The sequence below is a fragment of the Choloepus didactylus genome, chromosome 8, assembly GCF_015220235.1.
Source record: "Choloepus didactylus isolate mChoDid1 chromosome 8, mChoDid1.pri, whole genome shotgun sequence".
Classification (NCBI taxonomy): Eukaryota; Metazoa; Chordata; class Mammalia; order Pilosa; family Megalonychidae; genus Choloepus; species Choloepus didactylus.
In genome coordinates this window covers 24,853,016-25,112,076 of record NC_051314.1, presented here as the reverse complement: position 1 = coordinate 25,112,076, position 259,061 = coordinate 24,853,016, and the positions used below count along the sequence as shown (strand labels likewise).

Genomic DNA, 259,061 nt, shown 5'->3' with positions numbered 1-259,061 from the left:
CGTGGCCCCCTACACAGCAGCCAGGGTGATCCTTTGAAAATATAAGTCAGACCTCTGTCACTCCTCTGCTGGAAAATCCTCTAATAACTTCCCGTTTCCCTCAGAGTAAAAGCCAAAGACTTCACAATGGCCTTGCAACGTGGAGACTTGACAAGTTCCTTCTTTCCAAAGGAAAAGACTGATTGTTCTTTGGTCATAGTAACAAGTAACTGCCAGAACCCGTTTTAACCCCGTCCCAATCAATCAATGACAACCTCCTCGTCTTTTATAGCCCCTTGCTTCTGAGAGTTAGCCAATCAGCAACAGCCACACTCCAGTAACCCCGCTTCCAGTGCTAAAGGTCAACTAATCTCTAAACAGTCCAGCCTCTAAAAGGCTGCCAGTCTGAACCCCACACTTCCTAAACACTATAAAAGATCCCCCATTTTCTTTATTCAGAGATACTCTGCCTCTCAAGCACAGCTGTCGTTTGCATAGCAAGAGATATATTCGGCACTTTTTATTTGTTATAGATATGAGTGGTGGCCTCTTCATTGTACAAGGCCCTATGGGATCTGTGGTCTATACCTTCTCCACCTCCCCATGCCCTTCTAAACTCCTATCCTCCTACTTTCTCCTTTGCTCGCTCCACTCTAGCCAAACTGGCTTTCTTGCTGTCCTTATTTCTGCCGGGAATGCTCCTGCCTCAGGGCCTCTGCACTGGCTGTTCCATCTGCCTAGTACATTCTTCCACATAGTTCACGCCTTCATGTTCTTCCATTTCTTGAGGAGACCTACCCTGTGTTCACGTATCTAAAACCTGCAGTTCCAGCTTCCCACTCCTATGAACTCCTTGAGTGCAAAAACCTTGTGTTCACCACTGCATTCTCAGTGCCCGGAACAGTGCCTGGCACATGGCAGGAACTCTGTAGACATAAAGCAAATGAATCCATGAGCAAGCATTGAGTGTAAGCTATCTTTTAAGACTTTTTATTTTGAAATACTTTCAAAAGTACAGGACAGGTACAAAAGTAATATAAACCCCATACAGAGAATTCCAACATATACCTACCCCCCACCCCTCAGATACTTAGATCTACCAATTTTAAAATTTTGCCACATTTGCTGTATCAGTCTATCTATCCATCTGTCTCTCCATCTGTCTATTTATCAATCCTAAGTGTAGGTTGTACACATCACGCTCCTTAAACACTTAATACTCCCATGTACCTTTCCTAAGAAAAGAGGTATTCACTTATGTAACAGTGTTAAGTGCAGTTACCCAGTTCAAGAAACTTGACATTAAATATTTAACATGAAGCTTATAGTCTGTACTCCATTTTTTTTCATATATCCCAATAATGTCCTTTTGAGCCTTTTCTCCTCCCTTGTTAGAGCCCTTCCACAATCATGTATTACATTTCATTGTCGTTGTTTCTTTAGTTGCTTTCTTTTCTTTCTTTCCTTTTCTCATCTGTCCTTCTTTCCTTCCTTCCTTTATTCTTTTTCTTTCTGTCTTTATGTGGGAACATATATACAACATAAACTTTCCCATTTCAACCACTCCCAAGCATGCCATTCAGTGGGACTAGTCACATCCCCAATGTTGCAGTACCCTCACCACCTTTCAGTACTAAAACTTTCCCATCTCCCCAAACAAAAATCCTACACCCATTATACATTACCCCCCTCATTTCCCCCTCCCCCCACCCCTGGCAGCCTGTATTCTCGTTTCTGTCTCTGTGAGTTTGTATATTTCTCCAATATTTTCATTGTTGTTAGCATGGAGCTTAAATTTAACACCCTAAATCTGTAACAATCCCATTTGCTTGATACCAACTTAAGTTCAACAGTCTATACAAACTATGTTCCTATACCCTCCCTCTCCATACCTTTATGCAGTCCTTGTCATAGATTACATGTTTAAAACATTATGAGTTTAAATTAAAAACAAATGTACTATACCAAAACTATGAATCAGTAATGGAGGGGGGCATGGTTAGGGGTATGGGAGGACCTGAGTTTCCTTTCTTTGTCTTTATTTCTTTTCTGGAGTAGTGAAAATGTTCTAAAAATTGAAAAAAAAGTTTAATTGTGTTGATGGGTGCACAGCTGTATGATGGTACCATGGGCGATTGGTTGTACACTTTAGATCTTTGGTTAGTTGTATGGTATGTGAACAGTCTCAATAAAAAATATATATTAAAAAAAAAAACACTGATTCCTTATTACATTTTATACATTTGTCTTTTAGATATTGTAGGAAGTGAAAAGTGGAGTTTCAAACCAAAAATACAATAGTACTGACATTTATATTTACCCTTGTCATTACCCTCACCAGAGATCTTTATTTCTTCATGGAACTTCAATTTATTGACTATTGTCCTTTCCTTTCAACATGCAGAACTCTCTTTAGCATCTCTTGTGGGGTTGATCCAGTGGTGATAAACTCCCTAGGCTTTAATTACCTGGGAATGTCTTAGTCTCTCCCTCATTTTTGAAAGATAGTTCTTCCGGATATAGAGTTCTTGACTGGCAATTTTTTGTTTTCAGTACTTAAAATATGTTATCCCAATGCCCTCCTTCCTCCATACTTTCCAATAAAAAATTGGTGTTTATTCTTGTTGAGGCTCCCTTGGATGTGACGTGTTTCTTCTCTCTTATGGCTATCAGAATTCTCTTTATCTTTGGCATATGACAGTTTGATTATAATATGTGCTATGATGTGGACCTGTTTGGATTTATCCAGTTTAGAGTTCATTGAGTGTCTTGGAGGAATATGTTCATGTCTTTCATTAAATTTGGGAAAATTCCATCCATTATTTCTTTCAATATTCTCTCTTTCTTCTCCTTCTGGGCGTCCTATAAGACTGTTTGCTTTTCTTCATTCTTTCTTCTTTCCACTCCTCAGGCTGAATGATTTCATTGTCTTATTTTCAAGTTCACTGATTCTTTCTTCTGCTAGATACAATCTGCTGTTAAAAAAAAAAATTCCTATAGAGAATTTTAAATTTCTCTTGCTGTGGTCTTCAGCTCTTTTGATTCCTTTTCATAATTTCCATCTCTCTATTGATTTTCTCTTTGTGATCAAAGAGACTATCTCTTCCTGATTTCCTTTAGTTCCTTGTCCATATTTTTCCTGTAGCTCCTTGGGCATATTTAAGACCATTAAAAAAAAAAAATCTTTGTCTGGTATGCCCCAGATCTGGTCCTTCTGGTTGATTATAGATGTAATCAGTCATAGTTGCAATCAACTGACCCATGATTTAAATTCACAAAATATCCTCACAGTAACAATCAGGCCAAGGCTTGCTTACCCAAACAACTGGACACCATAACCTAGCCAAGTTGACACATGAACTTAACCATAACATTTGGTAAATCTGGCTAACTAGGTAGAGGGTATTTTGGAGTTCTCTGTGTTGGTAATGTATTACTTTTGCAAAAGTCCTTTAAGTCTTAAATTATTGCAACTTTTCAAAGTAAAGAGTTAAAAAAAAAATTCCTGAAATGTTGATCAAAATATTCAAACATTTTCATCAATATTTCTCCATGGATTAGATGAATTAATAAACAAAGATGATTAAAATATCCTTGATCATCATAAAATATCCTTGATTACTCTCCTGTATACAGCTGCTAATGCCCAGGATTGGAGGAAAAAGTTGTCTCTAATAAGAAGGAAAGGCAGCTGCACCAATCAAGTTGGCAAGAATGAGAAGCTTCAGCAGGAACTGGCAGAAACATCTTTCTCAAAGTTCCAGAAAACACTTAAAGGCTTGCAGAAACAGAGTGAGCATTGTATTTTTTTTTTTTAAAAGGCTACTTGAAAGTAGAAGGATCTCTTGGCACCCTGGCTGGCCCCGCTCCCATCCCTTCACCAGGTCAACGGGAGCCAGCCCAAGTTCCCAGGATAGATCCGTGGTCCAGGTTCCAGAGGAAGCAGAGTAACCCTCGTGTACATACTAGGAGCATGTGTGTCTGGCACAGTCCTACTGGTGACAGCCCAAGGGACCAAACAGAATATTCATCACAAGCTCACTGTCCCAGAACTTGCCCTGCATGCAAAAAGCAGCTTGCAGAGCTCTCCTATGTAATGCTGTGGGACAGCAGGCAAATCATGGCTGCTTGGGGCAAGGGATTGTTGGCTGTAGGACATCCAGGGAAGCATCTGGGACCATTATCCATAAAAGCTAAAAAGTGAAAACAGCCCAAATGTCCAATAAACAAAATGTGATATATATCAAGGTTCCCAGATGAACCTTGAAAACATTATGCTAAGTGAAAAAGGCCAGTCATAAAAGACCATATATAATATGAGTCCATTTATATGAGATGTCCAGAATAGGCAAATCCATAGAGACAGAAAGTGAGTTAGTGGTTGCTTAGGGTTGGAATGTGGGGTGGGGGAGTAGTAGGGTAGGGGTGTGATAGCTAAAGGGTATGGGTTTTTTGTTTTTGCTTTTGTTTTTTGAGGTGATGAAAATGTTCTAAAATTGATTGTGAAGATGGTTGCACATACCTATTAATATACTAAAAAACTATTGAATTATACACTTTAAATAGGTGAATTGTATGGGCTATGACATATCTCAATAAAGCTGTTACAAAAACTCCTGCCCATTTGTTCTAGTTTGCTAATGTTGCCGGAATGCAAAACACCAGAGATGGATTGGCTTTTATAAAAGGGGGTTTATTTGGTTACACAGTTACAGTCTTAAGGCCATAAAGTGTCCAAGGTAACACATCAGCAATCGGATACCTTCACTGCAGGATGGCCAATGGTGTCCGGAAAACCTCTGTTAGCTGGGAAGTCACATGGCTGGCGTCTGCTCTAAAGTTCTGGTTTCAAAATGGCTTTCCCCCAGGACGTTCCTCTCTAGGCTGCAGTTCCTCAAAAATGTCACTCTCAGTTGCTGTTGGGGTATTTGTCCTCTCTTTGCTTCTCCGGGGCAAGAGTCTGCTTTCAATGGCTGTCTTCAAACTGTCTCTCATCTGCAGCTCCTGTGCTTTCTTCAAAGTGTCCCTCTTGGCTGTAGCAGCTTGCTGCTTCTGTCTGATCTTATATAGTGCTCCAGTAATTTAATTCAGACCCACCCTGAAAGGGTGGGACAACACTTCCATAGAAATTATCCAATTAGAGTCATCACCCACAGTTGGGTGGGGCACATCTCCATGGAAACACTCAAAGAATCACAATCTAATCAAAACTGATAGGTCTGCCCACACAAGATTACATCAGTGATAATGGTGTTTGGGGGACATAATACATTCAAACCGGCATACCATTGTTAATATTTTTTTTTATGTGTGACACTCATGCAGGTGGATAAGAAAAACACTAAATTCCCAATGGAAAAGTGAGCCAAGGGCATAAAATAGGCAACTCATGAAAGAAAAACTACAAATGGCTAATAAACATGAAAAGAAATTTACCCTCAAATGCAAATTAAAATGAGAAACCTATGGAATAAGCAAAGAATTTTACAGCATAATGAAAATGTGCCAAGATAGGCATTCTTATATGCTGATGATGGGAGAGCCTTCTGGAAAGCAGTTAGTTGGTGTGCATTTGTAGCCTTGAAGATGTTCTTACCCTTCAAGTCAATGAATCTCTCTTAATGAAATGATTTGTGATGGAGACAGTAGCTCTAGTAGTAAGCTATTTGTAAAAGCACTGTTAATAGTAGGAAAAATTTGAGAAAAGCTTTGTGGCAGTGGCCTCTGAGATGGTTCCCAGTGATTCCCACCTCCTGGTATTCCTCCCTTTGTGTAATCCCCTCACCCTGATCGTGAGCTGCCCCTGTTGACTCCACTTGTAATTAATACAATACAGCAGGAGTAATGAGATACCACTTCCAAGATTAGGTTATGAAAAGACTATGACTTCTGTCTTGGGTTCTCTCTCTCTTTCTCTCTGTCTCTTGGAGCCCTCCTTCTGGGGGAAGCAAACTGCCATGTTGTGAGCTGCCCTATGGAGAGGCCCACATGGCAATGAACAGATGTCTCCAACCAAGAGCCAGAGAGGACCTGAGTGAGCTTGGACATGGGTCTTCTCCCAGGTGAGCATCCAGATGACTGCCCCCAGGTGAGCATCCAGATGACTGCCGTCCAGCTGACACCTTAATTTTGCGTTAAGAAACCCTGAACCAGAGGCACCAGGCTGAGCCATTCCCAGATTTCCAACTCACAGAAACTGGGATGATAAATGTTTGTTGTTCTAAGCCACTAATTTTGGAGTAATTTGTTACACAGCAATAGATAACTAATTCAACTCAATTTTCCAACAATTTGAAAATGATTAGAGAATATCATAAAATAGACTATGCCACTATTAAAAATGTTTTTAAAGAATTTTTAATAATATAGGAAGCTGTTCAGACAACAATATTGAGAGAATAAAGCAGGCTACAAAAAGATACAGCATATGATCCCATTTTGAGGAAATCTATATTTATATGAATATGTACAGAGAACACCCTGTAAATTAGTATGCCTAAGTATGTCAAAAGTTAAGTTTCCTCTGTAAAACAGAAAAAATGCTCAATGCATGCTTTTTGCTTTCAATTAGGAAAGCATTCATTTGGCCCATTTTTATTGACTATCTACAATATGCCAGCCAGGCCCTGGGGAATCAGTGGGAAACATAACCAAGTCCCTGCCCTTGTGGAACTTGTTTCTTGATGAGACCTCATGGTTATTTCTTCTATGGTGGCAGTGGTAGAAAGAGAAAGTAGTGGATGGATTGGTGATAAATTTTAGAGATGCCAAAAAAGAATAGTGAAGAAATAGGAATTATTCCCAGGTTTTGGCTTGCGCAACTTGAGTGGACAGGGGATGGGGTCTGAAGCTAGATTGCTTGGGTTCAAATCCTGGTACTATCAAGTCTGAATGACTTGGATCCACCAGTTACATAGTCCCAATTTCCTCATTTACAAAATGGAGCTGGTAACACCTAACTCATATGACTGTCAGGAGGCATGAGATAATATAAAGAGCTTAGAAGAATGCCTGGCACATTGAAAAATGCCACAAATTGTTAGCCATTACTGTTATAATTACTGAGATGGAGAGACTGAAAAAGAGGTCAAAATTAAGAATGTCTGTGAATACTTAGGAGGTGTAACAGTTATTTCTTTATTGCAGTGGATTTGTGCTATTTATTAAAGTTTATCTAGTTTAAACCAGTTACAGGAGTAATTTAGATGCTATATGATAATTAACACCCATTATCGCTGAAGATTAGAGGGGCCCAAGGGAAGGAATAAAAATGCAATAAATTTTAATAGGGCCTGCAGGGAATGGTCCTGGGAGGGAGGGGAGATGAGGCAGGATGAACCCAGGAATGAAGGGATTGCTAAGGGAAGTGGAGGGAAGGAAATGAGAGCCACAGACCTCTCTAGTCACCTCTTGGCCCAAGACAGGTTTTAGACTTTTAATGGCTCTAAGCACCAAGAAGATTATGATTCCATGTCTTCCATATGTAATTCAAAATAAAAATGATGCTTCACTGTAAAAAAAAAAAAAAGTAGATGGAAGTCCCACAAAGTTCTGGTTTTCTCCATGATGGCCACTTTGATATTGTTTCCAGTTTTTTTTTCACTCATTTTCTGATAGTCCTTTGCTGATTCCTAAGCACATTCTTGGTTTGCATAGTAGATAATCCCACCTGGTGAGCTTTTAACCGTTGACCCCTCATCCCTTGCCATTTGCCTGGGGCTGGTTCCTACACCTCCTTCAGAATTTAACTTAGATATCACCCCCTCCAAGAAGCTGTCCCTGATCCTCCAAGTCCAAGCCCTATAATTACATCCATCTTGTTCACGCCCCTACCTAAGAATGTAGATTCTATGAGAGCCTGATCATGTCTATCTCGTTCATCACTTCGTCTCCCTATGGAGAGGCCCACATGGCAAGGAACAGATGTCTCCAGCCAAGAGCCAGCAAGTACCTGAGTGAGCTTGGAAGAGGGCCTTCTCCCAGGTGAGCCTCCAGATGACTGCCGTCCAGCTGACACCTTGATTGTAGCCTTAAGAAACCCTGACTCACAGCTGAACGAATATTTTGTGAATGACCAAATTACTGAATGTGTGACCATCCCTCCCCTGCTTCCCCAACCCCAGCAAGCAACTGGACAAAGTTATCCACCCAGCTCTGGGACAGTCGCTCAAATCTGTCTCCAGGGCCCTTCCACTTCCACTGCCTCAGAGACCCTCCTGCCAGCCTGCCTTTGGCTGCACATTGATTGAGTCCAGTGCAAACCTAATCAGAGGGTAAAAGATTATAAGCACAGCTGAATTTGCACAAATGAGTTTTCTGAGCCTAGAGCAATAAAGTCAAACAAACGAACAAACAAGGGATTTATGACCTCACTTTGAGGAGTCCCTGTAAAATGAAGGAACCCCTGCAAACCACCCTACCCAGCTTGGTGCTTCCCCCAGCTTAATTGCCCTTTGGAAGGAGGTTGTCGAGGCTGCAAAGGCTCCTCTCACTTTTATTTGCATATAATCAAAATCACAGATTCACTGAATTGCTAAAAAAAAACCCTTGAGACCATCTAGCTCAAAGGTTACAGAACTCCCATTCCAGCCAATGTGGTCTTTGCAGGCAGCACACATATTTTAATTTTGCCTATACAAGGTTTGGGGGTAAAAGGAATTCAAATGTCTTTGTGGGGGCCAGGACCCACAAAGTCCTTGTCTTCTATCAGGCGATTTCTCACATTTATGCTGTTTGCAAGACCTGAAGAGTTTTGGCCGCTGATACTGGTTCAAACTCCAACCCATCCCAAGAATCCCTTCTCCATCTTTCTCAGCAGAGAAACATGTGGGGCTGTCCTTGCCTTCCAGAGCCTGCTCAGGCCCCACCTCCCCAGGGAAAACCATTTCTACTCCCTGTCCCCTTTGCTTCCTCCCTGCTGGGTCTTCATGTTTTTCACTGTGTAATTGTTTGTGCTCAGCATCACCAGTGCACAGACAATAAACCCTGAGGTGGTCTCCCACTGTTTTCCAGCCAGAGCAGACTTTCCCCTTCTTTTGGGAAAAGTGCCTTTCCCCCCACTGGACCTACAACATTCCAATGGAAGCACGCTGCCATCTTCTCACAGATTCTTGGCCACTGAAGACCCAGGCTTGACCTAAACCAAGCCAGACCCTGACACAGATTTTTAAACATGACACCAGGAAGAGCAAGTGTCAGTCCTTCTCTAGTGTCAAAGCTGGGAGGAGCAGTTCTGGGGGCTGCTGCCTTCCTCCCTACCAGCCTGGTGGAGAACACCAAGACACAAAGAGGGGAGCGGAGAGGAGAAATAGAGGATAGTCCCTGTAGCGTTCAAGTCCCTGTTTACTATTTTGTCTAAGCTAGTACTAGTTGTTCTTTTGTCACCTGAAATTAATACAGCCCTTTACCCTGTGTCTAGATTGGTCCTAGAAATAAAAACCACAAGGGGGAAGTTAGTTTTGTTCATTGTGATGCTGCTTGACCACCTCCTTTCATCTGAGTTAATATATAACCACCCATCCACCGCCCCAGGTAACATGTAGCACAAGAGAAATGCTTATAAAGCTTATAATTAGGGAGTCAAGGCTAGCATTCAAGAGGGAGCCAAGGAAGAGTGGAAGCACACAAAGGATGAGGCACACCATAAGGGGAGTTAAAAAAAGAGAGAAACTTGTGAAGTGACTTTATATTTTTTAAATTTTCAGCTGAAGCAAGGGTGGTTTTTGTTTTGTTTTGTTTTGCTTTGTTTTACATTTACTTTTATAGGTATAGTCTGATCATTTGGAAATCTAGTAGGTAGGACATCTTCCTTATACCTTATGCCACATTGATTCCAGATGCCCTCTTCTTTGACAACTGCCCCCACTGCCCCCAACAACAAGGGCAGAAGTCAGGGACCATGATTGTACTGTAGATCACATTAAGTATCTTAGTGCTATAATCATGGCAGATATTCATAAAATGATTATGTTAATATCATTAATAGAGTAGACATCTATTGTAAATACATATGCCCAGCACCTCTAACCATTCTTCTTCAGGTAACATCACGTGAACTCCTTTTTTGGGGCTAATCCTAGTACCCCACCTCCCTCAGCCATGGAGATTAGCCCGAGGAGTGAGCACGTGACCCAGAGCTGGTTAGACAGGATCCTTCCGTGGAGGTTTTTTTTTTTTTTTACATTTTATTTTGATATATATTCAAAGTTACAGGAACAGTTGCAAATACAATACAAACGCCATACACAGAACTCCAGCATTCCCTGACCCCCCCAATACCCCGATCCACTAACTTTAACATGTTGTCACACTGCTATTTCTTTCCCTCCCTCCCTCTCTCCCTATCTATCATCCATCATCTATTGCTCTTTCTTCTGAACATATGAGAGCTAGCTGCACACATCCTTGAACAAACACTATAATTCACATATACAATTCCCATGAACAGGAACATTCTTTTATGCAATCCCATTAAGCACAGCTAAGAAGTACAAGAGATTCAACAATGATACAAAGCTTACATTCTATATTTCCTTTTCCTTATGTCCCAACTGTGTCCCTTTTTTTTTTTTTTTTTTCATTATATGCTTTTTATTTTTTTTATTTTTATTTTTTTTAAATCATCATTTTATTGAGATATATTCACATACCACGCAGTCATACAAAACAAATTGTACTTTCGATTGTTTACAGTACCATTACATAGTTGTACATTCATCACCTAAATCAATCCCTGACACCTTCATTAGCATACACACAAAAATAACAAGAATAATAATTAGAGTGAAAAAGAACAGTTGAAGTAAAAAAGAACACTGGGTACCTTTGTCTGTCTGTTTCCCTCCCCTACTTTTCTACACATCCATCCATAAACTAGACAAAGTGGTGTTTGGTCCTTATGGCTTTCCCAATCCCATTGTCACCCCTCATAAGCTACATTTTTATACAACTGTCTTCGAGATTCATGGGTTCTGGGTTGTAGTTTGATAGTTTCAGGTATCCACCACCAGCTACCCCAATTCTTTAGAACCTAAAAAGGGTTGTCTAAAGTGTGCATAAGAGTGCCCACCAGAGTGACCTCTCGGCTCCTTTTGGAATCTCTCTGCCACTGAAGCTTATTTCATTTCCTTTCACATCCCCCTTTTGGTCAAGAAGATGTTCTCCGTCCCACGGTGCCAGGTCTACATTACTCCCTGGGAGTCATATTCCACGTTGCCAGGGAGATTCACTTCCCTGGGTGTCTGATCCCACGTAGGGGGGAGGGCAGTGATTTCACCTTTCAAGTTGGCTTAGCCAGAGAGAGAGGGCCACATCTGAGCAACAAAGAGGCACTCAGGAGGAGACTCTTAGGCACAAATACAGGGAGGCCTAGCCTCTCCCCCGCAGCAACCGTCCTCCCAAGGGTAAAACCTATGGTAGAGGGCTCAACCCATCAAACCACCAGTCCCCTATGTCTGTGGTCATGTTAGCAACCATGGAGGTGGGGTAGGCGAATACCCCTGCATTCTCCACAGGCTCCTCAAGGGGGCACTACATCTTTTTTTTTTTTTTTTTTTTACCCATTTTTTTGTTTTTTATTTTTTTTTTTTTTTTTTTTTTTTTTTTTTTAACTTTCCCTTCTTTTTTCAAATCACCTGTATGAAAAAAAAAGTTAAAAAGAAAACAAACATACAATAAAAGAGCATTTCAAAGAGACCATAGCAAGGGAGTAAGAAAAAGACAACTAACCTAAGATAACTGCTTAACTTCCAACATGTTCCTACTTTACCCCAAGAAAGTTACATAATATAGCAACATTTCTGTGAACTTGTTCCTACTACAACCATCAGAAATTAACAGACCATAGTCATTTCTGGGCATCCCCAGAACGTTAAATAGCTTATCTGTTCTTCCTGGATTATTGTTCCCCCTTCCTTAATTGCTCTCTACTGCTAGTTCCCCTACATTCTACATTATAAACCATTTGTTTTACATTTTTCAAAGTTCACATTAGTGGTAGCATATAATATTTCTCTTTTTGTGCCTGGCTTATTTCGCTCAGCATTATGTCTTCAAGGTTCATCCATGTTGTCATATGTTTCACCAGATCGTTCCTTCTTACTGCCGCGTAGTATTCCATCGTGTGTATATACCACATTTTATTTATCCACTCATCTGTTGAAGGACATTTGGGTTGTTTCCATCTCTTGGCAATTGTGAATAATGCTGCTATGAACATTGGCGTGCAGATATCTGTTCGTGTCACTGCTTTCCGATCTTCCGGGTATATACCGAGGAGTGCAATCGCTGGATCGAATGGTAGCTCTATATCTAGTTTTCTAAGGAACTGCCAGACTGACTTCCAGAGTGGCTGAACCATTATACAGTCCCACCAACAATGAATAAGAGTTCCAATTTCTCCACATCCCCTCCAGCATTTGTAGTTTCCTGTTTGTTTAATGGCAGCCATTCTAACCGGTGTTAGATGGTATCTCATTGTGGTCTTAATTTGCATCTCTCTAATAGCTAGTGAAGCTGAACATTTTTTCATGTGTTTCTTGGTCATTTGTATTTCCTCTTCAGAGAACTGTCTTTTCATATCTTTTGCCCATTTTATAATTGGGCTGTCTGTACTATTGTCATTGAGTTGTAGGATTTCTTTGTATATGCAAGATATCAGTCTTTTGTCAGATACATGGTTTCCAAAAATTTTTTCCCATTGAGTTGGCTGCCTCTTTACCTTTTGAGAAATTCCTTTGAGGTGCAGAAACTTCTAAGCTTGAGGAGTTCCCATTTATCTATTTTCTCTTTTGTTGCTTGTGCTTTGGGTGTAAAGTCTAGGAAGTGGCCTCCTAATACAAGGTCTTGAAGATGTTTTCCTACATTATCTTCTAGGAGTTTTATGGTACTTTCTTTTATATTGAGATCTTTGGTCCATTTTGAGTTAATTTTTGTGTAGGGGGTGAGGTAGGGGTCCTCTTTCATTCTTTTGGATATGGATATCCAACTCTCCCAGCCCCATTTGTTGAAAAGACCATTATGGCTCAGTTCGGTGACTTTGGGGGCCTTATCAAAGATCAGTCGGCCATAGATCTGAGGGTCTATCTCTGAATTCTCAATTCGATTCCATTGATCTATATGTCTATCTTTGTGCCAGTACCATGCTGTCTTGGCAACTGTGGCTTTATAATAAGCTTCAAAGTCAGGGAGTGTAAGTCCTCCCACTTCGTTTTTCTTTTTTAGAGTGTCTTTAGCAATTCGAGGCATCTTCCCTTTCCAAATAAATTTGATAACTAGCTTTTCCAAGTCTGCAAAGTAGGTTGTTGGAATTTTGATTGGGATTGCATTGAATCTGTAGATGAGTTTGGGTAGAATTGACATCTTAATGACATTTAGCCTTCCTATCCATGAACATGGAATATTTTTCCATCTTTTAAGGTCCCCTTCTATTTCTTTTAGTAGAGTTATGTAGTTTTCTTTGTATAGGTCTTTTACATCTTTGGTTAAGTTGATTCCTAGGTACTTGATTTTTTTAGTTGCTATTGAAAATGGTATCTTTTTCTTGAGTGTCTCTTCAGTTTGTTCATTTCTAGCATATAGAAACATTACTGACTTATGTGCATTAATCTTGTATCCCGCTACTTTGCTAAATTTGTTTATTAGCTCTAGTAGGTGTATCGTTGATTTCTCAGGGTTTTCTAGATATAAGATCATATCATCTGCAAACAATGACAGTTTTACTTCTTCTTTTCCAATTTGGATGCCTTTTATTTCTTTGTCTTGCCGGATTGCCCTGGCTAGCACTTCCAGCACAATGTTGAATAACAGTGGTGACAGCGGGCATCCTTGTCTTGTTCCTGATCTTAGAGGGAAGGCTTTCAGTCTCTCACCATTGAGTACTATGCTGGCTGTGGGTTTTTCATATATGCTCTTTATCATGTTGAGGAAGTTTCCTTCAATTCCTACCTTTTGAAGTGTTTTTATCAAAAAGGGATGTTGGATTTTGTCAAATGCTTTTTTCAGCATCTATTGAGATGATCAATTGATTTTTCCCTTTCGAGTTTTTAATGTGTTGTAATACATTGATTGTTTTTCTGATGTTGAACCATCCTTGCATGCCTGGAATGAACCCCACTTGGTCATGGTGTATGATTTTTTTAATGTGTCTTTGGATTCGATTTGCAAGTATTTTGTTGAGGATTTTTGCATCTATTTTCATTAGGGAGATTGGCCGGTAGTTTTCCTTTTTTGTAGCATCTTTGCCTGGTTTTGGTATTAGATTGATGTTAGCTTCATAAAATGAGTTAGGTAGTGTTCCATTTTTTTCAATGTTTTGAAAGAGTTTGAGTAAGATTGATGTCAGTTCTTTCTGGAAAGTTTGGTAGAATTCCCCTGTGAAGCCATCTGGCCCTGGGCATTTATTTGTGGGAAGATTTTTGATGACTGATTGGATCTCTTTGCTTGTGATGGGTTGGTTGAGGTCTTCTATTTCTTCTCTGGTCAGTCTAGGTTGTTCATATGTTTCCAGGAAATTGTCCATTTCTTCTACATTATCCAGTTTGTTGCCATACAGTTGTTCATAATATCCTCTTATAATTTTTTTAATTTCTTCAGGATCTGCAGTTATGTCACCTTTTTCATTCATTATTTTGTTTATATGGGTCTTCTGTCTTTTTGATTTTGTCAGTCTAGCTAGGGGCTTGTCAATCTTGTTGATCTTCTCAAAGAACCAACTTTTGGTGATATTTATCCTTTCTATTGTTTTTTTGTTCTCTATGTCATTTATTTCTGCTTTAATCCTTGTTATTTCTTTTCTTCTACTTGGTTTAGGATTGGTTTGCTGTTCATTTTCTAGCTTCTTCAGTTGATCCATTAGTTCTTTGATTTTGGCTCTTTCTTCCTTTTTAATATATGCGTTTAGTGCTATAAATTTCCCCCTTAGCACTGCTTTTGCTGCATCCCATAGGTTTTGGTATGTTGTGTTCTCATTTTCATTCGTCTCTATATATTTAGCAATTTCTCTTGCTATTTCTTCTTTAACCCACTGATTGTTTAGGAGTGTGTTGTTTAACCTCCAGGTATTTGTGAATTTTCTAAGTCTCTGATGGTTATTGACTTCTAATTGTATTCCATTGTGGTCAGAGAATGTGCTTTGAATGATTTCAATCTTTTTAAATTTATTGAGGCTTGTTTTATGTCCCAGCATATGATCTATTCTGGAGAAAGTTCCGTGAGCACTAGAAAAGTATGTGTATCCTGGTGATTTGGGATGTAATGTCCTGTAGATGTCTGTTAAATCTAATTCATTTATCAGATTGTTTAGGTTTTCAATTTCCTTATTGGTCTTCTGTCTGGTTGATCTATCTATAGGAGAGAGTGATGTGTTGAAGTCTCCCAAAATTGGAGGCTTCCTTTAGTTTTGCCAATGTTTCTCTCATGTATTTTGTGGCACCTTGATTGAGTGCATAGACATTTACGATTGTTATTTCTTCTTGCTGAATTGCCCCTTTTATTAGTATGTAGTGGCCTTCTTTGTCTCTCAAAACATCCCTGCATTTGAAGTCTATTTTATCTGAGATTAATATTGCTACACCTGCTTTCTTTTGGCTGTAGCTTGCATGAAATATTTTTTTCCATCCTTTCACTTTCAATTTCTTTGTGTCCCTGTGTCTAAGATGAGTCTCTTGTATGCAACATATTGATGGTTCATTTTTTTTGATCCATTCTGCGAATCTATATCTTTTAATTGGGGAGTTTAATCCATTTACATTCAACGTTAAAACCGTGAAGGCATTTCTTGAATCGGCCATCTTATCCTTTGGATTATGTTTGCCATATTTTTCCCTCTCTCTATTAATATCCTTTATTGTACCCATACCGAATCTCTTTAGTACTGAACCTTTCTCCAAGTCTCTCTGTCCTGTCTTTGTTTCTCTGTCTGTAGGGCTCCCTTTAGTATCTCCAGTAGGGCAGGTCTCTTGTTAGCAAATTCTCTCAGCATTTCTTTGTCTGTGAAAAATTTAAGCTCTCCCTCAAATTTGAAGGAGAGCTTTGCTGGATAAAGTATTCTTGGCTGGAAATTCCTCTCTCTCAGAATTTTAAATATATCGTGCCATTGCCTTCTCGCCTCCATGGTGGCTGCTGAGTAGTCACTACTTAGTCTTATGCTGTTTCCTTTGTATGTGGTGAATTGCTTTTCTCTTGCTGCTTTCAGAACTTGCTCCTTCTCTTCTATGTTTGACAGTGTGATCAGTATATGTCTCGGAGTGGGTTTTTTTGGATTTATTCTATTTGGAGTTCGCTGAGCATTTATGATTTGTGTATTTATGTTGTTTAGAAGATTTGGGAAGTTTTCCCCAACAATTTCTTTGAATACTCTTCCTAGACCTTTACCCTTTTCTTCCCCTTCTGGGACACCAATGAGTCTTATATTCGGACGCTTCATATTATCTATCATATCTCTGAGGTCCATTTCGAGTTTTTCAATTTTTTTCCCCATTCTTTCTTTTATGCTTTCATTTTCCATTCTGTCATCTTCCAGGTCACTGATTCGTTGTTCAACTTCCTCTAGTCTTGTACTATGAGTGTCCAGAATCTTTTTAATTTGGTCAACAGTTTCTTTAATTTCCATAAGATCATCCATTTTTTTATTTAGTCTTGCAATGTCTTCTTTATGCTCTTCTAGGGTCTTCTTGATTTCCTTCATATCCCGTACTAGGGTCTCATTGTTCATCTTTAGTTCTTTGAGTAGCTGCTCTAGGTGTGTCTCTTCTGGTCTTTTGATTTGGGTGCTTGGGCTTGGGTTATCCATATCGTCTGGTTTTTTCATATGCTTTATAATTTTCTGTTGTTTTTGGCCTCGTGGCATTTGCTGTCCTTGATAGGGTTCTTTTAGGGTTTGTAGACCAGTTGAAGTCCTTATCTCTAATTTATCAGATCTACAGCTTCGTGGAGTACACTTTCTCTAACTAACCAGCAGGTGGCGTCCACGAGCCACCTGTTCTCCACAAGCCAGATCTCCCCTGCTTAGCCTTTTTGGTGAGTGGGGGAGTGAGTCTTGTGGGGCCCAATTGGTGTCCCAAGCTTGCGTGTGTAGTTGGTGTTGCCTGCCCTGTATGTGGGGCGTGTTTCTGGGCAGTCGGGGAGGGGGGGTGGCCCTAACAATCAAATCTCCCTGATGATCCTAGAGTTTTAAAGCTACTGCAATAGTCTAATCCTTCAGTTCAGTCCTGCCACAGTTTGTCTCTGCCACTGACCCACAAGTCTTTGGTATTGGCGTATGGCTCCTGAGACTTGCAAGTGGGCCCCTCTTCCAGGCTGTGCACCCCGGGTCCTCTGTTGAGGGATGACTGTGCTATGTCACAGGTGAGTGCCGTCCCCCCAGGGCAGTTCTGGGCTGCTGGGCTGTGTTGGGAGGCTCCCAGTCTGCTCAAATGATGGCTGAATGGGGCTCTGTTAATTCACACTGCTCCCCCTTCCCAGCTCTGGGACATTCAGCTGAGGTTGCAGGGAAGGCTAATGTCCACGCCCAGTTTTGTGGTGTGTGCCTGTTATTTGAAGCACTTCCGTCACACTGGGTTGTCTGGGGCAGCTCTGGGCTATGGGGCTGGCGATGGGCAGGAGTGTTTCCTGTCCACCAGGATGGTGGCTGTGAGTGGACACCCCCCTTTTCTTGGGAAGTTGCGTTGTTTAGTGAATTTTCTCAGCCACTGGATTATTGCCTTTTGTCTCAGAGCTCTCTTATTTCTGCTCTTGACTTGACGTGCCCAAATTTCAATTCTTTGAAGCTTTCTGTATTGAGCTTCTTAGAGTAATTGTTTTAGAAAAAGCAAAAAGGATTTAAAAAAAAAAAAAAAAAAAAAAAAACGGCCCTCCTCAGAGATCTAATGGGTTATTGAAATGCTAATAGACAAAGCAACCAGGGCCATTAAGGAAAGGTGCCCTGGGCAGAGAGATCAGCCTTGCTTTGGGATTTGCATATGCGCCTCAAGGCCTGATCTCCGCCCTTCCCCTTTCTGTGTTCACCAGAACTCCAAAAATCCTCTGCTTTTACTTTGGAGCTTCTCGTGTTGTTTTCCTTCTATGCCCGTCTCCTCTCTGCTGGGCTGGCTGCTCTCAGAGTCTCTGGTGTCTGGCCTCAGTCTATCTATGGTTGGAGTTTGAATCAGTAGAATGAGTTTCCGATGAGAGCAGCCACTGCAATTCTCCCTTCTCCTTCCTGGAGCTGACAGCCCCTCCTCCCCCGGGACTGAGCCTGGCAGGGAGGGGCGCGGGTCCCCTGGCCGCAAAAACTTACAGATTTCGGTGATCTCAGCAGTTCCACGTTTTCATGAGTGTTGTATGAAGTATGCCCAAAGACAGATTGCTCTGTGGTGTCCAGTCCACGCAGTTCCTGGCTTTTTACCTACTTTCCTGGAGGAGTAACTAAAACATACAGCTCACCAGTCTGCCATCTTGCCCCGCCTCCCAACTGTGTCCCTTTGAGCCTCCTGTCCTCCATCCTCAGATCATATCCAGGGTCATCCTTGGCATTCAATTGTCATCTATTTAGACTGCCTTTTTTTTTTTTTCTCAATTGTGGAAACATATATATTGCCTAAATCTTCCCATTCTACTCCCTCCCTAGCATTCCATTAGTGGGATTAATCACATTTAGAATGTTGTAATGCTATCACCTTCCCACCATCCATTACTAGAAATTTCCCTTCACCTCAAACAGCAACCCTACACTCATTTCTTAACTCCCCATTGTCCCTTCTCCCATTTCTCTTAACCCATACTCTACTTTTCATCTCTATGGTTGTATTCTCTGATAATTTCTCTGTGTTTACTGTGGGGCTTAAAATTAAACTCTTAAATCCATAATACTCTTGTTTTTCTTTGATACCAACTTAATTTCAATAGGACACATAAACTATGTACCTATACTCCTCCATTCCCCCACCTTTATATAGTTCTTGTCAAAAATTACATATTTTACATTGAGTTCAAAACCACTGATTTGTCATTAGAGTTTGTGTATTTTATATCATGTAGGAAGTAAATAGTGGCATTACAATTCACAAATTATTGACTTCTATTTGTATTCAATGTGGTCAGAGATTGTGCTTTGAATATATTCAATTGTAGTTTTTTTTTTGTTTTTTGTTTTTTTTATTTATTGAGGCTTGTTTTATGTCCCAGCATATGGTTCATTCTGGAGAAAGAGCCGTGATCACTAGAGAAAAATGAGTGTCCTGGTGATTTGGGATGTAAGGTTCTATATATGTCTGTTAAAATTCTCTATATCTCTTTCTCTTTTCTTTGCTTCTCTGTCGGTAGGGCTCCGTTTAGTATCTGAAGTAGGGCAGGTCTTTTATTGGCAAACTCTCTCAGCATTTGTTTGTCTGTGAAAAATTTAAGCTCTCCCTCAAATTTGAAGGAGAGTTTTGCTGGATAAAGTATTCTTGGTTGGAAATTTTTCTCTCTCAGAATTTTAAATATGTCATGCCACTGCCTTCTTGCCTCCACAGTGGCCGCTGAGTAGTCACAACTTAGTTTTATGTTGTTTCCTTTGTATGTGGTGAATTGTTTTTCTCTTGCTGCTTTCAGAACTTGCTCCTTCTCTTCAGTATTTGAGAGTCTGATCAGAATATGTCTTGGAGTGGGTTTATTTGGATTTATTCTATTTGGAGTTCGCTGGGCATTTATGCTTTGTGTATTTATATTGTGTATAAGGTTGGGGAAGTTTTCCCCAACAATTTCTTTGAATACTCTTTCTAGACCTTTACCCTTGTCTTCCCCTTCTGGGACTCCAATGACTCTTAAATTTGGATGTTTTATTTTATCTATCGTATCCCTGAGATCCTTTTTGATTTTTTTCTCCATTCTTTCTTTTGTTCTTTCATTTTCTGTTCTGTGGACCTCTAGGACACTGAGTTGTTGTTCAACTTCCTCTAATCTTGTATTATGAGTATCCAGAGTCTTTTTAATTTGGCCAACAATTTCTTTTATTTCCATAAGATCTTCTGTTTTTTTTTATTTAATCTTGCAATTTCTTCTTTATGCTCTTCTAGGGTCTTCTTTATGTCCCTTTTACCCTGTTCCATGGTCTTCTTTATGTCTTTTATATCCTGTGACATGTTTTCATTCCTCGATTGTGATTGTTTGATTAATTGTGCCAAGTACTGTGTCTCTTCTGATATTTTGATTTGGGTGTTTGGGATCAGGCTCTCCATATCATCTGGTTTTATCATATGCATTAAGATTTCCTGTTGTTTTTGGCCTCTTGGCATTTGCTTTGCTTGATAGGGTTCTTTCAAGTTGTAAAAAAAAAAAATACCAATCTAATTTTTCAGAAATACAAGTTGGCAGCCTACACTTTCTCCAACTAACCAGCAGATGGCATCTGCGAGTCACCTATACCCCTCAAGTCAGTTCTCCCCAACTCTGTCTCTGTGGTGTGTGGGGAAATGATTTTTGTGGGGTTCAGTTGTTGAACTCAGTTTGGGTTTGTTGTTGGAGCTGTCCGCCCTGAACGTGGTGCGTGTGTCTGGGTGGTCAGGGAGGCAGGGCCGCTTTAATATTCAAACCTCCCAGGTGTTCCCGGAGATTCAAGGCTGTTGCAAGAGTCTAAGCCTTCATTTCAGTTTTGCCCCAGCTTTTCTCTGTCGCTGACCCACAAACCACTGGCACTGACATAGCATCCCTGGGTTTTCCGAGTGAGCCCCCCTTCTCAGCTGTGATCTTCCAGTACCTCTGCTGAGGGAAGGCTGTGCTGCATCACTAGTGTGCGTCGTCCTTCAAGGGAAGCCCTGGGCTGCCGGGCCGTGCAGGGGCGCTCTCTGCCTGATGCAAAGATTAGCCTATAATTCTTGACTGGTGTAAGTTCTGAATAAAAGGCAGATAGTAGAGCTGGGCCCCACCCCTTTTCTCTTAGAGAAGATAGACACCCTAGGGGGAGGTCATTAGCATTTCAATGGTCTCTCTCTGCCTGTGCCACACCCCTGTCTGGGTCACAGAACTGGGAACTGAAAATGGCCGACACTTTCTCCACTGACTCGAAAAAGGAACAGAGCTAGTCTGAGGTGACCCTCCGGCTCTCCAAGGTCAGCCATCACCCAAAGCCTCTGTCTACTTGTTGGGGATTCGTACCTCATAGTGAGCAGTTCACACTCGCTAATTAAAACCCCAGTTGGAGCTCAGCTGAGCTATATTCGCTTGCTGAGAGAAAGCATCTCTCTGGCACCATGAGGCTTTGTAGCTCGGGCTGTGGGGGAGGGGTCTCCCGATTTGGATCCACAGTTCTTACTTACAGATTTTATGCTGTGATCTCAGGCATTCCTCCCAATTCAGGTTGGTGTATGATGAGTGGATGGTCACATCTATCCCCCTGCAGTTATTCTGGATTATTTACTAGTTGTTTCTGGTTTTTTTTAGTTGCTCCAGGGGGACTACTTAGCTTCCACTCCTCTCTATGCCGCCATCTTAGATCCGGGCCTTCACTGGCTCCTCCATGGCATTTTAAAATCTCAGTCTAGTTGAAGAAGAAGCAAAGAGCTTTCTGGTCCTCTCAGGCTGTGAAGCCATGCTGTAACCCAGAGTTCCCAGCTGGCACCTCTCTTGAAGTATTGAAAGTACTTGTCCACAGGGGAAAAGAAATTCCAAGAAAAGTAAAAATGAGTGTGAGAGAGTTTTCAGTCTCTGAAATCCCTGAGCTTCTTTAGTTCCTGCTTTCCTAAGGCTGAATTGGTAAGCTTCGATTCTGTAAACAACTCCAGTGTCCAATAAACCACCCCCACTTTTCTTTTTCTCCTCCTTACTCTAGTTTGAATTCAGTTTTTGTTGCTTGCAATCAAGAAGTCCTGATGAATATATAAATTGCCTGGAATATATTTTGGATTTGTCTAAGAAGCGTTTAGAGATCACAAATGAAAAGCATATAGTTCTGGGAGAAACTTTAAGAATGAATAGACTTCAAGAGAGTAGTAAAACAGAGGAGAAGAGAGAAAAAATTTAAGAGTGAGTGTTTTTTGTTACATTTCATAATAGCAATGGCTTTCATTACCCATAAAGTAAGTATTATCTCCATTTTACAGGAGAGAAAATTGGCTCAGCAAGGCCAAAGAACTGGTAAGTGACAGACTTTGAACTTGGGTCTGTCTGATTGGAAAGGCTTAATCTTCCTTTCACCAGATTTTTTAACCTAACACATTTTCAGGAAAATATTCTAAATCAAGATGTTGGAACTGGAAATTCCTGCCCCATATCACATATAAGTGGTTAGTCAGCTACACATGCATTCATTCTTAGGCATCTGTAGGGAACATAGAAGAATCTATAGACTATTCATTCCTGGTAATCTGAAAGAGGTTCAGATTGTTTATCTGTCAGAAATCCAGGCTGGGGAAGCATCAATTAACAATAAATTTATCAAAAGTCTATCTGAAAAAAACAAAGCCTATTAAAATAAAAACGTCTATCTGAAGGCAAAAATGATGAAAACACATTCTTACATCTCTAGGGCAGGGGTCAGCAAACTATGGCTTGCTGGTCTGTTGCTTGATTTGTAAATAAAGTTTTATTGGCACATGGCCACCCTCATTCATTTCTGTGTTGTTTGTGACTGCTTTCGCGCTACACTGGCAGTTGAGTGGTTGAAACGCAAAGCCCAAAATATTTTCTCTCTCTTTAAGAAAAAAAATCGCCAACCGCTGATCTAGGGCAATGCTTGTAACATGAAGGAAGGCTGAGACAGAAATTGGGATCCAGCACCGACAGTTTTTAGGCTACTTCTGCTCCAAAGAGCTCTTCTAAGCTGAACTGCCCCTTGGATCAGAGAACATCCTGGTGCTCAGTGAGCAACCTTATCATGATTTAAATCAGTGGTACATCTTGTTCCCCACCCTGCCCTCTGTGCTCCTACCCTGCTACTCATCATAATTTTTCTTTCATTTTGGTTTTTCATACCCATAGCCCAGGACATAAATCTCTTACGTTTGCTTCCTACACCCTAAATCACAGGTGTCCTGCCTTGGAATCTTCCAACTGTGGAACTCAAGTTCTGCTCTTGAGTTTGGCCAATGGGAGGTAACAGCAGGAGATCAAAGCGGGGAATAGAGTGAGGTTGGGGTTTTATTTCCCTGGTTAGGGCAGCCTTCTCCATTCAGCTACCCTCTATAGATTCTGAAACTATTCCCACCCCTTGTTCCTTCAGGCTTAGGGGTGCTAATGGTTTCCTGCTGTTGCTAACCCCAGGAAAACTATACTATCCCTATACTATCCCTTAATGATTTTCCTAAATCCTGCTCCCATCTTTGTAAATGGTCCCTGTATTATCTGTTGTGGTGTAAAAAATTACTACCACAAAACAACAAATATTTATTATTTCACAACACAGTTTCTGAGGGTCAGGAATCTGGGAGTGGCTTAGCTGAGAATTTCTGGCTCTGACTTTCTCATGAGGTTGTGGTCATGCTGTCAGCCAGAGCTGAATTCATGGGAAAGCTTCATTGAGGCTGGAGGAGCCACTTCCAAGCCCACTCATGGGAATGCTTCCAACTGCTTCAATTCCTGGCCACGTGGGCTTCTTCATAGGACTGCTTGTGGCACAGTAGCTGGCACAGAGAGTGACCAAGGAGGAAGTCTCAGTATTATTTAAAACCTAATCTTGGAAATGACAACAATAAAGTTGAAAATCAGTTATCAATATATGGATGGGTCTATTTCTGGACTCTTCATTCCATTCCTTTGGAATAGAATAGAAATATTTGTCTATCTTTTACACCAATACTGTGCTGTTGATTACTGTAGCTTTATAATATGCCTTGAAATCAGAAAATGTTAGTCCTCTTACTTTGTTCTTTTTTTGTTTTGCATATCCTAGGTCCTTTGCATTTCCATATGAATTTTAGAATCAGTTTTTCCTTTTTTTTTTGGTAAAAAATCTCCTGCAATTTTAATTGGGATTGAAAAGATCAATTTGCAAAGAATTGACATATTAATAATTTTGAGTCTTCTGATCCACGAACATAATATATCTCCACTTATTTAGGTCTTCTTTTTCTCTGAGCAATGTTTTGTAGTTTTCAGTTTCACAATTCTTTTCTCAGATTTTTCGTATTTTTACTGTTGTAAATGACATTGTTTTTCTAATTTCAATTTCCAAGTGTTTATTGCTTTTATATGTTAATTTTGTATCCTGCAACCTCACATATTCTCATAGCTTTTTGCTTACTCCACCATATTTTTTATATAGGTGATCATCTTGTCTGTGAATAAAAACAGTTTCCTTTCTTCCATCAGTGCATTTACCACAGCATACTGTAATTGCTTGTTTCCCTGTCTTCTCAACCAGATATTAACTCTTTAAGGACGGGACCTTGCTCTTAATCTCTCTGCTTCTATTAAATAGCAAAAAGCATAGCAAAGTAGAATCGAAGTATGTGGCTGGGGTTCAAAAACCAATGATGCATGAATATTGGCATCCCTGCCTTGAATTTTTGTTTACAATTGTCCCCTTGCTCAGAATGCTCAACCCCCTCCTGTCTGACCACTAAACCACATTCAAGCCAAGACTCTCCTCCAACAAGTCTTTCCTGATCACTCCATTCTGTCACAGTCAGTCCCCTTCTCTCTGGTCATAACAGTAATTATCTGGATCAATTATTTGGCACTTAGTCATTTACAACTGTGTTGCTTTTAACTTTTCATGTGTTTGTCGTTCCTCTCCAGCACTGTTTTTAACCTGTGAGAGTTCTGACTAAGCATTCTCTCAAACAGAGAATAGCACTGGAGACATAAAAGCTGACTGATAAATATCTTTTTCCTGGAAACACTTCTCTTCAATTCTCAGCTTAACAAATGCATACTCATTTTTTTAAGGCAGTGGTCAGCATACTATAGCAAGTGAGCCTAATACAGTCAGCTGCCTATTTTTGTAAAATTTTATTGAAACACAGGCTCACCCATTCATTTATGTATTGTTTATGGCCCATAAAGCTTAACATATTTACTATTTGGCCCTTTATAGAAAAAAATTTCCAACTCCTGCTTTAAGACCCAATTCAAATATCACATTGTGAGGCAAGCTTTCTTTGCTCAGCCAGCTGTAGTTAGTGACTCCTCTCCTATGCTTTGTGCACTTTCTTTGTGCCTATATTCAGGGCCCCCACTTTGCACAACTCCTAAGTTACCATCATACCATAAAGATCCTGTCCTTCAAAGTGGTCCATGGACTTGTGCCGGTCTGTGAACTGTTGTTACTGATCCCTGACAAGGTAAGGACAGAAATTGACAGTAAGTGCTTAGAAACTGTTGCAACATTCTAACAAAGTAATTTTATAGCTTTTGAACCTAATAACAAAAACTGGAGGCTAGTATTTTGTATGTCTTTGGTTTTTTACATTTCTTTTTCTAGGAATTCACTTTTTAAAAACATTATTATTAAATAAATTCCATAAGGAATTAACATTTCCTTAGTTTTTACCTAGTGTCCATTCTGTTTAGTCACCATATCTCTTAAGGCACCTCTTGGCTGTGGCAGTTTTTCAGACTTTCCTTGTTTTTGATGACCTTGACAATTCTGAGGAGTATTGCTCAAGCCCTTCAATTGGGATTTGTCTGATGTTTTTCTCTTGAATGTAGATAGATAGACAGACAGATAGTAGAGACATTATTGATATATTTTTTATAAATAAACACTCTCTTTTCCCCCTCCTCCCATGCCCCCCTCTCCCAGTTATCTCTAATTTGCTTTCGATCTCCGCAAATTTGCTATTTCCAGCCATCTCTTCTAGGTGATATCATACAACTTTTGGTCTTGTGTTTCTTGCTTATTTCACTGAGCGTAATGTCAAGGTTCTTCCATATTGCAGTATGTCTCATAATTTCATTTTTCTTATGGCCAAAAAATATTCCATTGTGTATATGTACCACATTTTGCTTATCCATTCATTTCTTCATAGACATTTGGGTTGTTTTGACCTTTTGGCTACTGTGGATAATGCTGCTATAAACATTGGTTTACCAATATCTGTTTGTGACCCTGTTTTCACTCTCTATAGGTATATTCCTAGATGTAGGATTGGTAATTCTATATTTAACTTCTATATTCTATATTTAACTTTTTGAGGAACTGCCATATTCTTTTCCACAGTGGAAGTACCACTTTACATACACACCAATAATGCATTAGAGTTCCATTTTCTCCACATCCTCTCCAACACTTATTATTTTCCATTTTTAAAATAATAGCCATCCTTGCAGGTGTGAAGTGATATCTCATTGTGATTTTAATTTGCATTTCCCTAGATGTTGAGCATCTTTTCATGTGTTTATTGGTTATTTTTATATCATTTTTGGAGAAATGTCTATTCAAGTCTTTTGACCATTTTTTAATTGGGTTTTTTGTCTTTTTTTGTTGAGTTTTAGGAGCTGTTTATATATGTTGGATATTAAAGTCTTATCTGAAACATGATTTGAAACTATTTTCTCCCATTCTGTAAGTTGTCTTTTCACTTTCTTGATAATTTCCTTCAGTGAATGCAAGTTTTCAATCTTTTTGAAATCAAATTTAAATATTTTTTCTTTTGTTGCTCATGCTTTTGGTATCATATCTAAGAGTCCATTGCCAAATTCCAGGTCATGACTTGCCCCTTTGTTATCTTCCAAGAGTTTTACAGTTTTAACTTGTATATTTAGATCCTTGATCTGTTTTGAGTTAAGTTTTATATATGATGTGAGGAGAGGGACTAACTTCCTTCTTCTGCATGTGGATATCCAGTTTTCCCAACAACGTTTGTTGAAGAAACTATTCTTTCCCCATTCCATGTACTTAGCACTCATGTCAAAAAAATCAATCAGCCAGTGCTCACTTCAGCAGCACATACAGAGAAGATTAGCATGGTTCGTGCACAAGGATGATGTGCAAATTCATGAAGCATTCCATATTTTTAGCACAATATTGTGAATGCAATTAACAGCACCGATATATGTAGCTGAATGTGATTAAAGGGGGAAATGTTAGATTGTATATATGGTAAGAGAATAATTTTTTTTTTAATCCAAGGAACTGCAATACAAAGTGAACCTTTAAACCATGGACTTTAATTAATAGTTCAATTATAAAAATGTGCTAATTTCAATTATAAAACAAACGTTCCACACCAATGCAAGTTTAGGTGTTGGAGTGGTGTATGGGAATCCTGTATTTTATGCATGCTTGTTCTTTAAATCCACAGCTTCTCTAATAAAGAAAAAATTACAAAAAAAAAGAATATCCACAATTATCTGAAAAGACATTAAAATACTCCTCCCTTTTCCAGCTACATAGATGATCATAGATGTGTTGGTCTATTTCTTGACTTTCAATTCTCTTCCACTGATCTGTTTGTCTGTCTTTGTGCCAGTACCACACTGTTTTTATTATCGTTGCTTCATAATATAATTTGAATTCAAGAAGTGTCAGTCTTCCAAACTTATTCTTTTTTCAAAATTGTTTTGGCTATTTGGACCCCCTTGAAGGTCCATATATATTTGAAGATTGGTTTTTCCATTACTGCAAAAAAAAAAAAAAAAAAAGCTGCTGGAATTTTAATAGGGATTGCATTGAATTTGTATATTGCATTGGGCAATGTTGACATATTAATGTTAACTCTTCCAGTCCATGACATGAGATATCTTGCCATTTATTTAAGTCTTCCTTAATTTCTTTCAAGTGTTTTATAGTTTTCCATATACAAGTCTTTTGTATCCTTAGTTAAATTTACTCTTAGATATTTTATTCTTTTAGATGCTGTTCTGGTTTGTTAATGTTGCTGTTATGCAAAATACCAGAAATGGATTGGCTTTTATAAAGGAGGTTTTATTTGGTTACAAAATTGCAGTCCTAAGGCCAGAAAAATGTCCAAACTAAGGCGTCAACAATAGGGTACCTTCACTGGAGGATGGTCGATGGCATCTGGAACATCTCTGTTGGTTGGGAAGGCATGTGGCTGCTGTCTTCTTCCTTTGCTCCTAGGTTGTGTTTCAAAATGGCATTCTCCAAAATGTTGCTTTGGGGCATTTTGTCCTCTCTTTGCTTCTCTGGAGCAAACTCTGGGCTAGCATCTCCAAAGCATCAGCAAAAGTCTGCTTTCAATGGCCATCTCCAAAATGTCTCTCTCAGCTGCAGCACTGAGCTCCTTCTGTCTGAGCTCCAGTGATTCAATTAAGATCCAAACTGAATGGGTGGGTTAACACCTCCATAGAAATAATCTAACCAAAGGTATTACCCACAGCTGGGTAAGTCACATCTCCATGGAAACTCTCAACCAAGAGGCCACACCCTAATCAGAAAGATTAATAAATCTGCCTCACAAGATTGCATTAAAGAATATGACTTTTGGGGGAACATAATAAATCCAAACTGGCACAGCTGCTATTGTAAAAGGAATTGTTTTCTTTATTTCCTCTTTGGATTGTTCATTGTTAGAGTATAGGAACATAGTTGTTTTTGTGTGTTGATCTTACACCCTACCATTTTCCTAAATTCATTTATTAGCTCTGATAATTTTCTTGTGGCTTCCTTTGGTTTTTCTAGATACAAGATTGTATCATCTGCAAATATAGATAGTTTCACTTCTTCCTTTCCAATCTGGATACTTATTATTTCTTTTTCTTGCTTGATTGCTCTGGGAAGAACATCTGGTACAATATTGAATTGTGGTGAAAGCAGGTATCCTTGTCTCATTCCTGATCTTAGAGGTAAAGCTGTAAGTCTTTCACCATTGAGTATGATGTTAACTGTGTGTTCTTCACAAGTGACTTTATTGTGCTGAGAAAATTCTCTTCTGTTCTCACTTTTCTAAGTGTTTTTTTATCAAGTAAGTGTGCTAGATTTTGTATAATGCCTTTTCTGCTTCTACTGAGATAATCATGTGGGTTATTTCATTCACTTTAATTATGTAGTGTATTACACTGATTGATTTTCATATGCTGAACCCTTCTTGCATTCCTGGGGTGAATCCCACTTGGTCATGGTGTATAATCTGTTTAATATGCCATTGAATTCAGTTTGCCAGTATTTTGTTAAGGATTTTTGCATCTTTTTTCATAAGGGAAATTGGTCTGTTATTTTCTTTTCTTGTGATGTCTTTACTGGGCTTTGTGTTAGACTAATTCTGGCCTCATAGAATGAATTAGGAAGTGCTCCCTCTTTTTGAATTTTTTTGGAAGTGTTTGAGAAAGATTGGTATTAATTCTTCTTTAAAGATTTGGTAGAGTTCACCAGTGAGGTCGTCTAGTTCTGGACTTTTCTTTAGTGGAAGTTTTTTTAATTATTGTTTTAATCTCTGTGCTTTTACATGTTTGTAAGTTTTCTATTTCTTCTTGAGTCAGTTTGGGTAATTGTATTTCTAGGAACTTTTCCATTTCTTCTAGGTTAACTAGTTTGTTGATGTACAATTTTTCATAAAATTCTCCTATCCTTTTTATTTCTATAAGTTTAGTAGTGATATCACCATTTTCCTTCGTGACTTCAGGTATTTTTATCTTTTCTATTTTTATCTTCATCAGTCTAGCTAAAGGTTTTCAATTTTATTGTTTTTTTTCCAAAGAACTCAACTTATTTATTTATTCTCTCAATTGTTTTTCTATTTGCTATTTCATTTATCTCCACTTTAATCTTATTTCATTTTGTCTTCTAACTTTTGGTTTACTTTGCTCTTGTTTTCCTAATTCCTCAAGATGTAAAGTTACATTATTAATTTAAGATCTTTCTTCTTTTTTAATATAAGCATTTATAGCTATAAATTTCCCTCTGACCAACTGTCTTCACTGCATCCTGTAAGTTTTGATATGTTTTGTCTTTGTTTTCATTTGTCTCTAAGTATTTTCTAATTTCCCTTGTAATATTTTCTTTAACCCATTTGTTGTTTAAGAGTGTGCTGCTTACTTTCCACATACTTGTAAAATTTCCAGTTTTTTTTTTTTTTCCTGTTATTTATGTCTCACTTCATTCCATTGTGGTCAGAAAGGTTACATTTTATGATTTCAATATTTAAAAATTTAGTTACGTTTCTCTTGTGGCCCAGCATATGGTCTACCCTAGAGAATGATCCATGTGCACTTGAAGAGAATGTGTATTTCACCATTGTTTGGTAAAGTGTTCTATATGTGTCTGTTAGATCCATTTTTTTGTAGTATTGCTCAGGTCCTTTATTTCCTTATTGGTCTTCCCTTTAGATGTTCTAGACAGTGCTCAAAGTGGTGTATTGAAATCTGCAACTCTTATTGTAGAACCTTCTGTGTCTCCCTTTCATTCTGTCAATATTTGCTTCATATATTTTGGTGCTCTGTTGTTAGGTCCATATATGTTTATAATTGCTAAATCTTCTTGTTGAATTGACCCTCTATCAATATATAATGTCCTTCTTTGTTTCTTGTAATAGTTTTTGATTTAAAGTCTATAAGTCTGATATTAATATAGTCACTCATGCTCTCCTTTGACTTCTATTTGAATGAAATATTTTTCCATATTTTCACTTTCAACCTGTTTGTATCTATGGATCTAAGACAGGTTTCTTGTTAACAACTTGTAGTTGGGTCAACTTTCTTTATTCATTCTGCCTATCTCTACCATTTGATTAGAGAATTTAATCGATTTACATTTAGGGAAATTACTGATAAAGCAATATTTACTTGTGTCATGTCACTAATTGTTTTTTGTAATTCTCATACCTTTTTTGTCCCTACTTTCCTTGATTACTGTGTTCTTTTTTGTGTAGACCTTTCAAAATGAGCCATTTTGAATTTCTTTTCATCTCCTTTTGTATAGATTTTTTAGATATTTTCCTTATGGTTACCATGGGGATTACACTTAGCATACTAAATCTATTACAATTTAGTTTGTGTTGTTCCCAACTTGATTTCAATAGCCTACACATACACAGTACCTATGTCCTTTTTTCCCTTCCTTTTATGTTGTTCATGTCACAAACTACATCTTTATTCATTGTGTGTTCAGTAACAACGATTTGCACTTGCTTGTCATGCATTTGAATTTTCAGCACTATGAGAGGTAAAAGACAGCATTACAAATGAAAAATTTAATAATACTGCATATATATTTACCTGTATTATTACTTACAACAGAAATCTTTATTTCTGCATCCAGCATTGAGATACTATCTAGAGTTCTTTCCTTTCAACATGGAGGACTCCCTTTAGCATTTCCAGTAAGGCAGGTCTAGAGGTAATGAACTCCCTTGGTTTTCATTTGCCTGGAAATGTCTCAATTTCTATCCAATTTTTGAAGGACAGCTTTGCCAGGTATATTATTCTCAGGTAACTTTTTTTTTCTTTCAGCACTGTAAATATGTTCTCCCACTGCCATCTGGCCTCCATGGTTTCTATTGGGAAATCAGATATTTAATCTTATTAAGGATCCCTTAAATGTACACGTCACTTCTCTCACTGTTTTTAAGATCCTGTCTTTGTCCTTCTTGCACTGGACAGTTTGATCATAGTATGTATCAGTGTTTGGTTCATCCTGCTTGGTATTCATTGAGCATATTGGATTTGTATATTCATATGTTTCATCAGATTTGGGAAGTTTTCTTCCAAAATATTTTCTTTTTTTTTCAACCAAAAATATTCTTCAAATATTTTTTCTGGCCCTTTATCTCTCTCTTCTCCTTCTGGGACTTCTATGATGTGTATATTGGAATGCTTGATGGTGTACCACAGGTTCCTCATGATCTGTACTTTTTATTCATTTATTTAATTTTTCATTCTGCTCCTCAACCTGGACAATTTCAGTTGTTTTGTCTTTGAATTCACTAATCCTTTCTTCTGCCTCCTCCAATTTGCTCTTGAACCCCTGTATTGGATTTTTCACATTGGTTATTTCCCTGTTGTTAGGTGAAGTTCCAGAAATTCCATTTGGTTCATCTTTATAATTTCTGTCTCATTATTGAAATTCTCATTTTGTTCATTTATTATTTTCCTGATTTTCTTTAGTTCTTTGTCCATATTTTCCTTTAGTTCATTGATCCTATTTATGAGACTTGTTCTAAGAGCTTTGATTAGTAATTCCAGAGATTATACTTCCCCTGGAATATTTCCTCTTGAATTCTTTTTCCCTATGACTGAGCCATACTTTCCTGTCTCTTTGTATATTTTGTAATTTTTTGTTGAGAACTGAACATTCTGAGTATTATGCTGTGGTCCCTCTGAAAATGTACTTCCCGACTCTTCAGTCTGCCAGACTAAAAACAAGAAGAAAAAAAAAGGAAAGAAAGAAAGAGAGGAGGAAAGAAAAGAAAAGAAAAAATACTAACAGATGAAACACCCATGCCAAAAAAAAAAAAAAAAGGAAAAAAAGAAAAAGAAAAAAAAATGATGTGCATTGCTTCTCCAAGTCTCTTGTCATATGCTGAAGGGAAGCCAGAAGCTGCTGCTTTTAAGACCAAAACCTCGGCCAGCATCCTTGTTCTTCCCTAAGGGATCTGCTGGACACAAAAATACAAAACAGAGAAAGAAAAAAAAGCAAAAACCAAAAAAACAACCAACCAAATAAAAAAACGCAAAGGAAAAGAGAGGTCCTTGGCTCTCTATGCCCCTGTAAATGCTGGTGTGGGGCCTGAAGACAATGCTTCTGAGAGACACTGAGGCTAGCTTCTGTGCTGCGCCCTCAGGGATCCAACAGACTAAAACACACAAGAAAAACCCAACAGATGGAAAAGTGCACAGGGTCTTTAAGTCCTGGTAAATGCTGGTGTGAGGCCAGAAGTGACTGCCGCAGAAAGGACTAAAGCCAAAGCCTGAGTCCATGTTGTGCCCTCAGGAAACTCCCACACAGAAAGAAAACAACAACAACAACAACAAAAAACACCAGCTCTTTATGTCCAGGTGGAGGCTGGTGGGAGGTTGGAAATACTGCTCCCAGAGGGCCAAAATGGAGCTCAGCTTCTGCGCTGGCCCAAGTTAGCTGCTCCTGGAATTCCAGCCAAGTAGCTGTGGCTGCAGCCAGTTTCTGCAGCCTCTGTCGCAGGGCTGAGCAATGGGGACTGGTCACTGGTTCTCGCTTTCACTTACAAAAGCTGAACTCTCTGCAGCCTCTCGCTTCCTCCTACGCTTCTGTACTTGTTCCTCCTACACTTCTGTATCCATTCTGGCTTCAGGGTTACCACCTCATTAATTCCTGGCTCTTTTTCCAGCCCTTTCATTTTTCTAGTGAGGGGAGTGATTTGTAAAACTTCCTACTCTACCATTCCCATTTTGCGCTTGTGCTCTCCTAATTCACTTTTTAAATAATCTTTTTATTTTGGAATAATTTTAGATTTAGAGAAAAGTTGCAATGATAGCACAGAGTTCCCCCATACCCCTGACCAGGCTTCCCCCCATGTTAATGTCTTACATAACCATGGTAATTTTGTCAACACTAAGACATTTTTATTGATATAAGATTATTAACTAAACCACAAACTCTATTCAGACCATCATTTTTCTATCAATGTCCTTTTTCTGTTCCAGGATCCAATCCAGAAGACTGCATTGCATTTAATAGAAAGGCGTTTAGAAAACACACACATCCAGCTTTATTGAAATGTAATACATAGGTCACACAATTCACCCACTGAAGTATACAATTCATTACTTAGAATGTTCTCAGAGTTGTGCAACCATTACCAATATCAATTTTTTAAATACAGTTTTATTGACATGTATTCACATACCCTACAATCATCCACAGTGCCCAATCAGTTGTTCACGGTATCATCATATAGTTGTGCATTCATCACCACAATCAATTTTTGAACATTTTCCTTACTTCAAAAAAAATAAAAGTAGAAAAGAACACCCAAAGCATTCCATCACCCCCATCCCACCCTATTTTTCATTTAATTTTTTTCCCCATTTTTCTACTCATCTCTCTATATACTGGATAAATGGAGTGTGAGCCACAAGGTTTTCACAATCACACAGTCACACCGTGTAAGCTACATAGTTATGCAATTGTCTTCAAGAATCAAGGCTACTGGGTTGTAGTTCGATGGTTTCAGGTATTTCCTTCCAGCCATTCCAACACACTAAAAACTGAAAAAAAAAGGATAGTTATATAGTGCATAAGAATGTCCTCCAGAGTGACCTCTCGACTCCATTTGAACTCTCTCAGCCACTGAAACTTTATTTTCATTTCTCTTCTCCCTTTTGATCAGGAAGATTTTTTCAATCTCACGATGCCAGGTCCAGCCTCATCCCCAGGAGTCATGTCCCCCGTTGCCAGGGAGATTTACACCCCTGGGAGTCATGTCCCATGTAGTGGGGAGGGCAGTGAGTTTACCTCCCAAATGGGCTTAGAGAGAGAGGGCCACATCTGAGCAATAAAGCGGTTCTCTGAGGGAGACTCTTAGGCACAATTATAAGCAGGCTTAGCCTCTCCTTTGCAGCAACAGACTTCATAAGGGAAAGCCCCCAGATTGAGGGCTTGGGCTACTAAATTGGTAGTCCTCGCTGTTAGTGAGAATATCAGTAATAGCCCAGGTGGGGAAGTCCAACATTTCCGCATTTTCCCCCAGTTCCTCAGGGGGGCCCTGCAAATGCATTTTTATTCTCTGCTCACATTACTTTTAGATGTATCAGGATTTCAACTAACCTGTACAAACTTACCAGATCTCACTTCCTATTCGAAGTTCCATGTACTTATGGTGTTTGAACAAACTGGCTGTACAAGTTAAATTATTTATTGTGCTGCAGAAAATATAGATCCTGCACCAAATAAACATCTTTTCCCTTTGCCTCACGTAGAAGTTGAAGTTTTAAAAAACAGTTGGTATCGTCCTTTACCCTTTGGCCTGATTTGCCATCACCAATATCAATTTTAGAGCATTTTCATCATCCCAAAAAGATTAGCAGTCACTTCTTATATTTTTCCCAACCCCCAAGTCTTAGGCAGCCATTAATCTACTTTCTATGTCTTAAGGTAAATGAAACCATACAATATGTAGTCTTTTGTGACTGGCTTCTTTATTAACATAATGTTTGCAAGATTGATCCACGTTGTAATATGTATCAGTACTTCATTCTTTTTATGGCTGAATGATGTTCCATTATATGGATATATCACCTAGAAAAAGCAAATTCATAGACACAGAAAGTAGATTACAAACCTGTCCATAGGAGTGGGAGCAGGAATGGGACGTTAATGCTTAATGGGTATAGAGTTTCTGTTTGGGGTGATGGAAAAGTTTTGGTAATGAATAATGGTGACAGTAGCACAACGCTGTGAATTTAATTAATACCACTGAGTTGGATACTTAAAAGTGGTTAAACACACTAAAAACTAAAAAAAAAAAAAGAAAGGATGTCTTTTGTATAGTGCGTATAAGAATACCCTCCAGAGTGACTTCTCGACTCCATTTGAAATCTCTCAGCCACTGAAACTGTATTTTCATCTCTCTTCCCCCTTTTGATCAGGAAGATTTTCTCAATCCCACGATGCCGGGTCCAGCTTCATCCCCAGGAGTCATGTCCCCTGTTGCCAGGGAGATTTACACCCCTGGGAGTCATGTCCCATGTAGTGGGGAGGACAGTGAGTTTACTTAAAAGTGGTTAAATTGGTAAATTATATGTTGTATGTTACCGCAATAAAAATTTTCATGGGCAGAGATTAAGGTGGCCCTGTCACTGAATACTGAGGTCTGCTTAAGTGAAATGATGGGGAAATAGAGGTTGTATTTTATATTTTTCTCTGGATTTCATTAGTTTATTTGGTAGACACAACCCAAAGTAATAAAATGTAAACTGTCTTTGAAATGTAAAAATGATAATAATGATAATAATACATTTGTGGGCAAGATGGCAGACTGGTGAGCTGTATGTTTTAGTTACTCCTCCAGGAAAGTAGGTAAAAAGCCAGGAACTGCGTGGACTGGACACCACAGAGCAATCTGTCTTTGGGCATACTTCATACAACACTCATGAAAACGTGGAACTGCTGAGATCAGCGAAATCTGTAAGTTTTTGCGGCCAGGGGACCCGCGCCCCTCCCTGCCAGGCTCAGTCCCGGGGGAGGAGGGGCTGTCAGCTCCAGGAAGGAGAAGGGAGAATTGCAGTGGCTGCTCTCATCGGAAACTCATTCTACTGATTCAAACTCCAACCATAGATAGACTGAGGCCAGACACCAGAGACTCTGAGAGCAGCCAGCCCAGCAGAGAGGAGACGGGCATAGAAGGAAAACAACACGAGAAGCTCCAAAGTAAAAGCAGAGGATTTTTGGAGTTCTGGTGAACACAGAAAGGGGAAGGGCGGAGATCAGGCCTTGAGGCACATATGCAAATCCCGAAGCAAGGCTGATCTCTCTGCCCAGGGCACCTTTCCTTAATGGCCCTGGTTGCTTTGTCTATTAGCATTTCAATAACCCATTAGATCTCTGAGGAGGGCCGTTTTTTTTTTTTTTTTTTTTTTTTTAAAATCCTTTTTGCTTTTTCTAAAACAATTACTCTAAGAAGCTCAATACAGAAAGCTTCAAAGAATTGAAATTTGGGCACGTCAAGTCAAGAGCAGAAATAAGAGAGCTCTGAGACAAAAGGCAATAATCCAGTGGCTGAGAAAATTCACTAAACAACACAACTTCCCAAGAAAACGGGGGTGTCCGCTCACAGCCACCATCCTGGTGGACAGGAAACACTCCTCCCCATCGCCAGCCCCATAGCCCAGAGCTGCCCCAGACAACCCAGTGTGACGGAAGTGCTTCAAATAACAGGCACACACCACAAAACTGGGCGTGGACATTAGCCTTCCCTGCAACCTCAGCTGAATGTCCCAGAGCTGGGAAGGGGGAGCAGTGTGAATTAACAGAGCCCCATTCAGCCATCATTTGAGCAGACTGGGAGCCTCCCAACACAGCCCAGCAGCTCAGAACTGCCCTGGGGGGACGGCACTCACCTGTGACATAGCACAGTCATCCCTCAACAGAGGACCCGGGGTGCACAGCCTGGAAGAGGGGCCCACTTGCAAGTCTCAGGAGCCATACGCCAATACCAAAGACTTGTGGGTCAGAGGCAGAGACAAACTGTGGCAGGACTGAACTGAAGGATTAGACTATTGCAGTAGCTTTAAAACTCTAGGATCATCAGGGAGATTTGATTGTTAGGGCCACCCCCCCTCCCCGACTGCCCAGAAACACGCCCCACATACAGGGCAGGCAACACCAACTACACACGCAAGCTTGGGACACCAATTGGGCCCCCACAAGACTCACTCCCCCACTCACCAAAAAGGCTAAGCAGGGGAGATCTGGCTTGTGGAGAACAGGTGGCTCGTGGACGCCACCTGCTGGTTAGTTAGAGAAAGTGTACTCCACGAAGCTGTAGATCTTATAAATTAGAGATAAGGACTTCAACTGGTCTACAAACCCTAAAAGAACCCTATCAAGGACAGCAAATGCCACGAGGCCAAAAACAACAGAAAATTATAAAGCATATGAAAAAACCAGACGATATGGATAACCCAAGCCCAAGCACCCAAATCAAAAGACCAGAAGAGACACACCTAGAGCAGCTACTCAAAGAACTAAAGATGAACAATGAGACCCTAGTACGGGATATGAAGGAAATCAAGAAGACCCTAGAAGAGCATAAAGAAGACATTGCAAGACTAAATAAAAAAATGGATGATCTTATGGAAATTAAAGAAACTGTTGACCAAATTAAAAAGATTCTGGACACTCATAGTACAAGACTAGAGGAAGTTGAACAACGAATCAGTGACCTGGAAGATGACAGAATGGAAAATGAAAGCATAAAAGAAAGAATGGGGAAAAAAATTGAAAAACTCGAAATGGACCTCAGGGATATGATAGATAATATGAAGCGTCCGAATATAAGACTCATTGGTGTCCCAGAAGGGGAAGAAAAGGGTAAAGGTCTAGGAAGAGTATTCAAAGAAATTGTTGGGGAAAACTTCCCAAATCTTCTAAACAACATAAATACACAAATCATAAATGCTCAGCGAACTCCAAATAGAATAAATCCAAAAAAACCCACTCCGAGACATATACTGATCACACTGTCAAACATAGAAGAGAAGGAGCAAGTTCTGAAAGCAGCAAGAGAAAAGCAATTCACCACATACAAAGGAAACAGCATAAGACTAAGTAGTGACTACTCAGCAGCCACCATGGAGGTGAGAAGGCAATGGCACGATATATTTAAAATTCTGAGTGAGAGGAATTTCCAGCCAAGAATACTTTATCCAGCAAAGCTCTCCTTCAAATTTGAGAGAGAGCTTAAATTTTTCACAGACAAAGAAATGCTGAGAGAATTTGCTAACAAGAGACCTGCCCTACTGGAGATACTAAAGGGAGCCCTACAGACAGAGAAACAAAGACAGGACAGAGAGACTTGGAGAAAGGTTCAGTACTAAAGAGATTCGGTATGGGTACAATAAAGGATATTAATAGAGAGAGGGAAAAATATGGCAAACATAATCCAAAGGATAAGATGGCCGATTCAAGAAATGCCTTCACGGTTTTAACGTTGAATGTAAATGGATTAAACTCCCCAATTAAAAGATATAGATTCGCAGAATGGATCAAAAAAAAATGAACCATCAATATGTTGCATACAAGAGACTCATCTTAGACACAGGGACACAAAGAAATTGAAAGTGAAAGGATGGAAAAAAATATTTCATGCAAGCTACAGCCAAAAGAAAGCAGGTGTAGCAATATTAATCTCAGATAAAATAGACTTCAAATGCAGGGATGTTTTGAGAGACAAAGAAGGCCACTACATACTAATAAAAGGGGCAATTCAGCAAGAAGAAATAACAATCGTAAATGTCTATGCACCCAATCAAGGTGCCACAAAATACATGAGAGAAACATTGGCAAAACTAAAGGAAGCAATTGATGTTTCCACAATAATTGTGGGAGACTTCAACACATCACTCTCTCCTATAGATAGATCAACCAGACAGAAGACCAATAAGGAAATTGAAAACCTAAACAATCTGATAAATGAATTAGATTTAACAGACATCTACAGGACATTACATCCCAAATCACCAGGATACACATTCTTTTCTAGTGCTCACGGAACTTTCTCCAGAATAGATCATATGCTGGGACATAAAACAAGCCTCAATAAATTTAAAAAGATTGAAATTATTCAAAGCACATTCTCTGACCACAATGGAATACAATTAGAAGTCAATAACCATCAGAGACTTAGAAAATTCACAAATACCTGGAGGTTAAACAACACACTCCTAAACAATCAGTGGGTTAAAGAAGAAATAGCAAGAGAAATTGCTAAATATATAGAGACGAATGAAAATGAGAACACAACATACCAAAACCTATGGGATCCAGCAAAAGCAGTGCTAAGGGGGAAATTTATAGCACTAAACGCATATATTAAAAAGGAAGAAAGAGCCAAAATCAAAGAACTAATGGATCAACTGAAGAAGCTAGAAAATGAACAGCAAACCAATCCTAAACCAAGTAGAAGAAAAGAAATAACAAGGATTAAAGCAGAAATAAATGACATAGAGAACAAAAAAACAATAGAAAGGATAAATATCACCAAAAGTTGGTTCTTTGAGAAGATCAACAAGATTGACAAACCCCTAGGTAGACTGACAAAATCAAAAAGAGAGAAGACCCATATAAACAAAATAATGAATGAAAAAGGTGACATAACTGCAGATCCTGAAGAAATTAAAAAAATTATAAGAGGATATTATGAACAACTGTATGGCAACAAACTGGATAATGTAGAAGAAATGGACAATTTCCTGGAAACATATGAACAACCTAGACTGACCAGAGAAGAAATAGAAGACCTCAACCAACCCATCACAAGCAAAGAGATCCAATCAGTCATCAAAAATCTCCCCACAAATAAATGCCCAGGGCCAGATGGCTTCACAGGGGAATTCTACCAAACCTTCCAGAAAGAACTGACACCAATCTTACTCAAACTCTTTCAAAACATTGAAAAAAATGGAACACTACCTAACTCATTTTATGAAGCTAACATCAATCTAATACCAAAACCAGGCAAAGATGCTACAAAAAAGGAAAACTACCGGCCAATCTCCCTAATGAATATAGATGCAAAAATCCTCAACAAAATACTTGCAAATCGAATCCAAAGACACATTAAAAAAATCATACACCATGACCAAGTGGGGTTCATTCCAGGCATGCAAGGATGGTTCAACATCAGAAAAACAATCAATGTATTACAACACATTAAAAACTCGAAAGGGAAAAATCAATTGATCATCTCAATAGATGCTGAAAAAGCATTTGACAAAATCCAACATCCCTTTTTGATAAAAACACTTCAAAAGGTAGGAATTGAAGGAAACTTCCTCAACATGATAAAGAGCATATATGAAAAACCCACAGCCAGCATAGTACTCAATGGTGAGAGACTGAAAGCCTTCCCTCTAAGATCAGGAACAAGACAAGGATGCCCGCTGTCACCACTGTTATTCAACATTGTGCTGGAAGTGCTAGCCAGGGCAATCCGGCAAGACAAAGAAATAAAAGGCATCCAAATTGGAAAAGAAGAAGTAAAACTGTCATTGTTTGCAGATGATATGATCTTATATCTAGAAAACCCTGAGAAATCAACGATACACCTACTAGAGCTAATAAACAAATTTAGCAAAGTAGCGGGATACAAGATTAATGCACATAAGTTAGTAATGTTTCTATATGCTAGAAATGAACAAACTGAAGAGACACTCAAGAAAAAGATACCATTTTCAATAGCAACTAAAAAAATCAAGTACCTAGGAATCAACTTAACCAAAGATGTAAAAGACCTATACAAAGAAAACTACATAACTCTACTAAAAGAAATAGAAGGGGACCTTAAAAGATGGAAAAATATTCCATGTTCATGGATAGGAAGGCTAAATGTCATTAAGATGTCAATTCTACCCAAACTCATCTACAGATTCAATGCAATCCCAATCAAAATTCCAACAACCTACTTTGCAGACTTGGAAAAGCTAGTTATCAAATTTATTTGGAAAGGGAAGATGCCTCGAATTGCTAAAGACACTCTAAAAAAGAAAAACGAAGTGGGAGGACTTACACTCCCTGACTTTGAAGCTTATTATAAAGCCACAGTTGCCAAGACAGCATGGTACTGGCACAAAGATAGACATATAGATCAATGGAATCGAATTGAGAATTCAGAGATAGACCCTCAGATCTATGGCCGACTGATCTTTGATAAGGCCCCCAAAGTCACCGAACTGAGCCATAATGGTCTTTTCAACAAATGGGGCTGGGAGAGTTGGATATCCATATCCAAAAGAATGAAAGAGGACCCCTACCTCACCCCCTACACAAAAATTAACTCAAAATGGACCAAAGATCTCAATATAAAAGAAAGTACCATAAAACTCCTAGAAGATAATGTAGGAAAACATCTTCAAGACCTTGTATTAGGAGGCCACTTCCTAGACTTTACACCCAAAGCACAAGCAACAAAAGAGAAAATAGATAAATGGGAACTCCTCAAGCTTAGAAGTTTCTGCACCTCAAAGGAATTTCTCAAAAAGGTAAAGAGGCAGCCAACTCAATGGGAAAAAATTTTTGGAAACCATGTATCTGACAAAAGACTGATATCTTGCATATACAAAGAAATCCTACAACTCAATGACAATAGTACAGACAGCCCAATTATAAAATGGGCAAAAGATATGAAAAGACAGTTCTCTGAAGAGGAAATACAAATGACCAAGAAACACATGAAAAAATGTTCAGCTTCACTAGCTATTAGAGAGATGCAAATTAAGACCACAATGAGATACCATCTAACACCGGTTAGAATGGCTGCCATTAAACAAACAGGAAACTACAAATGCTGGAGGGGATGTGGAGAAATTGGAACTCTTATTCATTGTTGGTGGGACTGTATAATGGTTCAGCCACTCTGGAAGTCAGTCTGGCAGTTCCTTAGAAAACTAGATATAGAGCTACCATTCGATCCAGCGATTGCACTCCTCGGTATATACCCGGAAGATCGGAAAGCAGTGACACGAACAGATATCTGCACGCCAATGTTCATAGCAGCATTATTCACAATTGCCAAGAGATGGAAACAACCCAAATGTCCTTCAACAGATGAGTGGATAAATAAAATGTGGTATATACACACGATGGAATACTACGCGGCAGTAAGAAGGAACGATCTGGTGAAACATATGACAACATGGATGAACCTTGAAGACATAATGCTGAGCGAAATAAGCCAGGCACAAAAAGAGAAATATTATATGCTACCACTAATGTGAACTTTGAAAAATGTAAAACAAATGGTTTATAATGTAGAATGTAGGGGAACTAGCAGTAGAGGGCAATTAAGGAAGGGGGAACAATAATCCAGGAAGAACAGATAAGCTATTTAACGTTCTGGGGATGCCCAGAAATGACTATGGTCTGTTAATTTCTGATGGTTGTAGTAGGAACAAGTTCACTGAAATGTTGCTATATTATGTAACTTTCTTGGGGTAAAGTAGGAACATGTTGGAAGTTAAGCAGTTATCTTAGGTTAGTTGTCTTTTTCTTACTCCCTTGCTATGGTCTCTTTGAAATGCTTTGTTATTGTATGTTTGTTTTCTTTTTAACTTTTTTTTTCATACAGGTGATTTGAAAAAAGAAGGGAAAGTTAAAAAAAAAAAAAAAAAAAAAAAAAAAAAAAAAAAGAAAAAATAAAAACAAGGGGAAAAAAAAAAAAAAAAAAAAGATGTAGTGCCCCCTTGAGGAGCCTGTGGAGAATGCAGGGGTATTCGCCTACCCCACCTCCATGGTTGCTAACATGACCACAGACATAGGGGACTGGTGGTTTGATGGGTTGAGCCCTCTACCATAAGTTTTACCCTTGGGAAGACGGTTGCTGCAAAGGAGAGGCTAGGCCTCCCTGTATTTGTGCCTAAGAGTCTCCTCCTGAATGCCTCTTTGTTGCTCAGATGTGGCCCTCTCTCTCTGGCTAAGCCAACTTGAAAGGTGAAATCACTGCCCTCCCCCCTACGTGGGATCAGACACCCAGGGAAGTGAATCTCCCTGGCAACGTGGAATATGACTCCCAGGGAGGAATGTAGACCTGGCACCGTGGGACGGAGAACATCTTCTTGACCAAAAGGGGGATGTGAAAGGAAATGAAATAAGCTTCAGTGGCAGAGAGATTCCAAAAGGAGCCGAGAGGTCACTCTGGTGGGCACTCTTATGCACACTTTAGACAACCCTTTTTAGGTTCTAAAGAATTGGGGTAGCTGGTGGTGGATACCTGAAACTATCAAACTACAACCCAGAACCCATGAATCTCGAAGACAGTTGTATAAAAATGTAGCTTATGAGGGGTGACAATGGGATCGGGAAAGCCATAAGGACCAAACACCACTTTGTCTAGTTTATGGATGGATGTGTAGAAAAGTAGGGGAAGGAAACAAACAGACAAAGGTACCCAGTGTTCTTTTTTACTTCAATTGCTCTTTTTCACTCTAAGTATTATTCTTGTTATTTTTGTGTGTGTGCTAATGAAGGTGTCAGGGATTGATTTAGGTGATGAATGTACAACTATGTAATGGTACTGTAAACAATCGAAAGTACAATTTGTTTTGTATGACTGCGTGGTATGTGAATATATCTCAATAAAATGATGATTTAAAAAAAAAAAAAAAAAAAAATAATACATTTGTGGTTGGTGGGGTAAGTGGGTATATTAACCAGGGTTCTCCAGGGAAACAGAACCAGGTCTTCGCCCAACCACCTTATACCAACACATGCTCAAAGATGCTTTACCTGGCTTGCTCCTGGGCTACTTCACATCACAACTGTGGGGAACTCTAGGAAATGTGTACCAACCCTCTTTCAATTGGAATGATGCAAATAGCAATACCAATATCCATGAAGTAATTAAAATACAGTATGGCTCTGTTCTTGTTTTTCTTCCCAGTGATACCAGGTTAGGTTTTTGGCTCTTAGTCTCATTTACCTTGGGCTATTTTTAAATTTCTTAAAACTAGATAGGGCTGAACAAGCCAACTCTTGAATTTGAGAGACCCCCAAGAATATAGAGACAGGCCAGGGACCTATAGAGGCAATTCAACAAGTGACATTTCATTTATTTATTCGCTAAGGAAGGATGGAGCCAGTGCTTGGCCTTTGAGGGAGGCTATGTGCTTACAGATGAGACCACAAAACCAAAATCCTTCAGTCTGGCTGCCAATAAGGACTTTTTAAACATATGTTTTGGAGCAGAAATTGATTCAGAAATTCAAAGTTCTTCTGCCTTTTTGATCTTTGAGTCAGTCTAAGCTTATCTTTTTATTCCTTGTTACATTACAGAATTGCCATTAAATCATGCTTAGAATGCACGTTTGTCCTGTGTCCAAGGTAATTTTTAGAGAACGTTCATGGCTAATAACTCTTCCCATTAGGTGAGGGCCTGGGGCGTATTACTCTTCCTCCCAGCACAAAATGTTTTATGGCATAATAAGTGATGTTAAAATTAATGCAAAGTCCTGACTGATCCCTGGAACTTTAGATATCTGTGTGACACCTGAAACTCAGAGCTAGAGCTCAGCAGATATGAATGTCAGTATTAGCACATATAGCAACCGCTAAAAAAACTGAAAAAGAGTCCAGACTTCAATTAGAGATAGGAATGAAGCTAGTTAGGACTAGGGAAAATCAGGCCAAAGGGTAAAGGGTGATACTGACTGTGTTTTAAAACTTCAACTTCCTTGTGAGACCAAGGGAAGAGATGTTTATTTGGTGCAGGATCTACATTTCCTAAACAATTTAACTCGTACAGTTTGGTCAAATACCATAATTACATGGAACTTTGAATAGGAAGTGAGACCTGGTAGGTTTGTACAGGTTAGTGTGAAATAGCGACACATCCCAAAGTAATTTGGGCAGAGAATAAAAATATATATGCAGGGCCCCCGGGAGGAGCCGGGGGGGGGGGGAGGAATGCGGAAGTATTGGACTTCCCCACCTGGATTGTTGCTGATGTTCTCACAAACACTGAAGACTGGCCATTTGGTATACTAAGCCCTCTATCTTGGGGCTTGCCCTTATGAAGCTCGATACTGCAAAGACGAGGCTAAATCTGCTTATAATTGTGCCTAAGAGTCTCCTCCTGAGTGTCTCTTTGTTGCTCAGATGTGGCCTCTCTCTCTAGCTAACCCAACTCGGCAGGTGAACTCACTGCCCTCCCCACTACGTGGGACCTGACTCCCAGGGGTGTAAATCTCCCTGGCAACGCAGGATATGTCTCTCGGGGATAAATCTGGACCTGGCATCGTGGGACTGAGAACATCTTCTTGACCAAAAGGGGAATGCAAAATGAAACAAAATAAAGTTTGAAGTGGCTGAGAGATTCCAAAATGAATCAAGAGGTCACGCAGGTGGGCACTCTTACACACTATATAGATAACCCTTTTTATGATTTAATGTATTAGAATAGCAAGAAGTAAATACCCGAAAGGAGCAAACTCCAAGCCAGTTGCCTTGACTCTTGAAGACAATTGTATAGCAATGTAGCTTACAAGGGGTGACAGTGTGATTGTGAAAGCCTTGTGGATCACACTCCTTTTATCCAGTGTATGGATGGATGAGTACCAAAATGAGGACAAAAGTTAAATGAAAAATAGGGTGGGGGAGATTATTTGGGTGTTCTTTTTTACTTTCATTTTTTATTCTTATTTTTACTTTTTCTAGTATAAGGAAAATGTTCAAAAAAATAGTTTGGGGTGATGAATGCACAACTATATAATAGCACTGTGAAAAGTTGATTGTACACCACAAATGATTATATGATATGTGAATATATCTCAATAAAACTGAATTTTAAAAAAATTAATGCAAAGAACAGCCTCAAATGAAAAATAAGACACAAACAAAATGCTTGAGGGAGGCCAGGGTCATATAACCTGGCTGCTTTCAGTGTTGCAGGAATTTATGAACTGTTTGTGTGCAGGTCTTTTTATTTTTTTAATTCAATTTTATTGAGATATATTCACATACCATACAATCATCTATGGTGTACAATCAATTGTTAACAGTACCATTATATAGTTGTGCATTCATCACCACAATCAATTTTTGGACATTTTCATTACCACACACACAGAAGAATAAGAATAAAAGTTGAAGTAAAAAAGAGCACACAAAACATCCCATACCCCCCATCTCTCCCTGTTATTCATTTAATTTTTGTCCTCATTTTTCTATTCATATATCCATACACTATATAAAGGGAATGATAGCCACATAGTTTTCACAATCACATGGTCCCACAGTGTAAGCTATGTAGTTATGCAATCGTCTTCAAGAATAAAGGCTACTGGGTTGCAGTTCAACAGTTTCAGCTATTTCCTTCTAGCTATTCCAGTACACTAAAAACTAAAAAGGGATATCTATATAATGCATAAGAATAACCTCCAGAATGACCTCTTGACTCTATTTGAGATCCCTCAGCCATTGAAAGTTTATGTTGTTTCATTTCTCTTCCCCTTTTTGGTCCAAGAAGGCTTTCTCAATCCCACGATGCCAGGGCCAGGCTCATCCCTGAGAGTGGTGTCCCACATTGCCAGGGAGATTTACACCCCTGATGTCATGTCTCATGTAGGGGAGAGGGTAGTGAGTTTACCTGAAAAGTTGGCTTAGAGGGACAGGCCACATCTGAGCAACAAAATAGGTTCTCTGGGGTGACTCTTAGGCACAATTTGAAGTAGGCTTAGCCTCTTCTTTGCAGTGACAAACTTCATAAGGGCAAGCCCCAAGATCAAGGTCTTGACTTTCTAAACTGGTAGCCCCCAATACTTGTGAGAATATCATTAATTCCCCAGGTGGGGAAATTTAATATTCCAACATTTTCCCCAGTCCCTCAAGGGCGATTTTGTGTGCAGGTCTTTTGATTTTTGTTTGTTTTCTTTTCTTTTTTTGGTCTCCTACTAGCTAAACTGCTGTTGCCTCCCACGTCCCCCACCTGGAAACTAAATCCATAGGATCTTTCAAAAACCTTGGGCAAGGGCTAAATTGATAAAGTGGGGATTGGAAAGAAAGTTTGAAGCTTTCCCTGCCCATCTTATGGAATTTCCCTGTCCATCTTATGGAATTACTCCAGGCCAAATCCTGTCAATTCTTTCCAAAGGGTGGCAGCCTACTCTGAGCTGGACAGTCATGAGAGGGTAGATAAACTGGGAAAGCCAAAACACATTCCCTGGGGGCAGATACTAGCAGCTCAAGATAGCACCAAGGGTCAGAAGCAACCCGGGTCCACCCATCCAAGAAGTTGCGTTGTGGATATACTAAAAGAGGCAGATAGAAACAGTTTATGAAATCTGGGAGTCTGCAAGACATGACAAGGACCAAAAGTTCTCCAAGTTTGGTAAAAGAGGGTAGAGACAAAGAAAGCATGAGGTTTAAATAACCCCAGAATGTTCAACAACTTGCTGCCCCAGAACTCAGGACTGCTTTATACACAGGGCAGGAAAGGCCCAGGGACTAGGGCCTGTCAGAGATTTGGGATCTATGAAAATAATTGGTAGTTTTAAAAAAAGTACTGCTAAAGCACAAAGAGAAAATTTCAAAATGTAAGTTAATAAATGTTTGAATAAATGCTATAGTGTCATCCTGTGATTTCAGTTTCATTAGTTGTTAAATATAGAATTCATAAAAATTTCCTTATATTGGAAAATAATTTGTAGATTAACATAGTGGTTCAGATCATGGACTGTGAACCCAAATTGCCCAGGTTCTTGGCTTCCCTGTGTGACTTCTGGCAGGTTAATTCTACCTCACTGAGTTTTGGTTTTCTCATCCTCTGTAATCCCTTATATAAAACAGTAATAATACTACCATGTACCTCATGCATTGTTGAGAAGTTTAAATGAGTAAACTTAGTACAGTGTTTGGCACATTGTAAGCATTAGATATGTGCTATTTGTTAGTATTATTACTTTCTCACTTAAAAAGAATTCTAAAATATGAGCTGATTTCTGAGAAATTACAGCCAAATTGAATGAATTACTTATACTTAATTTCAAAAGCAAAATCATAAAAACGCTTCCACTGAGTTCCCTAAGCCCTTAATCATGGAATTTTCAAACAAATACTAAAAGAGAAGGAATATTATCATGAGCCCTGCGTACACTCAGTTTTACAATTAGCAATTCATAACCAATCTTTTTTCATGAATACCTCTACTAATTCCTCTATCCCCCCAGCCCAGGATTATCTTTAAACAAATCATAGACAGCAATCATTTCATCTGTAATATTTCAATATTTTTTTTAAAAGATAAGGACTCTTTGTTTGAATCAGGAAATAAATGAAGTCCATTCATTGCAATTGAGTGATCTCTTTTAAATCCCTTTTAATCCATGGGTTTTCCCCTCCAACTCTCTTTTTCTTTCTCCTTGCAAATTTTTTGTGGTGGTTGTTGAGGAAACCAGATTATTGATCCAGCAGAATTTGCCATAGTCTGGATTTTTGCTAATTTGTACCCCATAATTTCATTTAACATCTCTCTCATCTGTATTTCCGGTGAATTGGTACTCAGAACTAGATATGTCAGATTCCTTTTTTTGGGAAGTGTTATGGATGGAATCATACCTCCCTCAAAGATATGTGCAACTCATAACTCCCAGTGGAAGGGAACTCATTTGTAGATAGGGTCTTCGAAGATGAGGCCAGTGGAATCAGGGTGGGGCTGAATCTAACATGTCTGGTGTCCTTATAGGCAGAGCAATGTAGGAGACAGATGGCCATGGGAGAGACACAGACAAGTCAGCACCAGAACGCTGCAGTCTTCTGAGAAACATGATTTTGGACTTCTAGTCTCCAAAACCGTGTGACAATGAATTCCTGTTGTTGAAGCCAACCAGTCCGTGGTATTTGTTATAGCAGCCCTCGCAAACTAAGACCAGAAGCCTCCTTCCAAGGAGATGGTGTGTACTTCCATCAGTGGGCTCCCAGTGTTTGTCTTAAAGTTGAGATATTTCCATTGATGATCATTGCCTAGCTCCATTAATCCATTAGGGGTTGTAAAGTTGTGATACTCTAATTTTTTCATTCTTTCTTTTAATAATTGGAATTATTATGAAAAGAAACTTTCCCACATCTATTATGAGGTGACTCAGAAGTATAGTTTGTATAGAAAAGGCAGAAGAAATGCTTAACTCTTTCCTTTTATTTACCAGTTTTTCAAAATAATGAATTGGTTCTCTAGCAGCTTCTGGTGGTACCCAGAGAGAGTTGTTTGCTGTTGCTTTGGTTTTATAAGCTCTTTTTAAAGTGGTTATGCTGACAATGCAATAGTCAACTTCTTTTCTTTTTCTTTTAGTATTAGATGTTGCTTTTTTAATCATTTAATTTTGGTTCTGTAATTATAGAAAATATTTATGGTACCAAAGTCAAATCTACAAAACAAGGTATATATTCAAAGAAATCTAGCTTCTATTTCTGTTCTTTCCAGTCTATTACCTCTCTTCCCTTATGAGTAATACACTGATTTAAAACTCTTATGTATCTCAGGAAAGGCCATGTTCTTTTAATCCAGTCCTGTGGATGTGGACTTACTGAGGGTGGGACCTTTTGATTAGGTTGTTTTTTGATCCCAGGTTGTGTTCCAGCTCCTCTCTCAGTTCTTGTGCATTCTTGATTCTTTCTCCCAGGACATTTCTCTCTAAGTGCCAGGGGGTCCTGTCTTAGCATATCCCAGAGCAAACCCTGGGCTTCATCTCTTAGCTAAACATCCTTCTGTCTGCATCCCAAGCATCTCCAAGTGTCAGCGTCAGCAAATATCTGGGCCTGTGTGGCTCTTTTTAAAGGACTCCAGTAACCTAATCAAGACCCACGCTAAATGGGTGGGGCCACATATCTGCATGGAAACATTCAATCAAGAGGTCACATCCTAATCAAAAAGATTAATAAATCTGCCCCCACATGATTGCCATTAAAGAATATGGCTTTTGGGGGACATAATATATCCAAACTGGCACAACCCAGGAGCAAAGGACCAGCAGATGCCAGCCATGTGCTTTCCCAGTTAACAGAGGTGATCCAGATGCCACTGGCCTTTCTTCAGTGAAGGTACTCTCTTGTTGATGCCTTCGTTTGGATACTTTTATGGCCTTAGAACTGTAAATTTGTAACATAATAAATCACCTTTATAAAAGCCAGTCCATTTCTGGTATTTTGTGTAACAGCAGCTTTAGCAAACTGGAACAGGTGTGGGTTTTTTGTTTGTTTGTTTGTTTGTTTGTTTGTTTTTAATGGTATATCCTTCATTGTCATTTATTCCCTCAAATAAGTAAGTGGACATATATCAACATTGGCTTACTATACCCACTATTCTACATCTTGACCAAAAAATTTTCACAGCCCAAAGTAAAAAGTATATTTAATGTGGGATGTGGGTTGGATGCTATTTTAATATTTGCTATGATGAGGTGGGCAGGCCTACCAAAGCTTCTTGGAAGAAGCCAAGCCAGCTGCTTTATCTTCCCACTCAGACAAAATCCGTCTTTAAGCCAGGCCGGCTGGAGGCTGACAAAATGACTGAGATTGGCTGGATGTGAGAAGCATCCCAGGATGGTGAGGAAGTGCAGTTCTGCCCAGAGGCAGTTCATGGGAGGCCCTGTTCGGAGCTCTGATCTCAACATCAGGCCTTTGGGATCCTGACTTTAGAATTTGAGGACTCCCTTCTTTCCTCAGGAGGTAAGGTGGGGGGTCTGTCTTGTTAGGTAAATCACATTAGTTAGTTAGCTCTAACAAAACAGCATCTTAGAAAGCACGCTTTCTGGTTGTTTTCTGGTCCTTGTTTTGTGTTCTGTTTTTGTTAGCCTTTTATAGCCTCACAACAACCCCATGCGGAGTAGGGAGGAAGGGTAACTTTTCCCTGGAGGGAGGCAGTCCGCAGGAGCCCTTACTAGAGGTAGGTTCTTGGCCAGGGAGGGCAGGACATGGAGGGCAGTGGGTGACGAGGGGCCAGGAAGGGGCCAGGGAAGGCCAGGGAAGAGAAGGCCCGTGTCACTGGGATGGTCTGGAATATTTTTCTCTTCTGCTTCAGGCTGCTCTTCTGCAAATCAGGCCTCATGGGGAGATCTTGTCTCTTACAAAACATTTGCCCCACCCCCAATTTTATTGAAATATATTCACATACCATACAATCATCCTCAGCGTACAATCAATTGTTCACAATATCATCATATAGTTGTGCATTCATCACGCCAATCAGCCCTTGAACACATTCATCACTCCAAAACAAACAAATAAATAAGAATAAAAATAAAAGTAAAAAAGAACACCCAAAACATCCCATGCCCCCCATCCCCTCCTATTATTCATTTACTTTTTGTCCCCATTTTCTACTCATCTGTCCATACATTGGATAAAGGGAATGTGAGCCACAAGGTTTTCACAATCACATGGTCATACCATACAAGCTATATAGTTCTGCAATCGTCTTCAAGAATCAAGGCTACTGGATTGATTTGCCCTCTCTTGTTACAAATCTGAGACTGTCTGTAATGTTCAAATAAAAATATATTTCCCCTGCATTAAAACTGTCCCCATTTCTAGGATAGAAAGAGGAAGAATGTAGTCATTTGACCCCTGAGGAAGGTTCTGCCAGTGGCTCTCTCTTTTGTGGTAAGAAAAGGGTACAACATAAATGGTCATTGACAGAGGCTGGGTCAATATGTTAGGGTACATTCCTCTGTAGAATTCTGTGCAGCCATGAAAAAGACTCAGGTAGATCATGTGCACTGACATGGAAGGACATACATAATATATCAACAACTACAAAATAGATCAAGTTGCAAAATATGTATGTTTTTCAATGCTATCAGAGGTTTCTTCTGGGAAGTGGGTTTGGAGACTAACTGTATCAGTGACAATATTTTCTGCTGCAAGTCAAGAAATCCCAATCAACTGGCTCACACCATAAGGAAATTTGTCATCTCACCAAACAAAAGCCCATGGGGAGAGGGACCCTAGCATTAATTCTGCAGCTCAGTAACATCATTGAGGACCTAGGTTCTTTCCATCTTTCAGCGTTGCCATTCTCAGCGGTGCATAGGCTTTGCTCTCAGGCATCTCTTCTCACTGGGGAGAAGTTTCAGGAGTCGCAACCAAACTTAACAGCATCCAGAGTGGGGAAGGTATTGTATTGATCTGGGCTCTCTGAAAAGCAGACACCAAGATAGGATTAGGGGAAACCTTTGAGAGAAACTGGGGAAGGAGCTGGGTGAGCCAGCAGACATCAGTGCTGGTCTGAGCCCAAAAGCAGGAGAGAGGGAAGGAAGGAAGGCTGGGTAGAGGCGTCTCAGTCTGCAGTGCAGTTCTAAGAAGCATTTGGCCAGACCATGGGGACACCTGGAGCCAAAGTCACCCATCAGAGAAGAGGGTCTCCCAGATTCGCACTTGTCTTAGCATCCCTGTGACACTCAGCCATTGGCTAGCAACAACCCTGGGAAGCGTGGCCTAAGGCACTCAGACTCTGCAGCAACTGAGGTGTTTCATTTGCTAGGCTGCTGAAATGCAATTTACCAGAAATTACATCTGGCTTTTAACAATGGGAATTTATTACAAGCTTACAGTTCTGAGGCCATGAAAATGTCCAAATCAAGGCATCATCAAGACGATACCTTCTTCCTGAAGACAGGATGCAGACAATCCTGGACTCCTCTGTCACATGGCCAGGCACATGTCAGTGTCTGCTGGTCTCTTCTTTATCTTCCAGGTCCCATTGCTTTCAGCTTCTGGCTTCTGTGGCTTCCTCTCTCTTTCTGTGGCTTTCTCTCTGTCTCTTTCTCTGTATTGATCTCATTCACAAAAGACTCCAACAAGAGGATTAAGACCCATCTGGGGCACACCTCACTGAAATAACCTAATCATAAGGTCCCACGCACAATAGGTTTACACACACTGGAATGGATTAGCGTTAAGAATATGATTTTCTAGGGTCCATTCAACTTCAGACTACCACATGGGACATAGTCAGTTACGTTCCCTGAAGTCAGAGATCTGAGAAGTGCATTCTCATGGCATTCCCTTTTGCTCTTTTTAAGAAGGGTGCCTAGCAAACTTCCCACGTACCTCACTAAACAGAATTGTGTCATGTGTCTGTAACTAAAACAATCTCTAGTAAGGGGAAGGGGACTACTATGACTGACTTAATGATAGACCAATCAGGACCACACTTTCAGGCTCACTAGTGCCCACCTCCACTGAAGCATGTGGCTATTGGAGGGGGAAGGATAGGTGGTAAACTGCACAAATTTGGGTTCTGATAGGAAGAAGTGGAGATGGATGTCGAGTAGGTAACCATCAGGGCCTGCTGCAGTGAGGGATGGGTGCCTTTGAAATCTATATATTTCTGTATAGTTTGAATTTTTTGAGCATGTATTACTTATATAATAATAATAGTAATTGTTATTATTATTATTTAGTTTGGGTAGATAATTGAGTGGGACTAGTTATTGAATATTTGGTTCTATGTCTGTGATTTATAATCTGTGGCCTTGGATAAGTAATTCAACATCTTCAAGTCTTTATTATTAAACAGTTGGAAATCTCAGGTTGAAAAAAAAGAACTGGGACCATCCAAGAAACATGGGTTTTTCTTATATCCTGGGGAACAAATGATTTCCTCTCTGGATAGTAAGGAATTTGGCCTCCAAAGAGAGGTCTGGCTTTGGCCAGGTAACCTCTAAAACTTTGGAATTTCCCGAGTGATAGGAATATCTTTGTTATACGAGTGACACAGGGTGTCTTCAGTGGGTGCTGGCTACCCAGAAAGACCAACCGTGTAATTAGAGGATTGTGACTTCCAGCCAGTGATATCGGTCTGACCTCCTGGGAGGGGAGGGGGCCTGAAGATAGAGTTCACTCATGTGGCCAGTGATTCAATCAATCATGCCTATGTAATGAAGCCCCAGCAAAAGCCCTGGGAACTGAAGAAGCTTCAGCGAGCTTCCTGGGTTGGCAGTATTCTTTGAGTACTGTCATACGTCTTGGCTGGGAGGGTGACATGTCCTGCCTCCATGGAAGAAGGGTAACCAAAGCTGCCATTTGAGACTCTCCCAGACCTCTCCCTAAGCCTTTCTTCAATTGGATGGTTCTGGTTTGTATCCTTTTGCTCTAATAACTGCAGTCATAAGTATGGTGCTTTCCTGAGTTCTATGAGTCATTCTGGAAAAACATTGAATTTGAGGGGGTATTGGGAACTCCCGCATTTGCAGCCAGTGTAGTTAGAAGTGGGGATGGCCCTGGGAACCCTCAAACTTATGGCTGGTTACTGTGCCACTAATTTGTGAAGTGTGACCTAACTCTGAGTAGTTAGTGTCAGAATTCCTTGCATTATCTGTATTGAATCTGAAATATGTGTTCATGCGTGTTAGATTATACTACTTTAGGTTTAGTTATTGTTTTAATATTTTGAAGATCTGGAAAAAATACAGTTCTCCCTATTGCTTTTCAATAAGCACATTTCAGAGTCGCAATGAGTCTTTTTAACAAATTGAGTGAATTGTTCTTTTATTTCCTATAATTGCTTGGAATGACAGAGAGAATAATTGTCCAGTTGATTTGATTATGAGATTATGTGGCTATTTTGAAAATGATCTGTTTAGTTCTAATTATTCAAACAATTAAATATATTGTTAAATATATATATATATATTATATTGTTAAATATATTGTTAAATATATTTGTTAAATATATATTGTTAAATATATTGTTAAATATATTTGTTAAATATATATTGTTAAATATATTGTTAAATATATTGTTCCTAACTACTTCAATCCTATTTAAAGCTCACTATTTGATGTCACTTTAAAAACTGAGATAAGATGCCTGCTAAGAAATCTGGAAATTGGGAAGCCATAATTAGTTAGTGGACTTAGGTTTAGGTATTTTCTAAGGGATACTAGTAGTTGTAGTAATTACCCCCAAATTATGATGAGATATTAGGAGAGTTATTAAACTTTGCTACTTTTCATTTTTCTCATTTACAAAGCAAAAATAATTAAGCTGTTTGAAAATTACATTATATCAATTGTCTATTTTAGAAAAAAAAAGAGCCCTAAAATGTAGAGGCTTATAAAAACAATCCCTTTATGTGCTCACAATTTCTTTGGATCAGCAACTTGGGCTGAGCTCAGTTGGACTAATCTGTTCATCTCATCTAGGGTCACTCATGTGGTGACAGCTTGTGGATCATCTAGAGGCTGGCTGATCTAGGCAGCCTCAGCAGAGATGCTCACCCATACTCTTTATGGTCTCATCTAGGAGCCCAGGCTTCCTCACGTGGCAATCTCAGGGCAGCTGGCGAGGACAAGCCTGATGCTCGTGTACTTTTTAATCCTCTGCTTGCTGATGTCCCATTGGTCAAAGCAAGTCACATGGCCACGCCAAGTCAGCATGGGAGGGAAACACACCAGGAGAGTTTGATCCATTGGGGCCATTACTGTCACAGTCTACCACAGGGACATCACACATGTCAATCAGCAAATATGGAGAAATCTTGCAAACCTTAAAATACTAAATGATTTACAGTCATCAACCTTTGAGCAAGTAAGGATTGCTGAAGTGTGTTATTACTCAGAGTACATTTAACACTGCAAGATACTTGGGGGAAAGAGTGTTCTGGGGACTCAAAGTGAAGTTTAACAACATGATTTCCATTATTTTGATATCTGCTTGGCTAAAAAACGCCCTCTCCAGGTGAAAGGTGATGAGAAAAGTTCCACTCAGAACCCAACCTCATGTTGACCACCCATCTTAGGAGGTCTCTGCTCCTCATCCCATCATTTCTTTTCATTGCATCCTGAGTCATTACCTTCTATGATTGTAATTTTTCATTATGCCTGCAGTTGTTTATTAAATCTGTCTTCCTCATTATCCTATCCAGTAAGCTTCGTGATAACAGGAACCATGTCTGTTTCACTCACCAGTACATACCCCAGAACCTAGCACTGGACTTGGCATATAATCATAGCCTAAGAAATATTTACTGAGATGTGAATGAAGTGAAAGGCTACATTTATGCAACAAGCACCTCCTGACGTTGTTTCCTAACAACAAGCATCTCTGTGCTGAGAATACAGTGAACTTTCCTGACTCTTAACGGGTGATTCATTCTGTGGTGGACTTTCCAGAGTAGGGCGGTAGCTCCTTGCTTCAGAAGCATCTCCATATACCTCTTTCGTTAATCAGTTCTTCCTCGCACTGTTTGCAGGAAAAAAATCCCATTGATTCTACCTGAGCTCTGCCTCCAGAATCCCAGCCCTCCACTCCATCCTTCTGACACTGCCTTAATGGTCATCACCATTTCCTGCCAGATTCCCATGCCAGCCCCCTAACTGGGCTCCTGGCCAGCGGTCTGGCTCCATCCCATCCTATCTATACCCCTCAGCTGCCAGAGATATCATAAAAATATTTGAAAGATTAATTCTCCAGTATAAAGACTTCCCCTGCTTCCCCAAACCCACAAATAAAATCAAGTTCACGCATTCTGGCACGAGGTTCAAGGCCTTTCACAATCTGCCCTGAAGTCACCCTCCCAGCTCCTCCCTCCTCACCCATCCCCCTTCCACCCACGCAGCCTCTGCTCGGCCACAGGGAACATTCTGGTGTGGGATGATGTGCCTGCCTTTCCAGAATGCCATCGTTTAGTGCCAGCGTTTTTCTTTGCCTGGCATGCCTCCTTCACCAGGAAATCTCCCTCCTTCTCATCCCCCAGACTTTACTTGAAATTTCCTTTTCAGGAAGCCCGTCCAGCCTCAGTCGTTCCTCTCTCTATTAAAACTCTCATCACATTGTGTCCTAAGTATACACCACAGCTCCTCCTGATGCTATTTCCAGCAAGTGGGGAGTCTTGTTGGAAGAGATGAATGAAGGAAGGAGGAAAGGAAATGAAAAAAAAAAAAAAAACAAATTAACATGAAGTCAGCAAGTAGAATACAGGTTATTACCAGGGGTTGGGTGGGGTGGGGAATGGGGAGATGGGGAGTTAAGGCTAAACTGGTACAGTTTCTGTTTGGGGTGATGGAAAAGTTTTCGCATAGGGTGGTGTTGATGGAGGCTCAACTTTGTGGCTGTAATTAACATCACTGAGCTGTATATTTGAAAGTGGAAAAAATGGAGAATTTTCAGTTGTAGATAAGCTACCAGACTAAAAATAAATAATTTTTTAAAAAGATAGTAACGCGATGAGAATGCCTACCTGGCCAGCCACTGAAAGAACTGCGATGAGAATACCATGCTTGGCACACACTCGCTCTCATGAGTGCCAGCTCCTCTGAAGGATGCTGCATTCAGGTGAACAAACACTCCTGCCTGAACTGGTTGTAAAGATACAGAGAAAGCAGTCAGTCTTCCTTGATGGGGGTCTCATATTTTCTCTCTCCTCCCATTCCACTTCTCCTCCACACCTGGGAGAAAAATAACTCTGATCATTAGAGCTCTTTTCAAATGGAACCAAAAGGTGTAATCTTGGTATGCAGCCTCTTCTGATTTTGTGTTCTTTGTCCACAAGATGGCAGAAAAGGCAAAGCCCAATGAGATGGACACTGCCATGTCAGCTTCTCCTTTGGAGGATGTTCAAGGCCTTCTAGAAAGCAACCCATTAAAATCTCACTAATGTGGGTCACTGAATAAATCGAGACTGGATCAGTTGGCACCCCATCCCTGACTTCTTACATCCTGCTGCCTCTCTGTTCCACATCTGTTGCATTTGCCAGACATCCCTTCCCCCTTCTGAAAACAGCACCCCTCTTCCTTCTAGGAGAACGAATCCCATGTAGTTTGAGTGGGTTTGGTCATATCCATCCCCCAAGGGACCCTGGCTTTTTCCCATCAAGGAACCTCAGACCATTGGCTATGACAAATGGCTCAGGATTGGGTACATGACCCAAGGGGACCAAGCAAAATCCTCCTGAGGTTTTTCTGCCTGAGACATTTGGGAAAATCATCTCCTTCCCGTGAGATTGCTAACCTTGTAGGATGTGAGTCTGGGCTGCCACTGACCATTATGATTTCCAGTGGAGAAAGCCAATTCAAGAGAGAGGGAGAGAGCTCTGATGACATCATTTGAGCTCCAGGTTCAGACTGTGCCTGAAGCCAACTGACATTACTTGAGCCAATAAATTATCTTATTTAATCCAGACAGTTTTGGTTTTCTGTCACTTGCACTTGAAAGAATCCTCAACTACTATTCTTTTTAAACAAAAATACTTCATTTTTATCTCAGCTTTACTCAGAGAAGGTATAGATCAGACATGAAAAGGCCCTGTTTTCATTGCATAGGATAAGAAACAAGGCCGATGTAGTATCATTGGGTGGGGAAACTACGGATCTTTCTAGCCCCTCTTTTGTCCATTTCTCACTTGGCAGCTTCATTCTTGTCTAGATATGTGGTAAGAAAGTAACCAGAATTCAGGCAAAACCATATTCAAATGTAAATACCAAAATGTATTCCTTTGCCCAGGATAAGCTTTTTTTGGCTTAGTTCTGTCTTGGCTTATTATTAAAAATACCTACCTTTATTTTTGCAGATGCTCTGCATAGCTGCTTTCAAAGGTCTGGATTACTAAACCCAGTGCTCACTTCCAAATACTAAAGCCATGGACAACTCCACTCTTTTTTTCCCAGTGAGTTCAGAGAACCATCAAGTTCATTCTCATTAATACTCATAAAACTACAATGGAATATAGGGGCAAGATGGCAGCATAGAGAGGTATGAATTTAGTTAGTCCTCTAGAGCAACTAATAAACAACCAGAAACAACTAGTAGATAGTCTGGAACAACAGGTGGGGACAACTGTGACTGTCCACACATTGTACACCAGCCTGGAATGGGTGGAATGGCTGAGATTGCAGCATAAAAGCTGGAAGTAAAAACTGTGGAACCACACTGGAAGCCCCCTTCCACCACGGCAGGCTGAGCTGCAAAACCTTGCTGTGGGAGAAAGCAGCATTCCTGGAGCAAGCGAATATAGCTCAACCTAGCTCCAACTGGGGTTTTAATTAACAAATATGGACTGCTGGATACAAGCTACAAACATAGAAAAACCCCTAACAAGCAGCAAAGTACCCTGAGGTTACTCCCAGTGGAGAGGAGGTAGGGCTGATGGGGGAATAAAAATGCAGAAGCTTTTAGAGACAGCTGACCTTGGAGTGCCAGAAAATGCCTGTGTCCTGGGAAAGGGAGCCCAGTAAACCAGGTGCTATCTCTGGATGACAAAACTGGAGCCGTGGACTGGCTCTGAAAGGGGGCTTTCTTTCCCTCTTTCTCTCTCTCAATCTGAGTGGCTCAGTGGAGCAAGCCTCAGCCATTTTCAGTTCCCAGCACTCTGACCCAGACAGGGATGGCGTTAACAGAGTCAGAGAGACAAAGGAGTAATTCAAGTGCAGAAGATAACTCCCTGGGAGGTGTATCTTCCCTAAGAGGAGGGGGGTGGGGCCCCAGCTCTAGTGCCTGCCCTCCCTTCAGAACTTAGACCCCAGGGCCTGGGGGAAAACAGTCAAAACAGAAAGAACTTAAGCTGAGAATTAAAGGGACCACACCTGTTCCAGTTTGCTAATGCTGCCTTTTTGCAAAACACCAGAAATGGATTGGCTTTTATAAAAGGTGGTTTATTTGGTTACACAGTTACAATCTTAAGCCCATAAAGTGTCCAAGGTAATGCATCCACAATTGTGTACCTTCCTTCACTAGAGGATAGCCAGTGGTGTCCAGAAAACCTCTGTTAGCTGGGAAGACACATGGCTGGCATCAGTTCCAGAGTTCTGGTTTCAAAATGGCTTTCTCCCAGTATGTTCCTCTCTCAGCTCCTGTGCGTTCTTCAAAGTGTCCCTCTTGGCTGTAGCTACCTCACTCCTTCTGCCTGAGGTTATACAGTGTTCTAGAAATCTAATTAAGGCCTACATTGAATGGGTGGGGCACACCTCCATGGAGATTATCTAATCAGAGTCATCACCCACAGTTGGGTGGGCCACATCTCCATGGAAACACTCAAAGAATTACAATCTAACTGACAATAATACATCTGCCCACAAGAGATAGCATCAAAGATAAATGTCATTTAGGATGACATAATACATTCAAACTGGCACAACACCTCTTTACACCAGTGAGGAATGACAGGCTGACAGGCACCACCTGCTGGGTAGGTTAGGAAAAGCACAGTGGCTAGAGGCCTCACAGAAAAGCCTGTCAATCTTCTAAGACACACCCTCAGGGAAACCTGATACTGAATATAGTCCCATTCTGAGACCTGAGCCTGTTCTGGTCTGGGAAAATCTGATTGGGGTAATCAAGGAAACCAGATGCCTTGACAACAGAAAACTACAAATCACACTAGGAAAAATGAAGATATGGCCCAGTCAAAGGAACAAACTTACACTTCAAGTGAGATACAGGATTTGAAACAACTAATGCTAAATCAATTAAACAAGTTTAGGGAAGATATGGCAAAAGAGATGCAGTATATAAAGAAAACACTGGGTGAACATAAGGAAGAAATAGAAAATTTGAAAAAACAACTGGCAGAATCTATGGAAATGAAAGGCACAACACAAGGGATGAAAAAACACAAAGGAAACATACAGCAGCAGATTTCAAGAGGCAGAAGAAAGCATTCAGGAACTGGAGAACAAGACACCTGAAATCCTACATGGGATAGGGAAAAGAGTGGAAAATATGAGCAATGTCTCAGGGAATTGAATAACAACATGAAGGGCATGAATGTACATGTCATGGGGGTCCCAGAAGGAGAAGAGAAAGGAAAAGGGGCAGAAGCAATAATGGAGGAAATAATCAATGAAAATTTCCCATCTCTTATAAAAGACATAAAAATACAGATCCAAGAAGCATAAAGTACCCCAAACAGACTAGATCTGAAAAGACCTACACCAAGATACTTAATAATCAGATTATCAAACGTCAAAGACAAAGAGAGAATCCTGAAAGCAGCAAGAGAAAAGAGATCCATCACATACAAGGGAAACTTGATAAGACTATGTGCAGGTTTCTCAGTAGAAACCGTGGAGGCAAGAAGAAACTGGTGTGATGTATTTAAGATACTGAAAGAGAAAAACTGCCAACCAAGAATCCTATGTCTGGCAAAACTGTCCTTCAAATATGAGAGAGAGTTTAAAATATTCTCTGACAAACAGACAATGACAGAGTTTGTGAACAAGATACCTGCTTTACAGGAAGTACTATAGGGAACACTACAGACAGATAGGAAAAGACAGGAGTGAGAGGTTTGGAAGACAATTTTGGGTGATGGTAGCACAATAATATAAGTACACTGAACAAAGATGACTGTGAGTATGGTTGAAAGAGAAAGGTTAGGGGCATGTGGGACACCAGAAGGAAAGAGGGAAAATAAAGACTGGGACTGTTTAACTTAGTGAAACCTAGAGTGCTCAACAATTGTGATAAAATGTAAAAATATGTTTTCACATGAGGGACAACAAAGGAATGTCAAACTTGCAAGGTGTTAAAAATGCGGTGGTATTGGGGAAAAAATACAATCAATGCAAACTAGAGACTTTAGTTAACAGAAATATTGTATTATGCTTCCTTTAATGTAACAAAGGCAATATACCAAAGCTAAATGCCTATAAGAAGGGGATATAGGGCAGGGGTATGGGACTCTTGGCATTGGTGATGTTGTCTGATTCTTTTATTGTACTTTATTTTAATATTATCTTTTCTTTTGTTGCTTTTCAGCTGTCATTTTTTTCTTTCTTTTTCTTTTCCTTTTGTCTCTTTATCTTCTTTGACTCTTTTTCTTTGTGGAAGAAATGGAAATGTCCTTATATAGATAGTGACGGTGGTGGTGAATGCATAACGATGTGACTATACAGTGAACCATTGATTGCTTACTTAGGACAGAATGTATGGTGTGTGAACAAAGCCATTTTAAAAAAAGACAGGTTGATGGAGAAACCTTGAGGGCATTACATTAAGTGAAATAAGTCAGACACAAAAGGACCAATATTGTATGGTCTCACTGATATGAACTAATTATAATATGTAAACTCATAGACATGAAATACAGGTTACCAGGATATAGAATGAGGCTAAAGAATGGGGAGCAGTTGCTTATTATGAGCAGAATGTTCAACTAGGTAGAACTTAAGTGTTTTGGAAATGGACAGAGGTGATGGTAGCAGGTTATTGGGAGAATAACTAATTGTGCTAAATGGTCTGTGAATGTGGTGGAAAGATGAAGCTTAGTCACATTTGTCACCAGAAGGAAAGTTGGAGGTTAAAACATGGAAATGTATGAAACAGTGAATCTTGTATTGGACAATGTCCATGATAACGGTACAAATATTAGAAATCCCTTTCATGAACTAGAACAAATGTATGACACTATAACTAGAAATTATTAGCAGAAGGGTATATAGGGAAAAATATACCCATTGCAACCTACGTACTACAGTTAGCAGTATATTAATATTCTTTCATCACAGTAACAAATGTACTATACCAATACTATGAGTCAATAATGGAGGGGGGAGGTTAGGGGAATGGGAGGATTTGAGTTTTCTTTTTTTCTTTTTATTTCTTTTTTGGAGTAATGAAAATGTTCTAAAAATTGAAAAAAAAATTAATTATGGTGATGAATGCACAACTATATAATGCTACCATGAACAATTGATTGTACACTTTGGATGATTGTATGGTGTGTGAATAATCTCAATAAAATTGAATTAAAAAAAAAAACTTACAATGAATGTTTACCCCAGACCCTTCTGTCAAAGCTCTTTGCAAACACAATGTTCCATGGTGAATAAATAGAAATAATATGGAACTTGATAAAGGCCTCATACATTTTGGGGAGCCACTTGGTGCTTAAGGAAGATAAAAAGAGAAAATGCAAGAAATGATGCTAGTTTAAGATCTCTCTATATACAATACTTCAAAAGACTTTTTTTTAATGTGGGGAATTTCTCTATTTAGAGGTTTTTAGGACAAAGCAAAGTTACAGGCCCTTTAATATTTTGGAATGGCAAACTGCAAAAGAGGCAGGATTGACAAGAATAAACTACTATTAAAAATCTGCTTTTAAACCATTAATGGCAGTTCAAAAAAGGCCAGTGAACTCCTGGGGTGATATTAAGGAAGGAGCATTGGTGAAATGTCTGCAAAAACAAAATCAATTGGACCCTCTCACTTCAGAACAACTTATCTAAAAGTTTCCACAAGAAACTGTCATTAGCAGGGTGTTCAGGAGGCCCAGAGAAAGACAAGGTTTGTGTGTCTTGCTCATTAACCTTCCTTTCTTTTGCTCTGTAACACTTTGGGTCATTGCCAAGTCCAAGCAGCTAGACTACATATCCATTCTTTCCTTGACTTATTCATTTGAGAAACATTTACTGAGCAGCTATTATGGGCACGGTGTGACTAATGAGCAGTCGGTGCAACTGATGCAAGGGAGTACAGAAAGAGCTGGACTGCAGGGACTCCTGTCCTCAACTTTTCACCAGCTCTAGCTTGGACCAGTCGACAAATATTTAAGATAAATGCATGCTCCATGCCAGACACTGTATTAGACCTCAGGAATACAGAAGAACCATCATCTCTGCTTGCACTAGTGGTGGCAGTTAGACTGGGTTTGGTTCCTAAAGAAGACTCATACAACCCAAAATGACAATAGTTCAGGAAAAGGATGTAGTATAGCAACAGCATTAATTAAAGTAAAGCTATGCATAGGATGCAAAGACTGCCTCACAACAAAGGGTCTGAAGGGGCCAGATGTGGGTTCCAATTGTCCTCCTGCTGCAGGCTTATATGGATGTACCTTCTCTCCTGGATTAGGAAAACTGGCCTGTGCACAGAGCGCCTTGGAACCAGGGTATACAAAACAGAATCTAAACTGGGGCTTCTTATACTCTGCTGGTCACACAAGTATATTCTAATCTCGCCATGTGACCAGTCCCAATGGGAGAGCTCAGCAGGGGTCTCCCCAAGACCAGGTGCAAATCTTCAATCCCAGTTATCAACAAACAATGCTGACAATCTGTTACAAACTAGACTGAAACAAGCACTACTATTAATAAGTACATGTTAGATCTTGCCCAGGTGCCAGTGCCCTGCAGGTACGTGCTGTCACAGCAGCAAGGCATCTCAGGCTGATTCCGGGTCTATAGGAATTAACCCCTTAAACTCCTCCAGTCCATCTCCACAGTGATTTACGAAAACAAAACAACCCAAAACTTATTCTGATTATGTTACTCTCTTCCTTTAAAACCTTCAATGGCTCTTTATTCCCTTCCAGATAACATCTTTGCTCCTGAACGCAGCATGCAGTGCCTTTTAGGATCTGGCCCCAGTCTGCCTTCCCAAATTTAAATTCCTTCTTGATACAGGCCTTTTGCTCCAGTAATGCTGGCCAGACTGCCTTGAAATAGTGATGCTTTCCAACCTTCTCCACACTTCTGACATGCTGTTGCCTTTCTTTTCTTTGCCTTGCCATCTACCATGCAGCATGGCTATTATCTCCTCTAGGAAGTCCTCCCTGGTTTACAACCCACTGTAATTGTGCTGCCCCAGCACCTCAGACCTAGGCCTACTTTAGAACTTTATGATCATGCTTGATTGCAATTGTTTTCATAATTTTCCATCCCTCTACTCCTGTCCCCATTAGATTATTGGCTTGTTGAGGATAGGATATTGTTCTAGTTTGCTAATGCCGCCGGAATGCAAAACAGCAGAAATGGATTGGCTTTTATAAAAGGGGGTCTATTTGGTTACACAGTTATAGTCTTAAGGCTGTAAAAGTGTCCAAGGTAAACACATCAGCGATCGGGTACCTTCACTGGAGGATGGCCAATGGTGTCCAGAAAACCTCTGTTAGCTGGGAAGGCACGTTGCTGGCATCTGCTCCAAAGTTCTGGTTTCAAAATGGCTTTCTCCCAGGATGTTCCTCTCTAGGCTGCAGTTTCTCAAAAATGTCACTCTTAGTTGTACTTGGGGTATTTGTCCTTTCTTAGCTTCTCCGGAGCAAGTCTGCTTTCAATGGCCGTCTTCAAAATGTCTCTCATCTACAGCTCCTGTGCTTTCTTCAAAGTGTCCCCCTTGGCTGTAGCTCCTCTTCAAAATGTCACTCTCAGCTGCACTGCACTGAGTTCCTTCTGTTTGTCAGCCCATTTATATGGATCCACTGATCAAGACCCACCCTGAATGGGTGGGGCCACGCCTCCATGGAAATATCTCATCAGAGTTATCACCTACAGTTGGGTGGGGCACATTTCCATGCAAACAACCTAATCCAAACATTCCAACTTAATCTCCACTAATATGTCTGCCCCACAAGATTGCATCAAAGAATATGGCTTTTTCTGGGGGACATAATACATTCAAACCAGCACAGATATGTATCATTTTTTTCTGAATTCTAATCACCTATCTCAGTTTCCTGTGGACAGGAACCATTCAACCAATGTTTTTAATGAATTGCTTTCAGCAAAATACATGTGGACGGATGGTATCGAGGGCGTGGGTGGTATAAAGACCAACTGCCCATAGCAGTTGTCCTCCTCCTTGAGGCCCAGCTGTGCTCTTGACCTCAGATTCCATTAGATTTCCCTATTTTTATAATAATTTTCCCTACCTCTTTTTTACTCTTAAGCTACTTCAAATAGATTTCTAGTGCTTGCAACTAAAAATATCCTAAAAAAACATTGCCTCATAGGTTGGTGGAATTATATAATTGTGTAATCTGTGCATTTTACTGTATATACATTTTACCTCACAAAACAAAAACCAAAAACAGAAAGGAAAAAATTACCTTAAAGGGTTGATGTGAGATATAAATGAGATAATGCATGTGTGGTGGTGTGTTAGTCACGAATTATTTGGATACAAGGGACAGCAACCCAAATGAGTAAAAAAAATAGAATGTATAGGCTCATAGAACTGAAAAGGCTAGAAGAAGTTCTGTGTATTCATTTCCTATTGCTACATAACAAATTACCACAAACTTAGCAGCTTACAGCCACAGACACTTATTATCTCAGTTTCTCTAAGATGGAAGTTGAACACAATGTGGCTGGATTCTCTGCTCAGGATATCACAAGTCTGAAATCCAGGTGTCCACCAGGCTGAGTTCTCATACGGGGGCTCTGTGGAAAAACCTACTTCCAAATTCATTCCTGCTGTTGGCAAAATTCAGTTCCTTCCAGTTGTAGGACTGAGGTTCCCATTTCCCTACTGGCTGCCAGGGGCCGCACTCACCTCCAAAACACCATCCACAGTTCCTTTCCAAGTGGTCCTGCAGGCAGTTACCAGCATGGATGTTGGTTTTCTTCCAAGCCAGCCAGACCATGTCTCTCTGAGTTCTTCTTTTGGGCTCATGTGATTAGGTCAGGCCCACTCAGATGATCCCTATCTTAAGGTCAGCAGATTTGAGACCTTAATTACATCTGCAAAATCCCTTCACAGTAGTACCTAGATTAATATTTGACGGAATAATTGGGAGAAAGCATGTATACACCAGGGGGAGGGAATTCTGGGAGGGCCATCTTAGAATTCTGTATACTACAGTCTAACTTCAGGCATGGCTAGATCCCAGGGGCTGTATGTGTGTGTGTGTGTGTGTGTGTGTGTGTGTGTGTGTGTGTGTTGGCTTTTTTCCAGTAAGTACTTCCCACAGGGTATTCCTGGGCACTCCAGGCATAGAGCTTATTGTCTCATCAATTTCATTAGAAAAGCCTCCTCCTTCCTGATGACCATTAGGGAATTGATTCTAATTGGACCGACTTGAGCTTTATGCTCATCTCAGAACCACTTTGGGGTCAGGGTGGCACAAATGCACCCGTTGGCCGGGTTTTGGTTGTGTGTCCTTTCTTTGAACCCAAGGGCTGGAGTTGGCTTCGCACAAACCATATAGACCAGTGGTGCTCAACGTCTGGAATAATTTGGGGTTGTTACAACTGGGATGGGAGAGGTGCTAGTGGCATCTCATGAGTAGAGGCCAGAGATGCTGCTGAGCATCTTGCAGTGCACAGGATGGCTCCCCACCACAAAGAACTGTCCTACGCAAAATATCAGTCCAGTGATCGACATTTTTGTTTGGTTGGTTGGTGTTTTTTTTTCCCCTTAAACTTGTGATATTTATTTAATGAAATAGTATTTAGAGGAAATAAGACAGCTGCAAATTCACATATCAGAAGTCACCAGATAATTCATGTCTAACAAGTCCAATCCAAAAATTTAGAAAAAGATATATAGTGTGACTCCAACAAAAAGCAGAAATGAAAATTTTATCGAACATAATGAAAATGGGATAAAAATAAAATGACATCAAAATTGCTAAAACAGATCTTTTGAAACACTGATTTAGAAAAGTGAAAAGATACGTATTAATAATTAATAGTACTGTTGGTAGAGATTTTCAAAACATGTAGAAACTAGTATGAACAACTTTTTCTTGATAAATTTAAAAATTGAGATGAAAAGGATAATTTCCATAAGATATAGGTTCCCAAAACTGAATTAATATGAATTAGAAACTGGAAAAAAATAAATAACCTTAAAACTTTGAAACATTTGACAAAACATTGTAATTGTTTTACAAGAAACTTTCCCATGTCTTCAAGATATTGGTAGTTCTCCTTCTTTATAAGCTCAGTGATTGACATTTGATCCTGAGATCTTCATTAATGAGATGGTTTATAGAGAGATCAGATTTTCCATCACCACTCCCCACCCCTTCTAGATACTCCACTAATAGAGAAAATAGTCCCAAGGTGTTCAAGAATGGAAATCACAGTTCTGGATTGCTTTCTTTCACTTCCTTCAATATCTTCTGGATTTCCATAGTAGATTTGTCTTATCTTCAACCTGAATGTCTGTAGGGAACCATTCTTTTGTTTTAAAGCCTCAAAAAACACTGTAAATTCACTCTGCCCCAAGATATTCTGGCCCAGGTGGAGCTCACTGGCTCTGATTGCTGATGAGAGCAGAGGCAAAGTCCTCGCAATAAAAAGGAATGATGGAGAAGCCGCAGAGCCATAGGCATTTTAGATTGCAACTGAGCTTCTTCGAGGACTCACAGAGAAAACCCAGTCCAGTAGCTATGGGATTAAGACCCAGGTCCCAGTGTGTTAGGCCAGAGTTTCCCAGCAGAAGCTCTGAGAGATGTTTGCAGACGCATCTAGTTATGGTGCAAGGCCGCAACCCCAGGGTCTGTAGCTTCTCATCAGAGTAACTCAAGACCTCACACAGAAGTTTCACCCCGCCACCCCCAATATCGTTCTTTGGCAAGCATGGGTGTGCCAGCCTCTGGTTGGCAATCAAAGCAGAAGAGAGATCTGTGCAGTAGGCTTCTCTGAGACGACAGTTTTGCAATGACAACCTGTGCAGAGTATGTTGGGTGTGTCAAATTGAACACAGCAACCAAGAGCTCATTGGATGTTAGGTTGTTCTAGTTTGCTAATGCTGCCAGAATGCAAAACACCAGAAATGGATTGGCTTTTATAAAAGGGGTTTATTTGGTTACACAGTTACAGTCTTAAGGCCATAAAGTGTCCACGATAACACATCAGCAATCAGGTACCTTCACTGGAGGATGGCCAATAGTGTCCAGAAAACCTCTGTTAGCTGAGAAGGTACGTGGCTGGCGTCTGCTCCAAAGTTCTGGTTTCAAAATGGCTTTCTCCCAGAACGTTCCTCTCTAGGCTGCAGTTCCTCAAAAATGTCACTCTTAGTTGCTCTTGGGGTATTTGTCCTCTCTCAGCTTCTCTGGAACAAAAGTCTGCTTTCAACAGCTGGCTTCAAACTGTCTCTCATCTGCAGCTTCTCTCTCAGCTTCTGTGCATTCTTCAAAGTGTCCCTCTTGGCTGTAGCAAGCCGGCTCCTTCTGTCTGAGCTTATATAGCTCCCTAGTAAACTAATCAGGGCCCATGCTGAATGGGCAGGGCCACACCTCCATGGAAACTATCCAATCAGTCATCACCCACAGTTGGGTGGATCGCATCTCCATGGAAACACTCAAAGAATTACAATCTAATTAACACTGACACATCTGCCCACACAAGATTACATCAAAGATAATGGCATTTTGGGGGACATAATACATTCAAACCAGCACAGAGGTTGAGGCATGTCAGGGACTGGTTGATTTTGAGGATCAAGGACAGGTCAGTGCATTGCTGGGTGGTGACTGAACGAGATTCCAACCTCAGATACTGCAGGTTACATTTTGAGTGTTTCAGAGTCTGACACAGCGGCAGTGCCACGTCCCTCCGGATGCTACCTCCCAGATCAGGTGTGTCAGAGTCTTCTCACCAATGAAAGCCAGGCAGAAATTCTGATAAGCATCAGCAGGGGAGAAGCTTTTAATCACCACTTTCTGGAGATTACAGGTGCCATGATTTACTTGTGCGCAAAGTATGCTCATCGAGGAGTTTCAGTGGAAGCTCTGACTCACTTCCCAAAAGCTCAGGTTCCTTCCTGTTCAAGCTGAACACAGAGCAGAGACAAAGAGAGCAGTAACTGTCCTGGAACCTCTCAACCTGAGAGTGAAATTGCGACACAGAATCATTCTCTGGAAATATCCCCTCTTCCACCTGCAGTGAGATTTTAGGCAAATTTTGACAATGCTCGAGACAGGAAGAAGAACCCATCATTTGCTGAGAAACCCTGAAACAGGCAAAGAAAGATGGTGCTCAAGGAAAATGAGGGTGTATTACCACAAGAAGGGAACCTAGAGCTTGGCCGGGCAGAAACCAGAGATTCCACTGAAAAGACAGTGCCTGACAAAGAGTAGGTTTCTAAATTTAAAATTTTTCTTCTTTTTGTTCTTTCCCTGACTATTTTCCTTACCTATTCCTGACTCCAACCTTGTCACATGCTCCTTTTAGGAAAAAAAAAGCCTTTTTCTACTGGTCCACCAAGATTAGTTACCACAATTTCTCTCTTACTTAAAGCCTTCTAGAAATTCCATATCCCCAGCAATGACTTTAATATTTGGGGGTCTCTTCTTTCCCCTGACTCCAGGCCACAGCCACCTGCCAGTCCAAACCCCTCACAAGTATAAGAATCACCTGGTGGTAAATGGGCAGCACATCTGTCAAATTCACACGCTTCCTCAGCCCCACATACCCAGATGAACATAAAACTTTTTTGGTCCAAATTTCTGCCTATATTAGTTTCCTGGGGCTGCCATAAGAAAACATCATAAACCATGTGGCTTAAAACAACAGAAATTTATTTTCTCACAGTATGAGGGCTGGAAGTCCAAAATCGAGGTGTCAGCAGGGTTGGTTCCTGCTGGGACTCCGAGGGAGAATCTGTTCCCTGCCTCTCTCCTGGCTTCTGGTGCCAGCCGGCAAGCTTTGGCATTCCTGGGCTTGCGGACACAGAATTCCAATTTTTATCTCCATCTTCATATGGTATCTTCCTGTGTGTCTGTGTATGCGTGTCCTCTTCTTACAAGGACACCAGAGATTGGATTTAGGGCCGACTTAATCCCATATGATGTCATCTTAACTAATTACATCTGCAAAGACCCTAATTGCAAATAAAGGCCCATTCATAGGTACCACAGTGAGGATTTCAGCCTATCTTTTTTGGGGGACATAATTCAACCCATAACACCCCCCCAAGAAATTAGCAATAGTAACAAATTCGTGCAACAGCTGCTTTTCTCTCTCCTTTCCCCAATTTCTGTTTCCTCTCGCCATGATTTGACTCTGGTTACAATAGTTTTTACAGTGTTTTTGCTTATTTGTTTGTTTTGTTTTACATTTCTTTCTCTTTTTTAATAGAAAATACATTCATATGGTTCAAAATTCAAAAGGTAAAAAGGGGTATATACAGCAAAATTTAGTCCCACCCTGTCCCCAGTTCCTTAACCACTCACCAGAGGAAACTAATGCTGCTAGTTTCAGTGATATTCTAGTGATATTCTCTGTGTTTACAAGCAAATACATATGCAGATTCTTCTCTCTCTCTCTTTTAAACAAAATGGCAATACACTAGGCACACAGCCCTGCATCTTGCTCTTACTTTTTTTTCTTGCTTAAAAATTATTTTGGAGATTGTGCGTTTTAGTACATAAAAGCTTCCTCTTTCTTATGGCACTTTACCCATCCATTTTATGGATGTATCATAATTTATTTGACCATTCCCCTCTTGCTGGATATTTAGATGGTTTCAAATCATTCACTGTTACAAAAACTATACCTCCACATTATAGTCAATTATATCTACAGGATAAATTTTTAGAAATGGTTGAAGTGTCAAAGGTTAAGTACATTTGTTGTTTTGAAAACAATTACTATATTGCACCAGTTTGCCCTCTGTGTTAGTTTGCCAGAGCTGCTATGACAAATACCAAAGAACTGGTTGGCTTAAATGACAGGAATTTATTTTCTCACAGTTTTGGAGGCTAAAATCAAGGCATTGGCAGGACCAGGCTTACTCTGAAGTCTGTAGTGCTCTGGTGATGGCTTGTTGGCGATCAATCTCGCCTCTATCCCATGGCCATCTGTCTTTTGTCTCCTCCTCTGGCTTCTACTGACTGACTGCATCTGAATTTCCTCTGCTTCTAAGGAGTTCAGTCATACTGGATTAAGGCTCTTGTTGATTCAGTTTGGCCTCATTTTCAGTTTTACAAATGAGTTCACACCCATGGGACCAGGGATTCAGACTTGAACATATCTTTGTGGGAGACATGATTCAATCCAGCATGCCCTCCCACCAGCAATGGATGAGAGTGATCATTTCTGCCACCCCTTTCCAACAGAATGTGCGCTGTTTTCAGCTTCCTTCCTGACAGTGTTTGCAGTGAGCAGAGCTAGTGAGGCTCCTTCTGCATAGAAATAGAAAAGAGTTTGGGAGATGCTGAATTAGGACTGGTGAAACTCCTCCTCAGGTAGCACTTGGGGCAGGCAGCTTCTAAGCTGCAAAAGAACTCAGTGATGATGGGAGGCTAATCAGCTTTTAGCACAGTGAACCAACTAAATGGCACACCAAAGGAAATGATGAAATCTTAAGGAAACCCTAAAAACAGGGTAACCTCTGGAATGCTATCCCAAGGAGGTAATTTGAAATACAAGAAATGCACAAAGTTGTTTCATCTAAATGTCTAGAAAAAAGGACATGGTTACATACACTGAAGTACAGTCCTGAGATGGAATAACACATAGCCATCAAAAACACAGTTTTCCAAAAAAATATTATGTTGGAAGCAATGTCATTATTTTAGGTTACTTGTTTTTCTTATTCCTTTGTTTGGATATGGTTTGTTAATTTTTGTGGGGTATGGTAGGAACACAGTGGAAGCAAAGTAGTTATTTTAGGTTATTTGTTTTTCTTAATCCTTTGTTTTCTTTGAAATGTGGTGTTTTTTTTGTTGTTTGTTATTTTTAATTAGTTGATAAAGTTAAAAATTAAAAAAATAAAATCAATCAGTTCAATTTTTTGAAAAACATTAACAACTTAGTTTATCATCTAGGATTCTTTGGCTGCATGCAACAGAAACTGACCTTGGCCTACTTAAACAAATGGCAACATATAGAAAGATATTGAGACTGGAGGCTCCCCAAATCAACGTCAGGCTAGAGGCCCTGGCTTCAGATGGGCAGGAATAAAGATAGTTCCAGAGTCCCAGGCAACAAGAATCACCTCAATAGAAAGAACCACCACTGAGAGTCCTTCATTGGCAATAAAAATACCCAGAAATTGTTCCTCCTCACCCTTGCACCATTCATCCATGGGATGTCTGCAGGTTGCTCTGGGACAGGAAGTGGGAGGATCTGGCCCATCTGGCTGCTTCATGGGAGAGTCTCACTCTCATCTGGATTTCCCCTCCTGCCTGACTCACATTTGGGGTGAGAGAATCCATAAAAAGAAAATTTGGAAGCCAAATTGATATGAGGGATCAAAAGCTGACATTTGAACTATACAGTGAAGAAATGTTTACATTATAATATTAAATGGAAAAAGTAGGTGATGCAATTTAATAAATGGTGGAATTAAGTGGAAAATACACTCATAGAACAAATACAAGAAGGAAAGATACCAAAATGTTATTAGTACTTCTCTTTGGGAGGCAGATGATGGGTATTTTTCCTTCTTTCTATTTTTCCATATTTTCCACTTTTTTTCTAATAACCCAAATCTGTATTTATTTATTTTAAAGATATCTGTGTGAAAAGTTTCAGTGCACAGCATCTGGGGAATAGTAAAATTTAAGACTGGCCCTAGGCAACACCGTGCAAGAGGGGGTTGTTTGGAGTGTGAACCCCCCTTTCCTTTTTTCTTCTTCGTCCTCATATTTCTCATCCTCAGACAACCAGTGAGTTGCCCACAGTCTCCCTATCAAGACTTGCTCTCAGAAAAGGAGACGATCTCAGCTACCTTAAGCAAGTACAATAATAAAAAATTTTTCAACGCTTTGTATAGACTGTATGGTATGTGAATATATCTCAATAAAATTGAATTATTAAAAAAAATTTCAATAATAACAAAAATAGCTAATGCTTACTATACTCCATTCTAAGTGTTTCACCTGCATTAACTCACTGAATCCTCATAAACCTGCTATGAAGTATTATTATTATTACCCCCATTTTTCAGATAAGGAAAACCAAAGCTATGAAACTTACCCAAAGTCAACATAGCCAGTAAGTTTCAGCACAGGATTTAAGTCAAGCCAAGTCTCCAGAATCCACTTTTAACATTTACTGAGCATGTACTATGTGCACTATCTTATAAGATGCTTAAAACTTTATGGTGTTTGATATTCTTATTATTATTTCCATTTTTAGTTGAAGAAACTGCGTTTCAGAGAGGGTGAGACTGGTTTCAAACAAGTTGATATCAGAGCTACTCTCTAAAACACTTAAGTAAATTCCAGAGGAAGTTTTGCATTTTTTCTTGTCTCTAATTGTCGAGTGAAAGGCATTACCCTTTGTTAAGGGGATTTGGGAGAGAGAGATTTTCAGTTTTCCCATGCGCCCTAAAATTATGAGTGTTCTGGGAGTGAAGGCCCACTCTAGAGAAAATGATATGATTCTGTGAAATTCCCTTGCTAAATTTAGCTTTAAAACACTGCATTGAACTATTTCCCAAAACTCATCCAAATCAACAGATTTGGCAGTTCTAGTATGTCTGCAAATAGTTTTTATTAGAAAAATAATGCAGGATACTATCAAAGCATTTTCAAATGATCCAACAGAATGGCAAAATAGTGTTATAGCAAAAAGAGGAGACTCGCCCTCATTTTCACAAAGTAATTTTTTTCTCAAATGTCACCTTCTCAATGAGACCTAACAATCCTACTAAAAATTGTACTCCCTATCACTCCCACATCCTCCTTATCAAACCCATAAATCCCTCATTATTCTCCAACCCCCTTAATCCCTCTCGATTCTTTTCCTTTATAACTTTTGTCATGTTCTAACTTATTTTATGTTTTACCATTTATTATTTATTTATTTATTTATTTTGCTTTTTTGTTTCTTTACTTTCTCCCCATGCTAGAATTTACATTTCATGTGGGCAGGGACTTTTCATTGTTTTGTTCCCTCTGTGTACCAGCACATAGTAGGCCTGGCATGGAGTAGGCCCTCAGTAAATATTTTTTGAGTTTTTTTTCCTTCAGGGATTCATTTGTGGTATGGTAAGTTAAAATGCCGCCCAAAATAAACTTTGGAAGAAATAGAGGCACAAATCATCAAAGTTCTTTTGGAACTTTATTTTTTTTTAATTTATTTTTAAATAGGTAATATACTCAAATGTTCAAAATTTAAAAGTTACAAAAGGGTGGACAGTGAAAAATCGACTCTTTGCCCTGTTTCCCCTACCATTCTCTTGTGCTTCTCCTGGGAGCAGTCAAGGTTATTAATATCTTTTGTAAAGTTCTAGAGAAATTTCATGGATATACAAACAAATATATTTTAAGATGGGAATATTTATGTTGTATATATATTTTCACAATCAAAAATTTATCATTCAAAAAGCCACAGAAGCAAGAAACTGAAATCATTGCAACTTGGAAGAAAAGGGGGAGGCCAGCAGACAGTGCCATGTGGCAGAAGAGCCAACGACAGCCGGCAGCCAGTCTTAAGGGAAAAAAGCATTGTCCTGCTGATGCCTTGACTTGGACATTTTCATGGCCTCAAACTGAGAAAATCTGCAAAAAGTCCAAAATTAGCCTCATTTTAATTTGAGAAGAACACATTTTTGGAGTGAAGGTCAAGATTTCTGTAATTTGTCTCATTTTAAAAATCCAAGCCATTTAGGTAACATATACACATTAAATCTATGATTTACAACCTAAGAAGAAAAAAAATTCACTTAATTTCGTTAATTCAGTTTGTATAACCTTAGGTAATTTGGTATAAGTTCTAAAATTAAAATGAAATATAATCTGTGTGAGAAAACAAATTCATTTTAAAAATCATTTTTAAAATCCAAGCCATATAGGTAACAATTACACATTAAATTTTTTTTTCCCTTGGCCAACGTTTATAGCACCTTATGTTTTCACTTAAAAGTAAAAAAATTCTCATGTATCTGCCTTGTTTAGAACGCACATACCCCACACCAGCAAATATTAAATTCCGAAATTAAAATGAAATATAATTTGTGTGAGAAAACAAATTCATCATTCAGTAATTGATTATGTTTGAGGATACAGTATGCACATGGGGATGCAGCAAGAACCTCCTGTTTATATTGTATCCTCCTTGCAACTGGAGGAAATGAAGAAACACATTGCGCTGCCGTTTTGGCCATCGGTGGTGATTAGGCACAATGGGCTGGGGTGAAGTAGCCTGCAGGATTGACAGGCGCTGTGTGATACATCGGGGGTGCAGACTGAGCCTGGGTAAGAATACAGGCAATTCCAGGTTGGTTTTGAATGTTTGCTCTTTTGAAATGTGGTTACAGAATATATTTTTTAAAAAGTATTCCTTTTCACTCACCTTATATATCCTGGAGAGGACAGATTTACTTAGTCTTTTCTTTCTTACCATTCTTATCTGCTTTACCTCAGCAAAAGTTTCAGCAGAAGGAGAAAAAAAAATGTATGAATCTGATCTGGATCTTGCCTTTCCCACCATCCTTAGAGTTTATGCCACAAGATCACCCTGTAATTGTGCTTTTATTCCAATAAACACCTCCTGAACATCTCAATGTACAAACGTATCTGAAAATAGAGAAAGGTTCTGCTTTCCAAGGGTTTATCCTCTATTTGAGGAAACAGACACATACTCAAGTGTTGTTAATACAATGCAGGATAGGGCTGGGATAAGGGCTACAGGAGAGGCCCAGGGGGGCTAGAGGTCCCAGGGTTGCTGAGAGACTCAAAGGAAATAATGGACATGAAATGGCCGGAAAGACGGATAAAGAGAGAAGTTGGAAATGCAATTGTGTTGTTGCTTGACTCCTTTTCTCAGATCCTGGCATGAGTCCTAAGTACTCAATAAATATCTGCTAAGTAAATGAATTCTAGAACCCCTTGTCCATAATTTATTCACTTCTTAAATCCCTTTCTTTGCAAGAGAATCATTAAATTGTGATGACTACTAGGTTCCATCTTTCTCCTTTTATTACTCTGCAGATAAAGATTCCACAGAACAATATTGTTTTTATATAGTATCTTGTCACAGGAGCATCTTTCCATCAGGACACCTGGGTCCAGAAGTTCAGAGCTGAGAGTCCATTTTAATGAAATAAAAATCCATTCTGTCCCCAAGCTGATTGGCTTTTTTTTTTTTTTTTTTTTTAATCATCATTTTATTGAGATATATTCACATACCACGCAGTCATACAAAACAAATTGTACTTTCGATTGTTTACAGTACCATTACATAGTTGTACATTCATCACCTAAATCAATCCCTGACACCTTCATTAGCACACACACAAAAATAACAAGAATAATAATTAGAGTGAAAAAGAGCAATTGAAGTAAAAAAGAACACTGGGTACCTTTGTCTGTTTGTTTCCTTCCCCTACTTTTCTACACATCCATCCATAAACTAGACAAAGTGGAGTTTGGTCCTTATGGCATTCCCAATCCCATTGTCACCCCTCATAAGCTACATTTTTATACAACTGTCTTCGAGATTCATGGGTTCTGGGTTGTAGTTTAATAGTTTCAGGTATCCACCACCAGCTACCCCAATTCTTTAGAACCTAAAAAAGGTTGTCTAAAGTGTGCGTAAGAGTGCCCACCAGAGTGATCTCTCGGCTCGTTTTGGAATCTCTCTGCCACTGAAGCTTATTTCATTTCCTTTCACATCCCCCTTTTGGTCAAGAAGATGTTCTCCATCCCACGATGCCGGGTCTACATTCCTCCCCGGGAGTCATATTCCACGTTGCCAGGGAGATTCACTTCCCTGGGTGTCTGATCCCACGTAGGGGGGAGGGCAGTGATTTCACCTTTCAAGTTGGCTTAGCCAGAGAGAGAGGGCCACATCTGAGCAACAAAGAGGCATTCAGGAGGAGACTCTTAGGCACAGATACAGGGAGGCCTAGCCTCTCCTTTGCAGCAACCGTCTTCCCAAGGGTAAAACTTATGGTAGAGGGCTCAACCCATCAAACCACCAGTCCCCTATGTCTGTGGTCATGTTAGCAACCATGGTGGTTGGGTAGGCGAATACCCCTGCATTCTCCACAGGCTCCTCAAGGGGGCAATAAATCTTTTTTTTTTTTTTTTTCCTTGTTTTTCTTTTTTCTTTTTTTTTTTTTTTTAACTTTCCTTTCTTTTTTCAAATCAACTGTATGAAAAAAAAAGTTAACAAGAAAACAAACATACAATAAAAGAACAGTTCAAAGAGACCATAACAAGGGAGTAAGAAAAAGACAACTAACCTAAGATAACTGCTTAACTTCCAACATGTTCCTACTTTACCCCAAGAAAGTTACATAATATAGCAACATTTCAGTGAACTTGTTCCTACTACATCCATCAGAAATTAACAGACCATAGTCATTTCTGGGCATCCCCAGAACGTTAAATAGCTTATCTGTTCTTCTTGGATTATTGTTCCCCCTTCCTTAATTGCTCTCTACTGCTAGTTCCCCTACATTCTACATTATAAACCATTTGTTTTACATTTTTCAAAGTTCACATTAGTGGTAGCATATAATATTTCTCTTTTTGTGCCTGGCTTATTTCGCTCAGCATTATGTCTTCAAGGTTCATCCATGTTGTCATATGTTTCACCAGATCGTTCCTTCTTACTGCCGCGTAGTATTCCATCGTGTGTATATACCACATTTTATTTTTCCACTCATCTGTTGAAGGACATTTGGGTTGTTTCCATCTCTTGGCAATTGTGAATAATGCTGCTATGAACATTGGCGTGCAGATATCTGTTCGTGTCACTGCTTTCCGATCTTCCGGGTATATACCGAGAAGTGCAATCGCTGGATCGAATGGTAGCTCTATATCTAGTTTTCTAAGGAACTGCCAGACTGACTTCCAGAGTGGCTGAACCATTATACAGTCCCACCAACAATGAATAAGAGTTCCAATTTCTCCACATCCCCTCCAGCATTTGTAGTTTCCTGTTTGTTTAATGGCAGCCATTCTAACCGGTGTTAGATGGTATCTCATTGCGGTCTTAATTTGCATCTCTCTAATAGCTAGTGAAGCTGAACATTTTTTCATGTGTTTCTTGGCCATTTGTATTTCCTCTTCAGAGAACTGTCTTTTCATATCTTTTGACCATTTTATAATTGGGCCATCTGTACTATTGTCATTGAGTTGTAGGATTTCTTTATATATGCAAGATATCAGTCTTTTGTCAGATACATGGTTTCCAAAAATTTTTTCCCATTGAGTTGGCTGCCTCTTTACCTTTTTGAGAAATTCCTTTGAGGTGCAGAAACTTCTAAGCTTGAGGAGTTCCCATTTATCTATTTTCTCTTTTGTTGCTTGTGCTTTGGGTGTAAAGTCTAGGAAGTGGCCTCCTAATACAAGGTCTTGAAGATGTTTTCCTACATTATCTTCTAGGAGTTTTATGGTACTTTCTTTTATATTGAGATCTTTGGTCCATTTTGAGTTAATTTTTGTGTAGGGGGTGAGGTAGGGGTCCTCTTTCATTCTTTTGGATATGGATATCCAACTCTCCCAGCCCCATTTGTTGAAAAGACCGTTATGGCTCAGTTCGGTGACTTTGGGGGCCTTATCAAAGATCAGTCGGCCATAGATCTGAGGGCCTATCTCTGAATTCTCAATTCGATTCCATTGATCTATATGTCTATCTTTGTGCCAGTACCATGCTGTTTTGGCAACTGTGGCTTTATAATAAGCTTCAAAGTCAGGGAGTGTAAGTCCTCCCACTTCGTTTTTCTTTTTTAGAGTGTCTTTAGCAATTCGAGGCATCTTCCCTTTCCAAATAAATTTGATAACTAGCTTTTCCAAGTCTGCAAAGTAGGTTGTTGGAATTTTGATTGGGATTGCATTGAATCTGTAGATGAGTTTGGGTAGAATTGACATCTTAATGACATTTAGCCTTCCTATCCATGAACATGGAATATTTTTCCATCTTTTAAGGTCTCCTTCTATTTCTTTTAGTAGAGTTATGTAGTTTTCTTTGTATAGGTCTTTTACATCTTTGGTTAAGTTTATTCCTAGGTACTTGATTTTTTTAGTTGCTATTGAAAATGGTATCTTTTTCTTGAGTGTCTCTTCAGTTTGTTCATTTCTAGCATATAGAAACATTACTGACTTATGTGCATTAATCTTGTATCCCGCTACTTTGCTAAATTTGTTTATTAGGTCTAGTAGCTGTATCGTCGATTTCTCAGGGTTTTCTAGATATAAGATCATATCATCTGAAAACAATGACAGTTTTACTTCTTCTTTTCCAATTTGGATGCCTTTTATTTCTTTGTCTTGCCGGATTGCCCTGGCTAGCACTTCCAGCACAATGTTGAATAACAGTGGTGACAGCGGGCATCCTTGTCTTGTTCCTGATCTTAGAGGGAAGGCTTTCAGTCTCTCACCATTGAGTACTATGCTGGCTGTGGGTTTTTCATATATGCTCTTTATCATGTTGAGGAAGTTTCCTTCAATTCCTACCTTTTGAAGTGTTTTTATCAAAAAGGGATGTTGGATTTTGTCAAATGCTTTTTCAGCATCTATTGAGATGATCAATTGATTTTTCCCTTTCGAGTTTTTAATGTGTTGTAATACATTGATTGTTTTTCTTATGTTGAACCATCCTTGCATGCCTGGAATGAACCCCACTTGGTCATGGTGTATGATTTTTTTAATGTGTCTTTGGATTCGATTTGCAAGTATTTTGTTGAGGATTTTTGCATCTATATTCATTAGGGAGATTGGCCGGTAGTGTTCCTTTTTTGTAGCATCTTTGCCTGGTTTTGGTATTAGATTGATGTTAGCTTCATAAAATGAGTTAGGTAGTGTTCCATTTTTTTTCAATGTTTTGAAAGAGTTTGAGTAAGATTGGTGTCAGTTCTTTCTGGAAAGTTTGGTAGAATTCCCCTGTGAAGCCATCTGGCCCTGGGCATTTATTTGTGGGAAGATTTTTGATGACTGATTGGATCTCTTTGCTTGTGATGGGTTGGTTGAGGTCTTCTATTTCTTCTCTGGTCAGTCTAGGTTGTTCATATGTTTCCAGGAAATTGTCCATTTCTTCTACATTATCCAGTTTGTTGCCATACAGTTGTTCATAATATCCTCTTATAATTTTTTTAATTTCTTCAGGATCTGCAGTTATGTCACCTTTTTCATTCATTATTTTGTTTATATGGGTCTTCTCTCTTTTTGATTTTGTCAGTCTAGCTAGGGGCTTGTCAATCTTGTTGATCTTCTCAAAGAACCAACTTTTGGTGATATTTATCCTTTCTATTGTTTTTTTGTTCTATATGTCATTTATTTCTGCTTTAATCCTTGTTATTTCTTTTCTTGTACTTGGTTTAGGATTGGTTTGCTGTTCATTTTCTAGCTTCTTCAGTTGATCCATTAGTTCTTTGATTTTGGCTCTTTCTTCCTTTTTAATATATGCGTTTAGTGCTATAAATTTCCCCCTTAGCACTGCTTTTGCTGCATCACATAGGTTTTGGTATGTTGTGTTCTCATTTTCATTCGTCTCTATATATTTAGCAATTTCTCTTGCTATTTCTTCTTTAACCCACTGATTGTTTAGGAGTGTGTTGTTTAACCTCCAGGTATTTGTGAATTTTCTAAGTCTCTGATGGTTATTGACTTCTAATTGTATTCCATTGTGGTCAGAGAATGTGCTTTGAATAATTTCAATCTTTTTAAATTTATTGAGGCTTGTTTTATGTCCCAGCATATGATCTATTCTGGAGAAAGTTCCGTGAGCACTAGAAAAGTATGTGTATCCTGTTGATTTGGGATGTAATGTCCTGTAGATGTCTGTTAAATCTAATTCATTTATCAGATTGTTTAGGTTTTCAATTTCCTTATTGGTCTTCTGTCTGGTTGATCTATCTATAGGAGAGAGTGATGTGTTGAAGTCTCCCACAATTATTGTGGAAACATCAATTGCTTCCTTTAGTTTTGCCAGTGTTTCTCTCATGTATTTTGTGGCATCTTGATTGGGTGCATAGACATTTACGATTGTTATTTCTTCTTGCTGAATTGCCCCTTTTATTAGTATGTAGTGGCCTTCTTTGTCTCTCATAACATCCCTGCATTTGAAGTCTATTTTATCTGAGATTAATATTGCTACACCTGCTTTCTTTTGGCTGTAGCTTGCATGAAATATTTTTTTCCATCCTTTCACTTTCAGTTTCTTTGTGTCCCTGTGTCTAAGATGAGTCTCTTGTATGCAACATATTGATGGTTCATTTTTTTTGATCCATTCTGCGAATCTATATCTTTTAATTGGGGAGTTTAATCCATTTACATTCAACGTTAAAACCGTGAAGGCATTTCTTGAATCAGCCATCTTATCCTTTGGTTTATGTTTGCCATATTTTTCCCTCTCTCTATTAATATCCTTTATTGTACCCATACCAAATCTAGTACTGAACCTTTCTCCAAGTCTCTCTGTCCTGTCTTTGTTTCTCTGTCTGTAGGGCTCCCTTTAGTATCTCCAGTAGGGCAGGTCTCTTGTTAGCAAATTCTCTCAGCATTTCTTTGTCTGTGAAAAATTTAAGCTCTCCCTCAAATTTGAAGGAGAGCTTTGCTGGATAAAGTATTCTTGGCTGGAAATTCCTCTCTCTCAGAATTTTAAATATATCGTGCCACTGCCTTCTTGCCTCCATGGTGGCTGCTGAGTAGTCACTACTTAGTCTTATGCTGTTTCCTTTGTATGTGGTGAATTGCTTTTCTCTTGCTGCTTTCAGAACTTGCTCCTTCTCCTCTGTGTTTGATAGTGTGATCAGTATATGTCTCGGAGTGGTTTTATTTGGATTTATTCTATTTGGAGTTCGCTGAGCATTTATGATTTGTGTATTTATGTTGTTTAGAAGATTTGGGAAGTTTTCCCCAACAATTTCTTTGAATACTCTTCCTAGACCTTAACCCTTTTCTTCCCCTTCTGGGACACCAATGAGTCTTATATTCGGACGTTTCATATTATCTATCATATCCCTGAGGTCCATTTCGAGTTTTTCAATTTTTTTCCCCATTCTTTCTTTTATGCTTTCATTTTCCATTCTGTCATCTTCCAGGTCACTGATTCGTTGTTCAACTTCCTCTAGTCTTGTACTATGAGTGTCCAGAATCTTTTTAATTTGGTCAACAGTTTCTTTAATTTCCATAAGGTCATCCATTTTTTTTATTTAGTCTTGCAATGTCTTCTTTATGCTCTTCTAGGGTCTTCTTGATTTCCTTCATATCCCGTACTATGGTCTCATTGTTCATCTTTAGTTCTTTGAGTAGCTGCTCTAGGTGCTGTGTCTCTTCTGATATTTTGATTTGGGTGCTTGGGCTTGGGTTATCCATATCGTCTGGTTTTTTCATATGCTTTATAATTTTCTGTTGTTTTTGGCCTCGTGGCATTTGCTGAACTTGATAGGGTTCTTTTAGGGTTTGTAGACCTATTGAAGTCCTTATCTCTAATTTATCAGATCTACAGCTTCGTGGAGTACACTTTCTCTAACTAACCAGCAGGTGGCGTCCACGAGCCACCTGTTCTCCACAAGCCAGTTCTCCCCTGCTTAGCCTTTTTGGTGAGTCGGGGAGTGAGTCTTGTGGGGCCCAATTGGTGTACCAAGCTTGTGTGTGTAGTTGGTGTTGCCTGCCCTGTATGTGGGGCGTGTTTCTGGGCAGTCGGGGAGGGGGGGTGGCCCTAACAATCAAATCTCCCTGGTGATCCTAGAGTTTTAAAGCTGCTGCAATAGTCTAATCCTTCAGTTCAGACCTGCCACAGTTTGTCTCTGCCACTGACCCACAAGTCCTTGGTATTGGCGTATGGCTCCTGAGACTTGCAAGTGGGCCCCTCTTCCAGGCTGTGTACCCCGGGTCCTCTGTTGAGGGATGACTGTGCTATGTCACAGGTGAGTGCCGTCCCCCCAGGGTAGTTCTGGGCTGCTGGGCTGTGTAGGGAGGCTCCCAGTCTGCTCAAATGATGGCTGAATGGGGCTTTGTTAATTCACACTGCTCCACCTTCCCAGTTCTGGGACATTCAGCTGAGGTTGCAGGGAAGGCTAATGTCCACGCCCAGTTTTGTGGTGTGTGCCTGTTATTTGAAGCACTTCCATCACACTGGGTTGTCTGGGGCAGCTCTGGGCTATGGGGCTCGCAATGGACAGGAGTGTTTCCTGTCCACCAGGATGGTGGCTGTGAGCGGACACCCCCCTTTTCTTGGGAAGTTGTGTTGTTTAGTGAATTTTCTCAGCCACTGGATTATTGCCTTTTGTCTCAGAGCTCTCTTAGTTCTGCTCTTGACTTGACGTGCCCAAATTGCAATTCTTTGAAGCTTTCTGTATTGGGCTTCTTAGAGTAATTGTTTTAGAAAAAGAAAAAAGGATTTAAAAAAAAAAAAAAAAAACAAAAAAAAAACGGCCCTCCTCAGAGATCTAATGGGTTATTGAAATGCTAATAGACAAAGCAACCAGGGCCATTAAGGAAAGGTCCACAGGGCAGAGAGATCAGCTTTGCTTCGGGATTTGCATATGCGCCTCAAGGCCTGAGCTCCGCCCTTCCCCTTTCTGTGTTCACCAGAACTCCAAAAATCCTCTGCTTTTATTTTGGAGTTTTTCGTGTTGTTTTTTTTCTATGCCTGTCTCCTCTCTGCTGGGCTGGCTGCTCTCAGAGTCTCTGGTGTCTGGTCTCAGTCTATCTATGGTTGGAGTTTGAATCAGTAGAATGAGTTTCCGATAAGAGCAGCCACTGCAGTTCTCCCTTCTCCTTCCTGGAGCTGACAGCCCCTCCTCCCCCGGGACTGAGCCTGGCAGGGAGGGGCGCGGGTCCCCTGGCCGCAAAAACTTACAGATTTCGCTGATCTCAGCAGTTCCACGTTTTCATGAGTGTTGTATGAAGTATGCCGAAAGACAGATTGCTCTGTGGTGTCCAGTCCACGCAGTTCCTGGCTTTTTACCTACTTTCCTGGAGGAGTAACTAAAACTTACAGCTCACCAGTCTGCCATCTTGCCCCGCCTCTCTGATTGGCTTTTAATCATCGTTAGTCCTCACTGCTCTTTCAGACTAATCTGATTCCTGCCACCCCTGGAAACTGATTGATTTGTGATATCACTAATACTAAGGCTTCATTTGCCTGACACAGAAAGGGACCTTGTTTTTCACCTTAGAGCTGTTCCTGACTGTAAATACAAAGACTCTAGAAGGATCCACAAGAACCCACTAATAGTAGTTGCCTCTTTGCAGGAGGGGTTGGGACTAGCGGTAAGGTAGGAGACAGACTGATTTTTAGTTTAAAGTCTTTTGAAAAAAATTATATCATGCAGGTATTGCCTTAAAGGAAAACTATTCTCAAAGCAAGAATAAGTTCCCAGCCATATGTTTAGTCAGCTCTGAGTTATGGGGGATAAAAGAAGAGATGAAAATGGCAGAGAAAATAGTTCTTATACAAGAAGAGAAAGCCCTAAGAAAGTTATAAGCTAGATGAAATTGCTTTAGAGGCAACAGTGTATAGGATTTGTCAACAACATGGGAGTTAGATAAAATTGGCAGCAAATTGTAGTTTTGCCTCCTTTTTAAGTAGAGTGATATGCTTCACATCCTCGAGTCTCAGTTTCCTCATCTGCAAGATAGGAAAAATAATCCATTATTACTAATGTTATTAAGTAATGCTCTTCTTTTTCCATTTTTAGTCCTTTTCTTATTCTCCCCTTCTCAGGTTTCTAGTCTAATTCTAAGTCAGCTAATGAATCTCAGCTAAAACCTTAGTAATGAGTATAAGAGCTCCTAAGGTTAGGTAGGAAACATTAACTTATTGTCTACCATGTGGCAATGACCATGCTGCATGTTTACTTTTATTTTACATAATCTTCATGGCTATCACGCCATGTAAGAATTATAACAGTTCCCCTTGTATACAGAAGGTTAAGGTTCAGAGAAGTTCGCTACTTTGCTCAAAATCACACAACTAATGAGTGTCAGAAGCAGGATAACAAAGCCAGCGCACCACTCTTCTCACCTGAGATTTCATTTGCCAGGACAGGCCCTGCGGGAACTTCTTAAGGCAGGGTCATTCCTCACTGGAATAAGTCAGGAGGAGCAGCCCTGCAGTACATCTTCCAGAAACTTCCACAGGAGGTTTTTTTTTTATTTGAAATATATATATATATGTACACACACACACACATATACACACACAGAACACAGGAGAATTTCCGTGAAGTCTAAAACATCACAATCAGTACGTACATTGGTAATAGTTGTGGAGGTCGGAGGAGAGGAGGGAGCTACAGTCGGAAGGAAAAGGAGAGAAGTGGCAAGAGGAAAAAGAAAGAAAGAAAAGAAAAAGGGAAAAAAAAGGAAAAAAAGACAAAGCAGGTTTATGACAAAAACATTTTTGCTACAACCTTTGAAGAAAAGGTTTTACCCCTGTAGTACTATACAGTTTTTTTAAATTCAGTTTTATTGAAATATATTCACAAACCATACAATCATCCATGGTGTACAATCAACTGTTCACAGTACGATCATCTAGTTATGCGTTCATCACCACAATCTATTTCTGAACATTTTCCTTACATCAGCAAGAATCAGAATAAGAATAAAAAATAAAAGTAAAGAAAGAACACGCAAACCATCCCCCCATCCCACCCTATTTGTCATTTAGTTTTTGTCCCCACTTTTCTACCCATCCATCCATACACTAGACAAAGGGAGTGTGGTCCACAAGGCCTTCACAATCACACTGTCACCCCTTGTAATCGACATTATTATATGATCATCTTCAGGAGTCCAGACTACTGGGTTGGAGTTTGGTAGCTTCAGGCACTTACTTCTAGCTATTATAATACATTAAAACCTAAGAGGTGTTATCTATATAGTGCATAAGAATGTCCACCAGAGTGACCTCTCGACTCCATTTGGAAGCTCTCAGCCACTGAAACTTTATTTCATTTCATTTCACATCCCCCTTTTGGTCAAGAAGATATTTTCAATCCCACGATGCCGGATCCAGATTCATCCCTGGGAGTCATATCCTGCGTTGCCAGGTAGATTTACACCCCTGGGAGTTGGGTCCCACGCAGGGGGGAGGGCAGTGAGTTCACCTGCTGAGGAGGCTCAGTTAGAGAGAGAGAGGGCCACAACTGAGCAACAAAGAGGCACTCAGGGGAGACGCTTAGGCACAATTATATGCAAGTTTAACCTCTCCTTTGCAGTAACGAGCTTCATAAAGGCAAGTCCCACAGTAGAGGGCTCGGCACATCAAACCGCCGTCCCAATGTTTGTGACAACATCAACACCAGTCCAGGTGAGGATGCCCAACACTTCTGCACCTTCCCCCAGATCCTTGGGCGAGGGGGGTGGGGGGTGCTGTAAATATATTTTTTATTCTCTGCCCAAATTACTTTGGGATGTGTCACTATTTCACTCTAACCTATACTAACCTACTGTATCTCACTTCCTATTCAAAGTTCCATGTAATTGTGGTGTTTGAACAAACTGACTGTAGAGTTATACCGTTTAGAAAATATAGATCCTGCACCAAATAGACATCTCTTCCCTTGGTCTCATATGGAAGTTGAAGTTTTAAAACACAGTCGGTTTCGACCTTTACCCTTTGGCCCAGTTTGCCCTAGTCTTAACCAGATTTGCTTCATTCATATCACTAATTGAAGTCTGGGCTCTTTCTCAGCTTTTTTTTTTTTAACAATTGCTGTATGCACTAATACTGACATTCATATCTGCTGAGCTCTAGCTCGAAATTTCAGGTGTCTCAGAGATATGCATTGTTCCAGAGACCAATCAGGTTATACACTAAGGGATCAGCATCTCAAAGTTTAGAGACAGGCATTACAATTCAGGAATAGAGTTGACTGCTGTAAGAGCTTACAATCTGGGGACCGTTACAGTAATCATTTCCACGTTAGGCTGTGTTCTAAGATTCTATTCTGAGTTTACACATTGTAGTTAGTCCATATTGGTGAGGCATTATAGTGCTTGTGTTTATTTCTGGCATACTTCACTCAAATACTGTGTACAGGATCCATTCACCTTGTTGCGTGTCTCACAGCTTCACTCCTTCTCATAGTTGCTCAATATTCCATTGTATGCATACACTACAGTTCACCATTCTGTTCCTTAGTCTATGGACCCTTAGGTCACCTCCACCCATTGCAAATCATGATTACTGCCTCCATGAACACCAGTTTGCAAATGTTCATTCATGTCTCTGCTCTCAGATCTTCAAATGACATACCCCATAATGGGGTTGCAGGACCTTATGGTCCCCACATACTTAACTTTTTATGGAACTACCACACTGACCTTCAGAAAGGCTACACCATTCTACCTGCTCATCAACAGTAGATAGGTACATCCCTCTCACCATGTTTTCTCCAACACTTTTACTCCTATATATATCTTTTCCTACAATTTTATAGTTATATTCATATACCATACATTTTTCCACAGTGTACAATCAGTTGTTCATGATATCATCATAAAGTTGTACATTTATCACCACAATCAGCACTTGAACAGTACTGTACAGTTTTTAAAAACATTGAAATATGTCATCAATAGATGTATTTACACAAAATCCATATACTCTTTTCCTTATTTGATATAAGATACACAACCAGAAAAAGAATTCATTTCTCATTTGTCCATAATACACAGTGGCTACCTGCAGTAGAAAGGGAGAATAACTTGGAGGGTAGAAACCATGGAAGGAGGTGAGTGGGGATCTTTATATTAAATATGCAATGATAGTGTATAGACTTTGCTGTATGAAAACTGTATTTTTTTCTTTTAATATAAAACTACTGTCAATGCCACAAAATAGAACAAGTTTCTGATCATTTTACACTGGCAAAAGGGAGGGAGCAGGCGGGCGTGGGAATGGCTTTTGCATTGGAGAAGTGTCAGGAGCCCCGGCCTCCGCGCCCTGCCCACGCTGTTCCCCAGCTCGGGTCTGCCGCTTTCCCATGAAATGTTGTGCACAAATATATGTGCAAATGTCCCCTAGAAAGTGAGAAAAGAAAAAGGGGGTTTGAAAAAACAGTCAAAAGGTTTTCTTCATTTCATGCAACAATTGTAGTTGAAGGGTTTCTTGAAGAGTATAGAAAAAACCCAGGCTTGGTTTGTGTGCATCTTTGCATTGCAGGAATCTGAGGTTGGTGCCCAGGCGGTGGTGGCCAGCCCTGGGGAACGGGGTTGGAGCGCAGCACCGGGCCCTGCTGGGGCTTGAGGGAGAGTTTCTCTGCGAAAACCCCATCCTGCAACAGGCCAGCATCGGGGTCTTTGGTCACAAACTCAGTGATGCTGAAGACAAACTGTAGGCACCCCAGCTTGATGTAGCTGCCGTGGTGCAGTCAGGCTGTGCCCTCCCTGCCAGCCCCACTGCCCCCAATCAAGCTTGAGCTGCTGGCTTTGCAGTTGCACAGGTGGTTTTGGAGTCTGCCTTTCCATCCACAGGAAGGACAATAAAGGAAACCAGCATTCATCATATCTTTATCTTGCATGGCCTAATTAAGTGTTTGGGGTGAATAGTTCTAATGTTGGTGACCCAGTGTTACAATCACCTTTAAAATGGAACATGGGGTTTATGTGTGTATCAAGCAAAAACCCTAATATTTGGGAAAAGATTGCTTTAAAATCTAAATTCCAGGACAAAATGCAAACAACCCAACGTGCCTGAGCACTTCTGTCGGCTCCTAGGGGTAGGAATGGAATTGTCACTCACGGTGTGCACAGGTTGAGTGGAGGCAGCCAAGAGCTCTGAAAAAGGCAGTGACCGGTTTGCGAACGCAGCGCCTGCTGACCAGCAACCTCGCCGACATTTGGGATTGTGAGACCTTTTAACATTTGTGATCTGCTGACCTGGGTCGTTTCCCTGATGATAGTAGGTTGAGCATTTCTCATGGGTTAATCCAGCCTTCATATAAAGTGTCTATTCACATGTTTTTGCCCATTCTTTTATGTGAAATGATTCATAAATAACCTTTTGTCAATTAGTGTGTTGCAACCATTTTCCCATTTGTATTGCTTATTTTTTAGTAGAATTTCTTTTGATTTCTTGATTTTAATGTTGTCTTTTTAGTGTCTCTCACACTATCTGTGGTGATGGACCAGTTTTTGTTTTGTGTTGTGTTTTTTGTCCTTTGGCAGATAGAAATGTTCTAAAATAAAATCAAATTCTTAATAAAAATTTTTTAATGGAAAAAAATTCAAACAACCCCAAAGCTGAAATAACCAGAGTCTTTTTCAATGTATAATGATGGTTGATGTTATGTAGAAACAGTCAAAGATCACATTTTGTTCCAAATACTTATAGGTTGTCCACATGAATTCTTTTAGGCTCTGTACCAAGCGCTAGGTACACAAAGGTGAATTGGATACAGACCTGCCCTTAAAAAGTTCACATTCTTTTAGGGAAAACAATGATGGTGGCAAGGGGTAAGTTGGGGGACTTCAGTTGTCCCCTTTTCCATTTTCTCCCTTTACCTACCAGGCATACCCATTCTTTGATATGGGCAGTTTCACTGAACATGTCTTTTTGAGGAACACAACTCATCCAATAACACAGCCCCAGAAGAGCGAGTGGCAAGATGAGTGACAGGAGACGGAATCAGCTCTGTAAACCCAGGGCCCACATGTAATCTGGCTTCATTGCATGGAGCATCTCTGGGGAGAGCAGTAAGAGCTCTAGACAAATGAAGGGTCTCCTCATATGCCATGCTAAGGAATTTGGATGATGGTTTGTTTACTCGTCTCTCCTCTTCCCAACTACCTCTGAGATCGTGGGATGCTTGCTGTGTTTTATTCTTTGTTGGAGTTGTAACTCCTATCACAGTGACTGGTCAGCCCATTGCAGGCATCAAATGTGTATGCTTGAACGAATGCAGCTTTTGGGGAGCCATGGAGGAAAGCAAGGCGAGCAAAATAGAAGTCAGAGAAGAGTCTGGAAGCTAGGGCTATACTGAGGGATGGGGACTGAGGCAATGGCTATGGTGTGGGGAGCAGCAGACAGATCAGAGAGACACTTAGGAAGTAGAATGAGCAGTAGGTGAATGAGCTGGAGATGGCCTCTGGCCATGGATGTTGGTAGCAGGGGCAGGCAGGGGCAGGGCCACCCACGTAAGGATTAACTAGAACAGGGTATTCCTTGATCCTTCCATGTAAATAGAAATGTGCAGTTTCTGGATTGCCAATGTTTAGAGATTAAATTAACCAAATAATTTAAATAAATAATTTAATTTTGTTGGGACTTCGAGTCTCTGTTCACGAATTCCAATTATGGGGTGGTCCTCTGTGGTGGACTGATGGTTTATTTTAAATGAGATGTTCTGAACCTAGTCTGATAGTAGCTTTTACATCAATCATTCCACACTGAAAATTTCAAATACAGTGATGGTGGTAGTGTTGGGGATCCTATACATTATTATCCTTTGGTGCATAAAATAGTGCCCTGCACACAGCAAGGGGGCCATAAAAAAATTTTGTTTTTAAAATTTTTATTGTAACAGCATATATACAATACAAAACTTCCCATTTTAACCAATTATCTGTGTACATTTCAGTGATATCAATTACATTCACAATACTGTGTCACTATTGCCACCATCCATTACCAAAACTTTTTACCCCAAAGAGAAACTCTGCACCCATTAAGCAATAATTCCCCTGCTCCCTGCAGCCCGTGGTAACCTGTAATCTACTTTCTGTCTCTATGAATTTGCTTATTCTAGGTATTTCATAGAAGTGAAATCATACAATATTTATCCCTTTGTGTCTGACTTATCTCACTCAACATGATGCCTTCGAGGTACATCCAAGTTATAGCATGTATCAGAACTTCATTCTCTTTTATCTGTAAGTATTTTTGGGGTAAATGAATGAATGAACACTGCTCCAAGATCATCAACTTGTAAATCACACTGATGATTCTTCATTGATTCATTCAACAAATATTTATTGTTTGCCTACTAGTACCAGACACTTCTGGGCATGGAGGACACAGCAGTAAACAAAACAGACTGAAATTCCTGCCCTCATGAGTTTATATTCTTTGGGGGGAGGCAGACAATAAACAAGAACATTAAGTAAAATGCATACATTGTACCATGTTACATTACATATAACATATATATTATTACTATTATTTTTATTATTATTTCATGTTATATTATTTAGGTGCTGATCATTTCTAAGGAGGAAAATGAAGCCTGGAAGGGAGAAAGGGAATACTGGGGTCAGCAGCACAGCAAGGGGGCTTAGAATTTTAGAGAAGCCAGGGTAATCCTCACTGAGAAGGTGCATTTGCTTTAAGATCTGAAGAAGGCAAGAGAGTGAGCCATGTGGATCTACGAGGGAAGAGCAGTCCAGGCAGAAGGAACAGCCAGTGCAAAGGCTTGAGATGGGTTCCAAGAGAGAGAGAGAGGAGAGAAAGTTCAAGCACTGAGCCTTGAGGCACTTTAATATTGAGTTAGCAAGATTAAGGAAGAACCAGCAAAGGAGATGGAGAAGGGGCAGCCAACAAGGGAGGAGGAGATCTAGGAGAGTGTGGGACCCTGGAAGCCAATCGAAGGGCATGTTCAAAGGAAGAGAGAATGAAAAATGGGTCAAATGCAGAAGACAGGTCAAGTAAGACGGTAGCTTAGTTGGAGCTCTTTAGACAAACCATGTATAATTAAATTAAAATTTGAAACACATTTTCCAAGAAGGACATTTTTCACGTATAGGGTTTTAGTGAATTTCAATGTCAAAATGATCAGTGAAGTTAGTGGTTAAGAGCGCAGGCTTCTTGGGAGCTGGAAACCTGTACTTGAGTGTCAAGCTATGTGATCCTGGGCAGTTAATCTACTGAGCTTCAGGATTCTCTGTAAAACAAGAATAATCATAGTCCCCACCACATAGAGCTGTTGGGAGGATAACAGGAGACAATTGGAGCAAATTAGCAGGGTGCCTGGCTCATCATTAAGTGTCCAACAAATTGTTAGTTATTACACATATCATAGGATGACTCAGGTAAGCACATGACTGTTGGCTACTTTTGCCTAGGCATTCAAAAAGAAAATGGAAAAGCCTTCCTTTTAGTTAAATGAAGACTTTTAGTAGAGAAAAAGAAAAGACAACCAAAATTAGCATTTTGCAGGTAAAATGGTAATTTTAGCATAATTGAGCATCATGTTAAAAAAAAATCTCTGAAACAATCATTCCAACTGAACAATGGAAATGTAGACTTGGCTCACAGGAAGGGAGGGAAATTTCGACTTTAAAAAGTCCTGGCTTAGTTATTTTAGTAACTAGTATGTTAGGCACCAAAATTCTGTCTGTTTTTAAAGGCTTTGCTTCAGCTTTTATTTGTTTTCTGTATTTAAGCAAATAAACTCCCAGTGTTTTCCAAGAGCATTTTGACTGGGTCGCTGCTCTAGTTTGCTAATACTGCCAGAATGCAAAACACCAGAGATGGATTGGCTTTTATAAAAGGGGGTTTATTTGGTTACACAGTTACAGTCTTAAGGCCATAAAGTGTCCAAGGTAACACATCAGCAATCGGGTACCTTCACTGGAGGATGGCCAGTGGTGTCCGGAAAACCTCTGTTAGCTGGGAAGGCATGTGGCTGGTGTCTGCTCCAAAGTTCTGGTTTCAGAATGGCTTTCTCCCAGGACGTTCCTCTCTAGGCTGCAGTTCCTCAAAAATGTCACTCTTAGTTGCACTTGGGATGTTTGTCCTCTCTCAGCTTCTCCAGAGCAAGAGTCTGCTTTCAATGGCCGTGTTCAAACTGTCTCTCATCTGCAGCTCCTGTGCTTTCTTCAAAGTACCCCTCTTGGCTGTAGCTCCTCTTCAAAATGTTACTCACAGCTGCACTGCGTTCCCTCTGCCTGTCACCTCATTTATATGGCTCCTCTGATCAAGGCCCACCCTGAATGGGTGGGGCCATGCCTCCATGGAAATTATCTCATCAGATTTATCACCCACAGTTGGGTGGGGCACATTCCATGGAAACACTCAAAGAATTACAATCTAATCAACACTGATAACGTCTGCCCACACAAGATTACATCAAAGATAATGGCGTTTGGGGGGACATAATACATTCAAACTGGCACAGTTGCTCCAGAGAAAAGCAGGATATAAGCTTGCCCACAAAGCCAAATCAAAACAAAGGGCACACACCATTGCCACACATCTGGTGACCAGATAAGTTCACTAAATCTCAGCTGGGCTGGCAGTTCCTTGAGAGCAGAAAACTTGTATTAGATGCCCCAAGAACAAAGCTGTACGTGGGATGGATGCTTAACATATGTTACTTGAAGGACGGAGGAGTGAAGCACTTCACTGTCTGAGAACAGTTAAACCTACACCTGATGTGACACAATCAGGTAGGTTTTGGTGTTAAAAAGTCACGTGTTGAGTGGTGGAGTTCTCATTCATTACTTGTGGGAGTACAAATGGAGACCACTCTTCTGGAAAAGAAATTTAGCAACATTTATCAAGAGCTATAAAGCATTTGATCCCTTTCTGGCTGTGTGTCCTGGGGAAAAAATCTAAAATGGAGATAATAACTGTGCCAGTTTGGATATATTATGTCCCCCAAGAAAAAGCCATGATCTTTTAATCCAATCTTGTGGGATACTGGGATTAGGTTGTTTCCATGGAGCTGTGACCCACCCAACTATGAGTGACACCTTTGATTAGGGTGTGACCTCTTGATTGAATGTTTCCATTGAAGTGTGGCCCTGCCCATTCAGCATGGGTCTTGATTAGTTTTACTAGAGTACTTTAAAAAGAGCCACACAGGCCCAGTGCAGCTACAGCTGAGACAGACATTTTGAAGACTGCCGTTGAAAGCTGACACTGACATTTTGGAGAATGCTATTTTGAAACGCAACCTGGGAGCAAGCAGCCACCAGCCATGTGCTTTCCCAGCTAACAGAGGTTTTCCAAATGTCAATGGCCCTTCTCCAATGAAAGTGCCCTATTGTTAATGACTTACCTTGGACACTTTATGGCCTGAAGACTGTAACTTTGTAACCAAATAAACCCCCTTTATAAAAGCCAATCCATTTCTGGTATTTTGCATAATGGCAGCATTAGCAAACTGGAACAATAACTGTACACAGAAAGAAGTTCACTGCATTCATACTTGTGATATTGTAAAGTAAGAAACAAACTAAATATCTAACAATGGAAGGATAGGTAAGTGTAAGTCAGTAGCTCTATTGGGTGGAATATTAATAGTTATTAAAAATAATGTTTCCTCCCTTTTCCCCTTCAATATTGAATGTTTACAATGTTCCAGGTACTATTTGAAGCATTTGGGATACATCAAAGGAAAAATAAAGATGCTGTTCTGATAGTGTTGACATTTTGTGGGGAGAGAGGTAGGAGAAGGAGACAGAGAATATGGGGTAAGTTAGAAGGCTCTCGGTATTATGAAAAAGAAAGCAGAGTTGGGTAAGGAGTATGGGGGTGAGGGTGGATGACCAGGCTCTGTTTAAGACAGGTGAATGTAGACCTCATCCAGTGGGAAAGAGGCAAAGACTGAGGTCAAGTTTGGAGCCAAGGAGTCATCTAGGTGACTTACAAGACTGTATAATAGTAGGGAAAATACTTGTATTAAATGAAAAGCTGAGTACAAAATGCATGTGAAAAGTGATTTACACTATACAATTTAAAAGGAAAACTGCATAGAGGGGATCAAAACCGGAAAGAAACAGTAAACAGCAATAAAAGTTTGTTGGAGGGGTAAGACTTTGATGCTTTTTTCTTCTTTCCATTTGGCATATTTGAATTTATCTTTAATGAGTGTGTTTAAACGTTAAAAGAGAAAATCCACGATCCTTAAACAGAAGCGGCGTGGGATGGGGCTTCTGGGGGGGAGGTCCCACCGCGCGCCCCGCCCACCGCGCGCCCCGCCCACCGCGCGCCCCGCCCACCGCGCGCCCCGCCCACCGCGCGCCCCCGCTCAGCCGGCTCTCCGGCTCGCGGCCGGTAGGGGGAGCGCGGCGTCCTCTCGGCGTTTCCCAGCCCCGCGACTTCCCACAGGGCCCCGCGCGTCATGGGCGGCGCGAAGAGTAAGGATCTTGGCCTACCGCGTTAGCGGCAGGCCAAGGGCAAGCGCAGTTGGGGCCGCCGTTGGTCAGGTACGACTGAGGAGCGAAGGGAACGACAGCACTCTCCAGGCAGCCCAGGCCGATCCCCCGATGCTTGGGGGAAAGCGCCCCGGACCCCTCGGCCATGCATAACCTCTCCTTTGTCGCGGTGCCGGCTCTGCGCCAAGTTAGAGACTCCTAGAAACGGAGGACTGTGACGGGAGGCCGCCCGACCCGCGAGGCCTTACCTCCCCGGGCGCTAGGGATGCCCTGCCTGGCGGAGAAGAGTGACTTCCCTTAACTTACTCAAAGAAAAGAGGCCGGAGCCTGGCCGAAGGTCTGCCTCAGGCCGGTAGCTTTCAGAAAGGTAGGAGGTGGAAGGAGGAGTGTTCCCGCACCGCAAGGAGCTGCCTGAAAACGTTTTCAGGAACAAAACCAAGAGGAATTTTTAGCCTCTTTATGCCCAGGGGCTATTTTGAGGGTGTACTTTTGTTAGAAGCATCGTGTTTCAAAAGAAGATATTAGAGGGAAAGAGACTTACTAAGTCCCCGGGTTCACTTTCACCTCACAAGAAACCAGAAAGGACCCCGATATGAGGGTGGGAAACCCAACTGGAGCTTAAGCGCCAAGAGAATTTTAGGCCCATTTAACAGGAGATTCTGACTGGATAGGTCTAGGGTGGGGCCCACGTACCCCCCCTCTATCGCCAAGAATCTTACCAGAAAATTTTCTCCTCTTGCCCCTCTCTCCAAGTCCCTTTCATTTTAGGCACTTTTCGGACACCTCCATCCCACTTTATTCCTTAAACTACTCTATGGGAAAGATGTGTATATTTTCTCCGTTTTGCAGATGATAAAATAATAGCTAATGTTACTAAGCACTGACAGTGTGGTGGGCTTGTTTCATCTTGTTTCATCTTCCCAACAACACTGAGATAGCTTTATTGTAACCCCATTTACAGATGAAGAAACTGAGGCACAAAGAGGTCATGAAACCTGCCCAGAGTCATGCAGCTAGTAAGTAGCAACACAAATTTGTAGTACATTTGTGAACAAATGCAAATGAGGCTATTTGACTCCAAAGGCCAGGGTGATTATTCAGCCTCCCATTTTTACAGATGTGAAAAGTGAGATAAAAAAGTGACTTGCCCAATTGGTGGAATTACTAAATACTGTAGGAGATGTATCTTTCAGAGGCTTCCAATTTAGATAATAAGCTGCATATGATGAAAGAACAAAGAGGAGTGGTAAAAACAGCCAAGTGGGGAGGGCGGCTCCCTTAGAAGAGGTAGGATTTGGGCAGGGGTGCCTGAAGGGGGAAGAACCTTCTTTCTGGGGTCGCAGCTAGTGAGACCATCCTGGAGACAGAAATAGTAGGATATTTATCTTAATGGAGTTGAAGACTTAGTTGGGGAAAGAGAAGAATGGGAGAAAAGTTTGGGTTGGGAAAGCTCCTGGTCAAAGGTCAGGTAGCTAATTTTTGGCAATCACTTGAGTCTCTTCTCAACTTGCAATGAAGGGATTTCAGTAGATGTGTCTCAGATTCGCCTTTTGTGTACCATCTTCAGGTCATTTTTTTATATCATGTACTACCATTTATTTAATATTTTTCTTTACACCACTTTTAAAAAATACTTTTTTAAAAAATTGGAAAATACCATACAGGTAGAAAAGTGCATTTATCATAATACAGCTTTACTACATTTTCACAAACTGAACATGCGGTAGAGCCAGCACCCAGATCAAGAAACAACATTTCTAGTACCCCAGAAGTCCTTCTGTTGCCTCTTTTCAAGTCACCCCCCTTCCAAGTGCAGCCATTACCCTGATTTCTAATAGCTTAGAAGAATTTCTCCTCTTTACTTTTTGAAACTTACATTTAGCCTCCTTTTAAGCTTTAATCTGTGAAACCACTGCTTAGTTCTGGATATTTTTCTATATACACATGTATATACATAACTACTGAAAGAATGCTGTTTCATGTACTACCTACGAACATTCTAGATGCCGTTTCCTGGAGTACCATCAATAGTTTGCATACAAAGTTTAGGGAAATAGTGGACAACACTATTTCTAAATTCCATCCCAACTTAAAATTATATGGCTAGGTTTCAAGAAATTGATTTCTTAAATAAGCAGCCAGGTTATAGTGTGAAGTTTCTCACAATCTGGCCCAAGTTTTGATGATGAAGAATATCTCGATTGACTGACCCTTTAGCCAAGCATCTATTATTTATGAGGCTCTGGGGACGCAGGGGTGAAGAAGGCATGATTTCAGCCCTTGAACATACAGTTTAGTGGAGAAGAATGAAATGGAAAATGCAGTGTCATGATGTGTAATCCTAAAAGTAGATGGATACAAAATATTTGGAGAAAATAGCAGAGGGGTTTAACTGCTGGGCTCTCAGGGTTTCATTTGTATTTCTGCCCTGACATGCCTTCCATTCTATTTTAATTAACTCATAAACATTTATTTCTCCTGTTGGATTTTTGAGTATCAGGAATGTGTCTTGTGCATTACTGTATCTCCCACAGTCCTTGACGCACTGCCTTACAGATTTAGTTGGGATTCAGTAAATGTGGGTATGGGGCCATATATAAATGTGGTCTGTATGGCAAAGGGCAATTTGTTTTGAGTGAAGAACCTTCCAAAAACCAATGCTAACACTGACTAGCTTCTCTAGCCAGGAGGTGAGGAGGCAGTGTTTCTCAAAATGTGGTTCCAAGACTTCCTGCACAAAAATTATCTAATGGGGTGGGGATGTTTAGGTTAAAAATGCGTTTTCCTGATCTCCACCCTAAACCTCCTAAATCAGCATGCTGAGCCTGGAATTTGCTTTTTTGATGCTTTAGGTGATTCTATTTGAAGCATGGTCTGAGCGCATGATAATGAGGTATTTGGACCAGGGTGAAGCCACTGTGTTCTGGGCAGTCTTCTGTCTTCAGCAATAGGCTGAGGTGTGGGTGGAGGTGGCTATAATCAACAGATTATTGAGGCTGATAAACTGAGTCATATGTAGTAACAGGAAATTGAAAGCTGTGGTGCCCAGCCAAAGATCATCCTGACTGACGTGTTAGGAATCTGCAATCAGAAGTTCACGTTGCATGATTTTCTAGAGAATTGAAGAGAAAACTTGCTTTTTACCCAATTAACTTGGTAATTTAAATAAAAGTCTGTTCATTGTTTGGATCTTCACAGTTGAATGTTCACTTCTTTGTATTAATATATCGTGAGTATTTTGAGTTTAAATACTTTAAAAAGCTTTAAATAGCTTTTTGTTTAGTCTTTTATTTCTAAGTGTGTTTTAGATTGACAGTTGGACTAAATCCTTGAAAGAAGGGATGAATCTTTATGCTGTTTCTTTACCTTTATAGAATATCAGGGAGTGTTTAGTGAGTATTCCTTATATATTTGTTTTCAGCTCTCAGCTTTATTTTGCTGGTGGAAACTAGTCTACATTTGTACTGTAAATCATCACTATTTGATGTTAAAACAAACTATTTGTTACCTCCTGGTTTAAGTGATAATGCAGTGGTTTTTCAGCTGGTGTGTTGAGTGCCTTATAGGTGTGCTACCAAATTTTCATCATTATGTAAAAGTTATTTTTGTCACAGTTGTTTGTGTGTGTGTACTGAAGGTGTATATGTATACCCACTTCAGATGTTAGTGTCTGTTAGATGAAAATTGAGTTGAGCAAGAGCTGTAGAAGTGGTGTAGACCGGGGAACAACTTGTTGTGAGAAAAATTCAGGGGCTATAGTTGAGGGATTGAAAATTTAAACATCTCCAGAGACAGACAGATAATATAAATCAGTGAAACATGCAGATGGTATAATATTAGGGAGTGGTGGAGATTGGGGTGACCTGAGGAGAGAATGCTCTACAAAAGGGGCAATATCAACTCAACTCCAGTTGTTGGGTGGGAAGATGAGTCTGGTGTTGCCAGATCTTACGACTTTTCAAAGGAAACTGGAAGTCCAGATTTGTTTATTATTTTTGTGACGTATTATAGTTTGTAAAGACTAACAACTAATTTAAGTAAATAAAACAAAATGCTAAGAACCAAACAAGGTATAACTGCAGGTAAATATGGAATGTGGAGGTGTGGAATAATGTCAAGTTGGCATACATTAAAATATATATATATATATAGATCAGTTGATCATGGACTTCTGGGGAAGATAGTGGAGTAGGAAGCTCCAGGACTAACTCCTCCTCCGAAACAGCTAGTGGACAGGCAGGAACTGTCTGAAACAACTTGTTCTGGAGCTCTGGAGGCCAGGGGAGCACTGTATAGCATCCAGGGAAGACCAAAAGGAAAAGGCTGAGAAACTGCTAAAAACTGTGAGTAGCTCACTCTGCAGCAACTACCAATGCCTATTCCCCACTCTTGAGGCGGGTTGCCTCGGGGTCCAGTTCCTGGCTGGCTGCTGTAGCCAGAGAGGGTTGTGGAAATCCTCTTCCCCAAGAATGGGAGGGAAAGGGGCACAGCTGAGCACTGATTGCAGCTTTAGATCAGTGAATTCAGATTGTGGATCCTGGCTCTGAGCTGCTGTTTCAGCCAGCTCCAAACAGGGAGAGGTGCAGCCATTGTTTCCACCTGCCCCTAACGGGCATAGGCAGTGAAGGTTTAAAGACACAGTGCCTCCCTAGGGCTGGGGGGAAGATTTCTAAAAGATACCATTTATTGGCAAACCAGGAAGTGCTGCTTCAGGGACTTGTCCAAATGCTCTTGGTGTCTTTCCTGACACTCTCCTCAGGACTCTTTGGAGCTGGTCGACGCCCCTTTCATGAGTTTCTGGCCCTGCATGGCTGGGAAATACTGACTTGGGAAAGTTCTCTGGAGTAACCCTCCTCCCAGAATTTTCCCTCCAGACAAAAGCAGCTACAAAAAGGAGTGTAAAAAAAAATGTATCTATATATATGTATATATATAGATAGATAGATAGACGGATAGAGGCAAAACAAAAGCAGAACAGACAGATCAAGATTCCCAGAGAAGGAACAGAGGAAAGGAAGGTTTCTATTGGAAGTGAAATAATTGCACAAATAGTGCAATCTTAAAAATTCTGCATATCCAGGGCAAGAATCACATGAAGAAGAACTGAAAAAAATCTGATCGGTTAAATATGGGCAATTCTAAAAGTCTAGAATAAGTTGAACCAAGTGTCAAAGAAGAGTTTTAACAGAAAGCCAATCAACAATAAAACTCTAGGCAAGAGAGAGAAACTGACCTTCAGAGTAAACTCATCAAGATAATCAGATAATCAGATAATCAGCAAAAAATTACAAGCCATATTAAGAAATAGGAAGATATGATCCATTTAGAGGAACATACTAAAACTTCAGAGGAGACACAGAATTTGGAGCAACTGATCAAAGATATTCAAATAAATCTAAGTTCAATTAGATGAACGAAAATATGGCTAAAGAGATAAAGAATATTAAGAAAACACTAGGTGAGCATAAAGAAGAATTTGAAAGTATAAAAAGAAGCATAACAAAGTATGGGAGTGAAAGGCACAATAGATGAGCTTAATAATACACTAGAGGCGCTGGGTCCCAGCAGCTTGGGCAGTGGGAGAAGCAACAGTGGCTAGCAGCCCAGCTTTGCAAAGGCTATCAGCATGCCACAGCCTGTAGCATCCGGCACGTGCCTGCTCCACTGCCAAGATGCCCAAGAGGAGGATCAGCTTGGCTGAAGGTGCAGGGAAGGAGGAGCCCAAGAGGAGGTTGGCAAGGCTGTCAGCTAAACCTGCTCCTGCAGAAGTGGAAATGAAGCCCAAAAAAGGGCAGCAGGAAAGGATAAGTCTTCAGGCAAAAAAAGTGCAACAAAAAGGAAAAGAGGAGCAAAGGGAAAACAAGCTGAAGGGGCTAACCAAGAAAATAAAGATTTATTTGTAGAAAATGGAGAAACTAAAAGTGAAGCCTCTGATGAAGCAGGAGAGAAAGAAGCCAAGTTTGATTAATATCGTATACCATGTCTTATCGGTGGTACCTGCTTCTCCCTTCTTATACAATCCAAAGGAATATTTTTATCAACTATTTTGTAAATGTAAGTTGTTAGTAGCTTTAGAAGAAACATTTTTAAGAAGGAGATTGAAATCCCACCTTGTCCCGTTTTTTAAGTGTAAATACTTTTTTTTAAGAGGAGAAATCATTTGCTGGTTGTTTATTTTTGGTATAACCAGAAAATAGTGGGATACTGAATTATGGGAGGCTTTGACTGTCTTGGATGTCAACTTTAACATTCCATAGTGGGGAGGGGAGTCATTTTTATACCCTATAATACGACATGTACTTAATGATGACTTGCAGTCACAGTCATGCATTTATTATGTGCTGAACCTTAAAAATTACTTCTATTCTTGTGGTTTTTTTTAGTAGAATTGCTTCTTAAAACTGGTCCCTGATCTTGGTTCTTCCTTTCAGAACAGCGTAGGTCATGGCTATCCAGTTTTCCTAATAACTTTGTTATATGCTGTGAAAGATTGGAAATGTGAGTGTGTAGTGTGTATGATATTAAATTGTGAATTAGTGGGACTTACGATGTAACAGCTTATCAAGATTTGAAGATATTGGTACTTAATATCCTCTTAGTGGAAACTTGCCTCCAAATTTTAAGCTGGCAAGTCAGTTGGAATAACTTTAGAAAAGAATTACAACTACACAGCTTTTTAGATTTTCAGTACATACATTAATGTGTACAAATTGTTCATAATATCTGTGTGCTGATCTTCAGAACAACCAATAAAATCTCAATTATGAAAGAAAAAAATACATTAGAGGCATACAACCACAGATTTCAACAGGCATAAGAAGGAATCAGTGAACTAGATAATTGAAATTTTACAGACAGAAGAATAGATAGAGAAAAGAATGGGAAAAAATTGAGCAAGTTTTCAGGGATTTGAATGATAGCAGGAAGTGCACAAGCACATGTGTCATGGGTGTCCCAGAAGGAGAAGAGGGGGGAAAGGGGACAGAAAGAATATTTGAGGAAGTAATGGCCAAAAATTTCCCAATTCTTATGACAGACATAAATATACACATCCAAGAAGTGCACCATACTCCAAACAGAATAAATCCTAACAGACCTACTCGGAGATGCATACTAATCAAATGACAAAGATGAAGAGAGAATCCTGAAAGCCGCAAGAGAAAAGCAATTCATCAAATACAAGGGAATCACAATAAGATTAAGTGCTGATTTCTCAACAGAAACTGTGGAGGTGAGAAGACAGTGGTATGATATATTTAAGGTACTGGAAATAAACTTCCAGCTAAGAATTCTTTATCTGGCAAAAAAAAAAAGTCCTTCAAAAAGGAGGGGGAGTTTAAAATACTTACAGATAAACAGAAACTGAGAGAGTTTGTCAACAAGAGATCTGCCTTATAAGAAATACTAAAGGGAGTTCTGTAGGCTGAAGTGTAAAGGCAGGAGAGAGAGGCATGTAGAAATGAAGGTTATCAGTAATGGTAACTAAAAGGGAAAGAGACAAAAATAAGACATATAAAAACCAAAGAATAAAATGGTTGAAGTACTGCCTTGACAGTATTGAATGTTAATGGATTATACTCCCCAATCAAAAGACACAGATTCACAGAATGGTTTTTAAAAAGTATTATCCAACTGTATACTGTCTACAAGAGACTCACCTTAGACCCAAAGACACAAATTTGTTGAAATGAAAGGTTGGAAAAATATATTCCATGCAAACAGTAACCAAAAAAAAAATCTAGGGTAGCTGTACTAATATCACACAAAATAGACTTTAAATGCAAAACTGTTATAAGAGACAAAGAAAGACACTATATATTAAAAAAAAGGGCAATCCACCAAGAAGAAATAATCATAAATATTTATGTATCTAACAGAGTTGCCATGAAATGCATGAGGCAAACATTGGCAACACTGAAGGGAGAAACAGATGTCTTTACAATAATAGCTGGAGATTTCAATACACCATTCTCTTCAATAGATAAAACATCTAGACAGAGGATCAGGAGGGGAACAGAGAACTTGAATAGTATGATAAATTAACTAGACCTAACAGACATATAAAGCATTGCACCCCAAAACAGCAGGATATACATTCTTCTCCAGTGTGCATGGATCATTCTCCAGGATAGACCACATGTTGGGTCATAAAACAAGACTCAAGAAATTTAAAAAAGATTGAAATTATACAAAACATTTTCTCTGACCATAATAGAATGAATCTGTAAATCAATAACAGGCAGAGAACTGGAAAATTCACAAACATATGGAGGTTAAACAACACACTCTTAAACAACCAGTGGGTCAAAGAAGAAATTGCGAGAGAAGTCAGTAAATATCTTGAGACGAATGAAAATATGAACACAACATATCAAAACTTGTGGGATGTAGCAAAAGCAGTGCTGAGAGGAAAATTATAGCCTTAAAAGCCTACATTATAAAATAAGAAAGAGCTAAAATCAAAGACCTAATGGCACACTTAGGGGAATTAGAAAATGAAGAGCAAACTAATCCCAAAGCAAGTAGAAGGAAAGAAAATAACAAAGGTTAGAATAGAAATAAATGAATTTGAGAATAAAAAAAAGAAAACGATAGAATTAACAAAACCAAAAGTTTGGTTCTTTGAGAGGATCAAAAAAACTGACAAACCCTTAGCTAGAATGACAAAGAAAAAAAGAGAGAAGGTGAAATAAATAAAAGAAATGAGAGGGGGGCATTGTTAGTGACCCCACAGAAATAAAAAGGCTCATTAGAGGGTAATATGAACAACTGTATGCTAACAAATTAGACAACTTAGATGAAATGGAAAAATTCCTAGAAACACATGAACAACCTACACCGACTCTAGAAGAAATAGAAGACCTCAAAAGATCATTTCAAGTAAAGAGATTGAATCAGTCATCAAAAACCTCCCAGTAAAGAAAAGCCCAGGTCCCCACCTTGATGGTTGCTGATGTGCTCACAGACATAGGGGACTGGTGGTTTGATGGGCTGAGCCCTCTACCACAGGACTTGCCCTTGGGAAGACTGTTGCTCCAAAGGAGAGGCTAGGCCTCCCTGTAAATGTGCCTATGAGCCTCCTCCCGAATGCCTCTGTTGCTCAGATGTGGCCCTCTCTCTCTAGCTAAGCCAACTTGGCAGGTGAAATCACTGCCCTCCCCACTATGTGGGATCTGACACCCAGGGGAGTGAATCTCCCTGGCAACATGGAATATGACTCCTGGGGAGGAATCTAGACCCGGCATCATGGGATGGAGAACATCTTCTTGACCAAAAAGGGGGTGTGAAAGGAAATGAAATAAGCTTCAGTGGCAGAGAGATTCCAAAAGGAGCCAAGAGGTCACTCTGGTGGGCACTCTTACACACAATATAGACAACCCTTTTTAGGTTCTAATGAATTGGGTATCTGGTGGTAGATACCTGAAACTATCAAACTACAACCCAGAACCCATGAATCTTGAAGACGATTGTATAAAAATATAGCCTGTTAGGGGTGACAAAGTGATTGGGAAAGCCATATGGACCACACTTCCCTTTGTCTAGTTTATAAATGGATGAGTGGAAACATGGGGAAGAAACAAAAAACCAGTGTTCTTTTTTACTTTAATTGTTCTTTTTCACTTTAGTTTTTATTCTTATGATCTTTGTGTGTGTGGTAATGAAAATACCAAAAATTAATTTTGGTGATGAATGGACAACTATATAATGAATGGTACTGTAAACAATTGAATGTATGCTTTTTTTGGTATGACTGCATGGTATGTGAATATATCTCAATAAAAATGAATTAAAAAAAAAAGAAAGAAAAGCCCAGGACTGGATGGCTTCACAGGTGAATTCACCAAGCATTCCATGAAGAGTTAGTACTAATCCTGCTCAAACTCTTCCACAAAATTGAAGAACAAGGAGCACTACCTAACTCATTCTATGAAGCCAACATCACCCTAATACCAAAGCCAGATAAAGATACTACAAGAAAAGAAAATTACAGATCAATTTCTCTAATGAATGTAGATGCAAAAATATTCAACAAAATACTTGCAAATCCAATCCAATAGCACATTAAACAATTATGTAGCATGATCAAGCGGGTTTTATCTCAGATATGCAGGGGTGGTTCTAATGTGAAAATCAATTAATGCAAGACACCACATTAACAAATTGAAGGGGAAAAACCACATGATCATCTTGATTGATGCAGAAAAGGCATTTGACAAAATCCAATATCCCTTCTTGATAAAAACACTTTGAAAGATAGGAATAAAAAGAAACTTCCTCAACATGATAAAAGGCAAATATGAAAAGCCCACAGCTAATATCATATTCATTGCTGAAAGACTGAAAACTTTCCCTCTAAGATCTAGAACAAGACAAAGATGCCCACTGTCACCATTGTTATTCAACGTTATACTAGAAATTCTAGCTAAAGCAGTTAGGAAAGAAAAAGAACTAAAAGGCATCCAAATAGGAAAGGAAGAAGTAAAACTTTCAACAGTTGTAGATGATGTGATCCTATATCTAGAAAGTCCTGCAAAATCTACAACAAAGCTACCAGAGCTAATAAATGAGTTCAACAAAGTGGTGGAATACGAGATTAACATGCAAAAATCAGTAGTTGCTCAAATGTGGCCTCTGTCTCTAAGCCAACTCTGCACGTGAACTCACTGCCCTACCCCCTGCATGGGACGTGATTCCCAGAGGTGTAAATCTCCCTGGCAACAAGGGACATGACTCCCAGGGATGAGCCTGGCCTTGGCATCTTGGGATTGAGAATGGCTTTCTTGACCAAAATGGAAAAAAAAAAAAAAAAAAAAAAAAAAAGAAAAAAAATAAAGCTTCAATGGCTGAGAGATCTCAGAGTTGAGAGGTCAATCTAGAGGTTATTCTTATGCATTATAGAGATATTCCTTTGTAGTTTCTTGTATATTAGGATACTTAGAAGGAAGTACCTGAATCTGTGGAATGATAATCCACTGGACTTGATTCTTGACAATAATTGTATAACTATATAGCTTTTATCGTGTGACCCTGTGATAGTGAAAACCTGATGATTGATATTCCCTTTAACCCCTGTGTATGGGAAGGGGAGTAATAAAATAATGACTAAAAATTTAAAAAAATAAAAAATAAAAAAAATTCAGTAGTATTGTATAAAGTAGTAATGAGTAATCTGAGGAGGAAATCAAGGGAAAAAATCCATTTACAACAACAACTAAAACAATCAAGTATCTAGGAATAAAGTTAACCAAGAATGGAAAGGACTTGTACACAGAAAACTAGAAAATATTACCAAAAGAATTCAAAGAAGACTTAAATAAATGGAAGGACAGTCTGTGTTCATGGATTAGAAGACTAAATATTGTTAAGACATCAATTCTACCTAAATTGATTTACAGATTCCACTCAATCCCAATCAAAATTCCAACAGCCTACTTTGCAGAAATGGAAAGGCCAGTTATCAAATTTGTTTGGAAGGGTAGGGAACCCCGAATAGCCAAAAACATCTTTAAAAAGAACAAAGCTGGAGGAGTCACACTTCCTGACTACAAAGCATATGACAAAGCTAGAGTAGTCAAAACAGCCTGGCACCATCATAAAGATAGATATATTGATGAATGGAATTGAATTCACAGTTCAGAAATAGACCCTCATATCCATGGCCAATTGATATTTGACAAGGCTGCCAAGTTCACTCAACTGGGACAGAACAGTGTCTTCAAGAAATGGTGATGGGAGAACTGGATATCCATATCCAAGAGAATGAAAGAGGACCTCTATCTCATGTCTTATATGAAAATAAACTCAAAATACATCAAGACCTAAATATAAGAGCAAGGACCATAAAACTTCTAGAAGAAAATATAGGGAAGCATCTTCAAGAACTTGTGGTAGATAATAGCTTCTTAGACTACACCCAAAGCATAAGCAATGAAATAAAAAATAGATAAATGGGACCTCCTCAAATTTCAAAACTTTTGCACTTCAAAGGACTTTGTGAAGAAAGTGAAAAGGCAACCTTCTCAATGTGAGAAAATATTTGGAAAGCACATATCTTATAATAGTTTAAAATCCAGAATATATATAGTAATCCTACAACTCAACAATAAAAAGACAAACAACCTAATTTTTAAAAATGTGCAAAAGAGTTGAAGAGGCATTTTTCCAAAGATGAAATACACATGGCTAAAAAGCACATGAAAAGATGTTTAACATCACTAGCTATTAGGGAAATTCAAATTAAAACCACAAGAATGGTCACTATTAAAAAACAGAAAACTGCAAGTTTTGGAGAGGATGTGGAGAAATAGGAACACTCATTCACTGCTGATGGGAGTGTAAAATGGCACAGCCATAAACAATTTTTCTTGTAGTCATCAGCATGTTCAAGTGCTGATTGTGGTGATAAATATACAACTTTATGATGATAACATGAACAACTGTACACTGTGGATAAATGTATGGTATGTGAATATAACTCTATAAAATTGTAGGAAAATATATATATAGGAGTAAAAGTGTTGGAGAAAACATGGTGAGAGGGACGAGGCCTCACCAATATGGACTAACTACAATGTGTAAACTCAGAATTGAATCTTAGAACATAGCCTAACATGGACATAGTAATTGTAATAGTCCCTAGATTGTAAGCTCTTACAGCAGTTAACTCTATCCCTGAATTGTAATGCCTATCTCTAAACTTTGAGATGCTGATCCCGTAGTGTATAACCTGATTGGTCTCTGGAACAATGCATATCTCTGAGACACCTGAAACTCAGAGCTAGAGCTCGGCAGATATGAATGTCAGTATTAGTGCATACAGCCACTGTCAAAAAAAAAAAAAAAAGCTGAAAAAGAGCCCAGACTTCAATTAGTGATATGAATGAAGCAGGTCTGGTTAAGACCAGGGCAAGCCAGGCCAAAGGGTAAAGGTTGAAACTGATTGTGTTTTAAAACTTCAACTTCCATATGAGACCAAGGAAATAGATATCTGTTTGGTACAGGATCTAAATTTTCTAAACGGTACAACTCTACAGTCGATTTGTTCAAACACCACAATTGCATGGAACTTTGAATAGGAAGTGAGATACTAGGTTAGTATAGGCTGGAGTGAAATAGTGACACATCCCAGAGAATTTGGGCAGATAATAAAAAATATATTTACAGCCTCCCCCTCCCCAGCCCCGAGGATCTGGGGGAAGGTGCGGATGTGTTGGACATCCTCACCTGGACTGGTGTTGATGTTGTCACAAACATTGGGACTGGTGGTTTGATGCGCTGAGCCCTCGAGCATGGGACTTGCCCTTGTAAAGCTCATTAACACAAAGGAGAGTCTAAACTTGCATGTAATGGTGCCTAAGAGTCTCCCCCTGAGTACCTCTTTGTTGCTCAGATGTGGCCCTCTCTCTCTCTAACTGAGCCATCTCAACAGGTGAACTTGCTGCCCTCCCCCCTATGTGGGACCGGACACCCAGGGGTGTAAATCTCCCTGGCAATACAGACTGTGACTCCCGGGGATGAATGTGGACCCGGCATCGTGGGACTGAGAGTATCTTCTTGACCAAAAGGGGGATGCAAAATGAGACGAAATAGTTTCAGTGGCTGAGAGATTTCAAATGGAGTTGAGAGGTCACTCTGGTGGACATTCTTATGCACTATATAGATAACACCTCTTAGGTTTTAATATATTGGAATAGCTAGAAGTAAATACCTGAAACTACCAAATTCCAACCCAGCAGTCTGGACTCCTAAAGACAATTATATAATAATGTAGATTACAAGGGGTGACAGTGTGATTGTGAAGACCTTATGGATCACACCCCCTTTATCTAGTGTATGGATGAGTAGAAACATGGGGATAAAAACTAAAGGACAAATGGGGTGGGATGGGGGGATGATTTGGGTGTTCTTTTTTTCACTTTTATTTTTTATTCTTGTTCTGGTTCTTTCTGATGTAAGGAAAATGTTCAGAGATAGATTGTGGTGATGAACGCATAACTATGTTACATACTGTGGACAGTGGATTGTATACCATGGATGATTGTATGGTGTGTGAATGTATTTCAATAAAACTGAATTTAATAAAAAACAAAAACAAAAACAAACAAACAAAAAAATGGCACAGCCATGGTTAAAGACAGTTTAGGGGTTCCTCAGGAAGCTAAGTATAGAATTGCAGTATGATCCGGCAATCCTGCTACTAGGTATGTATCCAGAAGAACTGAAAGCAGGGCCTTGAACAAATATTTGCACACCAGTGTTCAAAGCAGCATTATTCACAATTGCTAAAAGATGGAAGCAACCCAAGTGTTCATTGACTGATGAGTGGATAAACAAAATGTGTATATACGTACTGTGGAATATTATTCAGCTGTAGGAAGGAATGAAGTCCTGATGCATGTGACAACATGGATGAACCTTGAGGACATTATGTTGAGTAAAATAAGCCAGACACAAAAGGAGAATATTGTATGGTCTCACTGATGTGAACTAATTATAATAAGCAAATTAGAATAGAATCTAGAATATAGTTTACCAAGGGATAGAATGGGGTTAGAGAATGGGGAGCTGATGCTTAATTTGTGCAGAATTTCTATTCAGGTTGATTGTAAATGTTTGGAAATGGATAATGGTGATGGTAGCACCTTATTGTGAGTATAAATAACAGTGCTGAATTATGTTGGTGAATGTAGTTGAAAGGGCACATTTGGGATCGTGTATGTTTACTAGAAGGAAAGTTAGAATGTAAAACACAGGACTGCATAATGCAGTGAACCCTGTTGTGGAACATGGACTGTAGTTAATAGTATAAATATAAGAGTGTTCTTTCATGAATTATAACAAATGTATGGCACTATTACAAGGTGTTAATAGGGTAGTATATGGGAAAAAAGTGCCTAATATACATTGTGGACTATAGTTAACAGCAATATTTTAATATTCTTTCATCAGTTGTAGCAAAGGTACCACACTAATGCAAAGTGTCAATAATAGGAAGATATATGGGAACATTGTATTTTTTACATGGCTTTTCTGTAAACCTACAACTTCTCAAAATAAAAAAAAAACACAATAATTTTTAAAAAACAAACATTATGCTAAGTGAAAGAAACCAGACACAAACCTACATATTGTATGATTCCATTTATATAAAATGTAAACATAAATTTATCTATATAGAGAGAATTAGATTAGAGGTTATATAGGAATGGGGGAAGATAGAGGGATTGAGAAGTGACTGCTAATGGGTATGGAGTTTCTCTTTTTGGAGTAATGAAATTGTTCTAAAATTGTGGTGCTAAATGTACAACTCTATGATTATACTAAAAGCTGTTGATTGTACACTTTGGGTGGATTGTATGGTATGTGAATATATTTCAGTAAAACTACTTTAAAATATATATATGTATGTATAGGAGAAGCCATGGCAGAAAACAGTTTTTCTTAGATAGCAACACAATGCAGCAAAATGACTGAGTGAACAATGTGTCAAAGCATGGTTTTCGAAAAGTTAAAAACTGATTCTTGTACACAAATGAAATGGACATGTATTAAAAATTTATTCACTTATTAAATTCATCATAAATGAAGGACTCAGTAAGATGGTAAAGATGGCTTAAAGGAGAATCCAAGGAATATGGGACTTATGCAATCGTCAAAGAAATGCTGAATTGAATTTGCTATTAATTATAAAACTGGTTAATGTCCTACAGGGCGATGAAACTGTACTCTTTGGGGTTATTTGACAGAAATGTATGAATTAACATGAAACTTCTGTGTCTGGATTCTAGTAAAATAGTAAATAGCAAAGGCAAACACAGATACATTCTCTTAGAGAATTAAATAATTCTTGAGTGGACTTGTTAACCAGTGCACCAGTATGACATTGAAAGAACATTCAGTCATTTTCTTTCTTTTTATTTCCAAGTTCTGGATACTTTTTCCTTAAGACTGTGGATGTTGCCCTGTAGTTACGATTACCTTGGAATTGTTGCTCACTCATCTAGCACTGTTGTAAGCTGCTTAATTTCCTCAAATGTGCTGCCAAAATTCTGTGTTTTCGAGTATGTGCAGTAACCTGGAAAAGGATTAAAACCCTTGTGCTCAAATGGAAGGCATGCTCTCCTCTATATCCAGTTAATGATCGTTTCATTGAGTGCTTTATCATGAAGATTTATTTAGAAGTGGGCACTTGCTCTTGATCATCAAGTTTGTTTTAGGTTTAGAGAAGTAACCTTGTCTATTGGAACAAGAACTAGAGTTCATTATTTTATGTATGGAGTGATATCAAGGAAAAAGAGGAATAGAAGGAACTAGAATATAGTAAGCAGATTCTTACCCCCAAATCAGGTTGGTCATAAATATAATACTGGGCTAAATAACCCACATGTTGGGAGAGTGGGATGCTTGGTTTCATTGTACCTGTTCCTTCAACAGGGTTTCATGGGATCTTTCTAGATGTGGTTTGATCAGCTGGTCTGTTAATACAATTCTCAGGATTTAGCCAGGCTGATCTGGATAAGATTGATTTGGATAAGGTGGAAGCAGAATGAAAGGAAATCTGAACCAAGTCTTGGCCCTCAGCTTTCTCTGGTCTTACTAAGAAGCAGCTGAAGGTAGGGACTGGCAAGAAGGCAAGCATGTGCCAGTGTATGTTTGACAGCTGGTTTTTGGGCACAGTAGTCAGAGCAGACTTGCTAAGTAGTGTTAGTAGTGTTTATTTAAAAAATGAAACAAAGACAAAGACCAACAAACAAAGGTGAATCAAATTCTCTGGCCTTGAGTGTGGGCATAATGTTGGGGGTAGTGGTATAAGTTTTAAAGGAAGATAATTATATACGATAATTTCTTTTTACATAGGCACTGATATATCATCAGTTCACACTGGTTAGGTCAAAGTTCTAACTCCTGATGAACTTTCTTCTAAGACCAAAGGATGCTTGCCAGGTTTAGGCCTCTATTTAAGCCCTCCTCATTGGCATAGTTTTTTTTTTCTGTTTGCTGACATGCTTGGCTGCCTTATATTTTCTTGAATGTTTGATCACCTCTGCTTGGAATACTCTTCCTTCTCAGTCCTCTAGATACAGTCCAAATGACTAACTCTTTAATGTCGCCCTTTGTGGACTCCTGTGGCCCTTCCTGTTCGTGTTACAGGACATATTATAGTGTATTGTGTAGTATATTCTACTAGACTGAACTCATGGGGCAAGGATGTCTTGTTCAGAGTTCAGTTTCCTGTTTGAGAGAGTGCATTGCACATTGTAGATGCTCAGTAAATGTTTGAATGAAGTGAGACAAGTTGTTTCCTCCTGTCTGATTTTCTCTCCCACTCTCAATCAATCCAGGAACCTCTTTCCCCTTGGAAACTTATCTAATTCTCTTGTCTTTGAGTCTTCGGGATCCTACAGATGGGGCATCTTAGACAGATAAAATTACCATTGTCATGAGAGAGAGGGAATGGGAAATTTTTAAAATGCAATTTTATTAAGATATATTCACATACCATACAGTCATGCAAAGTGTACAATCAGTTGTTCACAGTATCATCATCATTTAGTTGTACATTTATCACCACAATCAATTTTTGAACATTTTCATTGCTCCAAAAAAATTAAATAAAAATAAAAGTAAAAAAGAACACTCAAAACACCCCCTACTCCGTATCCCCCGCTATTATTCATTTACTTTTTGTCACCATTTTTATACTCATCTGTCTTATCACTGGATCAAGGGAGTGTGAGCCGCAAGGTTTTCACAATCACACATTCACACTGTATAAGCTATTTAGTTATAAATTATCTTCAAGAATCCAGGCTACTGGATTGCAATTCAGCAGTGTCAGGTATTTCCTTCTAGCTATTCTAATTCACTAAAAACAAAAAAGGGTTATCTATATAATACATAAGAATAACCTCCAGGATGACCTCTTGATTCCATTTGAAATTTCTCAGCCACTGAAACTTTATTTTGTTTCATTTCTCTTCCCCGTTTTGGTCAAGAAAGCTTTCTCAATCCCACAATGCCGGGTCCAGACTCATCCCCAAGAGTCATGTCCCACATTTCCAGAGAGATTTACACCCTTGGGAGTCGTGTCTCACGTAGGGGGGTGGGCAGTGAGTCCACCTGCTGAGTTGGCTTAGAGAGAGAGGCTACATCTGAGCAACAAAAAAGGTTCTCTGGGGATGACTCTTCAGAACAATTGCAAGTAGGCTTAGCCTCTCCTTTTCAGTAACAAACTTCATAAGAGCTAGCCCCAAGATTGAGGGCTCGGCCTTCTAAATTGGTAGTCCCTAATGCTTGTGAGAATATCAGGAATTTCCCAGGTGGGGAAGTTTTATATATATCCACATTTTTCCCCAGTCCCTTAAGGGGGGTTTGAAAATACTCTTTTATTCTCTGCCCAAATTACTCTGGGATTATCGGGGCTTCACACCAGCCTGTACAAACCAACCAGATTCACTCCCTGTTCTAGGTTCCATGTAATTATGGTGTTTCAATAAATTGACCATACAGTTAAATTATATAGTGTTCTACAGAAAATGTAGATTTTTCACCAAATAAACACAGTTTCCTTTGGTCTCACACAGTTATTATCATCCTTGACCCTTTAGTCTGATTTAACTTAGTCCTAACCAAATCCATTTCGTTCATATCTCTAATTGAAGTCTGATCTCTTTTTCAGACTCTTTAACATTTGCTGTCTGGGGTAATGCTGACTCTGGCTCTGAGTATCAGGTATGACACAGATACCCAAAGTTCCAGGGACTGACCAGGTTATGCACAAATTGCTCAGCATCTCAGAATTTAGAAATAACCTTTACAACTTAGGAATAGATGTGACTGCTGTAAGAGCTTACAGTCTAGGAATCTTTATAATAAGCCTTCCCCTGATAACCTGTGCTCTCAGATTCAGTTCTCAGAGTTTGTACATTATAGTTAGTCCATATTAGTGAGCTGTTATAATGTTTGTCTTTTAATTTTTGACATATTTCATTCAACATACTGTCCTCAAGGTCCATTCTCCTAGTTGCATGCTCACAACTTCATTCATTCTTGCAGCTGCTCAGTATTCCATTGTATGCATACACCACAGTTCATCATTGCATTCATCAGCTGATATACCCTTAGGCCACCTCCATCCATTGAAAATCGTTAATACTGCCTCCATAAACACCAGTGCCCAAATGTCCATTCATGCCCCTGCTCCCAGTTCTTCCAAGTATATACCAAATAATGGGGTTGCAGGACCATATGGCAACCCCATACCTAGCTTCCTGTGGAACCACTACACTGCCCTCCAAATGGGCTGCACCATTCTTCTTCACCACTAGCAGTGAACAGGTGTGGGTTGCTGGTGCTGAGTTCCAACTTGGCGGGCCGGGGCCAGGGAACCTGGTCAGCCCCTGGGGGAGGCGATGGGCATGGGCAGTAGCGCCCTCCACAGCCCCCCCCCAGGGAACCTGGCCAGCCCCTGGGGAGGGTAGTGGGCATGGGCAGTAATATCCTCCACAGCCCCCCGGGCCTGAGAAAGTGGAGCCGGCTACAGGCCCCATCTCCCTCACCCAAAATACAACCGTTAGAGGAAGCTTGCCGGAGAAAACCGCCCCCCTTATCTTGCCCGCACACTCCCCGTTGCCAGAGCAACTCCCGCCACCGCCAGTGCGCATACACCGTTGCCAGAGCAACTCCCGCCCTTTTTCAAACGACTTCTGCGCCCTCTCAGAACCAATCCTAGCCTTTATCCCCTCAGCATTGCCATGTAAGAACCCCACACCCCTAACACCGACCCCGCCCTCTATGCCACCCTATATAACTTGTGCTCACCCCTGAATAAAGGCTTTTGTTCTATCCCCTCGAGAGGAGAGTGTTTCGCGTTCCTCTCTCGCCGCCCTCCACACCTTGCACGCCTCCGCCGGGGACTCGGCCAAGTCCCCCGCCTCACCTTCGCCTCCGGGAAGAGCTGCCGCCGGTACCCCTTAAGCAACCCTGAGCGCAGAGGGTTCCGTGGGTGCCCGCCCCTAGCTGCGACCGCAAACAGGCACATCCCTCTCTCCACATTTTCTTCAGCACTTGTATCCCGCTGTTTATTTTTCAGCAGTTTTATTCACTCACCATACAATCTACCCTAATTAAACAATCAGTGATTCCCAGTATAATCACATAGTGCATTCACTACCACAATCTATATGAAGACATTTCCATTTCTTCCACAAAGAAAGAGGAAGAGGAAAAAAAATAAATGAAGAATAAAAAAATAAAAAAATTAAAAATACAAATACAGTACAATAAAAAGATCAGACAGCAATGACAGCACCAAGAATCCCATACTCCTCCCTTATATTCCCCTCTTGTTGACATTTCGCTTTGGTATATTGCCTTTGTTATAATTAACGGTAGTATTTTACAATGTTACTGTAAACTATAAACTTTAGTTTGCATAGATTGTATTGTTTTCCTTATACCATCCCATTTTCAGCATCTCGCAATGTTGACATTCATTTGTTCTCTCTCATGTACAAACATTCTTATATTTGTACATTTAATCACTGTAATGGAACACTCTAGGTTTCACTGAATTATACATTCCCTGTCTATATCTTCCATCTTCCCTGCTGGTGTCATACATGCCCCTAGCCTTCAACTGCACTCACGCTCATCTTTGTTCAGTGTACTTACAGTATTGTTGCTACCATCACACAGTATTGTGCTATCCATTTCTGGATCTATACAGTCAGTCCTGTGGAATATTCTGTACTCCTTCAGCACCAAATGCCCGATCTCTACCTTCTTTCTATCTCCTGATAACCTGTGTTCTCAACTTTAACTTTCAAAGTTTACTCATTAATGTTAGTTCATATTAGTGAGACCATACAGTATTTGTCCTTTTGTTTCTTTTTTTTTATTTTGAAATAAATTCAAAGTTATGTGAACAGTTGCAAAAACAATACTAGCCCCATACACAGAATTCCATCATACCCTGACCCCCCTTCCCCAGTAGCTCAATCCACCAACTTTAACATGCTGTCACATTGCTATTTCTTTCCCCCCCATCTATTATCCATCATCTATTGCTCTGTCTTCTGAACATATGAGAGTTAGCTACACACATCCTTGAACATACACTGTAATTCACTTCCCATGAACAAGAACGTACTTTTATGCAATTCCATTAAGCGCAGCTACGAAGTACAAGAGATTCAACAATGATACAAAGCTTACATTCTATATTTCCTTTTCCTTATGTCTCAACTTTGTCCCTTTGAGCCACCTGTCCTCTATCCTCCAATCCCATCCAAGTTCATCCTTAGCATTCAATTGTCATCTAGTTAGACTTTTTTTTTTTTTTTTTTCAGTTGTGGAAACATACATACAGCCTAAATCTTCCCATTCCACCACCTCCCTAGCCTTCCATTAGTGGGATTAATCACATTTAGAATGTTGTAATACTCTTTCCCACCATCCATTACTAGAAATTTCCCTTCACCTCAAACAGAAACCCTACACTCATTTCTTATCTCCCCATTGCCCCTTCCCCCATTTCTCTTAACCCAAACTCTACTTTTCATCTCTATGGTTATATTCTCTGATGATTTCTTTGTGTTTACTGTGGGGCTTAAAATTAACCTCTTAAATCCATATCAATCTTGTTTTTCTTTGATACCGCCTTCACTTCAATAGGACACATAAGCTATGTTCCTATACTCCTTCACTCCCCCACCTTTATATAGTTGTCTAAAATTACATATTTTACATTGAGTTCAAAACCACTGATTTGTCCTTAGAGTTTGTGTATTTTATATCATGTAGGAAGTAAATAGTGGAGTTACAGTTCAAAAATTATTGACTTCTATTTGTATTCCATTGTGGTTGGAGAATGTGCTTTGAGTATATTCAAGTTTTTTTTTTTTTTTTTAATTTCTTGAGGCTCGATTTATGTCCCAGCTTATGGTCCCTTCTGAAGAAAGATCTGTGATCGCTAGAGAAAAATGAGTGTCCTGGTGATTTGGGTTGTCCTTTTGTTTCTGGCTAATTTCACTGTAAATAATGTCCTCTGGGTTCATCAACATTGTTGCATGCTTCATGACTTTATTCTGTCTTAACTGCTGCATAATATATCATATGCATATACCACAACTTGTTTATCCACTCATCCATTGATGGACATTTGGGCTGTTTCTGTCTTTGGCAATCATGAATAATGTTGCTATAAACATTGGTGTGCAAATGTCCGTTTGTGTCCCTGCCTTCAGTTCCTCCAAATATATAACTAGTAATGGGATTGCTGGATCATATGAAAATTCTATTCTTAGCTTCCTGAGGAACTACCAAACTGCCTTCCAGAGTGGTTGCACCATTCTACATTTCCACCAACAGTTAATAAGTGTACCTCTTTATCCACATGCTTTCCAGCACTTGTATTTTCAGTTTTCTTGATAATGGCCATTCTAGTAGGTGTGAGATGATACCTCGTTGTGGTTTTGATTTGCACTTCCATAATAGCCAGTGAAGTTGAGGATCTTTTCATCTGTTTTTGAGCCATTTGTATTTCCTCTTCAGAAAAGTGTCTTCCCGTGTCTTTTTCCCATTTTTTAATTGGGTTGTTTGTCCTTCTGTTGTTGAGTTGTAGGATCTCTTTAGATGTTCTGGATATTAAATGCTTATCTAATATGTAGATTTCCAAATTTTGTCTCCCATTGCCTAGGCTGCCGTTTTGCTTTTCTGACAAAGTCCTTTGATACACAAAAAGTGTTCAATTTTGAGGAGATCCCATTGATCTATTTCTTCTTTCATTTCTCAGGCTTTGGGTATAAGGTCTAGGAGACCACATCCTATCACCAGGTCTTGAAGATATTTCCCTACATTTTCTTCTAAAAAGTTTTATGTTCTTAGCTGTGATGTTTAGGTCTTTGCTGCATTTTGAGTTAATTTTTGTATAAGGTATGAGTTAGGAGTCCTCTTTCATTTTTTTGGATATGGATATCCAGTTGTGCAAACACCATTTATTGAAGAGGCTGCTCTGTCGCAGTTGCATTAACTTGACTGCCTTATCAAAGATAATTGTCTGTAGATGAGAGGGTCTGTTTCTAAACACCCAATTCGATTTCATTGGTCAGTATATCTGTCTTTATGCTAGTACCATGCTGTTTTGACCACTGTAGCATTGTGATATGTTTTAAAGTCAGGTAGTGTGAGTCTCCCACTTCATTCCTCTTTCTCAAGATATTTTTGGCTATTTGGGGCACCCTGACCTTCCAAATAACTTTGGTTATTGGTTTTTCTATTTCTGCAAAGTAAATTGTTGGGATTTTGATTGGTATTGCATTGAATCTATAAATCAATTTAGGTATAATTGACATCTTAACTGTATTTAGTCTTCCAATCCATTAACATAGTATGTCCTTCCATTTATTTAGGTCCTGTTTGATTTCTTTTAACAATTTCTTGTTGTTTTCTGTGTATAGGTCTTTTGTGACCTTGGTTAAATTTATTCCTAAATATTTGTTCCTTTTGCTTGCTATTGTGAGTGGAATTTTTTTTCTTGATTCCTCCTCATATTACTTATTACTAATGTATAGAAACATTGGTGATTTTTGTGTTTTGCTCATGTACCCTGCCATTTTGCTTTATTCATTTATTAGCTCTAGTAACTTTGCTGTAGATTTTTTGGGATTTTCTACATATATTATCATGTCATCTGCAAAGAGAGAAAGTTTTACTTCTTCCTTTACAATTTGGATGCCTTTTACTTCTTTTTCTTGTCTAATTGCTCTAGCTACAACTTCCAGCACAGTGTTGAATAACGGTAGTAACAGTGGGCATCCTTGTCTTGTTCCTGATCTTAAAGGGAAGGCTTTTAGTCTTTCTGAATGGGGACTTTTTATAGACTAGGGAAATAGATATTTCCAATGTCTCATATAGAACATTATATTTCCTAGTAGTGTAGTTTATTAAAAAGGGGGTAACTTCTATGGCAGTCTTGTAAATTAGTTTACATTTACTCATTCAACAAATACTATGCATCTTCTCTATGTCAGGCATTGTTTTAGGTGCAGGGATGCATGAGTGAACAAGATAGATAACTCCTGTCCCTGTTGTGGAGTTGTTTTGGTAGTAGTGTATAGCTTAAGACTTTTCTAAAAAGTGATTACATTGACTGAATGTTTTTTATGTGTCAGGCACTGTGCAGAGTGCTTTATGCATAGTAACTCATTGAATCCTTGCCATAACCAGATGAGGAAAATGAGGCACAGAGAAGTAATGGTCATATAACCAGTAAGTAGTGGAGCCAGGATTCTCATACAGGGAGCTAGTACTCTATGCTATGTTGCCTCACTTAATGGATTGATTAGACATTTTTGTTCTAATGACAGCCTTAATCCTCCCATCCCCTTGTAAGATATGAAAGTAAAGCATTGTTTCCCCATGAAAATAGCAGTTGAATTAAAATTACACTTTTTGGAGGATTGCCAATAACTGGAAACAGTGTGGAAAGGAGCATATTCAGGACAGTTCAATCTTATATTTAGGGAGAGGTAGACTAAATAGTAGCCTTAGAAATTCAGAATACAGCAAAAAAATAAATAAAACAAGAAGGGGGAAGAGTTTGCCTATGTCCAGCTTAGGTCATGAATGCTAAATGCTATGGACTCACTAACTCTTATCTTCAGAGTAAAATTCTTTTATCACTTCATGGCCACAAGTTCAGTCATGTCCCTGGAACATAATCTTGAATCAGAAGAGCTTGCTATAAAACAACTTAGCTTCTAAGGTTGGTTCTTAATATAGGAGTATCTTTACAGAGAGTTCCTGTTATATTTGAGGGCTACTTATTTGGATCATGACTCCACAAGTTGTTTTTTCAGTAGGGGGAGTAAAAGGAGAATTAGAGTCAAGAGAACAGAGTTCTAGTTCCTGTTGTACATTCAGCTAGCTGTGTGATTTTGGACAAGTTTCATAGTCCCTCGGGGCCTTAATTTCCTCATTTGTGAAAGAAAGTGAATGGATGGGCCTTAAGTCCTTCCGACCTCTAAAATTCTGTGGCTCTGTCTCCCCAAAAAATTAAACATTAAGTCCCAGAATGCACAGGAAATGGTATAATTCCAAATAAAAACTCCTTGCATTTTATAGGATTTCACAATATACAAAGTATTTCACATATATTATCTAAGACATGCCTTTTTTTGTAGTCTTGGCTCCTGGAATGCATGCCTGAATAACTACTAAGGTAGTTTAACTCATCCATTTCATTTTATGTGGGCAACAGCAACTTGAAATGGCAGGGAAGAACTTGCTTTAAACTAATAAATATATTAAGATCCAAAAATGTCTTAAAATAGGAATAGAAGGCAACTTCTTCAGTCTGATAAAAGGCATATATGAAAACCCACAGCGAACCTTATACTCAACAGTGAAACACTGAAAGCCTTCCCCCTGAGATCAGGAACAAGACAAGGATCCTGCTTTCACCACTACTGTTCAACATTGTACTGGAAGCCCTTGCCAATTAGGCAAGAAAAAGAAATAAAAAGATCAGAAAGGAGAAAGTAAAACTGCTTCTATTCACTGGTGACATGATCCTTTATATAAAAATCCCAAAGAATCCACAAAAAAACTAATAGAACTGATAAATGAATTCAGCAAAGTTGCAGGCTTCAAGATTAACATACAAAAATCAGTTGTGTTTCTTTACACCACCAAAATATTCTGAAATGTAAATTTAAAAAAACAAAAAACAATCATATTCACAGTAGCTTAAAAAAGAATAACATACCTAGGAGTAAATTTAAGGAGGTGAAGGACTTGTACACTGAAAACTACAAAACATTTCTGAAAAAACAGAAGACCACCACCTAACTAAATGGGTAGAAGACTTAATATTAAGATGTCAGTATTACCCAAAGCTATCTCCAGATTGAATGCAATACCAATCAAAATCTCAGCAGCCTTTTCTGCAGGAATGGAAAAGCTGATCCTCAAATTCTTAAGGAAGCTGGAAATTCTAGCCAAAGCAATCGGCAAGAAACAGAAATAAAATGAAAAAGTAAAACTTTCCCTATTTGCAGATGACCTGATCCTAAATATATCCTGAAAAAATCCACAACAAAGCTACCAACTAACAAAAAAAAAAAAAAAAGAAAATTCAACAAAGTGGTGGGATACAAGAGCAAAACACAAATCAGTGGTGTTTCTTTCCACTAGTAATGAGCAATTAAAGAGGAAACCAAGAAAAAAATTCCGTTTACACCATTTACAATAGCAATAAAATAATCAAATATCTAGGAATAAATTTAACCATGGATGTAAAGGACATATATGTGAAAAAACATTGCTGAAAGAAATTAAAGAAAACCTAAGTAAATGGATAAGCCAATCTTCTGTGAAGAAGGCTATTGGAATTTTTATTGGGATTACATTGAATCTGTAAGTTACTTGGGTAGAATTGACATCATTTAGTTTTCCAGTCCATCAACACAGGAAGTCCTTCCATTTGCTTGGGTCTTCTTTAATTTCTTTCAGCTGTGTTTTGTAGTTTTGTAGTGGACCCTTACCTCCTCTGTATACAAAAATAAACTAAAAATGCATCAAAGATCTAAATATAAGACCCAAACTCTAAAACTCCTAGACAACGTGGGGAAACTTCTTCAAGACTGTGTGCTAGGCAATAGTTTCTTATACTTTACACCAAAAGCAAGAGCAACAAAAGAAAAAAAAATAAATAAATAGGACAATCAAAATTAAAAACTTTTGCATATCAAAGGACTTTATCATGGAAGTAGAAAGACAACAAGAATGGGAGAAAATATTTGGAAACCTATATCTGATAAAGTTTAATATTCAGAATGCATAAAGAGTTCTTATAACTCAACAATAAAAACACAAACAACACAATTGAAAAATGGGAAAAAGACTGTTACAGACAGTTATCCAAAGAAGATATACAAATAGTCAAAAAATACATGAAAAGATGCTCAATGTTATTAGCCATCAGGGAAATGCAAATCAAAACCACAGTGAGATACCATTTCATACCTACTACAATGGCTACCATTAAAAATGCAGAAAAGAAAAAGTGTTAAAGAGGACATGGAGAAATAGGAACCCTCACACATTGTTGGTGGGAATGTAAAATGGTGCAACCATTATGGAAAACAGTTTGGCAATTCCTCAGAAAGTTAAATATGTAAGCACCATATGACCTGGCAATTCAACTGCTTGGTATATACTCAAAAGAATCGAAAGCAGGAACTCTAACAGATATTTACACATTGATGTTCATAGTGGCATTATTCACAATTGCTAAAAGGTGGAAGCTGCCCAGATGACCACCAACAACATATGAATGTATAAATAAAATGTTGTAAATACACAAAATGGGATTTGGCCATAAAAAGGAATGATGTTCTGATGCATGCTGCAACATGGATGAACCTTGAAGACATCATGTTGAGTGAAGTATACCACAAAAAGACATTGTATGATATAACTGATATGAAATAAGCAGAATATGCAAATTCATAAAGTTAGAAACTAGAATAAAGTTATCAAGGGCCAGGTGTGGGTGAGGAATGGGAGTTAATATTTAATTGTTACTGAGTTCCTGTTTGGAGTGATAAGAAAGTGTTGGTAAATGACGGAGGTACAACTTTGTGAATGTAACCAAAACCACTGAATTGTATACTTGGAAGTGGATAAGAAGGGAAATTTTAGGTTGTATATAAATTACCAGGAAAAATTAAAAAGCCCATAAAACTGTACAATGCAAAGAGTAAACCTGATTATAAACTGTGGCTTATAGTTAAATGGTTTAAGGTTTCATCAAGTGTGACAAGGGTACCACACCAATGCAAAATGTTAATAATAGGGAAAACTGTGTGTGTGAGAGGGGAATATATGAGAATTCTGTACTTTGTGCATGATTTTTCTGTAAACCTATAAATGCTCTAATTAAAAAAAAATCATATGGAATCACAAGCAGCTCCAAATAGCCAAATCAATATTGCAAAGGAAGAACAAATTTGGAGGTCTCACACTTCCCAATTTCAAAACTTAATACAATGCCATGGTAATCAAAACAATGTGGTACTGGCATAAAGATAGACACATAGACCAATGGAATAGAATTGAGGGTCCAGAAATAAACCCACATATCTGTGGCCAACTGATTTTTGACAAGCATGCCAAGTACGTTAATTTGGGAAAGAATGGTCTTTTCAATAAATGGTCCCTTTTATTGAATATCTTTGCCTAATTATCTTGGCTAGAACTTCCAGTACAATGTTGAATAGAAGTGGCAGCAGTGGACATCCTTGTCTTATTCCTGATCTTAGGGAAAATACATTTAATTTTCACAATTGATTATGGTACTAATTGTGGCTTTTTGTAGATGGCCTTTATCAGGTTGAGGAAGTTCTCTTCTATTCCTACTTTGTTGAGTGTTGTTTTTTGTTTTTTGTTTTTATCATGAAAGGGTGTTGAATTTTGTCAAATATTTTTTCGTGCGTCTGTTGAGATTATTGTGTGGTTTTTGTCCTTTATTTTGTTAATATAGTGTATTACATTCATTGATTTTCATGTTTTAAATTAACCTTGCATTCCTGGGATAAATCCAGTTTTTTTTTTTTTTTTTTTAACATGATTTGATAGTATTTTCTTGAAGAATTTTGTGTCTATCTTTACAACAGATAGTGGTCTGTAGTTTTCTTGTTACATTTTTATCTGGTTTGGGTATCAGGGTAATACTAGCCTCATAGAATGATTTCCTCCTATTTATTGTAAGAGTATGTGAAGGATTAGTGTTAATCTGCTTTAAAGGTTTGTTAGAATTCACCTATGAAGATATTTAGACCTGGGCTTTTCTTTGGGGAAGTTTTTTTTACTACTGATTCAATCTTATTACATGTTATCAGTCTATTCAGATTTTCTCTGCCTTGAGTCGGTTTGGGTAGACAACTCTTTCTAAGAATTTGTGCGTTTTATCTAGGGTGTCTAATTTTTTGGCATACAATTGATCATGTGTTTTTTCTTTTTTAGACTGGTGATATGGTAGATTTGTGAACATTGAAACATCTTTGTATTCCCAGGATAAACCCCACTTGCTCATAATGTATTCTTTTTATATTTTGTTGGATTTGATTTGATAATGTTTTGTTGAGGAATTTATGAGGGATATTGGTCTGTAGTTTTCTTTTCTTCTACTGGCTTTGCCTAGTTTGAGTATTAGGGTAATACTGGCCTCATAAAATGAGTTGGGAAATGGTCCCTTCTCCTGTATTTTCTGGACAAGGTGTGTAGCTTGGTAGGTATCTATTTTTTTTTTTTTTTTCTTTTCTAGTATTCTTCGCATGCCTGTTTGTATGAGAAAATATTGCTGAAACAGATGCCCTTCTACCTGGAGAGAACCGAAACTATTGAGACAGTTTCTATCATGCCCTCTGTTGGTCACATTAACTGAATATTTTAATGTAGTATGACATTTACATTTATTGGCTATTCTTAACATTCATTAAATAACACAAAGATTATGAAATGAAAAAATATTTATTCTGTGTACTGCAATGTCCAGCCATATAATTAGATATGTATGCTTAGTGAAATTGTGAGAATTAAAGGTCTGGTGATGGTGAGAGAACTTCTTTCTAGTTAACTCTTAACTGGTATTTAGTATGTGTGTGCAGAAGGGATCAGTTTAATCATTTTCCATGGATTCCTTTTCTATTTTAATGACTGTAATTCAGGTTTTATGGTAGGTAAATATAAAATCTGAAGTAGCACCTGCATTGTCTCCCATGTATATGCTTTATACCCAGAAAAGACATAATTACAGAAATTTTGGCATACTTAGCCCAAGTTTTATATTCCTGATGAAGAAATTGAAGTCCAGAGGGCATTATTAAGCCTAGAACATCTCTCTAACAGCTGGGAAAAGACTGGTTTCTTAAATCATTTTAAAAGTGATATATTGAGGTAAACTTCTAAATATTCTTATTTCTTACAAAATACTTTGTTATTATTCTTCTGATTTTTTTTTAAAAAGTTCTCCTGGTGTTTTCTTAAAGATGATTTTCTTATCTTATTAACAGCCAAAGGATGTTGGATTAGTTCCTTTCTTACAATTGGCCCTTCAGTAACCATTCCATGTTTCCTTTTGAAGACCCTTACAAGGACAGGATAACCTCAACCCCACAATACACATACACATGCAGACACATTCTGCTTACAGTGGCAAAACATGTGAACTGCTAGCATAGTTACTCCCATTATAAACCATTCCATAAACTAGTTCTTTGGGGAAGAGATATTTCCTTTAAAATGTGTATTCTCTGGCTCATATAGCCACTGAATCCTGGGCAAGGCATATAATCATATTAAAATACAATTGTGGAGTGAAATAAGTGGGAAATTCCATCTAGGCAAGGACCCCCAGCACAAAAAGGTTTAATTTTAAACCTAATAAGAGTCCTTTGAAGGAAGTACAGGCAGAAGAGTTATAACCAGGACATTATAGTCCTTTTAATAGCAGCTTGCTTCTAACATAATTAGTACTTTGTATAACAAGTTATTTTTAAGAATTAAAACCCCCTCTTAAGGCTAATAAAAAGAACTTCCTAGTGTTGTATTTGGTAAATAAATAGTACAGAAAAACTAATATGTATTCATTATTTTCAGCTTCAGATATTCATCATGTCCTACTAAGGAGTCTTCCTTCCTTGAGTTGTTTCCACAAATACTTCTGTTTTAATTTTCCAGCATGTCTCACTCCTTGCAGACTTTAAAAAACACATATAATTAGCTTATTGTATTTTTCACTTTATAGGTGTCATCCCTTTTAAGCTTCCCCACTCTTAGGTCTTCTGTGGAATAACTTCTTACTTGATGGAGTCTTGTTAGACCAAAATGTAATAATATTCTTGTGTGTCTTATGGGTTGAATAAGACACTTTAAAATTATTAATTTTTTAAAAGAAATCTTCTGAGAATGGTTGTGTGGTTGAAAAACTCTCTGCACTTGAACTGAATAAATAGTTTGTTAAGAGCTTTGGGATCCCAGAAATTCATGATTTCTTTTGACATCTTATAATAGTTTTATAACTTTCTCACAGATAAATTTTGTTAGATTATTCCCAGGCAGTTTCTATTTTTTTTTTATTTGTTTCATTTATAAATGTTATCTTTTAAGTTAGATTTTCTTTTGTTGCTGACAGGTCTTGGTTTAAATAAGAATGGTGATGATATGGCTGTATCAAGGATGATGGAAGCCACTTTGTGGCCAGTTATGTTTTTCAGGGTTGTGTTGTAAGACCCTTTCAAAGAAGGTGACTAGTTCAAGGAAGGCACCTTCCACATTTGGATTAATCATCAGTGGCACACTGGGTGCTTTTACTCTTAGGAAGTCAGGTATGCTGACATTCCCAACTTTCTTATCAGTTCTGATTATACATTTTAGCATGACTCAATATCTGGGTTTGCTGTGAAACGTCACTTGGGGATCATTCAAAATAGGAGGGTGGCTTTATTGACCTGTGCTTTTCATTTATTTCACACCACCTAGTTACATCTGGTTACCTTTGAATTCCAAATGTGCTCTGTTGTTCCTGGGCTGCCAAACCAGAGCTTCTTCCTATGGCTATAGGGAGTGCATGACCAAGATTTCTCTGAAGGGATAAATATCAGTTGTATAGCTCTGTAAGCAATATTCAGTCTCTGAGAGCCACTTGAAGGATAATGTCATACTGCCTAGGTCACAGTGGGCTTCCAGGTGGTGGTAGTAGTGAGTGGGATACAGTCATTTCAGTAGGTTCAAACAAAATAGTGTTAAGAAGGAGTCTTCTTCCTTGAATGGGAGTGTTCTGGAATGGGAGTGTTCTCCCTTTAATAAACCCAGAGTTCAAAGTATCTTGCTTTATCTCCACAGGAATGCAAAGATTTGAATGAATTTCTCTGTTTACTGAAGTCAAAGAGAGTTTTGTTGACACTTAGGAGTAAATATGGTAGCCTGGTATGCAATTTTAATGTATTTCTAAAAAAAATTTTTTTTAAGTTTGGGAAAAGGAAGAAGGGGAAAAAATCACACATAATCCTATCATGCCAATATAACTAATATGACCATTTTATGTATCTCTTTTCAGGATTTTTATATGTAAAGTTTCAAACAATTGTAAAACTGGCACACAGGATTTGATATTCCGGGTTTTTAAAATTAACATAATGTCAAACCATTTCCATGTCATTTTGAATCCTGAATAGCAAGCAGCCATTAAAACTATCTTGGAAAAAGAGAGCTACAATAATTTGACCATTCCTCTTATGTTGGATATCTGTTGTTTCCAATTTTTTACTGTAACCAGTGATTTTGCAGTGAAATTGATGTCAATAAATAAATACAAGAAAGAGTTGAGGATTGGGAATAGAAATGGATGAAGTAGGCTGGGGAGCCAGGATAGAATCTATTTACAATTTAGCTTTTGGAGGGAGAAAGGCAGCTGTTGCAAGGCATAACTGTGCATGTATACAGAAAAGTGATGGAGGTATTCAGGTGGTATGGAGTGGCCTAGGTCAATTGTTTTTTTTGGGCTTTACAGGAAGTTAACATGATAAATCTTGAAGGTATATAACTTTTATTGAAAAGAGGTTTAGAAATTTGGTGCTAGTTATATGAATTAAAGCTACTGAAACCTTTTTCTAAGAGAAGATTAGGAGATGGTGGTCATTTTGTAAATATAATGTTTTTATTATTTTGGATTTTTTTAAATGGGGAATTCCCAGAAGTAAGAATACCATGTTAAAACATATAGTCATTTCAATGGCTGTTGATCCACATTGTCAAATTGTTTTCCAAAAGAGTAGTTTTAACTTTATTACATGCCCCCTTATCTCCATGGAATCATTTAAATGTATGTTTACCAGCACTGGGAGTTTTCATTTTTAATAAACAAGAAACAGTACTTCATTGGTTTAATCTATATTTCAGATTATAAAATAAAGTAAAATAAATAGATTTTTTTTTAGGTTTGCTGTTTTCTTTATAATTTATTGGCTGTTCCTATTCATTTTATCATTTGTGGTCTTACTGTTTTCTTACCAATTTGCTTGGTTTTATTTGTTGTTTTATTTTTGTTCTATTTGTTGTTTTATTTTTTTTCGTGTAAGTATTTTCCCTAGGCTGCTCTTTTCCCTTAAAAACAACCAAACAAAAAAATAATTGGACTTATTTATTTATTTACTAGCAGTACAATCTGTTACTCTTTTCCTTTGTATTTACTTCTAGGCTTAGGAACTTATTACCTCTCTAGAGATCTGGAAAAGGTTCCATTCAACATGCTTCATTATATAGTGAGAAGTAAATTATCCTAAATTTGTCTAATTTGGGGCCAATCTTTTATTGATCACTGTTTATTTTTGTACACATAAATATGGGGCATATTTTATTTTTAACTTTAGTTTGAGTTTTTACAAGTAGACAGTAGGTATTTCATGGATCCAAATATTAGGAATTGATCTTGGGCAAAAATGTTTGGGCAAATGGAAGAAACTCCTAATTACACTTTTTTTTTTTTTTTATCTTCATTTTATTGAGATATATTCACATACCACGCAGTCATACAAAACAAATTGTACTTTCGATTGTTTACAGTACCATTACATAGTTGTACATTCATCACCTAAATCAATCCCTGACACCTTCATTAGCACACACACAAAAATAACAAGAATAATAATTAGAGTGAAAAAGAGCAATTGAAGTAAAAAAGAACACTGGGTACCTTTGTCTGTTTGTTTCCTTCCTCTATTTTTCTACTCATCCATCCATAAACTAGACAAAGTGGAGTTTGGTCCTTATGGCTTTCCCAATCCCATTGTCACCCCTCATAAGCTACATTTTTATACAACTGTCTTCGAGATTCATGGGTTCTGGGTTGTAGTTTGATAGTTTCAGGTGTCCACCACCAGCTACCCCAATTCTTTAGAACCTAAAAAAGGGTTGTCTAAAGTGTGCGTAAGAGTGCCCACCAGAGTGACCTCTCGGCTCCTTTTGGAATCTCTCTGCCACTGAAGCTTATTTCATTTCCTTTCACATCCCCCTTTTGGTCAACAAGATGTTCTCTGTCCCACGATGCTGGGTCTACATTCCTCTCCGGGAGTCATATTCCACATTGCCAGGGAGATTCACTCCCCTGGGTGTCTGATCCCACATAGGGGGGAGGGCAGTGATTTCACTTTTCAAGTTGGCTTAGCCAGAGAGAGAGGGCCACATCTGAGCAACAAAGAGGCATTCGGGAGGAGGCTCTTAGGCACAACCATAGGGAGGCCTAGCCTCTCCTTTGCAGCAACCATCTTCCCAAGGGTAAAACTTATGGTAGAGGGCTCAACCCATCAAACCACCAGTCCCCTATGTCTGTGGTCATGTTAGCAACCATGGAGGTGGGGTAGGCGAATACCCCTGCATTCTCCACAGGCTCCTCAAGGGGGCACTACATCTTTTTTTTCTTTGTTTTTCTTTTTTTTTTTTTAACTTTCCCTTCTTTTTTAAATCAACTGTATGAAAAAAAAGTTAAAAAGAAAACAAACATACAATAAAAGAACATTTCAAAGAGACCATAACAAGGGAGTAAGAAAAAGACAACTAACCTAAGATAACTGCTTAACTTCCAACATGTTCCTACTTTACCCCCAGAAAGTTACATAATATAGCAACATTTCTGTGAACTTGTTCCTACTATATCCATCAGAAATTAACAGACCATAGTCATTCCTGGGCATCCCCAGAACATTAAATAGCTTATCTGTTCTCCTTGGATTATTGTTCCCCCTTCCTTAATTGCTCTCTACTGCTAGTTCCCCTACATTCTACATTATAAACCATTTGTTTTACATTTTTCAAAGTTCACATTAGTGGTAGCATATAATATTTCTCTTTTTGTGCCTGGCTTATTTCACTCAGCATTATGTCTTCAAGGTTCATCCACGTTGTCATATGTTTCACAAGATCGTTCCTTCTTACTGCCGCGTAGTATTCCATCGTGTGTATATACCACATTTTATTTATCCACTCATCTGTTGAAGGACATTTGGGTTGTTTCCATCTTTTGGCAATTGTGAATAATGCTGCTATGAACATTGGTGTGCAGATATCTGTTCGTGTCACTGCTTTCCGATCTTCCGGGTATATACCGAGAAGTGCAATCGCTGGATCGAATGGTAACTCTATATCTAGTTTTCTAAGGAACTGCCAGACTGACTTCCAGAGTGGCTGAACCATTATACAGTCCCACCAACAATGAATAAGAGTCCCAGTTTCTCCACATCCCCTCCAGCATTTGTAGTTTCCTGTTTGTTTAATGGCAGCCATTCTAATCGGTGTTAGATGGTATCTCATTGTGGTCTTAATTTGCATCTCTCTAATAGCTAGTGAAGCTGAACATTTTTTCATGTGTTTCTTGGCCATTTGTATTTCCTCTTCAGAGAACTGTCTTTTCATATCTTTTGCCCATTTTATAATTGGGCTGTCTGTACTATTGTCATTGAGTTGTAGGATTTCTTTGTATATGCAAGATATCAGTCTTTTGTCAGATACATGGTTTCCAAAAATTTTTTCCCATTGAGTTGGCTGCCTCTTTACCTTTTTGAGAAATTTCCTTGAGGTGCAGAAACTTCTAAGCTTGAGGAGTTCCCATTTATCTATTTTTTCTTTTGTTGCTTGTGCTTTGGGTGTAAAGTCTAGGAAGTAGCCACCTAATACAAGGTCTTGAAGATGTTTTCCTACATTATCTTCTAGGAGTTTTATGGTACTTTCTTTTATATTGAGATCTTTGGTCCATTTTGAGTTAATTTTTGTGTAGGGGGTGAGGTAGGGGTCCTCTTTCATTCTTTTGGATATGGATATCCAACTGTCCCAGCCCCATTTGTTGAAAAGACCATTATGACTCAGTTCAGTGACTTTGGGGGCTTATCAAAGATCAGTCGGCCATAGATCTGAGGGTCTATCTCTGAATTCTCAATTCGATTCCATTGATCTATATGTCTGTCTTTGTGCCAGTTCCATGCTGTTTTGGCAACTGTGGCTTTATAATAAGCTTCAAAGTCAGGGAGTGTAAGTCCTCCCACTTCGTTTTTCTTTTTTAGAGTGTCTTTAGCAATTCGAGGCATCTTCCCTTTCCAAATAAATTTGATAACTAGCTTTTCCAAGTCTGCGAAGTAGGTTGTTGGAATTTTGATTGGGATTGCATTGAATCTGTAGATGAGTTTGGGTAGAATTGACATCTTAATGACATTTAGCCTTCCTATCCATGAACATGGAATATTTTTCCATCTTTTAAGGTCCCCTTCTATTTCTTTTAGTAGAGTTATGTAGTTTTCTTTGTATAGGTCTTTTACATCTTTGGTTAAGTTTATTCCTAGGTACTTGATTTTTTTAGTTGCTATTGAAAATGGTATCTTTTTCTTGAGTGTCTCTTCAGTTTGTTCATTTCTAGCATATAGAAACATTACTGACTTATGTGCATTAATCTTGTATCCCGCTACTTTGCTAAATTTGTTTATTAGCTCTAGTAGGTGTATCGTCGATTTCTCAGGGTTTTCTAGATATAAGATCATATCATCTGCAAACAATGACAGTTTTACTTCTTCTTTTCCAATTTGGATGCCTTTTATTTCTTTGTCTTGCCGGATTGCCCTGGCTAGCACTTCCAGCACAATGTTGAATAACAGTGGTGACAGCGGGCATCCTTGTCTTGTTCCTGATCTTAGAGGGAAGGCTTTCAGTCTCTCACCATTGAGTACTATGCTTGCTGTGGGTTTTTCATATATGCTCTTTATCATGTTGAAGAAGTTTCCTTCAATTCCTACCTTTTGAAGTGTCTTTATCAAAAACGGATGTTGGATTTTGTCAAATGCTTTTTCAGCATCTATTGAGATGATCAATTGATTTTTCCCTTTTGACTTGTTAATGTGTTGTAATACATTGATTGATTTTCTTAAGTTGAACCATCCTTGCATGCCTGGAATGAACCCCACTTGGTCATGGTGTATGATTTTTTTAATGTGTCTTTGGATTCGATTTGCAAGTATTTTGTTGAGGATTTTTGCATCTATATTCATTAGGGAGATTGGCCGGTAGTTTTTTGTAGCATCTTTGCCTGGTTTTGGTATTAGATTGATGTTAGCTTCATAAAATGAGTTAGGTAGTGTTCCATTTTCTTCAATGTTTTGAAAGAGTTTGAGTAAGATTGGTGTCAGTTCTTTCTGGAAAGTTTGGTAGAATTCCCCTGTGAAGCCATCTGGCCCTGGGCATTTATTTGTGGGAAGATTTTTGATGACTGATTGGATCTCTTTGTTTGTGATGGGTTGGTTGAGGTCTTCTATTTCTTCTCTGGTCAGTCTAGGTTGTTCATATGTTTCCAGGAAATTGTCCATTTCCTCTACATTATCCAGTTTGTTGCCATACAGTTGTTCATAGTATCCTCTTATAATTTTTTTAATTTCTTCAGGATCTGCAGTTATGTCACCTTTTTCATTCATTATTTTGTTTATATGGGTCTTCTCTCTTTTTGATTTTGTCAGTCTAGCTAGGGGCTTGTCAATCTTGTTGATCTTCTCAAAGAACCAACTTTGGTGATATTTATCCTCTCTATTGTTTTTTTGTTCTCTATGTCATTTATTTCTGCTTTAATCCTTGTTATTTCTTTTCTTCTACTTGGTTTAGGATTGGTTTGCTGTTCATTTTCTAGCTTCTTCAGTTGATCCATTAGTTCTTTGATTTTGGCTCTTTCTTCCTTTTTAATATATGTGTTTAGTGCTATAAATTTCCCCCTTAGCACTGCTTTTGCTGCATCCCATAGGTTTTGGTATGTTGTGTTCTCATTTTCATTCGTCTCTATATATTTAGCAATTTCTCTTGCTATTTCTTCTTTAACCCACTGATTGTTTAGGAGTGTGTTGTTTAACCTCCAGGTATTTGTGAATTTTCTAAGTCTCTGATGGTTATTGACTTCTAATTGTATTCCATTGTGGTCAGAGAATGTGCTTTGAATAATTTCAATCTTTTTAAATTTATTGAGGCTTGTTTTATGTCCCAGCATATGATCTATTCTGGAGAAAGTTCCGTGAGCACTAGAAAAGTATGTGTATCCTGGTGATTTGGGATGTAATGTCCTGTATATGTCTGTTAAATCTAATTCATTTATCAGATTGTTTAGGTTTTCAGTTTCCTTATTGGTCTTCTGTCTGGTTGATCTATCTGTAGGAGAGAGTGATGTGTTGAAGTCTCCCACAATTATTGTGGAAACATCAATTGCTTCCTTTAGTTTTGCCAGTGTTTCTCTCATGTGTTTTGTGGCACCTTGATTGGGTGCATAGACATTTACGATTGTTATTTCTTCTTGCTGAATTGCCCCTTTTATTAGTATGTAGTGGCCTTCTTTGTCTCTCAAAACATCCCTGCATTTGAAGTCTATTTTATCTGAGATTAATATTGCTACACCTGCTTTCTTTTGGCTGTAGCTTGCATGAAATATTTTTTTCCATCCTTTCACTTTCAGTTTCTTTGTGTCCCTGTGTCTAAGATGAGTCTCTTGTATGCAACATATTGATGGTTCATTTTTTTTGATCCATTCTGCGAATCTATATCTTTTAATTGGGGAGTTTAATCCATTTACATTCAACATTATAACCGTGAAGGCATTTCTTGAATCAGCCATCTTATCCTTTGGTTTATGTTTGTCATATTTTTCCCCTCTGTCTATTAATATCCTTTATTGTACCCATACCGAATCTCTTTAGTACTGAACCTTTCTCCAAGTCTCTCTGTCCTTTCTTTGTTTCTCTGTCTGTAGGGCTCCCTTGAGTATCTCCAGTAGGGCAGGTCTCTTGTTAGCAAATTCTCTCAGCATTTGTTTGTCTGTGAAAAATTTAAGCTCTCCCTCAAATTTGAAGGAGAGCTTTGCTGGATAAAGTATTCTTGGCTGGAAATTTTTCTCACTCAGAATTTTAAATATATCGTGCCACTGCCTTCTTGCCTCATGGTGGCTGCTGAGTAGTCACTACTTAGTCTTATGCTGTTTCCTTTGTATGTGGTGAATTGCTTTTCTCTTGCTGCTTTCAGAACTTGCTCCTTCTCTTCTGTGTTTGACAGTGTGATCAGTATATGTCTCGGAGTGGGTTTATTTGGATTTATTCTATTTGGGGTTCGCTGAGCATTTATGATTTGTGTATTTATGTTGTTTAGAAGATTTGGGAAGTTTTCCCCAACAATTTCTTTGAATACTCTTCCTAGACCTTTACCCTTTTCTTCCCCTTCTGGGACACCAATGAGTCTTATATTTGGACGTTTCATATTATCTATCATATCCCTGAGGTCCATTTCGATTTTTTCAATTTTTTTTCCCATTCTTTCTTTTATGCTTTCATTTTCCATTCTGTCATCTTCGAGGTCACTGATTCGTTGTTCAGCTTCCTCTAGTCTTGTACTATGAGTGTCCAAAATCTTTTTAATTTGGTCAACAGTTTCTTTAATTTCCATAAGATCATGCATTTTTTTATTTAGTCTTGCAATGTCTTCTTTATGCTCTTCTAGGGTCTTCTTGATTTCCTTTGTCTCCCGTACTATGGTCTCATTATTCATCTTTAGTTCTTTGAGTAGCTGCTCTAGGTGCTGTGTCTCTTCTGATCTTTTGATTTGGGTGCTTGGGCTTGGGTTATCCATATCGTCTGGTTTTTTCATATGCTTTATAATTTTCTGTTGTTTTTGGCCTCGTGGCATTTGCTGAACTTGATAGGGTTCTTTTAGGATTTGTAGACCAATTGAAGTCCTTATCTCTAATTTATCAGATCTACAGCTTCGTGGAGTACAATTTCTCTAACTAACCAGCAGGTGGTGTCCACGAGCCACCTGTTCTCCACAAGCCAGTTCTCCCCTGCTTAGCCTTTTTGGTGAGTGGGGGAGTGAGTCTTGTGGGGTCCAGTTGGTGTACCAAGCTTGCGTGTGTAGTTGGTGTTGCCTGCCCTGTGTATGGGGCGTGTTTCTGGGCAGTCAGGGAGGGGAGGGTGGCTCTAACAATCAAATCTCCCTGGTGATCCTAGTTTTAAAGCTGCTGCAATAGTCTAATCCAATTAGTTCAGTCCTGCCACAGTTTGTCTCTGCCGCTGACCCACAAGTCCTTGGTATTGGCGTATGGCTCCTGAGACTTGCAAGTGGGCCCCTCTTCCAGGCCGTGCACCCCGGGTCCTCTGTTGAGGGATGACTGTGCTATGTCACAGGTGAGTGCCGTCCCCCCAGGGCAGTTCTGGGCTGCTGGGCTGTGTAGGGAGGCTCCCAGTCTGCTGAAATGATGGCTGAATGGGGCTTTGTTAATTCACACTGCTCTACCTTCCCAACTCTGGGACAATCAGCTGAGGTTGCAGGGAAGGCTAATGTCCACGCCCAGTTTTGTGGTGTGTGCCTGTTATTTGAAGCCCTTCCGTCACACTGGGTTGTCTGGGGCAGTTCTGGGCTATGGGGCTGGCCATGGGCAGGAGTGTTTCCTGTCCACCAGGATAATGGCTGTGAGCGGACACCCCCCTTTTCTTGGGAAGTTGTGGTGTTTAGTGAATTTTCTCAGCCACTGGATTATTGCGTTTTGTCTCAGAGCTCTCCTAGTTCTGCTCTTGACTTGACCTGCGCAAATTGCAAGTCTTTGAAGCTTTCTGTATTGGCTTCTTAGAGTAATTGTTTTAGAAAAAGAAAAAAAGGATTAAAAAAAAAAAAAAAAAGGGGGCCCTCCTCAGAGATCTAATGGGTTATTGAAATGCTAAGAGACAAAGCAACCAGGGCCATCAAGGAAAGGTCCACAGGGCAGAGAGATCAGCTTTTCTTCGGGATTTGCATATGCGCCTCAGGGCCTGAGCTCGGGCCTGAGCTCTGCCCTTCCCCCTTCTATGTTCACCTTAACTCCAAAAATCCTCCGCTTTTATTTTGGAGTTTTTCGTGTTGTTTTTTTTCTATGCCTGTCTCCTCTCTGCTGGGCTGGCTGCTCTCAGATTCTCTGGTGTCTGGTCTCCGTCTATCTATGGTTGGAGTTTGGATCAGTAGAATGAGTTTCCGATAAGGGCTGCCACTGCAGTTCTCCCTTCTCCTTCCCGGAGCTGACAGCCCCTCCTCCCACGGGACTGAGCCTGGCAGGGAGGGGCGCGGGTCCCCTGGCCGCAAAAACTTACAGATTTCGCTGATCTCAGCAGTTCCACGTTTTCATGAGTGTTGTATGAAGTATGCCCAAAGTCAGATTCCTCTGTGGTCTCCAGTCCACGCAGTTCCTGGCTTTCTACCTACTTTCCTGGAGGAGTAACTAAAACATACAGCTCACCAGTCTGCCATCTTGCCCCGCCTCCCCCTAATTACACTTTTATCTGAATTTTTCTGACTACCTGGTTCTGAGCTGTTCTTGGAACATTTACTTAATAGATTTCTTTGACTGCTCCTTCGTTTTATTTGAAAATTGAGGGGAGAACTTAGAAAACAAATGATAAACTTATAAGAAGAATCTTATTTCCCTTTCTTGCTAGAGGTAGAATTTAACAAACAAATCTGATTTTGTTAGTTGAATAATCTCTTATTAGGTATCTATCATCTATCTATTTGTTTATTTTATTTATATTTTTGGTAAACAGTCTGTTCTCAGTAAAAATGTAGCTTCCCTTGATCACAGAAGATATTCCTTTCCTTGTGATGTATATTGGCCTCAGTACTGTGTATTGGCAAATATCTAAGCTTAATAGTTAGGTGGTGCCCTTAGTATAGATGTTATGTAAGGAATTGTTACCTTCTTTTAGAGTCAGTCATCCCTTGAAGTCAAAGGAGTCAGTAAGGTATAATGGCATCAGGAGACTTGTGTGGCAGCTTTGCTCTAATGCCAATTTAATTACTTGTCTGACCCTGGTTTCCTCATCAGGAGAATGCTAGGCTGGCCTAGTGACCTTGATATCTCTCTCATGCTGATAGTCTGTGATTATTTTTTCATGAGATGTTACCTTGTTTACCTTATTTACCTAATTTCCACATTCTGTTCTAAAATAAGCTAAATAGAAAAGAGAGAATGAAAACCAGAGTTTAACTTTAAAAATTTGTAATGTCATTAGTGGGGCTATATGTCATGTGTCATGTTGCCTTAGTTAAGTGGTTCTTAAGCATGCAATTAGAATCACTAGCAGACATTTGAAATATACGTGTGTGGGCACATATGCACATATACGCCCACATGCATATGCATGCTTGGGCCCCAATGCCTTGTGAATCTGATTCAGTTTGGCAAGGGCTAGACCTAGGGAACCTAGATGATTCTGATGCAAATAAGTGTGAGAGGCCTACCTTAGATTGCAAATTTATGGAGGGCAGGTATAATAGGTGTAGTCTGGTCTGGTATATTCTGTAACAAAGTGCTCTCACTCTTTTGAGATCCAGTAATTAATTGGCACAGATTTCAGTTTTTCTTTAAAAAAATCTTTTCCATATATCACAGAGACAGGTGATTTCTACATCCCTTTACATTTTTCTTTCTGTATTTTAGGTATTAGTAACATTTGCATGTCTGGTATATGAAAAACAGTCTTCTCATTGTTGACAACAAAGGAATCCTTGACAGGAAAAGTTAAAAAGCACTGTTCTGTTACTCAGGGTTTTTTTTCCTCTTTGTTTTATCATATAACAAGAAAGCACTGTATCTTTTTCATGGCCATATTTAATAATTCATATTGACATTTGGTTCTTCCTTAAGAGATAGATGGTGTAGTTTAATTCTTATTTTTCTTTTGAAAATTTCCCTGATCATTATTTCTTAATCTAATTTTTGTTTTATGCCTATATTATAGCAGAATCATATGGTTGCATAAAATAGAGTTCAGCATGGAAAAGAGTTGGCCGGATATATCCAATACCAGATATCTCTGAAAAGAAGAATTTTTTGATAGAATAGCTTTTTAAATGCTGTATTCAATAAACAGGATTTTCAGGAGAAATTTTTAAAAAAACCACATTGTTACAAAACACAATGTAGGAGTAGAATAAAAGTGTTATTTTGACTTAAATGTTCATGGGAATGAAAGATTAAACTAGAGTAGAATATCTACAACTTTTAGTTTTAATAGCTAATAAGGACTTAAAAATAGAAGTGAGCATGATTCGTTTATGGGTTGGTAAAGAGAGTAGCCGACTGAAAAATTTGAAAGCAGGGCATAAAAATTTCTTGGGTGTTTTTAGCTGCTGAAGATATTCAGGATTCTCAGTTCAAGATGACGTAGGTTCAGATATCATACTATGAAATGAAAATAGTTAATTCTAATATTCACTTAGGTAAAAGAGACTGTTTGAAGAATGTATTGAGGGAGGGAATTTACTAAAGTAGGAAAATAAATCTTCTAAATATCACCTTGAAGATTCAGGAGCCGAATCAAATAAAGATGCAAATTCCTCTTAAATTAATCTATAAATTCAGTGTATTCAGTGTATTTTCAGTCCAAATACCAATAGAAAATATGAGGTGTTGGGTGTGAGAAGCAGAGAGTAGGAGAGAAGGATTCTAAAGTTCTTCGTAAAAAGTAAAGATATTATAATTGATCAGAAAAATCCTGAAAATCAAAGGGGAAACTCTAGTAATGTATTATTAAGTCTATAGTACTAGTAGGCTATACTGGTTCTGTACAGTGAAGATAGAACAATTGGAGCACAATCTAGAAATAGATCTCAATACACATGGGAATTTTGTATATTAAAAAGGTCATGTTAATGTGGAAAAGATTGATTATTCAGTAAATGGTATTGACAGTAGGATAACCTTTTAGATAAAAATAAGTTGGATTCTTCAATTATGACATCAGATAAGTATTATATTCTAGATAAATCCGGTTTAGTTGAATTGATCTTAATATACAAAGAGTTTTTATAAAGCAATAATAAAAAGATTTAAATTTAAGTAGACATGTGGGCAAAGAACATGAACATGAACACGAACTGAGAATTCACAGAAAAGCAAATACAACAACCAGTAAATAAGTCAAGATGCTCAGCTTCACCTCACAAGTAAGGAAATTAAAATTAAAACAAGAGACTTTTAAAATCTATTAGATTGTCACAGGTTAAAATATTTTCCCTATTTCATTGAATCTAAGATGTCATTAATTACAAGTATCCCAATTTCAGATGTATTAAAAACATGAAAAAAAGTGTGCCTTTGAATTGATGAATTACAGTAGTATATAATATTGGTCCAGATGTGAGTGGGTAGGTTATCTCATTTACTATTGGTAGGATTATAAATTGGTGCAAGTTTTTTGTAGACCAATTTGTGATATTTATCAAAATTTTAAATGTGCATACTCTTTGATATAAGAATTCTGTTTAATCATATCTTCATTCATTGATATATGTATAAAGATGGCTATTATAGCATTACCTCTAATAGTAAAATAATGGAAATAAGCTAAATAGAAGACTAGTTAAATTATGGTAGAATCACATCATAAAATAGTATGCAGAAGTTGAAAAGAAGGAGGTAGATTTGTATGTGGTAACATGGAAAGACATCTAACACATAAAGCAAAAAGGGGGTGTTGCAGAAAGTATTTGGTACTCTGTCAGCATTAAAATATTTGACTTATGATATTCTTTTATGCCAAGAATAAATACACACATATATAATTAAATAATTATGTAGAACATTACTATAAGGATAAATAGGAACTATTGGCAAACCGAAGGAGGTAATGGGAATGGGAAATGTAGGAGGATTTATAGTTTCATTTTTCTTTTAATATCCTTCTAAACTATTTGAATTCTTATATTACTTTAAAATTAGACCATTGAATTGTACACTTTAAATGGGTGAATTCTTTGGTATGTGAATTGTATCACAATAAAACTGTTTTGAAAGTATGGGCTCTAGAGAATGATAACCTGGGTTTGAGTCCTATCTCAGCTTCATGGCTTACCGTAAGCTGCATAACCTTTGGGAAGTTGTCTAACCTCTCTGAATCTGTTTTCTTATTTGTAAAATGGGGGTGATGGTAACAGCAACTATCTAAAGATATTTTTATAAGGATTAATAGGGACAATACTTGCAAACAGTTCCCTGTCTAGTTTTGGGTAAACACAAATGTCAACTCTGAAGATGAAGAGGAGATTGAAGAAGTACAGACATATCTTAGATAAGCAGAAATGAGAGGAAATCACTTAAGGAGCAAGGAATAAGGGTAAGATCGAGCATGATTTGTTTGTGGACCCTGAAGAAGATAGCTATTTTTAAAAATTTACAAGCTTGGAGGTAGCAATCTGTTGGTAGCTTTGACTAGTGATGATGCTCAGGATGAGTGTTCTCATGTGGGGATGGCATACCACTAAGCTGGATCATTTTTGTCATGGGGCCAGGTTTGGCCATAGCCAGTCTGAAGAGGGAAAACAGAAGCTAAAGAAAGTAGATTTTGGAAATCTTGGTGTGTTTGTGTCCTGAAGAATTCTGTGTATGCTTATTCAAGAGTTTATTGGACAAAAAAAGTGTATGCCTTGGTTTAAATTTGACTTCTATGACTTTGAGCAGGATTGTGTGAGATCTTTGGTCTCTTTGCATTTAAACCATGGGTGGGCATCGGGGTGGGGTAAAACATATTCATAACCTATTACTTATTCTCCTACTTCCAAGGAAGGTTGAGACTATTGCTTAAAATATGTCAGGATGTCCTGAAAACTGATCTTGAATGTGACAGTCTGAGGTGGAAATGTGGAGTGATTTTTTGCAGAGGTCTTAAGTCAGATGGCAGAACTAAATATATAATCTGTGTTTGAGTTCTGCAGTTTTCCTTATTTTGGCCCCCGGGACCAAAATTGTCAGGCTTTTAGAGTGAACCTAATATTAGAAAATGCATCATCATGTTTTCCTTTCTGATAATTAACATCTTTGCTTCCATTACTTCTAGCTAAGGATTATCACCCTAGCCAAACTTTGCTGGAAAACTCAGCCACTGGTGTGAGTGGTTCCTCAGGATCCACCAGCACAGCCATCGTGGACCCCAGAGCCCAGCTGCGGGCCTATATAGAAAATCACCCTGTGGTCATCTTTAGTAGGTCCACATGCAGTCGTTGTACTGAGGTAAGGCTTTAACCTTAAGGGGTGGTACAAAATTCTTGAATGTAGAAATATGCAGACTTCTGCCTCAGGATCTCACTTTCGGAAGGAATGTGGGTAGGTGTAACTTGTTTCAGTAACTAGAGAGTGTTGATTTGAGAACAGAGTATTACTTGAGTAATCTTTTTGAGTTTTGAAACATGCTAGATTTTTTTCAGATAGTCAAGGTCAGGGAAGGTTAGGGTCAGCGAGTTGCCAGACAAGTTCTGATTTTTTGCTGTCTTAGGCATGTCTGTAGGGAATATTTCATAAGGAGCTGTTACTTAGGGCACTTTTAATTTTGATAAATGTTTTTTATGCTCTTATTTATCATGGGGAAAGTGACTGAGCAAAGAATAAACTGTGCTCCCTACTTGGTTCTCCATCTTAGATGATCAAAGAGAAAAGGTCAGTGAACACAGCCATGGAGGTGAGAGGTTTAATCTACCCTGAATTAACCACAGAATGAAAGTGAGAACTGAAAGAAAACCTTATCTGGTGCTTTACAGGAAAGTTGAGGGCATTTAAATGTCACTGAAATTTAGCTTTAAATTATACTCTGTATAGCTTTGGGCTAAGACAGGATGAACTCTTATATAAACATGAACGGTTATCTGGTCAGGTTCACCTTTAGTGATTTATTAAGTTCAGTTTTTCTTTAGCTTATCTTTGTCTTGACTGGTTTCTAGATCTCAGGGAGATTGAATTCAAAAGCTTTTTTTATTCTGGAAGTCTTATGGAGAGACAGGTTTTGTTTTTGTGTGTGTGTGTGTGTGTGTGTGTGTGTGTGTGTCTGTTTTCCCAAATAAGGAAAAAGGGAAGGTAGGCAGGAAGTGAAACAGAGTTTAGGTAGAATCTTTAATCTTTTTTTTTCTTACATGAATATACCCTGCATCCTTGCCCCCTTAGGTTTCATCCCTACCAATGTGATAGTAGTGCTTTTGGTGTAGGACATTGTGTTGGGAGTAGGGATGCAAAGAGGTAAGAGACAGAGTTCCATTCTAGGGGCTTAGTCAAACTGAAAGGCAGAACATAAGCTTAAAAAGAAAAATGATTTGAGATAACCCATGCTAAATTTTAAATGATTAGTACTGGATATTAGAAATCTAACTGCAGTATAATTCTTGACCTCTGGGGGCTTGTCTCCTTTTGGTTCTCCCCTCACCCCCTTTTTAAATATTTAACATGAAGGATTTGGACTGGTTAAATATCAAAATTCCATTTAGCTCTGAAATTATATGGTTGTCTAATCTTTTTTGTTACTGAGTAATGGTTAAGAGTCTGGAATCTGAAGTCAGAGTTTGGATTCTGGTTCTGTGACTTTCTAGCCATGTGACCTTGGTTAAATTATTTACCTGTCATGCTTCAGTTTCCTCATCTGTAAAAAGTGTATAATAATAGTCCCTATCTAATAAGTTTGCTGTGAGGATTAAATAAATTAACATTTATAAAGCCCAGAGAACATTCCTGGCACATAGTAAATGCTGACTTAAAAACATTGGATGGTGATCTTCCCTCTCTCTGTACTGAGATTAGGTTAAATGACAGTCAACAAATATCTGACTTGATTTCAAGTACAATGAATCCTACCAGTGGTTACTTTTTCTAGTCTGGCCTCTCCAATTCAAAATGCCATACTCAGGGTGGTAGGGAACACTTGGAGTTAGAATTCTTGGGTTCTAATTCTGTAAATCTTAATTTCCTCTACAATAAAATAAGACTACTACTGCCACCGTATCTACTATACTTGTTAAATAAGCATTTTTAATTTGAGGACCAAATGATTTCAAGTCCAGAGAAAAGCACTTGGATGTCTACAGTATTCTATTCTATTAATAATAGCTACCATTTGAGTGCCTACCATGTGTCTGACACTGTTCAGTCACTCTGTTTATGTTTTTAAATAATCCTAAAGCAATGGAAAATTTCAGTGTGACCCTGCCCTAGTTCTACAGTGAAGGGTTAGGCTAGTGGCCAGGCTTGCTAATAGAGATAGGAAGTTAGATTCCAAGAGAGGACCCTGCAATCCCAGGTCCCTTGGACCTGAAATTACTCTTCTCCCATGAATTCTACTAAGTCCCTCATTTCCCAGCCCCTGACTGTCTTTGAAAAGGGAAAGCCTTGCTTTTTTTTAAATTTCATTTTTCCAGTTTTAGTTTACTAAATCTACTCTAGGAATGAAGAACTTTTCCTATAAAACTTGTGTTAGCTAGTTGCATATTTATTTTATTAAAATGTGCAGTTATTCTGGCAACATTATTTAATTGTTGCTAGCTGACTAATTTCTTGGTATGCCATGGCTTCTGGACAAATATACTGTAGTTTTACCTTGGCAAATACCAATTCCTTAGCTTTTCTGAATATATAAACTCTTTTCAGATGTGTGCCACTTAATATGGAAATTAATTTTTAATGGCTTTAGGGTCTGTCTTGGTTAGGTGCCTCTCCTGGTGAAAACAGTGGATTTCTTATGTGGAGGTACAGTTTACACATTTGGCTGTTCACATTCATTTTTTTTTTTTTTTATTAAATTCAGTTTTATTGAAATACATTCACGCACCATACAATCATCCATGATATACAATCCACTGTCCACAGTATGATAACATAGTTATGCGTTCATCACCACAATCTATCTCTGAACATTTTCCTTACATCAGAAAGAACCAGAACAAGAATAAAAAATAAAAGTGAAAAAAAACACCCAAATCATCCCCCCATCCCACCCCATTTGTCCTTTAGTTTTTATCCCCATTCCTCCACTTATCCATACACTAGATAAAGGGGGTGTGATCCACAAGGTCTTCACAATCACACTGTCACCCCTTGTAATCTACATTATTATATAATTGTCTTCAGGAGTCCAGACTGCTGGGTTGGAGTTTGGTAGTTTCAGGTATTTACTTCTAGCTATTCCAATACATTAAAGCCTAAGAGGTGTTATCTATATAGTGCATAAGAATGTCCACCAGAGTGACCTCTTGACTCCATTTGGAATCTCTCAGCCACTGAAACTATTTTGTCCCATTTTGCATCCCCCTTTTGGTCAAGAAGATGCTCTCAGTCCCATGATGCCGGGTCCACATTCATCCCGGGAGTCATACTCTGTGTTACCAGGGAGATTTACACCCCTGGGAGTTGGGTCCCAAGTAGGGGGGAGGGCAGCGAGTTCACCTGTTGAGATGGCTCAGTTAGAGAGAGAGAGGGCCACATCCGAGCAACAAAGAGGTACTCAGGGGGAGACTCTTAGGCACCATTACATACAACTTTAGACTTTCCTTTGTGGTAATGAGCTTCATAAGGGCAAGTCCCATGCTCGAGGGCTCAGCACATCAAACCGCCAGTCCCAATGTTTGTGACAGCATACGCTAGGGGATTAGCATCTCAAAGTTTAGAGATAGGCCTTACAATTCAGGGATAGAGTTAACTGCTGCAAGAGCTTTCAATCTAGGGACTATTACAATTATTGTGTCCACATTAGGCTATGTTCTAAGATTCAATTCTGAGTTTACACATTGTAGTTAGTCCATATTGGTGAGGCATCATCCCTCTCATCATGTTTTCTCCGACACTTTTACTCCTATATATATATTTTCCTACAATTTTATAGAGTTATATTCACATACCATACATTTATCCACAGTGTACAATCAGTTGTTCATGGTATCATCATAAAGTTGTACATTTATCACCACAATCAGCAGTTGAGCATACTGATTACTACAAGAAAAATTGTTTTTTTTTTTTTGGCAATAAGAAAAAATGGTAAAAAGAAAAATAACATGTCATACAATACAGTATACTACTAAGGACAGCAAATAACACCACTACCAAGAATCCCATATTACTCCCCTATATCCCCTTCTCATATACATTTAGCATTGGCGTATTGCCTTTGTTGCATTTAATGGAGGTATATTACAATGTTACTGTTGACCATAGACTCCAGTTTGCTTTGATTATGTTTTTTCCTGAATACCATCCCTTTTTCAAATTTCTACATGGTTGACATTCATTTGCTTTCCCACATGCAAAACATTTTTATATTTGTGTATTTAGTAACAGTCATTGGCCACTCCAGTTTTTGCCACGTTATACAGTCCCAGTCTTTATCATCTATCTTTACCTCTGGTGTCATACAATCTCCTATCCCACCTCTTTCAGCTTTACTCACCGACATCTTTGTTCAGTGTACTTACAATACTGTGTTACCATCACACTGTATTATGCTATCTATTTCTGGATCTATGCAATCAATCCTAAAGATTCTGTAGTCCTTCAGCATCAAATGGCTGATCTCTGCCCTCTTTCTATCTCCTGGTCGCCTGTGTTGTCAGCTTTTAACTCCCAAAGTTTGTTCATTAATGTCTGTTCATATTAGTGAGACCATACAGAATCTGTCCTTTTGTTTCTGGCTAACTTCACTCAACATAATGTCCTCAAGGTTCATCCACATTATTACATGATCCATGTCTTTGTTCTGTCTTACAGCTGCATAATATTCCATCATGTGTATATACCACAGTTTGTTTATCCACTTGTCCTTTGATGGACATTTGGGCTGTTTCCATCTCTTGGCAATTGTGAATAATGCTGCAATAAACATTGGTTTACAAATGTCTGTTTGTGTCTTAAGTTTCAGTTCCTCTGAGTATATACCCAGCAATGGAATAGCTGGGTCATATGGCAAATCTATATTTAGCTTCCTGAGGAACCTCCATACTGTCTTCCAGAGTGGTTGCACCATTCTACATTCCCACCAACAGTGAATAAGTGTGCCTCTTTCTCCACATCCTCTCCAGCACTTGTCATTTTCTGTTTTTTGGATAATGGCCATTCTGGTAGGTGTGAGATGATATCTCATTGTGGTTTTGATTTGCATTTCCTTAATAGCCAGTGAAGTTGAGCATTTTTTCATATGCTTTTGAGCCATTTGTATTTCCTCTTCAGAAAAATGTCTGTTCATGTCTTTTGCCCATTTTTTAATTGGATTGTTTGTCTTTCTGTTATTGAGATGCAGGATTCCTTTATATATTCAGGATATTAAACCCTTATCTGATACGTGGTTTCCAAATATCATCTCCCATTGTGTAGGTTGCCTTTTTACTTTTCTGACAAAGTCCTTTGATGTACAAAAGTGTTTAATTTTGAGGAGATTCCATTTGTCTATTTGTTCTTTGGTTGCTCGTGCCTTGGGTGTGAGGTCTAAGAAACCACCTCCTTTCACAAGATCTTTAAGATAGTGCCCTACATTTTCTTCTAAGAGTTTTATGGTCTTGTTGCTAATATTTAGGTCTTTGATCCACTTTGAGTTAATTTTGGTATAAGGTGTGAGATGGACATCCTCTTTCATTCTTTTGGAAATGGATATCCCGTTCTCCAAACAGCATTTATTGAACAGGCTGCTCTTTCCCAGTTGCTTCGGCTTCACTGCCTTATCAAAGATCAGTTGTCCATAGATGTGAGGGTCTACTTCTGAACACTCAATTCGATTCCATTGATCAGTATATCTGTCCTTATGCCAGCACCATGCTGTTTTGAGCACTGTAGCTTTGTAATATGCTTCAAAGTCAGGTAGTGTGAGACCTCCCACTTCACTCCTCTTTCTCAAGACATTTTTGGCTATTCGGGGCACCTTACCCTTCCAAATAAATTTAGTTATTGGTTTTTCTATTTCTGTAAAGTAAGTTGTTGGGATTTGAATTGGTATTGCATTGAATCTGTAAATCACTTTAGGTAAAATTGCCATCTTAACTATATTTAGTCTTCCAATCCATGAACATGGTATGTTCTTCCATTTTTTCAGGTCTTGTTCAATTTCTTTTAGCAGTTTCTTATAGTTTTCTATGTAAAGGTCTTTTGTGTCCTTGGTTAAGTTTATTCCTAAATACTTGATTCTTTTGGTTGCTATTGTAAATGGGATTTTTTTCTTGATTTCCTCCTCTTGTTGCACATTACTTGTGTATAGGAACACTACAGATTTTTGCTTGTTGATGTTGTAGCCTGCTACTTTGCTGTATTCATTGACTAGTTCTAGTAGCTTTGCTGTAGATTTTTCTGGATTTCCTACATATAGAATCATGTCATCTGCAAACAGTGAAAGTTTTACTTCTTCCTCTCCAATTTGGATGCCTTTTATTTCTTTTTCTTGCCTAATTGCTCTAGCTAGAACTTCCAGCACAATGCTGAATAACAATGGTGATAGTGGGCATCCCTGTCTTGTTCCTGATCTTAGAGGAAAAGCTTTCAGTCTCTCCCCATTGAATGTGATGTTAGCTGTGGGTTTTTCATATATTGCCTTTATCATACTGAAAAAGTTCCCTTCTATTCCTATCCTTTGAAGTGTTTTCATCAGGAAAGGATGTTGAATTTTGTCAAATGCCTTTTCTGCATCAATTGAGATGATCATGTGGTTCTTCTGCTTTGATTTATTGATGTGGTGTATTACATTAATTGATTTTCTTGTGTTGAACCAGCCTTGCATACCTGGAATAAATCCCACCTGGTCGTGGTGTATAATTCTTTTAATGTGCTGCTGGATTCGATTTGCGAGTATTTTGTTGAGGATTTTTGCGTCTATATTCATTAAAGAAATTGGTCTATAATTTTCTTTTTTTGTAGTATCTTTGCCTGGTTTTGGTATTAGGGTGATGATGGCTTCATAGAAAGAGTTAGGTAGCTTTCCCTCTTCTTCAATTTTTTTGAAGAGATTGAGCAGGATTGGTACTAATTTGTTCTTGAATGCTTGGTAGAATTCACATGTGAAACCATCTGGTCCTGGGCTTTTCCTTTTTGGGAGCTTTTTGATGACTGACTCAATCTCTTTACTTGTGATTGGTTTGTTGAGGTCATCTTTTTCTTCTTGAGTTAATGTTGGTTGTATATGCTTCTCTAGGAAGTTGTCCATTTCATCTAAGTTGTCTAGTTTATTAGCATATAGTTGCTCGTAGTATCTTCTCATTATCTCCTTAATTTCTGCAGGGTCGGTAGTTATATTTCCTTTCCCATTTCTGATTGCATTTATTTGCATCTGCTCTCTCTTTTTTTTTGTTAGCTTAGCCAGTGGTCCATCGATTTTATTGATTTTCTCAAAGAACAAACTTCTGGTTTTGTTGATTCTCTCTATTGTTTCCCTGTTCTCAATTGCATTTATTTCTGCTCTAACTTTGTTATTTTTTCCCTTCTGCTTGCTTTGGGGTTAGTTTGCTGTTCTTTCTCTAATTCCTCCAGGTGAGCAGTTAACTCTTCAATTTTTGCTCTCTCTTCTCTTTTAATATAGGCATTTAGGGCAGTAAATTTCCCTCTCAGCACCGCCTTTGCTGCATCCCATAAGTTTTGATAAGTTGTGTTTTCATTGTCATTTACCTCGAGGTATTTACTAATTTCACTTGTAATTTCTTCCTTTACCCACTGGTTTTCTAAGAGGGTGTTGTTTAGCCTCCATATGTTTGTGAATTTTATGACCTCCTGCCTTTTGTTTATTTCCAACTTCATTCCATTGTGGTCTGAGAAAGTGTTTTGTATAATATCAATATTTTTAAATTTGTTGAGACTTGCTTTGTGACCCAACATGTGGTCTATCCTAGAGAATGTTCCATGAGGACTTGAGAAAAAAGTGTATCCTGCTGTTGTTGGATGTAGTGTTCTATAAATGTCTGTCAAGTCTAGTTCATTTATCATACAATTCAACATCTCTGTTTCTTTAGTGATCCTCTGTCTATATGTTCTATCCATTGATGAGAGTAGTGTATTGAAGTCTCCAACTATTATTGTAGAGGTATCTATTTCTCCTTTCAGTGATCGCAGTGTTTGCCTCATGAATTTTGGGGCATTCTGGTTTGGTGCATAAATATTTATGACTGTTATGTTTTCTTGATGAATTGACCCTTTTATTAATATATAGTGTCCTTCTTTGTCTCTTTTAATTGTTTCGCTTTTGAAGTCTAACTTGTCTGATATTAATATAGCTACTCCTGCTTTTTTCTGGTTGTTGTTTGCATGAAATATCTTTTTCCAACCTTTCACTTTGAGTCTGTGTTTGTCCTTGTGTCTAAAGTGAGTTTCTTGTAGACAGCATATAGTTGGGTCCTGTTTTTTAATCCATTCTGCCAGTCTGTGTCTTTTTATTGGGGAGTTTAATCCATTTACATTTAGTGTTATTACTGTAAGGGCAGTACTTTCTACTACCATTTTGTTTTTTGGAATTTATATGTCATTTCTTATTTTTTCCTCTCCTTTTACCTTTCCTGATAATCTTCATTTATGCACTCTTTTCCAACTCTCTCTCTCCTGTCTTTTCCTATCAGCCTGTAGCACTGCCTTTAGTATTTCTTGTAGTGCCGGTCTCTTATTCACAAACTCTCTCAGTGTCTGTTTGTCTGAAAATGTTTTAATCTCTCCCTCATTTTTGAAGGAAAGTTTTGCTGGATATAGAATTCTTGGTTGGCAGTTTTTCTCTTTCAGTATCTTAAATATATCATGCCACTGTCTTCTTGCCTCCATGGTTTCTGCAGAGAAATCTGTACATAGTCTTATTGACTTTCCCTTGTATGTGATGGATTGCTTTTCTCTTGCTGCTTTCAGAATCCTCTCTTTGTCTTTGACATTGGACAATCTGACCAGTAAGTGTCTTGGAGTAGGTCTATTGGGATCTATTCTATTTGGGGTATGTTGTACTTCTTGAATCTCTAATTTTCTGTCTTTTATAAGAGTTGGGAAATTTTCAGTGAATATGTCTTCTATTACTCTTTCTGCCCCTTTTCCCCTCTCTTCTCCTTCTGGGATACCCATAACACGTATATTTGTGCGTTTCATGTTGTCACTCAGCTCCCTTAGACCCTGCTCATATTTTTCCATTTTTTTCACCATCTGTTCTTTTGTGGGTATGAATTCAAATGACCTGTCTTCCAGTTCACTGATCCTTTCTTCTGCCTGTTCAAATCTACTGTTGTGTCCCTCCATCGTGTTTTTCATCTCCTCCATTGTGGCCTTCATTCCCATGAGTTCTGCCATTTGTTTTTTTAAGTTTATGAATTCTTCTTTATGGTCAGCCAGTGTCTTCTTTATATCCTTGAGCTCTTTTGCTATATCTTCCTTCATTTCATCAAATTTATTTAGCATTAGTTGCCTCCACTCCTGTGTCTCAGCTGAGCTGTTAGTTTGTTCCTTTGGCTGGTCCATGTTTTCGTGTTTCCTGGTATGGCTTGTTATCTTAAGTTGTCTAGGCATCTGATTCTCTTGATTAGTTTATTTTGGAGCTTGTTTTCTGTCTTTTACCTAGTGGTTTTCTTGTTGGTTGGCTTTGTTTTCTGGCCTCTGTTATTCAGTTCAACTTATTCTAGACCTCTAACTTAGGTTCTATTTAGTTAATCAGAATTTTTCCCCTCTTGTTTTTTCTGTTTCTTGCTCTGCCTCTAACCTTTTTGTGAGTGGGTCTCCTCAGATACGGTCGACCCTAGTCAGATTTTCCCAGTCTGTTGAGGCCCAGGTCTCATTGGGAGGGTATGGAGTTTTCCTGAGAATGAGACCCTCCTATGAGGCCTTTAGAATTGGTGCTTTTCCTCTCCTATCCAGCAGATGGCGCTGGCCAGCCCGCAGCTCCCCCGCCAGTGTAAGGCGGTATGGAACCTTTAGTTCTCCTGGTGACTCTGATCCTGTCAGGGGCGTGGCTGACTGAAGCTGGAATCTGAATTCCAGCCCCTGGGGTCTGAATTCCCAGAAGGAGGACTGCCAGTTGAGCTGGGCCTCCCTCCACTCTCCCAATCCTCAAAACTCCAGTTGTCTCTCAGGGGCACTATTCCCTTCTCCTCTCTCCTCTTTGGGGCCTCTCCAGGTAGATTCCTTGGTCAGCCTGAGTTGCCAATTAAAGACGGGGGTGGAGGCCTTCAATAGTGAATCCGGAATTCAAAGACACTGTGGGTACTCTGTCTCCCCTCAAGCCCAGCCTAGTCCCTCAACCTGGGCTTTCCGATAGAAAATAACCACATATATTACTTTTAGATTAAAAAATAATAATAATAAATAAAGTCTCTCTTTTAAACGTCTTTCCCCAGCCTGGAAGTTTTGTCAGTGTCCATGAAGACCATTTAAAGATATGCTTTGGGCTATTGTCTGATAATTACTCTCCAACTGCTTCAGTTCCACCCCTGCCGGGGGCTATTGAAATGCAAAAAGATAAGGGATCAATGAGAAGCCAGAAGGGACAAAATGTAAGGGAAAAAAAAAATGGCTTTTTTGGAGTCTGGGAATGGGTGCCCACTTTTACGTGCCTCCACTTCTTGGAGCCCAGCCCTTCTTTAGCACCCCAGCTCCCAAAGTTAGTTAATTAATTTGTTAATTAATTCTGCAGTTGAGGCTGGGTTGAGCCTCCCTTCTTGCCCTCAGCAGATTGCTGTTTTTTGGTCCGCCGCCCCCCCCCCCTTTCAGGGAGCTGGCAGCAAGACCGTCTGTGAGGTCTGGGTGGGGAGGGGTGCCAGACCCCTGGTCCTGGTAACTTACAATGTTCGCTGCGATCTCAGCTTTTCCTCCAATTCCAAACTTGTGTCCAATGTGTGACTGGTTACTGGAGACCCCGAAAACACTGTTTCATATAGTTCTTGGGTAATTGCCAGCTGCTGTAGGGGAGAGATGAAATTCTGCTCCTCACCACTCCGCCATCTTGCCCCGCCTCCCACATTCATTTTTTAAAAATTAATTTGAAATAGAATTTTTCTGATTATTTCCTTCCAGTTTGATTTTATCATCTCATTTAAGAACTGTGATATGAGTAATGCAGAATGGAGACACTTTGTTTTTATATTTATATTTTATATTTATATTGTGTCTGATTAATATATATTTCTTTCTGGGATGAGTAATACAATTTGTATTAGTTCAAGTTGAGAAATGTACACAAGAAAATTGACTTTCACATAAAGTTAGTTTCCTCCTTGTTTCATAACACACTGCCAAATGCGTTTTGAATACATCCCACTGTGAACATTGGGTTTTGAAATGCAAAGATAAACCCTCCCTACCTTTTTGCAAAATGTGATAATTGTTTCTTATAGATACTTCTTTTGAGGGTCAGAAGTGTACAGTTGGAAATAGCAAATGATGTGTCATTAAAGCCTATCTTTTTCACTGCCATTCTCAATAGTGTATTTATTTTAAAGGCAAAGTTTACCGTTATCTGCTTTTATCAATAAGAATACTGTATAAACTGGCACTTCTGATATGCAATGCAGATCTTTAATCTTGTACTTTGGAGCAATGTGCAAGTTTAATCACAGTTAAAAAATAACCTGCAATAAAGCAGTTTCTCAAAGTGAGATCATGTTTGCTCTGGGAATCTAGAGTATATTTTCTACATTTCACATGTAATTAAATTTTGATAACCACTTTTTGGAGCTGCTTTCAGGGTTTACTCTATAAACCTGGAAAACTTGTTTCTTTGTAACAAACTGTAAATGGTTTTTTTCTAAAACTAACTGGCTAAGGAAGTCTTAAGAGTTGTGATTTCATGTGTGCATGAACTTTCTATTTTCAGTACTGGAATATGAATTGACTCTTGTCCAGGTAGTTTCCCTGTTTTAGCTTTCCTTGCCTTTTCCTTATTGTCCCTCTTTACTTACCCCATCATTCTTCAAAGGGTTCTTATCTTTTTAAATATACGTTGCCCAGAAAACCTGAAATCAGGCTGGTGTTTAGGTGGCTTTCCAAAGGAGGCTTTAGCAGCAGACCATTGAGGTTGTGTGAATGAACATTTTAATCAAAATGTTGTATTTGGTTCTGTTGAAATAATAAAAATCTCTCAGTGTACTTCTGTTCAATGGTAAGTCTATACTCTTTTAGTAGGTAAATTTAGATTGGGGAAGAACACATGCTCTTGGTTGATCATTTCTGTGAACTTCAGGCTACCCTGGCCTTTTAAATTTTATTGTATAAGCTGGAGGAATGTGGTTCTAAACTTTCCTGAAATATTAATAACACTGTATCTTGGACATGAATGGAATTTTTAAAAGTCTCTTTTTACCAGTAATGTAAATGTTATTTAGGGTTATAAATTTGGCAAAACTAACTTTTATCCTTGAACTAAAATTTTGTTTTTACCAGTATAATTTTTGTAATCTCAAGCATATGATTTTTATAACAGATTTGTTGGTTAAAGGCTATTTGGCCAAAAAATAAATAGTACTTTGACTAATGTAAAGTATATTTTTCCCCATAGTCATTTCATAATGTTTTGTAAACATTAAGTATTCCAGTACCTTTTAAAACATGGTTAGTATTAAACCCATTTTATAGTAGGGTAGACTGAATCACTAAACACATAAAATATATTTTATGAAAAAATACAGGTGAATCATTTGACAATAGAATCAAGAAACTCCAAATAACCCTTTTAAATATCATTACTTTCAACAGAGAAGCTTGTGGGTTACATAACAGTTAACTGGAAAGTTTTCAAAAGGGAAGGCTGGTTGAGGCTGAAAGTAACAAGGCTGTTGGTTATAACCTTTTTTTGACATTCTTTCCCATGTTTTTTAACTTTTTTTCCAGGTAAAGAAGTTATTTAAGTCTATGCGTGTTCCTTATTTTGTGCTTGAATTTGATAAAGCAGGTAAGATTCCATTTAATATGTAAATTATATCTGTTGACTGTACATTTTATTTAATCTGTTCTGTCTGGTTTTAATTTTTCTTCCTGGAGGTTTTTGTTACTTAGTGAGCTCTTACTAGTTGATTCCCTTTTTGACACTTTTAGATGGGGCAGTCTCCTAGAATTAATCACATTTACCTTTAGTCTTTTCCTAGTTTATAGGCTTGATATTACTTAGAGTCCCCTGTTGTTGAAATCATTCTTCTAATTAACCTTGAGTTTGGTTACATGTACATTATTTGCTGGTTTTAGGGTAACGATTATTTTTGCAAATTTGTCTCCTTTCCAAATACCAAATAAAACCAAATAATGTTTGAATTAAATACAAACTGATATGCATTCAGGAATTTGACAGGGACATAAAAAGACCGGTAAGATCCATGAAAGGAGCCACTGGGAAATAGTTGCATGTGGCTGGAAATCCCAGTGAGAGTCACTTCCTAGGACCATGGTACTCATGCTTTTTGTTCATGAGTCAGAAAAATCCAAAAGACTCACCAGTCAAACGTTGTTAAAAATCTAATCAAGTGCTTAGCACCATGTTTTCTATTGAGAAAAGTAGGCCCCTCCAGATCAGGAACCAGAGGTGACCTTGGTGCCTGGTACCCTGGGAAAAGTAGAGCCCTGGGCATTTACAGTTTCAGCCCCATCTCCAAAGGAATAAAACAACAGAGAAGAGATTCAGCTAGCGAGAGAAAGATATATGGTAATTGGGATATGTGAGTAATTGGGATATTAAGCGTATTTCTGGGGTCAGGAGGAAGATGTGGTTGTGGGACAGGAAGCTATCATTTAACAACAGAGTGGGAACCAATTAATAGCTCCCATTTATTGAGTGCCTGCTGTTTAGTCAGGACTATGCTGTGTTTTCATCCAGAGTTACTAAGCCTCACAAGAACTTGGCAAGGGACATATTATACCCTTTTTACAGATAAGGAAATTGAATCCCAGAGAAGTCAAATAACTTCCCTACAGTCATATAAGCAGTGGATCTATAATTTAGACATGGGCCTAATTCCAAAGTTTTATGTTCTTCCCAGTATAGTGTTGTCTGTTACTGTTAGTATGACTTTTTTATTCCTCCATCAAGGAAGGCCATGCCCCCTAAATACTCTATAGTATATGAAAGGAAATCCCAACAATTAAAGGTTTATGTGGATCAAAAAGTAGGCTTTTAAAATATATAAGTATTCCTGGGAGAATTAAATCATTTGCAACTTGATGTGAGTTAGGGAAAAAACTATGAAAAACCAGCTGATATACATATGTAATATAAAGCAAACGAATGTGTCCTTAAAGGAAAAATAGAGGAGGTAACATCGGAAGAGGATGGGCAGAACAGTGGTTATCAAGTGCTTGGGGGTGTGAACCAGAGGTAAGGAAGTTGACGAGGATGCCAGAGACTGGGTGAGAGGTCATTGGAGGCAAGCTGTAACTACTTTGAAATTTCTGCTTTTGGCTGCTTTTGCCTTCCAACAGGAAGCTCCTTCCCTTTTCTGTGGAAGTGGCTGTAGGTCTAGAGATCACAGCTGGGAGCTCCCACTCACCCCTGACTGAAGTCCTGCCTAAGAAAATCTGAGGTGTATGAGTCGGGGCAAGTTTGTATAGAACCACCTTCTGTAGGTGAATGATGGGAGCCTCTTGCTAGATGAGGGATCTGGTGATCTTCTGTGTCCTGGTTTTTTGCTTCATCACACATTAAGAAGTATCTTCCTTATCATACTCTCCCAGTCTGGAACATGGGTAGCTTGCAAGGAAAGACAAGATTTATAGTATAAGGCAGCATTTCTCCAAGTGTGGCCTGCAGAGAAATGCTTGAGTACTTTCAGAGAATCCTTAAGGTCAAAACTATTTTTATAATAATATAAAGATTGTATTTGCCATTTTTACTGTTTTAACATTTCACTGTTAGTGCAGAAGCAATGGTGGATAAAACTGCTAGTGGCTTAGCATGAATCAAAGCAGAGGCACCAAGCTTTACTAGTAGTCATGGTATTCTTTACCACCCCACACACAATTTTTTAAAAAAAGCTAATTTTACTTAAGAATACCCTTGATGTATTAGTAAATCTCAACCCTTTGAGCATACATCTTTTTAATATTCTGTGTGATGAGGAAAATAAGCATAAAGCACTTCTGCTGCATGGAATATGATGGTTTTCTAAAGGAAAAGCACTATGCAATTGATAGTTTGAGTTGCAAGCTGAACTAGCTGTTTTTTTCTCACAGAATACTGTATATACTTGAAATAATGGCTGAGAGTCAAACTATGATTATTTAGATTTGAGTATTTGACAGACATTTCCCCAAAAATGTTAAAATGAGCCTATCACTTCAATGAAAACAACTGACAGTATTTGTTGCTGATGATAAAATTTGAGCTTTCAAGTGAAAATTATAATTTTGGAAGTTGTATATTCCATGTGAGCTCCACATTATCTCAATACTTAAAGACTTTACTGATGAGATTGGTGCTAGTTTTTATGAATGTAATTTTTTAGTATTGTATATTGAAATATTCCAACATTTTGAAGATGTGCTTAGCTCAGTGAATATTTTCCACATGATTAGTGTATGATGTTACAAAATCATGCATGGGTAAAGGAGCCATTCAAAGTTCAAGATCAGTGGATTTTAATGTAACATCGTATGAAAAACACATTGATATGGCTTCGGATTCCCTGTTGAAACTAACTTTTAAGAAACGACTGCTTGTTGAGTTTTGATATAGTATCTAAGAAGAATGCCCATAATTATCTGAAAAGTCTATTAAATATTTGTCCCTATTAATAAGTAATTTCCAACCACTTAACTGTGTGAGGCTTGATTTTCTTCATATATTTCAACCAAAACAACATATTGCAACAAATTGAATGCAGAAGCAAATATGAGAACCTAGTGGTCTTCCATTAAGCCAGACACTTAAAAAGTTGCAAACATGTAAAACAATGCTGATCTTCTCACTATTTTTTTTGTAAAATATAGTTATTTTTCACAAAAATATGTGATTTATGATAGCATGTAGTGTGTTTATTATTAATTTTAAGAATAAATATTTTTAATGTTTTAATTTCTTATGTGGTAAATATATTGGTAGCTATAACCCATATAGACAAAAGTTCTTTGAGATCTTCAATAATTACTTAAGAGTGTAAAGGGGTACTAAGACCAAAAAGTTTGAGATTCCTGTTCTGAGGCATGTGGAAAGTATGGGTATTAATTTAAACACTTTTGATTCTGTGAGATGTACTTGTCTGCAGCATCAGAGGAACACCATTCCACATGTGCCAGGCCTCAAAGGTTAGCCACACAAGAGAGATACAGGATCTGGTTCATGAGTTAAAGGAGCTTGTAATTATGGAGGTGGAACTGCTGGTTTTATGAATGAACAGCTTCTTTATCTGTTTCTGCTTGGCTCTGTAAAGAACTCCCTGTAGGCATGATTTTCACACAGTTCCTGGATCATAGTAGAAACTCAGAGAGCCAAAGGGTACAATTGGTAGGCAGGGATATTTGGATAGAAATTGGATAGAATCTAGTGGGTGCATTTGTTCATTCCACGTATTTACTGAGTGCTGACTGTGTGCCAGACACTGTACTAAGCACTGAAAATATAGTATTGAACTAGGCAGGTATGCTTCCTGCTCATGTGGAGTTAGACTCACTTATTTCTCTCCAGCAGATCTCCTTTATTTTCCTTTAGATTTGAGGGCCTGTGGCAGCCAGTGTGACGTGTCACTTAACTGAATTGGTAATAGAGTGGAAGCCCAGTGAGTTCCTGTGTTGCAGTAGAATCATCACTCAAACAAAATGAAGGAGGGAAGCTTTGCTGTCAGGAAAACTCCCTTCCACCCCGACATTTTCTTCTTCCTTCCTTTGGGCTGAATTTTGGATTAGTCTATGTAAATGAAGGTTATTATCTGAGAACAACAATTGAGTTCAGCTCAGATCTACTGACATTGGTACTGGTGAGAAGAGCTCAGCACCAGGAAGGCATAGCATTAGTATGCGGGAGAGCAGTGGCAGTTGTGATAAATGCCTTCCTCCCTGTGCCAGGGGCTTATGCATTTTCTTCTGTTTAATCTTCAAGATATCATCAATGAGGAAGGTGGTGATATCAGCATGTTACAATGAGGAAACAAAGTGTGGAAATGCAGGATGGCTGGTTTGCTAGTGAACCCCTTGGTAATTCCCGGTCCTTCCCCCTGCTTCTACTGACTACCTTCCCAGAATGTTTCATGACTAGCCCTGCCTGCCTTATGTATGTTGATCATGATCTTGGCCTCTATGTAAGAAAATGACTCCACTGACAGGTGTTCCTGGATGTGGCAGTGACTCTCACAACCAGAGGTTATTCAGCCTATCACTATGCCAGCACCACCTCAGCTATCCCTGTGAATAAGCTGCCACTCATAGGGCTTGTTGATATGTGAAGACTTTTATCTTTGTCTTGGGTATCAGCCTAGTGACTTTGATGTGAGGAACAGACAACGTCAAAGTAATCAACTTAATTTGGTCTGGTAGTTGCTGCTGTTCTGTAACCACTGATGTAGAAAACAGATATAAGATTTTAGAGGAATTGTGTGACCATTTGCCAAAAGTGTATATCTAGATGCCATATGTCACTAGCTTGCGGGTATTAATTTAAACACTTTTGATTCTTGTTCCATGGCTGTTTATAGAGAACATAGCTTTAAGGGGGCAAGGAACTAGCTGTTTTTATGTCAGTGCTTTACGTCTCTCTCACTTAATCCTATCAAGGGTCTTGTGAAGTTTGGGGAATTAATTCTGTTTTACAAGTGAGGAAGCAGACACACAGGATTTGAATAGCTTGCTCAGTGCTACTGTGTCAAGCCCAGGCCTGTCTGGTTCTCCAGTTGCCTCCTTGGGAATGGCTTTCCTTAAGCAACAATAACAACAACAACAAACCCTTAGGAGCAGAGGTTCCGTAGGCTAGCTCAGATCTTACCACTTTGGTAGTGATGCTCATTCATTCAACAAATGTGTTTTGGGTACCTATTTATGTGCCACGTACTGGGAGGGGAAAAAATAAGATGGATAAGGCACAGTCTCATTCCTTATGGTCATTCTACTTATTTGCATTCTGCCTCCCTTCTAATTTCATGGTAATTCCATATCTGTAAAAGCTGAAAGATCACAGAGTAGCTGTGATAGGGTGTTGGATAGGTGTTTTCCAGGTGGAAAAATAGTGCATAAGGAATTCATGGCTGTAAACAACAACAAGTTAGAAAACATCATGACTTGTTCATTTGCAGTGAATCTAGTAAGGAATGCCTGGCAGAATAATGAGAGATAATAGTAGAAAAATCAAGAAGCTTTTATTCAATAGGAAGTGAGGGTCCATGGAGGTTGTTATGTTTATTTTATGAAGGAGGCTCTAAGTATTCTTTAAAAATTTTGAATTTATCTGTAAAAATACTCATTTTAAAAAATTTGTAGAACAGCATATTAAAGTGCAATAGTCACATAGAATCATTTCTGGAGATAAACACTATTAATATTTTTGGTATATTTTCTTTATGCATCTTGTGTTCTGTTTTTTAATTTAATAAACACTTTACATGTTATTACAGGTTCTTAAGATTTTTCTTAATGGCTATAAAATATTCCGTATAATATATTTACTTAGCCATTTCCATACAAATAGTCTATTGCCTTTTTTTTTTTTTTTGCTGTATTTTATTTTCTTAGGGTAGATTATTGAAAAGAATTTCTGGGTCAGAGTATAAACATTTCTAAGGTTCTAGAACCTTTTAAATGGTGTCTACTAATTGATAGCTCCACAAGCTCAATGAGGTTTCCCTGTACTTAGTGAGTATTAAGAAATAATAAGGATTGTAGGAACATGGTGGAGTAGGAAGCTCCACGAATCAGTCCCTCCACCAGAACAACTATTAAACAAGCAAGAACATTCTGAATCAACTATTGGAAACTTAGGAGTCCAGTAGGACACTGCAAAGCATCCAGGGAAGACTGGGAGGAACAGGCTGATAAATTACAGTAAATACCAGTAAATTCCTCTCTCTGTCTGGCAGTAAACAGTGCCCATTCCCCACTCTTGCAGCAGTGCCCATTCCCCACTCTAGCCCTTGGTGTAGCCTGCTGGTGCTAGATAGGGACATAAAAATCCACTTCCCCCAAGAATTGGGATGAACATGGGCTGATTGCTGATAACAGCTTCTTCGGATCATTGGGGTCCCTGCTCAGAGAGTGGCCATTGTTCCATCCAGCCCCAGAAGGAGGTGTCAGAGGATACTTAAAGATGGTACATTCCTGCAGAGCTGCAGAAAACAGTTGAAGGGCTGCATTTGCTGGGCAGGTCAAGAAAGCACAGCTTTGAAGAGCCATGAAAAAGCTCCTGGTACCCTTCCTGGCCCTTCCCTTATCCCCTCTCCAGGGCAGTTTGGAGCCAGCTAGTGCTCCCTTTATGGGTCCTGCTGGCCCTTGTTCTGGCTGGGCAACAGAGACCTGGGAAACTCCTCTCCAGAGTGCGCCCACCCCCCACCCCCCTAGTCCCAGAATTTGCCCTCCAGTGAAAACTGCTTGAGACAGTGAAAGTAGCTTGAGAAAAGGAAAGCAGTATAAGAAACAATTGAGGTGGCTGGCCTGAGGCAAAGGCTTACCTGCTTTAAGTCTTGTAGTGGAACACCCAGGACGGGGAGAAGATCTGTCTTCTGGGAAGTAGAGGGGGCATTCAAACTCCTGTAAACAGGATAACTTCTAAGGACACTAGCAAGCACCAAGTGCAGGACAAGACATGGGCCCAGAAAAGATAAGAGGGAGCCTGTACTTTGCATTCGTCTTGGGCAGACCTTGCTGATAGGAGGGCTGATACTCAAGAAAATCTCTGTCATATCACCAATTTATTACAAACTTAAGAAACGGACATCTCAGGGAATAAATTCCAGAGTTAACATTTTAAAATATTAAAATGTACAGTGTGCAATGAAAGATTACAAGACAAACAAAGAAACAGGAAATGACCCATCCAAAGGAAGAAGATCAAAATCTAGAAAACATCAATGAAGAAAACTAGACTGTGCATATATTGGGCAAAGACTTGTAAAAAATGGTCTTTAATATGCTCAAGGAGATGAAGGAAAATACAGAGAAAGAACTAAAGGGTATCAGGAAAAAAGTGAATGAACAATATGAGAATTTCAACAAACAGATTTTAAAAAGGAACCAAACAGAACTTCTGGAGTTGAAGATCACAGTAAATGAAATGAAAAATTTCCAGGTGGTTTCAATAGGAGATTGGAACTGGCAGAAGAAAGAATCAGTGAACTTGAGGACGAAATAATTGGAAATGAGTCAGACTGAGAAGCAGAAAGAAAAAAGAATTAATGCAAGGAGGTATCAAAGCTACCTTTACATTTAAGAAAGCAACTCACACATTTTATGAGAGGATTTCTCTTGACTAGGAAGTAAAAAATTTATTTTTGTAACATGCAGATCTGGGTTCAAATCCATGTCACGTGGTGATAGTGTTCTCTCTCTGGTTGAATTGTTAGGTTTAAATAGGATAATGTTTGTAAAGTATCTAACATAGTGTTCAATTAATGTCCCCTGCACAAGGTATTTAGATATGCAAAGGATAGATTAAGAGTAAGCTTTTCATAAGGCAAAATAAATCTCTTTTTAATGGCCATGTATACATTCTAGTCAATTACTGATTTTTTTCATTCTTTCAACAAATAATTTGAGAACCTGCTCTTATACATAAATGATACAAGTCTTAGCTTCTTGATCTATTGTGGGTCATTAATGATAGTCACCATAAGTAGGGAGGCACTTTGCTTCTCTGAGCCTTTGTTTCCTCAACTGTAAAATGGGGATCTTATGAGAATTAAAAAAAAATATTTAGCACAGTTCCTGATGCATAGTCAGTGCTTAGTAGTAGCTGCTGACTCTTATATTATGCAGTCATTAAAAATGATTCATATAGAGTTTTTAATAGCATGAGGAAAATGTCTATACTATAATGTTTAATGAAAAAGGCACAAAGTTTAAGAGTTTTATAGAATAATCACATCTTGCTTTAAATAGCATAGAAAAAGGACTAGAAAGAAATACACTGAAATATTAATAATCAATGAGATATTTGTGCATTTGTCTCACCAGTGCGATGGACACTGAGGAAACATGGATAAATAAGATCTGGCCCCTTGTAGGTAAAGTTTTAATAGGGGAGACAGACAAGCACAATCCAGTGGGAATGAAGCGGAGGCCAGTGTCAAGGGTGGTGTTCAGAATTCTGTCATGAAGAGGGAGGATGATGGTATCATTCACAGAGATAGATGGGATTTAGAGTAGGAAAGATGATGAATTTGGTTTTGGAGATGTTGAGATGTCCAATGTAGATGTATAGGCTGGTAGATATATAAGTCTGGATGGGCTGGAGATACAGATTTGGGAGGATTTAATCTATAGTTAGGGTTTGGTGCTATGGGAATGAATAAAAGCAATCGAGGAAAATCTGTGGAGTAAAACAAGAGCCTTAGAACTTGATTGCTTCCAGATGGCGAGATTCTAAATAGCTCTTTCTTCTTTTGCTCTTTTTTTTTTTTTTTTTTTTTTTTTAATTTCCTATAATGCAAATATATTTCATAAGTAGAAAACAACTTTGTGAGTGTTTTAGTTAGAATTAGGTTTGGTTACATGTGACAGCAAATCCAAAATAACAATAACTTAAACTAGATATGAGCTTATTTCTCTCTCACCTAAAAGAAGTCTGGAGGTAGTCTGTCTGTGGCTTGTATAATGCTTCACATTTTGGGTTTACAGATGTGTAAACTAAGTCACAGATAAGTAACAGAGCTTGCTTAAGGGCACACAGCCTGTCAGCTGCAGAGCCAGATTATATCATTCGGAGCAAGTTCTTGTAACTACTGGGCCATATTGCTTGTCAGTAGAAATCTAGATAAGGCTATAGGATCAGTTCAAAGACTGACAAAAGAGGAGACCTAGGCATATTTGAAGGCCGAAGAATGGTCATGGTTGTTTAAGGGACACGGAGTCCCTTAAGACCACTTTGAATTGGAATAGGTTGTGGGGCCCTGGTAACGGTTAGCTTCAGCACAGGTACAACAATCTTTGTGTTTGAGGTTGCAGTGAAGTCTAAGAATAGAGAATTGCTATAAAGAGGAGATATAAAGGGCGAAAATAGCTCATAGCTGATGACCGTGAGCTTTTGGATGGTATGCTCAGCTGCCTGTTACCAGTTCTTAGAGAGCCACTGTTAAATGTTCAGGAATTTTGCAGGTAGGTTGGTAGCTTGATGTCAGCCAAGGTAAGAGTATTTGTGCCACAAGAATTGGCAAATGCTACAAATCAGGACTTTTGCCTCCTACCCCTCACCTCCAAAAACCAGTTTCCTAGCACACTTTAGATCTTCTCCATTAATGTTCGAAAGCCTGTTGAAGTGTGAGTTGAGTTCAAACCTCTAGTGAGTACCTGCTGTAGAAAGGCACTGTGTCAGTTCTTGGGGATACAAAGACCAGACCTTTAAGTGAAAAATACTGTGATGGAGAAAGAAGAGTGTACAGTCTTAAATCCTGGACTGGCTGTGAGACCTTGAGTCAGTCACAACCTTGGGTTACTCATCTGTAAATAGAGATGATAATACTATCCCAAAAAGTTATTGAGATGATTAATGAGAACATTAAAGCTCCTGGCACAGAGATACTTGATCAGTGCCAGCTCTAAGGGTAGCAGACATGTAAACAAATGACTTTAATGTGCCTTGATATAAGAAATAAGGATGAATTTTTGTATTTAGTCAGAGAAGTCTTCACAGAGATCATTGTCCCCTGAGCAAAATTTGAAATGATGAATCAGAGTTTTCAGGGTGGATGTTTGTTGGTTGAAATCTTCCCTGGTCTTTGTCAGAAGGTTACTGCCCTTTTTTTTTTTTTTTTTTATTTTTTGGTCCCTACAGCTTGTTGCTTTTACCTCTTTTTAGCACTTACTTCACTGTACATTATTTTATTGTAAGACAAACAATGGACCTGGAATTAGGCACACCTGAATTTATATCCCAACTCCACCACTTCTCTGCTTTGTGACCTCTGGCAAGATTCTTAACTTCTTGGAACCTCAGTTTCTAATTCTGTTGTATGAATACAGTACTTGGATGGTTTTGAGGATTAATTGAGAATGTACAGGAAAGCACTGGATATTTAGCTGTGTGGTGAACCTCAAGGCCCATTACAAGCAGAATCCAACTTGTCTTCACAATTTCTCTGCCTCTGTGCTTCTGTATCCCCATGCCAAAGCACACTGTTCCTCTCACATTGCTGTGTCTTTGTACCTTTTGCTCCATCTACCTAGAAAAATTCTGGCAGTAGAACAGCATCGCGGCAAGAGCAAAGCCTGGATGTTAATCTCTGTTCTGTCATTTACTAGTGAGGCGACTGTGGGCAAAAGAATTATAACTCTCTCTTTTTTTTTCTTAGCTATAAAATGGGGTAAATAATACTATCTACCTCATTGGATTTTTAGGAGGGTTAATCATGTAAGAACCTGGATTCATGTTGGTATGCCTGGTGTTCCGGTTTGCTAATGCTGCCGGAATGCAAAACACCAGAAATGGATTGGCTTTTATAAAAGGTGGTTTATTTGGTTATACAGTGTTCTGGTTTGCTAATGCTGCCTTTTTTGCAAGATAACAGAAATGAATTGGCTTTTATAAAAGGGGGTTTATTTGGTTACACAGTTACAGTCTTAAGGCCATAAAGTGTCCAAGGTAACACATCAACAATTGGGTATCTTCACTGGAGGATGGCCATTGGCATCCAGAAAACCTCTGTTAGCTGGGAAGGCATGTGACTGGTGTCTTCTCCAGAGTTCTGGTTTCAAAAGGGCTTTCTCCCAGGACATTCCTGTCTAGGCTGGAGCTCCCCTTCAAAATGTCACTCTCACTTGCTCTGAGGTCCTTCTGTCTGTGAACTCCTTTATACGACTCCAGTGATCCAATTTAACATTCACCCTGAATGGGCGGGGTAACACCTCCATGGAAATTATCCAATCAAAGGTCTTGCCCATTGTTGATTGAGTCACATCTCCATGGAAACCCTCAATCAATAGGTTCCAACCTAATCAACACTAACATGTCTGCCCCCACAAGATTGCATCAAAGATAATGGTGTTTTGGGGGACATAATACATCCAAACTGGCATACTTGGTGACAAATTCTTTGTTATTACTCCTGTTACTACTACCTTCATTATTCCTTAAGAATAATTAATTAATAATTAATAAAATTAAATAAATAATAAAGCCTCCCACAATTTCCCCACACCATTATTTGCTTCTCTTCTCTGTATCCATTGCAGTTTATGGATCATAATTTTTTTTGAGGACCTACTATGTTTCAGGCCCTGTCTTAGGCATATTACAGATGTTATTTATTCCAGACCACTCAATATATTCTCATTTATTATCTCAACTACCCTCTGGGATAGGTAGGTGTGCCAGTTTGAATGTATTATGTCCCCCAGAAAAAGCCATATTCTTTGATGCAATCTTGTGGGGCAGACAGAATAGTGGGGATTAAGTTGGAACGTTTGAATTAGGTTGTTTGCATGGAGATGCGCCCCACCCAACTGTGGATGATAATTGATGGGATATTTCCATGGAGGTGTGGCCCCACCCATTGAGGGTGGGCCTTGATCAGTGGAGCCATATAAACGTGCTGACTCAGAGATGGAACAGAGTGCAGCTGGGAGTGATGTTTTGAAGAGGAGCAAGCTTGCTAGAGAGGAACGTCCTGGGAGAAAGCCGTTTTGAGGCCGGAGCTTTGGAGCAGATGCCGGCTGCCTTCTCAGCTAACAGAGGTTTTCCGGATGCCACTGGCCATCCTCCGGTGAAGGTACCCAATTGCTGAGGTGTTACCTTGGACGCTTTGGGGCCTTAAGACTGTAACTGTGTAGCTAAATAAACCCCCGTTTTATAAAAGCCTATCCATCTCTGGTGTTTTGCATTCTGCAGCATTAGCAAACTAAGACAGTAGGTATTTTTTTTTGTCTTATGGGAGGACTGAAAATCCCCTGATAGTCACCATGTAAAGACTGTTTCCTCTTTCCCTTGGGGAAAAAGATGCAATCCATAAATTAATTAATAATATCCCCATTTTACAAATTAAGACTATCAGCAAATATTGACCAGTTACCTTGCATGAATACTGTAGTAAGTGCTGGGAACATAAATATTCCAGGTCCGTGACACTTGTGGCTATTTAAATTTAAATTAATTAAATTTTAAGTTAAATTAAAACTTTAGATCCTCAGTTGCACTAGCCAGTTTCAGGTGCTCATTAAAATCAGCAATGATCTCCATGACTTAGTCCTTATTTTGAAAGCTTTCTCAGCAGCACTTGATATAAGTGATTCTTCTTTCATTTTGGAGTACTTCTCTTGGTTTTCCTCCTACCTCCCCCCAGCTCCTTCTCAGGCTCCTTAATTGAATCCTTCTCCTCCCTTGTAGTTTGAGTACTGGGGCACAGTCCTGGACTGTCTTCACTTCTCTAAATATATTCACTCCCTGAGTAATTTCATCTCATCCTGTGGTATTAAATATCTCTTCTATTTCAGTCCCCAATTTTTAATTCTAGTCCCAACTTCTAGCTTGAAATCCAGATTTTTTTTATCCAACTGCCTACTCAACATTTCCATTTGGAGAGCTAATAGGTATTATAGGAGGACTGAAGAGCCTCCTGGTCTGTCTTCTTTAGTGATTTGTCTCACACTATTGATTTTCACCCTTCCCATCTTTCCTCCTTTTCCTGTGAGTTCCCTCTTTCATTAAAGAGGACTCCTCTTTCTCTTATGTTCTCATTCCATCCATCCACAGATCTTATCAGCTCTACCTTCAAAATATATCTTCTCATCTCATTACTCCAAGCCTTCATCATCTCTAGCTTGGACCATTACTGTAACTTCCTAACTGGTGTATGTTCCTCTACTTTAACTCCCCACCCCTTAGTCTGTAACTGAAAAGTTAGGGGATGATTATGATTACTGAGTCATTTTATAGATGTTACTTTTTACTTTATGGTATATTAAAGTAGACAGAGGGAAATACCTGAAATCTCTGAACTGTAATCCATCTACCTTGATCTCTGATACTGATTGTATGGCCTTTATCTTGTGCCTTTGTGATAGTAAAAAACATTGTGACTGACTTTACTTGTACCCCTTTTATCTGGTTTTTCAACTTCAGAGTCTTATGATCATTAAAGACAGCCCCTGATGTGAATCAGCCCAGAACTAAGCCACCCCAATTTCAAGTCTATCTTGATAAATGAAGCTGGATCTAACCAAAATAGGCCTGCCTGACATGCTCAGGAGCTTAAACTTTAAACTTTAAGTGACCTATTCCTCATTATAATACTAAAAATCATGCTCATAATCATATTAAGGCTGCCATTTTCTTACATACAGTCTGTGACCAAGCATGTAATCAGTCTGTGCATGCTCATCTCTAACCTCATCATCTCTAACCATTTTGCTCCTTATTCTAAAACCTGCCTATCTTTTGATACTATAAAACGATCAGACTTACTGCAGTTCATGGAGACAGATTTTTAGGCCAATAGGCCGTCTGATCTTCTGCCTTGTGCCTAGCAATAAACTTTACCTTTTTGAAATCCTGGTGTCTCAGGAATTGGTCATTTGAGTGCATAAGGCAGAGAACCCATCACTTTTGTCCAGTATCAAGTCTGTTCTACAGACAGCATAGCCATCTTTTAAAAACATAAACCAGGTCATTTTCCTTGCTTCTCTTTATCCTCTGGTATCCTGTCACATTTAGCATGAAATCCAAAGGCCTGACTATGGCCTCTGGGTTCTGATTCCTGTGTCTGACCTCACTACTTACTACGTTCTTCCTCGCCAACTGTGCTTTAAACACACTTGGTCCTTTGTAGAGCCTTGGACAGGTCAGGCAGGCTCCCAGCTTAGGGCTGTGGTACTTAATTTGATATTTGTCTACATAAAAAGATCTTCCCCTCAGATACTTTCATGACTTGCCCCCTCATTTCACTCTGGTTTCTGCTCAAGTGTCACATCCTTAGGTATTTCCCGATCACCCTACCCTACTTTATTCTTCTTCAGGGTACAAAAAACTCTTTCAAAAGGTCTTTTCAATTTTTTTCCAGTTAAGGAGAGCAACAAAATGGGATGGTAACTGCAGAGGGTGGGATGGGGCACAGGGTCATAGGTGACATGCCGTGCCCTGTCAGTACAGTCAAGGAGTTTGGACATGATCTTGAAGGCCCTAGTGAGCTTCTGAAGGTTCGAGCAGAGAAGATTTGAGTGTCAGATTGTTGTAGCTCAGTAACTGACCCTTGATTAAACACCTGCTTTTAGTGTGCTTAGGTGATAACTCAGGTAAAAAGAGGTGGTTTGTTTTCAGCATTTTCCAAGTACTAATGTGCCAGGTTCTGTGGAGACCAGATAAATAAATAAAATGTCTGTTCTCATGGATTTAGAAAATTTGCCATTATTGTTAGGTATTTGGGGGCACAGAAGAGGGAAGGAGTGATTAATACTGGGTGTGAGTCAGGGAAGCCCTCCAGAAGAGGTGACATTTTGGATGAGCTTTGAAGGACTAGGACCGTAGGGAGGGAAGATGATTTTAGGCAGGAGCAATAACATGAACACAGTCAGATGTGAGACGGTATGAATGGAACAAGTGCTGCATGATGAGAAATGGTCTAAGATGAGGCTCTTCTTTCATTAAATCAGCAAATAGATGGAACTAAGGAGTTCTACTCTATATTTTGTGAAAAGATTAAGACATCTGGGCCCTTAACAGCAGAAGGAAAAGTTTGAGGATGTGAAGAATGTATTTTTTTTTTTTTTTTTTTTTTTTTTGATCACCCCTCTTTGACTGTAGTCCTCTTTTCACCCCCAGGTGTCTCCATTTCTCTGTTGCCCCCTCAATGCACACAAGAATGTATTTTTAAAATGGTGATTCTGTTTTTTTATTTGTTTGTTTGTATGTTTGTTTGTTTTTTCCAGTTCTTAAAGGCAACCTTTTATTTTTTATTTTTTTTTTTTAATCATTTTATTGAGATATATTCACATACCACGCAGTCATACAAAACAAATCGTACTTTCGATTGTTTACAGTACCATTACATAGTTGTAGATTCATCACCTAAATCAATCCCTGACACCTTCATTAGCACACACACAAAAATAACAAGAATAATAATTAGAGTGAAAAAGAGCAATTGAAGTAAAAAAGAACACTGGGTACCTTTGTCTGTTTGTTTCCTTCCCCTATCTTTCTACTCATCCATCCATAAACTAGACAAAGTGGAGTGTGGTCCTTATGGCTTTCCCAATCCCATTGTCACCCCTCATAAGCTACATTTTTATACAACTGTCTTCGAGATTCATGGGTTCTGGGTTGTAGTTTGATAGTTTCAGGTATCCACCACCAGCTACCCCAATTCTTTAGAATCTAAAAAGGGTTGTCTAAAGTGTGCGTAAGAGTGCCCACCAGAGTGACCTCTCGGCTCCTTTTGGAATCTCTCTGCCACTGAAGCTTATTTCATTTCCTTTCACATCCCCCTTTTGGTCAAGAAGATGTTCTCCGTCCCACGATGCCGGGTCTACATTCCTCCCCGGGAGTCATATTCCACGTTGCCAGGGAGATTCACTCCCCTGGGTGTCTGATCCCACGTAGGGGGGAGGGCAGTGATTTCACCTTTCAAGTTGGCTTAGCCAGAGAGAGAGGGCCACATCTGAGCAACAAAGAGGCATTCAGGAGGAGACTCTTAGGCACAAATATAGGGAGGCCTAGCCTCTCCTTTGCAGCAACCATCTTCCCAAGGGTAAAACTTATGGTAGACGGCTCAACCCATCAAACCACCAGTCCCCTATGTCTGTGGTCATGTTAGCAACCATGGAGGTGGGGTAGGCGAATACCCCTGCATTCTCCACAGGCTCTTCAAGGGGGCACTACATCATTTTTTTTCCTTGTTTTTCTTTCTTTCTTTTTTATTTTTTTTAACTTTCCCTTCTTTTTTAAATCAACTGTATGAAAAAAAAAGTTAAAAAGAAAACAAACATACAATAAAAGAACATTTCAAAGAGACCATAACAAGGGAGTAAGAAAAAGACAACTAACCTAAGATAACTGCTTAACTTCCAACATGTTCGTACTTTACCCCAAGAAAGTTACATAATATAGCAACCTTTCTGTGAACTTGTTCCTACTATATCCATCAGAAATTAACAGACCATAGTCATTTCTGGGCATCCCCAGTACGTTAAAAAGCTTATCTGTTCTTGGATTATTGTTCCCCCTTCCTTAATTACTCTCTACTGCTAGTTCCCCTACATTCTACATTATAAACCATTTGTTTTACATTTTTGAAAGTTCACATTAGTGGTAGCATATAATATTTCTCTTTTTGTGCCTGGCTTATTTCACTTAGCATTATGTCTTCAAGGTTCATCCATGTTGTCATATGTTTCACGAGATCGTTCCTTCTTACTGACGCGTAGTATTCCATCGTGTGTATATACCACATTTTATTTATCCACTCATCTGTTGAAGGACATTTGGGTTGTTTCCATCTCTTGGCAATTGTGAATAATGCTGCTATGAACATTGGCGTGCAGATATCTGTTCGTGTCACTGCTTTCCGATCTTCCGGGTATATACCGAGAAATGCAATCGCCGGATCGAATGGTAGCTCTATATCTAGTTTTCTAAGGAACTGCCAGACTGACTTCCAGAGTGGCTGAACCATTATACAGTCCCACCAACAGTGAATAAGAGTTCCAATTTCTCCACATCCCCTCCAGCATTTGTAGTGTCCTGTTTGTTTAATGGCAGCCATTCTAACCGGTGTTAGATGGTATCTCATTGTGGTTTTAATTTGCATCTCTCTAATAGCTAGTGAAGCTGAACATTTTTTCATGTGTTTCTTGGCCATTTATATTTCCTCTTCAGAGAACTGTCTTTTCATATCTTTTGCCCATTTTATAATTGGGCTGTCTGTACTATTGTCATTGAGTTGTAGGATTTCTTTGTATACGCAAGATATCAGTCTTTTGTCAGATACATGGTTTCCAAAAATTTTTTCCCATTGAGTTGGCTGCCTCTTTACCTTTTTGAGAAATTCCTTTGAGGTGCAGAAACTTCTAAGCTTGAGGAGTTCCCATTTATCTATTTTCTCTTTTGTTGCTTGTGCTTTTGGTGTAAAGTCTAGGAAGTGGCCGCCTAATACAAGGTCTTGAAGATGTTTTCCTACATTATCTTCTGGGAGTTTTATGGTACTTTCTTTTATATTGAGATCTTTGGTCCATTTTGAGTTAATTTTTGTGTAGGGGGTGAGGTAGGGGTCCTCTTTCATTCTTTTGGATATGGATATCCAACTGTCCCAGCCCCATTTGTTGAAAAGACCATTATGGCTCAGTTCAGTGACTTTGGGGGCCTTGTCAAAGATCAGTCGGCCATAGATCTGAGGGTCTATCTCTGAATTCTCAATTCGATTCCATTGATCTATATGTCTATCTTTGTGCCAGTACCATGCTGTTTTGGCAACTGTGGCTTTATAATAAGCTTCAAAGTCAGGGAGTGTAAGTCCTCCCACTTCATTTTTCTTTTTTAGAGTGTGTTTAGCAATTCGAGGCATCTTCCCTTTCCAAATAAATTTGATAACTAGCTTTTCCAAGTCTGCAAAGTAGGTTGTTGGAATTTTGATTGGGATTGCATTGAATCTGTAGATGAGTTTGGGTAGAATTGACATCTTAATGATATTTAGCCTTCCTATCCATGAACATGGAATATTTTTCCATCTTTTAAGGTCCCCTTCTATTTCTTTTAGTAGAGTTATGTAGTTTTCTTTGTATAGGTCTTTTACATCTTTGGTTAAGTTTATTCCTAGGTACTTGATTTTTTTAGTTGCTATTGAAAATGGTATCTTTTTCTTGAGTGTCTCTTCAGTTTGTTCATTTCTAGCATATAGAAACATTACTGACTTATGTGCATTAATCTTGTATCCCGCTACTTTGCTAAATTTGTTTATTAGCTCTAGTAGCTGTATCGTCGATTTCTCAGGGTTTTCCAGATATAAGATCATATCATCTGCAAATGATGACAGTTTTACTTCTTCTTTTCCAATTTGGATGCCTTTTATTTCTTTGTCTTGCCAGATTGCCCTGGCTAGCACTTCCAGCACAATGTTGAATAACAGTGGTGACAGCGGGCATCCTTGTCTTGTTCCTGATCTTAGAGGGAAGGCTTTCAGTCTCTCACCATTGAGTACTATGCTGGCTGTGGGTTTTTCATATATGCTCTTTATCATGTTGAGGAAGTTTCCTTCAATTCCTATCTTTTGAAGTGTTTTTATCAAAAACGGATGTTGGATTTTGTCAAATGCTTTTTCAGCATCTATTGAGATGATCATTTGATTTTTCCCTTTCGAATTTTTAATGTGTTGTAATACATTGATTGATTTTCTTATGTTGAACCATCCTTGCATGCCTGGAATGAACCCCACTTGGTCATGGTGTATGATTTTTTTAATGTATCTTTGGATTCGATTTGCAAGTATTTTGTTGAGGATTTTTGCATCTATATTCATTAGGGAGATTGGCCGGTAGTTTTCCTTTTTTGTAGCATCTTTGCCTGGTTTTGGTATTAGATTGATGTTAGCTTCATAAAATGAGTTAGGTAGTGTTCCATTTTCTTCAATGTTTTGAAAGAGTTTGAGTAAGATTGGTGTCAGTTCTTTCTGGAAAGTTTGGTAGAATTCCCCTGTGAAGCCATCTGGCCCTGGGCATTTATTTGTGGGAAGATTTTTGATGACTGATTGGATCTCTTTGCTTGTGATGGGTTGGTTGAGTTCTTCTATTTCTTCTCTGTTCAGTCTAGGTTGTTCATATGTTTCCAGGAAATTGTCCATTTCTTCTACATTGTCCAGTTTATTGCCATACAGTTGTTCATAATATCCTGTTATAATTTTTTTAATTTCTTCAGGATCTGCAGTTATGTCACCTTTTTCATTCATTATTTTGTTTATATGGGTCTTCTCTCTTTTTGATTTTGTCAGTCTAGCTAGGGGCTTGTCAATCTTGTTGATCTTCTCAAAGAACCAACTTTTGGTGATATTTATCCTCTCTATTGTTTTTTTGTTCTCTCTGTCATTTATTTCTGCTTTAATCCTTGTTATTTCTTTTCTTCTACTTGGTTTAGGATTGGTTTGCTGTTCATTTTCTAGCTTCTTCAATTGATCTATTAGTTCTTTGATTTTGGCTCTTTCTTCCTTTTTAATATATGCGTTTAGTGTTATAAATTTCCCCCTTAGCACTGCTTTTGCTGCATCCCATAGGTTTTGGTATGTTGTGTTCTCATTTTCATTCGTCTCTATATATTTAGCAATTTCTCTTGCTATTTCTTCTTTAACCCACTGATTGTTTAGGAGTGTGTTGTTTAACCTCCAGGTATTTGTGAATTTTCTAAGTCTCTGATGGTTATTGACTTCTAATTGTATTCCATTGTGGTCAGAGAATGTGCTTTGAATAATTTCAATCTTTTTAAATTTATTGAGGCTTGTTTTATGTCCCAGCATATGATCTATTCTGGAGAAAGTTCCATGAGCACTAGAAAAGTATGTGTATCCTGGTGATTTGGGATGTAATGTCCTGTATATGTCTGTTAAATCTAATTCATTTATCAGATTGTTTAGGTTTTCAATTTCCTTATTGGTCTTCTGTCTGGTTGATCTATCTATAGGAGAGAGTGATGTGTTGAAGTCTCCCACAATTATTGTGGAAACATCAATTGCTTCCTTTAGTTTTGCCAGTGTTTCTCTCATGTATTTTGTGGCACCTTGATTGGGTGCATAGATATTTACGACTGTTATTTCTTCTTGCTGAATTGCCCCTTTTATTAGTATGTAGTGGCCTTCTTTGTCTCTCAAAACATCCCTGCATTTGAAGTCTATTTTATCTGAGATTAATATTGCTACACCTGCTTTCTTTTGGCTGTAGCTTGCATGAAATATTTTTTTCCATCCTTTCACTTTCAGTTTCTTTGTGTCCCTGTGTCTAAGATGAGTCTCTTGTATGCAACATATTGATGGTTCATTTTTTTTGATCCATTCTGTGAATCTATATCTTTTAATTGGGGAGTTTAATCCATTTACATTCAACGTTAAAACCTTGAAGGCATTTCTTGAATCAGCCATCTTATCCTTTGGTTTATGTTTGCCATATTTTTCCCTCTGTCTATTAATATCCTTTATTGTACCCATACCGAATCTCTTTAGTACTGAACCTTTCTCCAAGTCTCTCTGTCCTGTCTTTGTTTCTCTGTCTGTAGGGCTCCCTTGAGTATCTCCAGTAGGGCAGGTCTCTTGTTAGCAAATTCTCTCAGCATTTGTTTGTCTGTGAAAAATGTAAGCTCTCCCTCAAATTTGAAGGAGAGCTTTGCTGGATAAAGTATTCTTGGCTGGAAATTTTTCTCACTCAGAATTTTAAATATATCGTGCCACTGCCTTCTTGCCTCCATGGTGGCTGCTGAGTAGTCACTACTTAGTCTTATGCTGTTTCCTTTGTATGTGGTGAATTGCTTTTCTCTTGCTGCTTTCAGAACTTGCTCCTTCTCTTCTGTGTTTGACAGTGTGATCAGTATATGTCTTGGAGTGGGTTTATTTGGATTAATTCTATTTGGAGTTCGCTGAGCATTTATGATTTGTGTATTTATGTTGTTTAGAAGATTTGGGAAGTTTTCCCCAACAATTTCTTTGAATACTCTTCCTAGACCTTTACCCTTTTATTCCCCTTCTGGGACACCAATGAGTCTTATATTTGGACGTTTCATATTATCTATCATATCCCTGAGGTCCATTTCGATTTTTTCAATTTTTTTCCCCATTCTTTCTTTTATGCTTTCATTTTCCATTCTGTCATCTTCCAGGTCACTGATTCGTTGTTCAACTTCCTCTAGTCTTGTACTATGAGTGTCCAGAATCTTTTTAATTTGGTCAACAGTTTCTTTAATTTTCATAAGATTATCCATTTTTTTATTTAGTCTTGCAATGTCTTCTTTATGCTCTTCTAGAGTCTTCTTGATTTCCTTCATATCCCGTACTATGGTCTCATTGTTCATCTTTAGTTCTTTGAGTAGCTGCTCTAGGTGCTGTGTCTCTTCTGGTCTTTTGATTTGGGTGCTTGGGCTTGGGTTATCCATATCGTCTGGTTTTTTCATATGCTTTATAATTTTCTATTGTTTTTGGCCTCGTGGCATTTGGTGAACTTGATGCGGTTCTTTCAGGGTTTGTAGACCAATTGAAGTCCTTATCTCTAATTTATCAGATCTACAGCTTCGTGGAGTACACTTTCTCTAACTAAACAGCAGGTGGCGTCCACGAGCCACCTGTTCTCCACAAGCCAGTTCTCCCCTGCTTAGCCTTTTTGGTGAGTGGGGGAGTGAGTCTTGTGGGGCCCAATTGGTGTACCAAGCTTGCGTGTGTAGTTGGTGTTGCCTGCCCTGTATGTGGGGCGTGTTTCTGGGCAGTCGGGGAGGGGGGGTGGCCCTAACAATCAAATCTCCCTGGTGATCCTAGAGTTTTAAAGCTGGTGCAATAGTCTAATCCTTCAGTTCAGTCCTGCCACAGTTTGTCTCTGCCACTGCCCCACAAGTCCTTGGTATTGGTGTATGGCTCCTGAGACTTGCAAGTGGGCCCCTCTTCCAGGCTGTGCACCCCGGGTCCTCTGTTGAGGGATGACTGTGCTATGTCACAGGTGAGTGCCGTCCCCTCAGGGCATTTCTGGGCTGCTGGGCTGTGTAGGGAGGCTCCCAGTCTGCTGAAATGATGGCTGAATGGGGCTTTGTTAATTCACACTGCTCCACCTTCCCAACTCTGGGACAATCAGCTGAGGTTGCAGGGAAGGCTAATGTCCACGCCCAGTTTTGTGGTGTGTGCCTGTTATTTGAAGCCCTTCCGTCACACTGGGTTGTCTGGGGCAGCTCTGGGCTATGGGGCTGGCGATGGGCAGGAGTGTTTCCTGTCCACCAGGATGGTGGCTGTGAGCGGACACCTCCGTTTTCTTGGGATGTTGTGGTGTTTAGTGAATTTTCTCAGCCACTGAATTATTGCCTTTTGTCTCAGAGCTCTCTTAGTTCTGCTCTTGACTTGACGTGCCCAAATTGAAAGTCTTTGAAGCTTTCTGCATTGGGCTTCTTAGAGTAATTGTTTTAGAAAAAGAAAAAAGGATTAAAAAAAAAAAAAAAAAAAAGGGTCTTCCTCAGAGATCTAATGGGTTATTGAAATGCTAAGAGACAAAGCAACCAGGGCCATTAAGGAAAGGTCCACAGGGCAGAGAGATCAGCTTTTCTTCGGGATTTGCATATGCGCCTTAGGGCCTGAGCTCCGCCCTTCCCCTTTCTGTGTTCACCAGAACTCTAAAAATCCTCCCCTTTTATTTTGGAGTTTTTCGTGTTGTTTTTTTTTTTTCTATGCCTGTCTCCTCTCTTCTGGGCTGGCTGCTCACAGATTCTCTGGTGTCTGGTCTCTGTCTATCTATGGTTGGAGTCTGGATCAGTAGAATGAGTTTCCGATAAGAGCAGCCACTGCAGTTCTCCCTTCTCCCTCCCGGAGCTGACAGCCCCTCCTCCCAGGGGACCGAGCCCGGCAGGGAGGGGCGCGGGTCCCCCGGCCGCAAAAACCCACAGACTTCGCTGATCTCAGCAGTTCGACATCTTCATGAGTGTTGCATGAAGTATGCCCAAAGACAGACCGCTCTGCGGTGTCCAGTCCACGCAGCTCCTGGCCTTCCACCTACTTTCCTGGAGGAGCAACTAAAACACACAGCTCACCAGTCTGCCATCTTGCCCCGCCTCTTATTTGTTTGTTTTTAAACTCTGATAGAACAAATACATGGAGCTACTGTAAGGATTTGTGCTATAATTTGCTCACTTAAAAACAGTATGAAGGTAAAATGCCTTATCTAGCCTTTTCTGGTATGCTGTAAGAAAATATTAACTATAATAATTCTGACTTGTCTATCCAAGGTGACTTCAATGGCAAGGGGGGTTGAAATCAATCATTGTCACTTGCTTTTATTACATTGTTTCAAGTTAAATGATTTAAAAAACCCCTCTGTATCCTAAGACATGCTTTTGAAATATACTGTAGTTTCTATACATTTTTAAGAATGAGCAGTTTATGACCCTGGTTCATGGGTTGTTATTTTGTAGATTAAATGAGATAAAGCACATAAAATGGTTTATTTGGAGCTTGGCACATAGACCAGGAGTAAATGCTAGTGTTCTCCCTTAATCCCAGTGTTCTTTTCCTCACATTTTTAAATTCTTTGTTCCTTAAATCACATTGTTCTAGGGACCTTAGAATCAGATGAAACACTCAACTAAATAATCACCATTCAGGGAAAGTGTCCAATTTGCTTCTTAGAAGGGGCTCAAGGGAGCCTGCTGCGGTTGCCCACCAGTTCAGAGAAGACATGCCTTCTCCTAACCATAAAGAACCCACTAATCCTTTCACCTGAGTTGGCTTCAGTCTGGCATGGTCCAGAAACATGAGGCCTTCATTTATTTGTTTATTCAATAAGTATTCATAGCCGCCTCCTAAAGCAAAGTGCTGAGTAAGAATGTGAGCAAGAGCAGGAAGCATAAGAGTGCATGGCTCACTTCAGTAGGTGGCTTGGCATAGCTGGAGGTAAATATAGTCTCAGTTTTCTTTTTAACAAACAAGACAAAGCAAAACCTGAGTGGGATAAGGAGGACCTTCTAAGGGGAAGTTATGTGTTGGTGAAAATGTGTCACTTTTTTCAGGATTAGTCAGAATGGAGTAGGCATTTCTTTTGAAAGCCTGATAACTTCCTTTCAGGAATTGCCAAGTTGACTAATCCATTACCACAGGGCAATGGGTCCCAAACTTGGCTGCCCACTAGAATTGCCTGAGAAGCTTTAAAAAAAACTCACCAGGTCACACCCTTATGCTAATTACATCAGAATGTCTGAGGGTGGGAGCCTGCATCAGTATTTTTAAAATACTCTGAAACCACTGCCTTAGGGCAGAGTTCCGTTTTCTTCAGTTAAAACACACAGACATACACACAGATTTTGGGGCTGGTTGCTAATATTCCCTAACTTGTTCTAGTGTCACCCAATTAGGAAATCCCAGTTTGCTAAACCAATTAGCGTAGGTTACCAGGGCTGCACGAGCAGTAGATTTTTGCTTTGTCATTCTGACTCTGGCTGTTTGCCCGCTGGCTCAGAGAAGGGCGTGGCTTCTCGTGGCCATTAGGAGCCAGCAACCCTTTCACCTCAGTTTACTTCACTCAAGGTATTTGCATCGGAGCTGGAGGTGGCCAGACCTCTGAAGAGGAGCCTGATTGGGATCAAGTAAGCTCTGCATTAACAGAAAACTGACAGTGCTTCAAGCCTGTGTGTGTGAGCACATTGGGGACTGTTTGCTTGCAGGGGATGTGAGCATTGTGGCTGCCAGGTGCATTACAAATTCGGGGCAGGGGAGATATTTCAGGTGTGGCTGAGTATGGGGTTGAGGCTTTTCCAAGGCATGTGAGCTTCTGGGCAGCCTTCAGAGATAGAATTTTACGTCTCTGTTAAGGCTTCAGCATATGGTAGGTGAGACTGGCAGGCACCCTATTGGCTGATGGTTTCCTTGCTCTTCTCCTTTGTAGAGATGGCTTGCAGAATGTCATGAGATGGCTTGCAGAATGTCATGTCTTAAAATGTAGGTAAGGATCTGATAAGTAGACAGATCCCTCACAGCATTTAGAAAGTTATAGCTATGTCAGAATGCCTTTCCAAGGAATTCTTACGCATAATCCCCAGAAATCCCGAGAGGTTAGCAAAGCATATGTAATCTCCATATTTTTCATGTGGGGAAAGCAAGGTTCAGGGAGATCAGGTGACTTGCCCAGCTTGAACTAGGTTATTAAAAAGGGCTGCTAAGACTGGAACCCAGTGCTCATCTCATGGTGCTTTTCTCACGGTGTCAGGATAGTGGATAAGAGCATACATCTGAGCCACACCGCCTGGGTTTGAATCCTGGCTGTGTGGTTTACTAACTAGCTGTGTGATCTGGGTCAAATTATTAGTTTTTTTGTGTCTAAGTTTCTCTCTCTAAAATGGGCCTGATAATACCTATTTCAAAAGGCTGCTTTGAAGGTTAAATGTTAATTATGCAAAGCACTGTAGAAGTGTTAGCTGCTAGTAATTGTTATTTAATATACAGTGTAGTGTTTGATTTTTGCCTCATGAATGGGCCTGATGTCACTGTAACTGCAGATTCTATTTTTAATTCTATCACTGACTCATTCTCTGCATGAGTTCACCTGTCTGTAAACACGGACCATTAGTTCCTGATCTCATCTGGGATGTTGCTGTATTGCTTCAAACTTCTTAAATAAAGTACTCTAAGTGGGCAAAGTGTTCTTAATTTTGCCCAATGGTTTCAAATTTCAAGAAAACATAAGTTTCAAGAACATCTGGATAAAGCACATTTGGATAAAACCAAATTAAATTGGGAGGTGTTTTGTGAAAGCTGAGATAGTTACGTCGCGAGCTTCTCTTTTGAGGTTTTTCTGAATGTGGGTTTACTGGAAAAGTAGGGCGTTTAATTTTAGCAGAGACTTGCTATGATTTAACTCGGATGAAGCTCTGACGTTTATAGCTAGCCTTGAGGCCATGTTTTCAGCTAATGTGGTGATTTACCGGGTCCAGAATACACGCCAGATTGTAGGCTTTATTCCTTGTCAGAAATGTAGCAAGTCATGCTAACTTGCAAGGAAGTCAGTCACCCGCGTGGCCGGAGGGAACATAGTTAATTAACTGGAAAGCCCCGGGACGCGGAAGCCCCGCCCCGCGTTGCAGTTCCCGCCGCGGCCGTCTGAAGAAAGACCACGCTGACTCGAATCTGTTCTTTTGTGCCACAGAGGACGGGCAGGGACTTGAAAGAGCGTTCTCGGAACTGACCTCGGAAACCGAAGTACCTGTTGTGTTTGTAAAACGGAGAAAGATAGGCGGCCATGGTCAAACCTTGAAGGTAGGCGATATTAATGTTTTTTTTACCCTCCTAAACTAGGAATGAGCTGAAAGAGCCCATCAAGGTCGCGACTTTCCTTTTTAGAAAAAAAAAACAACAGGGTTTTTTTTTTTTTTCTTTTTAGAGAACGAACCTCTAAGCGAGCACAGCCTGAGGAAATGACAAAGAAACGCTTATAGTCTATCATGTTAATCTAAATTGATCAGACGATGGGTCAATTTCAGAACTGGGGAAGCTTGAAAAAGGAAACATGTAGACTGTTCTTACCTTTTAAGATAAGTTTTTAAAAGACCCCTTTCCCCTGGTCTTCCTTTCTTCTTCCCTCCCAGTAAATCTAAATAACTTAAAAATTTTTTAGACTCAGTTTAAGCTTCTGAATGTGAGTTATTTAGGGAAGTACTAAGAAAAGGGGGTCAGGAAATTCTTATCTTCAGTCAACAAGTTGGCCCCTGTCAGCTTGCTCTTTAATCCCTTAGGGGAGACTCAGAAACTCCAGGTTCTAGGAAAGCAATCAGGAAGTTCCTGGGGTGATACATTTCCCTTCAGGGGTCTTTTTTCTAGACTAGATCTAACAATTGGGTGGAAGAAAAGGAGAAAAATAAATCTTCCCTTTGGCTCGTGGCAAACGTGATGGAAATCTTCCCTTAGAACCATCCGCTGAGGAGGGTTGGACGGGTCATGCATGGCCTATGATATTGGAAGAGTGCTTGGAGGAGAATGACATGGTGAATGATGCTGTACATCATGTGAGTTTAAGAAATGGAACCCATACTTGATTATTGGGCTTCTTAGAAGAAAACTTGAGGCCTGTGTTAAATGTAAAAATGTATTTAGGTATTAGTGCCCTTAGAAAAGACATTAACAATTTACATTTTTCTTTATTACTTTTTTTGCTTCTAAAAGAATCCTATTTATCTTTTTGAAGAATGGGGAAATGGAGCCAGACTTCAAAGAATTAGCAAATGAATGGAAAATAATTAAAGGAAATAAAAAGACTTTAGCTTTGTTTAAAATATATTGTGTTCTCCACCTGTCATAAATTTGCATTTAGAGTTACATCAACATTTGATCCTCATATAATTCTACTGATGCTCCTGGTTTTAACAACAATGGGAGTAGAAAGATTCACGTTTTTATTAGCTTTGGAACCCACTTTATTGATATGAGCTGATGTTTTTAATGATCTGATGTTTTCAAATCCATGTGATTATATTTAATTTCAGATATTTAGTGAATGAAAAGCATGCCAGCAAGGCACACTTAAAACAACCAAAATAATCACTTGTCACATCTCTTAAGTAAATTTACCACTTCCTACTATGTATCATTTGATTTAGTTTTGTTTTTTTTGTAAGTGCCAAGAAATGGAAGATGAGACACAACAAAGTAAGGACTACTGGTTTGAAAGCTTTGTGGATTTCCAGCTTATTGTTGTACACATTTGGGACTAAATGGTGGGTTCTTAAAATCTTAAGGGAACATTGAATTTGAGTGGTGAATGCATTTATTCAGTGGAGAAGTGAGTGCTTATAGAAATAAGGGTTCTAATCCTAATGACCATGCATTTAAGGGAAAAAAAAAAAAATTTAAGGGTTTCAAACTTTTAATTGCAACATAAACCAACAGTAGAAGGGAGTTCTTTAAAATGCCCCCGTTTCCTTTCTCCTCTTTGTTTCTTCCCTTCATCTCACTTTCTCCTTTCCCCTCAATAAACAACAACAATAGCAGCAAAATCTACCTTGCTTTCATAGTGTACTGTAGAAGAGAGTAAGAATCCTGATGGAAGGAACCGGTGAGCCTAGATGACTACCTAAAGGATGAAGGCTTTAAAGAAATGTTTTTAAAAAGTGTAGACTATGGACCACCTGTGCAGAATCCCCTGGAGTGCTTGTTAAATTTGCATTCTGGGGCTTAACCCCAATTCTTCTTCAGTAAACCCTTGATAGCTAGGAATCTGCCTTTTTATTTTATTTTTTCTTAATCCCCCCTCAGATAATTCTTAGGAATATCAAGTTTGAGACTGCTTTCTTGTATAGGGTAGTTGGACCAAAATCATTTGATAAAAGAATTGGGGAAAACAAAGAAAGGAATATTCTTCAATACTCAAAAGCAAATGGTGATGCAAAAGGGGATTAACACTTCATACCTAAATAGAGAAATAGGTTATTATACTCTTTGTGGCCAGGGCTGGTATGTCCATGTATAAATTGGGAACTGGGGAGTGGCTAAATTCTAGGCACTGAATAGAGTTACACCTGCTCAAAGACATCTGACTTTCATAAATATCTTTGTTCTTAAGGGTACGATTGCAGTTTTCTTTTGGAAACCAGGATTTCAGTGTTTTGAAACCACTTGTATAAAATACCTGTTGGCGGTATTGAAAGGAAAAGCAAACTGAATGAGAAAGTACTTATTGGAACATTCAGCACCTGACAGAGTTACTAAGGTTATAGTCTTGTGAAATAAGACTAAAACTGGCAAGACAGGATTTGAGTAATTTCTTTAAGTGATAACAAGAGAGATGGCAGACACAAAGCAGTGTGTGATAACACATAAAGGAATTATGCAGACCTTTGGGAGAGCTCAGACAGGTTCTTGTGGGCTTGGTGGTCAGATGGTCCAGCCTGGGAAGGTAGACAAAGGCAGTTCTTTCAAACGTGATAATTGACTAAACATCAGGAAATGAATGGTAATGTAGTAACTCTCTCACCATTCCCTTTCATTCTCTATTCTACCAAAGTACCAAAATTGACAGAAAACTCAATTTATTTTGCTCTAGAAATATCTCAGTCCCTTATCCTCTGGGGATTAGTAGTGTTTTCTGCTTTGGGGCTGCTGAAGGTTGAAGCCTGAAGAGGTTTGAAGGACTGCGTTGAAGATGAGGGAAGTAAACGGGTTCTGTGGCTTACCTGAGAAGACTTTGGAATCTTTGGGATAAGGACTACCAAGATTTAAAGAGGAGTATTGTTAGAACTGAAAATTAATTTATCTGGTGCTGATTACAGTAACAGTTTTACTGGTTGTGAATCCATCTTGAGACCCAATACCCCCTCCTCCTACTTCAGTCAGTTGACAACACAGAACTCTTGTTTGCTCTTTATCTGTTCTATTCTGGTGGTCCAGGCTTCAAATTTTCTCTTGAGCCTTTCCTGTCTGTTCACTTGGGACCTGAGTGTTTCCACCATATCTGCCTCCTGCCTTTATTGACTTTTGCCCAGACTAATTTCAGGTACGCATTTCCTTTTGCCAAAAAAATTTAAGCAATTCTCACATCTGATCTCCACCTCCTTCCAGTCCATCTGCTGCCAGAGTCATCTTCCTGATTGTTACTTCTCTGCCCCCACATCTGTGTCCAGGAAAAAAGTGCACATTCCTTAGCTTGGTATTCTTTGCCCTCCAGGATCTGGCCCCAACCTGCTTTTCTGGTTATCTCCTGTTCTGCTCCCTCACTGACTGGAGGTTCTTGGGAATACTGACTGTTGTAGCTATGCTTCCTAAAATTTCCCACCTCTGTTTTGTTTTTTATTTCAATTCCTGACTTCTCTTCCTGCCCAACCACACTTTTCCAACTCCCTACATATTTGGAGTTCAAGGCCAGATTTGGCCACTCCTTCCCTCTGTGCACTTCCACAAAACCATATCTCTGGAAAAGGAGGAATCCTGGCAATGATAATTGTTTTGGCTTGCATGTCAAGAGTGGAGATCTAGTATTATTGGTCCTGTGTATTTAGTAAAGTTTAACAGATGTCTATGTGAACATGCCTATTAATGATAGTAGCTGTCATTTACTGAATGCCTGGTATGTGTAGATTCTTTTCAACTTAGTAGGCAAATCCTTACAACAGTCCAGTGAAGAAAGTGTTTTGTCTATTTTTACAGCTGAGAAAATGGAGGCCCTGAGAACTTGGCAGCATGCCCAGGATTAGGCAGGTAGTTAAGAGGCAGAGCCAGGATTGGAACCCAGACCTGTCTGCCTGCAAAGGGCATTCTGGGGTACTCACTCTTTCGGTATTCGGCTTTGTTTTACTGCTCTTGGGATACATGCCTGATCTCCTTGCTGTGAGTGTGTGCTCATGATTCAGGGCTGAGCCCATGTGAGTCTTGGTATTCCTAGCATAGTGTTGGTACAGAGGAGGCATTCATTCATTAGATGCTTGCTGAATTGCACAGCATTCTTCTACCTGCTAAATTGCAAATTCTTTTAGGACAAGAATGATCTATTTTTTTTATCTTCTGTGTTCTTTTTAATACCTAGTAGGCATTCAGTAAATATTTGTTGAATGAATGGATTATGGTAGGACCAGAGGAGAAGACTTAAGTGCGTGGAAAATCTAAAAGGTGTCTGATTTTATTTAAGGTGGCTGTCTTTATAAGACACCAAGTTCTAAGTTGTTTAGAAGAGATTCAGCATAGCGTATTGGAAATCACAGTTCAAAATTTTAAAATGCTATACGACAGCACCATTGTCTGTACGTAGGTCATTTGGGAAGAAAGTCACATTATGTCTATTTTGCTACCATTTGTTGAGCATCTTTTTCTTGACATTGGGTTAGGTACCGTATGTGTTATTGTTCGGTTTGCTAGAGCTGCTGTTATGCAAAATACCAAAAATGGATTGGCTTTTATAAAGGGGATTTATTAGGTTACAAATTGACAGTTCTAAGCCATAAAAGTGTCCAAACTAAGGCATCAACAAGAGGATATCTTCACTGAAGAATGTCTGATGGTGTCCAGAACACCTCTGTCAGTTGGGAAGGCACATGGCTGATGTCTGCAAGTTTCTTACAAGTGAGGAAACTGAAACTTTGGAAAAAAAGGTGGAAACTAATAAATTAAAAAGTTTTTGATTTGCACCCAACCTCCAGAGCTGAGTTACTTCAACTCTGCCACTTTTCAGAGCCACATACCCAGTACTTCCCCCCTAGTCTTTCTATCAAAATGATGCTCTTGGTCTTTGCTGACTTGTAAGTTGTTCCAAGAGAGTTGGTAGCTGGCTCTGATTGTAACCTGAAAGATGCTATTCTCTTCACTCCTGTTTATATTAATTCTTGAGGCTTGGCAAGTCAGCCAGCACTAGGTTTTCTGAAGTGTCAGTTAAGTGTATGACTTTTGACCACAGAGCAAGGCGTGTGTTTTATGTACTCTGAAGTATTTTAGTGTGGGAGTCCAAATTATTTTGTGGGACCTGACTTCCATTTTATCTTTTACTTCATTAATAATTATGCCATCTTATTTGAATAGAATAGTGATTCAGAGACTCTTGGCTCCTGGACTTGAAAGAATCTGCTGAAATCCAAGAACTATTCATGAGGGAAATGTACATACCCACAAAATTTTGCACATAATTCCTGACTCTTTGTGGGCACCTTCTAAAATTTCTGGTAGAAAGAGTGACCCTTCAGAGTACTGTTTCATTAGCTGAACCTTCATAGCTTTTTTATTTTGTTATATGGTTATTTCCTTTCAACTGGTATTTGTTACAGTGGGATATATTCCTGTATTCCTCTTTATGGATTTAACCTTTAAATATTTTTCTATTCCTAAAGCAACATCCAAGGATTTTATAAATTTTTTTCTTTTTAATGTCTCACATTTACTGAACATTTTGCTATCTTTTGGATAGTTTAAGATTTATCAAGACCTACTCAAAGGTGAAAACATTGTGTCAGATCCATTACATAATTCTTATTCAGTATTTATGGTAACTTTATGATGTAAGTAGCAGTATTCCCATCTTAAAAATGAGGACATTGGAGGTTGAGAGGTTAAGTAATCTGCTTAAGATAGCACTAGTAGCTGATAGACCAGGTTGGAACCCAGGTTTGTTTCCTCCTACTGTCTGTGGTCTTTTCAGAAATTCATTTTAAAACAGATTATCTGCCTTGGTCATAGCAAAATTTACCTTTAATACCAAAAAAAAAAAAAACAAAACAAAGCAAAAATAGATACACACATAACCTTAAGGAAAATTAAGATGAGAGAGAGAATATACCTGACAAACAAAACTAGGAGTTTTACCACATTTCTTCAGAGTTCAATATTAAACAGACACCTTGACTGATGAGGGGAGAAATGCTGCTATGAAAGAAGAAACAGAAAGGCTTAGGGATGTGGTAAGAGCAGGATAGGTATATCTGGTTAGAGTAGGGGATTCAAAACTTAACTGGTTCCTGGCTTTGGTTCAAAAGAATCTCTTCAAACCCATTTGTTACAAGTTAGTTCCGCAATCAAAACTCCACTGGAAAAGATAGTGGACCCTATCTGAGTTCTTTTCTTATGTGGCCAGGAAGACCTGTCATCCTTACCATCATGTTTGTGTTAAGTACTATGGGTTGTGGGAAAGAGCTTAAGAATGCTTGTAATTGGTGAATTAGAACTCTTAAAAAAAAAAAAAAAGGACTGCTAAATAATATAGGAGAAAAGACTGAAGAAAAGAAGAAGGGACATGGAGGTCCACGTTAAGCCCTGGGCCCCAACTCCTAAAAGGACAGGAGGGAGAAGGCTGGGAGTTAAATTACCCTTGGGCATTACTCCAGTTGTGTCTCAGGTTGACTAAACTAGTCTTATTGCATAAAGAAGGTAGGTCTTATGTCTTATAAGTACCAGTGCACTTCTGCTTTCTGTTCCCAGTGAGAAAAGTTTAGCAGTATAACTTGAAATTATGTATGCTTCCTTTTTAAGCTGCATTTAAATACTTGTCGTAATCAGACCATAGGTTAGAAAATCACAACTTCTTATTCTTTGGGGAAATTAGTTTATTAGTATTTAAAAGATCACATATAAACAAATAGGGCATCTTTGGAAAAAATAAAATAGTAATTCTTTAACACTAGTATAACTTCATTTTAATGTTTTTTTCCCTTGTTTTCATGTATGCATATTTTGACATGGTTGCAAATATAGTTGTTCATTTTCATTATAAAACAATACCTTTATATCTGATAGAAGTTTTAAAAAGGCAAAATGTAAAAATCTAGGTGGTAGGAAGTTAAGATGTATATACCAAAAAGTGGATATATATACCAAAAAGTGAATGCATATGAGTAAAGAGCAGAAGAGAACATGGGAAAATGAGCACAGTTCATGTAAGGGATGTGTGTGAATCCTTAGTTTGCACCTAAAGTTAACATTGCTGTTTAGCCAGTGTCCTATTTTCTGCAGAAGGTAAATTACTTTTTGTTTACTTGTAAACTTAACACATGGGCAAACTGTCAAGGGGATAAAAATGGTGCAAGTATTGGAGAGAAGATTAAGCCATTTAGTGATTTTGATGTTCACAAGGGTAGAAATCTTACTCTTTAAATTATTAGGAGAAAATCACTAGACTTGAGATTGCTTTACTTTGAGGCAATGTCTAAAACCATGTACTGTAAAGGCAGTCTGTAATGCAAGTATGACTTTCTGAAGATGATCTAAGTTGCATGTTACTAAGGTTCCTGCCCCTTAGGGGCAGGACTTAGCATAGAATGAAAGCACTGGACATCAAAATTTATTCATAATGCTTGCCTTGATGTGTTTTGTGCCTCTGGGAAAGTTGTGTGGGCTGTTATCTCCTGAGAAATCCCTATAAATGGTATTACTAATACTTTATAAGTAGGTTGGGAGAGTTAATTTATTTTTTCTAAAACATTTTGCCATTTTAGATGAAAGGCTCTGTATGAAGCAAATTGGTGTAAGCCTGTTTCCCTTCCACTAAGCCCAGGAAAAAATAAATACCTAGTGTTGGAAGGTTGGCTTGTCTTTTGGAGATCTTTCATAAACTGCTTTTATTGACGATAAAGTGGTTATCAGAAGGAAAGAGTCCTCAACTCCCAAGAAAATGGCCAATAGCAAACTTTTTTGCGTTTTGGGTCTTGGGATTCTTAACTGTATGTTTTCATGTAAGATTTAAAATAGATTTAAATATTCTGTAACTGTCAGACTTAGTGAAAACATGGCTCTTTAAAATGATCCTGGTTTCACATTTGTTAGTGTCTTATTTTTCCTATATTGCAGAGAGGGGATGAGGTTGACTTGTTATAAAAACAATCGAATTTTACTTTCATTGTGTAGGATCTATTCTGCTAATCTGTGAGCTTGATCTTTGCTGCCAAATAACTTCCAGTAGGTCCTGGAACAAATTTTTAATCTACATTCATTTATTCATTCAGTGCCTGTTTGAGTGCCTTCAGGTGAAAAGCGCTATGCTTGGGAGGTTTAAAACCCAAGTTTTTGCTTTTGAGAAGCCAATAGAGATGGATAATGTATATTCAAAAGTAACTGTTATACATGCTGTTTTTGAAAAATGCATATTTCTTTCTGATTTACCTCTACTTAAAAAAATAATTGTGGACAAATAGTGGCATCATAAGGATTTTGCTGGTCATGTATTTGCATGAAACTTTATGCTAATACTCTAAGAAAAATGAACCAGTCTCGATGCACAGGAAGGAAGTTAATTTATTTCCTGGTGCCTTGAAGCCCATGATGACAGGTGCAGTGTGGTTCGTCTTTTTTTTTAAACCCTGAGGGGCACCTGTTCTGGTCATTAAAACGCTTTGTATCGCGTGAGTTGAGAGTGTGTATGACCTCTTTAAAAACGAAATGAATTCCTTCCCAACGTTACCTTTACTTTAATATTTGTGTGACTGATGAGCCGAGCCCCTTCTCCAACTGTAAGCGAATTTCCAGTGACTCCATTGAACTAGTGGGTGAATTTTCCACTGCAGATTCGTCACCCAGTTTACAGCATCTGCTTTCATATCCTTATAACAGATTGTGTTTAAAATCCTGTCTTTCCTCAGCTTTTAGGGTACAGATTTATAACCTAGTCAGTTGGGAAGTTTCCAAATAAACCGCTCTTTCTCAGAGGACCTTAACCTACACCATTCTTTCACCGTTGGGTGGTGGAGAACCAAAAATTACTTAGTAGTGCGCTCCCTTCCTCCTCCCCCCCACCCCCAAACCTCATTACCGCGCATGCGCTTGCCCCGCTACCCATGGGCACTCCCATCCCCATCTTAGAACTTGTGTTGGGATAAATGGTGGGGGATTTTACTTTTCCGGGCTTGCGAAGATAATTAACAAAATTTACATTTGTAAGAAATGAATTCCAAGCTGCCACCTTGCAAATGAACCTTGAGAGGCGGCCTCTTTGAAAATTGGGGTCTGCATTTCACTGTTCTTGGCCTCACAAGCATTTTATAATCGAGTCAGACTTTTATTTCTCAAAAACAAAAACAAAAACAAAAAACCTTGTAATCGCAAGAAAGAAAAACGTAGGTCGACCTGAGTGCACTATATATCAGCGGATGTTTTAAAGAGCGGGACCTTCTTTCCCTCTCAGATTTTGCCATAACACTGTGGAAAGGAGTTTCTTTACAAGATAGGTTACACTTGTCACTAACGCTAAGCTAATACCCATCCCTGGAGCAGGTGTTAATCAAATACCCATTGTTGCGTGGCATGCAGCGCGCGGCCGCGGGCTTGCTCGCCAGCGCGGGGGCGGGGCCGTAGCCGTGGCCGGCTGCTAGTGCGCATGGGCGGGCGTCCTCTTTGGCTTCTACTGCGTGCTTCAGTTTACGCCGCGGTCTGAGACGTTAGGAAGGCGGTTAGCTCAACACCATCGGTAGCTGACATGTCTGATGAAAAAGGTTCCCCGAGGGGAGACGAAGAGAAAGGAGAGAAGCCAGCTCTGCCCATCACCTGTAGTGAGTACACTGTGAAGCAGGCGGCGGCGGAGGAACCGATGAAGGTGGAGGATGTAGTGGCGGCTTACGACTGCTCTGACAACTTCAGCCATGGGGAAGCAGGGGTACACCGAAACCTAAGGCTTGCAGAGGACGAAGAAAAGTGTCGGAATATCCGCAGGCAGTACCGGCAGCTCATCTATAATGTCCAACAGAATCGTGATGACATAGTGAACACAGCGAGCGACTCCTTAACCGAAGCTCTTCAAGAGGCCAATGTCCTGTTTGATGGAGTGTGCCGAACAAGAGAAGCAGCCCTTGATGCCCAGTTTCTTGTTTTAGCTTCTGATGTGGGTAAAGAAAAGGCAAAGCAGTTAAACTCTGATATAAGCTTTTTTAATCAAGTAGCGTTTTGTGACTTTCTATTTATATTTGTGGGTCTAAATTGGATGGAAGATGAACATGATGAGCTGAGTGATTGTGATGATATTATAGCACTTTCCTTTTGGGAGACGGTACAAAAGGAAGCAACATCCTGGATATTGCAAGCCGAAACGTTCCATTTCATTTTTGGTTCTTTCAAGCAAGAGCCTTCTGCACGAAAGTCACGTCTTGAACATCAGAAAAAAGCTCACAAAATGGAAGAAAATGGGGATATGCCGACAAAGTTGAAGAAGTTGGACCTGAGTAGTAATCAAGAAGCCACAGAAAAAGAAGTAGAAAGAATCCTAGGCTTGTTGCAAACCTACTTTCGAAAGTATCCTGATAGTCCTGTGTCCTATTTTGAATTTGTGATTGATCCAAACTCTTTTTCTCGCACTGTGGAGAATATATTTTATGTTTCTTTCATTATAAGGGATGGTTTTGCAAGAATAAGGCTTGACCAAGACAGGTTGCCAGTATTAGAGCCAATTAATATTGACCAAATGGGAGAGGGAAACGATAGCATTTCCAACGGCAGGAAACAAGGAGTTATATCTTTGAGTTTACAAGACTGGAAAAATATTGTGGCAACTTTTGAGATTTCAGAGGCTATGATTACAAACTCATAGTAAAGATTTTTTTGCTTGGGGTAGAGTGTGTTTTTGTTTTTTCTTAAATATCTCAAAATGGAGAGTAAAATCAAAATAGAAGCACATACTGTATGTCTTCTAAAGTGGGAAAAAATTTTTTCAAGAATATCAGAAACTTTTACTCTGTAGTGTATTTTTCTTGGTAGTTTATAAGATTGTCATGATCTTATGAAAGAAAATTCACTGGCGTTTTCATGGTGAAATGTTAAATACCCTTTAAGACTGTATTATTGAAAATAAGTTCTGCATTTAATAAATTAAAAGGTATTAGATAATGCAGAAAATCAACTATGATGCTCTGTGATACCTGCTTTGCTGCTTCTGTTATTGGGAGCTAAGGGGGTATAATGGGCTCCTTAACTAGGTTGGGGAGGAGGGGGAGAATGGATGAGAAAAATGGGTAGTCAAGGAAGGCTATATATAAACAGTTAATATGCATCCTTAGGGGCAATTGCCATGCTTCATTGCATAGAGGATACAGTAAGATCCATATTTCAGACAGTTTCTCCTGTGACTGAACTCAACAAAAAGTAGAGTATCTGTACTATAGAAGGGAAGGCATCAACTAAGTGTTTGAAAGGTGTGTAGGAATTGGTCACAGAAGACGGGAAAGGCATTCCAGGAAGGGAAATAATGAGGGCAAACATGAAAGTTATAGCACAAGAGAACTGTAAGATTTCTAGGAAAATTACTCCATTTTATTTCTAAGCTGGGCAAAAATATCCTCATCCATTAGTATCCTCAGAGATTAGATTAAAAGATATTTTTGTCGTGTTTCTTCAGACAAAATCTTTGACTTTCCAGTTACAGGTTTTATCTACTTAGTTTCTTCTCAGAGGACGTCTAGTTTTCTTTGTAATTTCTGCTGATGCACAGAGTGCCATTTACAGTCAGTGATGTTTCATCATGTAACAGCCTTGTTCCAATTTAATTCTGCGTCTCTTAAAAGAATTTTAAATGCTTGGAACCCAAACTGTTCCTTTTTAAGCTAAAATATATGATTTATCTCAGTGTTCTTTATTGTAAAGCCATAGAGGCTTTTTTGGTTGTTGTTTGTAGTTGTTTAAGATATAAATTACAACCTTGTTTGGAGGGTATTGCTGAAAATTTGGTTGATTAAGAAAACTGTTTTTGAAGGTACAGTGAGCATGTCATAAGCTTCTTTCCCTGATCTCTGTTGGAGCACAGTATTTGGTAGGTGTAGAACTTTGTCGTTACATGTCTATTTGGCAAGTATAAATTTATCTTATGCATACAGTAAAGTTTTAAAATTATTCTAAAGTTCAGTGTGGTACAGGGAAGGAAAATCCAAAGATTAAATGAATGACACCAAGATTGGAGAAGGGGAGGGTGTGTTTTGTGTGTGTGGCAGGGGTAGGGGTGGAGGAGGTGTGGTTCTTCACCAGAAATAATGGGGATTTTTGGCAAAAGTAGAACTTTGTCATGAAATTCTGCCATTTATTCTTTAAAGTAGTGATTCCTTTCACGTGAAGGATTGCTAACCCTTCCTGGTCTCTGTCACCCCTTGATTTAACAGTCATGGAAGTATCATTTTGTCTTACTGATCCCTCACTTCATGTTTTTACCAACCAAATTCCTTGGATTTTCCAGAGACCGGCTGTTTGGGGAAAAGGTGCTCTTAGAATAACAAAGTGACCCTGCCCCAGTTCTTTACTCACTACCAGATTGCTCTGTTCATTGCCTTAGGATCTTTACTGGGAGGTTTTGACATTTACTGATGACTAAAACCATTTAATAGAGAATTTAAAGATTTGGGGGGAGGTAATTTTTTGGGTCTTCACTGAAGTTCCCTGCTGGCTTCTATTTTTACTGGTTATCATGAGACACATGGGTTGTCTCATCACTTTGAAATTATAGTGACTGCTTTCTTTGAAGAAAAAGGAAAATTAATCAATTGAGAGATGAGAATTCAGTTAAAGAGATTAGGGGTGAACTAAACTGCAAATCTGCTGGTTTTCCACTAATAGTGTGGCTTAAGTCTTGGAGATTCAATGAAATAAACAGTTTTAGAGAATATTAGGTTTTGTTTTTTTCTTTTTTTTTTTAGCTAGAATTTTAAAGAGAACTGCTTTCTATTCAAAGGATCTGGGATTGCATCCTGACTCTATATCATTCTAGTTATGGACTTTAATTGTTTAACCTGGTAAGCCTCTAGTTTTCTTTTTTATCTGCAACATGGAAATAATACCTATCAGTATGGATTAAATTAGAAGTTAAACTTAAAACATGACAAATACTTTGAAATGTGAATTAGTGGGTATGATATAGTAGGAAGAGCAAGAGATTTATAATTATATAGCTTTGGCTTCAATGCTTGACTCATAGGCAAGTTTCATAATCTTTTAAGGGTCTTCATATTGTCATATATGAAATGGAAATGATATGTGCTTTGGAAGACTTTATCTAGAAGATTAAATGTGATAATGTAAATAAACACAGTATCTGGTTCATTGTGGGCACTCATGTTGGTGCCCCATGCTCTAAATCTGGTCAGCAAATCTCATGGTTCCATGTCCTTCTATGGTGACCATGTCTCTGTAATGGTTCATTCGCTTTCTTTTTAGTCTAGGCATGACTTCCTTGTTGTCTTACCCCTTGCCTTTGTTATGGAGAATCCATTGGAATTGGCACGTTGTTACTAAAATATTTTGAGTGCCCACTGTGCTAGGTACTGTTCCTAGGCACTGGTGATAAAGTGAACAGAAAGTTGCCCATCTCATGGAATTTATATTTTAGAGGATGTGTTAGTTTCCTGTTGCTGCTGTAACAAATTACCACAAACCTAGGGCTTGAAACAACACAAATTTATTATTTAACAGTTTTGGAGGTCAGAAGTTTAAAAGCTGTCTCATTTGGCTAAGATGAAGATGTCAGCAGGGCTAGTCATTCTGAAATCTCTGAGGGGAGAAATCTGTTTCCTTACCTTTTTAGATTCTGGGGGTTGAGGCCACCTGCCTTCCTAGGCTCCCTTTCTCACACCACTGCAGCCTCTTGCTTCTGTTGTCACACATCTCCTCTTCTGTTGTCTACTGTATTCAAATCTTCCTTTTCCTCCTTCTTATAAGGACACTTGTGATTACACTGAGCCCAAGGGATAGTCTAGGATAATGTCTCCCTCAGGGTACTTACTCACATTTGCAAAGTCCTTTTTATCACATAAGGCAAACCTTTCATAGGTTCTGGGATTCAGACTTTGACATCTTTTGGGGGCCATTATTCTCTCTGCCACAGAGTGGGAGACAGTATTCCTCTTGACATTGATTGCTCAAAGAAAAACTGATTGGTTAATGGTGGAGATATTACATCAGCGAGGTAAGGGAAGGCCTCTGGGAGGAGGCATTTGAAATGAAATTTTTAAAATTATAAGTCATTTACTAGAATATTAGTTACAGAGTAGGTATTAAGTGTTACCTTGGCTCTAGATATTTTGGGCACATACTAGCTGAAGGCTTAGATACCTGGTTGGTCATGCTGATAATCACCTTCCTTAATTTTCCTCGGAGGAGGATCAAGTGGCATCTCTACTTTCCTGATCAAGAAGATGGTTCTTTGATTTGCACTCATCTCTGTATTACTGTGGATATTTTCCATCTAGCATCACCTGTTACCATTGATTTGGCATTTCCTTAATTAGGGGTTGGCAAATTTTTTTCTATAAAAAGCTAGATGGCAAATATTTTAGCCCTTGTGGAAGGTATGGTCTCTGTTGCAACTGACTGGCACTGCTGCTGTTGTGCAGCCACAGACAGTAAGGAAATGGGTGTGGCTGTGTTCCAATAAAATTATGTATGGTTACTGAAATTTGAATTTTGTATGATTTTCATGTGTCATGAAATATTCTTTGAATTAACCCCTCTACCCCCTACCACCATTTAAAAATATAAGAACCATTCTTGGCTCAGGCTGTTAAAAAACAGGCCTACCGGGTTTGTTCTGCAGGCTGTCGTTTGCCAACCCCTGTCATAGTTCCAGGACCTAGTCAATTATAGAAAACATGTAATTTTTAAAATCTTCATTTAGCTTTATTGCTTTACTGGTCCATAATCATCCAAAGCAAGACGGTGTGGAGGCACAGTTCCCCTGGATACTGCAGCATAAGCCAGCAATATAGCAGATTTCAAAGGAAGCAAACAGACCTGGTATAGGTTATATAATCACTGCTGGGTTTGTAGTTCTTGTTTTTTGATAGCTCAGACATGATTGTATGACATGGAAAGTCAGGCTGTTTATTTGCACATGAGGTGTAAAATCTCAATGAAATTTAAGAAATTTGGATGTGAAGGAAACAAATTCTATAGCTGTGGCTGTAAATCTATCTGCTGTTTGGCTCCTTTCCCCATCAGAAACCTAAACTTCCAATTACCATTCATTTTAACATCCACTTTGCTGAGCCATACATTAGTACTGTATTGAATGCTCTCTGTGTGATAACACTATACTAAGCATTTACATGGATTATCTTGTTTAATTCACAAAAGCATGTTTTATCCCCTTTAGTTTTGTAAATAAGAAACCTGAGGCAGGAGAATTGAAGCAGCTTATCCAAGATGACATTTAAACTGGGAAAGTCAGGTTGATTTGGACTAAATCTAAGCTCCTAACCTACTGTTTTTATACCCTTTGCTACTTTCCAAAGTGTTTTCAACATTTTTATTTTTATGGATGAAAAAACTGAAGCCCAGCTGTACATAGAGTCGGAACTAGAACGTAGGTCTTTTTCTCTAAAAATATTTTTGAATGTCTCGTATATGCACAGTTGGTGTAGGGGAATGCAGAAATGAAAGATAGGGTCCCTGTCCTTGTAGGGGTGATTGGACCATGTGATGGTGGTGGTGGGAGCTCAGAGGAGTACTTCCCCATCCAGTGGTGATGGGGAGGGGCTGTAAATAAGGCTTCCAGTTAAATCTTGAAGGACAAGAAGAAGGTAGGGTGAGCAATCTGCTCATTGTCCTGATGTGCTATTGTAATTGCAGGAAAGAACAGGAAACTGCTGTTTGGAAAACTTTAGGGAGACTTAATCAAGAAGTGTTCCTTGTGTTGTGGTCTTAGATTATTGGTAAGAGAATTTCCCCTACCCTGCCAAGGGAATGCTTTAGAAAGGATCAGGTGTTTCTGTACATTGAATAAAAGTAATGTAACGTCATGCCATTTTGTCTATATACCAGAGCAGGATTTGATGGGGCAAGAGCATTTCAGGAGCATGTGTGGGGGCTGGGGATGGGTGGGGTGGTTGGTGGAAGGGAGCAGGGGTCATCCGGAAAACACGTTTCGGAGCTTCATGACTTGATCTCAGGCAGGTTTCTTCTGGAAGAATTAGTAACTTTAAAGGGGCTTTTTTTTCATACCAGCCACTGTGCTAACATGTATAATCTGATTTATACTCAGCAGTTTGGAGAGATGCAGGGGTATATTAACTACATTTTACAAGATGAGAAAACTGAGGCTCCTAAGGATTAGGTGATTAGCCCAAGTCACGTAGACTAGAAAGTGATGGAGCAAGTATTTTAACCAAGTGCATTTTGACTCCAGAGTCTGTGTACAATGGTAGGAAAAACTGGTACAACTCTGTGGCCAAAGGATATCAATCTTTTTTTTTTTTTTTTATTGGGGGGTGGTGTGTGACAGGGAGAGGGAGTAAAAGTTGCTTATTCTAATTTTAAAGACGTCTGCCACACTTGAATTGCTTTAGTATTGTGCCCTTTTTTGGGAATCTGGAGCAGTGTTTTACTGGGGGTGGCGTTGCTGTGAGAGGCAAATGGAAGAATATTCAGCATACAAGTCTGGTGAACAATGTGGCAAACATCTGCAGGTGAGGTGTATGTATCTACACTTATAGCAGTAGTTTTCAAAGCATGGTTTGGCTTGTTCCTTTGTGGGCCCTGAGACCGTTTCAGGAGGTCTTTGAGGTCAAAATTATATGATTTGCCTTTTTCATTCTCATTCTCTTACAAGCCTACAGTGGAATTTTCCAGAAGCTATGATAGGTGATGTTGAAACTGATTGATTGTAGAAATCAGTATGAGTGGTCTGTATAAGCCAGACATTAAAGAGCATTGGAAAAATGTAAAACAATGCAACTCACTAATTTAAAAAATATTTTTTCATAAAAATATTTAACATGTAATGAGTATATTAGATTTTGTAACATATAAATTTCTTCTTAGTTTTAATTTCTTACATGGTAAATATGAATAGATAAAATCCACATTACCAGAAGTTCTTTGAGATCCTTAGTAATTTAAGAGTGTCAAGAGATACTAAGACCAAAAAGTTTGAGAACCCCTGTCCTTACATCCACCACTAGAGTCAGCAGTCACTATTTCTAGCAATTGTGGTGGAGGAGGAGGGTGCTGGCATTTTTCCCTGTCCACCCCAACTCTGTGCTCCCTTCTTGCACTATCTGGGGGAGCTGTCTTCTTCTTGACTATCTTTTTTTATATTTGAGGTGAAATAACACTTACCGGAAGCTGAATGATAGCAATTTCACAGTTGATAAGTTGGATTTATATCTAAAAACATACTGTTGTTTCTGGGGTCAGCTGAATGTTTCAGTTGTCTGTCTTCTTAGTGTCTGTCCTATCTGTGGTAGTCTTAGTTTACTCATTGTACTTCACAGAGTTAAAAATGTCCAGGCTCACTCAGAGCTTTCTTTGTATAATCTGTGTGCTGGTTGATATATTTAGACTTTAAGCTAGAACCATAAGAACCCAGGTTTGATACAGAATTTCAGTAAAGAACAGATTATAAGCATTATTAGGGAGGGAGTATGTGGCTTTTCAGCATGATGATGCATTTTCTTTTGTTCTAGTAAACATGTTGTGGGGAATGAGGTTACAAGAATCGGTGGTTTTCATTTATAATTCATAACCAATGATTGTGCTCTGTCACTGTGCTAAGAACAGTGTGGATAAAATGACACTGAGATTAAAAATGATTGTATTATATTTTTGCAGAGTATCTAGCTGCATTTATTAACTCTTTTAAGCCACCAAGTTAGCCTCATGCTCTTTGAGACAAAGTAGGGAGTGATGTTTATTTATCTGGAGCTTATATTGATCTGAATGGCTATTACCAAATTGTTTTTCCCCCCACAGTGCCTTGTATTGAAGGAGGAGCCTTTGCCATAATGCCAGTTGGTGAATATTGGCTGTGTTTACCAGTCTCTCATGTTAGACCTTTTGTGCATACTGTCAGGGTGATGCCGTCTTGGTCCCATTGTTGCTGGTTTCCAGGTGCTCTCCCTTTGGTCCCTGAACCACCCGGTGCACCCGCCGTGCTGCCAAGGGGCAGCCACAATGCTGTGCTCCCTTCTCATCCCTCCACTGCACCCCTTTCCACATCCCAAGCACCTTATTCTTCTGTTGACCCCACGCTCTGCCTTTCACCCTCTACACCTGATGGTAGGCAGGAGAGAAATGTGAAGTCTAGGCTGGTAAGTTTGGGGGGTTTTTTGGTTGTTAAGGTTAAGACTTGATTTTAAAAGAGTATTTTATTGTGCTTGTTAACAACTTTCCCATTCATTATCTGTTACCAGACTGTTAATAATAGATAATAAATATATCCAGCAAACAGAATTGCTAGTCAAAATGAACTGTAACTAATGTGTATAAAAACTAGTAAAATGAAATCATAAATTAAAAGTCTAGAACCTAAATTATGAAACCTGTTAAGTGTTAAATACATGGAAATTAAATATATATATAATATAGGTGACTTCATGCCTATGCAGATTAAAGAAATGAACTTTGAATTAACAGAGTTGTGCTTATTTCAAATGCCTTGCAGAAGCAGCAAGTTACATTTAACTTTTCTTACAGGTCAATGAATGATTTTGTTCTGAAATTCTAGATATTATGCCTCAGTTAAACAGTATGTTCTTTTAAAATTAATTTAAAACCTATTTTAAAAATTTTAGGATAAAGGACTGATGATCAAGTTTAATTTAGGTCTAACTGGATTTTGTTGGGTGGTTAGGACCTTTCCTCTGTAAAAATGCTATATGAACATTTCAGAGTAGTTAGTAGTGATGTGAAAAGTCATTAGGACCCAGTCCTTAAGTGGTCATAACCTAAAAGAAAAGCAAGTTTATCAATCACTGTGTGAAGGAGGGTTGACATTCAAACATTTTTTCTTTGAAAATTTTTTATTCTTTTCCTTAAAGAAAGGCTCCCTCACAGAGCTTTTTAAGTTAAATTGTTTTCCCTTCCATTGTGCTTCTTTAGGCTTATCAGGAGGGCAGGCTTCAAAAGCTACTAAAAATGAATGGCTCTGATGATCTTCTGGAGTCCTATGACTATGATCTCATCATCATTGGAGGCGGCTCAGGAGGACTGGCAGCTGCTAAGGCAAGGCTCCTTGTGTTGTGCTTATCTGGATTATGGTTAGAACATTGACATTCCTGACAGCTAAGTTCTCCAAACTCTGGAATTTGTGTGACCCACTGGTGTGGCATTTTGCACATTAACTTGGGCAGAACATGTTGAGGGACCACTTTTATGTTCTTTATATAAAATTACCAAGCCCAGTATTTCAAGACACATTTTCATTCATTTTAAGTTTGGTTGATTTTTAAAGAACAATAGGGGTGTTATATGGGAATGATGGTTTGAAATGAAACAAGTATAGTTCCTTATAAGCGTTAGACCATTTCTCTATTCACAACCTCTCATTCTCAATAGAAGGATGGCAAGAAGTTAGATTTCTTACGCTTAGATTTGCCTCCTTTGTCTAAGAGGTGATTTAAGAGAACAACCACTAATTGACCTATAGGCAATAGAGAAGACAAGGCATAAATAAAGGAGGTTGGGAGCAAAGCTCCTGGCCTCAAGCTAATGGGAGGAAGCAAGCCACCTTGAATGAAAAAACGGTTTCCATTTGTGGGGCCCTTGGACCTGTCACCCTCACCTGACAGTCTTTTAAAAGCTGAAGTGACTATACTTTTTCCTAAGGTGTAGCTTGTGGTGAATGATTAAAGGTAGATTCAAATAAAGCTGTCCAAATTGGTAGCAGGCCAAATAAAAAATAATTAGTGAATGTTATTTGTCTAGCATTAATCAGTGCTTTGTTGAAAGTGACTCATAAATAATACATAAATTATTTTACTATTGTGACTGTTTTTGAGGGACATACAGACTCAGTCTTTTCAAATAACCTTTGGAAATTTAGTTGCCCAATACACAGAGCCTATTCTCTGAGAAGGATAAAGGATGCTCTGAAAGATGAACTTCTGATTATTATCTTCACTACCCTAAAAATGAAAATTTGGAAACCTCAAAGATACCAACTTTTTCATGGACTTCTTGCATAAAAATTTCACGAAATCTGACAATTTCAGAAGAAAAACTCCAATTAGATAAGACTTTAAAGTATTTTTTAAAATACTACCTTTTGCAATAGAGATTGAATCAAGGTCTAGAGACAGTCAGCAAACCTGTTTTACCTTCTACTTGCTACTTGCTTGGCAGTGGCCACTTTTTTTGGATTATTGCTATATCTGTTCCTGTTTGAGTGGAACTGTGCAAGAGATTTCTAAGGTTTCCGACTGGTTCTGACAATTTCACATCTGTTATCTGCATATTCTTTAAAGCTGTCCTTGCCGCTATCTTTAAGTGTCTTCTTCATTTTTATCCTGTAGTTTCAGTAGTCATTATGGCATGTGAAATTTTGAGGTATTAACAACCACTTATGTTTTAGGCCTTATAGCTCAATAAAAACAACACGCATTTTTAATAGCCTGTTTCCATCTATCATGTTAACCTTTCCAACTCATTTTAACATATTAAACTTAATACTTTTATTTTCTAGGAGGCAGCCAAATACGACAAGAAGGTGATGGTCCTGGATTTTGTCACTCCAACTCCTCTTGGAACTAGATGGGGTAAATATTTTAGAATTGAATTTGTAGAAACAGGTTTTTCCCTGGCCCTGGTCTACATAGATCCTACAACCTAAATTATAAATTAAATTAAAAAAATAAAATATCACATATTTCTTTCATTTGCATCAATTTAAAAGGGACTAAGGTTAAATTCTGAAAATTTGGGTTCTTTGGCAAAGTTAAGTATTGTGTAACTTAGTAGGCTTAGGGGCTTAATAACTGAAAGTTTAAACTTTTTATCTGGATTTCAGTTCTAAATCCACACACATTCAACAATCTGGAAACAGATGCCTTAATGGATTGCCCTTGCTTCTTCTGAGCCTTGGTGAATTACGTGTTTATTATTCACTTACTCAGCAAACATTTATTGAACACTTAAGGATCAGGACCATGGAGATAGAATAGTAAACATGGTATATACAAGGTTCCTATCCTCATGGAGTTTACATTCTAATGGGGAGACAAAGATCAGCAAGAATTTTATGATTATGACAAATGGTAATGAAAAAACTGTGTGTGTGTGTGGTGGGGGGTGTATGTGATAAAGAGAAACTAGGTGAAGGAGAGAGTTTAATTTCTAGAGGATGATCAGCAAAGGCCTCTGAATAGGTGGCATTTCAATGAAGCCTAAAGAATGAGCCAGTCATGCCAAAATCCAGGGAAGAACCTTCCAGGGAACTTAACTTTATCTTTCTCAGAGAGTAGCACATACAAAGGCCTGGAGATAGGAAAGAGCCTTTTTTAGCTATGGCACTGGGGGGTGAGGTAGCCGGAGGTGGTAGTGCAAGGTAATACTGGAGAGGAACGCAGACTGTACAAAGCCTTGTAGGTCAATATGAGGAGTTTGATATAGTCAAAGCATAATGGGAAGACTTTGAGGAGTTTAAGTCAGGGGAGGTGATGTGATATATAAGTTTTATAAAGCTTATCTAGCCTGTTTACATTAGAAGGAGGCAAGAAGCAGGAAGTCCGTGTAAAACAGTTGTCAAAATTTCTAATTCATCCATTCAGCAAATATTTATTGTGTCAACTCTGTCCATCACTGCTCTTGGTGCTGTGTATATACAGGTCCTGCTGCCCTATGAAGCTCATACTCTATTTTGACACCCTGGTAGCATTCTCCTTGGACTTACATTTTCTAAGCTGTGAAGTCCACTGTCATCTTGCACTAATGGCTTGTGTAATTTTGGCCACCTCTCCACCTGCCTACATTTTGTTCTAGTGGAAATGAGCTGTCACCATGCTTTTTAAGATCAGGGATACTAAAGCTTCTATTTTTTTTTTTTTTTTTTTTTTTCCCAAAAAAGAATACCTCTGTGAAAGGCATAAACCATCTCCTGAGAAAAATGTACATACACATCAAATTTTGTATGTAGTTTCAGATCCTCCTGAGTCCATGCCCAGCTTAACCTTTGCCAGTTAGTTCTATGCACAGATTCAATGGCAAGCATAAGATTGTGCAGATAGCAAAATTTCATTTTCTGGCATCTTCATTAGCAATAAAATAATTTTGAATCTTTGAAGTATGAGAAAGTCTGTCCCTCATTTTTGTTTTGTTTTAAGCTGATGTCACTGTGTTTGGTATGTAAGGCCATCTGAACTTAGAAATTGTCAGAAGATGTAGGAATAAACTTATGTCAATATTATCAGTCACATTAAGCAAATAAGTTACGAAGTTTCATAGAAATATAATAATTGTTGACCTTTTTCTTTGAAGCATTGTAAAGTAGGCTTTAAACTTCTCAATGTTGATGCAGGTCTTGGAGGAACATGTGTGAATGTGGGCTGCATACCTAAAAAATTGATGCACCAAGCCGCTCTGTTAGGACAAGCCCTACAGGACTCTCGCAACTATGGCTGGAAAGTTGAAGAGACAGGTATGGATTGGGGAGAGCTACTCTTCCATTGTGCTTTGGGGGATTTGAGCTGTGATCCTGGAATGCACTATCCATTTTCAAGAAGCTCGTGAATAACCTTGAAGTTGTTTTTATTGCTTATATTTTTGTATAGATAAAATCACTGCGGTTAGCATGTGTCAGAGAGCTACATAGTTATAGTAGGACTAGTTAGTGCATTTAGAGTATGATCTACAATAGAAACCCAGAATTCTTTACATTCACTATAATTATATAGTGTTTCATAAGGAAGTACAGTTATATTTTGCATTCTTTTGAAGTTGTTGCATTTTTCTCTTCCCAAAGAAATCTGTTTCGTGAGCTGATTTTTTTTTTTGCGGGGAGAAGGAGGTGTTTGTTTGGAAGGCAATGGTTAGTCTTCGTTGGATTAAAAATACTTACCCTAGAAAGTTGAAGAGGAAATTGTCTACTTTAGAAAGTAGATTGTATTATCTGATAAAATATTGAAATGAGGCCACTTCCCTCGCACTGTTTTCCTGTCACCGTGACCTCTGCAGTCACATTTTTTCTTTTTTTAAATTGAACTTATGTCTAACGTTTGATCCAATTCTAACATTTTATGATTCTATGAATTGAATATCCACAATCTGTTCTCAAGGAGACTGCAAGCCAGTTTTTGTGTTATGATTCCTGTTTCCAAAGGCTGACTTTTGGGTCTTAATAGTCCTGGTTTCATCAGTTACTCTGTGTCCAAGTTATGTAACCACTTTAAGATTCAGATTCATCATTTCCATGATAGAATAGTCCAAACCACAGCTTCCCCAGAAGCTGTTGCCTTTTCACCATCAGTCAGTGTGTATTTTACCTGTATCCTATTACAATTTTCCTAGTCATTGGTAAGATAATTAATTCATGTTAAGGTATTAATGAATGAATGAATGATTGATTTTGAATGAATGGTTGATTTTTATCTTTCTGAGGTTTTGAAATTTAATACTACATTGATAACCTTGACTCAAAGGATTAGTTTAATATGATAGAATCACAGATTCTCCCTCTGTTTGATGAGATGGGGGTTTTGGGAACAAAGAGATTTGCATTTTAAAAGTTCTCTTGTCTGTATCAGGGGTTGGCAGACTTTTCTGCAAAGAACCAGATAGTAAGTATTATATGCTTTGTGAACCATATGGTTTCTGTCACAACTACTCTAATTTTCCGTTATAGTGCAAAAGCAGCCATTGACAGTATGTAAATAAATAAGTATAACTGGATTTCAGTAAAACTTTATTTACAAATAAGATTGGGGCTGGTTTTGGCAGGTTGGGCTATAGTTTACCATATTCTGGTCTAGACACTATTACCAGTTCAGTAACTCCAAACTTGGCGACATCAGAATCCCCTGGAGTCTGCTATAAATGCAGAATGCAAGGCCTTGCCATGCCCCATAACCCAGCAATCAGTGTTTGTAATCCAAAGTACACTTCTAGTTCATTGGAAAGAAAAAAATTTGTATATGGTTACTTTAGTTTTGAAAATTATTAGGAAGCCTTGCACTATTTAATTGTTCATAGTAGTTTTCTAAAAGGGAAAGTATATTTGAAGATGAAAAGGTATGCTCAAAATGAAGGACTTTTCCTTTTATACTAAAGGCTTTGCTCTTTCTATTCCATGTGAATAGTTAATGAGAAATGATTTTTGGCAGGCAGTTGAAAGCCTAAACATTTTGTCTGATTTTCTTATGCAGTTAAACACGACTGGGACAAAATGACAGAAGCTGTACAGAATTACATTGGCTCTCTAAACTGGGGCTACCGGGTGGCTCTGCGGGAGAAAAAGGTCACCTACGAGAATGCTTATGGACAATTTGTTGGGCCTCATAGGATTAAGGTAATTTTGTGACAGCCTTGAACAGCTTTATTTTTCTGTTTTTTAAATCTTTGGTTGGGAGTAGAGGAGGAAAAGGGGAGATGATTATTATAATAAAAATCATGGCCTCTATGAACGACCAATGCTGTGCAGTTTGGTGGTTTTGCAGCCATGCCTTCTTCTGGAGCCTTCTGTTTGAGGTGGTAAAGTGGTAAGAGCACTGGATTTGGAGTCAGATTACCTGGATTTGAGTCTTGGCTCTGCTGTTTACTAGCATTGTAACCTTGAGTAAGTCCTTTACTCAGCCTTAATGTCTCTTCCTGTATTTCCAAATTTTTATGAGGATCAAATTAGATAATGTAGTGAATGGCCTTTGTTAACTGCAAAGTTACAATTTAAGGGGTAATAACTTATCACTAGTTTACATATTGGTTTCTTTGTAGGCTACAAATAATAAAGGCAAAGAAAAAATTTACTCAGCTGAGAGATTTCTCATTGCCACTGGTGAAAGGCCACGTTACTTGGGCATCCCTGGCGACAAGGAGTATTGCATCAGCAGGTAAGCAAAACAAGTAGGGAAGAAGGAAAAACTGAGTGGATTTTTGCTTTTGTTTTTCTCTTCAATACCCATTTGGTCCATTTCCTGGAACCTAGACAGAGTTCTTTGCCAAATTTTGCCCTCCTTGGGGTGGGTGTGGGAGGGGGAATTGGGAGAAAGAGAAAAGGGAAAAACTATTTTTAATAAGAAGACATTTTGAGAATTTAATACTCAAAGGAGAGACTGACCAACATTGGTCATCTTACCACCCAGAGTTAATATATCACTGCTATCATCTCGTGTCGGTATATGGTTATACTATATTTATTTGTCTTAGAAATTTATTTATATATGTTTAGGTTATATATTAAAATGTATGATATACAAAACTGAATGTTATTCATAAATATTTTGTAAAACCGATATGCATGTATTTATACAGTTATTTTTTACAAAACTAGGATCATATATTACCTTTAATACTTGGAAAGTGGATGCTAACAGAATTAGAGGGTGGCAATCATTTAGATCTATCAGACCCTAGTCCCTACTCACTGCTGTTCAAATGGTCACAGTGTCAGTACAGAGGTACTTTCTGAAATGGGTCAAGCAAGAAAGTTTTGCTGTGTGATTTATTTTTGCCCATAAAGTGATACTACTGCTGATATTTATGTTCATAGGTTTTAGTTTATGAAGTTATTAAAACAGATTGTTGGTGAACACATAACCCTGTCCTCTTGGATGTTTTCTGCCCTGGAGTTTCTGGTTGTGTTATAAATAACTCTTCACCTTGGGCTTTTTTTTTTCCCTTCCATATTATGATTTTATCCTTTGTGGCATCTTCAGGGATGGCTCAGATGGCAACTGTTTTAGTTGCTTTCTTGGATGGGTTCCCTACTTATATTTTAAAAAATTCATTTTCTAACATTGATCTCGCTCATCTCCTGTATATACCTCACCGGACAAATGATTTTGTCAGGTTTTACTTTTAAAGTTGGTTTTTACATTATAAAAACAAGGTGTTAAAACTTTTTTCCCACTGTTGATATTTGATGTTCCAGATGAGAAGTTAACAGATTTTCCACTCAGAGAGCTGAGTGTTAGGGTGAGTGTACAGGTTTGGGTTTGCAAACATATACACGTATATGATTTTAAACACATTAGTGAAGAATTATTCCAAACAATTAAATCATTGTTTTGACTTGGCTCATCTAATAATTAAATAAACACACTGTTGTATTTAATTATATAGTTTGCTATGATTAGACAGAGATAATCCCAAAGCAAATGAGTGGCAAGAAAGGGGGAGAATGTCTGAAATCTTATAAAAATGTCTTTATATTATTTATGTAGTTAATTGAATGTTTTTAATCCTAAAAATATCTTTTTCTCAAAAAGTGAAAATACTACCTTGATTTGGTTATTATTCACAAACATTTTCCCTTCTTTTCTTTTCTTTTATATTTCTTATCAGTGATGACCTTTTCTCCTTACCTTACTCCCCGGGTAAGACCTTGGTAGTTGGAGCATCCTATGTTGCTTTGGAGTGTGCTGGATTTCTTGCTGGTATTGGTTTAGATGTCACTGTTATGGTACGGTCCATCCTCCTTAGAGGATTTGATCAGGACATGGCCAATAAAATCGGTGAACACATGGAAGAACATGGTGTCAAGTTCATTAAACAGTTCGTACCGATAAAAGTAAGTGGGGATTCCCTATGGGTTTGTTGATTCTAAAGGGCAAGAAACGCTGAAAGGGTGGGAAGCACCCTTTCGGCATTATAAGCAGGAATGGTGTAACTTTTCAATTATGGTATACTGGTATATACACTACTAGCCTTGTTCTTATTTACAGATTATCTCTTCCTTCCCTTTTCAACTTTCTTACCTTCAGTTCTCTTCTATTTAATGTTTCCCTTTATGCATTCCTATATTTTATTATCTTTGGTCAATTAAATTTTATTGTTTCTTCGTAAGAACCAGAGCAAGGCTAGGCTTAATATTTTGTTTCCTGAGACATTTCTCCTTGGCATACAGTGTAGTCAACAGATAGACTATATAATTCTGGCTTCTTTGGAAATTGTCTAATTTTGTTATGTCGACTATCCTTTTTTGCTCATCTAACCTGTTGTTTTGAAAAGTGCTAATTGTGCCAAAATGTGTCTGGGACTTGTTAATTTTACCATAAATATTTTGGTATAAAAGAATGATTATGTTGCATGTCTCAGACTAATAGTTTCCTTTAGTGCAGGTTAAGGGTGGGACTATTTTGTTAAAGTTAGGGAATTTTGACTGTTATCTTTGGATTTGTTGATGGGTTAACTTGGATTCTTTGTGCAACCATGAATCTCTTAATGCTGATGGATGAGTGAGCTTTGGGGTCAGAATGACCTGGATTTAAACACTGTTCTGCCAGTTTCTAGCTATATGACTTGGAGGGATTTTTTTAACCCCTTGGACCTCAAAATGAAGATGATAATATCACCTGTTTCAGGGTTCTTGTGAGCATTGTATTAGCTAACACTTGGAATGAGTAACTACAACAGTACTTGGCACATAGTAAGTCTATAATCAATCTGTCTCATAATATTGTGAGGATTAAGTAGCATGTTTCCTGGAAGTTAGCCTTGCTCGATTACTTAATTATTTGGGGGAAGTAAAGGTATATACATTGTATATGCATTAAGAAGATGACTAGGGAACAGCAGTTATACATGTATGCTGTACTGATAGCATACATCATCCTATAAAACAGTTTAACATTTGGGGATGTTGTGGACCCCTTTGGGAACCTGGTGGGCTATCCCTAGTGAATAAACCTGTACTTGTGTACATACATTGTGCGTGGTTTACCCTGGCAGCTAGGTTATTATCGCTTGCTGTGTTATAAAGTGACAATAGAAGGAGACTTCTGTAGGCTCTTGGTCTCACCACTGCTGCTAGCCTTGTGATTGTATTGACATCACTTGACCTCTCTCAGGCTCCCTTTCTTCATGAGGCTAGTGAAGGGATTAGCTAGTTGACTTCCTTTCTTCCTGAAAACCATGATGCTCTACAGTTTTATAAAATGATTGACTAGGCTAAATCTTAAAAGTATACCCAAACATGGTGATAGCCCTTGACTTTGTCAGAATTATTAAATGTGTATATGTGAAATAAGCATTAAAACTTGGTAGAATCATGACTTTATTAGTGGTATGGCTACTTTATCAGAAAATATACTCAAGTAATTGATGCTGTGCTCTGGGGAACCTGTTAATTTCACAAATATTTGTTGAATACCAGCTTTCTGCCAAGCACTGAGAACATAGGAGATACAAATAAAAGATACTGAGAATAAGAGCTACACTGGCATTTTCCTTATGGAACTTACAGTCTGTGGAGAAATCAGATAATAAGTTAATAACATCATAATTGGACTTTCATTGCTATGAAGGAAGAATAGGAGGAGCTATGAGTGCATAGCAGACAAACTCTACTCTGAGCTTCCCAGAGTGCTTTTTTAGAGGAAGTGACATTTGAACTAAAATATAAGTCAAAGGAATTAAGAGACAAAGAGGAGGGGAGAGAGTGCATTTTGGACACAGAATATAGTTTTTTGCCAACAGACTCTGTGGGGAGGAAAATTATGCTCGATATAGAAAAGGCCTAACTAGAGCACAACAGTTCACAAAGCAGGTAGGAATAGAATTGGGATGAGGCCCTTTACTTACCATTTTGAAACAGTCTAAGCCATGGACCAGTTCAGCTCTTCTTAAAAGATTTAAATTAAATTAACTTATATTAAAATAGAAAAGAAATTTCTAGGATGTTCAAAGAGGGTTGAGTGTATCCAAAGGGAAGAGAATTCAAGAGGGATAGCTAATATTTATTGATGCTGAAAATAAAGTGAGACTTGACTGTTTTCCATACAGGGTGATTGTGTTTTAAAGGTAGATACAAATTGCAGACGATTTTATGGGTTTTTCAGTTATTGTTTTATAGAAATCCATGATTTGTCTCTCATTTGGAGATAATGAAGAAGCCCCTAGATGATAAAAGTTTCATTGTTAACCCTGTTTGTAGGTTATCATTGATCTCTGTTTGTAGCAGATTAGTATGTTTGGTCTCAGCTGCCACAGCACATGTACCAGGGCTTGTATAAATAGCTTAAAGCCCTTGTTATGAAAACTACACATGTCTCCTTACCACTATGATTTTTTAAGGTCTTTCCAGGTGGTGTTACCCATGTCATTATTGACCTACTCCAATATCTATTTGTTGACATCTGTAGTTAAAGAGAACTGCTTAATTTAATTTAAGCCACAGTGTCTCTCTATGGGATTAATGGTTCTGGGCGAATTATAGGATAGGAGCCTGGGAAAAGTGGTAAGTCATTGGTTCCATTTTAGAGATTCTAGTGTTTTTCTTTGGCTTTCTTCTTTCCCACTTTTTTTCTTGAATTCTATTCTGTTTGAGAACTATTTGAAAGAGAGCCCCTCTAGCAAACAACGTTAAGCTGTAATAAAGGAGGAGATAAATAAAAGAAGCACTATCATCCTAATGATGCTGAGGTAGGACATAAAAGACCTTTCAAAGCCTGATTTTATGTTTTAATGTTAAGTTAATCAGATAGAAGGGGATGACAGTCATCCCCCTTGATGCATATCTATTTTAGCATAAAATTTTATTACTTTTATAGGTTGAACAAATTGAAGCAGGGACACCAGGCCGACTCAGGGTGGTAGCTCAATCCACCAATGGCGAGGAAATCATCGAAGGAGAGTATAATACGGTAAGTAATGGACCCGAGTCATTACTTAATTAGAAAGCAAGTAAGGTGCATATTGAGTATCTTTGGGTATTTCTAATGATTGCTATTTAAATTATTTCCAAAATGTACGGGTTCTTTTTCCATTCTAAGGCATCATTACTTGTGATATTTTAAATATGTTTTGATAAAGGGTGGCTTCAGATTTTTTTCCATGGGAACTTAGAATATTGCTTGTCAAATGGCTAATAAAGGCACCAGAATGTTTCTGTATCCTGTGTTCTTCCCTTATGTCTCTCCAGCTCACCACTGACATGAACTTAATTCAGTCATAGGATATGCTGTCTTTACCTCTAAACCTAGCTGGGTTTACTAAGGAATTTTTAACTTCATTTTTCTTAATAAGATATAGAAAAAGATTTCTGCTATATTTTGTTTGAAAGTATCTTTTTTTTAAAAAAAGGTTTGAATTTAATTTGTTTAAATTCTTTGCATTATTTTTTTAATGAAATATTTCTTTGAAGGTCTGGAAAATAGTCAGATTGACTTAATAAGCAGATAAAAATATGATTAAATAACCTATGCAAAGCCTTTTTTGATCAATAGTCACTGACATAATAACCGTTTTTCAGGTATTGCTGGCAATAGGAAGAGATGCTTGCACAAGAAAAATTGGCTTAGAAACCGTGGGGGTGAAGATAAATGAAAAGTAAGAAAATAATCTTTATTATGTCATATCAAATACCATTTCAGTTATTTACAGCTTTGCTCATAAGCCAGAGTTTTATTTTGTTAAGTTAATTTTTGCCAGAGTTAGAGTTCTTATTTTAAGCTTAGAAAACTCTTCTTTCAATGCCACTCACATTGGTATTCCCTGTATTTTTTTGTTTGTTTGTTTGTTTTGTTTTTTCTTAATAATCTAAATGTGAGAGAGATACTGGCTTGCACTTTGTTCCTTTAATGTATATAACTGTACAGAAGAAGACTCCATTCCCCACAGTTACTTGGCGTTAGGTGTCAAGCTTCACTAAATATGTGAACTTGAACTATATTTAGAACTGCTGAGTTTTAGGATCACTACATTGCTAGTGACACCCACAATATGAAAAATATATTTTTTCAAAGTTAAAATCCCTGGGACTGTACTACTGCATCAGATAACTAAGAGTCTGTGGTATCTGCCCTTTTTTGGTAGGGGTGGGATTCCGCTTTTGATAGTGGTGTATGAAAACAAGTGCTGCATTGGAAAGTGCAAATCAATTTTTTTCTTCCCGGAATAACATTTATTCAGAGAAGAAATTCTTAAGTTTAGTGGAAGGATTTGCTTTATATTGTTTTCATTGAAGTGGGAAGACAAAGGAGTTGTGAGGTCACCAGTAAGATGTATCAGACCGGTGTTTCATCTTCTTAGTAACCTGCTAGCTAGTTGGGTTACCTGCTGTTAGAAGCCCATGGTTTAGGTTTTGTATAATAGTAATAGGTAACATTTATTATGCACTAACTGTGATCCATGGGTTGTTACACTAGATGATGGTATTCTTCTTATTCCCTTCCCCATTATTCCCATTTATAGATGAGAAGCTATGCTTAGAGAAGTGAAATAGCTTTCCCAAAGTCATAGATGTAATAACTAGCAGACTTGGTTATTGTAATTTAGAATTCTTACTCTTGAACACTGTGTTCTGATTCTTCCATTCTAGGGTTTCTATAGTTTCCTTGTGCCTTTGGTGTTCAAAATAGTTGCCAGATTTGTTACTAAGCTTTTTGGTTCTTCTGAGTTGTTTTGTTGTTGTTGTTTTCAGCAGCTTTATTGAGATATATTCACATACCGTACATTCCATCCAAACCGTATAATCAGCTGGCTTTTACGGTAATCACAAAGTTGTGCATTCATCACCACAATCAATTTTAGAATGTTTTCATTACTCCAAAAAGAAAAAATGCATGCCCCTTAGTCACACCTCAATCCTTCTGTCCTTCCCGGGCCTACATAACCACTAATTTAATTCTGTCTCTATAATTTATTTAAATTTACATTTTATATAAATGGCATTATAAAATTAGTTGTATTTTGTGTCTGGTTTCTTATACTTAGCATTATGTTTTTTTTTAAATTATCGTTATTTTTTTAAAAAGCAGTTTTATTCACTTACCATACAATTGCAGAGTTGTGCTTTCATCACCACAATCAATTTTAGAACATTTTCATTGCTTCAGAAAGAAAAACCCCATCACCCTTATACCCCCCGTTGTTGACACTTTGTGGTACCTTAGTTACAATTGGTGAATGGATATTAAAGTATTACTGTTAATTTTGTGTGTATTTTTCCCATATACCACCCTATCATTAATACCTTACAATAGTATCATACATTTGTTATAATTCATGAAAGAACATTCTTAATATTTGTACTATTTACTACAGTCCATCTCCCATGTTTTATATTCTAACTTTCCTTCTAGTAACATACACGATCCCAAACTTCCCCTCTCAACTACATTCACCAATATAATTCCGTGCTGATAATTATACTTACAATAATGTACTGTCACTACTATCCATTTCCAAACACTTACAATCATCCTAAATAGAAATTCTGCACAAATTAAGCATCAGCTTTCCTTTCTCTATCCCTGTTCTATCCCCTGATAACCTATATTCTAGATTCCAACTCTATGAATTACCTTATAATTAGTTCATATGGGCGAAATCATACAATATTTGTCCTTTTGTGTCTGGCTTATTTTACTCAACATAATGTCTGCAGGGTTCTTCCATGTTGTTGCATGCATCAGGACTTCATTTCTTATGCATATAAGATACACATAATAATATGCCATTATATGTATATACCACATTTTGTTTATCCATTCGTTGGTTAATGGACACTTGTGTTGTTTCCATCTCTTGGCAATTGTGAATAATGCCACTATGAACATCATTGTACAAATGTCTGTTCAAATCCCTGCTTTCAGTTCTTCTGGATATATTCCTAGTAGCAGGACTGCCAGATCATATGGCAGTTCTGTACTTAGCTTCCTGAGGAACTGTCAAACTGTCTTTCACAGTGGGTATACCATTTTAAATTTCCACCAGCAGTGAATAAATGTTCCTGTTTCTCCACATCCTCCTCAACACTTATAGTTTTCTGTTTTTTTAATAGTAGCCATTCTAGTAAGTGTGAAATGATATCTCATTGAGGTTTTGATTTGCTTTTCCCTCATCACTATTGATGTTAAGCATCTTTTCGTGTGCTTTTTAGCCATTTGTATTTCCTCTTTGGAAAAATGTCTATTCAAGTCTTTTGCCCAGTTTTAAATTGGGTTGTTTATTGTTGAATTGTAGGATTTCTTTACATATTCTGGATATTAAACCCTTATCAAATATGTGGTTTCCAAGTATTTTCTCCCATTGAGTAGATTGCCTTTCACTTTCTTGACAAAGTCCTTTGAAGCACAGAAGTTTTGAATTTTGAGTAGGTCCCATTTATCTGTTTCTCCTTTTGTTGCTTATGCTTTGGATGTAAAGTCTAAGAAACCATTGCCTACCACAAGATGTTGACGATGCTTCCCTGCATTTTCTTCTAGGAATTTTTGGTCCTGAGCTCTTATATCCGTTTTGAGTTCAGTTTTGTATAAGGTATGAGATAGATATCCTCTTTCATTTGTTTGCATAGAATATCCAGTTCTCCAAGCACCATTTGTTGAAGAGACTATTCTATCACAATTGAGTGGACTTGACAGCCTTGTCAGAAATCAGTTGCCCTTATGTGAGAGGATATATTTCCGAACTCTGAATTCAATTTCATTGGTCAATATATTCATCTTTATGCCAGTACCATGCTGTTTTTGATTACTGTAGCTTTGTGTAATATGCTTTAAAGTCAGGAAGTATGAGTTCTCCACCTTTGTTCTTCTTTTTCAAGATGTTTTTGGCTATTTGGCACCCTATACACTTCCAATAAAATTTGATAATTGGTTTTTTCATTTCTGCAAAGTAGGCTGTTGGAATTTTGATTGGGAATGTGTTGAATCTGTATGTCAGTTTGGGTAGAGTTGACATCTTAATATTTACTCTCCCAATCCATGAACATGGAGTGTCCTTCCATTTATTTAGGCCTTGTTTGATTTCTTTAAGCAGTGTTTTGTGGTTTTCTGTGTACAAATTCTTTACATCCTTGGTTAAATTTATTCCTAGATATTTAATCCTTTTAGTTGCTATTGTAAATGGAATTTTTATCCTTATTTTCTCCTCAGATTGCTCATTTCTAATGTGCAGAAAACTACTGATTTTTGTGTGTTGATCTTGTATCCCATGATTTTGCTAAACTAGTTTATTAGCTTTAGTAGCTTTGTTTTAGATTTTTGGAGACTTTCTAAATATAGGATCTTGTCATCTGCAAATAGTGAAAATATTATTTCTTTTCCAGTTTGGATGTCTTTTGTTTCTTTTTCTTGCCTAACTGCTCTAGCTAGAACTACTAGCACAATGTTGAATAACAATGGTGACCGTGGGCATCCTAGTCTTGTTCCAATCTTAAAGGGAAAGCTTTCAGTCTTTCACCATTGAGTATGATGTTAGCTGTGGGGTACTGAGTGTTTTAGGCTTCCTTAGGAGAAAAGGTATTTTGTTATACTTAATTAATTAGTGGTAACTGATGATTTTTTCTTTTTTTTTTTTAATTCAGTTTTATTGAGATATATTCACATACCATAGAGTCATCCATGGTGTACAGTACTGTTATATAGTTGTACATTCATCACCCCAATCTATTTTTGAACATTTTCCTTATACCAGAAAGAATAAAAATAGGAATAAGAAATAAAGGTAAAAAAGAACACCCAAATCATCCCCCCATCCCACCCTACTTTTCATTTAGTTTTTGTCACCTTTGTTTTACTCAGTTATCCATACACTGAATAAAGGGAGTGTGTTCCACAAGGTTTTCACAACCACAGTCACCCCTTGTAAGCTACATAGTTATACAATCATTGCAGTTTGATAGTTTCAAGTATTTACTTCTAGTTGTTCCAACACACTAAAACCTAAAAAAGGATGTATATATAGTGCATAAGAATGTCCACCAGAGTGACCGCTCTACTCCATTTGAAATCTGTCCGCCACTGAGACTTTATTTCGTTTCATTTCTCTTCCCCTTTTTGGTTAAGATGTTCTCAATCCTGCGATGAGAGTTTGGATGTCAGGTCCAAACTCATTCCCGGGAGTCATATCCTGCATTGCCAGGGAGATTTATACCCCTGGGAGTCAGGTCCCACATAGTGGGGAGGACAGTGAGTTCACCTGCTGAGGTGGTTTAGCTAGAGAGAGAGGGCCACATCTGAGCAACAGAGGCACTCGGGGAGACTTTTAGGCACAATCACAAGCAGGCTTAGCCTCTCCTCTGCGGTAAAAAGCTTCGTAAGGGCAAGCCCTGAGATCGAGGGCTCGGCCCACCAAACCATCAGTCCTCAATGTTTGTGAGAACATCAGCAACAGCCCAGGTGAGGAAGTCCAACATTTCCGCATTCTCCCCCACCTCCTCAGGGGGGCCCTGCGTATATATTTTTATTCTCTGCCCAAATTACTTTGGGATGTGTCGCTGTTTTACACTAACCTATACAAACTTACCAGATCTCACTTCCTATTCAAAGTTCCATGTAATTATGATGTTTGAATAACTGACTGTACAAGTTAAAATTATTTAGTGTACTATAGAAAATATAGATCTGCACCAAATAAACATCTCTTCCCTTGGTCTCACATGAAAGTTGAAGTTTTAAAATATAGTCAGTATCGTCCTTTACCCTTTGGCCTGATTTGCCTTAGTCCTGACCAGATCTGCTTCATTCATATCTCTAATTGAAGTCTGAACTCTTTCAGCTTTTTTAACATTGATGATTTTTAACTGAATACATTTGCAGGACTGGAAAAATACCTGTCACAGATGAAGAGCAGACCAATGTGCCTTACATCTATGCCATAGGTGATATACTGGAGGGTAAACTCGAGCTTACCCCAGTAGCAATCCAGGCAGGAAGATTGCTGGCTCAGAGGCTTTATGCTGGTTCCACTGTCAAGGTGAGTGTTTTGACTGTCATCCATTTATAGTTAAAAATAGAAGGAACTTGGTTAATCAAGTTTCAGTAGTATTATGTTCCATATGTTCATAATACTTGCATTTTACATCAGTTTTATTACTACCAATTTACATAGTCCTTTCTAAATCATTGTATGGCACCTATCTAGGGTATAAAAGGATTTGGTGATCTAGATAATGGTGCTGAGCTGCTTAAACCAGTATTCAGGCTTTCTTCCTCTATCCTTTCTAAAAAACTATCTTCTGTTACAATTCTGAACGTGTTATGTTTTGTATTATTGTTTTAAAGTGATTTTAAAAAAATAATGTAGGAAATTTAAACTCTTTGTTATGTTTCAGGGGGCAGGAAGAGAATAAATACACCTTTATTGTGTTTTAGAGGGTTCTGTTAACACTAATTATAAATAGAATTTAGTTACTATCAATTTTCTTCATGCATAAACCATCATGGGTTGATTTCAGTTGATGAAAGTAATGGAAACCTCAAAGAATGGGGCCAGTAAAATTTATTTATAATAAGCATTTTGAATTAATTTGTACCTGGGATCATTTGTTTGACCAGGGAATAGCAGTTGGTTCATATTACTCTTCAGGATAAATTTAACAGTACCTCTTTCGAGGTAAGTTAAACCTTGTATTCGTTGTTGTGGTTGTTGAGTATCTGGTAAGCCAAGAAATGTAGAAATGTAGCTTGAGATGCATTTAGTTTGTTCTTGACTATGTAATCTAAAATGGAAATAGATTTTTAATGTGCCGACAGTAACCAAAGGGCAAATGTTGTGCTTAGCAAAAAGTTGTCCTTAAATAAATAAAAATCTTTGTGGCACAAAATTCCTAAAGAAGTTTAATGGATTTTTTCATCTTCTTCAGGATATATCCTTCCGTATCTGGGCATCTTACTATATTTTAACAGCTGCCAGGAAGGGCAGATTCTTTCTTGGCATACCTTCAGCTCTTATTGGCATCAGAATTAAATTGAAATTAAAGGCCTTTTTTTTGTTTTTAATCCCTATTTTTAGTCTAATTAATATGACAGAGGCTTTACTGAACTGGAAAATAAGACAAGTGCTGCTCAAGTCCCTGCATTTGAAATAAGTATCTTACTTGTCTGTCCTTCAGGGCAGTAAATAAAACTGAAATGACAGTAGATATCTAGGTTAATTGTAATTTAGGGGGATTATAAAACTTTGTTTAAAGCAACTGCAAAATTCTTTAATTTTGCTCAGGATCCCTTAATGAAACATTCACACATTTGTGAGAAGGGGAGCAGATCCAAATCTTTCTTCCCTGCCTCTGAAGGAGCAGCTCTCTGTTGCAAAATCCTTCTTAACACAAGAACCTGGCTAAATTAAATCAGTTACAGGACATAAAAGAGAAGCCAAATTGAATCATTGGTGTTTGTGCCTTCCTCTAAAACTGGTATTTATTTTTCCTTGTTTTACATTAGTAATTGTGGAGAGGAAAAGAGACAAGGTACCTACATTTTTGTGCTTCTGACATGCTTAGCACTGTCCTAAGTCTATATACATTATCCCATTCTGTCTTTCTGACAGCTCAGTGGAGATTGATCATATTTTACAGGAAAATTAGGTAACTTTGCTCAGGGTCACAGAGCTCATAGGCAGCCAGGCAGAAACCAGATCCAGATCTGACTGTAGGCACTGTTATGTTAACCATGCCAATTTCTTGCCTAAAAGATGGGGAGGATTGGGAAGTATAGATTTTTTTTTTTATATAATAAATTTTATTTTGAAATAAGTTCAGTCTTACAGGAACAGTTGTGAAAACAGTACAAACCCCATTCATAGAACTCCATCATACCCCGACCCCCCTCCCCCGATACCCCGATCCATCACCTTTAAGATCCTGTCACACCACTGTCTCTTTCTTTCCCTCCCTCTCTCCCTCCCTCCCTCCGTAATACCCATCATCTATTGCTCTGTCCTCTGAACATATGAGAGCAAGCTGCACATATCTTTGAACAAACAATAAAATTCACATCTACCTTTCCCATGGACAAGAACATTATTTTATGCAATCTCATTAAACGCAGCTAAGAAGTTCAAGAAATTCAACATTGATATAAAGCTTACATTCTATATTTCCTTTTTTTTTTTAAATTTTTTTTTCTTGTGTCCCATCTGTGTCCCTTTGAGCTTCCTCTCCTCCGACTTCAGATCCCATCCAGGATCATCCTTGGCATTTAATTGTCATCTATTTAGACTTTTTTTTTTTTTTTCCTTCAATTGTGGGAAGATATATATAGCCTAAATCTTCCTATTCCACCCCTCCCTAGCATTCCATTAGTGGGATTAATCACATTTAGAATGTTGCAATGCTATCACCTTCTGACCATCCATTTCTAGAAGTTTCCCTTCACCCCAAACAAAACGCTACTCTCATTTCTTAACTCCCCATTGCCCCTTCCCCCACTTCTTGGAACCCCTACTCTACTTTTCATCTCTTTGGTCATATTCACTGATGCGTTCTTTGTGTTTACCTTGGGGCTTAAATTTAACATCTTAAATCTATAAAAATCTTGTTTTTCTTTGATACCAACTTAACTTCAATAGGACACGTAAACTGTGTGCCTATACTCTTCCATTCCCCCACCTTTATGTAGTTCTTGTCAAAAATTACATATTTTACATTGAGTCCAAAACCACCAGTTATCATTACAGTTTATGTATTTTAGATCCTGTAGGAAGTAAATAGTGGAGTTACAAATCAACAATACAGTAGTATTGGTCTTTATATTTACCATGTGATCTTTACTGGAAATCTTTATTTCTTCATCTGGTTTCAGTCAATTGTTTAGTGTCCCTTCCTTTCAGCCTTCTTAGGACTGATCTACTGGTGATGAAGTCCCTCAGCTTTTGATTATCCGGGAATGTTTTCATCTCCCCCTCATTTTTATCCTTCAGGTGTTCATGAATTCTCCAAGTCTCTGATGGTTATTGACTTCTATTTGTATTCCATTGTGGTCAGAGAATGTGCTTTGAACAAATTCATTTTTTTATTTTTTATTTTATTGAGGTTTGTTTTTATGTCCCCGCATACAGTCCATTGTGGAGAAAGATCCGTGATCACTAGTGAAGAACGTGTGTCCCAGTGACCTGGGATGTAATATTCTATATATGTCTGTTAAAAGTCTCTATATTTCTCTCTCATTTCTTTCTTTCTCTATAGGTAGGGCTTGCTTTAGTATCTGAAGTAGGGCAACATTTTATTAGCAAACTCTCTCAGCATTTGTTTGTCTGTGAAAAATTTAAGCTCTCCCTCAAATTTGAAGGAGAGTTTTGCTGGATAAAGTATTCTTGGTTGGAAATTTTCCTCTCTCAGAGTTTTAAATATGTCATGCCACTGCCTTCTCGCCTCCATGGTGGCCACTGAGTAGTCATTACTTAGTCTTATGTTGTTTCCTTTGTCTGTGGTGAATTGCTTTTCTCTTGCTGCTTTCAGAACTTGCTCCTTCTCTTCAGTATTTGACAGTCTGATCAGAATATGTCTTGGAGTGGGTTTGTTTGAATTTATTCTATTTGGAGTTCACTGGGCATTTACGCTTTGTGTATTTATATTGTGTAGAAGGTTTGGGAAGTTTTCCCCAACAATTTCTTTGAATACTCTTTCTAGACCTTTACCCTTCTCTTCCCCTTCTGGGACACCAATGAGTCTTAAATTTGGACGTTTTATTTTATCATATCCCTGAGATCCATTTTGATTTTTTCTATTTTTTTCCCCATTCTTTCTTTTGTTCTTTCATTTTCTGTTCTGTGGTCCTCGAGGAGGCTGAGTTGTTGTTCCACTTCCTCTAATCTTGTGTTATGAGTATCCAATGTCTTTTTAATTTGGTCTAAAGTTTCTTTAATTTCCATAAGATCTTCTATTTTTTTATTTACTCTTGCAATATCTTCTTTATGCTCTTCTAGGGTCTTCTTTATGTCTTTTATATTCTGTGCCATGCTCTTCCTCAAGTCTTTTATATCCCATGCCGTGCTCACATTGCCTGTCTGTAGTTCTTTGATTAATTCTGCCAGGAACTGTGTGTCTTCGGATCTTTTGATTTGAGTGTTTGGGTTCGGGTTCTCCATGTCATCTGGTTTTATCATATGCTTTAAGATTTTCTGCTGTTTTTGGCCTCTTGGCATTTGCTTTACTTGATCTTTAATTTGTTAGAATTGCAGCTTGGTGACATACACTTTCTCTAACTAACCAGCAGATTGTGTCCGTGAGTCACTTATTCCCCTCAAGTCAGTTCTCCCCAACTTTGTGGTGTGTGGGGATCTGATTCTTTTGGGGTCCAATTGGTGTACTTAATTTGGGTGTGTTGTTGGTGCTGTCTGCCTTCAATGAGGGGCGTGTGCCTGAGCAGTTAGAGAGGAAGGGCTGCTTTAATAATCAAACCTCCCAGGTGTTCCCGGAGATTTAAGGCTGTTCTCTGCCCTGATCCAAAAGTCCTTGGTATTGGCGTAGGCTCCCTGGGATTTCCGAGCGGTTCCCCCCTCCCTGCTGTGCTTTTCCAGGACCTCTGCTGAGGTGGGGAGGGCCGTGCCATGTCACAAGTGAGCGCCGGCCTCCAGGGAAGCCCTGGGCTGCCGGGCCGTGTAGGGGCATTCCCAGCCCGCTTCAAAGATGGTTGAATGGAACGCGTTAACTTCCCGCTTTCTGCACAGCTCCGCTCTCCCAGCTCTGGGACAATCAGCCGTGGGTGTATTCAAGGCCACTGTCCACGGCTGATATTGTGTCATGTGAGCGGTGCTGCAGGAAAGACTCCCTGTCAGGCTGGGTTTCTTGGCTCGGCTCTGTGCTGTGTGTTCCGCCCTGGGCAGGAGTAGCCCCACCCACTGGGGAGACGGCTGGAAGTCGTGCATCTCCCGTTTTCTCCCCGGGACCCGAGACAATCAGCAGTGGGTATGGGAAGGGGTATCCTCCACCCCAGACACCAAGGCGTTAGTCCAGACTGCTCCCGTATTATTTGCAGCTGTTCCCGGGCTTCTTTTTTTTTTTTTTTTTTTTTTTTGAAAAAACGCCAACCCACCGTTTCCCCACACTGCAGTGTAGCCGAGGAACTCAGCCGTCTCACTCACTCGTTTCAGAATGCAGACTCCTGGTTTCACCAAATGCACGTTCCCTGTGGCTTTAACAGAACTTGTCCGGCTGGTGCTACTCTGGAAGTGGTGTTTTAGGTCACTTTCTGGTTTTTTATTTAGTGTTTTCTACGGAGGTGTTTTTTTCTCTGTCTCACCTAGCCGCCATCTTAGGTTCCTTGGGACGTATAGATTTTTAAAGAATAGGTGATGAGGCTAGTAAAAATGTCTAAGAATTTTAAGAATCCACGACTTTGCAAATAACACTAACCTATAATTTTCCTAAATAAAATGTGATGGAAAATATATTGGAAAAGAATTTTTTTAAGCCCTTAATGACTAAAATCATTTTCAAAACTGTAAAAGTTTTTGCCACTATATAAACCAAATATTTCATTATTTTGGGAAAATAAATGAAGGAATGAAGAAAAATGTTTTTGTCCTTTCAAAAACAGTGATAGAGAAGAGACTATAAAGCTAAGTCAGGTCTGTATGTAGATGGATAGTCCACTGTTCTAGTTTGCTAATGCTGCCAGAATGCAAAACACAAGAGATAGATTGGCTTTTATAAAAGGTGTTTTATTTGGTCACACAGTTACAGTCTTAAGGCCATAAAGTGTCCAAGGTAACACATCAGCAATCGGGTACCTTCACTGGAGGATGGCCAATAGTGTCCAGATAACCTCTGTTAGCTGGGAAGACACGTGGCTGGCGTCTGCTCTAAAGTTCTGGTTTCAAAATGGCTTTCTCCCAGGATATTCCTCTCTAGGCTGCAGTTCCTCAGTAATGTCACTCTTAGTTGCACTTGGGGTATTTTGTCCTCTCTTAGCTTCTCTGGAGGAAGAGTCTGCTTTCAATGGCCGTCTTCAAAATGTGTCTCATCTGCAGCTCCTGTGCTTTATTCAAAGTGTCCCTCTTGGCTGTAGCTCCTCTTCAAAATGTCACTCTCAGCTGCACTGCACTGAGTTCCTTGTGTTTATCAGCCCATTTATATGGCTCCACTGGTCAAGGCCCACCTTGAATGGGTGGGGCCACGCCTCCATGGAAATTATCTCATCAGGGTTATCACCTACAGTTGGGTGAGGCGCATTTCCATGGAAACGCCCAAAGGATTCCAATCCAATCAGCACTAAAACTTCTGCCCCACAAGATTGTATCAAAGGATATGGCTTTTTCTGGGGGATGTAATACATTCAAACCTGCACATCCACTATAAGCTTTGTTAAAACTGAAACTACGAGAAATATTCTAGCTTTAAAGCACAGTGTGACACTGCAGCAGAATATTACCAGTTGTCATATGATGGGACTTTTTATAATTATTTTCACACTTGAAATACCTTTGTTTTTGTTTATTTATTTTTATAAACAATAAACATCAGCATCTTTATTTTTTCCTAAAGTGGTATTTTTTAGGTTAATTCAGTTTTATAGTAGACATCACATATTTTATGTAGAAACGAGACAAACCACTGTACAGATAACATTCAACTTCAGATTTGGGTTGTATTCTAAAAGTTTGTGGAATTGATTGTTGTGAAAATTGGAAAGTGTTTTCTCCAAATAAAAATATTGAAACTGATTATATTTCCCAGGCTAGGCCACAATATTGTAGTTATAAGCCCATTGGAAACTGATTTTTGGGATCCAGGAGAAATATGCCATAGACTCATTATTTAAATAGAAATTCTCTTCTTAAAATTTGGCTGCATAATGTGTAATACTATTAAACTTTTTCTTTCTTGGATTTATGTCTGATTATTCCTGGTGTTAAGTCACATCAGGTTCTAGTTGTACATAAACCTTTACTTTAAAAAAAATCGACTTAAAGAGGTATAATTTACATACAATATTTACCAAATATAAGTATATAATACCGAGTTTTTAAAAATCAGATTATATTTTTAGAGGTTAATTTTCCATATGATAAGATTCACCCTTAAGAAATTTAACTGTGCATTTTGACAAGTATATGTGTTTGTTTGACCACCACCACAGTCACGATACAGAACATTTCCATCAACTCAGAAAGTTCCTTCATGCCACTTTGCAGTCAGGCATGCCCCTGTTTCTGCCCCAGCCCCTGGATACCACTGATGTATTTTGTCTTTATAGTTTGCCTTTGATAAAATGTTGTGTAATCGAATCAAAAAGTTATGTAGTCTTTTGTATCTGGCTTCTTTTGCCTAGTATAATTCTTTTGAGATTCATTCCTGTTGGGTGTATCAGTAGTTTATTCCTTTTTATTAATGAATGGTGTTCCATTGTATAGATACACATTTTTTAATCCACTTATCAGTTTATAAACATTTGGGCTGTTTGCAGTCTTGGGCTATTTTGAGTAAAACTGCTGTGAACGAATGTCTGCAGACCTTATTGTGGACATATTTTTTCACTTCTCTTGGTTAAATACTTAAGAGTGTAATTTCTGGGTCATATGATAAGGTTTTATGTTTAACTTGTAGAAGATGCTGAATTCTTTTCCAAAGTCTCATTTCTTTGCAGCCCCACCTGCATGGCATGAAAGTTCCAGTTGCTCCACATCCTTGTCAGTACTTGGTGTATTGGTTGTTTATTTTTAGCCATTCTAGTGGATATATTGTGGTAAATCATTGTGGCTTTAATTTGCATTTCCGTAATACCTAATGAGGGTGGTCACCATTTCATGTGCTTATTTGCATTTGTTTATCTTATTTAGTAAAGTGTCTATTCAAATCTTTTGCTTGGTATCTTATTGTGAAAATTTTTTATACATTCTGGATACACATCTTTTGTCACCTATATAATTTGCAAATATTATATATCTTCCAGTCTGTAGCTTACCCTTTCATTTACTTAACATTTTTTCAAGAACAGGAGTTTTAGATTTTTGTGCAGTCCAGTTTATCATTTTTTTTCTTTCATGGTTCATGACGTATTTGGGTCTAAAAAATGCTTGCTTAACCCAAGATCTCTAAGATGTTCTTACAGGTCTTCTAGGAATTTTATAGTTTTAGGTCTGGCCATCTTTGTTAATTTTTGTATATGATTTAAAGTAATAATAAGGCTCCCCCCACCTTACCCCCTGTTCTGGTTTGCTAATGCTGCGGAATGCAAAACACCAGACACGGATTGGCCTTTATAAAAAGGGGGTTTATTTGGCTACACAGTTACAGTCTTAAGGCCATAAAGTGTCCAAGGTAACACATCAGTAATCGGGTACCTTCACTGGAGGATGGCCAATGGCGTCCAGAAAACCTCCGTTAGCTGGGAAGGCACGTGGCTGGCATCTGCTCCAAAGTTCTGGTTTCAAAATGGCTTTCTCCCAGGATGCTCCTCTCTAGCAAGATGGCACCTCTTTAAAATGTCACTCACAGCTGCACTCGGGGTATCTGTCCTCTCTTAGTTTCTCTGGAGCAAGAGTCTGCTGTCAATGGCTATCTTCAAACTGTCTCTCATCCGCAGCTCCTATGCTTTCTTCAAAGTGTCCCTCTTGGCTGTAGCTCCTCTTCAAAACATCACTCACAGCTGCACTGAGTTCCTTCTCTTTGAGTCAGCTCATTTATATGGCTCCACAGATCAAGGCCCACCCTGAATGGGTGGGGCCATGCCTCCATGGGAATATCTCATCAGAGTCATCACCCACAGCTTGGTGGGGCACATTCCAAGCAAATCTAATCAGCACCAAAATATCTGCCCCACAAGACTACATCAAAGATAATGGCGTTTGGGGGACACAATACATTCACACTGACACACCCCCCATAAAGCTATCCAAATGTTCCTGTACCATTTATTGAAAAACTGCCCTACCCCACACTGAATTGCCATGGCCCAATTGTTAAAAATCAATTGACCATATCTGATATTTCACAATGATGTGTTTATCTGTGCTTACTCCAATACCACGCAGTCTTGATTACTATAACTTCAGAGTAAATCTTAAAGTTAGTATATTCCAACTTTGTTTTCCTTCTTCAAAATAATTTTGGCTACTCTAGATCTTTTGTTGCATTTTTATATAAAAATTTTAGAATCTGCTTGTCAGGTTAAGAGTGTAAGGGGGAGGAGGAGCTAAGATGGTAGCATAGAGAGGAGTGGAAGACTGTTAGTCCCCCCCGGCACAATTCATAAATGACCAAAAAACCAGGAAATAACCTGGAATAACTGCAGGGAGACAAACATGACTGTCCACTCATTATCCACCAACCTGAATTGGGAGGAATGCCCGAGATCGCAGCATAAAATCTGTAAGTAAAACTGCAGACCCACACTGAGAGCCGAGAGCCCCTCCCTCACGGAAGCCACGTGGTGCTAGAGAACAGCACTCTCTCAGCCCAGCTCCAACTGGGGTTTTAATGTTAACGGCTCAATACAGACAGCGAATCCTCAATAAGCACACAGAGGCTTTTGGTGACAACTGACCTTGGGAGAGTCGGGGGACATATCTGTCTCAGGACTGGGAGCCCAGAGGATCGGGTGCTATCTCTGGCTGACGGGTGAACCTGGGAGCTTTTCTGTCCCTTTCTCTGTGGAGAAAACCTCAGCCATTTCAGCCTGTAGCGCTTTGCAGTAAAGGCCGCCTCAGCCATTTTAGAATCAAAACACTTTGATCAGCAGAGTCAGAGAAACAAAGAACTTATTGATATGTTGATGATCTCTCTGGAGGGGGCATAGCTTCCCAAGAGTAAAGGGAGGGGCCCAGCTCTACTGCCTGCCTTTCTGGAAACAGACCCCAAAGCCTGGGGGAGGAGAGCCACAGGCCACACCCTCTTACACTAGCTGGTGACAGGCTGACAGGTGCACCTGCCGGGCAGAAAAGCACAGGTGTATCAGTCCTCTTAAGAAAAACCATCAGGGAAACCAGATACTGAATATTTCCTCCTTCTGTGACCTGAGCCTGTTCTCGTCTGGGAAAACCGGATTGGGGTGGCCTAGGAGGTCAGATGGCTAGACAACAGAAAACTACACACTACACTAAGAAAAACGAACCTATGGTCCAGTCAAAGGAACAAACGTACACTTCAGATGAGATACAGGAATTTAAACAACTAAAGCTAAATCAATTCAAAAAGTTTAGAGAATATTTCGCAAAAGAGATAGAGGCTGTAAAGGAAACACTGTGCATACATAAGGCAGAAATCGAAAGTTCAATAAAACAGCTAGTAGAATCTGTGGAAATGAAAGGCACAACACAAGAGACGAAAGACACAATGATAACATACAACAGCAGATCTCAAGAGGTAGAAGAAAACACTCAAGAACTGGAGAACAAAACACCTGAAAGCCTACACACAAAGGAGCAGACGGAGAAAAGCATGAAAAAATATTAGCAACGTCTCCGGGAAATTAAGGATGAAACAAAGTACAATAATGTACGTATCGTTGGTGTCCCAGAAGGAGAAGAGAAGGGAAAAGGGGCAAAGGCAATAATAGAGGAAATAATCAATGAAAATTTCCCATCTGTTATGAAAGACATAAAATTACAGATCCAAGAAGCGCAGCGTACTCCAAACAGAATAGATCTGAATAGGCCTACGCCAAGACACTTAATCAGATTATCAAATGTCAAAGACAAAGAGAGAATCCTGAAAGCAGCAAGAGAAAAGCAGTCCATCACATACAAAGGCAGCCTAATAAGACTATGTGTGGATCTCTGAGCAGAAACCACAGAGGCAAGAAGGAAGTGGTATGATATATTTAAGATACTGAAAGAGAAAAACTGCCAACCAAGAATCCTGTATCCAGCAAAGCTGTCCTTCAAATATGTGAGAGAGCTCAAAATATTTTCTGACAAAGAGACCAATGAGAGGCTTTGTGAACAAGACACCCACCCTACAGGAATTACTGAAGGGAGCACTGCAGAGTGATAGAAGACAGGAGTGCGTGGTTTGGAACACAATTTTGGGAGATGGTAGCATAGCAATGTAAGTACACTGAACAGAGATAACTATGAATACGGTTGAGAGAGGAAGGTTGGGAGCATGTGAGATACCAGAAGAAAGGAGGAAAGATAAAGACTGGGACTGTGTAACTTGGTGAAATCTAGAGTGTTTCAACAATTGTGATAAAATGTACAAATACGTTTTTTTATGAAGGAGAACAAGCAAATGTCAACCTTGCAAGGTGTTAAAAATGGGGAGGCATTTGGGAGGGATGCAATCAACATAAACTAGAGACTATAACTAACAGAATCATTGTATTATGCTTCCTTTAATGTAACAAAGGCGATATACCAAGGTTACTGCAGATAAGAGGAGGGGATAGGGGAGGCGTGTTAGACACTTGACATTGCTGGTGTTGTCTGACTCTTTACTCTGCTTTGATTTGAGGTTACTTTTCCTTTTGCTACTTCCTAGCTGTCATTTTTTTCCTCTTTCTTTTGCCTCTCTACCTTCGTTGACTCTCCCTCCTGCCTTGTGGAAGGAATGTAGATGTCCTTATACAGATAGTGGTGAAGGTGGTGAACACATAAATATGTGACCATACAGAGAACCACCGATTGTTTACTTAGGATAGAATGTATGGTGTGTGAATAAAACCATCTTAAAGAAAAGAAAATGGGTTGATGACAAAACCTCAAGGGCAATATACTGAGTGAAATAAACCAGAAACATAAGGACAAATATTGCAGGGTCTCACTGATAGGAACTAATTATAATATGTAAACTCATAGACATGAAATATAAGGTACCAAAATATAGGATGAGGCTTAAGAATGGGGAGCAGTTGCTTAGTATGAACAGAATGTTCAACTAGGATGAATTTAAATGTTTGGAAATGAACAGAGGTGTCGGTAGCAAGATGTGAGAATAACTAACAGTGCCAAATGGTGCGTGAATGGCATGGAAAGGGGAAGCTCACAGTGATATATGTCAGCAGATGGAAAGTTGGAGGTCAAAAGATGGGAATGTATAAAACTGAATCCTATGATTGGCAATGTCCATGATTAATTGTACAAACATTAGAAAACTCTTCTATGAACCAGAACAGATGTATGACAATACAACTAGAAGTTAATAATAGAGGGGCATATAGGGAAGAAATATATACCTATTGCAAACTATATACTACAGTTAATAGTATTTCAACATTCTTTCATAAACAGTAACAAATGTACTATACCAACACTACACGTCAACAATTGAGGGGGGTTGGTTAGGGATATGGGAGGATTCAAGTTTCCTTTTCTTTTTTTTTTTTTTTTCTCTTTTTTCATCTTTCACTTTATTTCTTGTCTGGAGTAATGAAAAGGTTCTAAAAATTGTACAAAAATTAAGTGTGATGGATGCACACCTGTATGAGAGTACCAGGGGCAACTGATTGTACACTTCGTATATTTGTATAATTGTATGGTATCTGAACAATCCCAATAAAAATTAAAAAGAAAAAGAAAAAAAGTTTTCAATGAGAATCCTGAAAAATATGAATAAAACAAGCAGAAGCCAAAAAAAAAAAAAGGTGTAAGGGACCCAATGGATTGTAGATGGTTTGTTTTATTCCTAGTTTGACTAGAGTTGTGGTGTTTTTGTTTTTTATTTTCTTTTCTGTTTTGATTCATGAATGTGTGATGAAAATTTTCAAATGCTCTTTCTGTATTTGTTTAGTTGGTCATTTTTTTTCATTAGTCTTTTAATGTGGGGATTTCGTTAATCGATTTTTAAATGTTGAACCGTCCTTGCAAACCTGGTTGTTAAACTCCAATTGTTGATGGCTATTCTTTTTATATATTGCTGGATTTGATTTGCTGAAATTTAGTTAAGGATTTTTGAATCTTTGTTTGTGGAGGATATTAGCTTGTAATGTGTTATTTGTCTGTGGTTTACTTTTATGTCTGTATCTGGTTTGGATGTCAAAGTTATGCTGGCCTCATAAAATAAATTGAGCAGTGTTCCCTTTTCATTCCCCTTCTGTTTTCTGGAAGTCATTCAGAACTGGTACAACTGCTTCCTTATATGTTTTTTAGAATCACTAGTGAAGCCATCTGGGCCTCGAGTTTCCTTTATTTGAAGTTATTATCTGTATTGATAACTCCTCTTTCATTCCTGATATTGTAAATCTCTTTTTCTTGACTAGAGGTTTATCTATTTTAACTAGCTTTTATTTTAATTCATTTCCTCTAATTGTTTTTTTTGTTTGTTTCATTGATTTCTCCTCTTAGGTATATTACGTGTTTCTTTTAAATTAGTTGAGTCTTGTTTTATGAATCAGAATATGGTTGAGCTTGGCAAATATTTGATGCACTCTTGAAAAGAATGAATGTATATTCAATTTGGTTACGTGGCATGTTCTGTGAAGCAATTAGGTCATATTGAAGCTTTTGTTTCATATATTTTAAGTGCATAAACATTTAGAATTATTATCATCTTGATGTATTGACCCCTTTATGATCATCCTATGTCTTACTTTATCCCTGCTAATAATCTCTGTTCTGAAATTCTTTATCTAATAATAATTTTCTTTGAATTATTATTTGTATGGTATATTTTTTTCCACTTGTTTGCTTTTTACTGTTTGATCTGTCTTTATATTTAAAATCGGCTTTTTGTAGACAGCATATAGATGGATCTTGCTTTTTTAAGAACCCAATCTGATAATGTCTGCTCTTAAATTGAGTATTTAGACCTTTTATAGTTAATATGATTAGTAATACGTTTGGATTTAAATCTACTGTCTTGTCACTTGTTTTCTTATTTGTCTCATCTGTTCTTTGTTCCTATTTTCATCTTTTTTTACCTTTTATGGATTGAGCTTTTTCTTTTTTTTTAAATACAGTTTTATTGAGATATATTCACATACCATACAGTCATCCATGGTGTACAATCAGCTGTTCACAGTACCATCATATAGTTGTACATTCATCACCCCAGTCTATTTTTGAACATTTTCCTTACATCAGAAAGAATCAGAAGAATAAAAAATAAAGGTAAAAAAGAACACCCAAATCATCCCCCCATCCCACCCTATTTTTCATTTAGGTTTTGTCCCCATTTTTCTACTCATCCATCCATACACTAGATAAAGGGAGTGTGATCCACAAGGTTTTCACAACCACACTGTCACCCCTTGTAATCATCATTGTTATACAATCGTCTTCTAGAGTCAAGGCTACTGGGTTGAAGTTTGGTAGTTTCAGGTATTTACTTCTAGCTATTCCAAAACATTAAAACTTAAAGAGTGTTATCTATATGGTGTGTAAGAATGTCCACCAGTGTGACCTCTCAACTCCATTTGAAATCTCTCAGCCACTGAAACTTTATTTTGTTTCATTTTGCATCCCCTTTTTGGTCAAGAAGGTGTTCTCAGTCCCACAAATGCCAGGTCTAGATTCATCCCTGGAAGTCATATCCTGCATTGCCAGGGAGATTTACACCCCTGGGAGTCAGGTCCCACTTAGGGGGGAGAGCAGTGGGATCACCTGCCAAGGTGGCTTAGTTAGAGAGATAGGGCCACATCTGAGCAACAAAGAGGCACTCGGGGAGACTCTTAGGCACAGTTATAAGCAGGTTTAGCCTCTCCTTGCAGTAACAAGCTTCATAGGGCCAGCCCCAAGACAGAGGGCTCAGCATATCAAGCTGTCAGTCCCCAATATTTGTGAGAACATCAGCAACAATCCAGGTGAGGAAGTCCCACACCTCCGCATCCTCTCCCAGCTCCTCAGGGAGGCCCTGCATGTATATTTTTATTCTTTGCCCAAATTACTTTGGGATGTGTTGCTATTTCACTCTAACCTATACAGACCTACCATATCTCACTTCCTATTCAAAGTTCCATGTAATTGTGGTATTTGAACAGACTGACTGTAGAAGTTATAAATATTGTTTAGAAAATATAGATCCTACACCAAATGTACATCTCTTCCCTTGGTCTCACGTGGAAGTTGAAGTTTTAACACAGTCAGTTTCAACCTTTACCCTTTGGCCCAGTTTGCCCTAGTCTTAACCAGATCTGCTTCATTCATATCTCTATTTGAATTCTGGGCTCTTTTTCAGTTTTTTTTTTTTTTTTTTAACAGTTGCTGTATGCATTAATACTGACATTCATATCTGCCAAGCTCTAGCTCTCAGTTTCAGGTGTCACACAGATACCCAGTGTTCCAGAGACCAATCAGGTTATACACAAAGGGATCAACATCTCAGAGTTAGGAGATAGCCATTACAGTTCAGGAATAGATTTGACTGCTATAAGAGCTTACAATCTGGGGACTCTTACAATGATCGTTTGGCTGTGCTCTAAGATTCAATTTTGAGTTTACACATCGTAGTTTGTCCATATTGGAGAGACATTATAGTGTTTGCCTTTGTTTCTGGCATACTTCACTCAAAATGCTGTCTACAGGAACCATTCACCTTGTTGCGTGTCTCACAACTTCACTCCTTCTCGTGGTTGTTCAATATTCCATTTATGCATACACCACAGGACACCATTCTGTTCCTGAGTCAGTATCTCCTTAGGCCACCTCCACCCACTGCAAACCATGAACACTGCCTCCATAAACACCAGTGTGCAAATGTCCATTCATGTCTGTGTTCTCAGATCTTCCGAGTACATACCCCATAATGAGGTTGCAGGATCTTACGGCCCCCACATACTTAGCTTCTTGTGGAACTACCACAGTGACCTCCAGAAAGGCTACACCATTCTGCCTCCTCATCAACAGTAAATAGGTACATCCCTCTCTCCATGTTTTCTGCAGCACTTTTGCCCCTATTTATATTTTTTCCTACAGTTTCATAGAGATATATTCACATAACATATGAGTTTTTTTCTTTTTTAATGATTCCATTTTATTTCCATTCTTGGCTCTTCTGTAGCTCTTTGGTTTTTATTTTTTTTTAATGGTTTTTCTGGGATTTGCAATCTGTATCTTTAAATAATTGCAATTTACCCTCAAGTAAAACTATACCACTTCAGATACATCTTAAGAACCATATAAACAGTGTCTAACCATTTCTACTCTTTCCTTTTGCTGTTGTTGTATTACAAATGTTATAAACGCTGGGATACATTGTTTTTATTTTCACATTAAACAGTTAATCATCTTTTAAAGTGATTCAAAAATTGGAGGAGCAATATCTTTTATGTGAATCCACATTTCCATCTGATAACATTTTCTGCCTGAAAAACTTGAAGAGTTCTCAGGTGCATGTCTGCTCACGGTGATTCTCTCAGCTTTTGTGTTTCTTAAAAAAAAAAAAATGCTTACTTGCTTTCATGTTTTGGAAGATATTTTTGCTAGGTCAAGAATTCTAGATTTTATATTGTTTCAATACTTTAATGATATTGCTTATTGCCTTCTGGTTGGGTAGATCCTGAAGAGAAATGTGCTGTCATTTTTATGTTCCCTTGTATGAAACAACTTTCCTCCTGCTCCCTAGCTGCTCCTAAGATTTTCTTTTTCTTTTTTAACAATTTGATCATTGTGTGCCTTAGTGTGCTTTTCTTTATATTTATTTATTCTGCTTGTAGTTTCTTGAGATTCCTGGACTTAACGGGTTATAATTTTCATTAAGTTTGAAAATTTTTTAGCTTTTGAGTTATTTTTTTTCTACCCACTCCTTCTTTCTCTCCCTTCCCCCAGGCCTCCAGTAAAACAAATGCAGATAGCTTGGTGTTATCTCACAGGCCTCTGATGCTCTCTCTGTTCAATTTTTTTTTTCCCATACCCTTTCTGTGATTCATTTTTCTATAGTGTCTATTGCTGTATCTTAAAGATCACTGACATTTTCTTCTGCAGTGTCTATTGTGCTGTTAATTCCATTCATTGTAGTTTGCATTTCAAATACTGTTTGTTTCATCTTTACAAGCTTCATTTAAAAAAAAATCATGTTTTCTACCTTCTTAAGTATATGGAACATATTTGTAATAGCTCTCTTAATGTCATTGTCTGCTAATTCCATCATCTCTTTCTATAGCCGTTTCTGTTGACTGGTTTTTCACTTGGTATTGGTTCACATGTTCTTGCTCCTTTTCCTGTCTTACTTCTGAATGGGCGTGGACATTATAAATTTTACATTGACTTTGTTTTGGTAGGCCATTAAGCTACATGAGATAAGTTTCATCCTTTTGTAACTGGCTTTAAAAAAAAAAAAAAAAACTTTCTACTCTGGAATACTTTCAAACTTACAGGACAGTTACAAAAACAATACAAACCCCATTCAGAGAACTCAAGCATACCCTATACCCCCAGATATCCTAATCCACCAACTTTTAACATTTTACCATACTTGCCATATCGATTTCTCTATCTGTCAATCTTTCAGGTCCTCTATCTGCTGCCTTTAGAACTGGGACCAAGGATCCACACTGGGAGTATGGGCTCTGTGCTGAGCCAGTGAAGGGTGGAGGTGGGGTTGAGGGCCAGAGAGCACCAGGAGAGCTTGTCACTTCTAAGTAACATTTTTTTTTTTCTTTGATTTGGTGCTCTCTCTGTTACTGCAATTCTTGAACTGTTTTCTGGAGGTTTGAGAAAAATTTTTCTGCCAGTTCTTGCTGTTCGTACAAATCCAAAGCATCTTATTCTGCCGTCTCATCAGGGCAGGGTCTGCAACTTGCTTTTAAGCTTTTTTAAGGTGGTCAACAGCAACCTTTCTTTTGTTTAGGGACCTTTAGTCACAGTACTAAATTGATGCCTGTATTAGTTAGGGTTCTCTAGGGAAACAGAATCAACAAGTGATATCTATAAATAAAAGATTTTATGAAAGTGTCTCATGCAACCATGGGGATGCACGAGTCCAAATTCCATAGGGCAGGCAGTGAACTGGCAACTCCGATGAAGGTGTTTGATAAACTCCTCAGGAAACACTTTGCTGGCTAGCCAAAGAGGAAGTGAAGGTCCTCTCTCTCACTTCCTTAAAAGTCTTCAGCTGATTGGATTAAATCCCGCTGATTGAATTCTCTCATTGTGGAAGACACACCGTTTGTTGATGTAATCAGTTACAGGTGCAGTCAGTTGACTGGTGATTTAATAAACCAGCCGTCTGGTTTATTAACCAGTCACAAATGTCCTTGCAGTAACAGTTAGGACAGTGCTTGCTTGACCAGACACGTGGACACCATGACCTGGCCAAGTTGACACATAAACCTAACCATTTCAATGCCTTTTCGTGGACTCTACCCTGTTACTTTTGTATTAAAATTCTTTCTACTCTGGTTTTCGGGAATAGTGACTATTTTCAGTCCATTGTTAGCTCTCTTCATTTTTGGGCTTACTACTTCCTTTCCTCACCCATGACTGGTTTCCTCTCACACATACACAGATCAGTACTTAGCCACAATTTCAAGAGGCAATTTCTGCAGATCTCAGGAGCTCTGTTTGTACAGCTCCTTCCTCTGGGCTCTGCAACTTTGAGCTACCTTGGTTTTCTGGAATATAATCTCTGTCTCCATAATTCAAAAAGAGAACTCTTGTTTGGATTCACCGTCCTTGCATTGATGCCTAATAGTGGCTCCAAGGCAGTAAATTGCTGGAGCAATAATCGTTGGTCCCACCTCGTTTGTTCCCGTTCTCTCAGGGATCACAGTCCTGCACTGCCTGTTTCCCTATGTCTGCAAACTGTTGCTTCGTATTTTACCTGGTTTTCAGCTTATACAAAGCAGGAAGGTTAATCTGTTCCCTGAAACTACATTATAGCAAGCGGGTGTGTGCCATTACTTTTGAATCAAAGAATTCCAAGGATTTATGTTCTTCTTAGAGAAAAATGATTCAATTTTATTGTTTCTGGAGGGAGGCACATTTTAAAGATTTCACCCTTCGTTTTAAGAGAGTGAGGATGGCATTTCTCATGTTTTAAATACAGAATGTTACTTAGGCTTACCTCAATGTACAAATGTGACTGCTAGGTTTTTACAAGATAGCATTTAAAAATACATTTTGTATTTGCAAAATACATTTTCACAGTTCACAAGAACATATTAAAGTTTTTGAGAAATCTGATAGTAGAGAAACCTGTTCATTTGCTTAATTCAGCATTTTACAAACTTGTTTGATTCCAGAACCTTTTTGTTATCTACACCTACTTACTAACATCATGAAATATGCTCAGGAAATACTGTCATAAGCCTTAAACCACACCCCCACCCCCTCCCCATGATCTTCATTACTATTTTAATAGTTCCATAACATTACACTGAGAGTATGTAATATAGAACCGTTTCCCTCTTACTGGGATTTTAAAGCCACTTCCAGAATTGCCGTTATTGTTGAGTGCTATGTATCAATTTATTTTCTTCTTATTCATTTCTAAAAGTAAGATTATTGGGCCAAAAAATGTAAAATATTTTTGCAGCTCTTAGTATCCATTGCCTTATTGATTTTACAAAGACGCTTATTAACTTTTTTCACTATAATATATGAGAGTACCAGCGTTGGGGTACACTCACCAGCACTGAGTATTTTTTTTCAGCTCCTTTGCTGAGGGGAGAAAAGTATGTCATCATTGGTAACATCAATTGGTAGATGGATAGAGAAGCCACACAAATCATTTATTCGTAACCAGTTCTACCATACTTCAAACTTCTACAAAAACTTTATCACATAAGTTAATGGTTATCAGTATAGTAGTTTAATATCTGGGACTGGGACTTTTCATGCTTTTAGTAGAAATTTCTGAGTCTGCTTCCCTTCCAATTTTGAACCTTTTTGGAAGTATACCTTTTTTTGAGTTCTAATTTGGCCCAGAATAACTATGTCCCTCCATCATTTTGAAACAGTGTGACTATGAAAATGTTCCAACAACTGTATTTACTCCATTGGAATATGGTGCTTGTGGCCTTTCTGAGGAGAAAGCTGTGGAGAAATTCGGGGAAGAAAATATTGAGGTAAGTCCTGTCTTTCCTTTTTACTCAACTATTCTAATTTACTGCGCTTTTTTTTTAAGTTTTATAAGTAATATCTAGTTTCAGACAAGTTGAAAAATAGTACAAAGAACTTCCATGTACCTATTATCCAGATTCATGTATTAACATTTTATATTTGCTTTATACTTTTCTTATTTTCTTTCTGTATCTGTGTGTGTATATTTTTTCCTGAACCATTTGAGAATTAGTTGAATGCCCCTTCACCCCAAATACTTGTGTTAATATTTCCATGTACTTTTTAAAAACCATATTTATTGGTTTCTTTCTGTTTTTAATATTGTTGGAAATCAGGCATATATAGAAAAATACAAACAACAAAATTAAAAGTTTATATTTCTACTGCCCTGATCATTAGTAATAGACTTGTTTTTTCTAGTATTAACCTTCTAATTTATACCAACTTTGCCAAGGAAAAGGCACATGAAATAAACTATTTGTATATACACCAATAATGCTCTACGAAGGAACTGCTATTTTAAATCATACTGGAAAAAGGTTTCCAGTAAAACCTTTTAAAAAAACGGATCTGTGCATTGGAGGCAATTTTATGATATAAAAACCTTTTTCAAATCTCTTACAATCTTTTTCTTTATTGTATGTATTGGTAGTAGCATGTAATAGCTTGGTCTGTTAGGAATATATTATTTTTTTTTTCTGGCTATAAAAATAATGTCTGGTCATTATAGAAAGTTTGAGCAATTAGGAAAACATGAAGAAGGAAATTTTAAGTAATTCATGAAGCGATAACTGCTGTTAACATTTTGGGTGTTTCCTGCCAATCTCCCCTGCACCCCCCACCCAATAATTGCTGTAATTGTTCCTGGCAACTCATGTGTTTCTTGCCCTAAGTTGTTATTCCTATAACGTAAGTCTTGAGTTTGTTTTTTAATGCCAAGATACCTAGTAATTACATGGCTTTTTTTTCTCTTATTTGCTTTGTTGTTATTTATTACTTGAGGTTTGCTTTTTTGAGAGTTGAGTTCTAATTAAAGGGTGAGCTTATAGTGTAAGGGCCTGACAACAAGAACTTTAAGGACATTTACCTTTAGACCAGATTTCTGTGTAATCCATGAATTTATTATTTTAAGAAAAGTTTAATTGTTAAAGAGCATCCACTGTCTTTGTACCATACCTAGTGTTTGACAAGCATACTGCTTAAGATAATGGGTCTAAATTGTGCTTATATATTCTTAGGTTTACCATAGTTACTATTGGCCATTGGAGTGGACGATTCCATCAAGAGATAACAACAAATGTTATGCAAAAATAATCTGTAATATCAACGACAATGTAAGTGAAATTCTCATTTAATCCTTTCCAGTAATTTTATTTTGATTTTAATGTGTAGCTCTATTTTCATCACGTACTACACATTGTGTGCCTTTAGTATTTTCCCTGTCTCCCCAGCTGCAAAGAAATGATCAGAGGTCAATAACCATGACCTCACCTCTTACGTTTCCTCTCATCTTAACTGACATAATTACTAGGTAGGCAGTCAAAACTACTGAGTGATTGAACCAAAGGGACAGCTTGACAGCTGTATGTGTTAATGTTTATAAAAGGGGGGAAATGAAGTCATCCACTATCTTAAAGTGATGAACAACAAAAAAACATGAGTAATACAAGTTTGTGTCCTATGCAGCTGACACAAGTTGTAGTAGGAAAAGCTCTTAATTGGATTCTGATATACGATTACATGTAACAGCTGGTAACTGAAGGTCTGTGGGCAAACTTCTTGACCTCAGAGTTTGTTCCTTTACTATGAAATAAAGGATTGAATAAGTCATTGTTTTTCAAACTTTTCTGACTGCTGCCAACACAGTAAGATATACACTTTACATTATAACCTAGGATACATCTGTGTTCATATGTACACTTTTAAGTTTTATATCAAATCTGAAGAGAACTGGTATTTTTAACTTAGCTGGGACATTACCTCCAGGTTCTTTATTTTTAAAAAATTACTGTCAGTAAAAATATAAATGGTAAAGAACCCATATGTTAGAAGCCTAAACTCTTTAATTTTTTTTATCTTGGGATTTCAGTATAATCAAGCCATGTGACCCCATTTGAGAAACTACTGCTCTAGACAGTGGCTGAGCTGCAGGTTGCTTTTTGCAGAACCTAGAGTTTTAGTAAAAACTTTCCTGGATCCTCTGAAAAAAGACCATCATAGATGATTTAATAAATTAACATACTAGTATAACCCACCCATAGTGAGCTATATAGGTTACTCAAAGAATGGTTTTATGTAGACTTTTGTTTTCTTGGCAGACAGTTTTATTAAAGGATTAAAGGTTCATTTGTGTTACTATGTATTAGTTATCATTCTGGTGTAGACAAAAGGAAAAAGTCAGATGTCCTCCTTGGCAATCTGTTACCTACCTCTAGATGGGAGATAGGTAGCAATCAATGAAGCCTGAACAGTTTTCTTCATACCAAACAAATCCATTTTACCATATACAGGTTTTTTTGTCCTTTTCTCACTGTTTTCTGTCATTTGTTAAAACAAATGGCATTGCTTATATAAGGAGAAAAATAATTGTCACTACCAATAATCCCATCTTAATGAAAATAGTTGAGGTCATAAGTAGGGCAATATTACTCTTTTTAATTATTTTCATAGACAAAGATAGTAGAGAACATAAATACTTGTCATTCTTTTGTCATGAGCAATCTGGTGCAAAAGCATTCTTCGTTTTGAGTCAATCACTTGGCTTCACGGTGTCTAAATGTCCTTGGTTTTAAATAGTACTTAGAATGCTTATTATAAGCAAGGCTTTTATTCCTTTTGTGTCCTTTTTTTTATTCTTTAAAATAAATATTTAAAATATACAGAAAGATAGGGATTCAATGAATGTTAACACTTTGTCATATTTGCTTCAGAGCTTTTGTCCTGTAAGAAATAAAACATCACCGATGCAGTTTATAATAGCATACATTATTCATTACATTTACTTACTATGTGCCAGACACTACTTAGAGGTCTGCATATATTAACTTATTTAATCCTTACACAATCACAAGATATTTGCTATTGCATCTCCATTTTATGGATGAGAAAACTGAAGCATCTGGAAGTAATTGTGCCCAAATTACTTGCCTAGTTAATGGTACAGCTGGAATTCTATCACAGGCAATGTTGCTTCTGTGCTATTAACCATCATTTTAGGCTGTTGTATCTTGCATATTCCTCCTTTTCAACCCTATTCACTTCACTGCTTCCCGCCCACCAGAGGCAATACTGTTTTAAAGTTGGAATGACTCTGCTATTCATATTTTTATATGTGTGTCACCTATTTATGTATCCATGGACTTTATATAGTATTTTGTGGTTTGAGTGGCATCCTCAGTACATAACATTCTGCAACTTGTTTTATCTCATTTTTTTTTTAGATCTTTCCGTATTATTACATTTAAATCAAATGTAGATGATTTGTAGTAGTTCATCCTACAGATCTACTTTAATTTATTTAACCGTACCCTTAACCCCTGATTGCTGGAGTGAATAATGTAAGAGTCCAAAATGGAATATATCACAGTACTTTGGCAGCTGAATGACCTGCCTGATTGTTTTCCATTGAGTGATTGAATTTTAAACAAGGCTCTGCAGCCCGCAGCCTGAGTTGCCTCACCTGATATGAGGACATTGGACTAGATAATCTAGCTCATTCAGAGCCTGCTGTGAAAGTCGGTCAACCCAACAGCATAATGCAGCAGATTTCTCTGCCCTTGACAGAATCTGAGTTTGGGATTTAGAATTTATCCAAAATAATTTCACACACACAGGTATTTCAGACTTGCCAAATACTTTCCTTTTGCTTTAAAAAATGGTTTCCAGTTGCAAGGGTCTTAACAGTTTAATTGTACTGTCAATTCCCAAAATCTTATCTAAAATGATTTTTGTAAAAATTTTTGAATGGCTGCTCTTCAAGCATTAGAACTATCACAGATAGTTTACCTGGAGCTTTGAGACAACCAAATAGAGGACACGAAGACCTGTTTTCCAGAACACTTTGTTGCTTAACAGGCTGTGAACATTTTTGCTTTCATGGTTTTCCTCATCAGCACTTGTAGCAGGCTTTTGTCTCTTCCTTTTTGCTTAAGTTGAACACCAGGCTCTCTGTATTGGCCCAGGTGTGGTGGTGGTGGGTCTTTTTCTAAGCAACTTTAGTGGCTTCTCTTTTTAGCTATCTTTGAGATGTGCTTTTTAAAATCCCAACTGGAGAAATATTCCAGGCTATGTAGGGAGAAAAAAAATCATCTTAATTATGTTATTTTCTTTTTTATCTTAGGAACGTGTTGTGGGCTTCCATGTACTGGGTCCAAATGCTGGAGAAGTTACACAGGGTTTTGCAGCTGCGCTGAAGTGTGGCATGACCAAAAAGCAGCTGGATAGCACAATCGGAATCCACCCTGTCTGTGCAGAGGTGGGTTACCAGCTCTTTCACAGCTCTGTTTAGTAAATGCTCTTCACCTGTCTGCTAAATGGCATACCTAGGGCTCTGAATCTAGCCTTCTTTCTGCTGAACATGAGCTACTTCTGTGTTTCCTTATAGGTTATCAGTTATTGAGAATATCTCAAAATAAAGCATTGTCTCTAGAAATGATTTTTCCTCTTTCAAATATATATTGCTTCCAGAGTGAACTATACACTTCTGTAAGGCTATTAAATGTAAAAATGATGAGTATGATTCATAGCAATGTATCTTAAAATTTATCACATCTCCTAAATTATTTTCATGGCAATTGGTTAATAATTCCATTCAGACCCAGAAAGAGCTTCAATCCTAGTTATCCCTGAGCTACCTCCAGACTAAATGATGCTTTCAGCCTCTATGGCTTTTGGTATCAAAGAATTAGATTTGAAAGTGATGCTTTTAAAACATCCAGCAAATGACAGTAGAACTGGAAATTGACATCCTTGGTTTCTGGGCATTAGTGTTTCTTCACTCTTGTCAGTGATCATCCAAGAGTTGACTGTCATGATACTCTGTACATAGGTGGTAAACCAAAAATGCATCTATGTTAGAAATACAGGTTAGGAGGAGACATCTCATATTACACAAACGTGTATATGGAGTTGAAAATTCCAGATATTATTTTGATACCCTAGTCAGTGGTTTCCAGGGGTATACATTGTGCTTCAAAACACACATACACACACATGTGCACATTCACACCGGATTTCGTTGAACAACTTGTTAACTACTTGGCTCTTGTCTTGATTGCCTGGTGCAACAAATGTCAGCTTCAAGATCTGAAAAAAAATGTATTTGCTTCCTTTAGTTCCACCTTCTCTTCTCTGTGTTTAGGGTTTGTGTCCTCTATATTACTATACAGCTGGTTAGGATGGAAGCATAAAATAGTAACGTGTTTAGAAATCAAGGCTGCTGCTATTCTTGTGCAGAAAATAAAGCTGAGCTTTAAAAAACTGTAACGTAAAAATTGAAGCATCTACGTTGAAGCTCTTAAAGAATGTGTGATTTATCTTTTATTCAGTGTAATGACCAAGACTACTTGCATGGGGAGGAAGCCAATTCAGTTTTTTTCAAAAGCACTTAGTGGTTGTGTTTAAAACTTCAGATGTTAATCCATGTTATTTACAAGCTACAACAATCATCCCAGATATGGACAAATGAAAAGATAATTTCCCATCTTGCATATAAGAGTTATAGATTTTTGTCTGAATTAGCTCTCAGTGGACTGGTTGAAAGAAAAACTGCTACTTGCTTAACTCCTACCATGTAATCTTGGAAGTTGTATTGTGACCCAGTAGTAGTTAGAGTACTGCAACATCTGGCCAGGATCACTTCCAATAGCCAGAAATGTATGGTGAAGAGGCACAACATCTTGTAGCTCCTGCCCGCTGGAAAGTCAGCCAAAGTTCTGGCATACCTGAAGCACTTGGGAACTTCTTCTGTCATTTGCCACTGTGCATCTCCATCTATTGATTCTCTTATGACTCTGAAGCTCAGAGGCTGACTATTCCAGTGTTTTGGTAATCAGTGGATTTTTTTTTTTAAGCTGCTGACAAATGAGATAAAAATTGGGTGGTACTTCACTCTGTGAATGTGTTTGTTGTGCACTGTGTGCATAGCACCGTACCAGCCACTGAGGTTGCAGCAGTGATTTAAGATGAGCTCAGGAGCTGGGGAGGCAGATGAGTGAGGTGCCTGTTACAGTGCAGCGTGATGCATTGTAGGATCGTGGTAAATATGAAGTGCTGGGGATATCCGAGTGGCACCTCCACGGTCTTTGGGGTGGTGATCCTGGGCAAAGTGATTCAGGAAAGAGTGAGTTTTTGCCTAAAATTAGAAGAATCAATTGGAATTAGCCAGTAAGAGGGAATGCTATACAAAAGGAACTGAAAGACCCTCAATATTGCTGCGGCTTGAATAATTTAGAGAGAGGTAAAAAAAAAATTGTGCTGGAGAAATAGGCCGGAAGATATTTTTACTTTATCCTTGGAGCTTTGGGATTTCACTGAAAGGTGTAAAGCAGGGGAGTAACATGATCAGGTATGTTGTCCAGAGAAACCACTCTGGCTACAGTGTGGAAAATGCACCAAGGGAGGCAAATCAGGATGCAAATCCAGTTACTTAGGTGTTACAGCAGACAAGAGAGAGATGATGGTGATACCCCAAACTGGTGTAGTGGCAGTGGAACTCAAGAGAAGTTGATGTATTTGAGAGAGAATTAGGAGACAGACTTGATAGTACTTGCCCACTGATTGGAAATGTAAAAGGGGAAGATTTGAGAATGGTTCACGTTCAAGGAAGTATCATAGAACTAGTTCGAGGGGAGAAACAAGGAAATAGTGCTGACATGTATGAGGTCTTACTGTGTGCGCCAGGCACTCTGCTTTCCACGTATTAACTTTGTCCTTAGAAGAACACCATAAAGGAGGCGGGAGTAGCATTATTTGACAGATAAGGAAAATAACTTGAGGGCAGAGAGTTTGAGTAACTTGCCTACAGTTACCCATTTTGGAAGTGGCAGAACCGGGATTCAAACCCAGGTAGTTTGGCTCCAGAGCATCACACTGTACAAATGATATTCCACTTCTACAGACCTTCCTGCAGTCTTTGGCATAGAATTAAAAGATTGGAAGTGATTTCTTGGTGGTAGCACAAGTGTATATTGGAGACACAGATCTCGGTTATAGTCTCACTCAGCAAATTCTTAACAGTGAAACCTGGTCATATCACTCAAGTTTTCAGAAGCTTAGTCTCCACATTAAATAAAATAGGGATAATATGTCTTAACTCCATAGGGTGGATTAGAAATGCTGTGCATAAAGCATCTCAGAGTTCCCAACCTTTAGTAGATGATCAATAACTGCCTCTGTTAGCTACTTTTTTCCCCAGGGTCTTTCATGGTAGAAAAGGTAGCTTGTCTTAAAAGGTCATCACGGTATTTTCAATGGGGGTGAAAAAGCTCTTCAGATAATTTTTCCCCCCTCCATTGTTGTAAAATACTTGCTTGAAACTAGATTTTGAAAGGCTTCCTGATTCAACTATGAAAACATTTTTGGTGGAATCAAAGTAAAATTTGATAGGAAATTTTTAGGGACTTCTCTGTGCCAAGTGCTGGGTTCTGGCTTGGATTGTAATTGGATTTGCTGCCTCACCTGCTGTTTTTTTTTAGTGTCCAGCCATATACTGTAGAAGGGTACCACTCAATATGTGATCCACAGACTGTTTCTGGTCCCAAATTAGAAACTTTAGAAGTAATTTGACAGTGTCTGATCTAGAAATAAAAATTGGGGTTGTATTTTGCATGTCTTTTTAAATTTCATTTTTCTAGTAAATTTTTATTGAATTTCATAAATGTCAGTCCATTGGATGGATTAGAAACAGTGTTCAGAAATAGCTGGGGCTCCTGCATCAACTGTGGTTGGCTTCTGGAATGAATCATTGAATGAACTAGTTTGTATCAATTTGGTAAAATGAATTGAGCAATTGAGAGCAGTCTGTGGCTCTGAGGAGTATTTGTTCACAGAAGTTGACAAATTCCTCTGTTGAGACTTTGGTCTTTGGAGCAAAATAATTTCCAAAGGGTTTCCTGCTGGAATTGATCTAAGATGAGGAGAGACTACTCTTGTTTTGGTATAGATATGAGAGGGAATCTTAAAGCCTGGAACACAGTAATACATTAGCATTATTCAGTGAGGAGATAGTACGGTGATAATTTATTCTGGACATCTGAGCAGCAATAATTGAAATAGAGAACTGATTACCCATAATTTGGAGTTGTAATTTCAACTAATCAAGTTGTTTGTAGGGGGAACATAATAGCTTGAGAGGAAAAAACATTTGAAAAGACCCCTTTGAAATGTCTTTAGAATGAATTTTTAGTGCTGAACATCAAAAGTTTTTTTTCCACTTCTTTTTAATAGTCCATGTAATAATGACAGTCTTAAGAAGAGAGGCTTGTGAGGCTGGTTGGTGTTGGCTCAGAGATGACTATATGAGGTGAAAGCATTCAGTGCTCTTGACCTATCGTAAATGCTCCATGTATTAGGAGATGAGAAGATAAAAGTGCAGCCTGCATGCTCTTTTTTTAAAATGTGTGTTTTTTTTTTGAAAATTCTAAAGCAGCTGCAAATGAAAACTTTGTAAAATATTTCATTTAGTCTGATTAACAATGGCAGTTTGGTTTCCCCCATCTTTTAAATATGAATGTACTTCATCGGAATAAGAGAAATAGATAAGAACTCTTTGCTAGCTGCTTTCATTTTTGATAAATTTAATTTTTTATCCAAATTTATACATTCTGTTTTCTATATTAATTTCTGAGAAGCAGAACTTACTTAAGCTGGAAAAATTCATAAATCTGAAATTTTTATAAATATATTCTCTGGCTCTTTATTTTTCTTCCTTTTTAAAAATAGAAATGAAAGTATGTTTGATATTTTAAGTTGCCCATAATATTATCATCCTAACACAGCTTATTTTCATTACTGCTTATTGTCCTCTTGTGTCCACAGCCATAAATTTTTTAAACAAAGGAGTTTTATTGCTTTTCATGAATTGTACTACTGATGACATTGTAAATTAGTACAATTCATCAGCATTGAATTTAAGAGCACTAATGAAAATGTTTCAAAATTTGGTGTAAATATATTTTTCCTATAATTATAAAAAGTGTAAAAAGTATAATTATTTCAAGGATTTTATATAGCTTTGCTCACAAGGATGAATCTCCTTTCTTACAATTATTATTATTAATTTTTGAATGTGAATTGTGTATTTTCTTCTGGGTTCATATTTTAAATGTTGAAGCTACTAGTCATTAGTACTTGGGTCTGAATTTTTTGAGGTACTGGTGGTGTATTGGTTTAAAGGAGGAAAAAAGACTGTCACTGCTGTTCAGGCTAAGCTCTAGGGCTAAAAAAATAGACCAAGGGCTTTTTTCAGTATTTTCTCCTTTTACACTATAGTGTTTTTCCCTTTTGTTCAAAAATTTCTTTAATGCTGGTTCCTGTTGCTTTGATCTGTGTAAGTCAAAGGAGCCTATCACAGTAGTTGAGTCAAAGGATTTAAGACATGAAATAAGGTAGTATTAGGGTTAAGATTAGGGGAGTCTGGATTTGGCAGAAAAAGACACAAAATAAATATGACTTAATTATTGATTACATGTCAGCAGTAAAGGAGATAGAAGAATTAATTCTAAATGTGTGTTCTGGGCAGCTAGATGGTGGTGATGCCACTCACAGGAAGGAAGAGGAATAGAGAGAAGGTAAAGGGTTCCCTATGACTTGCTTAGTTTGAAGTATCGGCTAAGAAGCGGTGTTTGTTAGGTCTTGTTGGTGTATGGTTCAGGAGAGACACAGTGGCTGGAGAGATTGAGAACTCATCTATCAACAGGGAGTAGTTGACTGAATGAGACCACTATGAGAGTATCTAAAAGGGAGAGAATATGGGCAGTGGTAATATTTGGGCAGCACATTGGGTTAAGGACAGCTAGTCCAGGGGGTTGCAACCACCCCAAGGGCTGGGAGAAATCAGTATTTCGGCATACCTCTATGCCATGGCACACTACATTTAAGGCAGCTGGAAAAATACAGCAAAGAAAATGGGAAGATACACATGGGAAGCGAACAGGAAAGGGTGCTCTCTTGTTTAAAAGGGAGGTGAGATCAACAACAAGAAATGCTGCTGAGGGGTTGTATAAAATGAAAATGGAAACGTGCTCTCTGGATTTGGCAATCAGAAAGTTATTTACTAATGAACTAAAGGAGTGTTGGCAGTGAAATAGTGGGATGGATGAAAGACGAAAGGCAGATTTCAATGGAATGAGGAATAAAAATAGACCATAAATAGAAACAGCTCAGGATTTTGGCTGTGAAGAGGACCAGAGAGGTTGGTAATAGAGGTGACCCTAAGATTGAGGGAAAGTTGTTTTAAGATGAACTCAATTAGCGCCTTTTTAAAAGCTAAGAAGAAAGAACCAATAGAAAAGGTTAAGAATAAAGGGGGTGATTTACAAAACCGGAACAGTGAGCCAGAGATCCAAAGCTCAGTGTGGCAGGAGGAGGGCATGCCTCTAGTGTAAGGGAAGGCGGGGTTCTCAAGGGCAGAGCACTGGCAGGTGAGTGATATTGGACTGTTTCCTTTTGTAGGATAAGGTGCCATCATCACCTCAGATTTTATTTTTCTGAAAATGTTTTTATTTTGCAGTCTTAGAAGAATTTTTTTTGGGCTATAGAATTCTAGGTTGACAGATTTTTTTTTCTTTCCATACTTTGAATTTGTGCTGAACACCTGAGTTTTGTTGTCTTCCTTTAAAAAGTACCAAGTTTTTTTGTGGCATACAGTTAATTTCCTTGCTGATCAATTTGCTCCTTTTGAAACTTGTTTCTAAGCTTTTTTAGAGTGGTCTTGAGTAGCCTTGACTCCAGGGCTGGTGGTGTTTGGCCCTGCTCCTCAGGCATGGCTGTCTGGGGTCTCTGCTGAGTGCTGCTGCTGATGCTCAGTGAGGCTCTTGACTCTAGTTGGTTGGAACTGGAACATCTCCCAATCCTGTGTGTGCTCTGCTAGTTCTGCTTACAGCTCCCTGGGGCCTGTGCTTTCCTGGCCTCGGGGTCCTGACTCCTCAGCAAGCGCAGCTTAGAATTCAGCCAAAGAGACTCTAGAGGTACCTGTATGCAGATTTCTGGAGCTCTTCTGGGTGGCTCTCTCCTTCAGGTATGCGGACCCGCAAATTCCTGCCTCCTCAGCCTCCCTACTCTCCAGTTTGTCTCAGGTCAGTGAGATGTGTATGTATTCCTTAGCTTTTCCCTCCCTGCTTCATGGTCTGGTATATGCCTCCAGGTAGAAAGCCAGGCCTGTTGAAGACTCACCTTGTTTCTTTCCCTTCTTTGGGGAATCATAGTGTACTGCCTCTTGTCCAGTGTCTAAAATAGTTTTTTCATATATTTTGTCCAGTTTTCTGGTTTAAAGTGGAGAGATAATGTGGTCCCAATTACTCCATCATGGCCAGGAATAGAAATCAGTTTTTTAATGTAGAAGTATTTTTAGAAAATCTTTTCTGTGGGTTTCCTGTTTGGTGAAACTGCAAAGATAAGTAATTGATCATTAGTTTACCATGCAGTAGACTTCTGGGCTTTTGATTTTGCCTACAGTGATATTCTATCAAGAAATTCCAGTATGTAGTCTATAGACAGTCTGCATTAGAATCACTTAGGACTTATCTTAGTTTGCCAGGGCTGCCTTAATGAAGCACACAAACTGTTGGATGGCTTAAACAGCAGAAGTGTATCACCTCACAGTTCTGGAGGCTAGAAGGCAGAAATCTGTAGGGGAGAATACTTCCTTGCCTTTTACTAGCTTCTGCTGGGTTACCGGCACTCCTTGGACATCAGTCTCTGCCTCAGTTGTTGCATGGTGTTCTCCCCTCTGTGTCCAATTCTCCCTTTCTTAGACGATCACCATCATATTGGATTAGGGCCCACCCTAGTCCAGTTCAGCCTCATCTCAACCTAACATCTTCAAAGACCCTATTTCCAAGTAAGGTCACATTTATAGGACCAGGGGTTAGGACTTGAGCATGTCTTTTTGGGAGCCACAGTTAATGCATTTTTGCTGAAATGAGATTCCTGGGCTGTACCCTAGATCTGCTAAATTAGAATCGTTATCATTCCTGTGCATTTTAATCAGTGTTAACAGGTGTTGGTTAGTTAGTTTGAAAACCATTCCTTTTATGTATAGGTAATGTTGAGCAGTAGCAAATAGAAGCTGTCTAAAGCTGCTACAGCTCTAAAGAGTCCACAACCACTAAATGTTTGCAAGTGTGTGAAACAAGAACTCATTAGTCATTGAAAACGAGAGTACCAGCTGGCACAGGCACCTTGGAAATCCAGTAAGTTGTAGCTGCTCTCCAACCTAGCAGTTGTACTTCTGGTTCTGTGTGTGTAGCGATATGCTGGAATGTCATAGTAGCGCATTACAAATAGCAGAACATTGCAAAACTATCGGGAATAGACTGGATGGCCAGCAAAAGAAGCCTGGATATGTAATTCCTAACATATATATTCAGTAGTCATTGAATATTATGAAAAATGGAAGAGTTAGAGCTATGTTATCTGCATGGGTGAATTGCAGAAATATACAGTATTGTAATCACATTTCTGCTAATAAAGTACTTCATTAGATGTAACCTAATTTTTTTCTCTTTCACCTTGGTTTTAAAACATTTTTTTTTACCTTTTATATCTGTAGAGGATATAGAAAATATCCTTGGTCATATTAATTCTCTGTTTTAGTCATTTAAATAATCACCTGAATCAATCTTAATATGTAAGGTGTTCTCTAAACTTCTCTCAGGTTTTTGAAAATGTTGTGCTTTCTCCTCCTCTGCAGATATTCACAACCCTGTCGGTGACCAAACGCTCTGGGGGAAGCATCCTCCAGACTGGCTGCTGAGGTTAAGCCCTGGTGTGGGTGCTGTTGCCAAGACTCCCAGCCACTGATTTGTTTCCTTGCCCAAATCCAAGGGGAAGTTTTCAGGAAGTTTGTTGGGCTCTTGGCCCCTTACCGCCATCCAAGGTCCCCTTGGATCTCCTGGGTAGGAGGTGGTGAATAGAAGGAAGTCAGCATCACACCGGGGTCACCTTAATGGACTTGAAACTGATGTTTGGCAGTGCATCTTTGGGATGCGTCCATGATGTCACCGGCCTCAAGCCCGTGGGGGTGGGCAGTGATGGAACAGCTGTCGAGTCAGTTTTAGCATGATCTTTCCTTTGTGTGGTTTACTTTACTCTCATTGTTAAGCTTTCTGAAATTGATTATTTTTTCTTTTTTCTCAATGGTATTAATGATAATAGAGATGAAAAATGTCAGCAGTCAATTTTTATCCAAAAGCAAGTTCTGGCTAGAGCATCCAAATAAGGAAACTTGTTGCATGTAGGGAGTGCTTTGGGTTCACTTGGGGGGGTTACATAGGCTCATCCCATGAAGGAGTTCTGTTCTCCTATGTGCTTCCCAGAATTCAAATATACTTTTCACTTTAGTAACCCTGGTTAGCAATGTCTCTTTTAATGAGTTATTTGTCCCCAAAAAAGTAAATCTATTATTGGCCCCAGCCCAAGTTTGTCCCCATTAGCGACATCACTGATGATGATGATGATGATTTTAAGTTCTGTTAGGAAGGGAAATGATTACCTATTTGAATCAATACTCCATTGCAAAGGTAGAGCCGTATAGAACATGTTCACTTGGTAATCTGTGATTTCCACCATTATTCATCATGGAGGCAGATTATACCTCAAATGGGGTAAAAGAGTAAATGTCTTACATTGTTTAGTTCATCGTGAGTTAGTCTAAGTGAACTGAATTCTTTTATATTGGAAAACTTGTCCAAAACTGTTTTTTGATAGCTTTAAGCTAAAAGCACAGAATGTCACAGCTTTTTCATGTGTGTTATGTATTTATCCCTTCCTAAGAACCACTTTCACAGGAAAATAGTTGTTTTCCATACTTAGGATTTAATCTTTTGTCGTAATTATTTTGTTAAGGAAGTTGTTAGTATCAGAAGTTATTATTTTTTTTAACACACGTGGATGTGAAGGATTTTCATTTAAAAACCAAACGATTTTTATTGTTTCTGTTAAGTAAACAACTATACCTGGAAGAATTTTTGGTAGATGTGTTTATGCACTATTAGCATTCCAACTTGTATTATTGCAGAGGTATTAACCCCTTAGTGTTATACATTTGTGTAAATGTCCTCACTAAGGATTATTTTTAGGCTGTCTTTTCTCACTGTATACGTTCAGTTTTGAATATGTGCTGTGGATATCAGGCTCCCACCATCCTCTCTCACCTCAACCCCCCATTTCTCAGCCATGTCACTGAGTGGTTGTTTCAAAGTACATTTCTGGGCCACTTCAGGAACTCATGCATCTGCCTGGTGTTTAGTCAGCAGAGCACCTGGCCCTGTCCCACAAGGCTCTGCCTTGCTTCCTCCTCTCGTTTGGTTATGTGAAGAAAATGGGGAAAAGATAAAAGTAGAAGGGAATCAAGGCAGTTGACTGCGTTAAGTTTTATTTATTTTTTTAAATTATTTTTTCTACCAAGGCTGCCAATCCCTGAAATTAGAACAAGGGGTAGTGTGAGATGATTGTGCCTAATCATGTTGTGATTCTCTTTCTTACTGGGATAAAATGTTTCACTTCCACTTACGGTTTAAAAAAAAAAGGATTATAGTCTTTAGACTTGTCCTGTTTAGATTCTATAATTGCCAGTGTACTGAAACTTATACTAAATTCTATGTATTTTTGTTACAATTCTTCTGAAAAACAATGTGAAACATTAAAAGGTATTAATATCATCCTGTGTCCCTTCTTATTAAATGATGCCTGGGGACTCTTTGCATGAGTACCAAATCGACTTCAGAAAAGGTTTCATAATGAAGAACCAGCTGCTGAGTAAGCCTCAGTGGTGCTGTGAGGCCTGGTTGGTATCTATCTGCTGAAGTTTACATTTCAGAGGTACTGGCTTTTCAAATTCAGTTTTTCAACATCTCCTGATTTGACCAGTCAGCCTGGTCTTTAGGGTGGCAATAACACTCCATTAAACCTCACTCTGGGAGACCCAGCACTTGCACATACATGATGGCATATCTTGGTTATTTCCCCATGCAGCATGTGAGGGTCTGTAAGCCTGCCTTCTCTGGACTGGAGCAGTCTTTGGATATAGACTGGTTCACGGTCATCCCTATTTCCCAGGCTCCTGGCAGTGCCAGGCATATAGTAAGTATTTAATAAATGTCGATTGTCATGCTCAGATTAATCATTCACATGCACTTAATTTTCTTATGCATTGTTAAACAGAAATTCCTATTTTGTGTTAATCCTTACCAAAAATATATTTCCTTTCTGTCCTTAGTAATTGCAGAGTCCTAATAATAACAGCTAACTTTTGAGTGTTTACTACAGCATGTGCCACTACTGTACTCGACACAAATTGGCTACTTAATCCTTACAACAACCCTATAAAAAAGGTGCTCTTCTTTTATAGATGGTGAAACAGCCCTGAGGTGTGAGTCACCTGCTTATGTCTTCAGAACTAGTTAGTGATGCAACAGTTTTGAATCCAGAGCTAGGTCTGTGACTTCAAAGCCCAGCCTCTTAGCGACCTGCCATCACTGCCTCCTATTCACCTTTGACAAATGGGAGCTTTCAAGGCAGCTGAGTCAGTTTGGGGACTTAGCATTTTTTTACATGCCATTGAGCAGTGCTGTGTGCATAGTTAATAAATGCCTTGTCTGAGATATTTTAATGCTTTTCCTAACTGTTCTTTGCACTGCCAGTTTTATTCCAGCTGCAGCCATGATTTTAGTGCTAAAAATTCCCTTGTCTCAAGCCCTCAGGATCTTCCCAAGGCCTATAAATAAGGACCATAGTCTTGACCAGAGAGCCCATCACCTGCTACTTGGATGTCTGCTTTCACTTGCCCCTTGTGGCCACACCTGCTTTCTGTCCCCAAATAGATGCCACCCCTGTTTCCCTGAAGGTCACTGCTGTAATGGGCCTTGTGCCAGTTTTGGTGTATTATTGTCCCCCAAAATGCCATGTTCTTTGATTCAGTCATGTGGGAATAGATGTATTAGTGCTGATTAGGTTGGAATCCTTTGACTGAGTGTTTCCATGGAGATGTGAATCAACTGTGAGTGAAATGTTTAGATTATTTCCATGGGGATATGGACCCCACTCATTCAGGGTAGGTCTTGATTTAATCACTGGAGTTCTATAAAAGAGCTCACAAACAGAAGGACGTCAGAGCAGCTGAGAGGGACATTTTGGAGATGGCCGTTGAAAGCAGACTTTTGCTGATGCTTTTGAGATACTAGCCCAGAGTTTGCTCTGGAGAAGTTGAGAGAGGACAAAACCTCCCAAGAGCAACATTTTGAAGAATGCACAGAAGCCGAGAGAGGAGCTGGAACACAGCCCGGGATCAGCAGATGCCAGCCACATGCCTCCCCAGCTAACAGAGGTTTTCTGGACACCATTGGCCTTCCCTTGGTGAAGGTATACTCGTGCTGACACCTTAGCTTGGACGCTTCCATGGCCTTCAGACTGTAAATTTGTAACCAAAATAAACCCCCTTTTTAAAAGCCAATCCATTTCTGGTATTTTGCATAATGGCAGCATTAGCAAACCGGAACAGGCCTCTAGCTAGGATTCTCTCTACCTATACTCCATGGTACTCTATATTTTCTCCATAGCACTTGGAATTACTCTGCATGGAGACCAGTATATGCATACGTCTCATCACCAGACGTGTAGCTCTCCTGGAGAAACCTCTTTGGTGAAGGACAGGCAGGTTTTAGATCCATAAAAAGGAGGGTGGGAAAAGGATGTTCTGGGCACACAACGTGATAAGCTGGAAGGATACAGTCCAGGTTTGGGGCTTGAGTATGTGGAAAGAGAAAATGAAAGGTAGAGGAGAGTAGTAAAGGGCCCAAATGCAAGGCCAGTGCTTTAGAAGGTCATTCTGTGGGCAGCAGGGAACAGAGAAAGAACACAGCTGTAAGGCTGGGACTAGGGTGCAGCAAGTAAGACATCCAGGCACAAAATTCAAGGAGGCATGTGCTCGCAGTATCCTGTAAGTGTAGCATCAGCCCTTGAAACACCCAGAGGGTTAAATTTTGTTCCCAAGGCACCACACTTGCCTCACCCTAGACCAGCCCTGAAAGACTAATATGCAGCTGAGCTTTGGGCAAATTAAATTCCCACCCCCAAGGCAGCAGAGATTTGAGTCCCACCTCTACCACCTGTTGGCTGCACAATCTTGGCCAAGTTACCTGTGCTTAGCAACGGTCTGCCTCAGTTTCCTCACCTGTAAAATGGAGATGTTAACTGCACCTTACCTCTGGGGTGGCTGTGCAAATACATGTGAAGCACTTAGGACATGATGTGGCATATAGTAAGCATATGGTAATGGTAACACTTGGCTACTATTACTGAAACTGGTCAGAATAAAGGGTGACAATTAGGAGGGCTGGAAATACAAATTGGAAAGCAATTGCAAGTCAAAGCAAAAGATGAAGTCTGAAAAAGGGCAGTTGACAGAAAAGATGAAGTGATGGATATTACAGAGAAAAGCAATTAAATCCACGAGTCTCGACACTTCATTCATTCCACAGTTATATATAAAGCTCCTATGTACATGGGATTGTTCTTAGAGTTGGGTTGATTGGAAAGCAAGCGAAAGTCTAGTCTTCCAAAATAGACTCCAAGAGATAAGAGGAGGTGGGAAGGTGGCAGCCTCAGCACAATATTTTGGTCTCCCTCCCAACTTCCAGCTGGGTATATAAAGAGGCTTATCTGTTGGCCTGGAAGGAATCCCAGGTGCTCTGGAGACAAGGTGTCCAGAAGCAGGGGAGGAAGGCTTGCCTCTAGCAGGGCCTGTGGCAAAGATCACCCAGCTGAGGGCTGCCCAAGGGGGCCAACCTGTCCTGGTGAGAATGAGGTCTGAGCTGTGGGAGCTCCCCAGCAAGCCCTCCTGCTGCCTGAGTCCCGAGCGAGGACTCACAGTCCACGGGCTCTGGTGTTGCCAAGGGGCCAAACTGCTTCCATTCTGAGGAATGAGAGGGCTGGGAACAGACCCCCAGTTTGCCAGCTCCAGGTCAGGCTCACTAGAGCAAACGGCCCATCTTAGAACCCACCTCCTGCCAGTTTGCCACCACCTAGGACCCCAATAGCCCAAAGCTGAGGGAAGCCATGTCTACCATGTGAGCAGGCAAGGAAACATGACAAGGAAAAGGACTTTTGTCTCTTATTCATTGCTGAAACCCCAGCTCCTGATATAGTGCCTGGCGTGGAATTGGTTGTTTAATAACTTTATTGGATGACTGGAAGAAAACTTTTCTAAAGCGAATAAAGACTTGACTCTTCATATTGAAATGGTTCATCAAATCCAAGATTGAAGTAAAAAAAAAAAAAAAAAAGCACCAAAAACAGACTCCTAGATAGATTCTGGAACTTCCAAGGATAAGGAAAATCTTTACCAAGATTCCAGGTGGAAAGAAGTTTACTTACAAAGAAAAGAGAAGCAGACTAGCACTAGACTTCTCATTCACAACACTAGAAACTCAGGACAGTGAGGTGACAGGAAGAGACATTCGAAAGAAAAGGCTATGATCCGAAATCATTTAAGAGATACCGTTTAGAAGTGAAAGCAAAAGAAAGCCGTTTTCAGACATGCAATTGACTTAGAAAACTATAGACTCTTTCTAAGGGAATAAATAATTTGAAGAAACACTCCAGCCAAATAAAGATTGAATCAGAGCAAAGATTCAAAGAAGAGGGTGAAAAGAGGGTGAAAAGATTCAAGAAATAGTGGTGAGCAAGGAATCTCATAAATACATAGTTAAATCCTAGATGGGTAAGTCTGCCACGTGAGTTATAAGTTTTAGGGCAGATTCATGAATGCAAGTTGATATGCCCTAAGGGAAAGATGAATAATAGCTTGGATATACAACCCTAAATTCTTTCAGCAAAACCCAGAATAGCATTGAGGATGTGGGGCAAGTGAGTGGATAGGGTAAAGGCATCTTGAACATCATATTTTAGGGTGACAGGCTGAGTTGAAGGTATGGAGTGGTGCCAAACATTTTTTGGTAGAGAACATAGTTGTTTTATTTTTCTGTGATAATAGAGAAAGACTTGAAGTGTAATTGCTAAAAATGGGAAGGTAAGTCTTTGCTAAACAGATAAGCAGAATTTACTAATTTCAAAGGGAACAAGAAGAAAGAACTAAAACATTGGCCCAGTAAGTGTTAAGTGCAAAAGAGAAAAAATAGGCAAAGCCTAGTTTGAAAAAAACAACAAAACATAAAGTAAGATAAAAGCAATAAAACCAATGTCAATTATGCTGAGTTCTTTCATCAAAGGTCTTTCAAATTGGATAAGAAATTAATGCTCTTATTTATGCTATCAGAAACTCACCTAAATTAAAAAGACATAAGCCAAAAATACAGGGATGGACAAAGATATATTGGGCAATTGCAAACCAAAGAAGGCAGGGACAGCATTGTTAATATCAGATAAAGTGGAATTCAAGGTCAAAGTGCATCATGGGCACAGAGGGATATTTTGTAATGAAAACTGTATAATCTGTGAAGAAGATCTAGCAGTCATAAACCATTTACCAAACATCAGCAGTAAAATTCTTAAGGCAAACTGACAAGAAATGTAAGGAGAATTGGATAAATCATGGTTATCAGGAGGGGAGAAGTTGATTTTCAGTATATCCATTTGGGAACTTGACAGACCAAGGAGACAGTGTTTTTCAAAGTTTGGCCCAAGGGTCACCACTGGTATGTGAGATGATGTAAGTGGCTTGGCCTCCAGCCCATCTGGGCATGAGCTAGGCTGAAGTGAAGGTTGGGCCGTCAGGGGAGCACGCCTCCTCTCTGGGCAGAGAGGGAAGGCCTGGGTGTCCCCTGGGAAGAGAATTATTTATTCATTCATTCATTCATGCATTCATTCATTCTCAAATGTTTCAGAGTCTACCATGCCAGGTCCTATGCTACATCCCTATTCATACTGAGCTGAAAGGACAAATGATTGTGGCTTCCTTTTAAAATAAATATAATAGGATTATAGCTGATACATAGATATGGCACAAAAATAATAATAATTGCAAAGGTGAGTTTTTAATGACTCAAGTTCAGAAAACACTGAAAAAAGACCAAAACAATAATTGAGAATTTGGATGACACAATCACCATACTTTATCTAATGTATAACCCTGCCCCTACAAATAGAAAATACACATTTTTCTCTTATGCCCATGAAATATTTCTAGAAATTACAAAGAAAACTTCAGTACATTTCATGAAGGTGCAATTTAACAACTATAATCTCTGATTAAATAAATCAGCAGCAAAATTCAACCCTAGAAAATTTACCCAGCTGGAAATTGAGAAACATTCTTCAAAAACTTGTATCAGGAGGCTCGGAGAAAATGGCGGCATAGAGAGGAGTGGAAGTTAGTTAGTCTCCCCAGAGTAACTAATAAAAAATGAGGAACAACTAGTAAAAGATCTGGAAGAACTGCTGGGAGACAACTGCTAAGTCCACACATCATGCAACAATCTGGAATGGGAGAAATGCCTGAGATCACAGCACAAAATCTGAAGGTAAAAACTGTGGACCCAAGCTAAGAGCCCCCTCCCCCATGGCAGCCTGAACTGTAAAGCCTCATGGTGCTAGAGAGCAGCACTCTCTGAACAAGCGAATACACCTCAGCCCAGCTCCAACTGGGGTTTTAATGTTAACTGCTCACTACAAACTACGAATCCCCAACAAGCAGGCAGAGGCTGTTGGTGACTACTGACCTTGGAGAGCCAGGGGATGTATCTGTCTCAGGACAGGGAGCCCAAAGGATCAGGTGCTATCTCTGGCCGACGGGGGAATCTGGGGGCTGTAGACTGACACAGAAAGGGGGCTTTCTGTCCCTTTCTCTCTCTCTCAACCTGGACGGCTCAGTGGAGAAAGCCTCAACTATTTTCAGCTTGCAGTGCTCTGCAGTAGAGAAAGCCTCAGCCATTTTAAACTTGCAGCACTCTGACCCAGACAAGGGTGGAGATAGCAGAGTCAGAGAAACAAAGAATCTATTTATATGCAAATGACCTCTCTCTAGGGGGCATATCTTCCCAAGAGGAAAGAGGTGGGGCCCAGCTCTACTACCTGTCTTCCATTCAGAACCAGACCCCAGAGCCTGGGGAAGGAGAGCCGCAGGCCACACCCCCTTACACCAGCCCGTGACAGGCTGACAGGCACCACCTGCTGGGCAGAAAAGCACAGGGTGTGTCAGTCCTCTAAGACACACCATCAGGGAAACCGGATACTGAATATTTCCTCCTTCTGTGACCTGAGCTTGTTCTCGTCTGGGAAAACCTGATTGGGCTGGCCTAGGAGGTCAGATGCCTAGACAACAGAAAACTACAAACTACACTAAGAAAAGTGAAGTTATTGCCCAGTCAAAGGAACAAACTTAAACTTCAACTGAGGTACAGGAATTTAAACAACTAATACTAAATCAATTCAAAAAGTTTAGAGAAGATATGGCAAAAGAGATAAAGGCTGTAAAGAAAACACTGGGCATACATAAGGCAGAAATCGAAAGTTCAAAAAAACAACTGGATATGAAAGGCACAACACAAGAGAAGAAAGACAAAATGGAAACATACAACAGCAGATCTCAAGAGGCAGAAGAAAACACTCAAGAACTGGAGAACAAGGCATCTAAAGCCTACACACAAAAGAACAGATAGAGAAAAGAATGGAAAAATATGAGCAACATCTCCAGGAACTTAAGGACAAAACAAAATACAGGAATGTATGTATCATTGGTGTCCCAGAAGGAGAAGAGAAGGGAAAAGAGGCAGAAGCAATAATAGAGGAAATAATCAATGAAAATTTCCCACCTCTTATGAAAGACATAAAATTACAGATCCAAGAAGTGCAGCATACTCCAAACAGAATAGATCTGAATAGGCCTACGCCAAGACACTTAATAATCAGATTATCAGACATCAAAGACAAAGAGAGAATCCTGAAAGCAGCAAGAGAAAAACGATCCATCACATACAAAGGAAGCTTGATAAGACTATGTGCAGATTTCTCAGCAGAAACCATGGAGGAAAGAAGGAAGTGGTGTGATATATTTAAGATACTGAAAGAAAAACCGCCAGCCAAGAATCCTATATCTGGCAAAACTGTCCTTCAAATATGAGGGAGAGTTCAAAATATTCTCTGACAAACAGACATTAAGAGAGTTTGTGAACAAGATACCTTCTCTACAGGAAATACTAAAGGGAGCACTACAGACTGATAGGAAAAGACAGGAATGGGAGGTTTGGAACACAAATTTGGGTGATGGTAGCACAGCAATGTAAGTACACTGAACAAATATAACTATGAATATGGTTGAAAGGGGAAGGTTAGGAGCATGTGGGACACCAGAAGAAAAGAAGAAAGATAAAGGCTGGGACTGTATAATTCAGTGAAACTTCAAGTGTTCAACAATTGTGATAAAATGTACAAATGTGTTTTTTCACAAGGGAGAACGAATGTCAACCTTGCAAGTTGTTAAAAATAGGTATTGGGGGAAAAATACAATCAACGTAAACTAGAGACTATAACAGAAACTTTGTATTATGCTTCCTTTAATGTAACAAAGGCAATATACCAAGGTAAATGCAGATAAGAGAGGGGCAAAGGGGAGGGGTGCGAGACTCTTGGCATTTGTGATGTTGTCTGACTCTTTATTCTACTTTGATCTAAGGTTATTTTTCCTTTTTCTGCTTCCTAGCTGTCATGTTGTTTTGTTTGTTTGTTTTCTCTCTTTTTTTTTTCTTTTCCTTTTGCCTCTCTACCTTCTTTAACTCTTCCTCCTGCTTTGTGGAAA

General features: G+C 38.7%; 2 protein-coding genes and 1 pseudogene across 7 annotated transcripts; all 3 read left to right on the top strand.

Annotated features, from left to right (window-relative positions):
• The first annotated feature begins 26,819 nt into the window (after window positions 1–26,819).
• Window positions 26,820–26,890, top strand: LOC119543530 (annotated as a pseudogene).
• Window positions 26,891–95,654: 68,764 nt separating this feature from the next.
• On the top strand, window positions 95,655–250,971 carry TXNRD1 (thioredoxin reductase 1). Of its 6 annotated transcripts, XM_037848320.1 has the most exons (18): window positions 95,655–95,999; window positions 96,594–96,648; window positions 141,559–141,731; window positions 154,287–154,347; window positions 180,357–180,466; window positions 199,451–199,573; window positions 201,033–201,105; window positions 202,863–202,982; window positions 204,706–204,848; window positions 205,271–205,386; window positions 206,840–207,065; window positions 210,046–210,138; window positions 210,747–210,823; window positions 216,037–216,193; window positions 235,990–236,097; window positions 237,331–237,426; window positions 240,432–240,566; window positions 249,003–250,971. In XM_037848320.1, exons 2-18 carry the CDS (start codon window positions 96,594–96,596, stop codon window positions 249,063–249,065), a joined length of 1,929 nt encoding a protein of 642 aa, XP_037704248.1. In that variant the 5' UTR covers window positions 95,655–95,999; the 3' UTR covers window positions 249,066–250,971. The 6 variants fall into 6 exon arrangements, with proteins under 6 accessions (XP_037704248.1, XP_037704250.1, XP_037704251.1 ...); XM_037848322.1 differs by lacking the exon at window positions 96,594–96,648; XM_037848323.1 differs by lacking the exons at window positions 96,594–96,648; window positions 141,559–141,731.
• EID3 (EP300 interacting inhibitor of differentiation 3) lies at window positions 185,193–196,431 on the top strand. The gene has a single exon (XM_037848327.1). The coding sequence runs from the start codon at window positions 190,083–190,085 to the stop codon at window positions 191,184–191,186; it is 1,104 nt and encodes a 367-aa protein (XP_037704255.1). The 5' UTR covers window positions 185,193–190,082; the 3' UTR covers window positions 191,187–196,431.
• Window positions 250,972–259,061: the final 8,090 nt, after the last annotated feature.

Bases quoted from the DNA above. Each gene is read 5' to 3' on its own strand.
- TXNRD1 (XM_037848320.1), top strand. From the start codon at position 96,594: ATGAAGAAACTGAGGCACAAAGAGGTCATGAAACCTGCCCAGAGTCAT. The intron at 154,348-180,356 runs GTAAGATTCCAT...TTTGTGCCACAG, and splicing joins GCTTGAATTTGATAAAGCAG to AGGACGGGCAGGGACTTGAA. The intron at 204,849-205,270 runs GTAATTTTGTGA...GTTTCTTTGTAG, and splicing joins TTGGGCCTCATAGGATTAAG to GCTACAAATAATAAAGGCAA.
- EID3 (XM_037848327.1), top strand. From the start codon at position 190,083: ATGTCTGATGAAAAAGGTTCCCCGAGGGGAGACGAAGAGAAAGGAGAG.